This window comes from Acomys minous (assembly GCF_964271855.1).
Source record: "Acomys minous genome assembly, chromosome: 17".
Classification (NCBI taxonomy): Eukaryota; Metazoa; Chordata; class Mammalia; order Rodentia; family Muridae; genus Acomys; species Acomys minous.
In genome coordinates, this window is record NC_140500.1 from 42839412 (window position 1) to 43127769 (window position 288358).

Consider the following 288358-nt stretch of genomic DNA (forward strand, 5'->3'; position numbering starts at 1 on the left):
TGCCACACATGTTACTATTGTGTCTATAGAAATTTCCACATGTCCACGTCATTCAGTTATATTATCAGGTGCTCACCATGTGCTAGCATGGTACTTGGTTGAGTGGTGAGACAGAGAATAAATACTGTTGCTGTGACAAAATATAAACAAAAGCAACTTGAGGAAACCATGTGTTGTTTCAGCTTTTGCTTGGAAGGGTCCATCGTGGCAAAAATGGCATGGGAGCCCGTCCTCATTTCATTCATAGTCAGGAAGTAGAGAGAAATGAATGATGTTGCCCATCAGGTTTTTAACTCCTTTCTCCCCTTTATTCAGTTTGAGTTCCCAGTTTATGTTTAGGGTTTGTCTTCCCACTTTATTTAAACCTCAAAGACTTGTCCAGAGTGTATCTTCTAGATGATTGCAAAGCCAGTCAAGCTGGCAATGAGGATTAGCCATCCTACCTGCTGATGTCATCTAAATGTGTAGGTGAAAGCCAGGTGACAAAAATCTCCTTGGGACTGGATAACAACAGAGCACAGCTTCATTTGTCCCATATGTCAGGGGTTGGTCTGGTGCTATGTATGCTAATGCTAATTACTGGCCCCCCAAGATCTGGTTGCCACCCATACAAGTGCATTCTCATGTACAAGAAATGATACTGTGTAAACTTTGCTCACCAATCTTCTCTGGCTCATTTAACAAAGTCGCTAACAGCCTATAGCTGGGCAGAAGAGAAGTAGGCAGAGCTTAGGTTCCCCCAGGCTTGGGGTTAGATGGGGACCATGAGGCAGAAAGCAGGAGGAGAATCCAGGAGAGAGAGGAGGAAGTCCACATGGGGCAGCATGGACCATGAGCATGTGGCCATGAGGGCTGGTCTGATGGAACAGAAGCAGCCCAGGCAGAAACAATTGTGGCAAATAACTTGCTGGGAAATAGCAAGATGGCTTATAGGGTTGATGTCTACCTAGTTATGGAACTTTAAAGCTTTTATTAATCTAAAAGGTCTATGTCTTGATTACTTGGGAATTAGGAGAGGGGGGGGAGAGGGAGAGGGAGAAGGAGGGAGGGAGGGAGGGAGGGAGGGAGGGAGGGAAGCCCTCTAAAGTCTAATATCCCATCAACAACACCAATGCTCAAACTGGTCACCTCAAAGGTGTCTGTGACCTCTCTTAGGCTCTCAGGAAGCTGAGAGGGAATGGGTCACAGATCTAGCCAACAGAATAACACCAAATGCCCACAGTGTACAAAAAGCTGTGTTATCCAACCCATGTGTCACCTCAGGGCAAAGATTATTAGTTCCATTAAAACTATGAAGAAGCTGAGGTTGTAAAGAAATTTAACTTCTTATAGCTGTTCCAGTATCTTTAAACTGCTGAACATAAGTCTTAAAAAAAAAAATCAGTCCTGGTTTCTAAATGTGCCTCTTGGTTTGTCGGTAAAATATCTTTTACAGCCATTTAAGATGCACACACAAACTCACTTAGAGTCGATCCTATTAAGTTAAACCACAGAAGACCTCTTTGTTCATAAAAAAGATATGGATAAAGGGTGTGAGACCAAAGAAAATTTTGACTGACCGTCCAGAAAGTAAATAACATGGAAGAGGTGGGCCCCACGCGCCTGCCCATCTGGGTTTGTGCTGAGGAAGCACAGAGGGCCACCTAAACAGTTGACCTCAGGCCTCAGGTGGCGGGAGAGGCTGGAGAACATAGAGGGCACCTATCTGTCTGCATGTGAATTTAAAATGTGGCCATAGAAATTATTTTTAACCTCACTTAGAGGAGAATATTACAGGGTCAATAAATCACCCCACATACCATTTAGCCCTGCAAAGTACAGGGTTAAGAAGCAAATGATTTTAAAATCAAAGGCAGAGTATAAATCCATATGTTTCTCTGAAACAGAGAAACGTACTAACTTCAGCAGATGTTTGGCCTCTATGGAAAGAAGGCAGGTCCCTTGGCTTACAGGAAGTCTGGGAAGAAAATCCATTTCTTCTCCTTTGCTTCCCCTTAATTCTCTGATCAGTACCACGAGTCCCTCTTATTGTCTGGACCACAGTAAGGTCTGAGTTTGTTTTCTCTGTAATTACAAATCTCTGCTTTCTTCTCAAATTTTTAGTGTCACTGTAGCCAGCCAGTCACCAAACCCTGCCTGAGCGCCTTGACGTCAGTCTGTAAATAGTGTGTCTATGGTCATAGCATTAGAGGTAGTTTGCAGAGTTGTCTGGCAGAAGTATCAGTAGAGACTTCCCACTGGGTGACACTGGTGGTGACACAAGCAGATGATAGCTAAGTGAGGAGGGACCGAGAACAATCTATACGATGAGTAAGTGAGGGCTGGGGCGATGGCTCAGTCAGTCAAGTGCTTGTTGTACAAGCATAAGGAGCTGCGTTTGATGCCCAGGTGATACATTTATAGTACAACCCTGGCCTAGTGGTCTACATGTTTGTAATCCCAATGCTGAGGAGGCAGAGACAGGAAGATCTCTAGTGCTCACTAAATAGACAGTCTAGGATACTCACCGACTCCAAGCCAGTGAGAAAGCCTGTCTTAGAAAAAAAACAAGGTGTACAGTGCTTGAAGAACAACACCTGAGATTGTCCTCTGGCCCCTGCAAACATGTACACACACACACACACAGGAGCAAGTGTGAGTCCTTGGCATGGCTCTTGCAGGTATCAGGAGACAAACATCTTGCATGGCTGGTTAAATTGCTATAACAGAAGTGGGGGTGACTTTAACTCAGGGAGCACTTTGCAGTGTCTAGAGAGAGTCTAGTTGTGACGCCTAGATGAATGCTATTGGCACCAAGTGACTAGGCATAAGAGTGGCTATTTATTTACCTACAGTGTACCCCTTCCTCTTAAAGCATTATAAGGATCCAGAACCAAATACGACAAACACTGACAAATTCTGCATATACATCTGAGCAAAGAAGACTATCTAAGCAAGACAAACTTATTTCCTATGCATGACCCCCAAATGGGCCCACTTAGCTGAAGAAGCTACCTCCGTAGTAATATGAACTTCTGCCCATCTGTCTTGATGTGTATGTCCCTGTCCCACCCATATAGCACATACAACCAGGACAGGAGCTGTAAGAACTTTCTAGGAAGGACAAGAGTAGACATGGCTTTGCTAATCATAGGGACTCCACAGTATCTTGTCAAGTTTTAAGAGGACTCCGTAAATGTAGCAGCCATCGATGGTGCTGGGGTGAAAAGAAAGAATGCCCCATTCACATAAACGGTAGAGTGAGCTGGGTCTACAGGCTGCTGTTAGGATCCTGCCTGGTCAAAAGGCTTTGGCCTGCAAGGGAGATAGTGGACATGCAGAGGAAGCCTGTCTACTTTTAAGAGATAACACGGGAGTTGCTTGCATCCATCACTTCTCTCTGTGTGTCCTATTGGTCAGAACTTGGGGGGAAAAAACTAGACATGAAGTTTGGAGATGGGTATCACAGCTGGGGAAAAGTCAGACGCTCTTGATTTCCTATTTATCTGATTTTTAAGACAGGATGTTGCTATGCAGCTTTGCTGTATAGTCCAGGGTAGCCTTAAAAGTTCAAAGGATCCTGATGCCTCTGCCTCCCGAGGGCTGGGATTACAGATGTGCTCTCACACCTGGTTTCCCCTTATGCTTCCAGACAGGGAAGGATGCCTACTAAAGGACAAGTATCAGTATCTTCAATACACAGAGCGTGGGGATAGAAGATGAGTGAGAAACACCAAACGATGCTGGCAGCACACAGAGTGACATCACCTCCAGCCCTTGAAGTAACGTGGTTTCAATTTTTCTCTTACGGACGTGAACTGCTTTGTAGTGTTTAGTGTCAGGACCAGTGTTTCATTTTAAGAAGTTTTCTATTGCATCAATATGCAGAGTAAAATGGAATGGTCAGGCTGGGAGCGGAAACGATCTTGGAAAATACCGCCATATTGTTGGTAAAGGAAAGGACAGCTTAAATAAACATGCTGGGAAGTAAATGAAATAAATGAATAGAGGAGAAATTTAGAATGGAGAATGGACAGAGTAGGCATGCTACAAATTAAACTTATTTCAGAAATTTAGGAAAAGCACTTTTAATTATCAATAATTAAAATATAAACAAAATAATGGAATATACTTCTGTAACTGTTGTGGCTCTGGGTTAGCCTACACTATTTCCTCTTCCTCTTTCTGGCCTCCAGCACAGAGATACATCAACATCATCCATGAAAAGCCTTCCGCTTCTCCAAAGTGTGGTTCATGAAAAGTCCTCTGTTTCTCCAAAGTGTGGAACCCAGGACTTAAGCGACTGGAGGTAGGTAGATGCAGCATTTGCAAGCCCCAGTTGTAATGAAGGGGCAACCCCAGTGCTCAGCAGAAGCAAAGCGAGGAAGTAGCACGTATTTTGAGACTGGCTGGCACCAAGGGAGACAAAAGCCCATGGTGTAATTATGCCGAGCGGAGTATATAATATGATGCAATCAGGGACTGTCTCCAATATGCCCCGCAGTGCTCTGAAAGGGCTTTGAATGGCATTGCAGAATGCTCTAGAGCTGTGAGTCTGTGTCCCTGGAAGCCTAAGAAAGTTGCCTCCGCCAGCATCTTCTCTTCCTTCAGCCAACATTGCCCATGGGTATTTATTGAGCATTTTCTAGATGGCAAGGACCCTGTTCAGTCTTAGGGACACAGAATAAGACATGAGCTATCACCTTTCTCAAACAAAGACTCTCTAGTTGCTGTCCCTGGAGCCAGTGAACAAAGGCTGGACAAGTGTTTCTTTCATTTGTTTAAAGCCCAGTTTCTAGTTATGAGGGTGTCTTCACTGGTCGTCTCGCTTACAACGGCCCTGCAAAGTTCCTTTTGCATTCAGTGTGCTCGACACGTTTGGCCTTAAAGACAGGTCATCCAGTCATGCACTTTCAAGGAATCGCCTGAAAAACTATTGACCCCATTTTTTTTCCTAAAGAGAAAAGACAGTATGTTCTTTGTCTGTCTTTAGTTGTTTACATATTGTCACCATCACTATGGTGACTAACTGGCTAGTTCTCTAAATAACTCTAGGAGGGAGATGATTCACGTGGGGGCACAGATATAACCACTTCTTACCTTTGTCCCCTAATATGTTTCTGCTAAAGTTTGTCAGCAAACCATTTTGGGGACATCTCCATAGCCACTGCCTACATATACATTCAGATCACCTTCAGTACTGCGGCTCTAGAGCTTTTGTGGGCAAGTCTTTCAGAAGCATAAGCAATCCTGGGTCTCTCTCACATATTCTTTAGAGCCATTCATTTGTTCCCAACATTATCTATCTCAGAAAAATTCTAGTGGTGTGCCAAACACTTCGTGTATGTTTCCTCATTTAAATGTTACAACATTCAGTCAAGCTCCATTCGCTCCGTGAAGCAAGTATGAATAACGATAAAGAGTAAAGAATGTCTCCAGGTGCCACTGAGGAAATGTGAATGAAATGACCTTCAAGACTATGTCAGTGGGATTTGAAAGAATAAGCGTTTGATGCAGGCTTTCATGACAAATACATAGTGCTCTATGACTCTACTGCGAAGTTACTTTTTTCTATAATAATGCCTTGAATTGTTAATTGAGTATGTGAGTGCACAATTTGGGGAGATGTGCACAAATGGCGGTTAACTTTATAAGGTCAGTTCTTTACACCTTTACTTAGGTTCTTGAGCTAAGGTCATTAGACTTCTCCATATGTACGTTACTCTAGGCCAATATCTATTTTTGTTTCAAATAAGATCTTTATAGCTCTTTTTTTTATGACAATGGCCTTAATGTAAAGAGAAAATTCAGTTGGTCTTTCTGCTTGCCAAAACAACAATGTGTTCATCTATAACAGCTTTTGGCAAACCAATACCTGTGGGCCAAATCCAGCCTTTTAAAAAATAAAGTTTTATTGGCACATGGCCACATCCATTTATTTACATATTGGCTTCTGCCTCTTTGGCATTGAGTTCTCCTGATAGACATTGCATGGCTCACAAAATCAAAAGTATTTACTGACTTGATCTTTACAGGAAGTTGCTGCCAATCCCTGCTGAGAGCACAATCATATGTATTGTTTCTTTCTTAAAGTTTTTTCTTTTGAGTAGATGAGTGCTAGTCAATTATTGTAATCAGCTATAAAATGGATGTATATTATTAATTTAGCTCAATATGTTTTTAAATCACATATATATATTCTCTTTATATCCCCCATCTTTTCCTCTTTCACTTCTCCCTTTTCCCATGGTCCTTTTCCTAGATAGTTTCATTTCCATCACACACACACATACACACACACACACACACACACACACACACACACACTCCACATGTATATATGATTAAATGAACATAGTTATGTCATTTGTAGAAAATCAGGAGTACAACTGGAGATAATGATATTGGATGAACTAAGCCAATTACAGAAAGATAAATATTGTCATGTTCTTTCTCATTTCCAGATTTTTATATAGATACACAAAATCAGTATTTTATCAAATGCAAACAAAACAAAAAAAAACAATAACAACAACAAAAACAATGCCACGAATCTATCCTCAAGAAGAACAGCACCTTTTCCAACTAAACTCTGAGCTGTGTGTCTTGTTTTGCCTCTTCCCAGGAAATAAGCGGGATTCTGCTACTGTAGAAACCATATCGCTCATCTCCTGTTTCTTTTCCAAACTGAGAGTCTTTGCCATGTCTAGCTAGTTATGGCCCCCTCCGAGAGAAAATAACAACGAAAACAACAACAAACAACAAAAAATAGATCAGAAAAGTGAGAAACAATTTCCTTTATCCTCCACACCTTACACAATTCTCTAAGACTTTGTAGTTCAGGGCTGCAGAGAGCCAGTGTGAGCTCTGCTGCTCCCGCTTTATCTTCATCTTTAAGCTTACATAACCCACAGATAAATTATAAGTTACTACAAAGATTCCCACCAATGACAGACTGAGTCACTGTCCTCCGAGCCCTTTCATCTTTCTGGATTCCACTTCTAAGGCTCTTTATATTCTGTCAAAACGGAGTGTGCTTTTGCCAACATGATGCAGCGTATGCCAACACTTGGATGCATTTTCCATTTTACCTGGATAGAAAAACATGACCATGGGTGAAGTTTTTCCACCATTACTTTTTTGTCCCTGTCTCCCAAAGCTCCTAGCCAGCTTTGGGAAACCTTTCATGTCTGCACTTGTGCAACAGTGGAAAGAGAATGAATGGTTAAAGTGGCTTTTGTTTGCTGAAATATAACAAACGATTATCCTGGAAATGCCGTGCCTTTAGAGAACCAATCTGGCGAATGTTTTGTTTACACTTTTTAATCGCCAAGTGCCCACTTGATCTGGGGACTGAAACCACAGTTTCAGGACAAGATTTCAAAGAACACCGATGGCACAGTTTTCGTGGTTGGCTGATGCCTCAGAAATCACTTGCCCAAAGCCATCCCAGTAGAACAGACATTCTCTTGTAAAACAAAAAAACAAAAAAACAAAATAAAACAAAACAAACAAACAAACAAAAAAAAACAAACCAAAAACGATCTTTAAAAATCACTAAGGAATAAAGCAGAAAGTAAACCTCTTTTTCTGGATAATGTAATGGTAGTGGTGTGTGTGTGTGTGTGTGTGTGTGTGTGTGTGTGTGTGTGTGTGTGTAAATGAAGGCATGTGAGCATGTGGGTGCATGTAATGATTGACGCTGAGTGTCTTCCACTATCAATCTCCATCTTACTTTTCAAGACAGGGTCTCTCTTTGAACTGGAGCTCACTAATTCATCTAGACTTGCTGACTAGAGTGCCTTAAGGATCCACCTGCCTCTACGTCCCTGGCGCTGGGATTGCACCAGACCTTCTTCCTCTTGGGTACTGGGGACTCGAACTCAGATCCTCACCCACAGCAAGCACTTTACACTTTACCAGGTGAACCTTCTCCCAGCCCTTGGAGAACATTTAAGTGAAGGCCACTGTGTACTGTGCTCAAAGAACAGGAGGCTCTCTGGGATGTTGCAACTTTGTATCCTTGGTGCTTAGATCCCCCTGCAGATGCCAACCCCAGAGCAGATGGCATTCCGCTGTGGAGGTCCTCACTGTCAAGCAATGGCCGCAACACTGGTCATTGCAGGCTCTTAGGCAAGCACCATGTCACTGCAGGATTTTGCTTGTCAAACCAATCAGCGAGGAGGGGGTGCATGGGGTGGGCTTATTATAAGCTTCCCTTCCCATGGAGAGAGCAGAGAGACAGGGAAACCCATCTGCCTCAAACGGAACAGTGTTCTTCAGCATCACCAGACAATAATAATGTCTAGCACCCATGTGATGTCTTCACGGGTTTCTACATATAAAAATTAGTTAACTAGCAATTATTACTATGTGCTAGGTAAGCAATGATTAACATCATAATTTTACAGACTGAGTAAAATGAGAGTAGAGGAGAGAAAGTGCCAAGAGAAAAATTAAAATTAATACGTTCCTAGACCATAGGCCTGAACTGCAGTACATTCAAAAGGTGTATCTGTCTGTCTGTCTGTCTGTCTGTCTATTTGTTTCAAAGGAAATACAGGGTGGTGATGCTAAAGGCTAGGAAATTCATTTTTAAAATTTTCCTGTTTATTAATGACTCCTGAGAGTCTGGGTTTTGTTTGTAGGTCTGACTCTTCACATGCAATGTGTGCTGCATTTTTTTTTTAAGTTGGGGAATCCCTGTCATCATAGATCTCATCCTTGATGTCCCTTACATTGTTTCTCCACACACACACTTTAGAAACAGTAATGTGTCCCTCATATGATGTTAGAAACCTGAGCAATACATATTCAGAATGGCAAATGAGGGAGCGAACCATCCTTCACTCCTTATGGTCCCAGTGGAAACTATTGCATTGCCTGGCTTGAGAATGGGCAGATGAAACGAGGCCAGCCAGGACCCACGGTGTGGACATCCAACCCTGAATGCCTGATCTCAGAAGCTAGGAAGGGTCAAGCCTGGCTGGGAGAAAGCACAAAATAAAGCTATAACAAAGAAAGGTGATGGCAGCTATGGAGAAGACCAACCTCTCTGTCCAGGTTTGCCCATATCTCAACTCCCAGATGCTGCTGAGACAGATGTGTGAGTATGTAATCCGAGTCAGAAAAGTCAGAGTCTCTTCTCAGGAGGCATGGCATCTCTAGAATTCACCTTCCTGTAGTTTAGGTGCATGATTGATAGCATGTAGCGGTCCCTTCTCACTGTGTTGCCTATGCCAGGTGATTCTTCAGCCAGCTGAGCGTGCCGGCTGCCAGCAGTGCCTGGCTTTAGAATGAAGAGAAGGTTGCCCTCAAACAGTATAATGGCTCTCATTCTGGGGCAGCTTTTCCTCAAGAGACATTGGCAAGTGACTGGGTATCACACATGTGGGTGAAAGTGGTACTTGGCTACTGCATCTAGGGACATCATCAAGAGATACTGCTGACCACCCCGGAACACAGCAGACAGTTCCACAACAAAAGATGGTCTGCTTGAATGTGTCACCAGTGAAAAACAAAACAAAACAAAACAAAACTGATATGCCCTGATTTCTATTTTGTTTTTTCCTAAATTGTTTTTGTCTCTGAGTTCTTCTGTGTGTTCCATCCAGTGGTAGAACAATATGCATGCCCCTCCCCTCACCCTCACATTCCAGGAGGTTTATTTGGCTTGGTTTTTGCTGACCACCAAGAATTTTAAAACTAAAGTTAACTAGTGAGGAGAGGGCTTTCTGAAGACTTCACCTTTCTTTTCCTGAAGGGGCAAAATGACAATAGGGGACAGCTTCTCCATGGTCTCAGCTCTCTCTCTCTCTCTCTCTCTCTCTCTCTCTCTCTCTCTCTCTCTCTCTCTCTCTCTCTCCTCTCTCTCTCTCTCTCTCTCTCTCTCTCTCTCTCTCTCTCTCTCTCTCTCCAGCCCCCTCTCCCCACGCAATCTGTCATTAGGGGCCAGAGGTGGGCTGAGAGACAGCTCTGAACTGAAGTGTACATCTCAGCTAAGTGCTAATTTCCCATTTATGGTGTGTTGTGGAGTTTTCCCTGTTCCTCAAAACCAGTTTGGTTTGAAGATTATCACCCTGTTGACACTAGCTTGTCTATGAAACTGACAAGCCCACACACCTTGGTTGAAAGAAGCTGCTTCTTACCCTTATGTGAGATGTTAATAAATGCCCCAGTGGAAGATTTTCCCTGCTGAGGCGTCTCTGAACAAAGGTCATGTATATTTCACACCACTTGGAATCCTATAAAAGAAATCCATTAATTGGTTAAAACAATGACACAAAAGTATCCCAACTAGACAACAAAGGCGACCAGTAAGGATTAAAGGACACCATTGGGGGGCCTCAGCCATGTACTGCACAATCTGGCTAGCCACAGCTCTGCAGAGGTCAGTCCAGCACACTAATCCTTGTAGACATCAAGGCAATTCTTTCTCTCTAATGAAGCAGTTCAGTAGTGAAGGTCATGGGTCTTCAGCGGCCCTGTAAAGGACAGAAGTAAAAGTAATTAGACAAAATGAATGCTGTAATCCCGTTTTCTTGGGTCCACACCAAACGCACGCACGCGCGCGCGCGCGCGCACACACACACACACACACACATACGCACGCGCACACACACACACACACACACACACACACACACACACACACACACACTTAGCTCTCTGTTTCCAGATTCTTTCTCGAGAACCTGGCAGCAGATTCCGAATGAGAATTCCAGAGCTTGACTTCACTCTCACCAGGACTGAAGGCATGTTTCTTAGGAATGTCTACAGCCTTGGGAGGTTAAAAAAAAAAAAAAAAGACAAAACAACAACAACTACTACTATCAAGTGCATGGGTAATGTTGTGAACTTTCCACTTAGACTGGAATCACAAGAGTGATGTTTCGACGCCCACAAGTGTGTTGCTGCTGACTGCATCGCCAGGCTTGCTAATCTGCTTGAAAAAGCTGTCCTGGCGTAGGAGAGAAACATCCAGAGCTCCGATGCAGCTTCTGCATGGCTGGTAGGTTCTTTCAACATGGACAGTCAGGCTCACAATCTGAAACGACACAAAATTCCCAAAAGATTTTGTCTGCAGCATCCTCTGCAGTGATTCTTTGACCTTCTCTAGCAGGAAGATGGAGATACACCCCGCACCCCGCAAAAAGCTGAAGGGATGTAGTTGGGTGAGCATTGCTACAGAGACCGAAGTTCTAAGTTCCAACAGCTCCGTGCGCAAGGGTATATGTGTGTGTGTGTGTGTGTGTGTGTGTGTGTGTGTGTGTGTGTGTGTGTGTGTGTAGTTTTCAAGTGGAGCTAAAGTGCGGTCTCACAACACTATAGCTCTAGTTTTTAAAGAAACCTATTTAGAAGCTCCCAGCAAAGTGCATGCCATACTGTACTGCACTCTTTTCAGAGGTGTAAGAAGTGGAACCGGCCAACTACTCTAGCCTGCCCCACTCAGACAGCTGGAGGGGAGGTTTAATTCCTGCAAATTCGCCTTGTGGTCCTAGAAACCTCTGACTCCTAAACACTGCAGTTCACAGGTCTTCTCCTTGCGACCAAAGTTTCAGCAGGAACGTGCTGTGGGCTGTAACTTTCCCCGGAGCGAAATAAATAAATAAAGACCGTAAATACAGAAATAGCGGGGCCTTACATATTTTTCGGTCTTAAAAGCAGACACAAGGAAAAGGAAGAGGTGGGAGGGATGAAAAGTCCTGATGTTGCAGGAAACTTCTACGGGCTAAAGCCACAAACGCAACTCCAAACCGAATGAGATGCACTCTGCTGACGTGTTTGGTCTTTTAGCGAAGTCTCCAAGAAAGCGGAGAGGAGACCCCTAAAGGGGACGGCGTCCATCTGCGGTCTCTGGCAGGTCTTGTTGCTTCGTGATCACTTCGGCCTCTTTTGCCTGCCTGCCCCCTCCCTTTGGCAGAAAGAGGGTCGCGAGGCTAGGGAGGCAGGATGTGAGTGCGCTTGCGCTCGAGCCAATACGGCCGGAGGAGTCCTGTTCCTCGGGCATTTTCCGAGGAAGTCTGGAGCAATTAGGCTCAGTCCTGGGAGAGCTAGCTAGAGAGCGGGCGGCGTAGCCGGCGTGTCTGGGCCGCCTCGCAGGGAGGGAGGGAGGGGGCGGCCGGTCGCCCGGCGGCGACTCCGGGCCCCGGCCGCCACCATGGGTTTCGAGTTGGACCGCTTCGACGGCGACGTGGACCCGGATCTGAAGTGCGCGTTGTGCCACAAGGTCCTGGAGGACCCGCTGACCACCCCGTGCGGCCACGTATTCTGCGCCGGCTGCGTGCTGCCCTGGGTAGTGCAGGAGGGCAGCTGCCCCGCGCGTTGTCGCGGTCGCCTATCAGCCAAGGAACTCAACCACGTCCTGCCGCTCAAGCGTCTCATCCTCAAGTTGGACATCAAGTGCGCGCACGCGGCGCGGGGCTGCAGCCGGGTGGTCAAGTTGCAGGATTTGCCCGAGCACCTGGAGCGCTGTGACTTCGCGCCCGCGCGCTGCCGCCACGCGGGCTGCGGCCAGCTGCTGCTGCGACGCGACGTGGAGGCCCACATGCGCGACGCGTGCGACGCGCGGCCCGTGGGCCGCTGCCAGGAGGGCTGCGGGCTGCCGCTGACGCACGGCGAGCAGCGTGCGGGCGGCCACTGCTGCGCGCGGGCTCTGCGGGCGCACAACAGCGCGCTGCAGGCCCGCCTGGGCGCGCTGCACAAGGCGCTCAAGAAGGAGGCGCTGCGGGCGGGCAAGCGCGAGAAGTCGCTGGTGGCGCAGCTGGCTGCAGCGCAGCTCGAACTGCAGATGACCGCGCTGCGCTACCAGAAGAAGTTCACCGAGTACAGCGCGCGCCTCGACTCGCTCAGCCGCTGCGTGGCCGCGCCGCCCGGCGGCAAGGTAGGCGCTCGCTCTCTCTCTCTCTCTCTCTCTCTCTCTCTCTCTCTCTCTCTCTCTCTCTCTCTCTCTCTCTCTCTCTCTCTCTCTCTCTCTCTCTCTCTCTCTCTCTCCCTCCCTCCTCCCTCCTCCCTCCTAATTAGGAGGCGCCTTAGTTGACCCAGACCCCCACCCAGGTCCGTTGAGTATAGGGATGCCAGGGTCTTCCTGGGTGCATCACTGACCCCACCTTGTTGGCAGTGCTTGCCAGCTACATCACTCCTTGAGGGTTACTAAACTTATCCGAACTGAGAAAGTATGGTCCCTGCAGGCAGGCTATGTAGAGCTAGGTGAAGCTACTTCAGTTTCGGGGTCCCGAGAGTGTCTGCAAAACACTAAAAGGAACCCACAACCAAGTGTAGGGTAGAAATAGAAAACGTGGCTCCAGAACCACAGTTGTGTTGAGAGGCTTTGCCAACCTGGTGATCCTGGGGAAGCGGCTCATCCTGTCTTAAAGAGCTACCATGGTCTTGGTGGAGGTAACTGGGGGCGGGGGAGGGGCGGGGAGAGGGACTGGGAGGGACAGCGGAGCCATTGCGGAGCTGCTTGAGAGGGATGCCAGTAGAGAGGCCCCAGTGTGAAGGCTGGATTTAAACGTATGCTTTCCTGCCAACTCACTGGCTGACCTTGAACAAGCAGCTTAACCCCTCTAAAGTTGGAAACCATGGTTCCCAAAGACTTAAAGCAGGAAGACACAACCAAGCACCCTGGCAATCCAGAAATAACCCAACGACCCCCCCCTTCCCCCAATAACTGGAAAGTAATACAGTGTCAGTCTCCTGAAATTAGAACTGACTTCAGATTTCCACCTTTTGGTAATCAGCTGGGTGACCTTGTGGCTTAGCCTCCACAGCTGCCTCAGTTTACCTCTAATGTAAAATGATGTCCTTTCCATCAAGGAGAGAATGCAGGCCTGTTTGAGAGTACCTGCAGTTACCTCAAAGCTCTCCTGTGGCATTCCCCTGCCCTGCTGATCAGGGTAATTATGACGGCCTGAGGGTTTGCCCTGCTCTCCTCTCCTGCCCTCTCCTCCTCTCCTCCCCTTTCCTTCCCTCCCCTCCATTCCTCTCCTCTCCCCTCTCTCCTCCCTCTTCCCTCCTCCCTCCCTTTTCCTCTCTCTGCCTCTCTCCCTCTCCCCTCCTTCCTTCTCTCTCCTCCCCCTTCTCTCCTCTCTCTGCCCCACCCCTCCTTTTTCTTTCTTTCTCTCACTCTTACCTTCTTTCTAGAAAAAAAACATAGGTAAAATGCTTGCCATTTTGTACACGGAGAAACTAGGGCTTCTGGAAGGACAAACTTATGTTCACGTCAGGACTTTTGACCATATATGTCTCTCTAATCCAGTGGTTTTCAATCTGTGGGTCACAACCCCTTTATGGTGGTCACATACCAAATATCCACCTTACAATTTGTAACAGTAGCAAAATTAAAATTATGAAGTGGCAACAAAATAACTTTATGAGTGGGACACTACAACATAAGGAACTGTCTTTAGAGGGTCATGGCATCAGGAAATTGAGAAACACTGCTGTAGTCCCTGTCCTTAACAATTGTGCTGTCTCAGTCTAACCAAGTATGACCTGTTAGCTTGTATTTATTAAGGGCCACCAACAGTAGGAGGTACTTTACACTTCATCTAACCCTTACAGACGAGGAAAAACCAACCAGGGGAAGATTATATAACCTGTCCAAATATCAGTAATAGACTTAGGAGAAAGGCATGGATTCAGGCTCTGGCCCCAAGAGCACATAGGTTTTACTAGACTTTGGCACAATCTAGGCATGTGCTGCAATTTAGGGGCTTGGTAAGCCTTTGTTGCTGGGGTTGAGTGTCATGGGAGTCTCTGTGGTCAGTTATCCTGTAGAGCACTGAGCAGTACTCATGCCCTCAACCCACGTGATGCCTGTAGACTTTCCCTGCAAACTCCAACAACCCAGCATGTCTCCAGATACGGTCAAGTGGCCTCTAGGGGACTGACTGCATTCCCAAGACTTGAGAGCCGCTGGTTTGCCTGTGGGCAAGCAAGCAAGCATGCCACATTTTCAACAGCTGGGTGCTTCTGCTTCCTGGTAAGGGATGTGGCCCCTGCTGCTGTCACTCTGGCTGCCTGCTCCAGAAGGCCTGGCAGAGAGGGGAGCATATTTGCCCAAGGCCCCCTGGCTTCCCCCTTCTCCCCCCTACCCGAGGACTTGTGTCTGCTCTGTTCTCCCACTTCCCCTCCCCTGCTCTTTCCTCCATGCCTGCATACTGGGCCTGCAAGTCTCCACCCTTTACCCCCTTCCTGGCCCCTGGCCTGTCTGTCAGCTGCAGTCTCCACAGCTGGCCAGCTCTGGGCGAAGGGCAAATATTTACAGCTCTGAGGCTCAAAGAAGACGGCTCAGGCGCACAAAAGACTGGTGTGAGCTTGCAAGTCACCCAAACAGAGGGCTGAGCTTGCTTTTCAATCAGGCGCCAGGCTCCAGCAAAGGCTTTCCCAAGTGTCTCTTGTTTATGCTGTCATCTGGGCTTCCTGTGTCCTTTTACGAGTGATGCTTATTTATAAATAAGCCATTCACTCCTTCTGAGTTCATACAACATTCACTGTTGAGATCGTTTATTATTTTTTCTTCCCTTTTTATTTTCTTTCTCGATGTTCGGGTAAACTCTCTCTCTCTTAGAACCAAAAATATCATACTTGATTCAAAATTGCAGATGTGTTTTGGAGCTCTCTTGGGTGAATAGGGCAGAGAATCAGGGGTGTTAAGCTTAGGAGCAAGATGTTGATTTTGAGAGAGGAAAACTCCATCCTGAAGTTGGAGCCCTGCTCAGGACTTACATGGACCTTTGTGCCAAGCTTGGGGACAGCCAAAGATGCCCTGGTCCAAAAGCTGCTCTAGATGATTTCTCTGGTGTTAACCCTTAGCCAGCTCCAGCTCAGGGCTTAAGGAAGCTTGCTCCTCTTGTCCCCAAGTTAACCCCCTCTGTGGCCTTTGCTCAGAGGGTCAACTCTTCTTCCTGTGTCAGCTGTAACCCCTCCCCCTGGGAGCTGTTTAAGGACTTGTGTATTTCATTGGGCCAACATTCTGTCCCTCCCAGGTTCTGTTTATCCTGTTCCAGAGGCGAAAGGATTTAGGTTGCCTGGAAACTCTCAGATACAAATTTTTTATTTCATATTTTTCTAAATCCCACTGTTTGTTTCTCCATTGTAAACTGAAGCGTATAATACAGTTTGCTTCCTAAATGATCTGATGTTCTTCATATTTTTTTAAGATTCATTTTTTTTTTGACAATACCTGAGCATTCTGGATTTGGCCGTACTGTTTCAAGTGATTTGCTCTAGTTAAAGTCTTACTAGTGCCTTTTCAGACCCCAGTGTGCTAGGACCCCATATTCCACAGTCTCACCCACTGGACAGTGTCAAGGACCCAGAGTCTTGCACGTGTACAGCAAGTGTGCTACCACTGAACTACATCCCCAGCCCTATTTTATGAATTATTTCCCTTCTGTGCAGTATTGGTGGTGATGGAGTCCGGAGCCTTATAAATGGCAGGCAAGTGGCTCAACCATTGCATTAATTCCTACCCTGCAGATCATTGTCTAAACATTTTCAGACCAGGACAGTATTTTAAAGCAGACATCAAGAGCAGTGGTCTAGGAAGATACCTCTGACTTGCCTGAGGCCACATCTCTTTGTAGTGGGCCTGGCATGGGTGCCATACTTTCTCCCACCCTCCGTTTCCCACTCTGACCTACCTACCTGCTAGTGGGAGCAAGAGCATCCTAGAGCACGTTGAGTTCTGCTCTGGCAAAGGAGAAGCTCGTGATAAAACTTCAGGCTCGCTGAGAAGCTTAAGGCTCCTCCCTGTGCCTTCTGCCCTTTGACCCCGCGTCCAGGCAGTCATTGAATCCTGTGGGTCTTACCTCTTAAACCTGCCTTGCACCTACCTACTTACTCTTCCCTAGGCCACTCAGATGATCTTCTGTCTCCTTTAGAGGTTCTCAACCTCAGCCCGGCTGACTCCTGCTGTGCTTGTGTTATTAGTGAGCTGGCATGGGCAACACTGTCCCCTTACGCCAACGCACCTAGGAGAACAGCAGTCCCTGAGCTGTGTCGATCAGATCTACCCACAGCGGCTGCTCCACAGCCTTTCTTTCCACCCAGCATCATCTCATGCCTGGACCAGCAGTTCCTCTATATTTCTTTTTGCTTCACATCGTTCTTTACCTAGCACTAACGACAATGTCTTAACGGATGTAAATCCCATCTCACTCTCCATCCTTTCTTCGCCTCAGGTGGGAGGAGACAAACAGTTCAGCAAACTGCATCCTGCTACACCCACCTGTTGGCCTTCGCCTGCCTTTCTCTTGTTGGTTTCCGGGAGCTTTGTGGGCAAGCCCCCAAGCTCCTAACTAACCAGCCCTGAGCCTTTGCACCTGGCTTTACCTGTACTGGTGTTTCCAATCGTGGTTCACTAGGGAACCTGCTCATTTTCTCCCTCTCTCCTCTTGCCCTGGGACTTTCTACCCACACTTAGGTTTGTTCCTTAGTAAATGACTTACTTCCTAATCTTCCCATCATGGCCCAGCATCACTACATCCAGAAGCTAGGCTTCTCTGATCTTAGAGATGGTATCTGGTGTCCTAGGGCTCTCTCCCTTGTTCGTGGAACTCATGCTAGTTATGAGTCTATAATTAGAGGGGTCTGTCTGGTTGAGGACTGTCTCCTTCCTGTTCTAGTCCTCCCCGTGTGCCTTGTAAGCCCTTGGTGGCCACTTCTACCAGCCATAAAAAAAAAAAAAATTCAGGTTGCTCATAAAGAGTGGACGTGTGTTACAAACAATACACTTTCCTATGCCATCCACCCCTCAAATTGTTTCCAGGTTTTTGTGAGGCATTGTTTTTCTTCTATGAGATCCACCCAGATCAAGTTGTATAAATCCTCAAATCCCTAAAACTGGTTTCTGGCCATTTAGAAGTGGAGATAAGTTAATTTAGCAAATAATTGGATCAAAAAGCATTCCAGATGTGTGAAGGCTTTGAAATGAATCTATACCATGTTTGCCATTGGGTGTTCTTGGTTTCTGACAAGTGTTAGCAAATAGCCGTTCCTTGGTGTGTTTAACAAAACAGCCTCTTTCAGCTGAAAGAAATGTGGGCTGACAGTTGTATTCTGTTTCAGTGATTTATAAAGAAGGTGAGGATTTGGTTTACAGATAAATTAGTTACACTGGAGTCAGTGTGTATAACTGGACAGTTGGGGTTGGAAATTCTCCTGAGATTTATGTATGAGTGGCTCCTTTAGTGTTCAGAGGTGATGCATGCCTCTCTGGGTAAGTACCTGATAAGTGAGACTCCGTGTGTCAGGTTGTTCTCACTGTATTGGAACCCAGAATGCTTAAAAGGCAAGAGAAGCATCCAATGGTTTCACTTTTAGCTGACACCTGAGGGTGCCTATGTAGCATCTTGAGGCATCACCTTTATTACGTAGAACTCTTCTGCTGGCCTCCTCTCTCTCTCTCTCTCTCTCTCTCTCTCTCTCTCTCTCTCTCTCTCTCTCTCTCTCTTTAATGGATAGATTGTAAAATGTTTTAAGCCAGAGACTGGGGAGATAGCTTGGAACTCTCTCTCTAGATATAGATACACATACACATATATATGTAGGCATATATATATATGGAAGACAGTTAAGGAAAACAGCGGACATTGACTTCTGGCCCCCACATACATGAACACATACTTGCATATACATGCAGAAACACAGAAACACGCAAAAACAGAAAATACAAATGCACATACAAAACAAAATGAAAACCAACAAATAAACAAAAACAAAAAATACTCCTCCTAAATAGAAATATTCTCAATCTGTTTGTTTAAAGCTAGAAGTGAGATGTCAATGGCAAAGCTGGCTCTGCACCTAGTGTTTCCTGACCTCAACCTCATGCACTTTTATCAAACTAAGAATACTCTACCAATACCAATCAGTCACCCCTGAAATCATACACATTTAAACAATTCTAGACAGATTCAGCAGGTTGTATTTATGTATCTGTGCACGCATACATCTATATACCAGTAATAGTCATGGGAAAAGAGGCCATGGATTTGAGAGGGAAGAGGGGACATGAGAGGGATTAAAAGGAGAAAAGAAGAAAAAGATGCAATTATAATTTAATTAAAAATTAATAAATAAGCATAGTTTCTCATTTTGAAAACAGGCAGTTATATTTTTAATTAAAAATTTTTAAAAAAAGCATAGTTTCTCACCTTGAGACCTGCTCTTCCTGAAGTCCCCTGCAGGCTCCGGAAAGACTGTTGGCATCTGTGTCCAGCACCGTGTAGGTTTATAGTGCGGTGACCTGGGCGCTCCTTGTTGTAGACAGGGTCAGAGCCCAGGCAAGTGAGTGCCTCGCCCACTCTGCTCCCCTGGCTCCCACTGGTTTTTCTCTTGGCTTCCAACGCATGGATTTCTCGCCTCGCAGTCATTGCCATGTTCGCAGGTCCTGTGCAATGCACGGGCAGTACAAAGCAAAGCACAGCTTGGCCATCGAAGACACTTAGGCAAAAATAGATAAAGAAAAATATGGTGATAGTGTCCAGGATGCCATAGCAGGACTTCACTTCTGTCATTTTTATCCAAGTTATCTCAAGAGGAGTTCATGGTGGGAAATAGATTAAAAAAAAATCCTTCCAAATACATTCTTTTGTTTAGTTCCTCACATCCGTTTATGCCAAGGGCTAGGTACTGTGGTAGACTTTGTTTGGTACAAAGGCAAAAGTGAGCATCTTTAGCTCAAGGGAGCAGTGAGACACTTACTTATGAATTGAAAACAATCCAAACTCTTATATTTTGCTTACCGAAGCTTTGAATCTTCCAGGTCACCATTCTCCCCCTGCCCCTCGTAATGGTGCCCAAATAAGCTAGTTCCAATAAGAAAGGGATTGGTATAACACAATGATTACTCTTGTAAAGAAAATAACTAACAGATGGTCTTGGGTGGCCATCTTTCTCACCCGTGCCATATGTGTAGCTACTGGTGTGTAACAGAGCAAAGGCAGCGTGTCTTCTTGATATGAGCATGGCCTGCAGCAACCACAGCCATGGGATGAGCCAAGATGAGTCCTTGATAGACAGTGCACGCCATTTGCTAGCAGCTATTGTCAGGTGCTCATGGCTACACTGCAGAAACATGAAGAGAGGGACAGAGTCCCATCAGGTTGAAGGTCAGGGTTGGATGCGTGGTCCCTGGAGTAGAGATACTAAGAGGTGGCTATCAGGTCTTTGACACTGTGCTCTAAAGGATCACACACAGTGTCTTTTCTCGGATTTTAAGGGACTCTGAGAAGAACTCCCAGTTCCTATAAACAAGAACATAATGGTTTTACAGCTGCTAAGTGAAGTATACTTTGCTCTCTGTAATTTTGCAAATAAAATACTTTGGGGTGGGTCTTTGGGTATCTTAATAAAAACAAAACAAAACTAAAAAAAAAAAAAAAAAAAAACCAACTCTTAACCGTAGTACTCAGGAGGCTACGGCAGGAGGATCACACTCAAGACCTGTCCTGTGCTATATAATGAGAGCCCACTAAAACCAAAATTTCACAAACTCTTAACCACCCTGTCTTAGTCCATTTGAATTGCTGTAAGAAAAATGTCATAAGTTTGGTAGTTTATAAACAATAGAAATTGGTTTCTCGTGCTCTGGAGTCTGAGAAACCCAAGAGCATGAATGTGGTACTTTCAGCCCTAGGTGAAGGCCTGAAGGAGCCTTGGTTCACAGACAACATTTGTTGTTGTTGTTGTTTTGTTTTGTTTTTCTATGCCTTTATAGCAGAGGCAAGAGGCTCTGTGGGGCCTCTTAGGAATGCACTAATTTCGAAACACATTTCACATTGCCTCCCTCATCCACTGATATTATCTAATATTATCTTTCAATTCTGACGAAAGAACTTCTAAATCTGTGTATGTGTGTGTATGCACATATGTCCAGGTGTGTGTGGCAGGGAGAGGACAGTATTCAGTATTATTCCTAAGGTTATGTCCACTTGAGTTTTAGAGACAGGGTCTTTGTGTGGTCTGGAACACAGTGTGTGTGATATGCTGGACAGCCAGAGGGTCCCAGGGATCCGCCAGCTTCCACATCCCCAGCACTGGGATTGCACACATGCACCATCACCACCTCTTGTGACAGTCACATTGCTTGCAAGGCAAGCACTTTACTGACTGATCCATTTCCTGACCTCCCAATGTCTGAATATTGAAGGCACACAAACATTCACAGCATAACATGCCCTTGATGGACAATAGTGACGATGTCGCACGCGGTTGTGATGGTGGTGGTGCTCTTGCACTGTGCTTGGTTATTTCCATGAATCATTGCTTACGGATAGTCACCAGAAAAGCAAATGAGTCAATGGCAAAATTTAGAGATAGGGATTTGAAACTCAGCTAGTGGAAATACAAAATGAGACGCTCAGGGATTTTGCAGTTTGTTTAAATAATGTGGCAGACTTTTGAGGAGGGCAGAGGTGAGAACTCTTTGTCTCTGCTACATTATTTTGCAAACACGTGCTGTTTGGCTTGCAGATGTGTATGTGCAAGAACTTAAAATCCCCAAAAGGCTGTTTGTTTTTGTCTTTGTTTTTGTTTGTGTGTGTGTGTGTGTGTGTGTGTGTGTGTGTGTGTGTGTGTTTGTGTGTGTGTGTGTGTCCATATACCTGTCTTCCTGGGCCCTTCATCTCTCTCCACTCTCTCTGCACCTGTCTTGGTAAGCCACACATCTGCTCTTGCTTCCATGGCTGTCTCATCCAACTGAAACTTACATTCAAGTATCATCTCCATGACCCCCCCACCCCCCCACCCCCATGCCTTAGGCTCAAACAGTGTCCCCTTCTGTTCTTCCTCCAAGAACCCTTTATTTCAACTGTAATTTGAATTACAAGGAGGGCTCAGTCTACGCTGCTTCATTGGGAATGGCAAAGTCTGAACTACAAAGAGGACAAAAAGCCTTCGAGTGTAGGGGGCGAAGACACCCCAAGCCCTTCTTACAGAACTGCTGTCAGACAGCGCTGCCAGCATGTCCCTCTAACCCCCCACTCGCTTGGTGACAGCCAAATATACAGCACTTTTCATGTCACTAGTCAACAGAGAGGCCTGTTTCCCAGCTGTGTGAGCCTCAAGGAACTTTGCTAATCTGAATCTGAGAGGTGTCCTGTCACCCCAGACAGCCTATTGGTCAATTGGTCAGTCAGTTCCATTTCCCAATTCCCACAGGGCGACTTTCCAGTTCAAGCTTGTCCCATCTTGAGAGCCCACAAGTGCACTGAGCCAGAAACAGCCGTCACTTGGCAAAAAGGCATTTTAGGAGTTCATAGTGACAGTGGCAGGGATAGATGCTGGAGGAGCCCTACTGGCTAGTGACAGTCTGAGTCTAAGCTTCTGAAGGCAGAGAAGAACGACAGAGTGAGATGGAAACACATGCGGACTTTGTCCCTAGAGGACGGGCCACACTCTCCAGTGCTGAAAGAGCAGAACATAGGAGAGTGTCTTTCAGACAATCAAAGTGGAGCAACTCATCACTTCACGAGACCATCTGAGAAGCTGTTAGGCAGTTCTGTCCCATGAGGACATCATAAAGTCTGTTTACCCTAAGATGCCCCTGGGAAATAGCATCCCAAGGGACCACTCATGTGTGGCCCACCTTTAAGTGAAAAGTCCTTGAGTAAAAAAAGATCATTTAAAAGTTCATGGCCAGCTAGGGGTGGTGGCGCATGCCTGTGATCCCAGCACTGGGGAGGCAGAGGCAGGCAGATCTTTGTGAGTTTGAGGCCAGCCTGGTCTACAAAGAAGGTCCAGGACAACCAAGGCTACACAGAGAAACCATGTCTCAAAAAACAAACAAACAAACAAACAAAAAACCAACACGCCAAAAAAGTTAACAGCAGTATATACAACATGTGACTTCTATCCTGAAGTTTCCTTCCCTCCCCTAATTCTTAAATCGCTGGCTGTGGGGTTGGAAGCTGAGCAGCTGAGATTTCAGGTGATCTAGTAGGTCCGTATTGGAAGAGGGGATATTCATACACATACATACATACATACATACATATACATACACACCACACACACACATACATACACACACACACACACACACACACACACACACACACACACACACACACATTGGTTTTTTGAGACTGGGTTTCTTTGTGAAGCCATGGATGTCCTGGTATCCTGGAACTCGCTCTATAGACCAGGCTGGCCCCAAACTCACAGAGACTCATCTGTCTCTGCCTCTGCCTCCCTAGTGCTGGGATTAAAGGTGTGTGCCACCAGCATCTGGTGTAATGTATATTTTAAACAAAGTCACCTTTATGTTACTGGGAAGTAAGCTTCTATTTCTGCTTATGACCTCCTGGCCTGAACCCTCTGGAGGTTTCATCCCTTTGTTTGAGTCTTTATAGTCATAGTCCCTTCTCTTAGGTTGATCTGTGTCCATTCTCTACCCTAAAGCTGTGAGGTTCTCCCAAGGAAACCTACATCACACTAAGGGCCCAGCTATCCTCTTGGATAGAGTTCTTGAATGGCAGTAGCAGCCAGCAGACAGATCTGTCTCTCCATCTACAAGAAAGAGTGATGTCACTGGCTTCCATAATGACTTGTATTTTTTTTCTGCCATACTGCAGTGTAGCACTTCTCTGTCCATTGGGTCCTGGGAACACATCCCAGGAAAGAGACGTAGGAGCTGTTCTACAGTACGGACAGCTGAAAGCTCTCCTGACTTCCCTTTCTTCTCTACCTTAAGACCCAGGATCTGGTGGGATTTGGTGCTGTCGGGAGTGTGCAGCCATCCCGGAGGACTCTGCCTCCCCTCTCCCTTCTGCCTCCACAGTTCATAGTGAAGCTCACGGTTTCATGGGTCGGAGCTGGTGCATGTGGCATCTGCCTTCCGTCCACTGTGCTCCCAGGGTTAGGTCCTGGTCCGGTCTTTTGGCCAATTGCCATTCTACTGACCCACAGCCCACCTTGTTATCTGTCAGTCTAATCTGTTCTTTGTTTAGAATCTGAGCTGCCTGCCTTGTTTTTTTCCCACCACACCTGCCTTCTCCATATTAAATGTGTCTACCTGTTATTTTTTCCATCAGTATTCCAGAATTATTATTTTTTCAATCTTGGAGAGAGAGAGAGAGAAAGAGAGAGAGAGACAGAGAGAGAGAGAGAGAGAGACAGAGAGAGAGAGAGAGAGAGACAGAGAGAGAGAGAGAGAGAGAGGAGAGAAAAAGATACAACAAAGTCTAGTATCTTCCTTTTGTTTATTTTTTAGGTTACAGTTAATATTGACTAAGTTATTCTCCACTGAATGGATTTGGGAGAAGAGTGACTTATGACTTAAAGAACATTCTAGCCTCATGCTGAGCCTGGGCCATCTCAGCATTCAGCCTCAGTTATGTCTTAGCACTTACTATTGCCTAGTATACTCAGGCTTATATGTATCCTTGTGAGGTGTTACCTGTGTCCTCTATTGTTGTGGTACCCATGGCATGAGAAGAAACTATAATCTCTTTCTATGGATCAGGAACATGACCTCAAGTCATTACTTGTAAGTGGAAGATCTTACCTAAGGTGCTGTTGGTATCAGGGACCGTAGCCCTCTCAGGATTTACCAAGCTATGAAGAACACTCGCAACCTTTCAGTCCCTATTATAAAATTCAGTATGCTCATTAGACTTTAAAAGCTGCCTTATCATATACCCCAGAGGTGTCCAACCTTCTGATGTTGTTGCTATATAGTATTGTCCTATGCAACTTTTTGAGGGACCACATAGTAGCTATCCTGAGCGATGTGGAACCCTTAGATGGTAGATTGACATACCTGGTGCAGATGGATTTGGGATAGGGTGCAAGCCAATCATCCCACAGAGGGCATGGGTGCTGAAGTTTCACAGACCTCCGTTCTAATCTTCCGGCTCCCACTTTACTTCCGTTTAACCCTGAGCCTGTGTGTGATTGTCCCTGAGCCTAGAGTCCTCCAGGTGGAAGGTGCTAATGTAACGCCTGTGTTGGGAAGCAGCTGTGTCGTTTAATCAGCTGTCCACATAACGGAGGACCTTTTCCCATGCCTGATCCCCCACATTGAATTTTGGAGAAAATTGCATAGCATAGCTTGGGGGAAACCCCCCAAATGATCCAGTCCTGCTTAAATAGTCCTTTAAACACAAGGTACCAACAAAGTGTGACGTGTCAGGAGCGCAGCATATGTGAGAGCTCTTGCACATCTCCCCTGCACACTTACTTCCCTTCAGTTGGCAAGTATAATCACATGGAAGCCATTTCCACAACTCTTTTCTGAAGCATTTTGAGCGCAGGGACAGATTACACATTTCCCCCCCCCCCCCCAGGATGAATGCTCGACCATCTGATGTGCTGTGTGGCATCTGGTGTTAAAAACCACACTTCCTATTTCATCTGCAAAACTGAGCTAGTGACGGTTGTTGGAGAAGACAGTAGGGAGGGAAAGAGGAGACTGAAGCTCATGGGAAGAGGACAGAGCCTGGCCTTTGGCAATTGGGTGGAGAAATGAAAAGAATTCAGCTCATGCCAGGGTTCGTCTTAGCCAGCTCAGCCTCCCTGGTGAAGCTTCTGCACATTGGCTGGCTGCTGTGACTCAGCCCTAGGTGATGCAGGGCCATCTGAAGCCAGTCTGGGCAGCACGCTCATTCAAGGTGCTTGTGAAGCATCCTTCTTGCTTCCCATGGGTTGCCTGTGGCAAGGAAGGGTAGGTAGGCCAGCTTGGTTCTTGAGGAAGGTTCTTTGCATGGGCTGAGGGATATGGTGTTTCTGGCGTGGCTTTCTTAATCCTTCAAAAGATACTCAAGGCCGTGCCTCTGGGCACTAGCATCCTTTGGAGATTTCAGCATTTTCTTCTGTTTCCTGGGCAAAGTTTCCTATGGTGAATCCCTTTCCTGGAACTTTAGCAGTTAAAGCATATGGAGCACATAGACTTGTGGACCTGCCTAGAATTCCCTTTTACATACTATACCGAAGCAAAGAGATGTGAGTTGAAGGGTGTTCATCTAAATACAAGGTCAACCTGGTATTAGCTCATTGACAAGTAATGACTTTGGGGAGGGTGGGAACGGTGTCAGTTTATAAAACTGTGTGGATTAATAAATGAAATAAAGTACTTTGTTTTGAGTATAGTTTCTGGCATATAGCAAAAACTGAAACTGTTAGCTATTACCAGTGGAAATTCAGCATAATAAAATTCTTTGGGTTTTGCCCCCTTCTCCCATTCTTCTTTTTTTTTCTCCCTCCTCCCTTCTTCCCCTCTCTTCCCGGTTTGCTCCCTTCCTTCATCACTCCTTCCTTTCTCTCTTGAGGGTTCTCACACAGTAGATTTGAAAGTAAACTTTGTGTTCATTTGATCATGCGTTCTTTGTACACCATTTGAGGTTGTCAGAGCACAGCCATCTGCCTTGGATTAGCGTGGAACTCTACAGTTCCCATCACTGATTGTTATGAAAGCCAGGCATGTAAGCCACGTAAGATAACTTGTTCAAAGTACGATGTATTTCTAACTTTTCACCCTTCTGAGAGAGCGCAGTAAGAGACGGACTTAGTGAATTTCCAGTGTCCTGTACAGAAAGCTGGAAACTGTCTCACTAGAAAAATATTTAAAGCTGTGTTAGGGAGCTTACTGTGAATGCCACAGAACGAGAAGAAACAGTTTGTACATGAGATTACATCTATTTTTACTGTTCTCCTATCACTTAAGAGCGTTAGCTGCTGAGGGGCCTGGCATCTCTGTCCCTTTTGGCTGCCCGTGTGATGTGTCCCATGTGACTTTAGCTTGTGGAATTTAAGGGTGTCATGATGTCCAGCCCTCCCCAGCAGGTTTTGTGCTAAGGCATCCTACATTTTGCACACATCAGACAATAATGGCTGTGTGGAAATAAGCCCCCCACTTCCCTCCTTTGGAGCACGATGGAGGCTTTTCTGCTTTCACTCCACACTTTGCATCTGACAATTTCTTACACACACTCTCCCCTCTGCTCTCAGTCTCCCAAACAGAGATGACTATTGACAGACCATTGCGTATGCTCACACTTCCGAGAGGATTGCCATTTGACCCTCTTGCGACATGACATGAATGCTGTCCTTGAGAAGGGTAGAGAAACAAACAGAGAGTGGCCGTCTAGACAGCCAGCGTCCAGCGGGCCACTCAAAAGACGGCTGTATCTGTAGACCAAGGAGTCATTGATAATGAATGATTTGGGGCCTGTCTGAACACCCCCAGACATTCTTTGCTGGTCATCCCAGACAGAGACAGTATCCAGGCATGTCTGCAAGGTCCTAAAGGCGGGGCTGAGTCTCAGATTGGGGTCAAGAAGTTTTCTTGGCTAAACTTCTCAAGAGATAAAAATTTGTAAAGCAATTAGCTCAATAGTCCCAAGTCTCCTTGTATAAAAAAGGGAACGCTACCCGCAACTTCCTGTTTGTAAATTGACATTCCATTAATTTGTTTGTTGTCTTGCAGGGTGAAGAGACCAAAAGCCTGACGCTTATCCTGCATCGGGACTCTGGCTCCCTGGGATTCAATATCATCGGTGGCCGGCCCTGTGTGGTATGTTGCCAAAATGTATTTTTTTTCTTTTCTCTGCGGAAGCTGGAAGAGAGGCTGGGGCCTTGGGGTGAGCACTGGACACCCCAGCTAGCTTCCTTCTGCTGCCTGTCGCTAGTTTTCTGTGGGGTCTGACGTTTCACACTCAGGGATGTTCACGTTAATAGTATCACGTGCCTGGTGTTTCTGGTTTCACAGCATCGGTCTTGTAGTGCCTCTCTTTGTGTAGCAGGATGGCAGAGTGAAGTTGTAGGATGTGGATGAAGCTGGAAATGGGTGACCGGCTACCTTTCAACTGAGCTAGACTGCGGGCTCCCCATGTGGGAATAGTTGCCTTAGCATTACTCATAGACCTGAACTGATTCCACCTCTGACCTCCGCATGCACAGTGACACACACACACACATACACACACACACACACACACACACACACACACACACACACACGAGTTTTCAAAATATTTGAAGATCAGCAGGATAGGAAACGGTGGATTTGGCGGTGCTTTCAAGACCTAGAGTAGGAGCAAGGATAGGAAGGATTTGGGGCAACTAGCCACAATCCAATGGTTAGAGTTGAAGCATGTGCAGAGAAACGATGAAAACGAGACGCGGTCAGTGCTGGGTCTGCAGTTTGACATAATGTGGGCAGTGACTAACTCCGCTGTGTTTTCACTCAAGGGGAGTGACGCGAGATTTATGGTGGAATTCCTGTAGCTTTCAGCCAAAACCACAGTTTCAAAAACAAGGTTTTGTTTTTAAAAACTGACAGCTTTGTCAGAAACGACACGTAGTAGATAAAATGATGAACGTCATCTGTCTGAGACAACATTTGAAATGTCGGGTGGGGGGCAGCAACCCCTCCCCGCTTTACCAAACCAGAGGAATGAGCTCACAGATCCCCGTCACCTCTGCAGAAACCTTACCAAGCTGCAGACCAGGCAAGGCTGGAGCCTCTCTGTTTTCCCTCTGATGACCCTAGGCTGTGTGCCATTGGGTTGTTCTGATCTAGTCCCTTGAAACTCCAGCTTTGGGAAGGGGGGAGGGGAAGCAGGCGGGGCTCAGTATGTAAGCATTTGACCTCAGCTAACAACAAAGCGGGGCTTGGGTTGCTGCCAGCTTATAAAAGGGACATATTTGTAACAGGGGTGGGGAGGGGTGTTGCTCAGTACTGGAGTCGTTGGCCAGCATGCACAGTATACCCTAAAGGAAAACAGCAAACAATAAGAAAGAAGGTAAGCTGCGTGTTAGCACGGAGAACAGATGGGATTCCCTGTAATTGCGTTTGGGATGATGGGCCCTCCTTTGCCTACCTTCGGCTGTCAGGTTTAAGCAACCTCTGTAAACTAAGATCCACTTCACTTGCTGGATGTTTCAGAAGCTTCCACAGCTGACAGAGCCTGAACTAGGAAGACCTTTTCTCTGCCCTAGGTGGAACCACATCAAAGCCCAGTGTTTGCAAAATCTTGGTCTGGAGAGGCACTTCTATGGGTGGTGATTGCTGAGAAACCCATTATGGCTACATCCAGGAGGCTGTTTGGCAGCCACACCCCAGGAGAGGTGAAGTGTGCCAACTTATAAAATAAGGGCCTCCTCCCTGGGAAGATGGTTTCTGCTTTTCGGAGAGAGACAGAGACAGACAGACAGAGAGAGACATACATACGGAGACAGAGACACAGAGAGAGACAGAAACAGAGAGACAGTCAGAGACAGACACACAGAGAGAGAGACAGAGGCAGAAAAAGAGAGACAGAGACACAGAGAGACACACAGAGAGAGAAAACAGTAGAAACCAGAAGGAAGTTTCATTCTACATGGATGTGTTCCCTGTAGTGTTGATTGCAAATTTTCTTCACTGGGGAGTCTAGCAGGTCTCTGAGTACACAGGAAAAAACTGAGCTGAATTTCAGGAACAGGCACATGTCTTTACTTCCAGCACTTAGAGGAAGAGGCAAGCGGATCTCTGAGTTTGAGGCCAAGCCTGGTTTATGTTGTGAGTTTTAGTCTAACCGGAGCTAAGCAACCAGGCATACACAGTATCAGGTCTGGATACTGGATACTGGACACTGAAAGTGGTGTAAATGGCAAGTGTTCCTGTGAGATGCTTAGTTGGGCCGTGAGATAGCCTAGCTGAGGGACTCTGACATCAGGACTGTCACTGCCCCAGCCTGTATACAATGCTGTCAGCCAGACCACATCACTTATTCTCATGTCCCCTGAGAAGCAGTAGCTGGTGAGCTGGATCCTGTCACTTAAGCCTTGGGCAAGTGTGTTTTCTATCTGGGTACTCCTGGGATGAAAGGAGTATGGTGTGTATACGCGCACATATGGACACTTGTATATTACAGCCTGAGGACCGCCCAACTGTTCCTCAACAACCAGCCACATTATTTTTATTTTTAACTTCAAAAAGATGGATTATATTGCCTATAAATTATAGCTGAATAACCAACTTGTCACTCAACCACTCCTTTTTTTTTTTTTTTTTTTTTTTGGTAGGGATAAATTTTATTTGTTTGTTTGTTGTTATTTGTTTTGTTTTGAGACAGGGTCTGTCTATGTAACTCTGGCTATCCTGGAATTCTATGTAGACCAGGCTGGCCTTGAACTCACAGAGATCAACCTGCCTCTACCTCCCAAGGGCTGAGATTAAAGGCGTGAGCAACCACTCCCAGAATCACTTTTCTTAAAGTCTGTCCTACTTAATATTTTAGATGTGTAAACACTAGTAACAAAGTATCTAATTATGTACTCACACGTAATTGAAAAAAATGGATGTGCCTGACATCACTGTAAAGGCCTTGGGTAATCTCTGTATCTGTATAGCTCTAGTTTTAGTATCTGTGCTGCTAAAGAGAGCAACATGTTTTCTGAGACAGGGTCTCACTGGCCTAAAGCTTGCTAAAGCCCCAAGGATCTGCTTGTCTTTACAGCATTGGGATCACAGCCTAGTACTGTCATGCCTCACTTGCCTCTGCACTTGCATGCATGAGTGTGTGTGTGTGTGTGTGTGTGTGTGTGTGTGTGTGTGTGTGTGTATGTATGAGTGTGTGTGAGTGTATGGTGTATGTGGGCATGTATGCATGTATGTGTATTCTCAGGAGTTCCAGGGTGTTGAACTCAAGTCTTCTCGATTGTAAGGCAAGTAAGTGCTTTACTGGTTGACCAGAGCCTCCTCTTTGCTTTTCCTGCACTCTGGCCTCACTCTCCACCACTGTCTTATACTGAATTCTAGTGTTGGGTCTTGCTTGTTCCTTTCAGATTTTTTGCTTGAGCCTTCTTGCATTCCTTTATAATTATTTAGGCCCAGTGTAATATTTTACAAAGCAAACCAAGGCCCACCCTGCATCTCTTCTCTGGCCATGAAATACAAAATGGGTAAGGACAGATATGCCCTTTTCTTTTTATGAGACGTGGGAAGATGCTTACATGTCTTTGGCTGTCCAGTGAGACTCTTCGGTTACCTTAATCAGACTGAGATGTTGGGCCCTGTTTTATGAGCTTTCTTATTGGAAAAGATTGCCTTTGAAGATCTTCTGGCCTCTGTGAAACTAAGACAGGCTGCTTTTTAGCTATATGCCTTTTAGGACACTTAGCCTTTCTTAATTCAGGCTTTCCACCTGTGAGATAAATGGCAGTAGTACTTACAACTGTGGTGATTGTGAGGGTTGAGTGATGCATGGCCTTCAAGTCCTCAGGAAACACTTGTGCATTTTTCCCCTGGCATCTGTGATGCTCATGTAGGAAGCTAGATTGGGATGCAGGGATAAATGAGGCAGCTAAGAGAGCAAGGATGCTTTGTAGCTTCTTAGCTGGTGAAGGGTTAGTGTGAGCAGAGTGCTGAGACGGTAGGCAACAGTGCCCAGTGAAGAGAGCTAACCTCATGAGCAGCCACGTCAATGCTAACTCATCTTCTAAGAAAGCACTGATGGAACTCAAATGGCGCTTGGAGCTCTGTCATGACATGTGGAGATAGAGGATACGTAGACAATGTTCATGTTGGCTTGGGGTTTTTCTCTATTCTGACACATATAAAAAGAGAGAGACCAAGGAACAGAGCAAGAATATATATATATATATATATGTGCTACATATATAATGCATTCTATTAATATATTAATATAACACACATGCACACACACATGGAGAGAGAGATGGAGACAAAATTAGAGACAGAAAAGACATACACAGAGAGAAAGAGATAGAAACAGAGATGGAGAATTAGAGCCAATGAGAGAGAGAGAGAGTGTGTGTGTCATGGGGAGGGAGGCTGTAGAATGCATCTTTTCTGCCTTTGTTGTTGTTCTTTAGAATAGCCCACCCACATTCACTTTCCATCCCCTCCCTCCTCCTTCCTGTTTCCCTCTACTCCCCTCTCTCCATCTCTCTTTCCTGTATGAAGAGGAAAATGTTACAGTTTCATAGTTATTTGGGGCCATGGTGTTTTTATATATTTATAGAGAGCATTGTTGAACAGCTTCTCTGGCATTGTGGGAAGGAACGTAGTGTGGCGCTGGTTTGGAGTTCTCCGGGGTGTCCTCTGCCTCCTTTCCAAGTCATCTTGTTTCATTGGCCTTTTGGGTATGATCAAGTATATGCTCAGATGCTTTTGTTTGGAAACAGCACACGCTTGTGCTATGTAATTTAAAAACCCATCTGTTAATCACTAGAACTTTCTAAACACTTGGAAAGCACTTGTCGCAGTGCTGTGAGAACGAAGTTTGTGAACAAGCTGGGGCCAGGAATGAGCAGTTGGATCCTTTTCTAATTAAGGAAAGGAAGAACTTTGAAAAGTGAGCTGACCTCTTTGTCTTTAGTTGTAAATATCTCTTTTCATAATTAACTTATTACATATGACCCCTGCAGCATTCTCTATGTAGGTGACAACTAGGGAAAGCGTCTGGTCAAATCGCAGGGTAGCCTCTGGGGGGCTATTCAGCAGTGTTTGTCCCTTGTACAAATTTGGTCCAGTCGTTCAGGTTCCTAAGGATTCTACTTTGGGTGTCTGTGAGGAAAGATGTTTCAAAAATGCAAAATCAGACATTATCACACCCACGACCAATGGCTAGAGCTGCGAGCACCGCCCACTGGTCCTAAGCTAGTGTCTTGTTCAGTCTAAAGGAGCAGGGCAGTATGGGAAGTGTGGCTTCCTTGTACCTATAGCAGGGAAGAAAAGAAGGATGAGGAAAGGGAAGAGAGAAAAGAGGGAGGAAGGGGAGAAAAGAAAAGAAGAGACAGAGGATGGGGGACCAAGGAAGGATAGAAAGCGGAAGGGGGAGCAAAGAGAAAAGAGAAGAGAATGGAATGGGAAGTAGGGAGGAAGGGGAAAGGGAAACAAATGGATATTTCAAGGAAAAAAAAAAAGATACAGCCAAGGAGTAAGCGTGGGCGTGGTGTGGCCCTGCTCATGTGCAGGAAGAGGAGCAGCCTCCTGTTGAGAACGGTGACGGGTTAAAACCTTTTGGGCAGAATGCACACGGTGAAATAGAAGCCTTGTGGAGGAAAGAGGATGGCTGCTCGAAGACAGCACTCTCCTCCCTTCCTCTGACTTTGGCTCCAGTTTGGAATATTTTTACAACACATATGAGCCGGTTTCAGTTTAAAACAGAAATTAAAGGAAACAAACAGCTTTTACTCTTAACACTGCTTTTGACAAGCTGGAGTTGCAGAGTGCAAAGTTTTTTTGTTTTGTTTTGTTTTTTGTTTTTTTTGTTTTTGTCATGCCAACTTCCATGCCTAGCATTCATACCTGTGTTTTGTGTGTGTGTGTGTTTTTTAACCCAAAGGACAATCAAGATGGATCCTCCAGTGAAGGAATCTTTGTATCCAAAATAGTTGACAGTGGGCCTGCAGCCAAGGAAGGAGGCCTGCAAATTCATGACAGGATTATTGAGGTATGTGAACACTGGCTGGTGTCTGAATAGGCTGCCTGCCATCCACCTTTGCCTGGCTCACAAGGGGATGCTTAGGGGGCTGGGATTAGGGGTGCCTCATGTGGGGATGGGTGGGCAGCAGTGTACTTGGAGAGTGGTGTGTAACCCAGGCGAGTGTTGATTGCCTTGGTGTGAAGTTGTCATTCAGCAAGGAGCGGTTGGACTGGGGAGGGGGCCACGTTCAGTTTGGCTCTTTCCATGAGGCCTGCATCTGTTTGTTCTGTGTCTGGTCTAGCTCTGTGCAAAACAACCATCTGAGGGTTTGTACACTAGTTAGGAGCAGACGATCAGTCCCCTGTTGGACAAATTAAGACTCTATGTGTTGGGTGCAAGTGTGGCAGCCCTGGAGTCTTTCTCCTCTCCCCAGTGTTCACAGCACAGCAAAGCTCTTACACAGGCCTTGCTCATACTTTTTCACGTCCCTCCCCCCCCCCTTGGATGTTTGCCTGAGGTCCATTGTACGACTTGATTGCCTGGAGACGCGCAGGTCAAAGTTGATTCACCTCTCACACTGGCACCCATCTGTTTCACTTTCAGTTACTGTGTAGCAGATGTGTAGACTGACGTTGGCAGATCTCTCAACAGTGCCTTACAGCACCTTGGCATTAGGGTGACACATGGTAGAGTTCTAGGATGCAGAAAGGAAGCCGATTGCTTCTCACCTCCTTGTATGGGCTCTTGCTGTGAAGTTTGGAAGACCCAACTCTCTTTGGTTGCTGCTTTGGGCCATTCAGCCTTCTCATTTAACAAGTATTTCTGGGACCTAAACGGTTCCGTCCCCTTGTTGAGAAAAACTAAACATAGAATTCCGAGGTGACCTGCTACATGCCATAGGAAGCTCATCTGTGGCCATGGCCATTGCTGTAATCACTGAAAAAAAAAAAAGCCAGAAAAACAGCATAAATACCCGAGGACTTTGCTGTCCCAGAGGCCTCTGCTCAGCATCTGTATCTCCTGGGCATTTTTATACTAAGCCATAAGTGAAGTTTATGTGACCCGTGGGCATCTCCTAGTGGCACAAAGTGTCAAGGAGCTGGAGAGCAGAATTCTTGGTGTTTCAGTTTTGCATGAACCAATGGTGTATAGTGTGGTTTTCCTCTGGGTAATTTTATGTCCTCTGGGGAACACAGAGTTAAATCTTCCTGTGTAAACAAAGCCCCTGAGTTAAGGCTGAGCATAAGAGCCATGCAGTCACTTGCGTGTTAAAAGCATCCTTGGTTTTGTCTTAAGGATGGTATTAATATTGTTACACTGCCTTTGACCTTCAAAAGAGTTCTGAACTTGGAGTTAAACCTTGTACTTTCCAGCCTAGAATAATGGATTTTCCCTAACGGCAGCTTGCATGGGCAGGAGCCCCTTTCCCGAGAGCCCAAATGCATTACCATAGCTTTTGAAAGCGAATACATTTTCTGAGACCGTTGTTCAAAAAGATAAGTACAGCCTGTGTTGCCAAGGCTTCGGCAGGACAGCCAGTTTCTCCAAGTCACGGAAATTCATTGCTCTTAAGTTTTGCAAATGAGAAATCTCCAGCTGGGCAGGATTTTCTCTTGGCAGAGGATGATCTGTATTTGAAATGTTCAGTACGGTTTCTGGTAAGTCACACTCCCCCTTTGGACAGTATGTAAAATATTAATCACACCCTGCTGTTGAGACAGCAAGGGAGATCCCGATAGAGAGCCGCCACAGGCTGAATCACAACTGACACAGCACGTCCTTCTCCATGGAGTTCTAATCACTTCTGACACAATACAGTGATTCTCAGGGGTGCAGATATGCTCTCTAGTTCACCTCATCTGTGGCAGGGCTTGTTACCAGGGGCATGAATCTGATGGCTATGTGTGAGTGTGTGTGTGTGTGTGTGTGTGTGTGTGTGTGTGTGTGTGTGTATGTGCATGTATGAGGGTGTGTGTATGTTTGAGTGTGTGCATGAGTGTGGGGGTTGAGGGAGTGTGTGCATAAGTGTGTGTGAGGCAAGGGAGTGTGTGCATGAGTGTGGGGGTTGAGAGAGTGTGTGCATGAGTGTGGGGGGGGCAAGGGAGTGTGTGCATGAGTGTATGTGTTTCATCGTGGGAAAGGTTAGACTTCCTGCTTTCCCACCCCAGATCCCCCATTTTCAAGGCAGTGAGCAAGCTTAGTGGCAGAGCCTCACTGTGGGAACTTTAGTTCTTTCAAGAGGCTGCTGATATTAACTCCAGAGAGAGATACAACCTCATCCATACCGTAGGGTGAGTCAGCTCGGTCCTGTTGCTGAAACCAGGACAGTGTCGTCATCCACAGAACAGTCAGGCCCCCTCCCCCAATACCACCTTTTAGAACAATTGTATTGAAATGAAATCAATGCTGTCATGAAGCAAAATCCACAAAACTATCTGTGCACATGCCCACTTAGACTGGTAAAACTGCAGACCGTAGTGTAAGAGTGAATGGAAGATTACCTGTATGTGTGTGTATGAGTTGTCACATGAGCATCTGGGCACAAGAACTTTAGGTGTGCTGATGTTGTCAAAAGCCACGCCTCTGGGTAGATGCGGTGGACTGTGCCAGCGGCAGGCTATCAGGCGCTCCTTACCAGTACTGTGAGGGGAACTGCCATGCTTGATGCAAGTCTTTGTAGTGTTGAACGGGTTACTGTCGGTTGCTCAGGGATGGAGCTGTCATCAACCCTTCTCTTCCAAGGCTTCCCGAGTGACAGTCCCTGGTGAGGTCCCTGCTCTTGTGCTGCCAAGGCCTGGGGAGGAAGCTGGAGCTGGGGGTGTTGGGCCCCTTGCATTAAGTGCCCTCCCAGCACATGCGGCAGGAGCGCTTGCTATCTACAAGCAGGCCGTGTCCTCTGTTGGCCTGAGTCTGTATGTGCAGATTGCCATCCTCCCTCACATCTGCCTCAGAGGCACAGCAAGCTCCCACATGGCCAGTGTTGCCCTCTGACTGTCATTTTGTCCTTCCCACCCCTCCACCTCTGAACCTCCTGGGCCCTTTTCTACTCTTGACTCTTCCTTGAAGCGCGGATGAGTTTGTTCTTATTGGGAAACTAAAATACATTTCTCTATGTATCATGACTGTGGCCTCTCGTGAAACCCTAACTTCTCCAGTGGCTTCAGTTTCCTGCCTCTGAGCTGATTTCTGAGTTGTCTGGTAAAGGCAGTGTAAGACTCCCCATTCCTTAAAACCCACAAGGCGCTCAAAGGAACAGTGCTCTTATTTCTAGCAGTGTGGGAATCTTTAGAAGAATCGTCATAGTGCCCGAAGTGTAAGTTGAACGATGGAGGGTCTTCACAAGCAGAAATTTCTTCTGTGTGATCTAGACTTTAGATCTACCCAAGTCTGATGTAATTATGTAGGAAAGAGCAGCAGTTGGAAAATCACATAATATCAATATTAGCCTCAAAAATCCCTGATGGGTGTGCCAGGCAGGGAACAAGCCATCTTTGTGTAGTTCAGCCAACACTGGGCCTCCTCCCTGTTGCCCTCCTTGCCTATCATGTAGTGTGTTTGGCAAGCTCTCTGACCACCTCCCTTGGCTAAATGTCCATTGAGAAAAAAGCATAAGAAAGCCAAAGAACAGAGAGCCGGGCGAGCTCATTTTGAAGCTGTGCTTGCCTCTCTCTCTCTCTCCCTCTCTCTCATATACTTTTCTCTATATACATACACACACACACACACACACACACACACACACACACACATATATATACACATCTATCTATCTATATGTCTGTCTGTCTATCTAGTTATATCTTGAAGCTTTATGAATACATAGATAGATAGATAGATAGATAGAAAGATAGCATTATATCTTGAAGCTTTATGAATAGATAGATAGATAGATAGATAGATAGATAGATAGAAAGATAGCATTATATCTTGGAGCTTTATGAGTTGGAGGACCGAGCTCAATCTTCTGTTGGTTAGGGCTTGTATCAAGTGTTGCTAAAAAGCCTGTAGCAATTGTGTGGTTGAAATAGCTTTCTGTTCAAGCCAGCAAATGCGATTCTGTGGGTGCAGAGAAAGTGCCAACAGACCGTTCGTTCCCAGAATTCATAAACACACATTCATCTCAAAAATGTTCTGAGTTAGAGACCCGAGAACAGTCGGGTCCTTTTTGGAGCCCCAGAAGGTTTGGTGGGAACTGCTTGCACTCTGCCTTTGTCCACTCAGCTTGTCCGTCACTGCTAAGCAGATTGGCTAGAAAGCCAAACAGGGTCTTCCCTCCCCAGCCGGTCTGCTTAGTTTGGAGAGCAAGGGTCACCACTGTGTTTTATAGGAAAGATAGTGTTCTGAAATCATTGAAAGAGGCAGAATGGCACATGAATCAACATGACGGAGTGTTCTTTTTCTTTTAAGACTGGAAGGCTCTTTATGTTTTAATATATCTTTCTTTTATTTTAATGTAACTTCAGGCTCACAGACACAGATGTCTTTGCATTCTTTACCTAGACAGTAACGTTTCCATTTACTTTATTGTTTGCTGGCTCCATTTGTTTATCTTTGCTTATTCAGGTATAAGGTCCCCTCCTTCATGCAGTAAACAGAGCAGCAGTCTCAGAAACACATCAGTATTTTTTAAATTTGTGTGTGTGTCTGTGAGTGTGTTCAGCGTGCACACACATGTGCATGTGTAGATATCAGAGAACAACTTGCGGGAAGTGGTTCTCTCCTTCTGTCATGCATGATTTCTCAGGGATTGAACTCAGGTTTCTAGTCTTAGCCGTAAGCACCTTTCCCCGCTGAGCCATTTTGCAAGCTCCCCCCACCCCTGTATTTTTTTTTTTTGAGAATTAAAATAAATTCCTACATAAATACAAAATGGTTATCTAAGCCAGGAAATTAAAAGTGGCACAGCCACTGTCACCTCCAGAATTGATTCACATTTTCTTACTACATCCTGATATGTTCTTCATAGAGAAAGAAAATTCCCTGTGGTATTAGTTATTTTTCTTATTGCCATGACAAAATATAAGGCAAAAGAAACTGAAGGAAGGGTCTGACACATATATGAGGTGCAGTCTGAGGACTTTTCCCACTACCTTCTTCTGTCTCCCTCCCACCCCTGTCACACACACACACCCCAATTCCTTCCCCACATTTGTTTCTTTTTGTTGTGTTTGTGACCTGCTGAGTTTAACCAGGGCTGTCTGTGCAACCTAGGTCTGGGAACTACCTGTTAGGCCCTGATGAACCCATTAGTCCGTCGTGAAGCTTTTTCCAGAGCCCTCTTCTTATTTTCTCTCATGACAGGGTATCATTAAGTTGCTGAGGCTGGTCTTGAACTTGTGATTCTCCTGCCTTAGCCTCCCAGGGAGCTGGGATTACAAGCATATATTCAAGTCCAGCTGATGGGAGTTTGCATTGCTTCTAGTCATCCTTAGTTGACAGAGCTTAAAAGAAACATGTCACTGTGTGTGTGTGTGTGTGTGTGTGTGTGTGTGTGTGTGTGTGTGTAAAACACAGACACACCAGCTATTCATTCCATTCTGCTTCTGCATTCATCTGTACACACGTCTTGCAAACCATGCTGACGTCATTAAGTCTAATCTTAGCCCGAGCCCATGTGGTTGGCTTTATTCTTCCTCTGTATAGATTTCCAGTTCTGGAGTGAAAACATTTGGACATGGTGAGCAGTGAACTTTTTCCTTTGAATTAAATCTCTCATCTTTGTTTAGATAGTACCAGGGATCAAAAGTTACTAATGAAAAAATATTTAAAATGTTCTCAGCTAGGGTTTGGTTTGATTTTTAGAGGAAAAAATATTCTGTGACCTAAATGACACTTTGATTATATTATTCATTAGACCAGTGACAGAATTCCTTATGCGAGAATAGATAGCAAGCATCGTGGCTAAACACACACAGTCGTAGATGATCTGTTTTTGGTTAATGTCAAAAGTAAAGCCGTGGAGCTATACCACTCCGCCCTACGGTCACTGATCCCCACTTAGCACAGTCAACAAGGGAGTATGGAAGAGTCAGTGAGTTAGTCATTTAAAAAAGCAAAAACTGGGGCTGGAGAGATAGCTCATTCTGTAAAGTATGAGGACCAGTGTTCATTCCCTAGAAACTACCAAAAAATGTGGACGTAGTAGTGGGCACATGCATTACAGTGCTCAGGAGCTGGAGACAGGAGGATTCTTGGAGCCCACTGGGCAGGCAGTCTAGTTTAATCTGCGCATAGCAGGCAAATGAGAGACTCTGCTTCAAAACACAAGGTGGGTAACTCTCAAGAAAGAACCATACCTGAGGTCATCCTCTGGCCTCCACACATAGGCACGCATGTTCTCCGCACACAGACCTTTACCTGCATACCCATAAACACAAACATATACACAAAACTGCCGGAGTGTGGTGGTACCTGGCAGAAATCCCAGAATTCATGAGGCTAAAGCAGGTAGACTGAGCTGAAGGACAACTTAAGGTACAGAGCAAGATCCCAAGTCCAAACAAACAAAATAAGCAGAAGTTATTTGTGCAACCCGGAAACCATTATTCCTTTGTTGTCTGTCTTAGTTAGGGTTTTATTGCTGTGAGGAGACACCATGAGTGTAGCAGTTCTGCTAAAGGAACACATTTAATTAGGGCTGGCTTACAGTTCACAGGTTTAGTCCTTTATTGGCATGGTGGCACACAGGCAGACATGGTCCTGGAGAAGGAGTTGAGAGTTCTACATCTTGATCTCCAAGCAGCAGCAGAATACTGCCACACTAGGCCTAGTTTGAGCATATAAGACCTCAAGGCCTAGCCCCACAGTGACACAGTTTCTCCAACAAGGCCACATTTCCTAATAACACTCCCTACTCCCTACAGGCCAAGCATTCAAACACATGAGTCTACTGGGGGCATTTCTGTTCAAATCACCACATTATCTGTGAGGTATTTTTGTTTTGTTTTGTGTGACAGGGTTTCTTTGTGTAGCCCTGGCTATCCTGGAACTGACTTTGTAGAACAGGCTAGCCTTGAACTCAGAGATCCTCCTGTCTCTGCCTTTCAAGGGCTAGGATTAAAGGCATGTATCACTGTGCCTGGCTCTGTGTGTTCTATTTTGATGAAAAGATGTGTAATGTAACCCAAACTACATTCAGAAGACTCTCTATCAGCTGCAAAGCAGGTGGAGTCTAGGGACCAGCTGTTAATACTATTCCAGCTGTTTCCAGAGGTCATCCTTGGAACTTCATCTCATACACCAACTTCTGTTGGCGGACAGTGACCTCTCCCAGGGCTCTGAGTAGAAGAATTCCAAACCTGTGCATGACTGACTGAGTATGACTAAGGTGACTATTCAGCACAGCAATGTCTGCCATGGGTGTGAAGGAGATGGGGAAAGCTTTGGGAGTATATTTCCCGTTGCTGTGTAGACTAGCTTTAATGATGTTTTTGGAACCTCTGTGCAGCCATTTGTAAGTGATGATTTTTCTCTTGTCGTATCTTTGTACTCAATGATTAAAAAAAAAGAGAGAGACTATCATTTGGTTTTCAGATGTAAAATAAAGTGGCACTGGTACAGTAATTCTCTCCCCCTTTCTCTCTCGGTAGCACCGTTGCACCTACACTACAGCAGTAAGCAACCCTAACAAGTGTGGTTTTCACTTTTCCAACATGTCGCTGATCTCTTTGGCATCCGAAAGGGTGCACTGGAGCACAAAGAGTCCTGAGACTTAAGTCAGGGTGTGCAGGTTTCCAGAGATCATCCTTGGAACTTCATCCCTGCCCAACTAGTCTCTTCAGTTTTTCAGGCTTTAATGCTGAGCCTCAGTTTCTTTCACCTCAAATATGGGACACGTATTTACCTCCTGTCTTGTTGCCTGAACAGGTCAGGGAGATATGGTGCAAATCAAAAGATTCTTGCTATCAAAACAAGTGAGAAGAATCATTATATCAGATTAATATTTTGGTATGGATTATAAGGATTTATACCAAAGCTAAATATAGGACTTAACTAAAACATGTCTTGGTCTCTGTTTTCCCCTGTTTAAGCAGGAACGTGGTGCCACTATTGGACTATGGAAAAAGCCCTGGACTATTTTGGAGAGATGCATCTTCCAGGGTCAGCATGTGACTAATTAAAATTAAGCATTACCTCCTTATTCTGCAGTTGCCCTTGAGACAAATGGCATCACATGGTTCCCTTTCTGAGTCGGCATTGAACTCTTTGTGCCAGTCTCTATACATTACCATTTATTGCTCTTGTTAATTATTTTCTTATTATTTTGTCTCCAAAACAAGACTTTCAGATGAATGTCTTTGAAGCATACAGCATTTCATGCCAGCCACGTAAATAAACATGAAAGGTGAAAAAAATGCACATGTGGAATAAAACAGTGTTATGGAAAATAGCTTATTAATATCTACTAATAATCCATATAATTGTTATGGTGGGTTTTATTTAACTGGCTGCCATATCAATAAAAGACACAGACACCTGGTAGAGTTTTGGGGCTTTTTGGGGGGGTGGGGGAAGGGAGCTCGAGACAGGGCTTCCTTGTGTAACCTTAGATGTCCTGGACTCCCTTTATAGACCAGACTGGCCTTGAACTCGCAGAGATCCTCCTGCCTCTGCCTCCCTGAGTGCTGGGATACAGGCTTGCGCCATCGTGTTAGACACCTGATAGAATTTTACTGAGCCGTATTCATATGGGGCTGGGCAGATATTAACCCCCTAAACTAATTTGTTATCTCCCAGTCTTACATCCCATGCCATTTGCTATCATCATTCCTTCCTGGGTTACTTAGCATCCCCAAAATATAAACACTTGCCCATGCTCTCCATCTGGGCTGCTTCTGTCTGCACTGATCCCCAAGAGTAGACTCCTCTGCCCATGTGGTTCTTCACGCTAACTCGTGATGGTGGCCTCCCCCTCCTTTTCTTCCTCCCGGCCTCCTCCAGACATCCTCTGTACTCCAAGCCCTGGAACCTTGCCTCCACCTACCTCTCTCCTGCCCAGCCCAGGTATGTAGGTGACTTTATTTAGCCAATCAGGGATAATTTAGAGGCAAGCTTATACAAATGTCATTTTAGATCAATTAGAATCTTGGGGGTGGGGGCGGAGGTGGGGGTGGGGCGGGGCAGCGGGCACAAGCAATTAACATCTGAATACAAAGCACCAGACCATGCCATAAAAAAACAGTTCTTTATTTTTAAGACATTTATGAAACTTAAGCTTCTGCAAAGGAGAAAAGGTCTGAGTTAACAAATAGCTTTTGGTTAATACAAGTATCTTGTGGGGGAATCGTAGGAAGCTTGAGATAACTTAAAACTATATTTTTTTGATGCTGAATTCTCTGAAGTATTCTTGTTCATATAATACAGAAAACAGTAAAGGTGAAGAGTTGGGGTGTTAGAAGCTTCTTTTTAACTTTATCACAGATATAGCTTGCTTTAAACTTGTTCCTGGTCGTCTATTTTCTTGTATACTTTTTAATTACTCAGATTGGGGCTAGGGGGCTGATTCAAAGGTGGAGGCCTTGGCTACCATGATGGTTCATCTGCATGGTGAACAGGGCTGGACTTTGAATCACCTAGGAGGCTGTCACAGTGTGGCTATGCAAGTTTCCAGAGAGGTTTAACTAAGGAGAGAAGGTCCACCCTAAGTAGAGGTGACACTGGCCCCACAGCACTGAAGGTTGAAGGGGGACTAAATGAAAGGGGAAGAGGGAGAGAGGGTCCTCCGCCTCCATACCCTCTTCCTGATCTTCTAAGATGTGAAGAGCTCCCACCACACGCTCTCTGCCATGAATTCCCCTGTGTGCGCCCCACTGTGATGGACACGACCCTCCTGAACCGTGGGCCCAAACAAGTTCTGCTTCTCATAAGCCGTTCTGGTCAGGAGTTTGGTCACTAGGAAGAAAAAAGTGATACAGCTAGCATGCGCAGGACCTTCCAAAATGAAAATTGTGTTTTTGCTTGTCATAGCTCATAACGCCCGCACTGTATGTGGCAATGGATGGGCGTCCGTCTCGGGCTAAAGCACTGCAGTCTGGGTGTCTTGCTGGCTGCTTACTTATCTCTCTCGTCTTTTAACCATTAGTCAGGGTTTGCTTCTGGTAGACAAGTTGTGCTTCCCTGGGAGTTCTGACACAGTTTCTCCTAATCATGCCTTGATAAGATTTTAAAACCTTAGTAAGGTGCATGTGCAAATCACAGTACTTGCGTGAAGACCAGAGGCCAACTCTGAGCTGTCATTTCCCTCCTTCCACTACGTGGATCCCAAGAATTGAAATCAGGCTTGGTAGCAAGTGTTTTTACCCATGGAATTAAGTTTGGGCTTTTTGTTTTGTTTGTGTGTGTGTGTGTGTGTGTGTGTGTGTGTGTGTGTGTGTGTGTGTTGCTGTGAGGGAAGAGACATTGGTATTATATTTGCAGAATACCTTTAGAATGATCAGACTTAAAATTTATAGAGTAAGAGGGGTAGACCCTTCAAAGCAGTAGATAGATATGGTTTTGAAAGCTAAAGCTAAGCAGCGTGTGGGTAGAGCAGGATTGTCTGATGTGGGTAGCAAGGAGGTAATGCTGACAGTCAGAGCTGCCCATGGGTAGTGAGGAGGTAATGCTGACAGTCAGAGCTGCCCATGGGTAGTGAGGAGGTAATGCTGACAGTCAGAGCTGCCCGTGGGTAGTGAGGAGGTAATGCTGACAGTCAGAGCTGCCCATGGGTAGTGAGGAGGTAATGCTGACAGTCAGAGCTGCCCGTGGGTAGTGAGGAGGTAATGCTGACAGTCAGAGCTGCCCGTGGGTAGTGAGGAGGTAATGCTGACAGTCAGAGCTGCCCGTGGAAATGGCAATAAGGAAGAATTGGAGCAGAATAGCAGCTGCCAACGCTGAGCTGAAGTTGTGCCACTTTCACTGGGCACACTGAGGACCCACCCCAGGGTCCTAGCAACAGTGCCACTTTTCTAATGAAGGCTAATGATTCCCATGAGCTTACAGGGACAGGTAGATGGTATAGGCAGTACACCATGCTGAGTGCCACCCTGCTTGAGAAAGACCTCTGACTTTGACCTTCCTTGGTCTATTTTGATAGTGACTGAACTTTGTGACTGAGGGCCAGTCCATCCTTTTCCCCAATGCTCATACTCCATGCACCTTTTCCCCCCAATTCTCTCAATTTCTGTCTTTTTAAAAAATATATATTTTATTAATTTATTCACATTACATCTCCATTGTTATCCAAAAATATGGAACGCCTCACAAATTTGCATGTCATCCTTGCGCAGGGGCCACGCTAATCTTCTCTGTATCGTTCCAGTGTTAGTATATATGCTGCCGAAGCAAGCAATTTCTGTCTTTTATCACTTCCCTTTTCTTACCTGTACTATGGGAGTCCTTTGACAGCACCAAGGACTTAGGAGAGGCAAGGGCTTGGGGGTGGCTCAGATTTCATGGCCACCCTTTCTCCCTACAGAAGAAAAGTCGCAACCTTAAAATACTACTCAGTATATCTTATGATTTAATATTAGAAGAACTGGGGTGATACAAAGTTGGTGCATGTGCCACTAATCAGAAAAGAACAGTTTTTGCCTGGAAGTGTACATCTGCCAACATGTTGACTTCTGGATTCCATAAGCCCAACCTCCATATGCCCAACCTGCATTCTCTCAAGATGTTATAAAAAATAAAGAGATGGATTATTTATTGTTTTCTCTGATTGGGACTTGGGAAGCCTCATAATTTCTGAGTTGTTGGGATAACAGCAGGAAAGCTTTTGTTCCTTTGTGAGGTTAGCACAGAGCTCCATCCCAGGAAGGCCTGGGTATGGAGTCTCAGTTTTGGGGTGTTTACTTGCGAGTCCTCTCACAGGCTTCAGTTGACCTGTGTAGAGGAGGACAAGTGTCTTCAGATGCCCTGGAGAGCTGTTTAGTGGCTAGTGATGAAGAACCATAGCGTCTGGGATAGACGAGCCTTGGAGAAGATTCTACCATTCGCTGTCTTTGCAGCCCATTCTAGCTTCTGAGATCATTTCTGAACTTTGCCTTCTGCTGAAAAACATGGACAACTTTACTTGCCCCTATGGCTGCTTTAAGAAAGAAAATACTACATGTGCCTAAAGACTGTAATTTGGGCCCAAGAATAAATGCTAGCCAGGTTTTTTTTTCCCCTGTAGGTCTTTGAGGCTGACTGGATTGGCCTTCCAGCGAGCCAGTGCTTTGATGGTGGCTTTGTGGCACCATTTCATAAACCTGAAATTACAGTCGTGAATAGACTGATTTAATTTGTTTTACATTTCTTGTTTGAATTCAGTGACCCTCTGAATCTGGATTGCATAAGAGCTGTCACTTCCTCGGGCCATATAAATGACGATAATTGATCAATCAGAAGTAATTCTTAATTTACTTTTTAGTGCGAACAACATGGTAATTCTTCACATATGTGCTGAATTAAGTATTCTAAAAATAAAGGAAAACAGTTGAGTGTTCCATATCAGCTATCTTTAAAGTGCCAGAACAGAACAGGCCCTGCCTTTATACATGACTCACGTGCAAGACTAGCCTGTATTGGTATTGGCAAATTCTGGGTTCATCTGGAAGACCCTGCTTCAATGCATACCTTGGAGAGTGAGTGAGAAAGACTCCTGATGTCAGCCTCAGGCCTCCACTCGCATGCGCACACCCTCACATGCATAGGCACATATAGGAGCATGCGTAGCCTCTTGACAGTTATGCAGTTCACCAATGGAGAGAATGTGAGAAATATGAGAAAAATGAAAACAGCGATACTTGCTGACACGAAGACTTGTTTTGACAAAAATGTTTTTTTGGGCTGATTGATTGAAAAATGGGTACAGTGGCTTATGGGAAGACTCTGAGGGGGCACAGAAACAGCACATGGAACTCATCTTTGCCTTGTTTGAAACTCTAGGTGAAATGAAACGGGAGACAGTGGGACTAAGTACGATTTAGCAGCAACATCTGTATTAGGTTCCTGATTCTTCTTGCCATTCTTTGAAATACCTGGACCACTCAGTGCACAAATAAGAAAGTTTAATGAGGTAATACTGACATATGATGGGGCCAGATTTGCTGGCGTTTGTAAAGTGAAGAAGACAAAGTAGTTGGGTGAAAGAAAATCCATCCTAATTGTATGGAAATCTTGAAACCTCTGGGTGCTCTCAGTTCCCGTGCTATTAAAAGGAGCTTTTGAGAAGTAGGTAGGAAGCCGTTCCTTCCAGCATTCATTTTATAGTAGTAACGATGGTATGGAAGCCATTGAGGTTGACAGCTTCTCTAGTCCTCTGCCCCTTCCCCCCAAAAAGTAGATGTGTCAGGCTAGCTGTAGCCCAGTGGTAGAGTTCTTGCCTAGCATGCATAAGGCCCTAGGTTCAGTTCCTAGTACTGGGGGGAAAGTGTGTGACTTTATAGGAACTGGACAACGCTGAGATGCTGAACGTAGTATATGCGTAATAGGCTTTGCTCAAACTATGTCAGGAATGCAAAGAGACTCCTTGGGATGTGGAGTGGAAGGGATGGGCAGTGTTGTGTCAAGTGGAAGCAAGGAAATCTTAGTCTTGACAAGAGGTCTTCATTGCCTGTGAGCTAGTCATCGGGAAGAAGAAGTTGAGCTTAGTTTGCCTGACACATTAGTAACTCAAAAGTAAAATACAAAGGGCCTCAGATCCACAAGATCTAATAGCGTATATTGGGGATTACACTGATTCGGTGAGGAGAATGCAGAAGGAAGTTGCTGTTTTTATTGAAATAGTATCTTCCTCTTCTACTTTTGTTTGCTTGAAACTTAAATCCATATTAAGTGTCTGCTGGTTTTGGGTTTTTTGCCATAGTTAAAATATTAAAGACACTCAGGAACATGAATGTGGTGTCATGGTGTTGGGGGTAATGTACTTTGGTTGTAAGTGATCCTTTAGAACTTAATTGAGATTTAATTTTTTTTTTTTAAATGGAAAGAAAAAAACGAAGGAAGAAATTTAGCCAGGAACAGTGGTAGGCAAAGGAAAAAAGAGGGCCAGCCTGGACTACAGGGAGCAATTCTGGACAGTGCAGGGAGGGAAAGGGGGCAACAATGGGCTATCTGACAGCAGTCCCAGTGAGGCTCCAGTAACGATAGTGTAGGCCTCCAACCAGACCCATGACTCATAGCAACGAACATTTGAAAGTAAACATACACGGACAAAAGGCTATACTGCGTGATACACTACAGCTTCTGAAAAAAGATTTTTGGTTTCTCTGTTTGTTTTATTTTACTGGGGGGAAGAGAGGGATTTTGGTGCATGGCATATAAATCATAGACATTCAATAAAAGTAAAAAAAAAATAAGACCAGAAAAACAGATTTCAGAAAGATACTTTGCCTGCTGAGGATGGTGATCCTCGTGCCTTGATTTTTTTTTTTTCTTGTTGAAGAGTAAATTAATTTTGTGGGATTAAAAGTGAGGACGGTGGTGGGGGAGCATCCCTCCCCGTCACAAGGGGGCTTTTGGAGTGAGGTCCTCATTGTGTTCATCCTTTAGATAATAGTTTGAGGTACCAGAGCTGCACAGATGAACCAAAAGGTGCACAGGTGATCTCCTCACTCTCTGAGGTGTGTCACCATGAAAGGTCATTTTTTAAAAATGGCACTGTGAGCATGGAGCTTCCCCCCCTGGCTCGTCCACTCAATATACAGCCATATCACTTGGTGATGAGCAGAAGAATGACTTGACCACTGGGTCAATCAAACCCCTTCATAATGTATCCCAGAGGCACCAAAGCGATGTGGAGCTTTACAAGTGCCCCAGTGCTCCCGGACTCTGTCTTGTCGGTTGCCGCCATGTAGTGGGCTGAGCTTTGGGCATCAACTTTGATTTCTCTGGTTCAAGGATGAAACCTTTCAGGATTAGCATCCTCTACAGAGAGGGAGGACCTCACCACTACTGAAGACTTCCAGAGGCAGGAGCTGGACCGGTGGCTCGGTGTTCAAGAGCACTTGCTCTTCTTGCAAAGGACTTGGGTTCAGTTCCCAACTGCCATATTGGGTAGATCACAACCACTAGCTCCTGGAGCATCTGGTCCTTTCTCCTGGACTCCACAGACATATTAGACAAGCAGGACCCAGAAAGGTAACTGGTGTCACAAACCAGAAATCAAAAGACCTTTTTGCCTATTTTTTAAATTGTGTTTAAAATTAGGAATGAATACGTGTGATGCATGTTCATGTATGTTTACAGGTGCACATACCTCTGCAAGCATGTCAGGAACCCTACTCTATCACTTTCCACCATATTCCCTGAAGCTGCAGCTAGGTTGGCAGCTGTTAAATCCCAGAGATTCTCTTGTTTGTGCTCCCTCAGTGCTGAGTTCCAGGCGCACGTGACTTTGTTTGCCTTTTAAGGTGGGTTCTGGAACTTTGAGCCCAGGTACTGATCCCTACTCTTACTGCTGGGCCATCCCCCGAGTGCAGTGCTGCTTGAATAGCCTTTTCAAAACCTATGCTATTTTTAAGCATCCTGATTGCATCTATTGACCAAATGTGTGCTTTCAACTGATAAAAGTACAGATAGGAGTACAACCGAACCGCTCCCACACCAGACTGCTCTTTCCTCATTCTGACCTGTTTTATATGTGACCCAGTGCAGTACTCCCGAATGTTGAGCAGGTCTGTTATATGTGTTTCAAGAGGAAATAAGTTTCATGAGAGATAAACTATTCAAACTCCGTGCAGTATGGTCTGGTATTTTCTATTTGGTTTTTTTTTCCCCCATTTAGTGCTGTCTGCTGCCCACTAAGTTGATTTTATGGCTCACTGAAGGGCAGTGGCCCACAGGTTGAAAACATTTTGCCTTGGGAGGCGGATGTTGTACTTTCTAGGTGGCCAGATTTCTTTCGCTGACACTATCCCCCCAAGTCTGCCAGATTTACTGCTGGCAACTCTTGAGTCCTAGACTGTTGCCAAAAGAATAGAGTCAGATTTGACAGCAGAATATATGAGTGTGTTTTCAAACTGAGCTCCTCTGCCTTTCGGCTTTCCACTCATGACCTCTTGCTGAACACACCGCCAAGAGATGGATGGCAGTAGCCAGAGATCACGTGTACCGTAATGGACTCACCACCGAGAAAGCTGACTCCGGGCTTTGGAAACCTACATTGCTTTTTGGAATGGTGCTTTGATGGGTAAGGTAGTGTCTTCTCTCAGAGGGCGCGGGCCCTGTGATTGACTTCTAGAAGCTATTGGGAAGTTTGTAAGTCACACCCCTACGTGCTTCTGATGTCACCACCTGTTACTTTAAGATGACGTAGCCTCAGGCCGTTACAGAATGTTAGAGAAGGGCAAGAAGAACCTCCCTTGAACGGCTAAGCTCTTGAGTGAGGGTCATAGTAATTGAGTTGTGTGTGTCTGCTGTTCCCAGGACCTAGTCCCAGTTCTGACGGAGAGTGTCAGATCAGTCAGTGTCTGCTGCCTGACTCAGGGATAGATGGAGTCAGATGACCATCTTCTGACGGCATACTGGCGGGCCATCTCACATTAGAAGCATTCATGGGGGGGGGGGGTGATAGTATGTCATGAGGCCTGGGAGGCATTTGATACTTTGACAACACGTCCTTCAGACAGGTGGAATCTGCCAGCTGTCCACACAGGAATAGCAACACCTTAAAATAGATCTCTGTCTCAGAGCCAGGGGGGATTCTGGACCTGGGTTCTTTTATTTGAAGAGAGAATTGGAGGCAATAGACTTTCCAGAGATGTATCGCAAGGAAGCCCTAACTTTCTTTCTTTCTTTTTTTTTTTTTAAATAGAACAATTATAAATCCAGTAGCATCGTAGGAAAATGAAGTTTAATTTCAGATACACAACCTTTGGTTTATGAGCTGAACTGTAAATAAACAAGTCTGCTGTATTCATGAATTCCTATTTTACCATTATTGTTGTTGTTATTTATTGTGTAATATTATATATATACATACATATATATATACATACATACATGTATGTGTTCATGTATGTATATGGCTTTGGTGCCCTGGCCTGTGTATGTGCTATTTTAGAAGCTAGATACAACCTCAGGCGTCTCCTTCCATCACTCTTTACCTCCTTATCTTCTGAGATAGGATCTCTCATTGAACCTGGGGCTTGCCATTTTCAGTAGGCTGCCTGGCCAGCAAGCCCTCAGGACCTGCTAGACTTCACCTCACCCCCCAGCTTGGCTTTTACATGGGTTCTGGGGTGTCTACATTTAGATCCTCATTCTTCTGCGTTAAGTACTTTTCCCAGCTGCTCCTACCCCATTGTTGCCTTGTAAGCAAACATTTTCTTAGCCAGTCTTTAGCACCTGCACAAGAAATGGTATTGTTCCTTGGTTGCCTGCTTCCTGTGGGAGCAGTCAGAGATTTCTTCAGCATTTGGGCCTTTTGGTCATGAGGCTGTGGAAGGTGTCACCTTGGAGAACATTAGGCATTGGTGACCGTCCTCTTCCTCATTTGTGGGCTCTGGTCTCACCTCTCTTCCCAAGCCAGGCTTAAGAACGGCAGACAATGATAACATCAAAGCTGAGTTACTGAAGAAGCCTTTTGCTCCTTTCTCTCTTGCGTGTGGCATTTTCTTCGGTGCAGGCTCAGCAGCTACTGTCACTGCAGAATCTTCATACATGTTCTAAGAAACAATGCCATTGCCAGAGTCACTTAATTAAACCGAGTTCTCAGTGAAGCGATAAACCGCAGTGGAAAGCCAGCTCAGGGGCCAGAGATGCAAATGAGAGCATTAAACAAGAAGTTCGAGAAAGGGCTGCATGGCCTCTAGCTGTCATGCCCAACCCAAGGATGGGTTTGCTGAGCGAATGATGTTAAAAGCCAGCTGCAACAAATAGATTTGTTTTTACCCTTTTCCTTCTGTCTGCCACAGTGTTTGAGATTTATGTTCCGTGTGATAAAAAGTAACAGCAAGTACAGGAGTAGCATCATAGAATATTAACTAGAATGCAATGCACATTGAAAGATTAAGTGGAAATCACCTTGCTGTCATTTTCAGAATGCTTTCTAGCAGCGTTTATAACAAAACTTTAAAACTTGAATTTCTATGCTTCAGAATAATAAACCTAATACAGAATAATGATTTAATTGTTCCTTTGTACACCTCAGCCAAGAAAGACAAGTGAAATTGTTTCAACTCAGGGCACCCATCTGCTTGCATGCTTATGCCTCAACCAACTGAATACTGAAATAGGTGAAGGAACCCCAGACTCACTTTATTTGGGGAGGGTAAAGCTGTCTTTTCGTTGCTAAAATCTTCAGAAAGGGTAAAAAAAAATATTGCTTTCTTTGTCTCTTGGGACTGGGGATTGCAAGTCTTTCAAATGGATTTTTTTTGTTGTTCATTTATGGTGAGACCTCAGTGACGGGCATTAAAAAGACATGGGTAGCTCTCTGCCTAATTAGCCACTTCTGCCATTGTCTACTTGGAAGCTGAGCGTGCTGGATGTAGTTTTGCTCAGCTTGCTGCGCTTGCTTGAGTGAACATATTAATGACAGAATGCAATGTAGCATCTATATTTACATTAGAGGCCCTGCTTTGAAGTGCTATTGATTCAGAACATCCCACTAGTAACATTAGAGTCTAAACCAGAACACCTGTTTTTGTAAAATCTATAATAAATAAACACTCTTTTTAAATCATGGGGCTTTATTAGTAATTGTGTTTATTTTCCCTAAAGCACTCTTGAGTTACATTCTCCCTCCCTCCCTCTCTCTCTCTCTCTCTCTCTCTCTCTCTCTCTCTCTTTATCTCTCTCTGTCTCTCTGCCCCCTCTCTCCCCCTACCCCAACTGTTAAAAGCACCCAATTAGTAAATATAAGTGACTTATTTGTGTAGCCATTTTCCTAATTGGGGACAAAGTGGTTTTTAGAACTCAAGTTCACCTACAAAGTGAAAGGGGCCGGTGCGTCTGTCTTTCATTATCCTCTTCCTGGGGTGGACTTGGTTTTTTTTCCCCAGGCTCCTCTTTTCCTCCCTTCCTAACTTCACCTCTCTGACCTGCCAAGTTCAGGTGCTGCTGTGATCCTGCTGTATGTAACAAGGCTCCAGGATTCTCTCCTGGAAGGCAGTGGAAGCGACCTCTGTATTTGAAATGGGTGTCTTGTTTCTCTTCTCTTTTCCTCCATCAGTTACTGAGGCAGTCAGAGGGGATGTCCTGGCCCTGTCTCAGAGAGAGAGAGAGAGAGAGAGAGAGAGAGAGAGAGAGAGAGAAGAACCCTGGTGGTGTTGGAAGCCAAAGCAGAATCCTAATTTGTGGTGGTTTAATGTTTCAGACCACCTCGGAGACAGAGCAAGAACTAAAGGATTTTATACTTCTAAAGAAACTGAAATGCCATTTTGACTCAATTTAAGGGAGTCCTGAAAGTAGTGGTACACATTACCAAATGTTCCTGGAGACTGGAAATAAGATGCTGTTTTGTGACATTGAGGTAGTCTATTTTTTTGATGAGCTGGTCATTGGATTCTTATGATAGACAGGGCACAGGGATGTGGTGATACCTAACACGGAGCTATTCATTCCAACATAAGTAAATGGGGCAGTCATTATCACAAGCTAGTGCATAGAATATATATTTCCGTAAAGACTAAATAAAGTTTCTGGTCTCAGATAGAAACAGCTTAGAAGGGTGGCCCATCCTATTCAACTTAGGAAGTTTTCTTGTTGCCTCTTGTTCAAATTTTGTTTAGTGTTATTGGGGTGCACATGCAAGAAAGATTTCCTGGGTACTTTACAGAGTGTGGCTTGATGGACAGGTAGAGGATAACTGGGAGAAAATGCTGAGCAGAACAAGCAGACTGATGTGGGGTATCCAGATGAAGGTCACACGTGTGTCCGTCAAGTGAAAAATATGTGAACCAGTGCTGAAAATCTTGTCTCCTAGCCTGAGGCCTCTTCAGCTGTACTGAGTAATCTGTGGTTGCATGGCCCACAGAAGTGCTTGTGTGGGAAGAACAGTCTTCCACCAACTCTGTCCACACCCAGGGAGGTAAAGGAGCAATGCCGCTCCATCAAGCAAGCTGCCCGCATGCGTTTGACCAGCAGCTGTCCTGCCGTTAGCTGCACAGCATTAGCCAAGCTACTTCTCTCCTGGGAACTTCCATTTTTCTTCGGAAAAGTGTGACTGGGAGCCCCCGTTTTCTAAGTCAGAGGCGCTGATCACAGCGAGTTAATGTTCTTCATACGTGACAGGAACTAATTAGATAACGATGAAGACATGATTATTGATAATTTTCTCTCTTTGATGAACACTTTCAGCAAGTCATGTGGAACATGCAGGGAACCTAGTGAGTATAACTGCCACTATTTCTCATCGTGTCATAGTCCCGATTACCCCGAAACAGCCCATAGACTTGTCTTCATTTTATAAGCAAGACCATTGAGACTCTAGTTAATTTCTTCATTCGGTGACACTAAGACAACCAAACTGACCGGATCCAAGTCCACAATTAGTGTTATGTTCTTCCCTGGGTGTCATATTTCATAGGAGCCCAACCCCATGCCAACGAAAAGAGGTTGAAGCATACATACCAACAGTAGCCATTATGAAAATATGAAACTATGAAGAATCCAGCTACATCCATGTGGGTCTGCTTTTAAGTACTTGGGAGTATGTTTGAAATTTGGAAGTTTGTATGTGAGTAAGCCTCAAACAACTCAAAAGAGAACATTTTATGAGAGTAAAATATATTTTTTGTTAGCTTCTGGTGTGTTCTGTCACAGTTGATGACTAGATAGTATGCAGGCAGCCATATTGTATTTGGCTGTTAGTTTGACCTATATTTTATTGTTATAAAGAAAGATAGAGTTCAAACTGCACTCTGGACAAATAACAGCAATAACAAAGCATAGTCATTTCTTAGAAATTACTGGTCACAGATGTACAGAGAGGTAGGAGGGGAAGTTGTGTGCAATTTCTGTAAGCAGGCTCAAGTCAAGATTAAGTCAAAGCCCTGTTTTGAACCTAAGGCTGTATGTCAAGAAATTGCATCATGGGTAAAATAGCTGCAAGCCACAGAGGAGGCCTTGCTATTACCTGAATACTTGGACCATTTGGAAGGACCTCGGCCTTCTTTGCTTCCAGCCCTGCCCCACCCCACCCCATATTCACCCCACCCCCACTTGTGTAAGGAGTGCTGTTTGGTGATGTCAGAGGGTCATTTGAGTCATTGGTAAATAGGGCTTTTAAGGCAGGGGTGGGGTGGGTGGGGGACCTTAAAGGCCTGTTGGGAGGAAAGAAAAAGAATGCTGACATGGCCACCTCTCTGCCTTAACCAGCATAACCTTACAGAAAACTCCAGAAGTGGACGATATTATCTCTCCTGAAGGGTTCTTTGTGGATTGGGGACTAAATCTCCATTCAGGTCTAATGAGAGTTCTGTATCTTCTTGCCAAATATTTTGTCTTTTCATTTTCCTCCCTTCGCAAGTGCACACATTTCACTATTTAAGGGAACTCTCTGATTCTTTGGAAACCATCCACAAAGCTTCTACAAAGAATTCTTCAGGGTTCTAGACTAACCTTAGAAAACTGGCATTCTTATGCAGTCCAGATCTACTGGTTTCTCAGTTCTTCAATGACTGGGTTACCAGTGCCTGCTACTCACCCACAAGGAACACTTTGCAGAATCCAAAGAGAAGGATGTAAGATGTCATGAAACATAGAAAAGGACAGAATAGGGGCCTCCTTTTCATGGGGTAGGCTTATAAGGAATCATTGCTTCTTCAGTAGACTTTGAGTTTGTTGTATTATCTGTCTGAAGAAGCTTGATGCAAATCATATGTAAATGTGTCCCCACAAATACTATACCCTTTACCTAACAGGACTAAGCTACTGAACAAGCAGCGAGCCTGTGCACAAGGAATGGGCACCATGCTGTACTCATAGCTTTGATCTGTGGGAGCATCAAGAACTATACTGAGGCCTTCCTGAAGAAATCCTGCATTATGCCTTATCGCAGGCAAATAATGAAGGAAGACTTCTTTTTCCCATGTCAGTCCTACTCCTGAGCCAAACCTTGGCTAGTCACCACACCCATAGCAGTAGTTATGATTGATACTGATACCATCTTACGTGGGTAGGGAGAGACAGAGCATTAATGCAGCTTCAGTTTAGGTTTCCCTGGTGGTAAGCATGTTGAACATGCTGTCTTATATTTACTGGCCATCTGTACCACTTCTTTTGATAAATGTCTATTTTGAGTCCTTTGCCTCTTTTAAATGGAGGAGAGAGAGAGAGAGAGAAGGCATACACATTCCACAGAGTACATATCGAGTTCAGAGGATGACTTTCAGGAATCTGCCTTAATCTTCCTCCTCTTTGATTCAGTCACTTGTTTTTGCCTCTTCTCTGTGTGCTTTAGGCTAGCTGGCATTTCTCTTTTTCCTGTCTTCCATATCACAGTGTGGGTACTAGGATTACAGATGTGTGCCACCACAGCCAGTTTTGTACATGGTTCCCAGGGATCAAAATTTGGTTGTTAAGTTTCCATGTCAAGTGCTTTTACCCACCAAGTCATTTCTCTAGCCTCCCACTTTTATCTGTGAGACAAATATGACAACTTCCTGTCCTAGCTACAAACATCTTCAAGTGTATTTCTTAATCTTCTGCTCTTTGGCTATGACTTGGAAACTCAGTTTGTGGAAGAGAAAGAAGACATTTGAGTTCTAGGAGCAGCCATTTCTCGTGTGGTACTGCATGGAGCTGGTTATATAGATATTTATAAAGAAGACTTGAGCAGAGAGGGTTCAGACATCCCCTCTGACGCTTTATAACTGCATTGATTGCCTCAGACTGTCAGTAGACAGATTTACAAACTAAAAACTAACAATTTTGTTACCATGCTCAAGTCGGGACTGCACACAAAATAAGCAAACACAGAGGAAGAAGAAGAAGAAAAAAAAAAGATGCCTGAGACTCCACTCCCGTCTTCACAGGCGAGAGAGAAATGGAGGGATAAGTAATTTTCTAGGAATAGTATATGATTCCGGGGGAAATGGACAAGGCTCAGGAAAGCAGTAGCCTGGATGATATTTGGCTTTCACTCTTTTCCTGTGTGATGTCGGCTTCATGGTCCTTGGCATGACATTTCAGAAAGAAGATTAAAGATGTCTGTGGTGGATCCAAGCTTTAGGTTGACAAAGAAGCTGGACAAAGCCTGTCTCTGGGTTGGAAGATGGTGGAACAGATTTTAAGGCTGCTATAGTTGAGCATTTTTTCTTTTCAAGTATCTTTTTCTGTGTCTCAACACTTGCCTCCCTGCTGTCATAGAGGCAGAAGTATGACAGGAAGTGGGTATGAGGGATGATGGGGTTTTCAAGTTCTTGATCCCCTTGCGAGACACGAACTGTAAGCACATTACGCTTGCTCCAGGGTCCTCTGTGATTAGAAAGCCCTGTCCTTGCTTTTAAGTGTGAAATAACGCCATTTGTGCTTGTTGCTAGGTCATGTTGCAGGAATATCTGCACGTGTTTAGCTGCACTCCTTGGCTTCATTTCAGTGTCTGGAGCTGGGTTTGGGGCATGCTTTACCTGTGTCACCTCCTTCTGCCTACATAGTTAGCACAGGCAAATGCCCGGGTTACACTGCTTCTTAAACGTTATTCTGCTGTAGCCAGGGAAGCTTCTCTACCCCAGAGTAGTTCGGCTGATAGGGAAGAGATTAGCTCTTCAAGAGGTTCCCAGAGAGGGGGTTAGAGTGTACTTAGAACAGGGTGGCCTTTCACCCCAGAAGGTAATTATTAGCTGACTTTTTTTTTTTCTGTTTACTGCTGGAGTGTCAAATATCGGGCAGGACTTGAATGGGTTTGTTAATCCTAACAACTGCCAGTTCTCTGGGATCTCAGAATAAAGGGGGTTTTCCCTTGTGTTTTGTGCCTTCTTGCCTCCTGCAAACCACTTGTGTTCAGAGGATTTGCTAAGAGGGAAACGCTTGCCCCTCTCACAGCCATGCGTTTGCATTCCTGAGATGGCAGATGCCATCAGCTTATCTTGAGTAGGGCAGATACAGTCCCCGCCTATTAGCCGTGACTTTTTAAAACAGTGTTACAATGTTGTTTCCTGTGCAGAGCTTAGTGTGGTAACCTCTGAGTGCCAAGGGGTCCAGTTTATATAGCTGGTGTAGCTCCATGAAACAAGGATGAGAAAACCTTTTCTATAAAGGTAGTCAGTGATTCTAGCTTTGTGGACAACAGCACTGTCATAGTAACCTGACTCTTGCTTCCGGGAATGCAACAATATGCAATATTGAAGCGGATGAGCATAAATGTGTTCTAATAAAACTTTATTTTAAAAGAAGCAGTAGCCAAAACTGGCCTATGGGCTCTGTTTTCCTAGATACTACTAGAAAGTTTTTGGGTTTTTTTTGTTTTTTGTTTTTGTTTTTGTTTTTGTCTTTGTTTTTTTAAGAGTAGCTGCAGTTCGGTGGCTAGGCTGTGACTTAGAGGACAGTTTTGCTCTCAGGCGCCCTGCTCACCTTCTGCCATGCATGTATTCTATGTTGTCACCATCCCACCCTCTCATAAACACGTTTGGCCTTGGAGTGCTTAAGGTGTTCTCTTCTTCCCTGACAATTGGAAGGCTCTAGAGCTCTTGCCTAGCTGTGATTTTGATCTGGGGTCCTGTCCTGACAGAAAGGGCAACTGTGGGACCTCAGAATTCTTTTGGGCAGCTAAAGACAGGTCACTGTTTCTATAAGGCACAACTGGTTTCCAATCAACTACCAGTAATTACATACCTTACTCCATCCAGGCTCAGCAATGAGCCCATGCCCACCTCGCCCCGCCCCCACCCACCCCCCTGTGTACACCACGATGAGCTGGAAGCCCTCTGTGGCCTGTGACTTGTGTAGGGGTTTCTTGCAGGTCTCCAGCCAGAAGTAGGAACCATCTTTTCAGAACTCTCAGTCTTCCCAGGTGTCCCATCGAAACATTAAAGTCTAAAGTAGTGTGTGGGTGGGTGGAATTACTGAGTATGGGGGCTAGTGCTCCATTTTTTTAAAGAGAGGAGAGATACTCTTGCAGTGAAAGCGTCTTCGCTGCCCAGGCTTATGTGGTGGTATTACCTGCCTTCCTCTTTCCTTCCTCTTTTTGTTGTTGTTGTTGATGTTTTAATTTTGTGGGCAGGTTCTCATGTAGCCGAGGCTGACCTTGAACTTCTGACCCTGCTGCTTCCACCTTTCTGGAATACCTGGGTTACTGGCACGCTCCTCACATCCGATTCTAGTGGTTGCTGGGATGCCATACACGGTTGTGAGCACTTTACCAATGGCGCTACCTGCCGTCCTTTCTGTGATCCTTTCTGCTGGTATGCGGTGTGTTGTCGTTTGGAGACAGTTCTTTTGCGCACTGCTGTCCCATTCCTTACAGTGACCCAGATGTGCTGAGAAACATGACACATCTGACTGTGCCTGAGTCACATATACTTGGACAGCTGGAATGTGCACTGTGATTTACAGGAGTGGCTCATACAGCGGAGCAGAAGTAGCTTTCTTTGCTGGTGCCCATGTGAGCTGGCGAGGCCTATGAAGGAGGGATGTGCTATCAGGAACCAGCAATAGGCCTTATGCTGCGACGGATCGAACCAAAGCTTCTCCTTGCCTTTCTGTGAATCCTCTGGTGGGGGGGGGGGGGGGGAATAGAATCAAGCAAGGGACTGGGTTCCCACATGACGAAATGACCAGCTAGCAATTTAGGCATGGGAACTTTGCGAGAGAGATAATTAGAGACAATAAGTTTATCAGTTTATTACATTGAAAGAAAGAGCTCTGGGCAAATAGATTTTATATTAAAAAAAAAAACTATTGAATTTGAGAAGAGAATGACTTTGAATACCCAAAATACTAGCTGTTCCCTCCAGCTGCTTATCTGATGCAAAAGGCAGATGCTAAATGATTCCTAAGCACGTTCCTGTGACTCACAGGTTGTGCGGCCTCCAATCTCACTCTCTTTCCGGAAGCTATCAATCAGGTTGCCCTTCATTTAGGTGACGTACAAAATGACCTGGGGGCACATTTGGTAAATCAGACCCCCCCCCCCCCCCACCTTCTAATCTTTACTCTGCCCTCCTGTCCCAACATGGGACTGTCAAAGGGAGGACTAAGGGGAATACGCCCTCCTATCTTCTCAGAACCAGGGTCAGGGCAGTGCGACTCTGTCTTCCTACATATTGCTCTTTGGTCTGAGAAGCTGCCTTAAAGGTTCACTGTGGGAGCAGAGTGCATTGAGGTGACTGTTGTGGCCTGTAAGTGGCAGATGAAGGCTGAGGGGGACCTCAGGAGGCATTCCATCCCTGCCTGCAGGCCTCTCACACGCGGGTAACTGCAGCTTTGATTGAGAAGGTATGTGACCCTCCAGAGCTGACTTCAACCAAATGGCATGGGCCTTTGAAAAATGTACTTTAGCACAGCCTCCCGTAGAATGTGTTGACTTAAGGATTTGGCTCTCACTTAGAAGTGAGAATGTGACTCTGGGGGCTGCCCCTCACTAGAGACATTTGCTCCAAAAGTGTCCTCTGCTAATATGTTCAGGGATTTATAACGAAAACAGAATCATTCTTAAATAAAAGGACACCGACATAAAAAGTGGTAATGGCCAATGTTATCTGTTTATGGAGATAAGAGTTTTGCCACAAAGGCACGATTTATGGTGGGAATGCAGCCTAGAGGGCTGGTAGCAGGTGATAAATCACCTTTCTCACCCTGGAGATTGAGGAAGAGGGGATACAAAGGCCACTTAAGAACAGGAAAAACCAGAGGCCCTCCAAAGCATGCAGTGTATGGGGGATCAGTATGGCACACTTGCAATTGGGCTACAGCTTAGGCAAGCTGGCTCTCACACTTTCCCTCTTTCATCCACAACCCCGCCCCCTGCATCATCGTTGTTGTTGTCTTCGTTGTTGTTGTTGTGGTATGAGTCGTTGTAAAGTCATTTTGAGGTGATCAGAAAGCTTAGCTCCTATTGCCATGACAGGTACCTTCTAACAGAAGACCCATTCCTTTCTAGAGGACTCTAATGGAAGCCCAGTTTCTCCAGCAAATGCCCATGAGTATAGCCCCCGAAGCAACTGCCTGCCTGGCTACTTAGTGTGAAGTTAGAAATCAACTATCTTTCAAGAACAGTACAGCCCACACATTGTTACCCATGGGGTGCGGGGGACGTGACCTGCCCTTGTGATTACTGCCTGACGTAGCACTTCAGTCTTTGATCTTTACATTTACCAAGTCCTTTCCTGACCATGAGCTCTGTGAGTTGGCCAGTTTCACTCATCCGTTTGGTCGTTTTTACATTATTCATCTGCCCCTTTGTTTATTCATTCCTGTGCACAGCAGATACTAGAAGCCTTCTGAGTACCGGCCATTGCCCCAATGCTAACACACAGAGAAGAGAACAAGAGGTCTGACCTCATTCATGCCATTTACATTAGGTAGGGACCATCGGGCACAGAGCCAAACCATGTATGTGTCCTCAGAGTGAGTCATTAGAAAGAGAGCAGGGTGGTGGGAACCGAACAGGAAGGAAGAGTACAGTGGCAGCATCTTCTCAGCCACCGTCAAGAGTTTGTCAAGAATCTTTGACCTCTGCCTTTCTCTGCCTTTTGCCTTATATCTGGCAAACAGCTCTGGGGTGGGGTGGGTCAGAGTGGGCAAGACTGTTCTTCTTCATTTACAGATGTGGAAATCAGGTAGCCAAAGTGACACGAGAGGTGAATGACGCCTAGTCACCAAGAGCCCCTGGAAAGGTTTGTGTCTTTGCTACTGTTGCCCAGCTCAGCCAACCCTAGCCCTGGGTCAGGTAAAGGCCACTGAGTATCTGCTGGGCTTCAAGGCTCTGAGGCACCATGCTAATTCAGCACTAGGGAGGGGAGAATCCCGAGTTCAGGTTCTGCCTGAAGATGCCAGACCAAATGAGGATAGTACCTGGGGTCACTCTGCCACAGGGCTCAGTGGTCCAGCATCCCTGAAGTATCTTGGGGGCCCAGTTGATGGAAATGGAGGATTTTTCTACTTGGATGGTTGCTTAATTTTTATGTAATTGTATAGCACACATCCTGCATTAGGAGCCTGTGCTATAAAAAGAGTATGGCACAATCAGGGTTTGGTGGTCAGCCAGCAAATTCCAAACTGTCTTGCTGCCTCCTGCTATGGTATCACATGAGTTGCCTTGGTGTCCTCAGCTTGCTGTTGGTTGGCACCCCTTGAGGATCTGGCCACAAGGTCATTGTGGAGAGTAATCTTGCTTAACTTTTCATTAACAGTATACATCCTTTCAGTTCTCAGGGAGTATGCTCTTCTGCTTAGGTATGGAGGCACAGCTCACAGGAGCTCCAGATAATCTCAAAGGCTGTGGAAATCATCACATGAAACTGGCTGCAACGTTTCTGATTCTGAGACACAGCATGAAACACAAGACAGCAGCGAGTGTCTATTTTTGGAGCAACTAAGTCTTCTTAGCAGAAAACTAATGATCAAGGCACATACTGTTCATTGGGATTTGAACCTTGAGTTGAAAGAGAAGGGACTTTTCCTGTCTATCATAGTGACCGGATCTATGGAGGTGGAATGTCACTGATCTGATCCTGTGTCCTATCCCAGATGTCCACACTAAGGTGGCTGATATCTTTGGTTCCAGGAACAGTCCTTTTTTTTTTTTTTTTTTGCTTCCTGTGGTTCCTTCCTGGGATCGTTCCTCCTCTTCCCAAAGACTTTGTACATTGAATGTCAGCTGGCAGGGCCCCACCTCATTCTACGTTGCAAGTTAAACCTCCAGCCCCTCCCTTTTCTCCTGTTGGCATGGGTCACTTTTTACTTTTATGCATGCATTTGGGTTCTCAATTGTTGATTCGTGTTTAATTTTATTAGTTGGTGTGTATGGCCCCTTGGGACATTTATTGGTTCTTTTCTGTTGCTGATGACACCCCAGGGTGATAAGTTAATAAAGTTAGGAAGTTTACTTTAACTCAAAACCATGAAAGTAGAAGGTTTAAGATCTTCATTTCTTGATATCCTTTTTTCTTAGCAGAGTCCCAAAGATGACACAGGAGACGGGGTACGCATGTGTGTACTTGTTTGCAAATGTTATGCGCTCTCTCTCTCTCTCTCTCTCTCTCTCTCTCTCTCTCTCTCTCTCTCTCTCTCTCTCCTCTCAAAAAGTTGTCAGGCATTCAAAGAAGGAGGGCAGGTTCCACGCTGATGGCGCTCCTGGATCCTGATCAACTCTCAAAGGTGACTGTTTAAGCATTAAACCACCATCTAGACACCACAGTTGAGTAGGTTTCCTTCCTTCAGGAGTTCACAATGGGGAATGTGTTTCATCCCAGGAACTCTTGGGTGATGCTCTGGCTACAGCCAGACAAGAGCAAAGCTCGAACAAGCACGTTCCCCGAAGCCAATAGTGCTTTCCTTGCCTTCTCTCTGCCTGGACCACAGCCCCTGCCCTCCCACAGGCCACAGGCCAGAGGGGCTGGCCTTAATTCTTATAGAAGGAGAACGGCTGAATTCCTAAAGGACAAGCATCCACTGAATACATGTGTCCGAAGGCTTGGAGCTGTGAGAGCTGTAGCCAAACCCAGTTTCATACCCAAGCCGGGTTTATACCTCACTGTGTGCAGACTTCTGCGAATAATGCTTAGCAGATGCCTTGGACTAGCTCTGGGGACTTTTCCGTCCCTGGTGGACTTTGAATTAGAAGCAGTTCCAATGCCTGTCCTCCTCAAGCAGAATCGATAAAAATCTGTTAATCATCAGTTTTGCTTTAAACCTTGAGAAACTTTTAAACTTTGGGAAGGCAGGCCTTGGATTTGAACTTTCTAATAATTAGACCTGGCGTTTGTATACAGACTTTTCTGGTTGCCAGTTTTTAAATCTTTATTATGTCCGTATGGAATTCAAGAGCCCTGTTTGTAAATCCCAATCCTTCAGATGGCAGTCTGACACCTGTGGGGACGTCCCCAGGTGAGCTGTGAAAAGTTCCTTTCTCAGTGACACAAGTCACTTCAAAGCCGCACATTCTTAATCTTGTTCCTTTACCTCGCTGCCATGTGGGTGAGCCAGAAAAACCCAGTGCTAGATGACCTTTGTGCAAGGCATGTCTAATGAACAACTAGAGGATTTTTTTTCTTTATTTCCTCACTGGTCCAATTCCATTACATTAGTTATTCTCAGCTACGAGTAATAGAATATTTAAATCCAGACAGCTTATCCATGCTACCTAGGGCACAAGGACTAAGTTATTCCCAGGGCAATGAATCGAATGAGTCAGTGGTTTCACCAAAGAGCTGTGCTCTTTGTCGTCATAGTTAGCCTGTGAGAGTATCTCATAGCCAAAACATGTTTGCCAGAAGTTCCGGCATTTCATCTAGACACAGCAGAAGGATCCCCTCTGTTATCTCCAACAAGACAACATTATTTTGACTGTATAAATATAAAGGAATTTTTTTTTATATTAAAAGAAGCCCTAGGTGGTTTGTGGGCCAGAACATGTCATAACTGTGACCATAAATTACTGTGAGAAGGTTGGAGCATTTGGGATTTATTCCCTGACTCTGAGAGTGGAAAAATTATGATTTGTAATGGAGAGATGCATCAGCAATTAAGAGCAGTCATGCTCTTCCAGACGCTCCTAGTTTAGTGCAGAGCACCCATGTGGTAACTCACAGCTGTCTGTAGCTCCATTCTAGGGGATCCAACACCCACTTCTGGCTTCCTCGAGTTCAAGACAGACATGTGGTGAACATAAATATATACTGCCAAAACATTCATAAATCAAAAATAATTTAATATATAAATTAGTATTATATGATCTAATGCATAAGTAATAAAATAAGTTAATATTATTTATTTATATGTGGCTTATAACACCAAAGATAAGAAAGATATAAACAAGGAACAAGTGGTCATTGTTCCTGGATTTGCCTTTCTGGAATCTCCCATCATGTATGTGACATTTTGTCCACAGATAATGAGAATTTTCTAAGATTGTGACACATTCATGGTTCTTTTGATGGAGAGTACCCACCATAAATACAGATTACGTGCCCCACCAAGACCTCTATGGACAAAGCCACTGCTTTAGTATTTTCCCTCTGGTGGGAGGGATTTTGGCTCAGAAGCCATGAGAATATTTTGATAGGACTTTGAAATTGCATTTTAATCCAACAATCTGGGCCCATGTCTGTTGATGAGTTAAGAGTCTCTGCCTCTTTGTTACTGGACGTGTCATTGTACAAACCAGGAAAAGGAGTTGGTGTGAATAAGTCCAGCCACAAAGGTGTAAAACCAAGCTACCCTTCGGACTTTCTTACAGTCAAGGTCTAGCATACAACCTGAAATCCTTGTACCACCCGCCTCCCTATCTGGAGATGGCCATCTTATACTCATAGCCTCATCCCTTTTCCTCTAACCACTGTAATGTCTAATTATTTGTTGTTTTCAATGTTGGGCTTTTCTGAAGCTGAGGAAAAGCACAGAGTGTCTTTGTCTTTTTCCTGCACGCAGGAATCCTCGTCTCAAATGATTTGAGGAATGAATGCAGCTCCAGCCTTTCTGAGAGCAAGGAGAATTTCCGGAAAGTGTAGTTGCCTTGGAAACTGGGAGGGTTGACCCTGCCTGCCCAGGTGTGCTGGAGGTTGTCATCAGCCTGGTGCTGGATTGACTTCCTTCTTTGAGACAAGGTATAAAAATACTAACCTTAGGTTGAGCCAACTTCCTCCCTTCTCACATCAGGAATTTGGACCTTGATGGATTCTGTGACTTGTTGATGCTTTTAGTTTTTATATCTATCAAGAATCCCTGGAAGAATGTGCCTGTTCATGGCAGCTTAAGTAACTGGTCATGATTATGGCAGGACCAGGAACCACCTGAGTGGCTTCAGGTTCTGAGCCTGGTCTCTGGATCCAGCTACCTAGACTCCTCACTCTGTACCTCCCCCATCTACTTCAAGCAGATTGCTTTTCTTCCCTGGGCCTCAGTCCTGTGAAACTGAGCTGATAATTACAACTCATAGGATGTTGTATGAGTCCCACAATAATCTGTGTAGAAGTCTTTTACATGGAGAGCCTGATGGTAAACAGTATTGCCATGCCTGGCTATGAGTAGGCTGAACATACAGGCATTAGCAAAATCTGGTATTTGGCATAAGGACCTCTCAGAAACATTTAGTGGGCACATATGGCTTGGTGTGCATTGCAGTTGTGTGACATAGGAGGTATGGGTACTGTACTTCAGCATTTAGGTGCAAGAAGTGGAAAGCTCCTTTAAAATAAATGGAAGATTTTTAACCTGTGTGATGATGGTGATGATGTTCATGATAGTGATGATGATGGTGGTGAGGATGATGGTGATAATGATGATGATGATGATAGGCACATTCTGGCTTTGAAAATCTCTTAACTTTCTCGTGAAGTTGACTTTGACTTATCTAGTTCATCCAGGCTTTTCTTTCGTGTTTGTTTGTTTGTTTGTTTGAAGTAGAAAATGTAATACGGCAGGTTCTATCTGCTGGTTAAGAAAATTCTGCTAGTCTGAAAGCAAGTTATCTGTCTGGAGATAAGGGGTGGATGTGACTTAGATGCTGCCATCACCACCCAGGAGAAACACTGCTTCCTAAGGCGAGATGCAGTAGAGGGTGTCTCCTAAGGGGAGATGCAGTGGAGGGTGTTTCTTAGGGGAGATGCAGTGGAGAGGTGTATCCTAAGGGGAGATGCAGTGGAGGGTGTATCCTAAGGGGAGATGCAGTGGAGGGTGTATCCTAAGGGGAGATGCAGTGGAGAGGTGAATCCTAAGGGGAGATGCAGTGGAGGGTGTATCCTAAGGGGAGATGCAGTGGAGGGTGTATCCTAAGGGGAGATGCAGTGGAGGGTGTATCCTAAGGGGAGATGCAGTGGAGGGGTGGGGGTTATATCTTGGACCCAGGTTTGGAAAAGAAATTCTTTTCCCTCTCTAAATTAAAAAGAGTGGCAAAAGGGCGTGGAAGATTTTCAAAATGGCTGTGGGAACATGTTTGCTTTCAGTCTAACAACACATCTTGTGGGATCTCCTAGAGGACATTTTTGTTCACGAAAGCACATGCCACACTCACCTGCTGGATTCTTGTTGATGGTTTTGAACCTGGTGACTCTAGTAAGGTCCTTGTGACTTTTTGCTGTCTGGCATTAGTGCATTAAATGAGGACCATGTAGCTCCAACTCTGCAATGGAGAGAGACAGTGAAAGAAGCTGACTTACTGATCTGCCATGCATCTCTCTGATGGTAGGTGCTGCTGGGGTGCAGACTTCAGAAAAAGGAAATGTGCTCTGGTCAGAAGAAGGCTTCTGGGCAAAGTGTATAAAGCTCTCAGGCTGGGCTGGCCATGGGTTTTAGGGGGACAGATGTGTCTTCTTGAAATTCAGCGAGCTCAATGTCTCCTGCGGGGTAGTGGATGGGGAAGGTTGGAGAAGGAAGAAGAAACAGAAAGCTGTTCTAGCATAAAAGGCTTATGAGTTGATCTGGAGTAGTTCATGTACCCTGTTGCAAAGGTTTTGTTTTTTGTTTTTTGTTTATAGATTTCTTTTCTTTTGATTTTGAGATAGGCTAATATGCAATTCACAGTGTAGCCAGGGCTTATCTGGCCATGCTTCTGCCTCAGCCCAACTGAAGCTACCAACCCCATCTTTTCTTCCCTACCTCCTTCTCTCAGTCCCTGCCTTGCTTCCTTCTCTATTTCCATCCATGGTGAGGGATATTGATTCCAAGGCCTCATGTGTGCTAGAAATAATTCTACTGCTGAGGCTGAGCAACACCCCGCCATGTGATTATTTATTTAAAACCACAGTAAGAAATGAACAAAGAAAACTTGGGAACGCCCTGTCTGTGAATGGAGATGCAGGATTCCTTGGGTTCCAGGTACAGTTTCCCAAATAGCTAGCTTGGAAAACAGGCTCACAGTGGCACAGGATATTTGCTTTTGCAGGCTGAGTGCACCCCCAACCCCTGCATCCACGGTGTACATGAAACATGGTTTGTTTGTTTCTTTCTTTGTTTGTTTCAAAAGAAGTTCAGCTCACCATTTCTCATATGATGCCCTTATAAGAATATATACTAGCAAGGTCACAGGCTGAGAAATAATCAAAGCTTCTACTGCCTGGTACCAAATCTTTAGGACACATCTAAGATGCCCCCTTTAGCAAATGGAAGAAGCAATGTCTCTCACTGAGGAAGCTTGAGGCCTGTGCACCAGGTGAGCCCTGCTGATGTGTCCCATCCTGGGATGTAGAAGAATCAGAGCTGGGATTCTCATTTCTTTGTAGCCGCCAGAGAGCATGCCCTTTGCTCTGCTTGCATCGTGAAGACTGGACAGGGCGTGAAATGTAGGACTGTAGCTGGAAGGGGAGGAGGAGAGCCCCTGGCTGAAGGGCTGGGAGCTGTCCTCTTTCCACTCTCTACTTCAAAGCACCCGGTGCCAGAGCAGCGCGGGGACTGCCAGGGCAACGTGACTATCTGTTGGAGATCTTAAAGTTTACATTGCAGTCAGATCTCAGGCAGAATCCATCTTACACATCAGTTCCCTAGCCAGTGAGGAGTTGAGTGCGTCTCGCTGGTGATAGGAAACCCATTTTATACCTTGTTTCCAGATCTGGTTACACCATCATGCTCACAGGCAAAGTCCACCTAATTTTCAGTTGCTTGTATCACGTGCTTGTCCCCTCCCCATCCTTTCCTCTGCTCTGTCTCCCCCGACAAACTCCATAGACTCAGCAGGTAGATAGAATGTGCGAATGTGCCAAGTCCACTTTGTGCACACGAGGGACAGGAAGCTTTCCCATGGCTCCTGGAAGCCAGGGGCATTTCTGCATTAAGGCATTTTCACAGACACCATGACCTTCGGACCATAACTGAAGATTGGCTCTGGCGCTACAAACACAGAAATATGTAAGACCTAAAGATTCCACGTCTGCAGAATCCATTGTATGCTGATGGGCAGTGATGCATCTCTGAAGGTCCACCCCATGCTAATGACAGGCACAGAGAGCTGCTGCTGTGTTGATGACGTTCTGCATGAGCATTTCTAATTATTAAGCGAGGATCATGGAACACACCACCGGGTTGCGGGTGGCGGGGGAGGCTTTGGGCTTTAAAGATTTTCTTCCCTAATGTCTTTGTGAGGATGAGGGTGAGAGTGGGGAGCACTCAGCAACCCAACTGAGTTTTGCCCCTTATTCCATTTGTTTCATCTTTCTCCTCTGTTGCTTTGTTGCTAAACTGACGACATCAGCAACATCGAATGAGGCTCCTGGTGGCAATTGAATTGGGAGGATCAGTGCTTGAAACAGAAAGGGGCCATCAAGATGGCTCACTGAGTAAAGCTGCATGCCAAACAAGCCCAGTGACCTGAGTTCAAGCCTCAGGATTCATGTAAATCTGGGAAGAGAGAACTGGCTCCTGGGAGCTTTCTTCTGACCACAAGCATGCCTTGGCACCAACATACATACATACATACACACACACACACACACACACACACACACACACACACACACAGTAATAAAATACAATTCAAAGGAACTGAACAAAACGTTCCCCTCTTGAGGTTTCAAAGAGCAGAGTCTGACGAAGGATTTTAGTTTTCTTAACACCAGTAAATTGCTGTTTACCCTGCTGTCACTGTTACAGCCCCTGGTGAGATGTCTCTTGCAGAGATTTTGGAGACATACCTTTGAGCACTCCCCATGCTACAGACAAGTAGACACTATGGCTGCTTCTAGCAGGACGGGAGATATAACATGTTACTTGTAATCAGGCTGTGTGCTTACCCATGCACCAGGAATGTAAATACTGATTCTAAAAACAACTAAGGTGATAGTACGGTAATCTATTTTCTAGTTCTTTAGGCTTTTGAGTGTGTGTGTGTGTGTGTGTGTGTGTGTATGTGTGTGATATGTATGAGTGGTATATTCATGTCAGTGTTTGCATATGTATTGGCAGGCTGCAGGTTGATCAATATGTACCTATTTTATTATCTTTCCACCATATTTTTTGAGACAGGGTCTCACTCAACCTGGAGCTCACCAGTTGGCTAGAGTGGCTGGCCAGAGAACTTAGGGATCCTTCTGTCTCTGCCTCACTGGCATTGGGCCCCGGGCACTTACCCGACACCCATCTCTCTTTTTGGTTTTTGGGGATTTGAACTCTGGTCCTCAGGCTACCATAGTGTGCAGCTTACCAGCTGAGCTTTTGACTTCCTGGCTCTTGACCTTTAATTGTTTGTGTGTTAAACTTGTATTTAGTGCTGGCCAGCCTTAGCCCATCAGATATCATGGTCAGTTCTTCTGTCCATTTTGCAACTTGATAGTCCTGATGTAAATACACATTTTTTAATGCAAAAGCATTTATCATGGAACAGTCTATCCCTTGTGTAAATGGGAAACAAATCTCTCATGCAGTAGCTAGAAGATAGCACGAATGTGAAACAGTGATCAGCAAGCATGCACCAAAGTGTAGAAGACGCTTGCTCATCACATTGAGCATCTTTTCCTAGAAACACCTTTGACAACGTGTAAAAGGTGGCTCTGGTTCCTTGTATTAACATAGTTAAAGGGATCAGACCTCATCTAATATCAGAGCATCTTATTTTTGCTATCAGGGAGAGTTTCTATCACGTCTGACTCTTCCTATAACATAGCACTAGAAATAAGATAAAGCTTTATTGCTTCACTCATTCATTTGATATATATATACATATATATACATTATTATATATGTATTATATATAATACATATACATGTGCACACACAGAGAGACAGACAGACAGACAGACAGACAGACAGACACATGGAGACAGAGACAGGCACAGAGAAGCAGAGAGATGGGCGCGGTGACTCTTAGGTGGGGAAGGCCACTGTTAATCACGCATCCATGCATCCCAAAGCTGCTGAGAGATGGGAATTGGAGAGCCATGGCTCCTGGCTGAGGGTGGGTGTGGGTAGCTGTGGCTGCCTGAGAATATGAAGGTGTAGTGTTTGCACCTAGACTCATCGAGGACAGGATCCCCGTTTTAACACTACTGTAGCATTTCTCCAGAGTTCTTAGCTTTGAAATGTGCACAGTCCTGTCTGTCAGCTCTCAGGGAGAAAACTTAGAAGATCTGATAGTTTCCCTGGCCCTCAGTCAGATAGATTTCTGTTCTTCTCTCTGTAGGCTGTGCAACAGTGCAGAGCTCAGATGACTGATTTTGTGGGATGGGGTTGTCAGTGACAAGCCTCACAGGCTATGAGGAGTTCACTATCTTGAGAGTTTATTGTAAGGCAGCACATTTAAGTAATTATAGTTTAGATTCTTTTGTTTTCTTTTGTTTCCATTGTTTTTCTTACCACTTTCTTCAATTTGCATTTGTAAGCATTAGGGGCGCAGCTGTGTCTTCCTTAGAACCCCTCAAACCCTTCACACCTGACCTTCTGTATGGACTGGTGCTCAGCCCTGACCAGTGTGCAGAGTTTACACAAGAAGAGAAAGCAGAGCGTGTGTTCACACTAGTGTGTCTGGACAGTTGTGCTTCTGCCTGCATGAGGCCAAGGATAGATGCCTCACTCGGTTTACCCAGTTTTGCCCTGTTCCTGCTGTGATGTGCTGTGCATTTCAGTGTTCGCTACTATTTGTGTGTAGAGTATGTGGTACGCTACATTTAGAAAATATGCTTTTTCAAAATTCACACTTTGAACCCTGCAGTGAAACTTAGATAGCAGCAGGAACTTGAACTCCGCCCCGCACTCTCTGTCAGTTAAAAATATTAGGACCTTTAAATTGATATTTAGTGCTTTTTTAAAAAAAATTGCATGTTGCATTGTTACTTTTGTAGCCAGAACAAAATACCTCTGAGAAACAACTTAAGGCAAGAAGGATTTGATTTAGCTCATGGTGGGGAGGTGCGGCAGCCTGGCTCGGTGGGCGGTGGCAGGAGCTTGTGGCCTGACTTGTTACATCGTGGTGGATCTTGAAGCACAGGTTTCAGGCTGGAACTGAGCCTTGCTGTAAGCATCTAGCCCCAGCCCCACGTTTGCCAGCTAGGCCCGGTGTCCAGAAGTTGGCTCCAGTTCTCTGAACATCACCCCCAGCTGGGGACCAAGCGTTCAAGTACATGAGCCTGTGGGGGACATTTTAAATTCAAACCGCAACGCATTCCTTCTGACTTTGCAGATAGCCTTCCAAAGATTATTTTTCTTTCGCATAGCCAAGCAGTTTCCCCCCTGTAACACCAAGCCCAAGAAAGGTTTTATGTTCATTACATAAACATCACTGGCTATACAACAGACAGAGGGCTATTTTGGGAAACAGGGTTTCTATATTTGATCTCTTCAGCCCTAAAGGGAAAACAGCCATTAAAGACATAAACACTTCTTTTCAATCATAAAATGAATATATTTCCATTTTCCAAAAACAAAGGAAGGCTGTGTGACCAAATGAGAATCTGACCTTCCAGAAACGAATCACTTTGTGTTTGGGTGGCTTCTCCTATTTTTATGCTTAGAGAAGTGAGCTCATGAGATCGTACCATGTCACCTACTACACATCTTATTATTTGTGCTCTTTTCTCTTGCTGTGTTTGTAAGACACATGTTTATTGTAGAACTTACTGTTTATAGAGTTTAATTATATGATTTAGAAGAAAACTTGTTAAAATACGTTGTTTGACTCATCCTAACAACGCAGTTACCCGTGTTACTTAAATATTCTCAGCAGGAAAATGTCAACCATTAGACATTACATATGAAATTTAACTATTAGTTGGAAGGAAGGACCAATGACAGTTGAACCTGTTACAAGCATCCAAATATATTTCAGATTTATAGTGGCTTTTATTTTATTTATAATCATTAGTTCAATCGCACAGGTTGTGGTATGAGCCTTTGTATTATTATTAACCTAAATTGGGAGTGAAAACTCACCTTGAAATTTTATTGCTGCTGCAAAAAGAAAGAACTCACATCATCAGAGAAGTAGCCACAGAATCCAGCTCTCCAACTTCAAACTACTGATCAAGTTCCAAGCACAGATAATTCAGATTTTATTAACCTAGAGCAGCTGTTGTCCCTGCTGGGGTGCTTTGTCTACCCCCGGAAATGGAAAAGGTCTTAGAAAATAAAGCATGCCTGTGTTCTTTCTGCAAGCAGCTGGCTTCCCAGCAGCAAGCTGCTTGTGAATGCAGGAGCGCTGTCCACGTCCTCCTGTCTGTGAACGACAAGGCTGGGGTCGAGAGGCCTTGGGACAGACCGTGGAGGAACAGAGAAGAAGAACTAGCTTCTAGACAGGGTCTGGCTGCGGTAGTGAGAGTCACATCTTCCTCCCTGAGAGCAAGAGACCACATCCTACATGGCTTTTGTTATATAGTATATTAGTATAATTCTATTTTATTTCTTCCATTTATCTCTTATTACACCTAATTGCAATATAATTAAGCTTTACCACAGGTGTTTACATATCATAGAACTTGGTTAAGGAAGTTTGTTACTTAGAGCCTACAGTCGCAAGCGTCTATTTTGGTGTTACAATAATGTGCTATTTTGTATAAGGGTTCAATCATTAGATCCTAAAACCATCTTTTTTCTTTCTTTTTTTTTTTTTTCAGTCTCTTTTCAATCCTAAATTTTCCTTAACTGAAAACATGTCATAGATTTGTTGTTGTTGTTGTTTTGTTGAAGATTTTTCTTGGTGTTTATATCATTCTCAAAATATCAAACAGGAAAGTCTTTCTGATTGTACTCATTGTAAAGATAATGAGAGGAAAGAGGGCGTTCTGTCAGGGGGAGATTAGTAGAGAAAGTTGAGTGGTGGGGAACATTTCCAGGACTTTCCTCTTCAGGCTCCCTTGGCATATTTTCTTATTACTCATTTTCCTGAGTTGCCCTCTTTAAGAATTGGCCCTGTAGGTATAAAATACTGGGGGAAAACCTCCAAATTTATGAATGTACTAGTTATGGGTGAAAAAAAGACATAAATCCAGCTACAGACAGTCTTACATTTAAGCCTTTTATTTTTATTATTATTATTATTATTATTATTATTATTATTATTATTATTATTATACATTTATTGTATGTATACGCATGTTCCTGTGTGGACAGATGCACATACATGTGGGTGCATGTACACATGTGCCTCTGGGGACCAGAGGACAACTTTGGTTGTCTTTCCTGGGGAGCCATGCACTTTGCTTTTTGAGACAGTCTTTCATTGGCCAAAAGCTCACCAAGTCGGCACAGCTGGCCAGCCCAGCCAGCCTCAGAGATCCCCATGGTCCCACCTCCCTAGGCTGGGGTTATAAGCATCAGCCATCATACGTGGCTTTTCTTCTGTGGCATCTTCTGGAATCAAACTCAGACCCCTGTGCTTACAGAGCAAGCACTTCACCCACTGAGCCATTGCCCCAGCCCATCTTCAATGACAGCTGCTTTGCAAACGTTATCAGAGACCTGCTCCTGCTCTTTCATCCCTGAGCGTGGTCACGGATCTTCTGGAGGTTCCTTTTTCCCGGTCCCTGGGAGAAGATGTCGCAGTGCTCTTCAGACGAAGCAGTGTGGCAGGGTGTCATCATCCTGGAAACAATGCATGTTTCTTTTTTCTCACAAGAAAGGGGTGCGTGGAGAGCGTTCCTTTTAAGAAAATGTCATGGTAAAGTTCTAATGACTTTGGAGAGCTGAGCTCTGTCTAAACATCCTGGACTGTGGGTCTCTCAGCAAATGAGAGCTCCCCTGTGGATTCCTGCATTCAGAGTCTGGCTCAGAGTGTAGATAACCACTGCAGCTGTTTGTTTGGTTGCTCTACTCTGAGAACAAAGGTGTCCTTCTGAGAGCCTCCCCGGGAGCCTTTATATCCCGGATGACACAGCTAAGTTTTAGTGCCTTCCAAAGGAATTAAGTGGGACTTCCAAAATTTTTCCTTAGCACATGTCAGCGGTCATAACATAATCATCTTCTCTAAAGAAATAAGTAACCACTGGCTCTGATTTTTTTTTTAAATAGCAAAAATCCAGCTATAAATTCCTAATTGCCTCCTAAAAACAAAGACAGGCGTGTTTCAATTTTCTCTGCAACCCAAGCAGCAGCCAGTTAAGCTCTCTGGAATCTAGTCCTTCACTTGCCACAGAGGCCTTTGTTTCAGGGCTTACTGTATGCCAGAACACCAGGCTAGTATACTCCCATCCCTACCATATAGGGTCTACAAGACTCCACTGGACTATCACATAACACTGAGAAAAGCATTATTCTCACAGTTAGTGGGGGCTGATGGAAATAGCTATTTATTTCTCTTTATCTGGAAGTGGTTTTTTTTTTTCCAAGTTGATTCAGGTTGAGATAGGTAGTAGTCAATTTTCTGCTGCTGTAATGAAATTTCTGAGGCTGGAACTTTAAAAAGGAAGACGGCTTTTATTTAGCTCCCAGTTTAAGGGGCAGACTATCTAAACAGCATGGCTCATATGGAAAGAGGCCAACGTAACTGTCTCATACCAAGGTAGGTGACATACCAGTGAACGCACATGCAAGAAGTACTTACAAGAGATAGGAAGGCAGGATGCAGTGAAGCCAGAGTTGTAGTTTGTAGCAGTCTGGTCTTACTAGAAGAAACTCAGGGATCTTACAAGAACCCTTTCACTTCTTTTTAGTGAAGTCCCAAAAACCCAGTTACTTCCCATTAGGTCTGATATCTTAAAAGCTTCACCCCTCTATGGAAGCACACTGGGGACCTGACTTTCAACACATGGACTTCACAGAGGCATGCTCCCACCACATCCCAGCCATGACAAGATAGCTAAAACCACCCTAGTTTTAAAATTGCTACATGATATTCCATGGTATAAATATTTAGTTAGCCAGTCCCCTGTGGGTGTATACTATGGTTTGCTCTAATTTTTTCACTACTGCCTACAATCCCACAGGCCATGTCTTTATGAACAGTGATAATGACAGCAGTAGACAGACACTCTCACAAAGCACTGACCACATGCCCAGCATAGTTCTTACGGTGTATATGTGTACGTATGCTTTTACATGTGTGTGTATGCTTTCATGTATGTGTGTATGTATATGTGTTTGTGTATATGTATATGTATGTCTCTATGTGAGTGTGTATATGTATATATAGTGTGTGTGTGTGTGCACATAAATACACACAGCAATTCTCAGATGCAGCTTTATCTTTAAGGAGCATGAGCCACAGAGAAGTTGCGTGACCCAGGCAGTAGAACAGCTATTGAGTTGCACAGTTGGAATTTGACTCCGTATAGAGCTATGTAAGTGTGGCTGGAATGGTTGAATTCATGTTACTTTTTTCTGGTTCTCTCTCCTACCCTGAGCGGCAGCCACTCTCAGTTCATCCGTGGCACTTGAAAGCTACTGTACCATTCAGTCGTCAGCTCTGTGCTTATGGTGGCCACATTTTCAGGATCCACGGACTTCTGGCTGGTATCTCCATTAGCCAGTGAAAAGTGTGTATGTGCCTGAAGGCTGCTTGTTTCTCACCCAACTCCTCCTCATTCTTGTTGCCTGTGTCGCTTTGGTTAGAGTCGTGAACTGTTGGCATGTATGTGAATACACATTTGAGCATTTTCCATCACCTCGCATCCCTTCCTCACCTGTCCACACCCTTCCAGTCCGTAGCATCTACCCTGGCATGTGTGGGTGTTTATCCCACATGCTCTGGGATCACACAGGGAATGCTGAAGAACAGAAGTGCCATCAGGAGACCTAACCTGAGATGCTAGGGTAGGCTGGTTTCATTTTCCTCAGCTACAGGATGGGGAGAAGAGCTGTCCTTTAGAGTCATGGGGAGTGAAGGAGATGGCAGTGACATCTGAGCAGCTGTTTTGTTTGCCCTAGCTTGTCTTTAGTCTGCTTTTCATGAGAGTTTCTCAGGTAAAGGAGCAAGATCAGGGGGGAACCAGGCCATAGCCATAGTCATCCGACATTGTTATGTACAGGACTGAGCCAGACCACAGTGGCATACACATAGTAGGGCTTGTTTATCTTTCTGTGATTGTGGAGTGTCTTGATAGTTTCAAAATCCCTGAATCATCCCGGAAGCACTCTGGGACTGTGCTGAGTACCCTGCAAGGAATGTTGACCTTCCCTCTGGAGGTCTGCTTCCCAAATCTCTTCGAGTTCTAAACAGTTCATTTATCATGCTTTCCATGGAAAGATACCTATTTTCCTTGGGCAAATCATCTGTAAACAGGCATTTAGAATTCACTAACACAAACACTGATGTCTAACCATTCATGGTTTTCCTGCTTCCTTAAGAATCGAGGTACCACAATGGTGCCATGCCTTTGAAAGCTGCTAGGGATTCCTGTGGGCATAAATCTCATGTGCAGCATGAGGATCTGCTACTTAGGCTTTATATATATATTCCCTGGAATATAAATATTTCACTTTTATTGGATTAAGAGGGATGAAATGAAATAGTCTTGTGAGTATGTTCCCTAGATTCAGTCACTGCCTGGGCAAGACTAGTCTCCCCATCATGGTGGCTCACAGCAGGAAAACAAAGCGTTAAGAGCCAGCCTGGGCTATGTAGTAAGAGTCTATCTCAGAAAAATCAGAAAGTGCCAGTGCTTCAGAGGCAGAGGTTTGTTGGTGGGTACCTGTGAGTTGGAGGCCTACATATTCTATCCAGGGCTGAATGGAGAGATCGTGTCTCAAAAATAAATAGAATAGATTTAATCATTAAGAGGAAAGTTGAGTGGTAAGGTAGAAAACACACAATAATAATTGTTTATATAGCACTCACCATAAGCAGGACTGCTGTAAGATTTTGTAGGCTAGACCTCTGGAGATGTATAAGCTAGTGTGTACACACACACACACACACACACACACACACACACACACACACACACTTTTCATTCCCAGAAGCTTAGAAGCAGCACTAGGTGGATTTCTGAGAAGATGAGTCGTGGGGACAGAAGAAGATAGTTTAAGGAGATGAGAGAGTAAAGGCACTCTAGGTAAATAACGCATTTTCCTTTGTAGAAGGGGCATTCATTTCAAGGTAGAGAGGATTCCCTATACAACACAGGGAAAGGCCTTGAGAAGGACAGAGGGTCACAAGCACCCTAGTCAGTAGGACATGGATGGGCCAAGTGTTTATGACCAGCTATTCCAAGCAGTGTGGCTTTATTCCCCCTTGGAGCTCAGCTCCTTTCTGGATCAATAAGAAAATGAAAATAGTCTTTGTGTTGTTGTGGGTAAAAAAGAAATCATATTTAGCCAGAGGCTTACTGCTTCCCAGTGGTAGCTCTCAACAAACATCTGTCCCTGTACTGTCTCAGGACTTCCCAGTGGGTTTCCGCCATTAGATGTGGGAAAATAATTATGAAAGCTTCCAGGGTAGCATTGGCTCTCAAGCTGCCCTTACAGACACTGAGGTGTGGTTGCTACACCACCTTTCCTTTGTCCAGACTCTTCTTCTGTACTCAGGGACTTTAGAGCACATCAAAGATGGTGTGTTGCATTGTCCCTCCATGTTTAAATATGCTCATAAGAAAGAACACTTTCTCATGAGCTGCTTTAAATCTCCAATGGCGACAATCAGGAGCATAGCTTGGGACAGCAATTTACAATGCAACCACTGTGTAGTTGGTCCTTGGCTTCATTCTCCAAATAATAAGATCTCACGGACATGTATCAGCTTTTTCTCATGTTGCTCTTAGTCTTCTAATGTCCGTTTTATTTTTTATAAAACCTTTAAAAATCTATTGAAATCCAATCAATAGTAACTGAGATAGAAGCAGCATATTCTACGACATGCTGACAGGACTCTGCAATGGCAATGGCTTTCCTAAGGCACTAAATCCTATAAGGACAGATACCTCACCTTTTCCAGCTTCATCGATTGCTTTGTCTCCCTTCATCCAGATTTGTAGAACTGCTGGAGTTGAGGTTTGACCTTCTCATCTTGGTGCTTTTTTTTTTTTTAATGATTTCTGGAATCGAGGCAATTTTTTATATTGTATACAAGAGACCGTATTCTTTCATTCCCTAGAATAACCCCAAAGTAGGTCATAGCCCTGTCCCATTTAACAGATGCAAAAACCGAGGCTTTAAAATGTCAAAAGAGCCTTTTTAGGAAAACAGAGATAAGAGGGGAACAGGTGAGAATAAAGCCCTGTGGCGCTAACTTCAGTCTGGCTCCTGTCAAGTGGTGTATTGCTTCTCTTCCTTGTGACCTGCGACTTTAAAATGAAGATAAGCCCCTCATTGCATTACGAGTTGTTAATGTGATCAGAGTGGGCCTCACAGCGGACAGCTTTGCTAAGAGCAGCAAGGGCTTGCAGAGCAACACTCACGGTCTGAAAAGCAAAGGAGCTGTTGGGGTGGGGGTGGATTTCAGACTCTAGAGTGCTGATGTGAAAGTTGTGGACATTTTAGTTCAAAACAAACACAGCCTTTGACCAGAAGGAATTTAAAATGTCATAGTTTTGGGGGCCATGGTGAGTAACACAAAGAATATATTTATTGGACTGGAATAATTGATACAGACCTGAGGGCACTGATGAGGAGTGATGTTAAGAAATAAGGGAGCCCGGCATGGTGGCGCTTGCCTCTAGTCCCAGTACTAGGGAGGTGGAGCCAGGCGGATCGCTGTGAGTCCAAGGCCAGCCTGGTCTACAAAGTGAGTCCACGACAGCAGCCAAGGCTACACAGAGAAACCCTGTCTCAAAAAACAAACAAACAAACAAACAAAAAACCCACAAAAAAAAAAAAAAGAAAGAAAGAAAGGAAAGAAACTGTTAGGGTTTGCATTAGCCTTACCCCACCCCTAGCTTGTGTGTTTGAATACTTGAGTCATCTCAGCTGGTAGTGTGTTGCATGCATCATGGGGGCAGGGGCTGCGTTGAAGGAGGATTTGAAGGTTGTAGCCTGGGCCTGGTTCTTCTCAAGTTTTCTGAGTCCTGTTGGGTCACAGTGTGAGGAACTGTAGCCTGTAATCTTCAGTCATTCGAGATTAAAAAGCCACTCACTTAATCGCCATGGCTTTGCTTACACTATACTTCTGAAAGCATGAATTTAAACTCTCCTCTCCTATGATAGTCTTTTGGTCATAGCAGCAAAATTTAGCGAATAAAGAACTTTTGTACAGAAGCGCACAGGTGAACATCTTCGAAGACCCGTGGAGAACCAGAAGTGAGGCAGATGTCTTGGTTGCAGAGCCAAAGGGGGACTCTTCTGTATAACTGCTTCCCCCCACCCACCACATTACCACTCATACAGCCAGAAACGCACTTGCCATGTGGATGGTGGGCAGGAAGGTAGGGTGATCACGTCTTCAGCCTCAGCTGCCAGAGCCAACTGAGCAGCAGCCAGCTGGAACTCGAGGCATACCAAGGTGTCGAGCTCATTACCTGGTTACCTGTCTCCCGTGGTATGGTTGCTCTTGGATTTCAGCGATGCACATGACAGCCCTTTGTGCTTTATTAGTTGCTTACAAGTACCCAAAGCTCATTTCTGTGCTGTTCCGCCTCAACTCGCTTTCTTTCTGATAATCTAATTATAAACATCTGTAAAGCAGCGAGCCTTCAGCTGTCACCCACTGACCCTCTTCCCAGCAAGCTCACAGAGTTCTGAGGCGGACTCAAAGATGGAAGTGGATGGTTCTGGACCCCCCCCCACACACACACACTCTTTTCCCCCTTCCCTCAACTTTTCTTCCTCTCCCATCTTTTTCTCTCTCCCCCTCCCCGTTTCATGCCAACTCCTCAGCTCCTCTTCCCCCTCCTCTCTCTGCTCTTCCTCAGCCCACTGTGTCTGGTTATTATTGGCACTTGCCTTTCTTTATAACTTGCAAACCTGGCCAGGTCACTCTTGGGCAGAAGCCACAGCACACAGGTAAAATTCATTCACTTTTTGGAGGGGAGGGTGCTCCTGTTTGCAGGCTCTATAAATATCTACATGTGGGAGGCTTCACAAGTGGATCCGTAGGGCAAGCCTGCCTACCCACAACAGTGGCTTTCAGCTTTGCTGTGGCAGTAAAATCAGCTGAGAAACTGCAGACAGAAGCCTAGTTCCCACGGCCGGAGGTTGTTCACTTGATTGACATACAATGGGATCAGGAGGCAGTTGGTTTCAGAGCATTCTCCATGTCTGTAGCATGCAGTCTGGTCGGAGTCTGGTGCTGTCACTCTCAAACTTGAGCCCTATCGCATTCCCCTAACATAGGTCAAGGGGCTGTACCCCTGGGATTCCGGCCTCCCCACATGCATAGCCTGCACGGCTGGGATCCTGTGTTCCTACCAAGTCCCTAAAAGATGCTGCTGCAGATGCATGATGGGAGCCCACTTTGAGACACACTGGCCTCTGAAGAACTTTCTAGGAGCTGTGCATTATTTTATAACAAGAGATAGAAAAGAAGGCAGGGCCAACCCAGATACATACCCACGATTCTTTGGATAAAACAACTGTCCAGTGGAGCTGGAGAGGTTGCTTGGTGGCTGGAGCACTGACTGTTCTTCCAGAAGACCCAGGTTTGATTCCCAGCACCCACCTGGCGGCTCACAACCACCTGTTACTCTAGTCCCAGAGGAATCCTATGCCCTCTTCCAGTTGCCATAGGCACATGGTACCAAAAAGACATGCAGGAAAAAACAGACAAAATGCTCATTAACATAAAATAAGCAATAAATAAATAGGTAGCTAAGTAAATTAATAAATCCTTTTTAAAAACTGCCATAGGTATGAAAATTAATTTTTTTTGCTTCTGTGTTCATACCTAAGTTGGACAATTACCCTCCGCCCCCTTTTTTTTTTATAATACATGACTGTTCTCATTAACTACATGCAGCTGAGGCCCTGAGTCTCTGAAGAGTCAGGTAAATACAGGAAGCATTTTGTTATTGTTTACTCTCGCTCTTAGCTAAAGGCTCAAACGGATTGCTCTTCAATCGAATATGCTTTAAGTCAATATAATTGTTACAGTGAATGATGGTGCATCCAAAGCTCCTGGGAGTGTTCAGCATGCGGCCGAGGGATCACTGTGAATGCAGCCTAGCACAAACTCATAAACTTATTTAAAATAGAGGAGGTTCTTGTTTTTGTTGTTGGTTTTTTGTTTGTTTGTTTGTTTGTTTTTGTTTTTGGTTTGGTTTGGTTTGGTTACTCAGTTCCCAAGCACAAACTGCAGAAGACAATATTGCTCCACAGTGCCCAAAGACTGGACACCCAAGTCAGCTTGCAGTATGGTCAACAGTGAAAGTTAACTCAAGCTTGGTACTTGACCCCTCTATGTGGGCATTTGATCTGCAGGATATGTACTCAATGGAGCTGTATCTATCTTGTGTCCCTGTGTCCATTCCTTCTTCCTTTACTGCCATTTCCTTTTCAAAGACTTCCCTCGAATGTTACGTGAACAGCCCACAGCGCAGTGTCTAGATCACTAGGACTCCATCTTGCCTGGGTGCTGGGGGTAAGCCTGTTGCACAACTGGGTTTTACTGCTCTCCTGACTGGCTGGCATATGAATGTATGTATGCGGCTGTTCTGCATCCAGAGACCTTGCAGGACTGGCCTTTGAACCCACATCCACAAAGACAGTGCAGCTTGACCCCTTTGCTCTTCCCTTCCTTCCTGCTGTGGCACTTCTCTTGGTCAAGTGCCCTTTGCTCATCAATAGAGAAGAAAAGGCCCCATTCTGTGCATCCAGCAGACCCCTAATTAGTGGCAATCATGAAAACTGACGTCTGCGCTGCTTGTCCATTCTCCATTGTTGTATTAGCAATCCCTGGGCTTGGTGAACAGAGCTTGCCTTATTCTGCGGCAATGCAAAACTCACACTGTGGCTTCAGCTCTAAGACAGGCAGTGTTGGAGTGCAACTTCTGTATAATTACGCCTAGCATTATCAACAGAAAGTGATTGTGGCTGCATTCCAAGGCGTGTGGAGACATGCCACCAGCCATTTGGGTTATCAAAAAGAACAAGTTTGTTGTGATGTGTGATGTTCTGTGACAGCCAGCTCTCAGCTTCTCATGGGGTGGGTACCACTTCCCATGCCATTTTTTTCTCTCCACAGCTCTTTTGGAGTTATTTCTTATATTTTCTCCAGTCTGTCTGCCTCTGCAGTATTCACTCGCCTTCCATTTTTTCTTATCTCTTCCTTACTCATATCTGTTTCACTGTTTCTTTTTTCTTTTTAAATATATATTTCTTATCTTTTTTCTTCTTCTTTTGGGAAGAATCTCTTGGCTTGGACACACTGGCTTTCTGACATGTAAAATTAAAACACTCTAGTTAACCTTATTTTCAACCAATAGGGTGTTGAGTAATTGATCCTGTCATGTGCGCTCTCTAAAAACCTCACCCGCTCCCAAGGTCCTAAATTGGCCCCCGAAAATTCATTAGCTAATAAAATGCTTGTCTGAGAAAGTAGAGAACAAGGTTGTGGGGGATCTGTGTGTACCACTTGCTGCCTTGCTCATATCCAAGTGATGCTGAGCTTCAGGGGGGACTTCAAGGCTCCAGGATAGACCACTCATTGAGCCTCAGACCATGGGTGCTCAAAACCTCCTTCACCCAGGCCCCCTGGCTCTCAGTACCCATCTCAAGAAAATACCACCTCTATCTTTCTATTGGGATCTTGGGGACCTTGAGCTTTTAGGTGTTCTGCTTTGTAATTCCTATCAGCCAACACTTTGCCTGCATTTTGAGGGACAGCTACAGAAAGCTTTCAAGTCCCCACCCATCACCAAAGAAAGCTGGTCCTCAAGTGGCATTTTTTGTGTGTGTGATTTTCCTAGCACCCCAGGTTGGCTGGTTCATGCCAAGGGACTGGAGGAGATGATGGGGAAAGGTGCCATCGTAGCCTTCATTCAGGCCTTGAACCCCCTTTCTTAACATGTTCACAGGAATGTGGATTCATCACAGCGAGCACTCCTCCACCTCCTCCCTCCGAAAGCCTGGCGTGTTAGGAAGGAAATGAGAGCCATATGTTTCTGATTCATTTACATGTAGCTCATCAAAATGTAGTTTTGTAAGAGTTCTTTGGTGTCCAAGAAGCCTTTGGAGCCTTTTTATGGGACTGTTAACCACCCTCCCCCTTTCCTCTTAGAACCAGGAAGTTGGGAGTTGCCAAGAGAAAATAGAATCAATCCTCAATTGACTCTGGCACTGATGCAGCCCACCTCTGCTGAGAGTCTGTGGCAGACTCACAGCTTCAGCAAAGGCAAAGAAGATGCTATGGGTGCTGGGAATGCGCACAGAGCCTACTTAAGGTCTGCACGGAGCAGGGCAGCGGTGGGGTGGGAGAGGAGAGTGGCCCAGGCCAGAAAGTGCTTTCTCTGCAAGCAAAAGGAGCTGCGTTTAACACTTGCCTAAAGCGGTGTATAAAAGCCAGATGACTTGGCATGAGTTTGTAATCTCAGCTGTGGATGTGGACATAGGAGGACCCCAGGGGCTCCCTGGCCAACGTGCCTAGCTGAATCTTCAAGTTTTGGGTTCAGGAAAAGATCCTGTTCCAGAAAATAAAATGGTGAGTTACTGAGGAAGATACCACATGTGGACCTCTGGCCCCGTGGTGGTTTGCCCGGTCCCAGGTCTCTAAGACTTGGTCACAGATTCTGCCCAGGAGCGTCCTCTGCAGAGACACCTGTCCTTTTTTTCTGTGTACATATGTGGTATACATATTTCAAGTATACATGTATTTGTGGAGGCCAGAAGTAAACTTTAGGCATATTTCAAGAGCCATCTACCTTGTTTTTTGTTTTTGTTTTGGTTTGGTTTTTTTTTGGTTGGTAGTTGTTGTTCGGTTGTTTTTTGGTTTTGTTTTGTTTTGTTTTGTTTTGTTTTTACGAAGAATTTACCAGTTTGGTTAGCTTCACTAGTCAGTGAACACCACGTATCCTCTTGTCCCTGCCTTCCCAACCGGAACCACACCTGGCGTTGTATTTGGGTTCAAGGGATCGAGCCTTCACCTTCATTCTTGTGCAGCAAGCTCTTTATTCAAAAAGCCATCTCGCCAGTCTAACTTCTGTCTTTTTACTGGGATGGTGGCAGAGGTACCAATAACTATAGGCTAGAGTTCACGGGGGGACATTTTGGCACTGATGCTGCCTTACTTAAAGACGTTTCTGAGAGATTAGTTTCTTCAGTAGAAAAGGGCTTATAGGCTTTCGGGAAAGGTGCACCTGCTACCCGTAAGACTCCTGCATTTTCACTCTGTAAAACCAGAGAAATGAAATGAGTCAACCTGTTCCCAGTGTTAGCTCAAAGAGAACTTCGGGATGCGCAGTTGTGGCAATCTGGGGAGAAGCTAGTATCTCTTACTGAGCTACTTGTCTTCAGCAGAGTGGAAGGTACTCTGTCCTGATCATCACATGCACTGGCTTGCTCCTTCATCCAGGATGCTGACGAACTTTCTCAGGCCAAAACCTGGATCTATGGAACTATATAGGCATTGTGGGGAGAGAAGCCAATTTTAAAAACCTTCTAGCTGTTGAACCCACACTCTTTCCAATGTCGTTATTTATATCCATTCATACTATGAAAATAAAAATACACCCACTCATTCATAAACATATCAACCCTCGGCATGTGTTCATGTTCCAGAACAGAAAATTGGACAGAGCCACTGCTCAGCCCCCATGTGAAGACACCACACTGTGCTATTGCCTGTACATGTTTCGTATATTTGTATCAGTGAGAGAACCAGTCCTCATAGACCTTTGGAAATAATTTACATTAACTATAAAATGTTTTAGACTCACAGCAGCAGTGGTTGCCTGCACAACTTAAAATCCTAGCATAGCTGATGGATGGGCTCCTAAGGCCCCACTCCCGGCTGAGGAGATATGGCAGTTAATGGTTGCTAAGGAGAGAGTTGCTTATCTTTTATGAGAGGTATGGTCACCAGCAGATTGCTGGGCCCCAACAGATGGCCGCACACCCTTTGCCTATGCAGGCAGTACTGACTGGACTCTGGATTATTACAATTCAAAAAGAAAAGATGGCATTAAATTGGGTGGCTGGGCAGGAGGCATGTTCAAACAGAGGGCTGGGGAGTGAGATTGCAAGGAGAAGTGGGGATGGATCTAATCATAATATAATGTATACATCTATGAAATTTTAAAGCAATAAATAAAAATATTATTTTAAAAAAGAGATAGGAAGCAGTCTGAATTACATATTAGGAACTTAAGTTGAAATTCTAAAAGAAAAAAAAAAAACCAAACAAACACTAATCTAAGTGGTATTCACTGGGTTCTGATTATTTTTCAACTTAAGGAAGCACGTGTTTTTGTGATATAGAGTAGAGGAAAGTATCCTTCATACTCTCTACCTCTGCATATGCACTCACAGGTGTATATGTTCCTGTACACATGTGCATGAGTGCATGTACACACACACACACACACACACACACACACACACACACACACACACACACACAAAACATGCTTTCCAGGGGCTTGCAAGCTACTGTGAGTGAGTATCACTGCATAGAGTGGCGGTCAGATTTTGTCCTTAGGTGCTTCCTGCAGGTGACTACTCCAAAGTAATAATAGCACTTTACAGTTAATAAAATGCTGGTCACACCATCCGTCCTTCTCTTGGTCTCTCAGGGGACTCACAAAGGCAGAGAAACAGAACTGAGTGAATTTTGCCCAGTGCCTTACACCATTTATGTGCTCATGAACTCAACAGATATTCAGGGCTGGGCGATGCTGAGTCTTACTGAGGTGCTACAGGAACAGTGCCAAAGACAATCAAGTCCTGGGCTATGCTGCAGTGTCTAGATCAGTGGTTCTCAACCTTCCTGATGCTGTAGTCCTTTAATACAGTTCCTCATGTGTGGTGTGACCCCCAACCACAAAATTATTTCACTGATACTTCATCATTGTGATTTTTGCTGCTGTTATGAACCATATTATAAATATCTGATATTTCTGACGGTCTGTGAAAGGGTCATTCATTTGACCCCCAACAACATTGCGACCCACAGATTGAGAACCACTGTTCTATATCATACCTTTGTCCTAGGCAAAGGAGTAAGCAAGCTTAGATGGGTGGTGAACTGGGCTCTTAAACCTCTTGTCAGTCAGGTTTGTGATAATGTAACAAAGTGTCCGAGATGATCAGCTTTGAAAAGAGAAATTGGCTACTTTTTCTTAAAGTTTCTAAAAAAAAAAAGTGTTTGGTCCATATTGCTTAGTACATTGTCTTTGGATCCAAGGCGAAGAAGACACCAAGGTAGGAGGTGCATGGTGGAACCATACCTTATGATGGCCAGAAGAGAGGGGGCAGAGGGAGAGAGAGAAGGGGGAAAGAGGAAAAGAGACAATGAATAAAAATGAGCACACTGGCTTCTCAGTTCCCCAGTAAGAACACACTCTCCCTGACTTAATTTCCATCCCCTTGGCCCCACCTGTTAAAGGTTCCACATAGGCTGGGCATCTGTGTAAGCCGCATTCAGCCTAGTTTTAAAGATTTATAGTTTCCACCCCAACCCCAAGCACTAATTTTCCTCTGAACAGCCCTTCTGTTATCTCGTAAAAGAAACTCAGCCATGTAAAACTCACACACTGAAAGCGTCCTTGTTAAGAGTATTCATTCCTCCAGTCGGGAAGGCTGAGGATTGAGGAATTTTCACCAATGCATTTCAAGTAGTTTAGAGTTGACAGTGTTGCAGTGCACCCTGTGAGAGTTCCTTTCTCTCTTAGGTCTCACTGGCCACTGGTGGCCATTCCTCAGGGCCAGGAGGGTGCCTTGTCTGCTTTATATCTAGTGCATGAGTGTTTAATAAATGTTGCTGGTGGGACATCTGTGTGTCACCCAGAACGCAGATATTTCTGAAATGTCAGAGTCATCTGTCCTTTGTCCATTCTGCATTTCACTGACATAGCTGATATAAGACTTTTTATTAGGACTTGTCTTGCGTGTTGCGGGCAACAGCTGGTAGGATTTCTCAGAGTATAATCCTCCCTTCCCCCAAAGAAAAGAGGGTTATAGAAACCCTCTTATGCTGGAGTGATTACTTTCCTACTGCTGATACCTCTTGGAGTGTTAAGGAGAGAATCCTTTTAAGTTTTGGGGGAGAGAGCAGGTGGTGACAAAATCAGCCACCTCAGTCTTAAGCGACCCAGCTCCTCTCCCTCCAGATCTGTCAGGAGACGCTCATGGGTGTTTGACCCAATAAAGGTTCAAGAAAGGGCAGCAGGAATGCTGGGTATCGCTCTCACGTGCTGTGACATGAGCAGGGTGGTCTAGGTGGACCTTTAAAAGTGCCTCCTCCTGCAGACTACAGCTGCTGCTGTTGTTTCTGTCCTGTCGATGTATATCTGTGCTTGGAGGTGAGGGGTGCAGCTGTGGTGATTTTGGTATGCAGGCTGTGTGGAGTCTGTAATGCACTACTATAACTCCTTCCTCAAACCAAAGCATTTGACTTCTAGCATTTTTCTTGTTCTCTTTAAGTGATCACACCTCTCCTCAACTTGATCTTTTCAGCTAAAAAAGAAAACCCAAACCACCACGGCAACCACAAACCAAGCTGAGAAAGGTCAAACACATGAAAGTCAATGGGAGATGAGATTTGATAGCCTATAACCATATAGTGGGGGACTATAACCATATAGTCAGTCTTAGACTAGGGGAGGGAATAACGGGAGGATACAGGTGATGGGATAACAATTGAGTTGTAATCTGAATGAATTACTTAAATAAAAAATTAAAAAAATAAAGTCAATGGGAAAAAATTAATAAAATGTAATGTTCTGGAACCATGGAAGGACAGCCTCCTAGGAGTGAGTGCTTGTCTTTCTCTGTACTGTAAACCCTTTGTGTCTACAGTGCAAATATCCATAAACATCAGAAAGAAAATAGCATTGCAAAGATGGCGGATATGCTACAGCATCAAGTCGTATGGACTAAATACAGACAGTTCTTTTAGGTCAGATACACCTTTAGCATAAATCTGGGACAAGTAGCAACATTAAAGATTTAATAAGAACACCTCAAAATGTATACCAACTTAAAATGAATTAAATAAAAAGAGTGGGCTTAAAAACACGTGGAGATACATGGCCTCATTTGTGTAAAATACTAATACTTCATTAGTTAGGTAAAGTGGAAAAAGAGCAGTTGGCAGAATTATCTGGACATTCGTGGCGAGGAAAAGATCAGCCCAGGAATCTTTGATGTGTTGTATATGTTTTATTCTTCAATATTTTTAATGATCATGTATTTATTTTGATAGTAACAGATATGTTACAGAATCTGAGTTAGGCATGTCAATACTCTCTCCCTTCCGTATACCTGTTCATCTCTGGTCACTTTCAGTTGTCTGTCATGGAACCAGGTAGGCTGTGTTATAGCTCCTGGGACTGAGTTTTCTGAGCCCACTCTCTGCAGTGTGTTTCATTTTTTTTGAGTCAAGCAGTTGGTCTAGTTTTATGAGGCATGTCTCCGGCACCTGTTAGTGCCAGCTGCAGAGCAAGATTTTCTTAGAAATGGAGTGTGGGAGAGACAAAAAACTAAAAGGAATAGGGCTGCATTTATCTGTTAAAAATTCCTGTTCAGATTTAAACTGCTGGGCGTGGGGCTCATGCCTGTAACCCTAGCACATGAAAGGCTCAAGCTTAGGACCTAGCTCTGCAAAGAGTTTTTGAAACTTAATTACAGAGATAACGTTATTTCATCTTACCAGGCACCCAGGTGTTTCTACCATTGACCATAACCAAAGTGGTATTAGGAAGTGGCAGGTGGGAAGCAAGAAAGTTCCAGTGTGCTCAGGGCACAGCAGCCTGTGTTGCACACCGGGTCAGGTCACGTGCAGCAGACGTGTGTGTGTGTGTGTGTGTGTGTGTGTGTGTGTGTGTGTGTGTGTGTGTATGAATCACATATATCAAAATGCAGAAGTAGCAGTTTCATATGTAATGACTTCGACTTTGAGCTTCCCAGTCCTAGGCCAGAAAGTCCACCACTCCCGTTTGTGGCCATCAGATGCTGTAACCAAGATAACCCAAGTTTCTTCATCTGTAAATGAGGTAACCATGGTGTATAACTCACAGGTTTAGTTAGATGAAATGGATGACTACACATGAAGAATTTAGGCCACTGCCTATCTTGCAGGCTCAGTGACTGTGAGCTGTGCTGAGCATTCCTGGAAGGTCACATTAAGGGAGATTACATTATCTTCTGTCTTGAAATTTTGATACTTTCAGCTATGGACATGTGTCATTTCACTAGAAGAAACATGTTTTTCAAGTCCGGTCTTTCATGAAGGGCTTGAAAAAAAATATATGTGTGTATATCACAAGTGAGTCATCCTTGGATGACTGAACATTTTCATCAAATGAAGCAACTTTGTTTTTGGTCAACATTCAACCCAAATTCCTTGCTAACCTCTGTAAATGGGATTAAAAGGTCTCAACAAATTCCCCAAATGTCTTTGCTTCTCAGAAAGTTTTTACTATATGTTAGACTGTTTGATCCTTTGATTACAGCAAACAACATGCATTTTAGGAACTGGATGACTAGACATTGCTCAAGAAGTAATTTAATGAACTGAAATGGTTTCTGGAAGATAAATATAAGTTGTTATACCTCCACAGAGTAACTTCATGCCAGCTACAGTTCTCAGTCCTTTATTATGCTTTGTTGCTTTATGGTTTTATGGAAGACCACGTCCCATCCTATAGGGTGATCCCTTCATTTCTCACAGGAAAAGATTCACAAACAAGTTCTGGGGCCTTCGCTTTGTTTTAGAGAAGGCCAAACTAAGTGCGTCAACTTTTACAGATGGTGCCAAGAGGATCAAATGCCAGCTCACAAACTGTTTCCAGCACTCTCCAAACGTAAGCTTTCAGACAGATCCCATACAGAGCAGGCTAAGGTAGAAACGCTGCCTTTTAAAAGTCATATTTCATGATCGGTTTTATGAAAACTCCCCGCTCATACTTAGCACTAGCACTTTCATCCTCTCTGGACAGCTTTCTTTCTCCTGCCAGCAGGTTTTCAAAGCCTTGCGGGCTCACTTCTGCCTAAGTGCTTAGCAGCATGGAGCTTCTGAAGTGGGACGTATTGTAGAATTTTCTCCACAGCCATAAATCCTCACCCATGTAGCATTCCAATGTCTTTTTGCTGCTCACCCTGGGAGTGCATTTGTGTGCCTCAAAACTACTCATTGGTTTGCTTTTAAAAACCAAGCCTCCAAGGACTTGTTTCCAGTGCCATCTGACACTTGGGATCCTGTAGAAATGCACATTGGAAATAATGCTGTGTCCCTCCTCCCCCCACCCCACCTCATTTCAGCTTTCCAGTTTGCTAATGTAACCAACCAGCCCCAATTTTCTTACCTAAAACACACAACAAGGACTGAGGAAGTGTTTGCTGTGCCACATAAGAACCTGATTCGGGTCCCGTGTAAAAGCCAGGCACAAGCAACATGTACCTGTAACCTGGGTGTGCAGAGGCAGGGGGAATCCCCAGAGCTCACTGGCCAGCTTGTCTAACCAATTGGCAAGTTCCAGATTCAATATAAGACTCTGTCTCAAAGAAACAAGGCAGAGAATAATAAAGGAAGTTTCCTGATGTCCACTTCTGGCCTCTCTATAGCACACAAATTCATATTCACCCACACGGATTTGTACATACGCCACACGTGACAGTAGTTAACAAAGATGAATTTGTGACCACAGAAATTAACTGAGCTATCTTCTCCTGTTCTTGTTTGGACCCATTTATGTTCCAGCTGGGATAGATGCTTTGATGCAGATGGCTGGCCTTGCCCATATCCAGGAATTGATGCTGGGTATCAGGTTGGTCCCTCTCTGTGGTTCTTTCTGCTCCAAGAGGCTCACACAAGCTTCTTGATGGGACCGATGCAGAACAACAAGAAGGGACCCTCACTAGAGGGTGACAGGCCACTCAACATGTCCCCAGGGTTCCGGTGGCCTCTTATGAGCCTAACCCAGGCTTCACTGAGGAAGCAGGCCCCTCCTCTGTCTGAGAGGCACAGCGCAACCGTGTGTGGCCAGTTTCAACCCACTGTGACCTCATTTCCACAGATTATGTCTAGTGGTTTCTATAAGTACCGAAGGCTTCCCTTGAGTAGGAATGCTTTAAAAGTGGGCACAACTTCCTCTGGCATATTAAGTGGTTCAAAACCAAGTCAGTTGAGAGTGACTTATGTCATGAAACCTGTTTTAAGGACTCCAGTGAACCAACCCTTATAGTCTCAGGCATCCCCCCTGGCATCATTACACTGTTTAACATTTTAATAAAGGAGAAGTTAGTGAGGCTGACCCGTGGAGAGGTACGAGTCTGTTGTTCATCTTGAAGAGTGGGGACAGGTTTTACGTTGTCTCCCCACATGGGGAATACTGCTGTGTACTTTTGTCAAAGCCTCTGCAATGGTATTATAAAGTTAATATTTCTTTAAGGACATACTTTGATACAACAGAGTACTTTGGTTACTATTCCTCTTTTGTAAGCAACCAGATTAAGGCACAAGAGACACCTTCGCCATCCCAGCCACTTTCTGCGGCAGGGAGCCAGCCTTTCATTGTAATTAGCAGACATCTCGTGTGCATCAGTGGGGCTGCCATGAGGGCGTAATTACCAGGCCTAGAGTCTGCCTTTACCTACATCATTGTGTGAAATGAAAACCAGATGAAAAATCAAATGCTCTATGCAGGAGGGGGAAAAAATGGATGCAAAATGAGGGCTGCAAAACTCTGAAGTGCTCTGCACTGCTGAAGTTTAGCTTATTGCTTTACTGAAGGAAAGGCCAGGAAATGCTCCGAGTGAGGAGTCGCTTCAAGAAACCACAGATGAAATAGCTTGACATCATAAATACATTTTTAAAATGCATAGTGCGCAGCATAAAAGGCAGCCTGCAATTTGTGAATTATGTGTACTATAAAGGCACGTAGGTAAATACATGTAATTGGAGTCCCCGGTGCTCTGGGTAAGCTCATTTTTCCAACCTTAAAAAAAAAAAAAAAAGCATCCACTACATTGCCTCTTTAAGAGTATTAGTTTGATTTGAAAGGCTCCTCTTTGCCAGTGCATGGGGTGAGGGGGTACAGTATTTACCGAAAACGAGACGACCACGTTGTACTTGAATACGTGGAGAGTGTGCGTGTTATGCAAGGAAATGAGAAGTCTCTGCTTTCCATTGAGAAACAATTAGAGAGGGCCTTTTTGTGGCTGCTGGAACACAGATGCAAGACTCCTCCAAGTCTGAAGTATAAAATGAAGGTGGAAAATTAAATATGAACGCATCTTTGGGTGTCTGAGACCATCAGAGATGCAGTCCAGGCCTGGGGCAAGTGGACAGGACTGTTTGCCATGGGACTCATGCCCAGGCCCAGCTGGAACTGGATGGAGCCCTGAGGAATCATTCTGGTTCAGAAACTCCCTTCGGAGCAGTAAACTGGGCACTGATGGCGACTCTCACGCCTCAAATTCTGCAGAAGTTATTGATTGGATCTTGGTGATTCTTCCATTGCCTAGCACTATCTATTATCCCAAAATACTCTATAGGTCCCAGATAGTTGAGGTCATTGCCTAGAATTTCTTGATGCCAAGTATCAACACATTTCCAAATGTGCACTAACTATCTAAACATCACCAGTGGAAGACATCACAAATCAGCCCAAGCCTTCAGTGGCTTAATACTGCTGTTGCTCATTACTTGTTGAAGTTGGAAGGCAAGTGCAGTGCAGTAGGAGGTGGGGACTCTGTTCTTTGTAACCATTAGACATGTCCAATTCTCCCGTCTTGATCTTGTGGCCCCAGCTTGCCTCGGTATCCCTCTGCTTGGAAAGAAAAGTGAGGATATGGGGAGGGATCAGCCAGGCTTAGAAACAATGCACACCACTTCTACATACCTGGATACCTGTATCACCTGTATCACCTGTATCACTCTAGCTACCTGCAAGAGAGGTGCAAGATCAATAGAGCAAAGAGCCACAGGTCTACTCTCTCCACTACTCTGCTGAAGACTGGACAGAGGGTGCTATGAGCTGGGATTTTGGGTCATGGTTATCAAATTGGGCGCCAACAAGAGGAGGGACCTCTGGTGGCCCTGGGTAGCATACAGTGACTACAACTCTAGCCATGTAGGAGAGACTGTTAGCAAACAATCTTCAAGGCCATCCATCCACCCTATCCCTGCCACCCACCCCCCCCCCATAGAAGTTGAGTCCATTGCCTCCTGTCTCATCTCTGAGACATTAGGTCTTGAGTATGTAAAACCTAGTTCCCTTGTGTAGAAACCTGTCGCCATGGGTGATTTAAGGATGGGGACAGCTGAGGAACATGTGTGGCATTGTAGACACAGGACCCTCCTTCCAGTCTGTAAATTATGGATATTGGTTTAAAGAAGGCTTTGTCTCTTAAAATAAGTTCTCCATGTTCAGGATTAGAAGCAGCTGGAAGTCTCTGGGATGGGCAGAGTTCTCAGATGTGCCTCTGTGTATGTGTGCAGTAGACACAGCAGATACTCCGAAATGGCTTGCATACCTGTCGTGTCAGAGAAGCCACATTCTCAGGTGCCCATCCTGAGAGAAAAGGATGCTGGGCTGTCATGTCAGACCCTGGATTTCCAAAGGCTCACTATTGGGGAGCCCACTGTGTATACCCACCCCCACATTTTTATCCCACCGCTCCCATACAGGCAAGCTTCGAGGACTGGAAACATTGGGATGAACTCTGGCATCTGAGTGTGTGTTCTCCGTACTTTATTAACTGGTCCAGTTGAATAAAGGTTGAATGCCTCTGGGATTCACAGTTGTCTGGCACTCACCAGATACCACACTCTGCCACAGATGGCTCACTGTGGAGTGTGGTAGCATAGACTTCAATGAAAAGTGTGCCTTTGCCCAAAAGAGATATTAATTATACTCCTTAGGACCTTTGTTGTTGCTTTACCTCAAACACATTGTGTGTGTGTGTGTCTGTGTCTGTGTGTGTCTGTGTGTGTGTTTCTGTGTGTGTGTGTGTGTGTGTGTGTGTCTGTGTGTGTGTCTGTGTGTGTGTGTGTGTCTGTGTGTGTGTTTCTCTGTGTGTGTGTCCGTGTGTGTGTATGTGTGTCTGTGTGTGTGTCCGTGTGTGTCTCTCTGTGTGTGTGTCTCTGTGTGTGTGTGTGTGTGTCTCTGTGTGTGTGTCTGTGTGTGTGTCCATGTGTGCGTTTCTCTGTGTGTGTGTCTGTGTGTGTGTGTGTGTCCGTGTGTGTGTGTCTGTGTGTGTGTGTGTCATGTGTGTGTCTGTGTGTGTGTGTGTGTGTGTGTGTGTGTGTCCGTGTGTGTGTCTCTGTGTGTGTGAAGGGGACTTGTCTAGATCATATCATAGTTTTCTGTTACATCAGAGTTTCAGATATATAATTAAGGAGTAACTCTCGATTCACATCCTTGTAAACTCCCTCAGCCTGCAGTTAAATCCTAGGCTGGATGTCTTCAGGGCATAGCTGGAGTCAGCTTGGCTTATGTGCACACTGTCTTCTCCATGTGGGTGCACAGTAACTACTCTTCTGGAATTGCCTCCCAGGTGTCCATTACAAGCCATGTCTGCACTGTATGAAAGGACAGCGGGCAGGAGAGTGACAGTTCAAGGAGTGCGGGTATAAGCAGGCAATTTTGCTAATTACGGGCCTGAGTGGAACTTGTTTTCACTCTGCACTCTCTCCATGTGAATTATCAAGTGAAACTTTCACAAGAGAGTCTCTCCAAGAAAGCCAGCTGTTTGGATGAGCGTCTGCTTCTGCTCTTCCCCGGCTCCTCGCTTTCTGGTTAAATCTTTGAGCTTTGCCACTGGAGAGTATGGGCAGTACCCGACTTGGGGAAAACGCTTTGCAGAGCCCTTGAACGGTTGATGTTCCGTTCAGTCTCCTCCCTTCGGGTATAGAGAGAGAACATGTTTCTTAACGCCTGGCCAAGGCCTGATTGGCATGTCTCGATAACAGACTGGAACTCTAGCAAATGATCACCACAAAGCCAATAGCCATGCGTCAGCCTGCTTCCCCCAAGTTCTTCTGTGGCAATGAGCAAGGGCAGTTGAAAGGTTTATTTCTTGTTCGAGTTCTGTTTCTGCCTGGAGTCAGCTGTCTCAAAGGGAAGGAGAAGAGCCCTGGAGAAAGCAGGTGCTGGTCCTTAGCTTTCTGCTACACGGCTTCCCCAGGTGCATTGTATCAGTGAGTTCAGATCCAGGCTATGGAGGTACTGCGCTCTTGGAGAGAAGGGAAAACAGATGTTCTCTGAGTATGTGGCTAGGCAGGACAGATTTTTCTCTGGGTTTGGCTTGGTGGTTCGTGTTGGCCATGGGCGCCTGATGCATACCACTGTACACAAATGGCAGAATGACACTCTTCTCTGATGCTTATTGCTACACAGGTGACCGAGAACCCTTGGGGTCAGGGACATGGTCTTCAGCAGGAACTGAGTTAAAATAATAAAATCAGCACTTGAAAGATCTAATTTAGCTCCAGAATTCCCCTCCAGAAAATGTGGGGCATGTTCTAATCCACCAAAACCCTGGATGTAACTTGTGGTGCAACATTTAAGAATGTATGTATTGGTAGTAATTGTTTACTTTACAGGCTATGGTGGGATCCATTTGACATAGGTATGCAATGTGGCGTGGTTGGATCCAGCTAACATATTTGTGAATATATTTACCTGCCTTTTAATGGTGAGACATTTGAATACATCCTCTTAACTATTATTATAATTATTCCTCTCTCTGACTGACCTTTGACCAACAGCCTCCATTCTCCCCTTCCCCTCCCCAGCCCTGATAATCACTGATATAATTCCATGAGTTCTACTTTATTAGAGTCCAGGTTTATGTGAAATACAGTTCATTTATCCAAGTGTTCACAAATGGCACCCTCTCCTGTCCCCCTTTTTAACACCGGCTAGTATTCCCCTGGGCCTGTTTCTCCACTGGACACGTGAAGAAGCACGGATGGATAATGTATTCTTGCAGTGTAACTAAAGAGCTTCAGAATAAACTAAAGAATGTCCTTTATCTGTCCACAGATGTGGTCACTTACCCCTGCCTGTCAGTCATTACAGCAGAGGCAGCTGTATTGTAGCTCATGCAGGAGGTCACCCACAATCTGTCACTCATGTCCTTGCACATTAGCTTATTCCACAAGTATGGGCTGGCTGTGGTACAATGTACTCATAACCTCAGCACTCGGCAGGCAGAGACAAGAAGATCACCACAAGTTCTGGTAGATATAGTGAGTTCTAAGCCAAAAAAAAAAAAGCTATATAGTAAGGCCTGTCTCATCAAAGCTAACAGAAAAAAAAATCTTGCTTAATTATTACATAGAGATGCCTTAGAAATGAGCAAAAGATATAAAGGTACTGTATTAGCAGGAATGCCATTTCACTGGGGCATAGATGAGAAGTAAACCAAGAAGTCGATGTTATATCACGTCCACGGTGCTTAGCTTAACAATATGATTTAAACAAACAAACAAACAAAAAAGATGGGTGTCGTAAGCAGTGTGGAGCTGTCTACTGTTTGGTATAGGGATCAGGTCAGCCTTGATGAAAAGGTGGCCTGTCTATGATAAACAGGAGAATGTAGGGAGGTGGTTTTTTTTCCTTAAAGACTGTTCAAGGTTAATTGGACAAAGCAGAGGTCAAGACACCAGGTGTATCTTTACTTTGTCTTATGTGTTGCATGTTCAAAAGCTTCTCATGGTACAGACACAGCTGATGATGTCCTGAACGTAATAGAGATGACTCTAGATATTGGTCAAGTATCCTGCCTGGTGCATCAGTTGTCGCCTAGACAATTCCAGTTGGGCCCCTTTTGCTACATAAGGTATATATATGGCCATGAATGCAGCCACATGTAAATCTTCAAATGTATAATATGTCAGGCCTAGATGTCTCATCATTGTTCTCGCTGCATTTGGACCTGGAAATAAGGAATAGTTTAATGCATGAGTGAAAACCTTTGAAAATTCTGCAAGTCCTGTACATAATAGGAGCTTGTTTCAGAAATGGTCAGAGCAGGAGGTGGAGGTGAGAGTTTGAGGAGGAAATCGCACCCTTCACAGTGGCTGTATTGTCCTGTGAAAAGAAGGCAAGTTATAATTATAGCCTGCACACTCCTTGTGGATTCCAGTTGCTTTTGCTTTCATTTTTGGAAAAAAAAATAATCAAGGAATAGGAAAACTAGATTAAGTTAATTTAATTAAGGAGAGCCCGCTGGATGAAATTGTTAGACCGCCTTTGTAAAGTGCTTGGTTTCTGACCCATTTGCTGTTGACCCCCTTTCACAAAACTCTTTGATGTTGCAATAATCAGATTAGAATCAACTGATTACATGGGAAACCTGTAGACATAAAGAGCACAGAGTTAAACGCTGCTCAAAAGAGTGGCCAGTTCTGATTTCCCAAATTCTTACTTTTAAAAGCCATTTTACTCACCACTGAACTTAGCGGTATGATGTTGAGATTGCTGAGGCCGACAGCCTAGTGGCCAGCAGTTACCCCACTGAAGGCCATGTATTTGAAGTGTAGTGGAACATGCTTACACTCCCACACCAGTCCTTGCCCCGCCCCACCCCCATGACAGCAGCCATACCCAGTCAGATACACCGGAGGTGCATCCCATTGTTTCGGTTGGTTCAATTAGTTAGTTTTGTCTTTTCTGTATCAAAACACCAATTTTTAAAATAAAGTTTATTTTGGCTCATGGTTGAAGAAAGGAGATATTCCATCCCAGAAAGGAAGCTGTGGCTGCAGATGGCTGAGGTGGGTTGCCAAGCTGCGTTTGCTGTCCTCAAGTAGGAGAAAGGAAGTGAGGCTGGACTGAAAAACCTCTAAGAAGTGATGCACTTCTTCCTGTGAGGCTCTGCCTCCATCCAAATGACATCGCTAGCCGGGGACTAAGTGTTTCAGACCTGTGAGCCTATGGGGGACATTTCACTCTCAAACCTAAGACCCCTTCTTTGAGGTTCACTTAAGGTTGTTGTTGTGACAAGGTGCAAGCCAGGTGATTTAGTAGAAAATAGCACAGAGGTTAAAGTTAGGCTGACCCAAATCCAAGTCCACCTGGGAAAGCATAGACAAGGTTGTCCTTGAATACGCCTTCAGATGTTCAACAGGGGCAGCTGTATCCTCTCAGGCTATGTAACAGGGATCAAAGCAAAGTGACGTGTACAAAGCTGTGAGCGGGCACTCTGCCTGGCGTCGTCATCGCTGGTTCTTTGCAAGTCTTGCTGCAGGAGCAGTTGTTTTTCAGTGGTTCCTGACCTCTGGGGCGGGGCATCCACCTCCACAACTGGCAGCCTGTAGGCTGGATGTGGCCAAGAGAAGTGTTTGGGCAAACCGACACCGTGTTTCAAAACTGTTCAGAATTCGTTGCCAGAATTTAAGAATCGGATTTTTACAGGAAAGTCTGGATTTCTGGGTTTATTTGAAAACCCAAGAGTCTGGCAACCCAGTGCCTCCCGCCTCCTTTCCCACAGGGCCAGCAGTCAGCAGGAGCTGGCAGCTTCCCCTACATAGAGGAGAGTACACCGGCCCTCTTTTTCCTACTGAGGTACCCGCTTCTGCCCACCTCAAGGGCCTGAAGTATTGACACTACTCAGTCTAGACATTAGGCAGAACTTGGAGCAGATTTTTTCTGTGTGGGAATGGTACTCCAGAAGTCCACCTACAAGCTTTGACATGTATGTGGGTGGCTTTAGTCTACAAAGGCAGATCCCCTGGCACCTCTGAACACTGAGCAGTTGTGTATCTGAGGAGAGACTCTCTCTTTGGATGAGACTGTAGCCATAGCAGCAACTAATTGGAAGTTATATTTGGGAAAGGTGTTGGGGTAGTGGGTCAGGAAGAAAATGAACTGCCATACAGTCTGAGCATAGACACACGAGCCCCTCCATGGGCAAACATGTAAATGGCTGTGATTGTGAGTGGGAAAATTAAGCAATATCAACATAGCGAGGCATCTGAGTCACTGTGGGGTAGTCTAGAGCAGAGACAGAATTCAGGTGACACCAAATAAGCAAAGTAGTTCATTACCAAACACCTATTGGGACAGAAATGGTGCTCTTAATAGAGTTGGACAGTTAAAGTGGTGTTCCTTTGTTCAGGCTTTTCTTCTCTTCAATGTCTGATCTTTATCAAAACCTGTTAAACTTGTCACAACAAAGTGACCTATCAGTTGATACACCACTTTAGTGATCCTCTTCCTTAAAATTCAAGATTCAGGGTACATTTTTGAGGTACAGTGGCTGCAAGCCAAAGATTTCCTTGATTTTTCTTCCTAAGAAACAAATTCATGTCTTCTGGTTTAAATTCACTTTAAGGGGAAAAAAAAATCATCTTTTGATCTGTATTGTTCGCACTGCAATTTAAGAGGCTATGTTTATCTATGAGTGGCATTTACAATTTTATAGGTTTTTTTTGGTTCTTATATTTAACACAGATCTAGTTTGACCAGGTACATCAGGACTTTTTACATGGTCTCTTTAATGGTTACTTTGTTTTGTTTTCTTTTTGTTTAATTTTCAAGACAGCAAGTTTTGCTTGATTTCAGTAAAAACTTGAATACGTTGTCATGGATGTGGAGGCTCTGTGTGTTGAATGCTAATTCACAGCCAATGCCCATTGCTCTGAGGTCTTGGTAGTGAACAAGTACATAATCACGGTTTTGTCATTTGATAGCGGTCTAATGTAACCATTTAATTTTTATTGCCAGAGTGTTGAGCCATAAAAAGTGTCTCTACTGTGCTCAGTATAAGAGCCAGCCCTCTCCTAGACAGCCTTGTGGTCATTGTTCCAGCATGCCAGTGCTAACTTGAGGCTGAACACATAAAGTAAGACTCCCCGCAGAGTGAAAAAGAGAACGGGTTGTCTTGTGGTTCTGCCTTAGGCTTCTGGTGAGGTCCCCGGCAGGCAGCAGAAGGAATTGTGACAGAGGGACTTGAGAAGATGTAAAACCACACTGTCACACAGGCCATGATGTGACAACCTACCTATACACTATTTCTAGGTTCTAGGCTGCATGCGGAGGGCTTGCTGTTCATTTATGCTTGCAGCTCTCTTAGCAACCCTAAGATGGAGGTGCTGACTCTCCTGTCCTCGTGAGGAAGGAACTGGGAGTCTAGAGACAGTAATGACTCTCACTTTGGTACATTTGTACAAAAAATTGGTACATCGGTAGAGCAATAGAATTTGTTCTCAGGGCTGGAGAGATGGCTCAGCAGTTAAGAGCACTGGCTGTTTTTCCAGAGGTTTCTGAGTTCAATTCCCAGCAACCACATGGTGGCTTACAATATATAATAGGATCTGGTGCCATCTTCTGCCATACAGACATACATGCAAATAGAGTGCTTATATGTATAATTAAGTAAACCTTTAAAAAAAAAGAATTTGTTCTCAACCCAGTCTGATGGACACTTTTCATTCCCATGTGTGTCTCCTCTCAAGGGCAGGTACAAAAAGCTGTCCCATGTAAACAGACTCACTGATGGGTCTTCGGCCGGGTTGGTGATTCCAGGCTTGATTGGTAAGGGAGAGTAATTGAAGCTTCTTCCTGTGATACACAGAATTCTAACAGTTTTATTCAACTCTTCATAAAAATCCATTACACTTCCCTGTTACCTTGAAGAACACGTGGTAGATGCGGTTTAAGTATCTGTCCCATCACAGTGACTCTCCGGGAAGCACAGTGCCCGCCCGTCCTGCTCTGCCAAAGTGGTTCCCGAGTTCACCTTGGAGCTCACACATCTCTAGGTTCTTTTGTTTGTGTTTGGTTTTGTGAGCCTCGCCCTCACAATGGACTATCAGCTACTCTTATGGTTTCATTGCAAACTTCTCTCTTCCACTTGGGCTTCCCTTTCCTGCCAGCCCTCTTGACCCATGGTTCCCTTTCCATTGATTCAACCAACCACCCATCACATAGACTCAAGTGCAAAACGTTCTGCTGCCACTCAGACTATGCAGTTAGGCCTGTGGTGGTTGCAGGTTGTGTCTGTACGTGAACACCCTCGGACCTTTGTCTATGTGATTGGGCCTTACACAGCACAGTGTAACAGTGAACGCAGGTGTTCCATCCACTGTGGTAGGTAATGTAAGTCATCAAGAGCTGATGTACTGAGAGATACTGGATGGTGTGCCCTATGCAAATTCTACTCCATTTATGCAAATTCTACTCCATGGCATATAAGGGACTTGAGCTTTCATAGAACTGAGGCTGTCTGTTCTGGGACAGAATTAACTGGCGTTCCTCACTCAAAAAGAGCTTGTGTTCTCCAAGAAAAGAGAAAACTGGCCCTTTTTTTCTTTTGTCCCTCACCCCCATCCATCTCTCTCTCTCTATCTCTCTCTCTCTCTCTCTCTCTCTCTCTCTCTCTCTCTCTCTCTCTCTCAAGAACTAATCAGTAAGTCAGTTAAGATGATATAGACAGTCTCAGGAAGTTTGAAGAAAGTTCTTTTACTCTCTATCCAACCCTTACCACACCTTTAAGGACAAATGCTCACTAATTCTGTATCTTCCTTTCCCTTGTCCCCAACACTCAGTGTCCTTTGCTTAATGACTTGACTCTGAGATAGCAGAAAGGCATAGTTCCTGGATTGCGCTGGAAGGAATTATCTGGGCCGTATTGGGCATAGTGAGGCAGGAGGGCCCAGAGGTCTGGCTGATAACTGTCATGGTATCCCTTGGTGCAGAAGACATAGATGGGAGGAGCAAGCAAACCTCGGACCATCTGTTTGCATCTCTCCCACACAAGGAGGCCTTTTTGAGGCTCGGTTCCAAGCTGTGTCTCCCTGCCTTAAATCCACAGGTAGGTGTGCTGTTGGCAGAGTAGAGACTTCAGACACCTACCATAGCCTCTCTTCTGCAGGCAAGGAATAGGAACTTACATCTCTCAGCCTGTGGGTTTCTTAGTCTGTGCTCAGAAGCATAGTGAGTGAAACCCAACTTAAGTGACCAATATTCTGCCCAGAGAGGGACCTCATTTTTATTTGTGTATGTGGGTCTCAGTTCTCAATTGGTCTTTCACACCCCGAGGCATGAAAGATTTTTAAAAAGTCTTCTTCACTATTCTGAAGTGCACACTCATCATGCCTAAGTCCTTTTAGTGAGTATAGATTAGCAGCATGTTGGACTGTCCTGGAGATGCCTGTTTGTCCCTGTTAACTGCTTCTGCTTGTCTTGCGGTCATTCCCTCCCCTCCTGTCCAGTGCCATATCCCTCCACCATACCAGATTCTGCTTTAAAGAATACACCCTCACCAGGGGCCTCTTACCCCTTCGGTCTGTGCTGTCTGTTCAGCCCGTGAAGCTGGCTCACGCCATTACCTATCTTTGCTTTTTCATCTTCCCTGACTGGCCCTGTTAGGCAGTGAATCTGACCGAGGGTGCAGCCAGAAATAGAGGGAGCCGCGGTTGCAGGTCTTTGAACGAGCAGACTTGAAGTCACCTTTGTGATTTCATGTGTAAAGCGTGTTCCAATGGCCAAGCCATTTGCTTAGTCCTCCTCTGTGGCCCAGGCTAGGCTTGAACTGGCTATGCAGCTGAAGAATGCCTTTTTATTCCTGATCCTCCCATAGCCATAGCCTAAATACTGGAATTACATGAGAGTGTCATGCTATGGGGTCATTTGTTTACTTTGACAGTTTCCTTGAGAGTCTCTCTCTGTTCTTCCTTGAGTGAAAACTATGTCACACAGTCCTTTTGCAATGCTAGTCTGCCAGAAATAGAGCACGTTTGTATAGCTCCTAGTTTTCCTAGCCTTAAAGGGGTTCATTCTGCCCAGTACCTGTCTTGTTGGCCCTTAGAGTGATCAACTTCAGACTCTAGTGGAATCATCCTCTGCCTTTAGAAGGGATGCTGGGGAGTCTACCCTCCTGTGGCGCCAGCTGAAGCAGGCTAGGGCATTCAGAATATTCAAGAGCAGCCTTTTAGAACCTGTTGTTCATGGTGTCAACTTCTGAGGCAGATCTAAGTGCTTCTAAGGCAGCCACATCAGGAGGAAGGAGAGATCTTGCCTTTCACCCCCTTAGTCTGAACCAAGCAGCTCTTGACCTCAGATCTCTCTGCACTTGGCCCTTGATCTTGACAAGAGTGATTTGTCTGGATTTGTTGTGTGTGAACATGGGCCAGTGGGATTTTGCTGTAGGGCAGGAAGAGGCCTCATGAATGGAACCTTCCACATCTGTTCATCAGAAGAGAAGAGTTCTCTCTCATTTTTGTTTGTTTGTTTCCCATTCTGAGTAAATGGGAGTTTATTTTCCTTGGTTGGTTTTTAGGTCAAGAGGTCTCTCTGGGTGGTCTGAGACGTGTAAAATGATGATTTAAGGTCCCTCTTGTCTTTGTAACAGTGCTCAACTCCATTGACTGCATTTCTGGCAAGGGCTGTCTGTCTGGTAATGAGGGTGGCGCATTCTTCTCATAATTACTTAGGCCATTCAGGGCAGCCACTTTCCCTGGTACAGCCTTACTCATAGACTTGAGATTTCTGAGATCTGCCCACAGTGTATAGGATTTGTCTCTGTCCACCTCCTCATTTTAGAGATTGAAAGTGGCCAGGCTGGTGTTCAAGGTCGAAGAAGGATGAAATCTTTTGACTCTTCTATTTTGCCCTAAGAGAATTCAAAAGCCCCTAGGAGTAATTGCCCAATACACTATCTGTTGCAAGTTCAAGGACCTCTGTGTTCAAGCTGCCTTGAGCTCTACAGGCAAAGCGGCCCTTTATAAACTATGCTTTGTACAGACTTGATCAGATTCCTGATAGTGTTGCCTGAAATATAAACACACACACACACACACACACACACACACACACACACACACACACACACACACACACTTGTCTTCAAGGGAGTCAAAGGAATGAACATGAAGGCCGGCTTTTCCTGAATGTGTGAGCCGAGTTTAGACCCAGCCCTGACGTCCCCTCTATTTGCGGTCTCCTCTTTTATTACTGTGATTCACAGCAGGCTGCATTGTGCCTGGGCCCTCACTTCATGGAAGGGAAAGAGGGAGGTTTAGAGTGTGGGGGCCAGGACTGGAGAGTGTGTGCACACCATCCTCAGCTCTTTATTGCAGAAGCATCATTCTGTGACCACAAATCTGCTTTTTGTAGATAATCTGTGTCATTTCTCACTACCCCTGCTGATAGCCAGGCTAGTGAAGACAAAAAACTCGGTCACATAAGAGAAATAACCTTCGCAGTTTATGCTGGTGGGGCTGAGGCTCGGGCACTGATGTCTCCAGCTGCTGGGGAGAATTTGAGGAAGGCTTTGATAATTTCTGTGTGCCCCTACCTGTGATAGGAGTGCCTGTGAAATACTGATGTAATCATATTCAAGTTGATCTTAAAAGTATTTGTTGAGCATCTGTTAACATCAGACCTGTGTTTGGTGTAAGTACACAGTGGTGAGTAATAGTTGCACTTATTTATGGCACGCTTATTGTTTGTCGAGGGTCATATTAAGTGATTTCTTTGGAAGAATCACACCTACTTTTGTGCAGATATCATGAGGTAATTATTATTTGCTTCCAAGGAAGATAGAAGCAACCTCTGCCCAGAGATCTTCAGTAACTTGCTCAAGTTGCACAGACAGGGTGTGGTAAAGCCAGGCCTGGAGCCTAGCAGTCCACCTCTAAGGCCTGTTTTTTTCACCATGTCATAATCTCTGCCCACAGGAAGCTCCAAGTCCAGCGAGGGCAAAGACAGAAGTGAAGCAAGCCTAAAGCCAGTATCTGGGGAGAAAAGGCAAACATCAAGACAGATCGGCAGTGACAGTGAGGTTGCTGACTAGACTCTGAGGGTCTAAGGTCTAGAAAATCCAGCCACGTGCCATGTAGGGTGTGCCCTTCTACAATAAGGAGATGGCATGTGCAAGCTTTGAAACGAGAAAACCCTAACACTGGGGCCTCTGAATAGCTTCCCTGTCACTAGCGAACATGGTTACGGGTAAAGGAACTTCTAAGCTTAAAATTATTCATAATCTATCTAGAAAGGAATCCGCAGCTGCCTGGCGGATTTAGTGTGTTCTCCATTTTATTACATATGTTCAAATTTATAAACATGAAAGGGAGCCAGTCTTTTCAGTGCCCAGAGCAGGCCCCATTTCACAAACGCTCTCCCCACTCCCAAATGTGGGAAAACAGAAGGATGGAGCTTTTTTGAAGTTGTGCCCTCCCAATATTCCCTTAGTAGTCTTTTATGAGGCTTGCTTCTTTCAAACCTGACATGCATTCATAAAACATGATGTTCCTCTGCCTTTATACACTTAAAATCAAAAGATAGAACGGGCTCGTAATTCTGCGCAAAACAGCCCTCAAAAGAACCTCGCTGTTACAGATGCTGACCCTTGCTGTTCTGGGCAACATTAATGCATGCTAATTTATTTTGCTGTTTGTAACAAAACAAGACCACCAAAAAGCTGATTGTTCTTACCCATAACTTTAGTGTAGGAGGCAGTGTGTGTGTGTGTGTGTGTGTGTGTGTGTGTGTGTGTGTGTGTGTATGTGTCTGTGTGTGTCTGTATGTGTGTGTGAGTGTCTGTGTGTGGCTGTATGTGTGTGAGAGTGTATGTGTGCATGTGTGTGTCTGTATACGTGTCTGTGTGTGTCCGTGTGTGTGTGTGTGTCCGTGTGTGTGTGTGTATTGTGTGTGTACGTGTGTGTGTATTGTGTGTGTACGTGTGTGTGTGTGTGTGTGTACGTGTGTGTGTATTGTGTGTGTACGTGTGTGTGTGTGTGTGTGTATACTTGCAGACTTACATGTACAGGTACACATGTGACACTTGCAGGCATACGGAGGCTAAATGGCATCCATGGGTGTCCTTCATTAGACTTCATGTACGTTGGGTTTTGTCCTATCACTGGGCCCTGGCGCTTTCTGTTCTGTCTACACTAGCTGGCCAGAGTCCTAGGGATCCTCCTGTTCCTGCCTCTCCCCCTGGAGCTACAAGAATGGCGTCCATGCCTGCTTTGTTTTGTTTGCATGGATTCTAGGAATCAGATGCAAGTTCTGTACAGAAAAGGTTTTACCAACAAAAGTGTCTCCCAAGCCTGAGGCAATATATTTTAAACTTTGAGAAATAATACCACCTATATTAATAAAGAAACCACTCCCACCTATCTGTGGTACGTTTTTACGGCCTGAGACACCCTGGCTATTTTCCCAAAATGCACAGTAGGATTATGTTCCCTTTTAATTTGCATGCCTGGTTAACAATGTCACCAATCTCTGCTATTCCTTTATAAATGGAAATTAATTAAACAGGAGCTTGCCAGGGTAAACATATCCTTCTAAATATAGATTTCGGCTCTGTAACCCTGTCTGGGGGGAAAAGTCCCTTTTATTAGAAATAGCTGATCTCACATCAAAGCATCATGAGAAGATCAACTTGCCTTTCCTTTTACACAGAGGCTTTCTGAGCCTCAAGGTCGCACCTGGCTGTAGCGCTGCCATCCTACAGGCAGTGAGTGGCCGAAGGGTCAGAACCACCCTCAAAGGCCATAGCTTTTGCTGAACTCTGTTCCAAGGGGCTCATCTGTTCATCAGAGGGAACTCAAAATCTCTCTGTGATTTCCTACAGCATGCTGGAGGTGATTTGTATTATTACAGGTTTTTAAACATCTTTTTTTTTTAACTCTCTTTTAGGGGAAAGGGGTTATGTGTGTGCTGCATAGACTATCCTTTTCTTTTAGTTCTGCTAGCTGGACTTCCACCCACCAGTGTTTCTTTGAAACATTTAAAACTTTAGCTGCATTAAGAGGGTGATGCTGTCATGTCATGTCTTCGCTCTTCCTTTTTTTGTAAGATGATAAAGTAAAAGCCAGACAGACCTTTAAATCCAAATGTTTCCCATGCGCCCAGAAAACAAGTGTCTGATGACAGACACGGTCCCCAGGAAGAGCAGGCAAGCCCTCCGCCATTTACAAATGAGAATACGTTCACAGTATTGAAGGTCTCCATCGCCAAATTGTAAATTTGGGAAGTTGGCTCCCAGACTCCCCAGCTCCTTTTACAAGCACACCCTGGACCCTTTCCCGGGTCTCGGAGAATGCATCCCCCACTCCTGTTCATTTCCTGCTGCTTTTCCAAAAGCTCTCTGCGTCTTTGCTGCCAGTTAAATATGTTTGCTCCTAAATAGAAACAGCTTCTAGGAAGCACTCACCAGCAGTGCCTGGATGAGGAGGGTTCGTGTCGCCTGCTGCGCCGCTGGGCTGTGGCTGAGGTCTGTTTGAAGCCTTCCCATCTCTGTGCTCCGTCGCCATGTTGCGCTTTGCACCTTTCACCAGCTGCTCTGTTTCTGCACTCCTAGTTTTTAGTTATTTGAAGTGTTACGATCTATTTTCTTTCATCACATTCCCTGTGTTCCTCGGTAAAACTATGTGCTTTTTCTCCTGGCAAAGAATCACTACACATTTAATTTGCTATTTGGTCCTTACACTTTGTTATGTGTGCATGTGCATGCACGCATATATATGAATACATGCATTGAGTACATGCACATATGTGAACAGCTATTGTAATTGATAACTTTAAAAATAGCTTTATCTGTTTTTTTTTTTTTAAATAAAGCTTTTTCGGAAGTAGCCTATCATATCACCTCTAATTAATAGAAATTCCTTCTCATCAACTATTTTTTCTTGGCTTATCTCATTAGAGCATCTTGTGGTTTCTTAAGACCTAACTTTCATTCGGACACGTATCACTGAGGTGTGAGTATATTACATATACGAGCTGCAGCCTTACAGAAGCAATTGATTTCTGATGCAGATTTCAATGAACCTGTCTTCCTTAGAATGGTGTCATCCTCCATAGACAGCAACAACATTACAAGATGACAGTTAATGCATTTCAGTCTATCGGATGCTTGCTAGATGCCGGGTACCGCGTTACAAGGCAAAATCTCAGAGTATAATGTCAGCCACTGGGCTTGAGCTGCTGTGTTCCACCTCTGTGCTGACAGTGGGAGATGGACGGACGTGATGTATCCACAGATTTTTCACCCTAGCAGTTATAACTAAGGAAGGGCTACCTTGCAAGTAACTCTGTCCTGGGAAGGGAAACTCTGCCCACCCAACAGCAAGGCTAAATGTAAAACTGGGCAAAGATCCTGAATAAAAAAATAGGTCTCAAAACCCAAAACAGGTCAGATTTCACTGAGCCATTTAATTCTCACACATGTCTCTGAGAACATGTCCTCCTGCAAGGCCCACTTGTTGCTGCAAAGACTGAGGCTTAAGAAGCAGAAAACCTGCCAGCATAGTCACAGGGTAGTGAAAAGTCTTTCTGGATGACCACCGTATACATTTGCCTTTAGAAGATGTTGTTATTCCACCGTGATGTTTTCAAGTCTGCAAGTCTCTCTTTATGTATCAGTAAGTGGAGAGTGCAAAGTTGAGTCCATAGTGACTCTACGTGAGAGAGGGTGGCTGGGTGCTACCTCGTGAGGATCTTGTTTGCTGATACTCTCTATTGGGGATCAGTACGTGGTTTCAAGGGGTCAGAGAATGGACATTTTGGGTCAGTGGGTAATTACATACCCATCACAGCTCCTTGTCTCTCCCAGTAGAACAGGGGGCAAAAAAACAGAGAAAAAGAAAGAAAGAAAGAAAGAAAGAAAGAGAGAAAAAAATAAAAAAAGAAAGAAAAACCAAGTCTTTAACAAAACTGAAAACAAGTGGGCGTGGCTCTGTTCCAATCAAAACTGAAAAAACAGAAATTTGAATTTCATAGAATTTCACACATCACAAAGTAGGATTATTTTGGTCATTTAAAAGTTCACAAGCCTCATAAAAGAAAATGGCCTGAAGGCCAGATTTGACTCTAACTGTAGCTCTCCATCCCTGCCCTCTGTGTGGAAGTCTTAAACCTTGGAGTGCTTGTAGAGCTGTATGTTTAACCAATCCTTCAAACTGCCCTTACTGGGAGGACAGTTATTTACCAAGCCTGAAAGAGGCCGCTCCTGCATGACAGCCCCGGCCAGGGTGGTGTGATGGTTAGATTGATGAACTCATCTTTGTTCTTAGAGAGTTTCTGATGATGCAGCACGGGAATAACAGGGTGGACTGACTACTAGGCAGTGTCCTCACAGCGTGGATATGCGTTAGTCTCGCCAGGAAATGTGCCTCTCCCCGCTAGTGTCTTGGACAGGGTTGAGGATTTTGTTTTGTTTTGTTGTTTTTGTTTTGTAGAGACTGGCTTGTTTTTAGGTCACAGGACGGAGGCCTTGATTCCACTTTGCTGCGTTGGAGGCGACTCAGAGACCACAGAGCAGCAAGGGAACCCAGTGTCTTTTTCATCTGGCGCCATCTGACCGCTCACCCCTCCCAAGAGCACATTTTGATCCTCTGAAGTTTGGCAAAGCTTTTGTCAGCTGATCTCAGTTCTTAAAAATAAGAATTAATGGGGAGGAAGGGGCCAGGCTCTGGCTCCAACCTTGTTGAGAAGGAAAAAGTCTCATCCAGGGCTGAACAGAGCTGAAAGGGGAATGCTGGAGCTGTGACCCCACCAGCCATATGTTGGAGTCTCCTGAGGGAGAGAATACTTCCACACTGGGTCTCTAGAACCTTCTCCCATCTCCTGTGAGTTAAACTCTTCATTGTCTCGTGCCAAGGATTCCCTAGTTTGATTCCCACACTGTCGCTAACTGGCTACTGTCCCTGGAACAGGCCTAGACTCAGGCTTTATGATCGATCCAGTTCTGCCAAAGCTAGAGGTATCCCCACTTTCTGAAAATAGTTCCGTGTCTTACTGTCTGTGTGGGGCTATAACTGGCACACACTGAGCATGCTTCCAAGGAAGAAGCAGGTCACCCTCAAGCCCCTGTTGGTCTCCCCTCATCCTTCCCACAGGTCAGCACTCTTCCCAGTTTAGTTTAGTATATATTCCTTTCAGACTCCATCCTGTGTTTCCCAGTAGGAAGCGCCCCTTTGGTGGGTTTCCCTTCTCTTTCCCAGCGTGGGCCTCGTGCTGGGGCCCCATTCCTCCTACAGCTTGCTATGTTTCACTCAGCGCTGTGGGTTTTTTCCTGACTGTGATGGCACGTGTCCCTGCCTGGACGCTGATGCTACTCCTGTTTCTTCCCCCTTCCTTTCCTACTTCTGCCTTGTGGGAGTTAGTGCCTAACTCCATCTTCAGTTTCCTTGTCCCCTGGCTTTCTGGTGGGTATGACCAGAGTGAGTCCTGCAAGAAGAGGAGAGTGAGAGGGGAAAATGAGGTTGGGATACTTGCTCTCAGGGTAACTACAGGTCGAGAGGGAAGTTCACTGCCCCACTCAAAGTATATTCTGCAGGACATGCCAGCTCTCCTTGGTTTTGTTATTATCGATATACATGGTTTTGTTTTATTCAGAGACGCAATCTCATCAAATAGCCCTTGCTGGTCTGTAACTCAGATCCTCCTGCCTCAGCCTCCCTAGTGGCAGTCCTTGGGGGGCACCATGGGACACCATAGTAGCTTCTTGCTCTCCATTGGATCAGCTGCTAGCTGCTGATACAGTTTTCATCCCATCCCCCGTGGTGGTCCCCTGCTCCCACTTTGCAAGGCAATCTGATTGGTTTCAAGTATGCCATCTGTTCCCTGTGGGACTACACCATACAGAGGCTGTGATCTGTGTGTGATCACACAAAACTCTTACACTGAAAGCTGACAATGTTTTCACACTAATTAGCAAGTGGGGCTTTTCTGGGGTGACAATATCATAAGGGTGCTTTCTTTGTGAAAGAGGCCCAGAAAGCTGCTTGGATCTTCCCTCGTGTGAAGACAGAGATAGGGTACCTTCAGAAACCTGGAAGTAGTTCTTCACAAACACTAAATCTAATGATGACTTGATCTTGGACTTGCCAGCGTCTAGAATAATGAGAAGTGTCTTTGTGGTTGTTGTTGTTGTTGTTGTTGTTGTTGTTATAATATCCTGAATGGACTGAAACAATAGGTATACTTCTTTTCTCTCCTACCCTTCCTTTTCCTCTTTAGGTTGTTTTAACTATGGTTATAACATGAAATTTACCATGTGCACCCAGTTTTCAAAGTATTTATTTTATTTTTTTAATTACACGTATTGGAGGGTGGAATATGTGCACAAGAGGAGCCTACGAAGACCAGAAAAGAGTGTCAGATTCAAGAGCAAGACTTGCAGGTGGTTGTGAACCATCCAGTGTGAGTGTTGAGAACTCAACTCAGGTCTTATGCAAGAAAAGCAAGAGCTCTTGACCTCTGTGCCATCTCCGAAGCTCCCCTTAGCCATTTTTAGTGTCTAACTTGGAGGTCTTCAAGGGCATTGATGACCCCCATCTGTTTTTGTAATGCTTATCATCTCAAATTGATCCCATATCCACCAAGTATCTCCTATTTATCTCGTGACCATGCCATGGCCAATACCATTCTGCTTTCTATAATATCAATGTAAGCTACCCCCTCATCAGAATTTGTATCTGTAGCTTTTTGACTGGCTTGTTTGCACTTAGCGCAACACCCTTGGAGCTCAGCCGTGTTGTGCTGTATATGTGCACATTTCCTTCCTCTTGAACGTTCATGTGATGTATCACATTTCATCTGTTCATTAGCTGGTGAATGTTTGGATTGCTTCCACCTTTTTGGCAATTTTGAATAATGATGCTCAGAATGTGGGTGTGCAAATATTTCTTCGAGACCCTACTTGTAGTTTACGAGGAGGTACATTTCTAGATACAGACTTGCTGGAGCACGTAGTAATTCTCCTTTTATTTTTAAGGAAATGCTGTACCTTTTATCTTCTAGTATTTATGTTGTTTGCTTTGACCAGAAAGACTTCTGCACGTACTCACCCTATGTGGTATTCTACCTCAAGGACCCTTACCGCAGCCACGAATGTGAGGTCAGCTGTTCTTATCTCATTGTGCTAATTTGATGCTGACATTATTTTGAGTGAAATGTGTTGCAGGTACTGTACATCACTGCACTTCTGAAATCTGAAGCTCTTTTCAAGGCAGACATGTACATTACACATAGGGACTCAATTAAATTATGCATTGAGCATTTTAACTGCCGCAATCACCCACTCCACAAGTACCCTTTTGCTTTAGGAAAATCTTGGTGGTATGTCCAGGCCATCCAGCCTATTAAAAGCTTCTCAGTAGCCTTTTAAGCTTAAAGCTGTCTGTGTCCTTAAGTCTAAAGCCTTGTGTTATCCCAATATTGATCCTTTTATAAATAAGTTATAGGTGTTGAGAGTATTAGTAAATTAGCATGTTGTGGCTCAGTTGTGACTTCGTGTTGGGAGGCCCTGTTTGACTAGTCATTAGTAAGGCAGATTATAAACTTAACAGAGACATTGATCTGTTTGGGATTGTGTCATAACTTTCTCTAGACTTAGTCCCACCTATGTCCTATCTGATGAAGTAATGACAAGTCTGATTTACGAAGTGCTCACTGTAGGCCAAGCACCTGGTCTAAGGTAGTAGTTACTACATGATTATCACTTTCATAAACCCAAAAGATAATAGAATTGTCCTCTTCATTTACCAGGTACAGACACTGAGAGTCAGAGGCGTGAACCAAATTAGCCAGAGATAGGAAACGGCGATCCAGGTTTGACCCTGACATCTTCGCATTATGTTACCCTTGGTGTACGAATGTGTGCCCCACATTCCCGCCTCCAGTTGTTTGGAGGCTGCACACCCATGCTTCAATGATAATGGGACTTGGTGAGCCAAGATTAAAGAAGAGTCTCCCAAACCTGTCACAGCTATGGGAACAGCCCAGCTCAGCAGCCCAACCTTGCTTTGCCATTGTGTGGAGCTTTCTCTATGGCCTGTAGGAAATCTCAGTGCCTAAATTCATAGACAAATGAGCACAGCCTGCAGTAGATCAAGACCATAAATGGATCTGTAGCAGGCAGCTCTGGAAGGTTTGGGCAGGTATCCAGAACACTCTGTCCTGTAACAAGTGTAGACCTTTTCTGGAGTGTTTGTTTTAGATGTCAGAGCTGAGTGTAATTTTGGCCAGAGTCAATTCCATACTTCTCATGGGTACTTATTTATAGGCCTGAACTTATAGTTGTTTTTTTTTTTAATCCTGCCTACCTAGAGCCATAAAGGCAAAGATTGATCATTTGACTACCTAAAGCGTAAAACTAACACATGGCAAATGTGTGTGTGTCCGTGTGCATGCGTGTGTGTGTGTGTGTGTGTGTGTGTGTGTGGTGTGTGTGTGTGTGTGTGTGTGTGTGTGTGTGTGTGTGTGTGTGTGTTATAAGAGTTAAATTAAACTGTCAAAGACAGGGGAAGGGTTGTTTTTCTGTTTTCTTAACATGCTTCTGCATGTCAAATAAAAAGACAAACTGCCCAGTAGGAAAGTAAGCCAAGAATGTGATCAATAAACTTGAGGAAAGTGCTCAGCTTCATTAATAAAGAAAGTGGAAAACAGAAGACGTTGACAGAGATGCATCTGTCTGACAATGGCCGCATTGATGATGCATCAGCACATGCATGCTTGTAAACCGTCAGTGGGAGTTAAAGCTGGAGCGGCCTTTGGAGATAGCCACAGAAACTAAAATGCACATCCTGTTTGGGTCATAAATTCCATAATCTTCATTGTGCATATAATCATGAAAGGGTATGCTGTGTATACACTACCAGCAAGAGAGAAAGGCAGAGACAGAGACAGACAGGCAGACAGAGAGACAAAGACAGAGAGACAGAGACAGAGAGACAAAGACAGAGAGAGAGAGAGAGAGATTGCTTGTAGCATTATTAAGTGGAATAAAGCACTACTATGACAATATAGCTCTTTTCTTAGAAACAAGCAAAATGTGAAATGAATGTCAACTTGGGGCTGGAAAAATAGATCAGAAGTTAAGATCATTTGTTTTTTCTGAGGACCAGAGTTCAGTCCCCAGCACCTATGTGGTGCCTCATAACTATAAATCCGGGAGGTCTGACACTTTCTTCTGTCCTTGGTGGTCACTGTATGACATGGTGCACATACACACATGCAGGCAAGACACATAAACATAAAATAAAAATATAACTTTAAAAATTAAAAAAAGGGCAATCCATCCATGAAATGGGAAGCTCCACTAAAAAGAATGAGGCAGCGCTGCAGGTGCTCAGTTGGACAGAGCCTCAGGCTCTGTGGCGAGGGCTTATAAGTTGTCTCAGCCAGCCATGTCTGTGTACTAACACATGCCTTAATACAGAAGCATACAGTCACCATTCACAGTGTGTGGTAGTAGACTCTTGTGTTGGGGCTGTGCGTAGGCCTGGGCTGATGCCATTTAAAGAAACTTATTTCCTTGTACATTATAGTAATTTTTTTTTTTTTAAATTAAGCATGTTTGAAATCTGTGTGAAAGTGTTGTAATATAAGATAGCCACATGTTATCTTATTATATTGAAGACATTGTCACCCACTGGATCTGTTCTGGACAATGCAGTTGCGCAGAGCGGTGCCTCTGAGATGGAGAATAAGGACTTACCCATAGGTGGCTGCAGGGTTCTTTCCAGTAGAAGCTGTGATCCGGGTAATCTCTCAGCTCCGCCTCTTGGCAGAGATACATCTGTTAAAAGTCTCAAATAGACTCAAATAGTTTCAAAAAGCATCCCAGGATGCAGTGATGTCTATGAGGTCATTTCCTTATTACCACTTTTCTTCGTGTGTGTGTGTGTGTGTGTGTGTGTGTGTGTGTGTGTGCACGTGCGTGCGTGCGTGCGTGCGTGCGTGCGTGCGTGCACACACAGAAGTCAGAGCACAACCTTGGGTGCCATCCCTTAGGAACCTTGTGTTTGAAGATGTTGTCACCCACTGGGACTTGGAAGTCACTGACTCCGCTAATGGACCCCAGGGTCCTGCCTGTCCCTTACTCCCCAGCACTGAACTTACAAGTGCATCCATCCCAACTGAACCGCCATCCCAGCCCCTTTATTGCAACACTTTGAGTGCTGGGGAGTACGTTTCTTTCTGGGCATTTTCTCGGGGTTGAGTTTTGATGGAAGACAAGATTCTCCCAGTTATGGTCAGAAGGAGTCCCCCCCGGAAGGCTTGGCATCCTGAGATTGCTGTGGTAATGGATTTCTAATGGGATTTGGGGATAATTCTGTAAGGGACAACAGTTTAGGGACCTTCCGCTTTGCAGCCAGGATGACTGGGTTTAGACACGGCTTCCACTGTTCACGCCCTGTGTGGTACAGCTCGCCCTGTTTCCTCATCTGCATTCCTGGCCCTCGAGGTCCAACACCTAACTAAACCTTAAGTACCAACGGAACTGTTTTCCAACCTGTGCTCCATGCCCACTCTTTTGCCACTAACTTTCTTAAAAGCCCAAATCTTGATTAAGAAACAAAACAAAACATCTCCTCGTTGGCGCACACAGACACAGATCAGCCACCTCGTGCTACTGCTTTCTACGTGGACAAGTGCGCCTCTAGCCTGCACCAGTGAAAGAGAGTAATGGAGGATCCTCCTCCAAAACCCTTTACAGCATCCGTCTCAACTTCAGCTAAGCAGAACAGACCCCAGACCTCGTGCCCTGGAGACCTCCCTTTTGTCTCGATCAAAGGAACAGTCTCTAATCCTGAAGAGGACACAGTACTTCTTAGTAGCCTGTGTCTGTCTGGTTTATCCCACCTGAAGGTGACTGCACAGCTGCAGGACTAATCGCCCTTTTCAAATGCACTGTCCCGAAAAAGGAGCTTAAATAAATGCTCCAAGCAGCTCTCTCTTGTGTTTGCCATGACAGTCTGGCCGTTAAACATCCGGTGGCCTATCAGGGAAGGTACTAACCAGAAGGCCATGGAAGGGTGCGGCGGATAGAAACAAATGGGATTCTTCTAAACAGTCTGTCATTCCTTATCATCATCAGCTTAGCACGGCCCATCCCTATAGACCATCGCTCATCTGTGCTCCACACTACTTTAACGGGGGTCCATGGTGTCAGAAAAGATTGACGACTCCTCCAGAACTCCACGAGCCGATGATCGAGCCTGAGTTCAGGGCAGGCATGGTGAAAACCTAAGTCAGGAAGCAGCAGAGACAGTGACCCGCATGTGAACATTCACAAGTTTGCATCCCTGGTTAAACAGCTTCTTGGCTGGCCAGAGTTCAGCGTGTTAATCCTTAACCTAGGCTGAGCGGCTGCTGCCTGCTCAGAGCTGGCTTATCATTACCTCTAACGACCACCTTTTATGGCTCTGAAGAGCTCCTAAGCAGTGTCTTATCACCGCCAAGTTTAATCGTCATTAATGGGGCAGCGCACTGATAATTCTCAGTTGCACCGGAGTCAAGCACTTTATGGCCAATTGAAGATTTTTTTTTTTTTTAAGTTACAGCTGTTGGGGGCGGAAGCGGGAGTGAGGCAGAAGAGAGGAGACAGCTTACTGGAGGCCATTTTAGGGTTGTGTTTAGAGGTTTAGTGGCCAAACTCCAAGTCACTCCGTTGTTCTCTTCCTGCCTCCAAAAGGTTGTTAAGGTAGAGACAGGGCACCCTACAGGCCAGCCTAGAGGTGGAAGCTCTGCCAGGCTCCTTCCGAGTGCCTAGATACTACTGGTCCTGGGTCATTTTTTTAGACATAACTTCCTAGAGCCCTGGTATCCCCAGCACCCCTACTTACAAATGCTCTTTCCCCTTTCTTCTTTTAAACTGGGCACAACAAGGTATATGTTGTAGATTCCCTCAGTGTATAAGACATTCCACTATGTCTTATCTAGGTACCACCGTATTCATCAACTGCATCCATAGCCTGGTAGACGCTTTGGAGGCTAATAGGTCAACAGGGCTTTTCAACATTGAAGTTTTAGCATAGCCTTGGAACAGGTTTTCATTTTAGGGGTTAAAACAGCCTTGAAGATATTGTAAAGAGTTCAGCACATTCACCTACCGGCGTGCTGGCTCTGAGGCCATTAGTATGGCTCTGCCTTTTAGCCTTTTAAGTATAGCTCTAGCCTATAGCCGGGGTTTGACAATCGATTACGGTAAAGGTTTGCTAAGCCTCCGAGAGTGTTTCCACCTCATATTTACTGAAATAGGAACATTAGGACAACTTGAGTTGAATGTATATTTCGACTGTTTTTCCACAAGAAAACAAGTAGGGATTGATCTGAGCTTTATTTACAGATGCAGAAAGTTGTGTACCCCTGAAAGAAAGCCACACTGAAATTCTCTTATGACACGATTAAATGCCTGCCTCTGGGTTTTATGTTCGCAGGATATTGTCCACACAAATATATGCAATGTAAAAAGAATGTGGACCACTCGTAGCTTTTATGCTTTAGCCTTCTGCACAAGGGTTTATGAAACTGGCTGCAAAGTGTTTAATTGAAGCAAGACAAATATTTATGAACAATTCCAAATCATCTGTTTTGAAATGTAAAGTGTGTTCTGAACGGGGGTGGAGGCCCAGGTGTTTCCTGTCTGAACTTGGACTGGGTCTCTGCTTCCAAGGGCTTGTGGGACTGTGCCTTTTCCTAAGAAGTCCAGAGCCACCCAGCTTCCCTGTTAATGCCTGCACAATGGAGTATGCTCCCAGGAGCACACGGGGGTTAACACATAGGAAGGCTTCCTGAGTGCTGGGGAAATGGCTCAGTCAAAGGCCTTTAATCCCATCCCTGGGAAGGCAAAAATAGGTTGATTCCCTAGGGCTCCCTGGCTAGCCTGCCTTGCTGAATTGGCTGGTTCCAAGGCAGTAAGAGATCCTATCTGGGAAACAAACAAACAAGGTAGATGGGTCCTGAGGAAACAACCCCTGGGTTGACCTCTGGCCTCCACATATGCATGCACTTTTATGTACCCAGCATATGTGAACATGCACGCGCGCGCGCGCGCACACACACACACACACACACACACACACACACACACAGAGGGGAGGGGGCGAACCTTTTTTAGCCATGAGGGGCAGATATCTTCTGATCTGTTAAATCTGTCAGTTAATTTTTTTTTTAATGAAGAAAAACTGTGAGCAGAGGCTGAATGTGAACTTCTGCAAGGCCATAAGCTCTGGTCCTGAGCACAGGCCTGTTAACCAGGGCTTTCCAGCCTGGCTTCCCTGGCTTCTACCATGTCCCTGGTTCCTGTGAAATGGAAATATTATGTATTCACCCAGACATTTGGAAGCCATCCATGTCAGTATGGGCCATGGTGATTTAACTGTCAGTCCCACAAGGCCCTGCTTCCGAAGGGCCCCCCTTTTAAAGCAAGCACAATGAGGTATCTGTTTTAGATGTGCCCACAAGCTTTGGTCCAAATACATGGGTTCCTTTTCCGTTGGCCAGCGGGCTGGTTTTTTCCAGCATGCCCCTCTTTGTCTGCTTGTGCTGTGGATAGAACTTCAGGGCAGTGAGAAATTCTGTTTCCATTCCCTGAGCTGCCCCAGGACCAGCTGCCTTGGGGATGGGATTTCATGGGGTGAACTGCTATGAATCAGGAACTATGGGAAACGTTTGTATCCCAGATGCACAGGAGCAAGTGTGTGTGCAGCAGGATTTGCCCACCTGTAGCCCAGCTTGGGGTTGCCTCCAGCCCTCTGGCTAAGAAATGGGGTCCAGGGAATACCAAGCCTCATTGGCCTTAACTATTCTAATATGACAAGACGGGGCTGAAAGGGCAGAGCAGTCCCAGTTTCCTGCTTGAGCCCTTTTTATTTTTATTTTTGCATTGCCCAAAGTTTCTTCAGTGGCTTCATTCCCTGGGATGGGCAGAAACTAGGAGGACACACAAGGCTAAGGGCTTTCTTATTTGTTTTTTATTGGAAGACAAGGATGGTTTTTAATGGAGAAAAGCAAATGGGAAAAATCAAGTCACCAGTGTTGCTAGCATTGCTAGTAACCTTTCTGCCCCCACCCACCATCCATCTGTTGAAAGAGGAGTATGTGTAGATTTTATTATTAGAATTGCACAGTGTGTAGAACTTGAACCATCTTTACACACACACACACACACACACACACACACACACACACACACACACCTACCTTTCTGCACTCCAGACTCTTCACCACAGAGGTCAGTCCTCACTGTTTTCTTTCCACCTGTGTTGGGTATTCATGTGATCTCCCAACTACCTCCCTGGCTTAGGCATCTTTGTAATCACAGAACACAAAATGCTACCTGTTGGCTTGGTGCTGGGTACTGAGTTTGCCTCTACTTCTGGACTTTGTGCCAGGCAATGCTGCTCTGACAGCCTCACATAGTTTTCTTATGACACTAATGCATTTTTTCCCCTCAGGTGGACAGTTACAAGTGCACTTGGACCCTGGCTAAAAACAGTGTGTAGGACCCTCATCTTACATTCTTGATCCCTGGCTAAGGACTTAATCAGCAGGAGACACAGAGGACATGCAGACCCAATGGAAGCTTATGCCACGAAGTTCACCAAACTCCTTGCAAACCGATGGGGCTATTCTCTCCATTATCAAAATACTTGCCTTTGATAGGAAACATGTGTTTGAGGCCTGTCTTTCCTCAGCCCCACCCCCAGTGTCCAACAAATGAATCCGTCACAGTAGGAGAAACAAATGGCTTTTTGTTGTTGCCACTTCTTGCAAGATAATCTGTTGTTGTCAAAACATTTGCAACTGTGGCTTTCAAGGAAAGGGTAGAAGGCAGCCTGGGCCCTTGGGCCCCCAGGTGGAAACATTTGCCATGGTTTGCTTGTCATAAAGTGCCCCCATGCCAGGAGACAGTGCCCGGAAGTTGTCTGCGTAGTATTTATTCAGGTGTCTTTTGGCAAGAATTGATTGTCCAACCAGAGCCAAAATGATATGGCTTAGAATTGCTCCTGAGGGGCATTTTGCCATTTGAAGGTACAAATGACAAAATGCCTCCCTTTGCGTACAATTCACTTTTGGGGGACATGCTTGCCCCCTGTGGACTCCCAGCAAGGCCTATCAGCATTAGGAACTATTGAGACCAGGCCTCTTTGGAGCTATGACCCCACAACACCCAAGAGCCCCCACCAGCTTGAATAGCCTAGTTTCGTCATATAAGAGGAAACTGAGGCAGGCAGGCAGGCAGCATGACGTCATGGGCTTCATTCACAAACAGTGGGGACAAAGGCAAAGAGAGAGCAGAGGAGCACCTCACACCTCGTGGCCTTGCCAGGCCTGTGATCATATCCGCCTGTCTGTCACCTGGGACTGGGCTCTAGCACCTCCCTGGCGCCTGTCACCTACAAGCTGCGCGGAGCGTGGGGGGTGGGGGGAATGGGGAGTGGGGGAGGATGGGGGTTGGGCGGTTGTGCTGTTCTGAGATCACACCTCACCTAGAACATTTGATTTCTGGTGCGAGCTGGAAAGGAAAGCCACTTCCTCTATAGGGCTTGGAAAATAAGAAAGGAAAAGTCAAGCACAAGAGAAATGTAAACAACCGAGTAAGCCTGTGCGGTTTAAAAATTATTATTTCTATCTCGCCTTCTTCCATAAAGGATTTGGAGCAGGCAGCTTCTGAAAGCTAAAGCCCCTGTAGCAAGGCCTGCACTGAGCAGTGTGTGTGTGTGTGGGGGGGGGGGGTGGTGAGTAGCCAACAAAACAAAACAAAACACAAAAAAGCTTCCAGATAACAAGTGAGGCAGGCAGAGTGGGGGGGGGGGGAGAGGAGGGGAGGACTTGCCTTTGCTGTAGAAAGTTTTAAGTCTGTTTAAAACCATAGTCGTAATATGTAAATAAAACCTCAAAGGGACACAAGCTGCTTATGTGGCAGTAGTTTATTTTCCTTTCCTCCTCCCCCCTCCAACCCCCTTCACAGGTCCAACCTGGCTCGGTTATGACTAGGGAAGTAGACAGGACAGAAAAAATAATTTTCCAACTTCTCAGTTTTAACTGTCATGTCTTCCCATTTCACAAGGGCGGAACAGAAGGCTCCTTCTGATTGCATTTCCAGAGATGTTAAAAAGAAAGACTGTCTGTAGTCATGATTCAAATTAGAGGAGGCCTTGTGTGGGGACTAGTGCCTTTAGGTGACAAGTTTGGGAGTTGGAGGCTTCTTGGCTGGTCTTTCTAAGGATGGGAAAACCCTCCCATTCTTAGATCGCCCTCTAGTGGCCCCTCAAGTTCCTGCGAGGGAATGGCAAGGCTGGTCCCAGCTGGAGGCATATCCACCAAAGTGCCTCCCTCCAGGGTGGATCTAGCTGTCATGTGACAGGATATTGTGTGGAAAAACTTGGGCTGGTGTCTCTGTGTGACTTCACGTGCTCTTATTTTATTTTATTTTATTTTTACCAGTCCATTCCTGTCATCAGATTTTGTTTTGTTTTGAGACAAGGTCTCTGGTAACCTAGCCTGGTCTTGAGCTTACTTTACAGCCGAGGATAACCTTGAGCAGCTGATCCTCTTACCTCCACATTCTGAGCGCTGGGATTACAGGCCTGTACCACCATGCCCCATTTATGCAGTGCTGGGAATAGAAGTTAGAGCCTCAGCCAGGAGTGGTGGTGGTGCACACCTTTAATCCCAGCACTCCCGAGGCAAAGTCAGGCAGATCTCTGTAAGCTCGTGGCCAGCCTGATCTACAAATCGAGTCCAGGATAGCCAGGTTACTACAAAAGAAGCCCTGTCTCGAAGGGGGAAAAAGTTAGAGCCTTGTGCATGCTAGGCAAGCAGACTGTACAACTGTACAACTAAGCCACATCCCCAGATTTTTGGAGACTGATGCAAGATTGGATTAATGTGCCCAGCCCTGAATCAGAGTAAGGGATGCCTTTCTAGGAGATTACTTGGGCCAACGCCTTGTTTCTAATTCACAGCAATATGATAAAGGTGTTATGGGTTGGCCACTATGGTTCAGCAGGGGTGTCCAATCTGTGTAGAAGGAGATTTTATGTTGGAAGGTGAGAGGCAGGTCTGGGGCCATGTCTCAGTGGCAGAGTCTGACTTAGAACCTCTCAAAGCAGCCTTCCTTGCCATCTGCAGTTCAGAATCTGACTCCAGCTCCATGTCTGCCCATCTCTTCTTTGCCAAGTGTCCAGCTGCCAGCACTGATGTCTCCTCTGGCTGATTCTAATTAGGTCTGGCATGGTGGAACTCTATAACTTCCTCCAAGTTACTGACATAGTACAGTTCATTTAAAAAGGAAAAAAAAACTTCACAGTGAGAAACATCTCACAAGGCAGAAGAAAAAAACAGCCTGTTACTTCAGTGTGCGTCTTATGTGCGTGCTACAGGGTACACGTAGTGCGTATTAAATGGCGAGGAGGAAAATGGATGCTTACATGCCGCTTGCAGAACAGACCTACTTGTAGCCTGTGTTTGTTTAACAGCATACCATAAACCATGAACCCTATCTTCTGTCACAGCTGGGATTGGGCTTCAGAGTTTTTAATGGCTGCAAAGCGTCCACGTGCCACGTGCCTCTCCTGTAGGCATCTTCCCTGTTGCTATTGTAGTCATGACTGTGAGGAAGAGAGGTGCCCTGAAGATCCAGTAAGTCCTCTCTTCCACGCTATGCGTGCTCCTTAAAGCAAAGTGTCGCAAGCATCGGAGTCCTTACGCCATTAGTATGATGTTGCCCCAGGAAAGTAATGCCCTCCACTCTCCCATTGATAAAATCTGAAGCTGATCTTTTTTCATGCCGGTCCAGGGGTAGTTTTACTTTTAACCTCTGCCATACTGTTAAGTTGTTTTTCTTTTTTTTTCTTTTTTTTTTTTTTTTAATGTGTCACTACTTAATTACTGGCTGTTGATAACTTGGTTTCAGCAATTGTTTTACTTGGCACGAGCCGGTTGCCTTTCTTCTCTGATGGAACGCACGTTACCTGTCCTGTGATAGGGCTGGTGACTCCCTCTTGCTTAGTATTTGAAATGTGTGTAGAAAAGCTGTATATCAACCCTTTCAACTTTGCTATATCCATTGATTCTCAGTGTATGATTGACTTTTTCTGAGGTGGGAGGAAGGAAAATCATAAATTCCATGATCAGATAACTGCAACATTTCCTGTCCCTTGGCCTGCACATCAGAGGCGGGCATAGTAAGTTTGGCTCTATTAACCTTGAACGTAGAGGTGCCATCCACACTGCCTTTCCTGTGGCTTGTGTGCATAGCCTCTAAAATCCAAATGTTTCCAAAGTCATCCTGCTAAGAGGTTGGACCTGTAAGAGGTACTTGGGCCATGAGGGTCTCTCCAGCATACACAGAGCGTCTTGTGGCTGTGGCTATAGCTCAGTTGGTAGAGTGCTTGTCTGTTACACACAAAGCCCTAGCCCCAATCCCTAACACAGTGTAAACTAGACCTGCATGGTAGAGTGTGCCTGTAATCCCCACACTCCAGAGATGGATGCAGGAGGGTCATAAGTTCAAGGTTACCTTTAGCTATAGAGGGACTTCAGGGCCAGACTGGGCTACATGAGATCCCCATCTCAGAAAGGAAGGAAGGAAACAAGCTAGCTTCATAGAGCATAGGCATGGCTGCCTTTCCATCCTCAACCATGTGCCGACACAGAGGGAAGGCCTTTAACACCCCCAGAGCTGAACCCTTGATCTCAGGTTCGTGGGTGTCCAGAGCCTGGGGACATGTCTACTCTTTAGAAACTCTATGCTCTGCCTGTGTTGCTGTTTGGCTTTATAAGTGTTTTGAAGTCACATTGAGTATGTTATCCCAATGGAGACATAGGCACCTTCTCACGAAGGGTGAAAACGGAGGATACTATCACATTCAGTTTCTTTTCTCTACCTGTTGGCATCACAGGCCTGTGGTCTTTGGTCATGTCAGTTGGGGTGGTTTTGGGGGTGAATGTGTGTCACATACAAATGAATGTATTGACTATTTAGAACAGTGGTTCTCAACCTGTGGCTTGCAACTCCTTTGAGACAACCTTTTCACATGGGTTGCCTAAGACCATCAGAAAACACAGATATTTACACCTCGATTCATAAGAGTGGCAAAATTACAGTTATGAAATAACAACAAAAGTAATTTTGTGGGGGGGGAGTCACCACAGCATGAGGAATTGTTTCAAAGGGTTGTAGCATCAGAAAGGTTGAGAACCACCCATCTAGAAGGTGTCAAATGGCCCTTGAGTGACTAGAACCACGCTGGGAGCTGAGCACTCATCAGGGAGAGCGGATCAGGTCAGGGATAGGTGGGTCTCTTGATCTACTGCAACTTCTGTTATTGCCTCATATGCTAGACTGCAGCTGGTTTTTACCTTTGCTGTCTTTCTGCTCGTTTTTTCAAAATGGCATAGGAAACACCTACAACCTTAAACAACTTGAAAACATATGACCCTTTGGTACCGAATAAGTGTCAAAGGATAAAAGTAACTTTCACCAAGTTATTTGGTGATATGACTTGATGAGCTGGAAAGAGTATTTTCACAAAGTGGACAGTTTGACAGTCCTCACTTGGGGCCTGCTGCGTCTTCTGGTTTGTCAGATGTTTTTCTCCTAATTTAAGTCATGAGTATTCCTTGTAATTTTTGTTTAGGAAGGAATGTTTTGTGTTATTATTTCTAACTCGTATATTATGGTCCTGTACTCTTTAAAAAAAAAATAGCAAGAAACTTGATGTGGCAAAGAAAGTACTATGAAGGAGTCTTGTGAGTTTTAATTTTGAACAAAGTCCTATATACCCCGGACCTGAAAACAAGGCCTTTGACTATGAGAGACCAGAGTTTGTTTGAAGGGGGTCTGTCAGAGGGGCACCTCTGACAGCATTATTCATGGAAGCCAGCTACATAAAGTGCCTCGCGTGTCTAAAACGATAACTTATTTCTTAATTAAAAGAACAAAATCTTTGCCTTCAGCTCAGCAATCCCATACTCTTAAATCCTGAGCCTCCACCCTCGGGTGTCATGCTGGCTTAGAGTGCGGAGTGGGATTTGGCCTTAAATCAAAACCTTGATGGAATATCATTTGCAAAGAGCCAGGAGCAATTGCTGCAAAAACTACTTTCCATATCACACGCGTATTCATTTAAGAACATGGTTGCTGTGTTTCTTCAAACATGCTTTGGCGAGTTTTCTAGGAAACCCTTTGTGGATCTGATCCCTATATGCAAGTTGTGTTAATTATTATTATAAGTTACATTATTTGCATATACCTCAGTGACATAGTTACAAATTGTGATATTCAGGCAAAATCTAGTGCCTTAGATGGCTATCAGACCTTGATATAAAAATAAAATGGTATAAGATGGAAGCTGTGTGTTGCTCACTGGTGAATTCTTGCCTGGCATGTGCAGGACTTTAGCCTGAGCACCAGCCCCAGCAGCCACACCTCCTTTCCCCTCTGCACACACGGCGTCTTTTGGAGATGTAAAAAGTGGTTAGCTCAGGGAGTTGCTGAGTCGAAGCCCTTACATCACTTCTAGAAAATGCATCACGCAGAAGACGGGAGCCACCGCAAACCGCGTCAGATCAATTGTTGCCGCCCGGCAGAGTCTTGTCAAATAAGCGCCTGTTAATAATAGTTGTCCGGGACTGACTGTGGAGACGCATGGCAGGCCCTAATCCAGTCTGCTGCCTTGGTGGAGATGTTGATTCCAGAAACATAACACTCACTGTTTGGAACCAGAAAGGTTGTCATGGAGATGGAAATCTTCCTGGTACCGTAAAACCCTGCTTGTCATCAGGCTGAAGCCCCGTATTTGCACAGGTGGTTCTGCTAGCGGAGAAGGGCCGAGTAAAAGCAAATCTTTTCTTCCTGAATGGAGCCTTTATGCATCCGAGAGAATATGATTCCTTTCCTAAGCCATTCAGTTAAGGACCCATTATCAACTAATTAAATCACATGTAAATTTTATGTGAGTTCCTTTGCCACATGCACTACACAGTTGCTGACTAACCCTGCGTTCTGTGCTCTCCGTGCCCCTTTTTTATAGAGCAGTGGTTCCCAATCTGTGGGTCTTGTCAAAGAACCCTTTCACAGTGGCCACCTAAGACCACTGGGAAACACAGATGTTTACATTACGCCTCATAACAATAGCAAAATTACAGTTATGGAGTAGCAACGAAAATAATTTTACGGTTGGGGAGGGGGTCGCCACAACACGGGGGAGGGGGGGACTGTATTAAAGGGTCACAGCAACTAGAAAAGTAGAGAATCACTGTTTAGAGAGTCAGATTGAAGTATGGTGGGGAGAAAATAAAAGCGGTGCACCCATAAGACACAGACACCATACACAGCCAGCAGTGGGATACTGATTTCCATGTGTGGTGGAGGTGAAGAATCGCTGCCTATCCCACACACATGCCTGAAGCCAGCATTCTGCATCCACAGCTCTTGCCCGGGAAAAGAAGTCACTATGGCTGGGATTTCCCCCTCACTGTCTGGGAGGCAGATGCCATGTACGCAATACAAAAACGCGTCTGTGTGTGCGCTCTCCCAGCCCCTTCCTGCTCTCTTGCCTGTGCGTGGGAGTGCAGAATCCGATCTTTGGATAAAGTTGGGACTTATCCAAATTTGGATTGTAGGGTTTTCATTTCGGTCTGAGATGCCTTTCTGTCCCAAAGAAGTTCAAAGCTTTTACCAAGTTTCTCAAGCCACGTCTGTGGTGGCCCCAAGACAGCTGACTTCAGACACAATAAATGCTCTGTTATATTTTTGGAAATGTGCTTTAATTCTGTCATTTAAGACTTTGAAAAGCCAGGGGACAAAACATTAGGTGATGTTCTTAATAATAATAATAATAATAATAATAATAATAATAATAATAATAATAATAAATAACTACCATGCAAAGAAAAGGAGGAGGAGGAGAAAACATTTTGATGTTCACTAGCTAAGACTTCATGAATGTCAATAGGAAGCATTATAAAGAATTGATTTAAGATGAAGAGACCTTGATTCTTTAGAAAACTGTTATTTTAAAAAATGAAATCATACATCCTTAAGGTTTTAGAAATAAAGAAGTGTGCTTGTGTGCGTGTGCACGTGTGTACATATGTGAGTGCATGTGTGTGATGTTAGACTTTGGTTATGTGTGCTCACATGGTTAACCATTCCATCACTTGTGAACACCACTCCCATCAGATGTGTAAGCTTTGGGGACTCTTGAGGTAAACACATGACCACTTACACGTTTGCTTGAAAAGACAGCACCCAGTGGAAAAACCAAAAACCCAAAGTGACTGCTAAGTCAAGTCTGGATTTTGCTTATAAAGGAAACCTGGGTATCTAGGAGCACTTTGGTTTAATTTTGACATCTTTGGTGATCAGCGTTCTTTGCGGTAGTTGTTTGTAATAGAGGACTAAACTTTTAAAATCAGGAAAGCATGCAGATAAAAGTGCTTTATTTAAAACAACAAACTGCCAACTGCCAGTGTAACACTCTTTGACTGGAAATGAGCCCTGGAAATGAAAAAGTAAAAAAAAAAAAAAAACCTGTGCTTTTCAACCTGTCCATTTCTAAGAAAATGAAAAGAATCTCTTCTTCCTGGTTTTACACAGGGTTGAAATCCACATCCAGTAATGAGATTTTTAATGTCATAGTTGTGCCAGAAGGTGGCGCTGTGATACCATATGTTTTTATAATTCCTTTCCCCAAGAGGTGGGCTGTAAGGCAATGTTGCTCTTCAAGGATGCTACTTACTTACTACCTCTGACCAAGCTGCCTGTTAAAATGTGTCATTTCTGGCCCTTGCTTGATTCCCTGACACAAAGTCCAGAACATAAAACATACCACCTAGGAACACTGAGTGGCCTGCCTTACCTGTCAGAAAGTTCTAGAGGTGGCTACAGAGATGGCTCTGCAGGTAAGAGTGCTTGTCACACAACCTGATTTCAAGTTCTAGAACCCGGTGACAGGGGTTGGGAGGAGGGAGCCAGATGTGGTCCTGTGTGCCCATGTGTGCTGGTAACCCCAGCATTATGATAGGATGCCTGGGGCTTTCTGGCAGGTAGACCAGCACCAGGTTCAGTGGAAGATCTTATCTTAAAAGACTAAGGCAGTGTTAAACCAGAATGCCCCAAACCTTTTTCTAGCCTACACACACACACACACACACACACACACACACACACACACACAGGGGCGGGGGGGAGAGAGAGAGAGAGAGAGAGAGAGAGAGAGAGAGAGAGAGAGAGAGAGAGAGAGACGGACAGACAGACAGACACAGAGACACAGAGAGAAAGAAAGTGATACAGACACAGAGAGATAAAGGGAGAGAGAAGGAAGAGGAAGAGAGTCATAGTCAAATTTCAGGAAGATGAAGTTTATGGTGCCCTAATGAACATCGAAGGGAATTGCAGCTGTTCCAGCCTTCATTTACAGAGAACAAAGTGTCACTGGACAGGCCCCTTTGATAATTCCCTCCCAACGAGAAGCCATCTATTTAGACACTAAGGGACATCATTACAGAGCCTTCTTTTATTATGAAAACGTGTCATTCTGGCTGCAGCCACACTGTAATTTTGACTGGAAACATGATGATTACCACAGAGAAAGGTTTTCCACGGGACTTGAGGCCACAAACATCTTCATCATGGCTGGCTGTAGCAGCCAACCCAAGGTTCTGGTGCCGAGTGCTGCATTTTCTCTTGTTGCTTGCCATGTTCTGCGTCTCTTCTTAATAACAGGGCTCTAAGGAAAACGCCTCAGGTAGTCTGCTTGCTGGAGACGGTTTAAGGAGCTTCATTGTCTGGTGGCGGGTGGTAGCATTTAGACAGCACTTACTGCCCACCATATTCATACCAAATATGGAGTCAAAGGGCCACATGCATTACGACGTTCTTTTGGTTCTGGGAGAGAGAACGTTTTTTATTTGGTTTGAGTTGTTGTTGTTGTTGTTGTGTGTTGTTGTTGTTGTTGTGTGTTGCTGTCTTTGTGTGTGTTGGGCAAGGACTCCACCACTGAGCTGTTTAAGAATAGCATCACATTGACTTCTCCTCTACTGTTCTTCATGCTTTTTTCATTGTAGTCACATGATGTGTGTTGAGTAAGTCATAGATTAGAAAGGAGAAAGACTGAAATTTCTGGGAGGGAGTGGAATATATTTGACCTTTTCTCTGTGGGTTCTGCATTTCTGGAGTCAGCAAGCCTATAGTTTGCAACTGTTCACACACACACACACACACACACACACACACACACACACACACCCTGGATGAATCTATACTACTAATATATATATATATACTGGCTAATATAATGACATGTTTCTTGGCATGATTTTTTCACCATTGCAACTCTTGACATAGTATTTATATTTTTATCAAGCACTTACAGTATCTTAGAGGTGTTTTCAAGAACACTGGGAAATACACATAGGGTATATTCAGACACTGTACCTTTTTTTTTCCCCCCTTGGGAAAGGACACAAACATCTCTGCATTTTGTTGTCCACAGAATTCCTGGAACCCAGAAGAATCCCAGCTAGATATGTAATATTTTGTGGTCACCATGGAGGGTAATGTAGCAGCTACCATAGGGATAGTAGGCAAGTTGGAAGCAAGGTAACGTGCATTGGGCAGGGAAGCGATTCTTCAGGACCTTTGAATATACAACACGAATGGGTTTCCACAAATTAGCTGGACTCCTGAGAGGAGGATATCACGTCTAAAGCTCATGAACATCCCACTTGACAGCATAAAGAACTTGGACAGATGCCACCAGCTTGGGGAGGGAGCTGGCATGTTGTCTACCAGAAATGGACACCAACTGCAGAAGTTGGTGGTGCCATTAAGAGCCCCACAGCAAACCAAGGCAGCTGTAGTTGGGCATTATGTTTTACAGCTCTAATTAAGTTCATGAAACCATAGCCAAATCTCAACAGGAGTTTATGATGATAACCTGTCTTTGGAGTTTGAAAGATTTTAAATGTTTCTAGATTGTCTAGCTTGACTTTGGTAAGGGGAAAAAAAAGAAAAAGATGAGAAAGTGGCTTACCAGGAGGATTTATACTCTTATGCTTGATTTTGAGAACTAAAGGGTCTGTTGTAAGAAGCCAGACATGCATAGATGGGGTGAGGTCCAATCAGACTAAACAAATAAAAAAATGCTAGAGCTCAAACTCAGCAGGACTGTCGGAGTTGGTTCACGCAGCAGCAGGTAGCTGAGATTTACAGAAGGAATGAAAGCTTTATGATAGTGAGTTCAGAGAAAGAGAGGTTTCCTTAGAAGGCATAAACAAATGTTGAGATTGCCCGGAAGGTATTTGGTGGCAGTTTAAAGGGGGTGACAGGCCTGGGCAGAGGTTGGAACTGGTAGGTGGCTAGGCTAGATAGAAAAATGTCCCATGAGAGGACCAGGATTTCGCTCTTCATCCAGTCTGCAATAAGGAGACACTCTGTAAGCCACAGCAAGCTGACACTGTGTTTTAAGGCCTGAGCTGGGCTTGAAAGCCAGGGCTGCGTTTCAAAGCAGTTACTCAGGTCTGGGCACTGCTGTAGACTGGAGTCCTGATGGCTAATTTGACAATTAATTTGAGAGCCCAGAGTGAAGCGTGGGACATCTCCCAAGGAAACGCTAACCAGAAGGAAGCTTGGAAGGCCAAGTTCAATCTTAATAACAGCCGTGGTTGTTTTTTTAAGATAAGAGCTTCCCCTGATAACCATATGACACGCCCCCCTCTTTCCTTTGATGATTGGGTTTTCCAAGTAATAACAGAAACCTCTTGTTCTGAATGATACCACAGCAATGTTGTTAGCTGCCATCCATTGTTTTCTATGTAAGCTGACCCTGAGCTGGGCAGTGTGTGTATGTGTATGTGTATGTGTGTGTGTGTGTGTGTGTGTGTGTGTGTGTGTGTGTGTGTGTGTGTGTGTGAGAGAGAGAGAGAGAGAGAGAGAGAGAGAGAGAGAGAGAGAGAGAGAGAGAGAGAACTTATTCAACCATCACAGTGTCATTTAGAGCCACTTTCTGGGTAGCAAGACCCCATCCCAGGCTCTGAACACTTAAAAAGAATCTATTTAGGCATCAGACCAGTTCAGTTTCTTACCATCTACGTAATGACTGGCATAAGTTTAGAATCAGGATCTTTCTAAAAAGTCAGCAACTTGTCACACTGAGGATACTAGGAGTTTCTGGAATATTCCTGAGGGTAAGTTGGCATTAGGACCCACAGGGAGACAGATAACCACATATCAGAGCTGAGTAGCCATGGTACATCCTCTAAATGTGATAACGGCATCTGGTGGCCATGTTAGTTTCCAATATCATCTAGAACTAGCTTGGGCATGGAATATTCAAGACTAGGTCATGGGTAATCTTCATCATACCGTGTAGATCCCAAAACAAAGTCAGCGAGGCCAAAACTAGTTGGTCTTGTTCTACAATGTTTCTTTGTACTGCACTGGGAACAGCATCTGGTGTTTTTTTGAATGGAGGCCAAGAGTAGCCATTCTGTTGGCCAGTTGCTGAGGGAGCCCAGGCTCTCAACTACAGTGCCACTAGGCTTAAGAATAGGGCCTCTGGTCACCAACCTCTTTCTTGTGGTGTCACTGGCCACGGGACGCCCATAGTTTCATCTCATAAAGTAGTAGTGTGGCTTCTGCTCACACTGGCATGTTCCTTTCCAATTTTACCTCAGAAAACAGCAGCGAGGCAGCAGTGACTCATAAGGCTGCTGCAGAGCCCTACCTGTAAGTGCTGAAAAGAAAGGTTATGAGTGGATTGCTTGGTGCCAAAGATGGATGGAATATTAATAGCACATAGTTCTCTCTTTCATGGGGCGAGCTTACATTTGCTGTTCAGTTTTGGAGATGCCTAGCTGTATGTTCTGTTTCTGGATAGACATCCCTTCTTATGTGGAAGGAGGTTCTTCTTGGGTTATTTGGGATATGCATGGGGATCCTCATAGATGGACCTTAAAGAAAGTGGTATGACCAGGACCAAGGGAGGCAGTGGATGTAGGGGCCATTGTACATTAGGGATGAGCATCAGTGATTCAGCATATGAGGCCATGTATGTTAGGGCATGGCAGCCTGAGACCTGATCTCTATGTGTTAGTGATTGACAGTGGCCAATGGCCACAAGAGGGGAAAAGGACATCCTTGGGCTCAGGTGTCAGCTCAAGCTGGTTTCGCTCCATATTCCTGCCATCACACCCAGATCCTGTGGAAGAATGAAAGAAAAGGGTTTTTTTTTTTAATTGTATATGGTTATTTTAGTTTGGGGGTTTTGGTGTTGCTATTGTTGCTTATTTGTTTTTAGCTTTTTTAGACAGAGGTATAACAGGCGGGGCTCCATCTTGTCATACAGATGAAACTCTTGATCCTCCTCCGTCAAGCTTCTGGGTATTAGCAGGTGTGAGCTATCATGTTGGCCAGGGATGGCGTGGTCCTCAATCCACCGCAAACAGCAATGTGTGAGTGCATTAGCAGTACCCACTCCAGGAGTTTTCTAGCCCTCTTATGTGCGGAAAATATTCACAGAGGTTAACAGATTCATCTCTATGAAATTAAGGCATACTTGAAAAAGATTAGCAAAGAATTGAAAATGTTTTTAAATGACCGATGTGTACATGGGATTTGTCTTCTTCACTTCTTTATTATGAACATTTATTTATTTATTTATTTATTTATTTATTTATTTATTTATTTCTGAGTGTTTGGGAAGAACCCAGCATACCTCACAACTCGGCATGGGCTTGACCATTGAGCTACACTTCCAATCACCCAAATAATTTTGTTTTGGGAGGTCAATGATCACCATAAAGCTCTCTGTGTGTATGGTTTGTGTGTATGTACTTTTGTGTGTGATGTATACACATTTGGAGGCTAGAGGTTGTCATTGGCTCTCTAGCTCTCTTGTGTTCCACTCTATTTTTTTATATCAGGTCTCCCACTGAACCCAGAGTCTACCATTTCACCTGGACTGGATGGCCAGCAATGTCCTAGGATGTTTGTCTTTGTACCCCCAATACTGGGGTCACAGACATGCACCACTGTGGCCTAGCTTTTATAGGGTTGTTAGGGGATCCAGACTAAGGCCTTTGTGTGTGTAGCAAGCCCCTTTACCCACTGAGCCATCTTCCCTGTCCTCATCCTTTAATTTTTGTGCCTTACATCTTTTGGGTTTTTTTTTTTAAGTGTCAAGTCACACTTATACTTTAATTGGTAATGAGGAATTTGCATTTCTAAAAAAAAAAGTACAGGAAGTTACAAAAAGAAAAAAATATGATCATGCGACTTAAAGATGAATTTCCATATTTTCCCTCACTCTTGATAAATATGCCTGGAATGAGATCCAAAGCCCACAGAAGCCTTTTGTCCCAGCATTAACCCAGCAACCTGCCTGTCAAAGGCACATGTGCCCTGTTCTGCAAACCCTGGTATTTTCCCCCCTTGGTATACAAAGCAAATGGAACATGGAAGCAAATGGCCCTGCATGGCTGTGTTTAAATTAATCATATGCTTTCTTACGAAAAGTAAAATAAACAATCTTCAAGCACAGCTACTGTGGAGTATTTACCCAATTATTTTTAAGCTGGGAAAATAAGGCCCAGAGTGTCTATTAGGCACGTCGTAACACTGCAGTCACATCATTTAGTGCGTCTGTTGACCGCTTCCATACACTCGGGAATTTTAAAATCCTACCAATTGCTGTCCCCATCCCTTAATGATTCAGCTTTAGAGTGCGGAGGCTGCAGGGTGGGGCAAAGGGGCTGTGTCCCTTGCGGACTGCCTTGAGTATTAGAGCTGGCAGTGTTCAGCAAGCTATTGATTACATAGTAAAACTTCACTGTTGCCGGCTAATCTGAGGAGGAGGATTGGCCATTCGGGAAAGCTGTCAGTAAACTCCTTTTAGAATGATACAGTGTTTGATTTGTTTACTAGTCTGTACCCTGACTTGCTTCCCTAACCTTTTTACTGGCCACAGAGAGCAGTTGCAGGCTTTGAGGAAGTCTGAGCAAGGGCAGGCATTAGGGGAAACTAAGGAGTTAAGAGTCATGTCGTGTAACGATGTCTTAGTGGTTATTTATTTGTTTTATTCTTCCATACTTAGGAACATGGTGGGAAGAATTTCTGCACGACACAAAATGGCCTCTTGTACTTGCCTTAATGTACTCCAAAAAAGGAAAAAGAAAAAGAAATGGGGTCAAGGTCAGGGGAACAGAACGATGGAGAATGGGCCAAGTTCATTCATCCCTTCTCTGTAGCTTTGTGTGTGGTAGAATATTTTTGTAATAAAATGTTAGGGTTTTTTTTTTAAGGTAAATATAAGGATACAGTAGCATGCACCCGGGTGAAAGCCCATGGAGAAGTTTGGCTGTTACCTTCAGCAGGGCACCACTAGTTCAGAGAGCATTCTTAGGTTGGTTGAAGGGTACAGAGGTGTATTGTCCTCTGTGCTTTATACTCCTCAGAAGTGTAATTGTTTATGTTCACTGTGTATTTTATAAACATAAAATGTGAAGCTAAGCATTCTAGCTCTCTCTCACACACACACATACACATACACACACAATAAATAAATAAAGTTTTAATATGAACTAGCCCATGAGAAGTACTTGACTCATATGCATGTGTTTGTGTGTGTGCATGTGTGTGCCTGTATGAGTGTATATTTGTGCATGAGTGTGTACATTGTGCGTGTCTGTCTGTGTGTGTGTGTGTGTGTGCATACACATGTGTGAGCTCTTTAAATGCTGTCTTCTGCCAGTGGACTGACTGAGAGAAGAACTAGATAAGTGAATGGGCCAATCTAAATGTCTTTTAATATATCTCAGAAGAGAAGAAAGACCATGAATAGATACAAACTTCAGCTTCTTAAGCTTTATGTCAAAGCACTATATCCTAACCAACATCCCTTTAATATAATAAATTTAGAACATACACAAATATAATAAACATATTAAATATATGTGAAGCACCATGAAGCCCTTTCTGTTGCAAAGGTCTAGACATTTCCCTTCATAAATGCTATATGGATATCTGAGTTCCTTTATAGTGTTTTGGCTGACAGCAAATGACCTTTCATGAGACAGACATAGATCTTACCAGTCACACACCTTCCCGGGGGGCAGCGGGGTATAAATTCACCAGGCCTCTTCTGCTTTGGGCTTCAGACAACCAGTGGAAAAGTGTTATTTCAAGGAATGGCTAGATGGTCACATCTGGCCAGAATTACCTTTCTAATGTCTGGGTGTTAAAGAGCTACAGCAACTAACACGGAGATAATGAAGCAGCCTTCTGCCTTTTAGGTCTCTATTTTAATCTTTGTGGTTTGTAGTAACAAACATGGAGTGACTGTAGAGATGGCCAGTGAGGGACGAATATGCTGGTCTGAAACGTATGTCACAGCCCCGGTTACTGGCTTGAGCCATGGAAGGATGAAACGTATCTAGCTTTAGGCTCAGCTGCGTCTAGACATTCAGGACACTGAACACTGGTCCCTGCATGCCTTCACTGTGACGAACTCTGTGGGCTTCAGGAGGTGGGGAGCACTTCTTCCTGTGAACCACCAGAAGTGGCCCCTGGCGCTTCATGATCAATCCTATCAGCTCAGCAACCTCCCTGGTGAGTTAAACCATCTTACAGAGGGCACCCATTGCCTCCCTTTAGGTCATCTGCCATTTCCGCCTAAACTAACCACTAGCACCAAAGGTCTGCAACAATCTGGTTGGCCAGGCCTCCGGTCATGAGGTATAAGCTCAGCATTAAATGGATGGACACAGCTCCAGATAACCGTGTAGAGAGAGGACCCAAGGATAGGTGTCCAGGGAAAAGGAAGTGTAGAGCTCTTGGCTTGACTGAGTATGGCACAGGCCGAGGCTGGAAGGAGTTGCGCTCCACATAGTTACAGCATATGGATTTGCCAATGACCTTACTTCGACAGCTTGCAACCTTCTGTGGGGAATGTGTGTTCATGAGCAAGTGAACTGACACATCTCTCTGCTCCTCCTCGGCTGCTAGAGTGCTGGTTCCCCACACTTGGAGCTACTAGTTCATGCCATGTTACCAGTTTAGGATCACACTCTCCTTATATCTGAGGCCATGAGTATTGTCGCTCCACAGTGACACCAAAAATTTATTTTTTATAACCATGGCACACCTGCCAGCTCCCTTTCATGAAGCTTTCAGAAACAAAGTTGGAGTATGGCGGGAGTGTGCAGCCTTCTCTGGGGCCAGGAATGTTGGCTGAACTTGTGAGAGCCTTGTGCTCTCTTGGGAGCCCTCTAGGGCCTAAGAGATGGAGGTCTGGCCACCCTCCTCCCACTCTGTCAGATTTCATTCTGTGTCACATTTCCCATGAGAAATAAGTCTGCACAATTTAAGAGGAAAAGAAAGAGTTGAAACCCTTACAGTTTAAACCTCGTACATCCTCATCCTTAAGGGCTCTGGGAGGCAAGTGGGCCTGTCTGCTCAGGCATCAAAGTGTCAGGAGCACACCGCACTCCCCACTGCCTCTCATTTTAAGTATTTCTCTCCTCTACTCGCCTCCCTCCAAGTGACTACAAAGAAGATTTAGCCTAAACATCTCTGCAGCCCTCAGTCACTGACAACAGCCCTGTGCAAACAGGCATTGGATGAAAATTCCTCACCTAGCTTTAGATAATCAGCCAATGCCATATTTTCCAGGTCAGGCATGGAACCGAAGTCATCAACTTAAATGCTTCTCAGATCGCAGAGACCAATCCTAAGTGTGAGCATAGGGGAAGGTGGTGACAGGGTGAGGAACATGGCTGCTCCTGTGACATAAGCTGGGACTTGCGGCCAGCTGTTGTAGTGATGAGGAAACAGCCATGGCACTTTTGTGTTGGCAAAAGAAGACCAAAATCTGAATGTCCCTGTTTAGTATTCTGTTACCAGCCCTGAAAAAGACATACTCCAAGAGTAGAAATGGGACTTCACCCCAGTTCTCAGAAACAGTACGGTGGCTCTTTTGACTACACTGTATGGCTTTCTTTTGGAGGAAGAGGTCTGGAGAAGGATGGATTCGATGGAGAAATCCTGATAAATTCTGGGTCTCAGATCTGGTCAGAAACCTGCTGCATGAGACACTACTTTCTTCCCAGTGACTGTGGAACTCCTTGTCCTGAGTTGGTGTCTACCTCCCATGATGTTGTACTGACAGTTTAAAATCTCTCCTGGAGATGGGCTGTGGCCACCAGCTTGTGGCATGATTTTACATCCTGTTGAATGGGAGCCTAGTAGTCCAGCAGAAAGCATCTAGACACCAAGATTCCCCTCCTGGACATATATGCCATGGGGAAAGTGGCAAAGGGCCCCCAGGGAGCCGTTGAGTACTTTATAGGCTAATCTGAGTGCAGTTCTCAAGGTTGCAAATGGCATGGGCTGCAGGAATTCCTCCTAAGCACCCCAGAGAGAATTAAGATGGAAAACACTGAGTCTTGTAACCCGAGCAGGAGTCTGCATGGTGCAGGGGCTTCTTGCAGCCTGCCTGCCAGGAGGCCAGAGGGCTACACTTGTGAACTCAGTAAATGAGGCAGCTGGGAATCACAGCCACATTCCTGAGCTTTCCTGGAGAGAGCTGAACTGCCCCTGAACCTGGAGTGTTCGCCTGGCAGGTTCATGCTGGCCCCTGATGTCATTTCAGCATGCATGTGAGGCACAGGAAAGAGAAGCTCTGTGCTCTGAAGGGCTGCCTGCCGTGCCTGGACTGACTTCTAGCCAGGGAGCCCTTGACCGCTGTTTTCTTTGGCATCAAACTGGGCTGAGTTGCTTGAATTCCCTTTGAAGTTCAGGGGCTTGGGGAGAGCAGTAGCACAGCCTACATTCTTTACTCCTGAAAGCAGGCACCGGGGTCTGGGGGTATGGAGCTGTCAAGAACCAGGCCTTTGTTGGAAAGGTCATTTTGGTGTGACTACGGCTTCAGAGTCTAGTCTTTCTCCCTCTGATGCCTTACAGGTTGCTTCAGCAGCAAAGCCAAGCCCATATCCCCAGGCCTTGTTGACTTGCTTGCTGGAGAATGCTTGGCTGGAGAATTGCTGAAGAAAAGCCCTTTGTGTGTTCATACAAGGACAAGGATTTTTGCCCACTTTGGCTGCTGTGCAGGTGCTGATGTGGAAAGAGACCAGAAATGTCCCTATCCCAACAGAGAGAATTATGAGAGACCAGGCTCTTCCCCAGCCCCAGCTCAGGTGCACCTAGATCTAAACCCCTCACCTGTTGATTGCCACGCCCAAGAGGAGTCAATAGAAGAGCAATGGTCTTGTAGCATGTGAGGTTCACATGTGCAGGCTGGGAGTCAGCCTTTGGGACAGAGTGGACAGCACTGCTTTAGCCATATAAAAGCATTGTACATGGGTCCTCGAAAGCAGACTCTCTGAGAAGTTCCAGGAGAGAGAGAGGGGGGGCTGTTGCTGTGCCTGAGCATGATGGTGCAAAGAGTTAAGAGAAAAACGGTGTCTGTAAGGTTCTGGGTGGTTTTCTTGACTTGACACAAACCCAGATATATCTGGGAAGAAGGGATCTCAATTGAGGGATTGCCTCCATCAGACTGGCCCGTAGGCAAAGTCTGTGGGAGCATTTTTCTTGCTTGATGATTGATATATGAGAACTCAGCCCATTGGCGTACTGAGACCCCTGGGCAGGTTGTGCTGGGTTGTTTTAGAAAGCTGGTTGAGCGAGCCATGGGGACGAGGCTAGAAAGCAGGCCTCCTCCGTGGCCTGTGCTCCAGTTCCTTCCCTGCTTGAGTTTCTGCTTGGCTCAGTGACAGCTGTGATCAGGACATGTAAGCCAAACACACCTCGTCCTCCCCAGCTTGCTGTTGACCGTGCTGTTGGATCGCAGCCTTAGAGACCTAGCTCCTACATGTCAGTAGGGCAGACAGCACCAATTAACATGAACTCATGAAAGGAATGCTTTTCCTTTAGTGAATCTTTACAGTTACATTGAAGGGTTGTGATCATAAAGAACACACCTGATTCCACAATCAGCTCCTGAAACTGGATTTTCATTTTGTAGTCCCATGGAGGGGCTGGAGACATATTCTGAGCCATCTCTTGTGTTGGGCACATGGAGAGGGTTGTGATCTGACTTCAGGCCATGCTAGGACCATCTCCTTTTTATTTTGTCTTCTGTGGAATACTTCCTAAGTCTTCCTTGCTGCTTTGAACTATTTCTTACAGGACAGTGCCATTGAGTGACCCTTATTCACATAGTTGGAGTATCAACACTGTGCTAGTTGCTCATGACACAGGAGTAACTAAGGGACCAGCCATGTCATTTGCAGGCCTCAGCATGAAGTGAAAAAATAAGAAGCTCCATTGTTTTGTAAAACCAGAAAAAAAAAACATTATGAAAGGTATTAAAATCTAAAGCTTTCTCTTTGCTTCCCTGGCCTCTGTCTACTTGTCATGATTTTGCTGTGTGGTATCATCTTCCTTGGGCAGGGAGATAGGGATGAAAAGGGCCTGTGTCAGGGGCCCCTCCCTCACCAGCCCACCTGCTGCCGTGTCCTGTTAGTGCCTGTCCCCTTGGTAAGGCCAGGGAAATCTAGCAAGGTGTCTCCCCAAAGCATGGGCTCCTGGCTCTGGTCCACAGTCAGTGAGTGACTGAACCGCACAGTTGCTCCAACCATATGCCAGGGTGTGGGAGGCTTACAGAGAACACAGTGACACCGCCTGCCCCACCCCAGTGTACCACAAGTACAAACATCTTACCCCAACCATGTCCATGCCCAGGCCCCACCAAGGTTGGAGATAAGCCACAGAAGCAGGAAGAGGAAGCCGGGCAGAACCCTTAAAGGGACTACACCAGAGCCGTGTATCTGTTGCATGCTTCACAGAGTCGTTGAATTCCCCTTACAAACCATACCTGTACAGATAAAATTCGAAGATTTTCAAGGTAGTGACTATAAAACATTGAGCCCCCACACAGGGTCTCTTTAAGTATAAGAAGCCAGGTCTGTTGGTTTGAAAAGCAGAAGATAGAGATATGATTCCTAGCCCAGTAAATACAATTTCCACTAATTAGGGCTAGGTAAGTAGTAAGAAGGTCTAGACAAAAACAGATTAAAAACAAAACAAAAAACAAAAACTGGAAATGTCATTTAAGACAAGATCCAAGCTCAAAAGTATTCGTCAGGGTTCGAGTTGGGAAAGTTGTTCCAGGCAGAGGGAACAGCAGCTTCGACATCCACCATGTGGGAAAGAGGTTGGCTCGTTGAGGAGACTGGAAGGAAGCGCTGGGTCTGGGTGTTGGTATTGGAGAAGAGGCTTCTGGGAGAGAATGGGAAAGAGTGGGGATCAGGGAGCACCTGAGAGTCAGGAGCAGTGTTTAGCTCTCTGCCAAATGTGAGCTGTGCTCCTCAGACAGACCGTCTCTGCCATAGTGGCCGAACCTACTGCAACTACACTCACAAAATGAACGGCGATTCATCATCAGTTCCCGTAAGTGGTCCCCGTACCTCTCTACCCCTTCCCGCTGCAGTTAATTTGTTCCTGAGAAGCATAGCCTTCCAGCCCAAGGAAATCTCTAACAGAAAACATGTAGAGTTGAGTTCGTTTGGTTCCTCCTTCTAAAGGGGGTTTCACTGGGCAGATAGGGGACCAAGTGCTGGCCCATCTGTTGAAGGTAATCTAAAAATCTTAGCATGCTCCGTACTTTCCATTTACCTCCTTGAAATAGAAAAGTCCCGTGTCTCCATCGCAACCTCACAAGAAAGTGCTTATCTGAAATTGGGTAAAGTCAGCCCACAGCAGGTACATAGTACAGCTCTTTGCCTAGTGCTGCTAGGAGATAAGAGAGCAGTTTCTAGGTTCCCACCAGGGGATAGTGCTGAGAGCCTTGCCCTAGCACGGAGCAGCCTGAAAGGTGAATGCTTTGAGTAATGAAAAGCAAAAGGTCCCACTCTGGGCACCAAGTGCGAAATAGGCAGATCACATGGGGCCAGGCTGAGTGCCGGAATTTGCTGCAAAGAGAGACACAGAAATTACCCAGCCTGCAAAATAGCTGATTTTAGATGCTTGGAGAAAGTTGTAATTGTGGATGCCTTGACTGTTTAATGGGGTATCTTCGTCCTGGATTTGTAAGAGAACAAACAAAAAAGATTTCAAACAGAGAAGAAAGCTTAGTGTCACACGAGAATGGGACTCCAAAATGGCCAGAGAAAGTCCCAGAAGTAATTAACCGGGATCTGGTAATTGTTACATCTTCAGCCTGTGTGTTGAGATGAACTGATTAGGGCATCTCTCAGAAAAAGGAGAGAGAAGCTTCCTGGGAGGCATTAGGGAGTAGGTTCCCCAGCTCCATTTCACTTTTTAGGTACTTATTTTATGGATGGCTTTTCCCTCCCATAACAAAAGAATCATTTGTTTTCCCTTAAAGACCTTGACCCTGTAATCAGACTGAACTCAATGCTATTTAAAATCAATTCCATTTCTTTACAAGAGAAGGTGCCTCAAATTTTAGGACATGATGCCATCACTTAGGAAACAGCTCCGTACGTCTGCCCATCGGCAAGCTGACACGTAGAATACCCCATCAAAAACCAGTTAATAAAACTGGATCTCATCATATTCACTAGGAAAATCTATTTGAGTTCTATTTGATAGGAAGTTGGGGTATTTGTGTTTCAAGCCATCATTGGAAAGATTTTGTTCCCTTAAGTATATTAGGCAACAACTTCAGAGTAAGTAAAGGTGTAGTCTATATTAGATCATAGATTTAAGGCAATTTCTTAGGCTGATTCCTTCATATCTTTCCAATCCCTTTGAGATATTTAGTCTCCCCCGCATGAAGTAAAGCAGATGACCTTTGACACGTCTAATGCTGATGTTATACATGGCCCATTCAATCTGTTACTGGAAGCTTCATGAATGATCAAAATATACCCCAGCCCTGCCACTCGACTCACCCAAATGCTGTATTTTAGAAACTCTCATTTTACCCAAAGAGTTAAACGTGTGGTGGTGTTTTTATTTTTTAAAAAGGAGTGATAAAATATAGGTAAGACTCAACCACCTTGGCCATCTTTCTATGCACAGTTCTGCAGCCTCCATTGCTCCTCACGACTATCTTTCTTCCTACATACTCTTCCATTGCCCCAACAGACACTCTGGAACCATTAAGCAGAATTTTTTTGTTTGTTTCTGTTGGTTGGTTTAATGAGGCTGTTTGAGATTTTCTAAAAATTGGCTTGGTGTTTCCCCCGCCCCACCCCCCTGCCTCTTTGGTCTGTGTGCCCTCAGGCTCTAACTCATGTCAAGTCCCAGCTGTGTACTTGTCCCTGGATGGGAATCCCAGCCCTCCCATCATGGGCTCTTATACAGGCCATAGAGCTTGTAGTTATTGCCCATCAGAGTCAGGTTTGAGCCATTGACCTAAAAGCCAGCCACTCATGTCTCCCAGGCCCCACTGTGGTCACGCGCCTCTTTTTGTTAACTTCTCCCACCACTGAGCCAATCCTTGCAGTGGGTTCTTTTCAGCCTTTACTTCCTCTGATGAAGATGAAGGTGTTTTTGTACCAGAGCTTCTCGGCCACATCCTGTGCTGTGTGCTAGCAGGGACAGAGTTAATGGGTTTAAATTCACATAAAGAACTTGAAAGCAGCAAGTCACACACACACACACACACACACACACACACACACACACACACACACACACTCTCTCTCTCTCTCTCTCTCTCATTGCCAAACATATAGTTAATTACTTGATGTGGATGCTTTGTGGATGGACTCTTGGTCGCTAATATGTATCCACATCATTTTTGCTTTGCACGTGTGCTTTTCCTAACTTCTTGCTCAACTTTAACATAGAGATGAATCCTCTGGTGTACAATAGCCACTGCTCCCCAGTAGACTTAATTTATTGTCACATTTTGTACCCTACAAACATGTCTCTGGGTGCAGCTTTAAAAAATAAAAATGAGCATTTTAATCGTCTTACAGTTTAAAGTGATCATTTTCTACTACCAGGGTATTGGCATTGGCAAAGGTATTTTTTTGGGGTCTTGAAAGCAGTAACTCTGTCCAGGCTGGAGCCTAATTCATATATTTATAGACATACAGAATAATACATGTGCGCGCGCACACACACACACACACACACACACACACACACACACACACACATACACAATCTACTGAGTCCATCTTATATCATTCATATGTATATGTGTTTAGGGCTGACCACTTAAGGTTGGATAACCTACCATGGGGATCATCCCTGGTAAAGACTGATTCTCTCAACAGCCATTAGCTGCCTATAGCTCTTCATCTAGTGTCTGGGCCTTGTGATGTTACCCACATCCAACTGGAATGTCAGCTGGTGTCGTCATTGTACAGGTTTTGTTTTGGTACCCAAACAGTATAGGAAAACTTCAACCAGGAACACCCTGGATTTAGAAGTGCTATGTGAACTACTGGAATATTCTTCCCCTATTAGCTTGAATTCTATAAGGACACCACTCTGCAAAGACACTCCCTTGAGTTAGGGTGAACTTCCTAATCGTGTAAACGATGCTATTGAAATATTAAAAGGTAATTTTATCAAGTGGCTATGCCTTTCCTTGGGCTCCAAAAGCCCATGAAGCATCTCATTTCGTGCTCACAGCAGTCTTGAGGCAGGTGTCCTCGTTCTCTTTGTTTTATGGAGCAGAGGGCTAAGTCCAGCTGGCAAGCTGTTTTTCATGGCTCCTTGGGGACAGAGGGAGAAAGGTTGGACTCTGAGCTTCTTCTGACTTCATTCTTAAGGTCGGCTCACTCTACTCTCATCTCCCTTCCTCTGGGAGATCATCCTCTCTTCCTGATTCCAGGACCTGCCTTTGTACTCACAAAGAAGCCTGTTGCACCCAGATCCTAGACCTGAACACATGAGTCAGACTCACTGGGAGGAGACATTAGACTCATTTCTATAGAGGACTTGGAAGTTGTGAATTTGTAACTCACATGTTCACATGCACTGCCTATAGAGAACTGGGCTGTGTTCTCAGCAGCAAGTTTCTGTACTTTGCCCTTCCCAGGGCCTTTTTTTTCCCTTCCAGGTAGCTCTGTGCCCACCTCCTGTCCTCTAGCAGAAGTAAAGCTGAAGAAAGCAACTGCCTCCTGCTTGATTTTCTTTCTATACTGGAGTCCAGCTTCCTCCTCCAGCATCTCGGTAGGTCTTTTGGTTAAGGACATGTGTGGAGGGCTCAACTTTCATATCCAGCAGGCACCCTGTCATCTAGGGCACACTGACCAAGCTGATCACTTCCCTGGACAGCAGGCCTCTGACCTCATTACTCCATTGCGTGTTCAGATCATCTCATGGGATTTGTAGCTACCAGGTCACCACAGCCTGATCCAGAGCCGAGACCCAAAGTTCTGCCTATGGCTGACACATCTCTGCTGCACTTCAAACCCTAGCAGGGTAAATCCAGACTCTGCCTCTCCCTGCTGTCTTTCTCTAGTTTCTCTGCCTCCCCAGGCTTACTGAACACAGCACGTCTTCAGATGTTCTAGGGTCTGTTTCTTACTCAGCCAGCAGCTCCTGCCCACACCCATTTCCTGTTTGCTTCCTGTCTTCCTTTCTATGTGTGGCCTAAGACTCCCATCACTTTTGCCAGGACTATTGTACCTCCTTCCTGATTCGCTTTCTTCTTCCCTCCCTCCTTCCTCCCCTTCCTTCCTTCCTTTCTTCCTTTCATTCTTTCTCATCCTTCCTTCATTTTTTCCTACCTCCACTCTTCTCTTTGTAATAGTCTCAAGCATTATGATTTCCCTAAATCTCCACTTGTATGTCTCTTCCTTATGAGACATTCCTAAGTCCCATTGGAGAATAGAGTTGATTACTACACACAACCTCCACGTACCTCCTCGGCCTTTCCCATCTCTATTGCCTTCTCTGCACCACCCAGACTTTATGAGGCATCCATGCTGCCTCCCAAATGCACCAGGGAGTGCGTCCTTGTGTCCATGTTCTTCTCTATCTGAGACACCCTTCCCGACCTCCTCAGGTAAGCCTACCTCCTCTTCACACCAGTCGGGTTGCACTTTTCATTTCTAGCAAAGGGACTAGGCTCATTGACTTTCTGTCTTTCCCCCAGAAAACAAATCAGGCAAAAGTAGAGAGAGTTGCTGCCAGCTCTGAAGCTTACGTGGGTCATGAATAGGTCACCGATACAGTTTAGCAGCCACTTTCCCTCTACTGTAGCTACTGTGATTTCTGTGATTTAAAAAAAAAAAATACATGACAAACACAACTTAAAGAAGGAAAGGCTTATTTTTGCTCTCAGTTTGAGGGAAGCAGGGTGTGAGGTGGCCAGTCGTATCTCATCCAAGGTCGAAGTGGGGAGAGAGAGGAGTGCTGGGGATCACCTCTTTCCCCCTTGTCTTTAGTATGGCACCTGTGGAGTAGTGCCAGCCACACTCAGGTGGGTCTTTCTTGGTCAGTTAAACCATCTGGACACACCCTACTGACACATCCAGAGGTGTTTTCCTGGGTCAAGTTGACAATGAGTTTAACTGTCACATCCATTGGCCCTCTTTGCAAGAGCATGCAGTCCCACAGGGGACTGTGGGCAGAATTATAACTGTGGTGTCTCCTAAATCCTTCCAGACTATTCCTCTGTGAGGTCTGAGCTGTGAATAATGCGATCAACCAGATTATTTGCTTTAACTTGTGGCCCATGTGCCTATTTGATGTCACCACTCCCTACCCTTTAATGAATAGGTATGTGCTTGATTGCATGGAAGCCACTTTCCCCAGACATGAGAGAGGGGCAGGAAGCTTAAAAGAGCTTCCACAATATCCTCTGAGGAACACAAAATGAATTTGTTCCCTCTGTAAACACTGCAGAGCTTGGGAACTTGGCATCCTTCTTTCCTGGGACAGTCAACAGTACTATATAGTAACAGCCTGCTGCTGGAAATCTTGCCTGGCTGTAATCGGTCACTTGCTTCCATACACCTCATTGTCATGCTAGCTCCAGCAGATGGACTCCACCTGTCCTAGGTAGCGTTTTTCACTGCTGTGATGAAAACTCATGACCAAAAGCAAGTCGGAGGGGAAAGGGTTTGCTTGGCTTACATTTGCACATCACCGAAGGAAGCCAGGACAGGAACTCAAACAGGCCAGGAACCTGGAGGTAGCAGCTGATACAGAGGCCATGGAGGGGTGCTGCTGACTGGCTTGCTCACCCATGGCTTGCTCAGCCTGCTTTCTTATAGACCACCAGTGCAGGGAAGACCCCACTCACAGTAGGCTGGGTCCTCCCCCATCAATTACTAATTTGTTAAAAGATGCCCTACAGCTGATCTTATGGAGGTCCTTTCTCAATTGAAGTTCCCTCCTTTCAGATAACACCAGCTTGTGTCAAGTTGACATAAAACTAGCCAGCACAGGGACAAATCAGTTCATGAAAGCCCCATGTCTGTAGATTCTCACAAATGGCTTCAAAATAAAGCTTTTCCCTTTTAATCCTTGTGGATCGTTTCTGGTGGTTTTCTTCCCTCTGAGTGTCCCCCCAAGAGACCCTGGGGTGCATACTGTTTCTGTGAGAATCACAGTCACCTTTATTTCTTTAACTGACCTCCTCTAAAGTACGGAGCAGTATCCTCTCCAGGTCCGGAGTATGAAGCAGAGGCAAGGCATCTCTCCTCCGCTCTCTAATGCACTGGAGTTTAATGAGCAGTAGAGCAAGTACCATTGAGAGCAGTTTCCTAAGCCCTCTGCTGTCCAAAGGAAAGCCGATGGTATGTGCTGATGCAGGCTGGAAAGCCGTGTTCATTCCGGATCGAGCCGGGCAGGAACAGTAGCTCCTGAATCTGTCCCAAGGAAAGATGGGGTCATGACTCTGAGATGCTCACTGCGCGTGCTGTCTGCAGCACACTGGGCCCTTTGCTTGTGCTGGTGGAGCATGAGGTACACCAGTCCTCCTTCATGGCGTATGTATTTAGCTAGCTAATTTCACCGACCCAGCAGCGTCTATACATTTTGAAGGGAGCTTTCTCTTCGTACGTCTCCTGGGTGCTGAAGCATCTTTGGTGTAAGTAATTTTTTGTGTGTTAGACTACCAGATGTTTTTTAAAAAGTGAAAATTAGTATTTTAAACAACTAGGCACGCACATGTTTTTGACTCTTCTGAAACAGCGTAAGTAAGTGATGGTAAATGTGGAGAAAGGGGTTGCCTGTTAGCTTTTTAACACGACAAAGGGGGTGGAATCTCCAGCAGGGTCCTTGTTAGTGACCTCTTCTCTCCCCAGGGTTCTCCCCTGGGGGTGAGGGTAGAGTTCTTGAGTCCTGTGGAACACATCCAACCTTTTTTCTCTTATTGAATTGCTTCAACCTAATGAACTAGACTCGTAATGATATGAATAGAAGTGTTCTTCAGATAAATTATAAATTTAATACAGTCAAATAGGCATGGCCCGTTAATACACAAAATGAGCTTGATAGGGAACAGCCAACCCTTGCACGTTCTCATTCTATACCCACGCCAGTCACCGCTAGCCCACCCATGCAGAGTCCTCTCGATGTGCCACTCCAGTCACCGCTAGCCCACGCATGCAGAGTCCTCTCCGTGTGCCACGCCACTCACCGCTAGCCCACGCATGCAGAGTCCTCTCCGTGTGCCACGCCAGGCATCAAGTGCAGTTAGTCAAAGAGGCCCTCGGTGTTGAAAACTACTTACCAGCTTTGCATACCGGAAAGAACCCTTAGCTGAGACTTAAAAACAAAGCATTTGTTTTGTATGTGTTTACGTATATGTGTGCGGAGGCACATACATCCTAAGGCACATATGTGGTGGCCAGAGGACAACCTTGGGGAATCAGTTCTCTCCTTCTCCCATACGGGTCCCAGGGATCGAACTCGAGTCGTCAGGGTTAGCAGCAAGCCTTTGCCTGCTCAGCCCTCTCTCTAGTCTCACTGAGACTCTTGCTAAAAGCACCATCTAAATTGTATGAGAAACTTGATTTGAATACTCCTCCCACTTTTTCCAAAAGTACAAGATTGTCTGCACGTGGACCAAATGTACATCTGTGTGCCCAGCAATTTGCCCCAGGGGGAAGTAGAATCCTGCTACCCTGCCTTCCTAGCTACAATCAGTTGTGTTTTCTCCTTTTCTTGCTATTTAACAGTAATGGGACAAGACATCTGTGATTGACGTCATACCTTGGAATGGGTAGTGTAACTCTAACTAAAGAAAAAAGAACAGTTCCTCTGTGCCTGTGTGTGTGTGTGTGTGTGTGTGTGTGTGTGTGTGTGTGTGTGTGTGCGTGTGTGTGTGTGACTGCACACGTGGAGTGTAGAAGCCAGAAGAGCAGTTTGCGGATTTGACTTCTACTTTTACATGGATTCCAGGGGTCAAACCAGTTTGCCCAGCCTGTGCTGCTGCACCTTTTGGGAGAGAGGTAGCACTCACAGCCTTCCTTTTCAATGAGTCTTTGGCCATCACTGAAGTAGCCTGGCCTGAGAGGACAAAGCTTTGTAAGACAGGCATGAGGCACTGTAATAGTTACTGTTCTCGGTGCTGCTTCAAAATATCCAAACAGCATGAGGGCGAGAGGATTTCTTTTATTCGTGCTACGTTTTAGAGGTTTCTGTTCATGTTTTCTTGGCAGCAGGCATCATGAAAGTGTGATGGCACGGCAGAGAAGGTTCTCCATGGTAAGTGACAATCAGAGAACATGACAAGAAGGGGCAGGGACAACATACCCTCGAGGACTGGCCCACAGTGACCTTCTTCCACCAACCTGATCCCATGTCCTAAAGTTTCTCAAAAGCCCCCCCATCCAAGGTTCAAACACATGAGCCCGGCCATAACAAGTCCTGACTAGACCCCATGTCCAGGAAGAATAGGATATGTGTGGACAGCATGGGCTGGCAGATAACTAGACTTCACCTAGGAAGCCTTCTACTTCGGAGAAATGCTTGTGTGCAGAACACCAGAAATATGAGACAGCTTGTCTGGATACTGGGCCAGCTCCATTTCAACAGAGGCTCAGAAGGTCAGGTGAAATAGCATACCAGATCGCAAGGGGCCCACCCTGGGTGCAGGCTCGATAGCCCATAGGCCACAATTTTAATAGCAGGGTCTTCATCTAAGATGGCTTCATGGCCCAATTGTTTGGGGATCATGGCTCTGTTTGACAGGCAGTCACCTGATAAGGAGTATTAATACAGTTATTAATAGGTAGGCTCTAGCTTTAGGTCTTAGCCCAAGGAAGGTAGTTTGAACTTCTCTGTAATTGGATTGCTTCCAATAAAATTGCATTACAAACAAAAGGGTTTATTGGAACACCTGGTGCCTGGATTTGTATTAGAATTATATTCTAGTGCATTACACTTGTGCCTTGTCCCTAACCTAATTTTCTTTCCTGACCCCACCTACCATCTTAGCTCTCCTCTTCCCCTACTACCTCTAGCTACATGTGAATAACAGCCTCTGTTTTTCTTTTTTAAATTGCATACACTACAGGACTCCCCATGAATGTGATCTGAGCTGCCTCTATATTCCTCCTAGGCTTGGCTCAAGGCAAGGCGAGAGGGGGCAGCTACAGAGTTTCTTTGAGATGCCCCGTTACCTAGTTATGATGTGGGTGGAAGTAGGTTTGACCCTATTAGTCCAAGTTCTCATCACAGTGACATTCTCCAGGTACTCATTGGTGGCCTCACAAGCTTTGATCTCCTTTTCAGGTAGAGTACACATGTCAGTCACGGGTTTGGCTAGATCCAGCAGGTGCCTGCCCACAGCAGGAACAGGGATACCCCTTCCCCAAGTTTTCTTGTTGGTGTTGAATGTGGTCAGTGACTGGAGGGGGGGGCAGTAGAAAGGAAAGCTCAGTAAAGTTTACACTGAAAAGAGGAGGAACCCTTCTAGCCAGTCCTTTACAATTGGAAAATGATCGAAAACAGAAGGGATTTAATTGATTTGAAGCTCCCGGGCTATTCTGATAAGAAGATAGGATATCAATGAGATGAGATCTGAAGAGGCCAGAACCTTGCCTGGCCTGTGTCCATGAAATGAACAGGAACTTCTGCAAGGTAGAAGAAAGGGGCCAGGTGCAAGATACCCTTAAGGACCTGCCAGCAATGATCTCCTACCAACCTGGTCCCACCTCCTAAATTTTCCCACAAACTCTCATGATCAGCAAGCCCTGTGGGGAGTTCTTTCAGTGGTGGGTTGCATAGAAACTAAACTTCTGCTCCTGAGGATCAAAGCTATGTTGAGTGTTCAAGCCTCAGAGGCTATTCAGAGTGTACTTTGAAATATTCCTTATCCCTGTTGATCTTGTAGGGTTTTTTTTTATTTGCTTGTTTTGTTTTAAGAAAAACTAGAATGTGGCCTGGGGAACTGGATCTTTCCTTTGACTGCTTACGACTCTGCCACTCCCCTGAACCCAGGAACACAGAAACACTGTAAAACTGCAGTGTCTCTGGAGGTTCAAGATTTGACCAGAGCAGTGATCTTTCCTTCTTCTGATGTAAGATTTTATCTCAATGACTGCTGAGTTGCAAAACTTTTGGCAGTGTTAATCTGGTTCCATACTCTTAAGCATCCAATGAATTTCTCTGCCAAATAAAAACCTTCATTGGTTTTGGGCTAATTTTACTAGTGAACCCTTGCTTTCATTATTTTTGAGTGTGAGAAAATATGTCTGGAGATTAGAAAATACTGAAATCCTGTTGGCTGAGTTTTGTAGCTGGTGAAAAAAGCATTTCAATGTGAATAATCAAGGGTGTGGTCAACCCAGCTGTTTACCTTTGCTTTTTGGATGGGTGGGTGCTTTTGTAAGATGCCAGTATCAGAGATAGTGTTCTCATTTTAACTTACGGGCCTAAGGAAAAGTACATTGGTTCCTTCTGGATTTGGTTGCTTCCCAGCTGTATATATAGGCAGAGCCACTGACACTTCCTGTAGGTCAGCTTCCTCCTCTGTCCAGGGCGTATAAGAGTCTCAGTAGCTAATGTCAGTAAGTGCTTCTTACTGTGTGCCATAGAGTGGTCTGAATGCCAATTGCAGTACTCAGTCCTCATTACAACCTCGCGAGGTGTGTCTAGGAATAATAATGACCCTTCATGATCGACTCCGATGCATTATTAAGTAACTTCATAGACAGCATCGCACAGGCTGCCTGTTACACTCTCTGAAGTCAATATGTGCTGTCAACAGTAGTTCTGATAGTCATCCATTGCCGTGTAACAAATTACCCCCCGAATGCAATGCTTTAAGAAACAAATGCTGTCTAGCCCCCTCACTTCCTGAGGGTTAGAAAGCTAGGAGGTGTTCAGATGGGTTTTTAAGCTCAAGGTATCTTGCTGTACACTTGGGGCTTGGGTCATCTAAAGGGTGGGTATCCATAAGTTAGGGTTTCCTCACAGGGTTGTCGTTACTGTACGGCTCCAGTTCTTCACTAGAGGACCTCAGTTCTTCATCATACAGATGTCTCCAAGGGACTACTTGGGGTGTCGTCTGGTCCCCTCTGTATCGAATGACAAGAATGAAAGTGAGGGCTGGAGGAAAGGAGGCAGAGCACAGAATCAAGCAAAAGACAGAGCCGCCGTATCCTTCCTAACTCACTGTCAGAAGTTGAAGGACCAGCACACCGGCTACCCCCTGTTGTTCACAGAGAACAACTTTGAGATACAGTAAGGGAGGGAACTAAATGTGTACAGATGTGAACACTAGGACCCAGGAGTCCCTAGAGGCCAACTTGGAGGCTGACTCCTAAAGTCTTATTTTTTTTCTTAATTTATTCATATTACATCTCATTGGTTATTCCATCCCTTGTATCCTCCCATTCCTCCCTCTCTCCCATTTTCCCCTTACTCCCTTCCCCTATGACTGTGACTGAGGGGGACCTCCTCCCCCTTTATATGCTCATAGGGTATCAAGTCTCTTCTTGGTAGCCTGCTATCCTTCCTCTGAGTGCCACCAGGCCTCCCCATCCAGGGGATGTGGTCAAATATGAGGCACCAGAGTACGTGTGAATGTCATACCCCACTCTCCACTCAACTGTGGAGAATGTCCTGTCCATTGGCTAGATGAGGCTGAGAAGCTTCTGTAAGGCAGGAGACACTGTCAAGAGAACAAAGCGACAGCCTACAGACTGGGAAAAGATCTTCACCAACCCTACATCTGACAAAGGTCTAATATCCAAAATATATAAAGAACTCAAGAAATTAAACACCACCAAACCAAATAACCCAATTAAGAAATGGGGCTCAGAACTACACAGAGAATTCTCAACAGAGGAATATCAAATGGCTGAGAAACACGTAAAGAAATGCTCAACCTCCTTAGTCATCAGGGAAATGCAAATCAAAACAACTCTGAGATTCCATCTTACACCCATCAGAATGGCTAAGATAAAGTCTTATTTGTATACTACACTCATAAGAATCACATGAAGGTTTGGGAGCCGATGAGCCTTGGGAAAATGCCCCTGGAATCAAATGCAGATCCTGCAGGAAGCCTGCCAGCCTCCGCAGTCAGTGTATGTGCGGCATCTTGCTGTTTTGATGGATGTTCTCTGTGACTTGTCATTTGCACATCCAGAGATGGTGCCGCCACACAGGTGCATTTGCCCTATGCTGTTTGCTCACCCTGGCTTGTATTTTAATATTCCACTACATATTGTTTGATCTCCTTCCACCGTGGATGCTGCTCATCTTACAGTCAGTTTTAAAAGTATATAGTAACCCCTAGCTAACGGTTCATTTCATTACAGACTGGCTGAAGGCACTGAATTTATATTCAATCATCAGACTGAGCATTTCCCCCCAATTTTCTGGGGATGGATCCGCGGCAATAGTCCCCCTAAATGGATTTTTTGGCCTTTCTCTCAGGCCTGCCTTTGACATTTTCTCAAGAATGTTTATTTTTTAATTTACAACTTTGAGAGGTTTATTTTGAGATGGGTTTTATGCAACAAAATATAATAGGTTCAGAGGCGGAGGGAGACCCTGTGAATTTGAAATTGACTGCCATGAGGGGGAATTACTCATTTCATTTGTAGGAGAAAAATGACTGGGAACATGAAAGAAGAAAGGTTTCGGGTCTCAATTCACAGACAGGACAAATCCCCTTGCATCAGTGAGCAAGCACGCTTGGTGTTTTGCGTTTGCCATAAACATCCATTTGTGAGGACACGAGGAGGATGAGAGCCTTGATAGGGGACTTCCACAGGCGCCCTTGGAAAGGGGGCACTGTGAAACCCTCACTTCATCACCCCTTAGAGACAGGGACGTGTGGCACTTGCCTTTTTTCTTGTCTCAGGGCAGAACTGGAGAGCCTCATCTGTTCTCTGGAATCTTCTATCCTTTCGAGGTTTTTGCTTGCCTTGGTATTCAAAAAGAACATGCTGGGACACTTGATGCCTTGTGATCACATATCACCTCATCCAGTTTTGGGTACCTACTCTCCCCGACTCTGATCCCAGAGGACTTAGGGGATGCATCCTGCCCCTGCCCCTGCCCTCACAGCCCACATCAGTGCATTAATTTCCAGGCATCACCCCTCATTAGCAATCCTGTGGCTGAAGGGCTGCATGATGAGGCTACAGGGTCATGAACCATACCATCCTCGCTTTGGTTCATTTCACAGCTTGCTTCTTTCTTAATACCTCACAGCTCATTTTCCTCCCTTCACTTGGCCAGAAGGACCTTTCTTGGGCCTGAAATGGATGGGGGCTCCTGCTGGTCCTCTTTTGTTTGATGCCTTGCTATTCTCTGGGATTAAGATTTTAGGCTGTCGCCACAGCAGCAGCATTTTCTCTGGGCTTGTGCTAACTGCAGTTAGGACTGAGAGGACCTTGGGAACCTCCAGGTTTTTTTAAACAACTTTTTCCTCCTTATTGAGTCAGTTTTCAAATGAAAATTAATACATGACGGTGATCTTATTATTCTGTGAGTTTGCTCTAATGTGTGAACCTCTTGGTGGAAGATGGTATTTACTGAGCCGAATCGGCCCCACCTTTTTTTTTTAATAAATAAGTTAATTAGGAGATGTGATTATATTTGCTTACTGGAGCTGTTTGCCGTAGAGAGGCAGTCTGTGTAATAGAGCACTCCTGAAGTGATCAAGGCAAGAAGGCGGCATACCCACCACATGCTGGGATCGCTCCCATCTGTGTGGACGATAAGCGGGTTACCCCTGACCTTTTCTTTGGTGACTGACAGGCTGGTAAAGACCATAGCTGCTTCTGAAAGCCCCTATCTAGGTGGTAGTTGGAACAGGATTAAAGTGTGCCTGCCCTTATGAAGGTGGAAAAAAGAGTGACTTACAGCACTAAGCAGGTTAGCCTCATGAACATGAACGTGGACCTTACAGTCAGCTAGATTTAGGGCAGAGTTTGGGGTTTTAGCCTTTAGGAGATGTGTGGCCATTATATTATCTACTGGGCATAATAAGCTGTTGCAGCCCCTAGTGGCTTCAAACAACTACCATTTATTACGCCTCACGGTTGCTAAATGTCACATACCAGGGATGGCATCTCTCTGAGTGATCCTGTTGCAGGGACCCTTTGAGGCTTGTATTGCGAGCACTGGCTGAGGCAGCCATCACCTGTGCTTTGGCGAGACAGATGGGTCTGCCTTTAGATTGATTCCCAGGCCTGTTATTTAGCCGTTTGTAGCTGCTGATCGTAAGACTTTAACCAGCCAAACCAGCAGAGCCTCTGTCTCTTCACCTGTGAAACAGGAGAAACAGAAGAGCTTCCAAGGGTTTGGCTAAATTGTAATGAAGGCGCTAATACTTAACTGTTATAATTTTACCACTGTTGTCACTGTCTCCCCCATAAATCTCAGAGCCTTCAAATGACGTTACAAATTTTCAAATCCTATTTTTTTCCTCTGTACTAAGTATTTGTCTGTTGCCTTGAATGGCTTTGTCTCCTATAGCTACCAGAACACTGCCAGATGACAGGTGGGGAGCAGGGCCTGTCACTGCTGGGGCTGCGGAGTGTTGAGGGTACACTTAACTACAGGATGCATCAAGAACTTGCATAAAGTAGGGAATTTGCCTATATAGGCAACAACAAAAAAATCTATTTGTTTTTGATCAGAGGATTAATAGTGGAGTTTGAGGAAAAAGAAACAAATTACACCTGGAAAGAGTTAACAGGGAAAGTGTAAAACGTTCCATAGCTCAAAACACTTGGCCTTTGTTCAGGGTCTCATGGGATTTCTGGACCAAACATCTTTTGAAGATAAGGTCCTGATACATATACCTACATCTTCTCTTAATTCTTAGAGGGCCCCAGGTCCCCTCCATCCCCTTTCAGTTATCCAACACTGTCTGAATAGAAAGGACAAGAATGCAATCAGGGGCAACATATATGTCAAGTTTTAATGTAAATTTTTATTGGGCAGGAAAATGGCAACTTGGTGTTCCTCTGTACATGTCAAATAATCATTTATATGCCCACACACATAAACTTCTGGTATTTATGACAACGCTCGGCACTCCAGCGTTTTGAATGATACCAGCTACCCATAATTTGTTTTTCTCGGCCATGATGTAATCATTAAGTTGCGGTAATGAAGATTGAAGGTTTAATAATGGAAAGTGTTACAAATTTCAATTTAATCATTCCTAAATTGATTAGCAACTTTCCCCCAAATGCCCAGCCATGGAAAAACAGAGCGCTAAGAGAGACAAAGTGGTGTGGCCTGAGTTTGATGAATGGTGCTTTGGTACAGCTGTAATTGGGTTATTGAATTTACTCATCTTGCAAATGATGTTTGCATTGTCTCAGCCATATGTGTGGAAGGCCAGGGAAAGGTCATTAGAAGCTTTAGACGGAGGGCACATGTGGGTTACGAGGGTTTAGATCAGCGACACGGAGGTCAGTCAATTAAAAGCAACACCCAGCAAGGTGTCCCAGAGCTGATCACTGCAGAAAGGCCAGTGTCGAAACCCCAAAGGCCTATTTATAGGAGTCTGAAGATTCTGTAAGTAAACGTCTACTCGTGGCCTCGGGCTATTTAGCCCCTGACAAATGACATGGGGTGAGCCCCTGCAGGCAGATTGGAAGGAAAAGACACCTATAAACAAACCCCAGGCTGGCAGCTCTAACAAAGCTAGGACTGAAATAATTAAGTGGCAGCAGCCACCTCGCTCAGCTGAGGAACTGGTGCTGTGTTCTGCATGCCCCCGTTCTTCCAGATGGAAACTTTTTACCTTCTGATAGAAATACCTCTTTGTGGTAATATTTTAAGAGCTAGTAAATCAGTATTCCATTATACAGTTTCAAAGTTTTTGGAAAAATTAATTTATCACCCCTCCCATACTACTAACTCAGCCCCCCCCCCCCGTCTTGACCCACTTTTTAACTAATTGTGAATAGAGATGTTGCTGCACATGCATTGTGTAGAGACCCCTGGTTTTCTGAATCTATGTGGCCATCACACGCCTGAATTTTTGAAGTGGCACATGATTGTTGCACATCCATCAGGAGAATCAGCAAACGTTCCAGCCCTAGGAATGGCAGAACCCCGGGGTTCTTTCAGCCTGGGAGCTAGTGAAGATAGGAGGGATGTGGGCAGAAGTCATGGAAACGGGAGAGACAGGGGCAGACAGAAGCCCTTCTTTCTAGAGGGCAGACTGCGGGGAAGACTGACTGGGGCCCAGCTGCCACTTGGCATGGGTGAGGGCCCCCGACGCCATGGCACTTTGCCAAGTCTTGCATATGGCAGGCACAGCTCATTGAGAAGCGGCCCCCGCCCCTCAGAATATTAGGTTGCCTCATGCTCTAAAACTACAAGTGCACTCGGCCCTTCTTATCCTCAAGAGCTGCCTCCAAGCCCTCTGAGGGTTGCCTGAAATGGCAGGTATCATCCAGCCCTCCATAGATAAGCATCCGTACAAGTGCAAATATGTGTTTGTATGCATACACACTTTTCGTATGTTATCATGCCTATGCCAATTTAATGCCTTTTCATCTTTTATTATTTCACAGCGCTGGCCATTGAACCTGGCGCTCATGCTTTCTAGACAAGCTCCCAGCACTGATCTATAGCCCCCACTTTGCCTTTTTGATCCCAAGCAAGCACTTGTCATGTACTGTGGCCATAACTCTCTTTTGAGGTATGATATTAAAAAAAAAATAAAGCATGGATTGCTTCATCTTTCTTGACATAGAGAAATTTCGGAGCCTGGCGTGGTGGTGCACACCCGGTAGTCCCAGAACTTGGGGAGGCAGATCTCAGGGAGTTCAAGGCCAGCCTTGGCTACAGTAGAGCCAAGGCTACAGAGAGAAAAAGAAAAAAGAAATTTCAGACATGTACAGATATTGGCTATCCAGGAAACAGAAGTCACTCTGATCTCAGGTACCTCGGCATCCTGGTTGTTTTGTTTGTTTGTTTGTTTGTTTTTGTTTTTGTTTTTTCCTTGCCATGATTTTAGTTTTCACTTTGCCCCTTAAAAAGGCACTTTATAGCTTTTGTTTAGCACCCACAGATTGCTTTCCTCGTGGCTCTTGTGCTGCGAGGTCATTATGAAGTAAAATAGGGCTTCTTGAACTAACAGTCCAGTAACCTGTTATCAGGAGTGTGGTCATTTAGACAGCTACTCAGTGACTGATGAGCAGGTAGTGTGGAAACACTGGACAAGGTAAACAGCTTGACACCCACCCAGGCACAGGGTAGGATGAAGTGAGATTTGATCACGCTACTCAGGATGCCACATACCTTAAAACATGAGTCATTTATTTTTGCAATTTTCCATTTCTGTTTGTGGATGGTAGTTGCTTTTGGATAACTCGGGGAAATCTTGTCTGAAAGACGGATTGCACACTTTAGAAACCTCTGTATACGCTTGGAATCTAGGTGCTATATGAGATTTTTCTGTCTATAGTAATAGGTTACCATCAACTGGATATCTAGGAATACTGAACTTCAGGGTATCAGAGTTCAGAAGACTAAAAATCCAAAATAAATGTACTGGCAGAGCAGAGCTCTCTCTGAAACCTATAGGGGAACTTTCCCTTGGTAAGTCCTAGGTTCTGGATGTTGGATTGCAGATTTGATGGATTTTGGGTTGAACCTGCCTCACTCCAACCCCATCTACGGTGTCCTCTGCATCTCTTGCCTGTGTGTCTTTCTCCATTTGCAGTGTTCCCTTTTAGTGAGGAACCAATAATTTTGAATTAGGACACACACTAGTAGCCTCATTTTTAGTTGAGTGTCTCTGGAAAGACATGATTTCCAAATAAGATCACGTTGTGGTAGTTTGAACTCACACAGGGGGGAGGCGCATTTCAACACGTGATAAGCACTAAGTTTAAAAAATTGCTAAACAGAATCTGAGGTTTTTTTTTTTTTTGCTTTTCTTATGTGGGTCAGTTTGAAATATGTTTCTCTTTTGGAGGTTGGTCTGATGTATTTTGATGCTAATTAATAAAAAGTCATCACACCTGGGCAGGGCAAATGAGATAGCCATGCTAAGGTTCCCGGGCTTGGGGAGACAGAGAGAATCTTGGGAAGAAGAGAGAACTGGAGGAGAAGAGAAGGGAGAAGAAGGAGGCTGCACCATCATGGGTTAGGTGGAGGAGAAGCATTTGGTCGGCGTGGATGGAGATTTGGCCCAGATGAAGAACATTAGCACATATATGGGATTATGGATGAGAGGTAGCTTGATAGAAATTATCAGAAGCAGATGTCATGGGATTGGGGCAGCTATCCCATACCTGCCCCACTATGGGAAGTAGTTTAGGGGATTGATATCAGCCCTGCCCCACGTTAACTAAGGCTATTTTAAAATATAACAGGTGTCTGTGTCTTGATTGATGGCTATCGAGTTAGAAAATACTGCCGCAATAATAAGTATAGGCCAGATAATAAGCATTATTAGACAATACAGATAAATTAACAACAACATTTCTCCAAGAATCATCATTGTTGTTTAAAGGGAAAAGAAAGAAAAGCAAATACCGACACCAGGTCCCAAGACATTGACTTATAACTACTTGGTTTGAGAAACCGCTTCAGGTCTTTGGTTCCTGAATTTAGGCTTGAGTGAGCCACTTTAAAATAGCTTTGCTTCCATCCTGTGGTTTTCACACTGGACCTGTCTGACTTGTTCAGATACAGGAGAGACAGAAGTGTTTGCCAAAGGTCTTACATGTGTCTCTTGCCAGTCCAATGATGGTAGCTGTAGCATATGCCTGTCAGTGGATGGGAGATTATAGTCTTGGTAAGCTGTACTCCGAGATTCAGATCCTGCCACCACCTCTTAGTAGCCAAGTGACCTTGGTCATCCTACTTGGCTTTTCTGGCCCTCCATTGCCCCACCATAAAACAGAGACCATAGCTCATGTGAGCCTGTAGGAACAAAGCACTTAGCACAAAGCACAGGCTGAGTAAAACATTAGTTCCTCAAGCAACGCATCCTTCATAAAACCCCTGAGCATACTGGTATGGTTTTAACGCTCATTAACACTATACAGTTTACAAAGCAATTTCATTTATTATTATTATATTTAATTTATATTTATTGGCTAAAAACATGGCTTAAATATAAAAATGCTGCTTATAAATTATTCACAACTAGTTGTGGTAACTGTGATTTTTTTTCCTATGTTCAATATTTAATTACTTTTTAAGCTAACAGCCATAGTTAGTGACCTCAGAGCTGATATTACACCCTATACATAGTAATCACCTAGAAGGAATTTTGCCTTCAGGGACAAATGACAATATCTGAAGATGAGTTTGGTTGGCACAGCATGGGTGTGGAATGCTAGTGACATCTGGACAGAGCCCAGGGATACTTCTGAATGGGCTACCACACACAGGACAGCAACACAGACATATCTGGGCCAGCATATTAGCAGTCCTGAAGGTGAGACTCCATGCAACGTGGTATTTGCATAAGTGCCCACCTTCCACCATTGCATCCACCTATAAATGAGCAGCATGTAAAAAATAATCAGGTTATTTATTTCCATCCTGTCAAGAAAATCATTTAAAACAGAAATAATATTTTTAATATTATAAAAGGAAGAAAAAACCCTGCAGCTTAAGTCAATAAGGATTTGATGAATATATACCTCCTGGGAATTGTGTCGCTGAGCAATGGCAGCTGTAGACAGACCTGACACCCTGGCTAGGCTTTCAGTATTAAGTGGCTGGAGTTCCTGTGCTGGCCCTACACACCCAGTACACAGAGTGAGTGAGTTTCACTTAGCTGATTAAGAAATGCCATCATGTCCAAGATCGTGTCTACCTGGCTTGATGGAAGATCACCAACCATGACTCCCATGATGCCTCAGCATACCAGAAGGCTGAAGGCTGAGGATACTCAGAGCTCATTCATGTTATCTGCTGAGTTCATTTTTGAGATGCGGCCTTGGGTAGCCAGTGCTGACTCTGAACTCAAATATATAGCTGGAGATAGCCTTGAATTCCTGATCCTCCTGCCTCCACCTCCCCAGTGCTAGAATTATAGGCAAATACCACCATGCTCTTCTGAATCCATTTTTAAGAGAAATAAAACTTGTACTTGATAGAATGCAGTATTGTCTGAATACCTGCTAGGTGCCAGTTCAGAGTCAAGAGCTAATACGCATCTTGTTTGTTTTAATAGTAGGTGTGTGTGTGTGTGTGTGTGTGTGCGCACGCGCAAGGGCGTGCATTCACAGGTATACTTATGGAGTCCTGAGATAAACCCTGGGTGTTGTTCCTCGAGAGCTGCCCATTTTGCTTTTAGTGGTGGTGGTGGTTGTGGTGGTTTCCTTTTGTTTTTGAGACAAGGATTCACCATGTAGCCCTGGATAGTGGAGCTCACCACATAGACCAGGCTGGCTTCCTGCCTCTGCATCCCAAGAGCGTGGATTAAAAGCTTGTTCCACCTCACCCGGCTGACCACTTCAGTTTGTGAGACAGGGTCGTTCACTGAGACCTGGGGCTTATTCACTGGACTATGTTGCCTAGGCAGCAAACTCCAGACAGAGATCTGCCAGTCTCCATCTCCCTGCACTGTGATTACAAGCACACACCCCAACACTAGGCTCTCTGCTTGCATGCTGGCATCAAACCCAGGCCCTTGTGCTTGCTCAGCAAGCACTTTACCAACTGAGATCATCCCCAGCTCTTTCCCTGGGAGTGCTAACTATCCCATTTCAAACATGGCAGCAGCTAAGGCTATGATAAGGTCAGGGGGCAAGCCAAACATTATTGGGCTGGTAAGTGGTAGAGCCAGCGTACTGACTCCAAATTCTCAGTGTAACCAGGGATATATATTTGACTAAGTCAGTACAATGGGAGATTTGGGGATGGGGCAGAGGGTGCCTGAGGAATATTACCTACAGTTGTGTTGATGGAAAACAGTATAAGTGGTTCCTTGTAATCTCTACCCAAGCAAGGGCTTGATTTTTAACCTATTAACCCATTGTGGAAAGTTTGTCAAATATCAGGCATTTCTTTGTTGTCTCCATGGTATTTTCATCGATGGATCCCAAATTAGTTGTAATTGACTCAAAGGAAAAAAACACAGAGGCTTGAATTCAGCTACAGTGGGGAGAGTGCAGAAGGTATTTTAAACAACACAAATCCTTAACACTATATAGTTCTGGAAGCCCGAGGTCAAAGTGTATTGTGTTAGCCAAAATATGTGATGTGTGGACTGCATTCTTCCTGGGAGCTCTAGGAAAGTGCCTGCTTCTATTGCCTGGATCCTGCAATCGGCCCTCACTTCCTGCCTCATCCTCCCCCATCCCCAGGACTGGCAGTTTACCATTTCCACAGCCATAACTCCATATCGTTTTTCCTCTGCTTCCTCCAACACCACTTTTTTATTTTATTAAGACACAGGTAAAATTAACCACCAAATTCCAGGACCTTTTTTTTTTTTAATCATGAAGAAAATAGAACTTACTTAGTATCCAATAAGTAACAGCTCTCGGACTCCCTGGCCCTGCTGCCCCGCTCTGGAGACCCTGTGTTCTGCTTCCTGTGTCTGTGAACTTGACTGCTTCATCTAAGTGGGAATTACAGTGTTTGTTTTGTGGTTGGCTTATTTCATTTACCCTGCATGTTTCCAATGAGGTAGAAAAACAGTTAATGGGAAGGACGAACCTTGGAAGTGAATACAGTGGAAAGAGCTGATCAGTAAATGCTAGCTGGGTTCTGTGTGGCACGGGCTGCTGTCTGTGTCTCTCTTTGAGTAACAGATGTTAGCAAGGTGTAGGGGTTATCAAAGCACCAAGCTGATTCTTCTCTGATGTGAGAGGATGACAAGGCATTGGAGAAAGCAAAGGGCTCTCTGTTCCTTTCTTCAAACCAGCCCAGTGTCGGGGGGAGATCTCCTGAAGAACACTGGGCAGGAGAGAAAACACAGCTAGGGACAGCGTGCGTGCATGTGAGTGCATCTGTGTGATGTGGGGAGAGAGGAAAGACTAAAATACAGCTGTATAATGTTCCTCCTCTTCGTGTAGGCAGAGTCCAGTGTATCATCAATTAAGTACTGCCATGTGGCATCAAGAGGTAGTTTAATCCCCCATGAAAATCAGACCGTCTCCTGGTTCTGCGCCTTTATTGCCAGTACCTGGTGCCGGAAGCTCCTCGTTAATCCCGCCAAGTGATACCCTTGAGAGCTGAAGCCTAATGTGCTTCCTGCCTCATCTATGCTGCTAAGGTCAGACGGAACATCAGCCAAGTCTGATAACAGCCCCTGGATGGCGACTGGAGGCAATAAACTGTGGGGGATCTTAGCAGCGAATCCAGGATGCATTCCTGGGGACCCATTTTTGCCCCCTTTTAGAAGCTACCCAAATAGCCTTCCAAGGAAGAATGAAATGATGCATCACTTAATATACTCAAGAGGAGGGGCACAAGTCAGTGTTCTTTTCCTGCCTAGCGTTTTATGTACCAGAATATTCTTGTATCCCTCGTGTCCCTTTGTGAGTTAAACCAGTATCCAGAGACCTCCTTGGGATACAGTTTTGAATGAGGGGTTGTGGTGAAGCAGCCTCTTTGGGATCCACATCAAAACAGTTTGACTCTTCCTAAAAATGCATTCTGAAGTTCCTGTGTTCATAGGGAGGAGAAAGAGATAAGGCCAGAACTTTTTGCTGGGTCCCATGTGTGTCTATAATTCCAAGTCACACCTACTCCAGGGGCCCAATGCAAAAGCCACAGACTCACTTAGACTTTTCCTGCGGTGCCTTAATCCTCAGTGGGATGCCAGAGGCATGATCAGCTGATGCTAATGAAGCTTGGTGATCTAGGTGAGGTGCCTCCTGTCACATCATCACTGGCTCTTAAGAGACACATCCACCTGGGGTGTCATGCCTCCCTTTCTTGTTAAACGAATTATTTTTATGAACCCAGGTTGAAATTCTCCCCTGGAACTCCTGGGGGCCTCTGTCTCCTCCCACAGATCTCTTTGGACCCTGCCCACGGGTAACTGTTTGCTTGGGTAGGAGGAAGAACTTTTGACTGGCCATTTCACATAGGATGCCATGTGTCAAATTTGTAAAATCCTGTTAACACTGTGTTCCTTCCGCTAGAGAATTAGCCCTGTAGCGGGGAAAGTGGAACTGCCAATTACAGCAGTCTCCTGCTGTGAATAAACTGTGCTTTATTCTCAGGCATCGGGCTGTTCGAGGACAGAGCCCTCAATTGTCTTTTCCTTTCTTGTTGATAGACAAAGCTTTCGAGGAGAGCATAATTAGCTTGACTGACAATCAGGAAATACAGTCTTCAGTGTCTGTTTTTATTTTGAGACCTTCTTGTTTTGGAGATATATTCTGGAGCCACTTGGCAATATGTCCCTCCGTGGAAGGTTTAATCAACTGAAGGCCCTTATTTTGCTTAAAACCTTCAGTGCGTGTTTCAAAAGAAAGATAAATGAATCTACCTAGTGACCAAAGAAACTTATAGTATATCCAACCGTACCTATTAAGAAAGCAACCATAAGTCCCTCTGGCAGTAGAACCAATAAATTTTTTTTCAGCTGGGTCCTTTGGGGGATATTTGGAGCATCCACTAAGTTCTTAATTTTATTGGGGCAGAGATATTGCAAAAAGAAAATCGTTTCTCTGGCACTAAACACAAATAATGTACAACAATAATTGTGACTCCCAGAAGATTTTTCCCAATGTTCAGAGCACGTTAGCTTTGTGATTGCACAAACCTAAGGGCCTTGCTCTTCGATTCCTGGCCCATTTGAGCTTTTCCTTATGAAATATGGAAGGGGCAGCTCATTTTGCTTTTTCATTTGGGGTTTTATTTTTCCCAAAGCCCTCAACAAATCCCGAGACCCAGAGACAAGTGAGTCTTAGTGCTCAGGCTCTCCTCTCCTACAGCACATCCTCTCCTACTGCGCCAAGGGAAGGCAGTTTAGCTGAGAAAGATGCTTAAGCCATGGAAAGCACAGAAAGAGGAGGGTAAGGTTCACAATGCAAATGTTTTCAAAGGACACTAAGCAGATGCATTTTATTTTCCATCAGACATCTTGTGAGGCCATACCATGTATCAAGCTGGTCTCTGGAGGTTAAGTGGTGACTATTAAGCCTACTTCACTTTGTAAGGGACAGATCATATCTGCTGCGTTCCTGTGGAATTTAGACTCCTACGTAATAGTTAGTTCACCCAGGCACAGCTCAAAAGCCAACACCAAAATAAATATGGCCAGCGATATTCAGAAACTTGACCAAATAGAATCAGAAGCCCATATTTAAAAAGATGAAACTTTAAAAGGCTTTTCTAAGGTGTGAAGTTGCCTTGTAACAGATGTGTGTATACGACGTTTGCAGATAACAAGAGCTGTGGGTGGTAAGGAGGAACCTCTGTACATGTGCATGGCGAATCCTCAAGTGGTGCCTGGTGCTACTAGTATATCGGGTCATCTTGAAGCAACAGACTTAGGAGAGTGAATAAGCAGACAGTTCCCACATTCTGTGTCTGGATAATCGGCCTCTTCCTCTTGACCATCTGAACTCACTGTGCGTTCACAGCCCTTCCCTTTCAGGCCTCACAGAATAAGGTTGAGCCTGCAGGAAGCAGCTGGATAGTGAGTTCCCGAGAGCAGGAATTCTATAATCCCTCGGCCAGGAACACAGCCACCCTCCCCCCCCCCTTTTTTTTTCACCTTATACACCAACCTCACTTGTATCTGCTTTCTAGTAATCATGGGCCACACACTGACTACTCATAAAAAGGAGCAGAGAAACGATATTCTAAGTGATACCTATTATTTTGTCCAGAGCGCAAGCTTGCAACCAAAGCTGAGCCATAGTTGAGTCATGACTGAGCTGAATGGTTCCATTCAGTCCCCTTTTGTCATTTGCAAAAATCTAGCCAATGCCACTCTAGCTGAAGGTTGCTGGAAACAGCAAATGAGATACCATGTGCAGTAGGCTCAGCATCACGCCTACCTGATACACGCTGGTGACCAATCAGTGACTGTAGCATTGACTACTATGAACTGCTTGGGGACAACGCGCATACAGCACACAGAGAGGAGTGAGGAACCTAGCCAAAGGCTTTGCTTTTCCTTGATATGCCATTATGCCCAAATAGAAGTGTCACAGACCTATTTCTTGTGACCTCACACAACATGAAAAAAACATCTTGACCTTAGATAACAGCTAGGGCTCATCGGCAGGCTCGCAAACTCCATAGTGCTTTAGTGACAATACAACTCTATACCCCAGTGGGCCATTCGGTTCAGATGGTTCTGAACTAATTACCCATGCCTTCCAGCTGCAAGCCTCAACAACTGGAAAAGAGAGCATAGAGAACAGCATCATTGCAACTTAGACCATATAACATCTTGCTGTCTGTATAATCGAAAGAACATTATATGCCAATTTATGCTCAGGCAAAATAATGTATGGTATTGATGCAAAAAAAAATGAAAGATGTCTAATTTTTCCCTCTCCTTAATGAATATTGAGCAAATAAGTAGAGCATTTCAAAATGGCAGAACACATGAGACCCTGTGTATTTATTTTCTTCATTATTCTAGTCCCAATGTCACCCCAGAGTATCTGGGAGATGACAACCAGGCAATTAAAGACTATGTGTCCAAGCATTGGCCCTGCCATGTGAATCATGACCCTTTCTCTGGCCGCCCCATAGCTGAACCCTTGTCCTTTGGGCTCTTCAAGCTGTGGATGGCAGCAGCTACGACGTGTATATCTCCCTTGTGTGTGTGTGTGTGTGTGAGACACATCTGTGCTATGACACAGCTGCTGTCCTTAGAACCACCCAAATGTTTTACTATTCTCTCTAGGTCTTGCTTTAAGAGAGAAAATAACCTGCATGAAAAGTTATGTGTGTTTACGTCCAGATTATCATGAGGGTTTTATGCTCGGCGAATCTGGGTAGGGAGCTGCTACCTCTAAACAGACAATTGAAGCCAAGGAGCCATTTTTAATATAAACACATTTGTGCTGATCAGCACCTAATATATTCATGAGATGGCTCTACTGGCACAGATCTCCCTGGTGTCTATTTAATTAAATGGGAGAAGTGTCCAAATGATTCCTTGTAGGATTTCAGCAGTTTTTAAGCTCGTGTTACCTGTCCTAGGTTTAAGTAGCTTCCCAAATTATCTACAAAATTGACAGTGCGTGGCTGTGATATGCTAAAAATAAAAACATATATATGGAACATAGGCCTGACTAATGGTTAGCTCTTTCAAGCATGGCTGTTTTCACTGAAGTAAATGACAGGATTTAGATTTTCAGCCATTTCCTGACACAGTTAGATGAGACCCACTAACTGGTCTGTTGACTCTGAAACCAACTGTCACGCGTTACAGTGAATGATAGTCAAAAGGAAATGAATGCTTGTATTCGTACCTAATCCACAAAGACCCTCTGGTAAATTCTTTACCAGGGGGAAGCAGGCACCATTCATTTGTTGATCAATTACTTATTAAATAAACTGAGTGGGCTATACTTGCTGGAAATCTACTATGCTTTTTGGGAAGAAATTTAGTTTATCTTCAATCCTGAGATGCCTGTAGTTTCCAACCAATGGTCAAGATCAGTCAGGATGCAGAGCTGCAGAGCACCACATTGTTGATCCTGCTCTTGAACTCTGACGGATGACAGGGCCTAGTTGGCTCAAAGATCAGCCTGGCTGTGACCTGTGAGGACAGGACCCTTGATGCAGGCACTCAGAGTCATTTGGCAAGCCGTTGTTCTCTCACCCCTACTGATAATTCTTATAACGGTAGGACTCATTTGCTAATACATCTTTTCTTGTTGTTAACTTTTTTACCATCAACAAGCTTTTACTTTATAAGAACAAAAAGAACCCACACAATATGTGTATGTGAGTGTGTATGTCTGTGTGTGTGTGTGTGTGAGAGAGAGAGAGAGAGAGAGAGAGAGAGAGAGAGAGAGAGAGAGAGAGAGCTCTAACAATAATGGATTCTATCGTCTTCCATGAAATTTGTCATGTTTTGTCATTTGAAAATGGATATGTAATGAGCTCTAGCAAAAAGGCATGTGTGGGCTTCCGTGGACAGACATGTGACAGCTGAATAACCTTGGCAAGTTACCTAACTGCTCTGAGTCCCAGACTTGCATTCTGTCAAGTAATAATTTTAAAGAATGTTAAACTCATAATGTGGTTTGGGATCTATGAGATGATGCAATTGTTTCTGTGGCCATCGCTAGTATATAGAAAGTGTTTAAGAAACATTAGTTCACCATAAAAGTTTGGGGGCATTTTTTCCTCAAGTAGAGATAAAATGACTTCAAAGTGTCTACCGTTCAGTATACTAGCACTCATTCCCAGAAAGCTGATAAACCCTGTGTTTTGTTTTGGTTTCAAAGCAGTGGAAGAAAGCATTCTGAAGGAAAGCTGCTGGCTTTGGCTTTGGGAGTGTTAGTTGCTTGAAGTCACAGCTATGTGCTGCATATCAGGGCAGATTGAAGGCAAGTGGATGCCTGCGTGGTACCTCCAATTTGCTGAGGATACTGAGGAAGAAAGCAAAGCCAGTGTGAGCTGAAGGCCACTGATAAGGGCCGCATTCAGAGAGCCCACCGTGTTCAGAGTTGTTTCAAGGGAATAAAGGGTTAAAGTTAGGAGCAGACCACCTTCCTCCCACTGATAATCAGACCCGAAGTCCTGAACTCAGCACACCTCTCTGGTTTGCAGGCTGACCTGCCCTCCCCTCCTCTGGCTATAGCAGCCTGCTAGCTTGTGAAAGACAGGAGTTTACTTCTCAAAATAGAGGCACAGGCAGAAAAGGGGTCTGGTATGGGCCTATCTCCTGGCTTGTAGCTGGTGCCTTCTCGATGCCTCCTACTCTGGAGGAAGGGATAGGAGAGGTCTCTGGTCCATTTCCATGAGGGTCTTGATCCCATCCCCTATGTACTACCTCCTAACTCCATCACACTAGTTTTAAAAACACATGTTTGTGGAAACACAAACACTCAGGCCATAGTGATGTCCCTAGAGTAGCTGACAGTGGATGAGCAGGATGTCCACAGGCCAGGAGCTCAGCATGGACAATGACATTAGAGGGAGTCCACAGGTACACCCCATGCAGCAGGTTCTGACCTCAACAATCTCTCTGTTCTTAAACTAATTCACCCTAAAACCAGACAGATATATGGTGGGGCCATTCTTCCCCCAAGACTTTTGTTTAGTGGTGCCATCTCTCTGTTCCAAATCCTTGATAATTCCCTTAAATATGAGCAAAAGTGAAGACCCTTCCCCATTAGTTAGTGTGTGTGTGTGTGTGTGTGTGTGTGTGTGTGTGTGTGTGTGTGTGTACACTCTGGTATGCATGCATATGATGGCCAGAGAACAATCTCCAATATACTTCTTAGACCCTATCAATATTTCTATTTTGAAACACTAGAACTCATTAAGTAGGGTAGGCTGGCTGGCCAGTAAGACCTAAGGCTCCTCTTGTGTCCATCTGCCCAACACTGGGATTACAAGCACACAACACCACAGGTGACTTTTGTTATGTGGATTCTGGGCCTTGAATTCAGGCCTTTGTGCTCTCAAGGCAAGAACTTTCCCAACTTAGCCATCTTCCCAGCCGCCATTAACCTTTAATAGAAAGATAGTATCAGAATACTATAGTTTAAGTAAAGATACGCATCATGTCACCAGATTTACATTCTGCTTTACCTTTATGAGGTATAGGAAGACAAGAAAACAGATATGTAATACAGACATCAAGTTATTTACAATATTTATTTCTTTGACTAAATTTTATGTCATACAGGGTGGCACTAGTGTGTTTAATCTCATGACAACTGTATTATAAGCAGTTGGACTATTTGTGAGTGTTTTGGCCCAAAATTGTCTACCCAAGCTATGGACAAATGTATGGAATGAATGTTCATCTTAACTTCTCTTTATACAGCATTATTTTGGTGGGAGACATAAATCTTATCAATCACAAAAATTGTAAATAGCATCTGGCTTAAATTAAAAAATAGTGACCATTTGTTTCAAACATTAGCAGTCAGTACATGGGGCAGATTAGTCTCTCTTAATTACATATAATAGTGAGTTTCATTCTGACATTTCCATCATGTGCATAATATATTTCAATCGCCCTCATCCATTTAGCCTTTCTTGTCATTGCCCCTCCACTAGATACGGGGTTTTGTTTTGACAAGAAGGATTTTATTTTTTTCTTTCTTTGTACTAATAGCTGCTAGTTTGCTTTAATTCTGTCCAATTTTTGGTCACCCACAAACATAAATCTTGACTGTTGCTGTATGTAGTTTATTTTATTTATGTGTAATAATACAAACATATATGTAAAAAAGAAATGTAATTAAAAAAACAAAAAACAACAACTACAAATGCCTCCATCAGATCCTGCTGTAAACTATTTTGTTAATTAGTGATTGATGGAGGATGGCGTAGCCCATGGTGCCATCCCTGGGCTGGTGGTCCTGGGTTCTATAAGAAAGCAAACCGAGCAAGCCATGGAAAGCAAGGAACTAAACAGTGTCCCTCTATAGCCTCTGTGTCAACTCCTGCCTCCTCCAGGTTCCTGCCCTGTTTGAGTTCCTGTCCTAATTTCCTTTGATGATAAACAGTGATATGGAAGTGTAAGCCAAATAAACCCTTTCCTCGCTCCCCTCGTTCCCCCCGCAAAAAAGAAAAAAAAAAAAAAAGAAAACTGGCTCACTTATACGTGTGTTTTTGTTTGGACCAAGCAAGTTGAAAGCCATGCTGATGTGGGATGAATAAGAAAGTGTTTGCCAACTCTGTAAGTCTCACCCTCTGACCATAATAACTACCAGTGGGGAAGGGAGCACCATGAAAACCACAGAGCACACATGGGGGTGGCTCCATATAAACAACAGAGCACACACACATGAGAGGGTAGCTCTGTGCAACAACAGAACACACATGGTGGGTAGCACCGTGAGACAACAGAGCACACATGGGGCAGTAGCACCAACATACATGGGAGGTGGCACCATGTAAACAGCAGAACACACATGAGGGATGGCACCATTTAAACAACAGAACACACATGCATGTGTGCATGCATACACCACCTTTTATCATCACAGGTACCCAAGAAGCCAGTCTTTCTCCTTGAGACTCTATGGACAGTGTCCATAGATTTCTACCCCACCTTCTCCCCAGAAAACATGGACCATCTTCTGAAACTTCTCATTTAGTCTTCAAGCCTATTTCTCTCATCTCCATTAACAACTGTTCTGTAAGACACTCAGAAGTGGTTATTATTTATGCAGGGTTTGTGCTCCCTCTACTGGTTTTATAATTAACTAATAAGTCTAATTCCCATAACTATGCTGATGTCATCAATTTATTTATTTATTTTTTGTCTGTGGACATGGAATTATCTAAATCAGCCTGTTCTGGTCAAACATCATCAGGAAAATTAGCAAGGGGTCAGATGAGGACAGTTGACCTAGTTTTAAAAAAAAAATGTACACTTTGCCTAGTCTGAATCTAAGTTCACAAAACTTAGCAGGGTATGGGAGCACGCACTAAGGCTTGGAAGATGGATGAGGCAGGAGGATCGGGCGTTGCAGGCTGACCTGAGCTACACAGTGAGCTCAGAACCCTCCCAGGTTGTGGGATGCCAAGTAAACAAACAGGCAATAGAACAAAGAAAACCCACTCTTTGTTTTCTTTTATTTGCTTGGTGCTAAAGAAAGGCTGTCCATCATTGTTTAAACTGATAAATCTACCTTGGCATAACTTGGCAGGGGGCAGTGTCATATTTAAAGCAAAATATATGGTATATAAGTGAGATAACTAGAAATTTTATATACCTAGATCCTGAAAGCTTCAATGGGCAAAAACAGAATTGTGTAGGTGGCAGGTGGGGTTAGTCCCTTGACTTCCTGCATCTAATGTATCTCTGCACAAGCGTGAGTATCTCAGAGTGGCCATTTCTTAAAGGCCAGCTTCTCTTGAATGCCTTAAAAGGTTCCCAGCTCTACTGTTGGATTTGCTGGTTACTTCTGGCTCGAGCTCTATGGGATTGGAAGTCATCACCTCATTTTTCTGCCTATGCATGGAAATAATAGCACAGACCAGAGTGTTCTTGCCCTGAGGAGTCGTTGTAAAGAGTAAGGGAAGTAGCCAGGTGCAGTGGCACATGCCTGTAATCCCAGTACTCAGGAAGGCAGGGGCAAGAGGATCGCTGTGAGTTCGAGGCCAGCCTGGTCTACAAGCAGAGTCCAGGACAGCCAAGGCTACATAGAGAAACCCTGTCTTGAAAAACAAAACAAAACAAAACGAAACCATTAAAAAAAAATAAAAAAACAAGACTAAGGGGAGTAACGGGGGGTGGGGGGGGGTAGAGCTTAGAGAAAATCAACGCAGATCATTGTTGTCATTGGCCAGTACTTAAGACTCTTCTATGTTACTAACATGAAAAGCAACTCTTTCCCTAATAATAAAAACTAAACTTAAACATGCAAGCTGGGAGAAGAATCAAGACACATTTCTGAGGAATGATAACTCACTCAGACCAAAATAGTAACCGCTAAAAGCATCTAAGGAGATTTAAGTTTGGCTAGTATCCCAATATCCAGAGATGAAATTGGAGTAAGTACCCTTTCAGCATGTCTAGCCCTTGGCAGTGCAACATAAAGTTGTCCCCTACAGGGTTCATGCTTGAGAACTATGCGAGTAAGTTACACCTCAGTTCACACCCATATACACACAGGTTTAAGTCAGTTTACAATTGTGCAGTGGGTTACATTCATAGCTAACCTTGGCTTCGAACAGCCCAGGCCTCAGGATAGACATACCTGGAAGTTAGGGCTTCATTTACTTATGGTTATTAAAACACTCATATTTAGTTATCTGTGAAACAATACCTTGCTTTCCATGTTTGTTTAGAGCCTCTTCTTTTTCTTCTATTCTTTTTCTTTTAAGCAGATTCTCTTTCCATAATGATAAAGATAGCTCTTCATCAAGGTTATAGTCACCATTACACTTGTCCTCCATGGTGGTGTCACCCTTAGCATTTATAGAAACTGCTCCCCACCTGGCTCACGGTGTTCTCAGATTGCAGGGATTGAGTTTAGTAACAGCAGAGGCAAGACAGGAAAAAAGGGCAGGGGGAAGGGGGAGGGTGGAACCAGGATTGGTTTCATGTATTCCTCCCAAGACAGGTATTAGTAAGTCTTGGCCTGATCCCATCAGCCCCCTTCCTATGATTTCTTCCCAGGGACCATTCTCAAGAGATGCCTAGCAGTAGTACAATGTCTGCCTCTTCCCATAGGCTTTGGAGAGGGAATAAAGAGGCAGGAGGGGGAACCTGTCACCTCCTCCTCATGGTCTGAGTTTCTTCCAGCTCCCTAGCTGTTACACTCTTGGCTGAGCCTCCCGGACTTATAAACATGGTGATAACGCATGCCATGTGTGTGTGAAGTGCTTATGAGACACGGGCACTTGTTGGTGCTCAAGCCCAAGCTTGCTATCTCCCTCCAGAGGGGAAGGAAGGGCTCCACGGACATTTGTTTGCAAGCTGGTTTTAAAATAGGGACCCATGCACTGGGATGGCTCACCATGGCTGGGTTATTTGACTCTGGTTTTTTTTTTTTTAACTGTGCTTTTCACAGGCCTTGGCTTCCCTCTGCCATGAAAATATTTGGAATTTATACTTTAAACAGCATAGGCCACTTTGCTTGTTGACTTAAAGCATGCTAGAGGTTTTATAATGGTTATTTATATTGGCTGACACTGACCCCCTCTCTGAATGACCTGTTGATGTTGGACAGGGAAAAGAGGCGCTGAGTACAATGCAGGAAATGGAAAGAGATCAAACAGAATGAGCATGTTAGCCTGGAAACCACGCTGCACGGCTGTACATGGAGGTCAAGTCGCCTGCTTAGGGAATCTTAAGGATTGCATTATTTGGCCCCACTTCCGGGAATGAGGCATTCTCTTCAGGGAAACCTAACAGAGGTTTTCTAGCTATGCTTCATGTTGCAGTATCAGCACGCTTGGCACTGTAAAATCTTTGGGTTGTATTAAATTATGTCAGTGGTATACCTCTTTAAAGCAGGATGCAACCATTATGGCTTGGAAAGGAAAGCCATAGCAGACACGGGGCGGAGCAAAGCCATTCTGTGAAGTTAAGTCTCTTTCTGTAGAAGCAGGTTCCCTGGTGAGCCCACCTGCTGGTAGAAAGAAAGATCTCGCTTCTCTCTACCGCTGTCTCTCATCCCTGGCCTCTCTTCCTTTCATTTACTCAATGGCCCAGTGTCCATTTTGTTCATAGCCCGTTTCCTATGTCATTTATCACCATACAAATGTCAGTTATGAGACAGGGGGACACACATATTTGACAGCTGCCCAATAAATTATGCAGAAGAACAAGTTAAGGACAACTGCAGATGACTTTTAAAGCAACAGAGCTGTGGCCGGTTAAAGAATTTCCCGTGAAAGCTTGGCACGAGCCCTTCCCTCCTGAATATCCTATAAAATGCCATTACTCGCCCATGTCCACTCAGTGACAGATAAGTATTGTTTGGAGGTCATGCCGGGGTTGCTTAAAACTTGGAACTAAGTAAAATGGAATACCCTTTGGAGAGGGAAAAGGAAGTATATGCACTGGAATTCTGCTATTAAATTAGTTTGTGAATGAGAGCGCCAGCTGAATGATTCTAGAAGTGTGTTCCCACCCATGTGATTCGGCCATATATATTGTTATCTGGTGAGCATTGAATTCCCATCACAATCTGTACGTGTTTGGTACAGCTCCATTAGTGGAGTTACTGGAAAAGCAAATTTAAATATAATATATTTGCATAGTTGAAGTACATGCTGCCATACTAGTTTTAGAGAACTCTGGATGACAGCTAACATTCAGTTCTCCGTAGGAAACATCAGAAGATTGTCATCGTGTTGGTGACAGTAAGTTTTGCTCAAGTTTAAAACCCCCACCTTGGCTATAGGTAGCATTAACAACATCGCATATTTATGGGGACTTTGTTTTCAGTTGGATAGTCTACTATCCTGTGTCCCTGTAAGCTGCAATACAGTTACTCAGTCACAGAAAGTACCAAAACCAAAAAACAGACTAAATTCAGGGCTTGTGTGTGCCACACAAGCACACGAACCTAAATTCCAATCCTTGAACCAGAACACATGCAGGCACGGCTGCACACACATCTGTAATTCCGATTCTTACACTGAGATGGGAAGTAGAAACAAGAAAATCCCCAGGATCTCGCCAGTACTGCTAGCAGAGAGAAAACGACAGCAAACCAAGGAGATCCAGCCTCAGCCAAGGTGGAAGTTGAGTATTGGCGCCTCAGATTGTCCTCTGACTTATAAACACATGCCACAGCATGCACATGTCCACACTCGCACACACGAATTTGCACACAGAGCTGCATTCCTGGGTAGAAGGCTATCCCAGTGGCAGAGTGTTTGCTTAGAGTATGCAGAGCCCTGGATTTGACCTTCAGTAATACATACACACACATACATGCAAATGTACACATGCATGTACACACACACATACACACACGTACCCATGCATGCACAAACACACACAGGCACACATAGATTTCCACTAAACATGTAACAGACTCTAGCATCCACAGATTGGTAGGGACCAAGAGTCCTAGAATCGCTTCCTCACAGCTAACCAAGATTCAACCAAGTTTTGGGATGATAGTTGAAGTTCAGGCAAGCCATTTTTCCTCTCCCACTATGGCCTGACATACACATGTACATGGCTGCACCAAATCTACTAATAGGCGCCCCCCAAATCCAGATCACTTCCTATGTATGCATACTGGTTCCTATCTGATTCAGTTTGGTTCTCACAGTGTCCACTCTGTACAGAGCAGCCATGCAGTGTACCCGCTGCTCAATACGGCCACTTTCCAAGCAGCAGCTCGAGCATGTTTATCTTACAGTCTGTTGTTTATAGAGCTGTGTGTAGTGAGAAGCTTCACTGTCTGAGCGAGTCAATCGAGAGAAAGCTGATGAGCTCATAGACACATGAAGTGATAATGATGGGCGGGGTCCCCTGGCGTCAGCAAGACATTTGTTCTAGCAAATGGGAGGAAGCCATGTTTTGACACAAGTGGGCTGCGGTGCTAGCCGAGGCACGATGGACAGGTAGCTGGTAAAGCACACCCTGTCTGAAGCCAGTTTAGCTTTGGCATTTTTTTTTAAATCTCATTTATTCATTCGCTCTAGTGATCTTACTTGGTGTATCTTTGCACTGTGTCCTAAGTGTCAGGCTTTTGGCTCAGTTGGATTGTCAACGTGCTGTCGTCCTTGCCATGTGTAACTCTGGTGTTTGTGGTCTGCAGTTCAGAGTTGTTCGTGGGACTGATAGACTGGTTTGAGCATTTGCATCCCTAAGACTTCCGTCTCCATCCTACCCCACTCACACATCTATCCACACATCCACTCCCAACAACACAAATATTGACTGTACCAATCATTCATTAGCAGTAAAAAAAAAAAAAAATGGAGACCAATTATTTTTTTTTACTGCGCTTGCCCTGAAAGACACCATTAATTACCTTATTGCCTCTGGAGCTGAGCCAGTTTCGGTGTCTCAGGAGCCTGCTCCCCACCTCAAGAGGTGTTTGCAGCTCGAAGGAACACAGCACAGGGTATCATCTGGCAAGCAGGGTGCTTACACTGCCTTCTGAAGTGCAATGTCCCTGCCTCCGTGGTGGAACCCTCAGAACCGTCTTGACAAGGAGTGCACAGGCCTGGACCAGCAGTGACCACGGTAGGTCCCCTGAGGGCTCCATTCTGAGTGGACGTGTAGACGTGTGCCGTTTGAAATGTGTCAGCTTCAGTATATATATGTGTGTGTGTGTGTGTGTGTGTGTGTGTGTGTGTATGCACATATGCAAGAACTCCTTGAAATCTCAGAGATGACTGACTGCCCGGGATAAGTTTTCTGGTCCTTGATATTAATGGTCTCCTCCAAGAGGGCAGAAAGAATTCAGACACCTGCCAATCTTCCTGAGCAACCTGTCACAGCTGGGCTTTTGCAGGTGGGCGTGACTCAGAGCAGCCATGATGGTATTGTTGGGTGGTTTTCCTCCTCACCCTGTACTAGTTAGCAGAAATACAAAAAGCCTGGGGGAATTTGCTTTTGGAGTTGAACCAGCCTGACCATGAGTGACTGCTCAATCTGGAAACCGCTCCTCTCCACTTTGAATGGATGTGTATGTGTTAGAACTGGGTCTCTCTTTCACACAAAAAGGCTCATGTTATATGTGCATGCCATGATCCATCAAAGAAAATAACTGGAGTGTATTACAATTTTTTACTGCATACTATGGTCCAGTGTCTCTGGGTTACAGTGAACACTTCAAATCTGACAGGGCTATACCATTTAGATTTGGTATGTTTGTTATTTACAATCTGTGTGTTCATTAGCAGTGTTCTACATTTTTTACTGTAAGTTGAAAGCGTTTGACAGGGATGCAATAATTGGCTGCGACCTGTTGAATAAGCTCTATAGGAGACAGAAAAGCTGGTGGGATTTTGTGGGTTGCCAGAGAGGTCCTGGAGCACTGTAGGATAGATTTACACTAAGAGCCATACGTATATCATACTTGTTCATCCAAAATAATTTTAGAAAACTTATCCTAAAACTGAATGCAGTCGGACTGTATTGACTTGATGTCTTCTTTTTAGGTCTTTAATAAATAAAGAGTAAAGTCAATAAAGGAAAAGCCCTCCTAAGGTTCCTGGTTTTGTCACTGTCTCCTGTAGACGTGTGTCCTCAGTAACTATAGGCACATATTATATCCCGGGTTCAAATATCTTTTGCATATCAGTAAAAATCTGTATTAGTATCCTTTTGTAGTTCATATTATATGAACAAGAATTCAAGGCTACCACTAGTGACAGTTCAACTAAATGATCAATTCTATCTTGCTTTGATTAAATTATATATTCAATTATTTTTGTTTGAAATAGAAAGCTTGGTTATATTACCACATGCTGTGTAATTTTACAGGTGCTGTTCACTTATTTAACAATAAGGCACCAAAGTGTGATTAACAAGGTGGCTGCCAGAGAAAGAAGCAAAATAATTATTTTTTCAATATACAAGTCCTCATCATGACTCACAAATCAATATGCATCCGTAGGGATTTGTTCTCACTGTGCAGTGGGGACCTCAGGGTGGCCTCCCCTCATTTCCCTATGAATGTAAAACCTGGACACTTAAGCTTGCCAGGCAGGTTTTTCTTTCTCTCTCTTTTTTAAAGACTGATGTTTAACTACAACCACTGGGACCTAAATCAGAGCATCCTGTGCCTACGTATGAATATTAATCAGACACCAGGCCATAGCGTGCCTCGCTGAGTTTGACAGTTTAAAGGATCAGTTAGTTAATTAGAAGATGACATGGCACACCAGGTCCCCAGGCTCTGTCCTGCCTTCTGTCTCCTCTTTTCATTTTCCTTTTTGACAAGTTGGATTACATCATTACTCGTAGTTTCACTTGTTAGCCCCACCACAAAATGAGAATATTTTCAGCTTTAATTATCTGTGATCTCCTCCCCTACCTCTGCAAAGACCAGGCTTAAAAATGAAACTCAAAGAAGTGTAGGAGAATCAGAAGTTCAAAGGCCCATAGAAATCAGCCCTACTCATCCAGCTACACTGCTTCACAAGATGAATGCAAAGGTCTTTTCTAGGGCTGGAAACTGGGGTGTGGTAGCCATGGTGATGGCTGCTCAATGTGATGGTACCGCAGGTGTAGATGTGTCACGTCAGGTGTCCCCATGGCTTCTCTGGCTTGAGGTGACAAATCTTATGAATGTCTTCACAGGGTGGCCACCAATTATACTGTCTCATGTTTCTTGTCCATCGTGACACCCATGAACCTCACTCCAAAGTCTGAATAATTCTGTTCTAATTATTTCTGGCCATGGTTCCTCTTGGGAAACTTTTTATATCAAGCATACCAATGGCTCCCATGGAAGCTAAGTTTCCCCAAGGGAAAATAAGATTTAGATCAGGATTTAGTATTTCGAATGGCACATTCTCTGATAAACCAAGCAGAATTAACTCTTTCGTCTTGTCTGTCCATTCTGCTCCCCCGGCGCCTATCATGGCTTATTGAAGGCTTATTTAGGTAGTTGGTTGGTGTGCCTGTGGGCTTGCTAAGACCCTGAGATTGCCAATGGAAACAACTAAATAGTGTGTGTGTGTGTGTGTGTGTGTGTGTGTGTGTGTGTGTATGTGTGTGTGTGATCTCCAATGGACATGGAAAACTAAGAGTTTGAAAAGTATAAAAAGGGGGAAATCTAAAGTCTGCCACTGGTGCTAGGAGCCAGCCACTCTGCTGACTAATTAAGTACAAGTAGTTCTTCCAAGTCCTGTGTGGTGAATGAAACATTGACTAAGGAAGAGACGGTCTGTCCTGAAGAGTCTGAGCTGGAATTTGCAATGAAACATCCTGATCCCCGGTGGCCCGCCTTGTTAGCCCTTGCCTGTCAGGTGATGAGAGGTATCTTTAGATGGCACCAGACAGTTCCAATTGCTATATCCTCCATGATAGTGCACAGAGAGGAGAAGAGGGAAGACATTGACGTGTGTGCTCGGTGTTATGCTGCCAAATGGAAAGGTGGTGATTTCTGAGATATACCCTGTTATTTAGAAGAAGAAAGCGGGGGGGGGGGATGGGGGGGTGACGGCTGGCACACGTGGCCAGAAGGGCATATGGTAGTCTACCAAGCTCTAACAGTAGTATATGTTGTTGGTAGGGGCAGGGTGAAAGTCTATAGTTTGACAGGAACTAGAGCTGGTAGTGGTGTTTAGATAAAGGAGGCTAGGGACACATGTCAGTGCTACCATGAAGGAGAGAGATGACCTCATCCTATAAGACCATAAACATCTTGGACAGCAACTTAACTTAAGTTGGGGAAAGTGAAGACTGTTACCTGTACGCTGTGGAGAAGTGTGAGAGAAGGCTGGAGGAAGCTATGGGGCCATGGCATATATGAATCTGGATGATATCTAGGGACAGCTTTGGGCTGGAGGAAAAGGACAGAAAGCAAGAGGCATAGTCAGCAGTCCCATCAGGATGGCTAGAGGCCCAAGAGTGCACGCCTATTAATAGGAAAACCTAAGGTCCTGGATGGAAAAGGGAGGCTGCCTATGTGACTCAGTGCAATGGCAAATACAGACAACTTGAAGGCACCTGGAGTCATGTAGGACCCTCCCCAAACTCAGGCAGCATCCGGTCCTGGGGTGAGTAAACAGGGGAAAGCAAGCTGATGAACACCTCCACTCATCTCTCCGCTTCCTGTCCAGCTGCCTCATGTTCCTGAAGATATGAGAGCCTGATACCCTCAAATTGTGGAGCAAGAAGGCCCTCTCCTCCTTAGGTTCTGTCAGTGTTTTGGCACAGTGATAAAAAACAGAACTAATATCCTGGGTGAACAGCATTGATGTGGGGGGGGGCACAGGGGTGGAATGCAGGGGGGGCGGATGACAATGCAAGAACATGGAATTAAGGAGAGCCACAGAGGTGTGTGTCTACCTAGAATAACAATACAGGGAGGGGAGTTAGCATCGCGACAAACATTAATCCATGGACTGCAGAAAGCCTGCTGCATTTCAGGGGGTTGGCACCCACCAAGAAGATGGAGCCATTGCCAATCAGAATCAGTCGAGAATCCTGCCAGACTGCTGTCACCATGTAGCTGACACAAGCAGGGAAGACATGTGGGAGAGAGTGAGTCACAGGACACGACAAGATGGGGAAGGCATGGACATGGAGAACGTATGCTAGCTATCGTGTGCCTCAGTGTGTGACTGAAGAGGCTCTGAAGCCTCCATTCTTCTGTGAGCCACCTCATCCCTCTTCCTTCCTCAGGAGGGGAATTTCTCATGTCCTGCTGCGTTCTGTTCCTCCCTCCACTCTCCCTACCCTGGGTTGTGTTGTTTTCTACACTCACGTGGCCAGATGCATAGACAACGGGCCAGGCTGGGGAAAGAGTACTGAGAGCTTAATAAGTAGTTATTTATGGGATTTTCAGAGTTCTTAACTTGGGTTGAGTATGTCTTCAGAGTTGATTTGTTTGTTTGTTTTTTACAAGAAAGGTAGTAACAAATGAAGCCCTTTGGATGCGATAAGATAGAGTGCTTGCAGTTGCGTCCCTCGCCTTCTGCATGCCTCCTCTTTAGTTAGGCCAGCCCGCGGTCTCCAAATGATGGTGTCTTACTGTTCTAGAGAGCACAAGGCATCAGTAATAATTAGTTGATGAGGGGGCTGACTGGGGCCAGGGTATGGCTGGCCCAAGCAGATCTTTAAAGAAGCCCTCAGTACCCACACACCTGTGGATTTGTTCCACTTCCTGTAATAGCATGACTCACCCCAAGGTAGGTCATAGCAGGACACAGAAAGAGGTCAGGCAGAATTTACTGTCCTCACAGGTCTCCCCTACCATGAAAGGAAGATAGTAAAAGAGGCTCTTAACGTTCCCCTCTTCTTCCAAAAAAACTAATTTGTGGTTTCATAGCACCGACTCATTGGCTTTCTAGCAGATATTGTTCAGCACACGGCTGCCTGTGGGCACAGGCAACTCACCTGAAAGATGTCGGCAGCAAGGCCTCCCAACATTTGGACGCACTATAATGGCTTTCACACCTTTGTATCTCTCTAGTATTACTGTTTCGCTCCAGCAAGCCCACTAATATCAAATGTATCCTACCAAAGACTGTTCTAAATCACTTCCATTTTCCCTGCCTCTAGGCTCTGGCCACAAGCATCCTAAGTGAGTGTGTTGCCATGATCTAGTGTTCAGCTTCTCCTCGTTTATAGCGTAGAAACATTTATTAGTGTTTGGACAGACATATATTCATTTTTGAAGATGAAGTACCACATCACTGGTTCTTATCCAGCTCACAAATATACGAAATTGTTATATTTTCCAAGAGAATGTAAATTAGTATTGCCATTTGTTGGCAAAAAATCTCCCTCTCTAAACAAACCATTGGTCTTAGTGACATTTACTAACTTACTCTGTGAAGTGCTGTTTTATATCAAAAGTAAATCCAGGGTAGAAGCTTCGTAAGTAATTTCAGACTTGATGGCACTTCACCTCATAGCTACAAGTGAATGATGAAGCCTCAGTTGGCAATGTTTTTTCCCCAGGTAAGTGTCTTCCATAGAGCTGTTTTAAGCTCAGGAGCCAGCTTCTCTTTAATGTCCAAGTCACCCAGCCAATGCCACTTCCGTTATTACCTAGCTTCTTCAAACCCTACAGCCAAGCAGCCCATGACTCAATTCCCAGCTCATAGAGAGGACAGTCTACTATGGGAACATATCTTGAATTCCAGAATCTGGCCAAAAGGGAAAAAGAGAAAGTTGTCAAAATATCCACTGTGCTCTGGTTCCACCTGCAAGCCGCTGAAGAAAATACAAAGCCAGTTGCCAGTTGGATGCCCAATTCAAAATTCAGATTTAAGCGCTCTCCGCCTCTAGCCTAGTGCTCCTTTCTCATTCAGTGTAGGTATGCATTTATGTGCCTATGTATATGTGTGTATGTTCATGTGATACCAGAAAGCAACCTTAAATATCATTCCTCAACACACACACACACACACACACACACACACACACACACACACACACACACACACACACCATTGGGTGGTGGTTTGTGGTAGTGATGGTGTTTTGAGACCCCGAGTCTCTCACTGGCTTGAATTTTGCCACTTTGGCTAGACTCGCTGTCTGGAGAGCCTCAGTAATATACATGCTCTGGGATTACAATAACTTGCCGTCATGCCCAGAATTTCTACATAGGTTCTGGAGATCAAAGTCAACTTCTGGACTGAGCCATCTCTGCAGGCCTGCCCTCTCCCGCTCTTCAACCTTTTCACCTTTGCTTTAGCATAAACAGTCACAGGCTCTGACTCAGATGCTGCTTCTGTCTCATCCTCCATACACCTTCAAGTTCTGAGGACTTACTTTGCCTATGTCGTGTGCCTGGAAGCTCCAGGACCATCTCCGCATACCAAGTTCTCTCTTGTGTTGGTGCTTGACTTCAGGAACTTAAAGCTGTCCTCTTAGACAGATGAGGCTGGTCCTGGAGCTCCATCCTTTTCCAAACTCTTAGCATCACCTTTGTCCACTTGAATTAAATGGTTGGGAGGATAGAAGGCCATGCCTCAAGAAGGTGGCACAATGCAGATGACTGCAGGTGCTGTGTAGTTTCACCAGTTTTGATGGTAAAGCTGGGGTTGGCTTTAATATGCATGTGGAAGCTGAGGATAGAGTTCAGGCTGCAGAGCGCAAAGGCAAGGGAAGGCGTGCCAGTTTACGAATGGGTGGTGAGGTGAAAGAGTCCAGACATCCTTCAGAAAACAGACCAGAACACAGGAAGGTTCTGGAAGCCAAATATATAGAGCTGGTGAGACAGTGTGGGGAAGTCACAGCGAGGCTGGAATTCAATACAAAGTGGGAATGCCTTCTAACCTTGGCAAATGCAGCAAGCTGTCAGTATTATGTGGTTATGGGCTCAGTCTTCTTATTTTTAAATCCACACAGTCGCTTTATAATATTTTTCACACATTGCAAGTGATTATTTGTGGGGATTATTTCAAAAACACATAAGTAAAATCAAGTGAGCAAATTTTAAGAAAGCAATTGGCATAAATAGTAGTAGAGGCAATTGATTAACAATCATAGATGTTCCCTGTAGCTGGAAGTCATGGAAGGAGAAATGGGAAGACCTCACGGGACAAGACGCTGTAGACGTGTCACTTACACTAAGGAGTGTGGACAGAGTATGACAACTGGGAAAGCATCAGTACTCATAGCCAGAGCAGCTGGTGCCCTATGGATGCCAAAGATGAGATACAGATGCTTGCTGCATGCAGACAGGGATGGTGTGTATGCCGTGTCAGTCATTAAGCAATGGCGTCTTCTGGTTCACAGTAGGTGATGGATAACGATGGGGAGTGAGTGGGTAGAAGTACGACACAAGGCTTCAGGTCCCATCCATGAGCAGATGCCGCTGCTACTTTCTCTCCGCAGCCATAGGCTGTGACAGAACGAGGCTGGGAACAGTGATGTTCTCACTCTCTCTCTCTCTCTTGGAACGAGCTCCCAGAAGACACAGCCCTCCCTTCAGTGGGCTCTAACCTGCCACCTGTAGCCTCACACAGAGGTTTTATATTTACATCATAATATATAACCAGTCTTGCATAAACCTGGCACCTTGGTCCTATGTCACTTCAATGGGTCCATGACATGACCTAGGAGCAGCTGAACGCTCAGGACCACACACCCTGTTTCCAAGGAACAGCATTGCCCTGCTCCTGTTCAGTTTTGTCACATGGGAATACAGGGTCCTATGTACCAGAGCCTGGGAACTTAACAAAAGACTTTTTTTTTTAAACCCATATTATAGATTGCAGCTGTTGATGTTTAAATGTCTCTGATTTTCTGAATTACCATTTAATTAAAAAATTTTTTGAAGATGCTGCCACTGGCAGCATCTAGTTTGAAGCCCCTAACTTAATTTGTAAAATAATGAGATGAGGTCACATCTGCTCCCCCAACCCCCATGGTTTTGTAGCGTTTGTTGTCCTCTGGGCATACTTACAGGCCTGTTATGATATGAATCTCCACGACACAACAGTTGTGTTTTCCTGTGTCCCAAAGTGCCTTCCTCTTCTCTCTCGTGTGCGCTGGTCACCATGTCACTTGCTTTTCTCTATCCTCGGAGCTTGCCCTCTACAATCACAACTAAGTTCAGCTTAAGTCCTCCAGAGCCCAAGGCATTGACCATGCCCCTGTCTGAGTTTTTGCCACTCTTGTCCAGACCTCTACTCTCCATCACTCTTCTGCCCCCATGATTCACTTGTCTCTTTTTGCCCCAGCTAGACTTTCTTGATGCCCAGTGGAACCTCGTGTCTTAGGATGGGAGCATACCCCCAAGATTCTCCTAGGGCTGCAATCACTAGGAGCCTGGGCATGGTCACAGAGCCTCTCTTTGTTACCTCCACACATGATGTGGAATGAAGCCTTTTATAAATCTATTATGTTCCAAGCCCAGAGACCAGAGGCAGATCTGAAGACACTTCCTATCCCCCACACTTTGGAGAGACACCTGTGGGCTATACATGTGAAGGAGAATTGTCCAGAACGAGACTAGACATTTCATGATGCTGGCCAGTCATGCCTGGTCCTGCTGGCTGGCTAGCTCTTCACAGAGCATCTGTTGATTGGGATCATTTGGTGAGGACATTGTGTCTCTTGAGTTGTTTTCTTTACCAGACCCAGCCCTTTTCCAACAAGAAGGTAGTCTGTAAAGCCTGCTGCATACATCAGCACTCCTAATGGACAGGCAAGGTCTTACCTGCCTTGAGGGTTACATGGTCCAAATTCTGATCTCATTGCTCCCAGGTGTATGCTGAGTATTACTGGGCATATTACTTTGACTCCTTCGGCCACAGTTCCCATTAGAGTTGAACGGGAATGGCTGGGTGAAATGGCGAGGGTCACTGGCTTATGCTCCCATTAGCATCAAAGAACCACTGCTCAAAGTCAGGTGTCCTTGTTGGCCAGTTCTGGGCCACAAGCCAAATCAGCATACAGCCCATCTTGGTAGGGTCTGCAAACAATGGATGCACTCTATGTTTAAGGGGTTGTTGTGAATATACAAGACAGTGTTTCGTTTATTTGTTTGTTTGGTTTTGATTCTTGTCCACAAAAGATGGAACTACCCTTATGGGAAAGGTTGATGACCCCTAACTAGAGTCTGTTAGAAGGGGTTTTTCTATCCTCCAATATTGTCTTTTTTTTTTTTCCTTGCTTCATTGGCCACTTGCAGAACCTGGTCTAAGAACTCTGACAGGCTTTTGTTCTTTCATGTGCCCTCTCCTGCAACTCCAGAGAAGGCAACCACCCCCACAATAAGGTAAAGAAGCCCTGTTCCCAAGATGCTATGGGCTCACCACACCCTTCAGCAAGTTGTTCCATAGATTGACTGAGTCACTGCAGCATACTGCACTATCCTAGCCAGATGGCCCACACCACAGCCCACATAATGCCCTTGTAGGAACTCAGCCGTATTCTCTCCACATGCTTTGTGGGGTCTGAGGATCACTCCAGAAATTTAGGGAAATCTATTCTCAGGAATTCCAAATACAGCTGGGGGAAACTCATCTGTCACACATGACAGGAAGAGGTCCAGACACCATCACAATGTGCCGTGGCAGTCCAAAGACTAGATGCCTCACAGGAATCATCACCTCATAGCTCAATCTGTTCTTTCTGTTGAGGATGAGAACAGTGAGAGATCTTTTCTGCCACTTTCATGAACATAGCAGGTGCCTTCTCCCCATTGCCAGCCTTTATTGCATTCTTGTCCCCCCAGCCTCTTTGTGATCTGCTAAGGAGGTCTTTAAGACAGATGCTCATCTGCCTTCATGACTTTTGAAGGCAGCTGCGCTACATACTCAAGCAGTCTGCCTGCCTCTTCCTTTACCCAACCTCCTTGCAGGACACAGCATCTACAAGAGCTTCAAACGCAAACAGGAAGCTGTCAATCTCCAGAAGCCAGCGTAGTCCATGAGATTCTTAAATGCCCAGGCAAATGCCCTTGAGACAGCAGCCTCTCAATCAATTTAGCAAGGAAAAACATACCTTTTCATTGTCCAGAAGGAGATGTGAGATCCTGAGCTGACGTTCTGAATATAGAAAGGTTCTCAGAAATAAAGCCACTTTTACACGCCTTCAAGTCATCTCTTTTGTATTTGCTGATATCTTTGAAGATGCATTCTCCTTAGCTAAAATGGCGTGCTGTTCTTCCATTCTTGTTTTTCAAACAACTCCCTGCCTCTCAATCCAGTTCAGCAGCCACTCACCAACTGTGATTCACGTAAGCTATCAAAAACTTACCTTGCCTTATTGAGGGTTAATTAGCAGTCACTTAACCATATGACTGAATTTCTGGCCCAGACTAGAATCCAGGGTTTGTAGGAATAATGCTCCTACCCAACGGAGAAAAGGTGTGTTTTCCAAGCATTTGGCCTTAACTTCCTTAGGAAAGCAAACCTCTTTGTTCATGTTGAATATTTGTTTGTTGGTTCAATATTCAACTAACCCAGAAAATTTACTCTGCAGAGGTCAGACCCCTGTTCTGTGCCTGATATTAAATTTGAGGTTTAATTAATTAATTAATTAATTAATCACTTTACAGCCTGATCCCAGCTCCCTCCCTCCTCTCCTTTCAGTCCTGCCCCCTCCAATTCCCCTTTCTTCTTCTTCTTCTTCTTCTTCTTCTTCTAATTCTTCTTCTAATTCTTCTTCTTCCTCCTCCTCCTCTTCTTCTTTCTTCTTCTTCTTTCTTCTTTCTTCTTCTTCTTTCTTCTTTCTTCTTTCTTCCCTCTCCTTTTCTTCTTTCTTCCCTTTCCTTTTCTTCCTTCTTCTTCTTCCTCTTCCTCCTCCTCCTTCTTTTTCTTCTTCTTCTTCTTCTTCTTCTTCTTCTTCTTCTTCTTCTTCTTCTTCTTCTTCTCAGAGAAGAGGAGGTCCCCAAGGGGCACCAACCCTTCCTGCCACCTCAAAAACAGCAGAGCTAAGCTGCATCCTCTCCTACTGAGGACTGACAAAGCTGCTCAGCTAGGGGAAAAGGATCCAAAGGCAGGCATCAGGGTCAGAGAGAGCCTCTACTCCCATTGTTAAGGAACCCACATGTCAACCCAGCTGCACATCAGCTACGTTTGTGTAGGGTGGTCTGGTCCATCCCATGCATGCTCTTTGGTTGGTGGTTCAGTCTCTGTGAGTTCCCATGGCCTTAGGTTAGTTTACTCTGTAGGTCTTCTTGTGATGTCCTTGACCCCTCTGGCTCCCTCAGTCCTTCCTCCCACTCTTCCACAGCACTTCTCAAGCTTAGCCTACACTGAGTATTCATTGAGCACCCTTACAAGGGAAAGTTGGGCAGATGGAGCTGAGTGAGGCTTGGGATCTGGTTCTAGAAAAAATTGAAGCTAGGAAGAAGATGGTGATGCAGACACGGACTATCACTCTTAGGAGTTATAAAGAATGTTCACTGCTGCCTGTAGGATGGTGCTGTGGCAAGGGAGGTGAAGTCAAGGGGCATGCTAATAGACATGGAGTCCGGTGCCCCAGGCAGAGAATGCAGTATCTAACTCAGTTCAATGCTACTGGACACCAGTGTGTATGCCTGGCCCTGTGCTAGAGAGCTTATACTTTGTGCAGTGGTGAACTTGTCAGATGGATACTCATGTAAACGTGTGTGTGTGTGTGTGTAATAAATACTCTAACCGTGATGAATAGTAAGAACTGAAGGAAGAAGACAACTGAAACTATGAGGAAGACAGGTTACTAAGTGTGATGTGAAAGGAAGTTGAAAATACCCTGAGGAAGGGAGAGGCAGTAGGAGCAGCCCAACTACCTGGGAAGCTTTAAGGGAGGACAGTTCTACCACTCACTGATACAACTGCTCTATGTGATGTTTTTCTGCCTCGTTGCCGGTGTCATCCCACATCTATTTTTACTGTCTTTCAGGAAGTCTATAGGGAAGTTTTTGTGTGTAGTTTGATGAGACTTACATTTCTTACACACTAGAGAGTATAAGAAGGCCCTATGTCAGGTGTCAGACAATTGTGTGCAGAGAACCCCGTGCTCACTTTAGAGAGCTTATTCAGCAGTTACGTGCAGATAAATTCATATCCACTCCTGATGACCCTGACTAGCACCCCAGTCTTAGTTAAGGTCTTTCCTGCTATGATAAAAAAACCATGACCAGACAGAACCTGGGGAGGAAAGGGCTTATTTCATTTTACAGCTTAGAGTCTGCCATCCAGGGAAGTCAAGGCAGGAACATGGAGACAGGGAACTGAATCAGAAGCCATAGAGGAGTGCTAGTTATTGGCTTGCTCTGCCTGCTTCCTAGCTCCCAGAACCACCAGCCCAGGGATGGCACCTGCCCACAGTGGGCTGGGCCCTCCCACATCAATCAAGAAAATGCATCACAGGCTTACCCACAGGCCAGGGGTTGGGGGAGCATTTTCTCAATTGAAGTCTTCCCAAATAACTCTGGCTTCTGTCAAGTTGACAAAAGAACTAAGCCGCCACAATCTGCAATGATCTATGGATGTTCAGAGACCAATTACTAAAGACATGCCCTGGGCCCCCGCAGCACTTTAAAATGGGCTCCTCTGTCTCATTGAGCACTCTTTCCTGACCCTTCTTTGCACTTTATTTTTTTAATTTCCAGGAAGGCAGAAGGAGGCGGGTGTGGGATGGTACAGAGTAACTGAGAAAAGTGCCTTGTGCTCCTGTGAGCTTGTTAGTGTTTCTCAGATAATGCAGTTACTAATGTGGGGAAAGACATTGAACATCTTCTCCAGACAATGTGTGCCTTTGTGCAACATGCAGGGGTTTTTTTTTTCCCTTCCTCTCTTTAACAGTGTGTGTCCTCACCCTGCCACTGGGATCAGTGTGGCTCGAGGCTTTAGTGTGTTCCGTCACATAGGTAAACCTCTCTCAGAAAGATCATGATGCTTACAGGCTCAACTAAATCGAGACTTTGAAAATGAGATAACATTGAACATGTCCTGGGCGATTGTCCCAAGGAAAGGGCACTCAGGGCAGATGTTCGCTTGTTTTAGGCTTTGTAAGTACATGAGAGTTTTGCATTGTTAATTCTATGTTACGTTTTGATGCCAAGAATGGGAACACAACTGGAAGTAGAGTTTGGTCTGGTGTCCTCCCTGTCCCCCTCTGCACTGTCAGGCAAGTAGGTGTGTAGCTCACTGGAATGTTCTTCTGAGAGAGTGCTTTTCAGAGTGAGGCCTCGGTAACCCCACAGGCCCTGGATGCTTGTTTCTCAGCATCTACAAGGTCAAAGACATTTGCCTGAAAATGCAAAAGTATGCTTTCCCTCTCTGACGTTGTTTAGAGTAGACAGTCCAGTGGCATTTCCTAGCAGCCACATGATGCTTGTCACAGGCACTGGGTACAGCAGCAACTGTGACAACCTTCTGTCTCCCATGATGCTAGACATCAAAGAACTGTGGTAAAATGCAAAATGCTGCCCTTCCCCTCTAGAAGTTCTGTTGTAGAAACTACAGTCATTTCTTTCCATTATGCGATTCATATTAATATGCTGTGGGTTTGTTATGTCTGTCTGTCTGTCTGCTCACCTTCTACCCTGCTTAAAACTGTTGTCTGCCACTATGTTCACCAGGCTAGTTGACCAGGACCTTCTGGGGAGTCACCTGTTTTCACATCCCACACTTCACCTCCCAGAAGAGCTCTGGGAGTCCAGATGTATGCTTCCACACACAGCTTCACGTGAATCCTGCAGCTCTGGGGCCTCACACTTGCATAGCAAGGACTTTACTCCCCTCCCAGTTACTGTTCTTTTTCAGTGAATTAACGAACAAATAACTTTTACGTTTCTGATTGCTTGCATTGTGGTAGATAGTGATAGTTACATCAATAATATCCTAATGCTTTCTGACAATTTTTTTTTGAGACAGTGTCTTGTTTTATACCCCCACGGCTGACCATAGACTTGACCACAAACCTCAGTGCTATGATTATAAGTGCGCACCATCAACTTGTTTCAACATTTTTTTAAGATTATACAATGCTCCTGAGTCCCAAATGTTTAACAGGCCCTGTGTTCAAGTGCAGTGGAGTGTTCGTTACAACGCTCTCGGCTTGGGATTAGAACTTGAAAAGTTCATAACAAGATATAGAAGGACACATATGTTCTCTAACAACTCAGCTTGGGTTCATTTCAACCTTTATTTGTGGCTGTTTGAAAGTGAACAAAGAACAGCTGTAAAGCCAAGAGTCCTTGTAACCAGAGGAGCAGAGTTAGCCGTGGCTGCAAGCCTTCCCTTCCCACGGACACCGGGCACTGTGCGTTCTGTTTTGTGATGGTGCACGCCGGCTTGCACTGGCATTCCTGGCTTTGTGGAGCTGGCAGGTGGCTCTCCACCTATTCATCCAGCTAGCTGACCTGTGTTTCCTGAGCTCCCAGGTCTGGAGATGGTGACACTGCCTCACGGAGCTTAAGCCTCCTGCAAGGAGACAGTAAACATGTGGCCATCTGTAAACAGGATCAGTACTGATTCTGAAGTTATCCCAGGGACTGGGAAATGGCTCGTGGGTTAAGTACTTGCCAGGTAAATATGAGGACCTGAGTTTGGACTGAGCACTCATGTAAGAGCTAGATGTGGCTGGGTATTACTACATGCCCCCCGGCCACTGCTTGGAGTGGGAGCAGGGGCACAAATACGGAAGGAACCCTGGGGCTGGCTAGGCAGCCAGCAGAGTCAAAACAGCGAGTTCCATGTTCAGTGCAAGAGGCCTTGTCTTGGAAGTAAGAAGGAGGGAGTGAGGGGAGAGGAACAAGGGGAAGCTGCTATGAGGATATAAAGTGAATGAATGAATGAATGAATGAATGAATTAATTAATGAAAATTTAATTTAAAAATTAAGATATGAAGTGATAGACGAGGACTCTGGATGGATGTTCACCTCTGGCCTCTGCATGTAGATATACAGGCATGCAGTGGGGGGGGGGGCGCATATGCGCGTATACACACACACACACACACACACACACACACACACACACACACACACACGGTGGTGATGGGGTTTTCATCCTGGTGAAAGAGGTATGGTAACGTGACATAGTGATGAGCTTCCTGGGAAGTAGATGCCTGTAGAAGACTCTGGCAGGTGACCTAGCACAGCCTTTCCTCAAGAAAGTTCCTATAGCCAGGCACGGTGGGGCATACCTGTAATCTCAGCACTCAGAGAGGCAGAGGCAAGTGGATCTTGGTGAGTTCAAGGCCAGCCTGGTCTACAAAGCAAGTCCAGGACAGCCAAGGAGGCTACACGGTGAAACGCTGTCTCAACAAACAAACAAACGAATAGAAAGAAGGTTCCTATGGGCTGAGATGGGGGTAAAGGGTTGATCAGAAAGGGAAGGGAAGATCAGTTTTGAAAGCGGGCCAATGTCCATGAGGAAGGATGTGATAGGTCTGGAGTGAGGTGCAAACCAGAGCTGTGGGGGAAGAGTACAGTGACTGAGACGCCAGGACCAAACTTTGCTAGGCCTGATGGGTCCCTGGAGAAAAATGTGTGCTTTCAACCAAATGTGATTAGAATTCCCTGGAGGGCTCTTAGGAAAGTGAAGTTGAGCAGGCCAGACTTAGCAATGGGCTGGGTATAAGGAAGGGACCTCTGGCTTGTGTCTGAGAAGCTTACCTTCTCCCAGCTCTTTGCCGCAACGCTCTGTAAGACACAGTTGACTAGCATGGCCACCATTGCAGATGAGGAGATTGAGGCTTCACACCCTGCTAGATAACACCCTTCCCAGAATCCTCCACAGTCCACAATCAAGGCTCCCGACCTGACCCACTCTCTCTAGTCCAGTCTGTGTCTGCCTCTTCCGGTACTGGCTGAGGCAGAAGCTACAGATAAGGAAGTGGCCCACCCCTCCCCCCCCCCACCTCCAATCATCAGAGCTGTGAGCTGGCCCAGCCAAGAGGCCCTACCTCCCATTCTGTCTGAGAAGTGGGACCCTACGCACCTGTTGGCCACCAGCCTAAGTAGGATTTAATTGGGACAGGTTTACTCACATCTCAGGTGTGTCTGGCCTCCCAGAAAAAGGAGCCATTATTCTTGCACTTCCATGACATCTCTTGACAAGGGATGTGGGAGTCTTTCTCAGACAGTTCACCCTTTATTGAAGGAAGGGGGTGGGGAGGCTCTGGAAGCAGTTATGGGAATTTTTAGCATTGCCATTTTGAGTAAGGAAGAGATACCTGTGTGTAACACTCAGGCAGTGGGCAAGCAAGCGTTCGTTATTTTTTAAGTAGTTTTCTTTTTAAACCATGAGGCTTGTTCAGTGGGACAGAGACTAAATGGGGAAGAAATATTGTCTTAAGACGGAACCTCCCCATCTTTACTGTCTCCTCTTCCTGCTTCTTGATACACAACACTAGGCACTAGGCACAACTACAGAAGTCTACCAGAGCATAGGTGGTAGCAGCCGTGACAATTGGCTCTGAAGTGTCACCTCTTCATTATCTGTGACATCTGCATAGCTGAGGAGATGGCAGGAGGCTGGCAGCTTCTGTTCCTTCCAGGTCACTTTGACAAATAAGTTTCTGCCTTTGGGATTGGCAGGGTATGTTGATAATAATATCTGCCTGCTCGCCTGTAGGGCAGCCTCTTTCTCTTCACCACACCTAGCTACTTTACATACTCATGGATCTAGCTTGTAATTTACATTTGTATATTTTATTCATAGGTGGAACGGCTTTTTCCCCCCCTACAACTTTGTACAGTGCTAAACATTATTGGAATATTATTCAAAACATGTCCTTTCCATAAAATCTGTTTATGTGCCATCATTATCTGCAGCATTAAATACATTTTATATCATCAGAAATTTTATGATATATTTAAAAATGAATTTCTACTTAGCCGAAATGCATTAGGGATTATCCTAAGAGACCCTGCTGGAAAAAAAATGCAGTCATGTTTATTTGTAACTGCCAGAAAATGGCTTGCAAAATTGTTAGTGTCTTTTTATTATTCCCTACCACTGGAGCACTTGCTTGTTAATTAGAGAAATTTCAACTGTCATAGTTGGCAATTATAGCTTCTGTATCATTGTCTGTTATGAATAGTCAATGAGAGCTGATTAATATGCATGAGCAGCAGTATATATAGCGTGTGCATTGGACCACAATCCAGCTGCCAGAGTCACTCGGAGGAGGGAGCAGGGTGTGTGTGTGTGTGAGAGAGAGAGAGTGTGTGTGTCTGCCTGTGTGTGTGTGCGTGCGCGCGCGTGCGTGCATGCTGTGAGGGAAGGAAAGGGAGCGTGGAGGAAGCAGAGAGTTGTTTTTGCAGCCTCAGAGAGCCATGCCTGTGTGAGGCTTTGTAGCTGCCTGACTCACCTGAGGCTCTCAGAGAGCCCTTCAATGCCTGCATGCTGAGGGAGTGGCTTCCCAGGCTCTGGCGGTCCTGAAGGCTTTCTTTGACATTCCTCCAAACATGGGATGCAGCTTGTGCAGCGCGCAGAAGCAAGAGGAGCAGTACAAATTACTCTATGAAGTTTGCCAGGTAACAGCGCGGCAGGTTATCCTGCAGTACTCACCTGGCAGCATCCCTCCTGGGGCAGGAATCGGGAATTTCCGTGTGGGTTTGTGTTCTGCCTAAGCCAGCCTTGCCCACTTCTCCGGAGATGTTCTGTTAACTCTCTTAAGAAATGTGTTTCCTAGCAGCTTTCCGGTGCTTGATTTTAAGAGTCTAAATAGCTGTTGATGGTCTTTGCAGTGTGTTGGAAGCAGCTGTGTCACAAAGCACCATGACAACTAAGCGCTCTACAGAGCAGTCAACAGGAAGGGTCAGAGAGTGGTCACGCGTCCTTTGAACAAGTTGGAGAAGACGGGGCAGGGAGGGGGCAGGGGCAGTGATGGATGCTTGCAGTTTTTGTGTCTGTTTAAAACAGTTTGAAGGCACTGTGTGCAGCGGAGCAAAGTCCTCTGTTGAGTCCTCCTTTTGGCAGCTTCTTGTAACGGGACATGTGGTTCACATTTATGTCTCACACTTTGCCACTTCCATACGTCTCTCTGTACAAACATTAGCAACTTCTGAGGCAAGTGACTTGGTCTTACAGGCTGTCACCCACAGCAGGTGACTTGTCACGGCGTCTACGTCACGACATGAATTTTCAGTTTAAATATAAGGGGATATATTCAGTACAGCCCAGCTAGATTATTTTATGTTTACGTGGGGTGCTTTCTTTTTTTAAATATTCAAGCCCCCTCCTTGAATAAGGAGGTTTTACATGGTTCTTGGCAACCTCACTTGGCAGCTAAGGATTTCGCTCTTGAATCATTCTGGCTCCTTTAAAAAAAAATAATTTCAGTAAACAGAAAACCACAGTCCTGTAAGTTTTTAAATCAGCATAGTACAATTACACTGTGGCAAGCAAGAATATGAGTGTGCATTTCTTGGCTTATAACAATAAATGGCAAATAACTACTTTTTTTTTTTTTAAGAGCCAGGCTTGACTTTAAAAAGAATCTGATCAACTGTTAGTTGTATGTCATTTTTGCATGAGCCACCAGAGGGCGGATGCCCCTAGCAAGCCACAACAAGACAACTGAACATGCTGTGAGCAAAACCTAAGGATACCATGATGACACTGGGTGAATAAAATGTGTGTCTGTCTGTATGTCTGTCAGCTTTCTGCAGTGAGGCATGGAAAGGGTTAATGTAAACAATCTCAGGTTTTGAGCTGTCTCACCTGCTGAAATCAAGCCTCTTAAATAAGTCTTAGAAATGTACTTGGCTTCCATCTCCGGTTCCCAGCAGTCTAGGGATGTGTGGGCGGTCTTGAGCAACAGTGTAGCCATTACTGATGATCTGGCCCCCATCCCTCTTGTCATCAAGTGGTATGTCCTAATCCTAATTTTGCCAGATGATCTGGGGTGCTCTCTTTTTCTGCTTAACATTTAGAAGTAAGCTGAGCAGAGTACAGGACCTCATCAGCTAATCAAGGTGCTATGTTAGACTTGACTACTGCAAAAAAAAGCAAGTTAAATGGTAGTTTTCAAAACTCCATACTTGATTTGGTTTGATTTGGCTTGGGTTGGCTTGGCTTGGTTTGGTTTTAATCATCAACACCAAAAGTATTGCTTAGCTTCCACTCAGGTGACTTTTATATACATTTGTAATAGTGACACCTTCCAAGATTCAACTCTATGATATCTTCAGAAAATCTGTGACAACTTATTGTTTTACCCAACTCTATTATTTGTGTTCTTAAGCTCTGACAACAGTCCCAGAAGAAGGGGTCTGGCTTCTGTTTGATTTTTTACTAGGTAAAATTTTGTGGGGCTATTTTTGTCCAAAGTATAATTCAGTAAGTTGCTGATAAATGACTTCCATCTGAAATACGTGTGGTCAGCAGCTTAGAGAGCCATGCAGATTTATTTTCAGAGAGCCCAAAACTACTTTTCAGACCAACTACCCTTGTGCCAGCTAAGTAAAATCCCTCCTTCCACCTAGTCCTTAGGCGTCCTGAACCATAGCACAGAGGAAGTCACAAAACACTTGCAGGAATTAATAATTGCAGCCTCACCCCTTATTATTATACAAAACCTTATTAGAACAGAGAAATTAAGGTCTCCATAAATTACAGTTCCAGAAAGTCCAGTGTGTCTGGCTTCAATAAGCCTTCATAACAGCAACACAAAGACGATCAAATATTCTAAAGCTCTGGCTTGATCCTTTCCTCATCCAGAGATAATTCAAAGAGATGCTCTTCATTAAGGCCATTGGCAAGTTGCCTATAATTTCTTTGGGGGGCTGCTGTGAGCTTAATGGTGCGGAACAATAGCTTTGCCTCTAGTTGTACACACACCTTATTGTACCTTTAATCACATTAGAACAACAATAACTTCCCAAGTTGCCTGCTTCTTAAAGGGAAACACAAAGAATCCAGACAAATCAACGGTTGGCATCGTGCATTCAAGGATGTACTGAGATCTTGGGGGAACACTTGAATACCTCTGAGGAGACAAGGCAAGCCTCCTCCTGCCCTGGGGCTTATCATATCAGTTGAGGGTGACGGTTCTTTGGGCTTTTATAACTACATATTCTCAACATAGAATCTCTGTGTGCTGGAAATGTGAAGCTTAAGGGAGCATCTGAAAATATTAGCCTATCAGATAACATCAACTCCCTAATTTAGGCGAAAGAAAAAGAAGCCCAAGAGAAAGATCCTTGAAGGTAGACAAGGGTGTAATCTTTACTTGGGGAGATTGGATAGCACGGAGAATCTCCTGTGCTGGCCTCTCAGCTCTGGGGCTGGAGATGGAAGCCAGGCAAGGGTGGGTGCCAAGTCATGGGCGACAAGGAAGGAAATTAGGCATGGCAAGGTCTGTGACTCTGCTAGCTGGACACCTGTGATTCCAGGGCAGCCTGGGCAGCAGCTGTGCCAGCAGGAGAAGTGCAGTGGCTGTCTGGGTTATTTTGTAGGTCTTCCTGTGGTGATTCGAGGGAAGAGAACAGAACAGATCAGAGGCAGGGTCTCCCCCCAAAAGTCTCCTGGAGAGTCTGTACAACATCAGTAGTCTTTGAGATTGTGGTGAGACAGTAAGGAAATAATTCTGATAGGGAATTTTGTTTCCAACTAGAAATCGTAACTAACCCACTTGCCTAAAGTCTGCATGCCTGCTTTTAAAATGACAAGGAAAACGCACTGGCAAACGTCTACCACATTACCTGTAGCCTGCTTAGTGTGTATTGGCAACATGCTAAATGTCAGTCATCGATTTTCCCATTGAGTCCACACAGCAGCTTGAGGATACAGGTGATATTATCCCTAATCAAAGATGAAGCAATTGGTATGCAAAGGAATTATAAGTGGGGCCGGTGTCACATCTGCACCACAATTCCCAAGTCTGAGAGCCTTTCCTTGTACAAACCATTTTCAGCAATGTCAGTGAGCACATGACCAACGTTACAGAGAGACTCAACTAGGATAAAGTATTTACAGCGCAAGCATGAGGACATAAGTTCGATCCCCAACACTCACAGAAGCCAGGCTTGGTTGTGCTTGCTTGTAGTCTCAGAGCTGAGAATCCAAGGACAGGAAGACCACACAAGTCCAGGTCCCTGTGATAACCCTTGTGTCAAAAACACAATGTTGATGGTTCTAAGGAATTATGCTAGAGGATGACCTCTATCCTACACATGCACAGGGACACACATGCACAGTCACATACATACAACACACACACATACAAACACACAGGGTGAGAGAGATGAGATTGCTTTTGCCTTTGTGTAGCTGAAGAGCCTATACTATCAAAGCACATCCCTTGCAGCTTGTCATCTTATGAAAAGGCACCATGAAGAGAATGTATGGTAGACCTCCTAAGTAGCAGGAAGGTCTCACTAACTTCCCAGGCATTTCCCAGAATGGACAATCTTTTAAAAGCCGTGGTCTTTTGGCCCTTGGTATTAAGATTAAACTTTTACCTTCTACAGTAGAGTTGCTAGTTTTCAAAAGGCGTGTGCTTTACCCGGTAACAGTGTCATCCCAGACCACAGCAGCTGTCCTTGCCTGTGACCCTTTCCCTATCAACCTATTAACTAGTAAGCTACGAAGCCAGTTTTCTCTGGTAAATACAAATTAGAATCAGCAAGTTTATGAGGCAGGCTGGAAACTTGACTGCACACAATCCTGTTTTCATATTTAATTAGCTGCGTGCAATACTCAATTAGATGAGTTTACTACTGGAGAGCCACTGTGAGTCTGCTGCGAATCAGCCGGGCCGTGGTATGATTAAGTATGGACGGAGTCAGTGGCAGTTAATTGGATGAACATAAACTTGACCTCCTCACAGCAGTGCTGAACCAGACCAAGATTTCCTGCAAATAGGAGTGTGTTTGCCTAAGCAGCCTGTCAATGCTAAAAGCACTGGTTTTTGATGCTGTTTTCCCTTATGAATTCATTTTGAGTGAAACAGGTTTGAAAACAGAAAGCTTACCCACGCCTAGCAGTGCAGGCCTGTCATCCCAGCTGCTAGGGAAGGCAGAGGCAGGATCACAAGTTTGAGACTATCTGGACTACAGAGTGAGTTCAAAGCTAGCCTGAGTAACTTTGTGAGACCCCCCCCCTTTAGTAAAGTTTGTTTGTTTGTTTGTTTGTTTGTTTGTTTGTTTTAATTAGTGTGTCCCTTTCCACCTTAGTAAATTGAGAGTCTTTGAGCATGGAACTGTTAATGGCCACAAGAGTCACTATTTAAATGTGTGTATGTATCTGTCACTACATGTTATTTTCTCATTGGTAAACAATGGATCTTAAATTGCTTTAATGTTAAGAAAGGAAAATGGAATGGCCTGAGGTAGAACCAGGGCCTGCGTGGAGCCTTCCTACCATGCCCTGCCCACTGTTGCATCTCCCCCTGGAGTGTTCCCACAATGCCCCACCCACTGCTACATCCCTGCATGGAACATTCCCATCTTGTGCCAGCCATTGATGCATTCTTACATGGAGGAGCCTTCCCACCATACTATTACTCTATCTCCACATTAAATCTTTCCACCATGCCCCGCCCACTGATGAATCCTTGCATGAACCTTTCCTGCCATGCCCTGCCTATCACCGTATCTCTAACTAGCAGGCTTCCACTCTGCATCCCTAAGCTGAGGATTCCCACCACACCTCACAGTACCACTATGCCCCTGTAAAGTGTGCCACTGTGCTTCCAAGCACTACAGCATCCCTATATTGAGCATCCCTACAATGCCATGCACCACTAATGTCTTCCTACAGAGCGTGCCTGCCGTGCCTTGCCCACTGTCATCTCCCTCCGTGTCTCTCTGCCTCGCTCCCATGTTATCACATTAGTGTTGCCTTCCCCGTCACACTAAGCATTTAGGAAGCCTGATTACTCACCAGATATTTTCACCTGGGAGCACATGGGACTCTTTAGTGTTTTCGAGGACTAAGCACCAGAAAAGAAGTAGGTGTAAGTAAATAGAAAGAGAATGAGGAGCTAAACATAATGACAGTGCTTGGATCATGGTGCTGAGACTGGAGCGTGGAGGGGACTGCACAGCATTTGTTATTTCGTTCACGCAGCCCTAGGGCTCAACCAACCATGTCCCAAGGATCTTCTACTCAGCCTGTGCTGATTGACTCCCTGGAGCCATTAGAATAAAGAGAACTGCTTAATGGTGGCCTTCAGAACTGTTAGGCTCCCTCTGATATCACTTCCTGCCATTGTTCATCTGCCCTGGTCCTAGGGTCCCCTTCCGGTACCCGTACCTACCTTCCTCCCTCCCTCTTAAGACTTTGCAGTGGGCTTTCCCTTCACAGACCTTCTCTGGCCAAGAAAAATCCTCTCCTCTTCCCTTCTTTAAACTCTGTGTAGCTCCTTTCCTAGTAGTTTCTACAACTTCTCACCTGTCTTTAGTCTCCTACCATCGGCTGGATGAGGTACTTTGCATCATTCTCTGGGGTGCCCTAGTCCCGCCTTGTAACCCAGTAACCATCAAGACCTCTTCACCAACTTCCAAATGAGTACTGTATGGGTCCCACTTTGGTGAGAGATGGGTCCTAGCAAGGACAAATGAGCCCACATCCCTATAAAAAGCTGCCTGTTGCCATGAGGCAGGTGTCGTAGGGCTACAGGGGAAACAACAGCCCTTCACTATGTGTTCCTGTCATCCACACACCTGCCAAGAAGAAAAAACATGAAAGAGTGAAAAGAAATGCAGGTTTACTAACTGAGTTCTGTTGTGCTCATTAATGATGCAGGAGGGGTCATGGTTAAATGGTAGGGGTGGAGGGTACAGAAAAGAATGCCGTCAGCTGTTCCGAGGAGTGCCACACCTGTGCTCATGCCCCATGTCCTCTGACTGCTGTGGGGTCAAGCAAGAAAAACAACCCAGTTCTCTGAGCCTGGGAAACCGACTCCTAAGAGAAGCGCCTTCGTTTCTGTGACAGGTGTCACGATGCTGGTGATATGTAGTCAGGCTGAGCTGCTGACCGGCAAGTGCTGCCCTGACAAGTGTCAGGAGTGAATTTGTCCTACTCAGAACGCCCCACTTTTCCTCAAGCTCTCTCTCACCAAGGGCATGCAAGGGCGCACTGAGTTATGAGTCCGTTGCTAAACTCCTAAGAAGGAGAAGTCTCTTTGACCTGTCTGGTCACCTGCCTAACAGGAAAATATTTTTTTCAAATACATATGATTATACATCTTAGTCCAAGATAAAGAGTAAGCTGAGATAGGGGAGAAGTGAAGGGAAATTGTTGGCAGGAATGTGCAACTGCCTTTGCACTACTCTTGATTTGAGTTAAAGATAGCAGACAGTTTATCTGACTGTGGGCGGCTCTCTCTGTTTCCTTTCAGTCGCTTGTTCTTAAAGGTGGTCCCCGGGCAGCAGGACCCTCCCCCGAGATCCACCCTCTCCCCTACCCCGAGTCAGCATGGCTGAGGCCGAGGCCATCCTCAATCAATCCATGTCCCACAAGCCCCACCCCACCCCCAGGGAGTACAGTGTCTGTTCACACTGGTCTTACTTATCAGTTAAGCCAAAAATCCTGGAAGAAACCGGACTAACGCTTTTCTGGCAGGTTTTCGGAAGTCCTTGTTAGCTGCGTAGGCAGCACAGAAGTCACATGGCAGACACTTAGCAGCAGACGAAAGTTTAACCATCTGTTGGCTTTTAAAAGGTTTTTTTTTTTTTTTTTTTTTTTTTTTTTGCTTGGGAACTGTTGTTTTTCAGTACTGGGAGTTGAACTTCAGGCCTCACACATACTAGGCAAACACTTGACTGACCATAAAGCCATATCCCCAGCCTTTCCTCAATAACATTTTTAGAGTAAACTACTCAATAATGCTCAGTTCACACATGTAAAATATAAGGTTACTGTACATTTGTCTATAAAACATTAATTGCACTAGCCCATGTGCACCCGTTGCACTGCCATTTGCCGTCACAGCACTCCCCACTGCAGCGTCCTCCTCGCTCCTGCTAAATCCACACTTCCTCCAGCTCATGCAGACATTCCCCCTCGCAACAGTAATTAGGATAATAATATAATTAATTTCTAGCAATGTGGATGGTGATGGGCAGACTTCTGCCAACATAGAATGTATTTTCAGGATAGACACTTGTGTGACTCTTCATTTTCAGAAGTCTGGGAAAGAGTAAGTTTGGGTAGGAGCACCCTTCTGGTCATGAGCCGTACAGCTATGACCATAAGGACAAGCCATGGCAACTGACTCCTCTTCCGGGGGAAGGCTGTTCAGGCTACAATCTCGCTGGATAGATCAAGTAAGCATCATTGGTTGGGGCTGGGGAGTAGTTTAGGGGCAGAGAACTTCCTCAAGGTTCCATCCCCAAGACCACAAAAAGAAAAAAAAAGCATTTACCAATTTTATTAGTTACTTTTCCCCCTTTCTGTGGTCAAATATCTCATTGAAACAATCTAAGGGAGCTTAGATTTGCTTGGGCTTACAGGTTTGCGGTACCATCCATGATGGTGGAGCATGAAGCAGCTGGTTACTTTGCACACATCTACCACCAAGAATCAAAAAAGAGATGAATGCTGGTGTCCGGTTCTGTCTCCTTTTTGTTCGGTCCAGGACCCCAGCGTGTGAGATGTGCCATCCACATATCCAGGATGGGACTCTGCTGCTCAGTTAAACCTTCCTGGAAACACCCTCACAGATACACTCAGGGGTGTGTTTTCCTGATGATCCTAAATCTGTGAAGCTGACAGGGAAAACTAGCCATCAACTGATCATTAGTAGCTCTCTCCTGTTAAACGTGTTTAGGATGTGTGTTGGGTATTAGGTTAGACTCCAGCCTGTAGAGCAGTCATTCTCAACCTCCCCCAACCACAAAGTTATTTTGTTGCTACTTCCTAACTGTAACTTTGCAAGAATAATGAATTATAATATAAATATCTTATGTGTGACCCCAAAGGGGTCGAGACCCACAGTTTGAGAACGACTGCATTAGAGGCTGACCCTTTTTAGAAGGTACTTCCAAGCTGATCTCCATCCAGTTGAGTCTCATCTCTACCCATGGCTCCTTCACCTCACGCTCCATCCCAGCACACACAGTTTAGGGCGAGAGAGGTACCTTTCATACTTTCCACCCCACCCCACCCCCAACTTCTTGCCTCTTTGATGTGTAACTTGTCAGAATCACAAAACGTAGGGAAACGAATCTCATTTTGGCTCACAGCCTTAAACCAGTCTCAAGGTGAAGAAATTCTCCCAAGGTTTTTCTCAAGCTGAAGCTTGCGTTGGAGTCTCCTCAAGGGCTCACTAGAACCCTGGGTGTCATGCTCCATTCCTAAGTGCTGTGTGCTACTGCTGGTCTGGACGCCGCACCTGGAGGACCACTGCTCTGGGAGTAGAGTACAGGTGACTAGGGAGAGACTGAGGGGTGGGTGTAGGAAGGATAGCACTGAAGGTAGGGTAGTGACTACCTACCTCAGGCCTCCCTTATCTATATATTCACTTCATGAAGATGCACTTAGAACTGGCCTTGTCATTGCTCAGTGATACTTCTTCCAAAGGATTATATTGTCATCTGCAACTGTGTCTCTCCTCCCCCCCCCCCCCTCCGCCAAGTTCACTCACCTCATCACAGGTAGCTACAATTTTGGAATTTTGGTTTCTTGAAAAAAACACAGAAGTATTATAAGAATATGTTTTCATTTTAATCCCAGGCGTGGGGATATGGGGCTGCTTCGCAGCAGCTGTGATTTGCCTGGCCCTCTATCAGAGGCTTGATTTTGCCAGCTGTACATGGTTTCTGCGATTGTGCGACATGTGGAATTCTGGGTGCTTCTCCAAGGGTATATAAATGCTAGAGCCCTGATGGTGGGGTTGTTGTTTGCTGTTGGTCACGGCTTGTTAAGTAGTCGTGCACAAAGAATAAACAAGAAGATGACTTTGGATATCCTGATGGTGAAGCTTAAGCTTGGTCCCAGGGATCTCAGTGCCCCTAATCAACAGGAAGTCATCTAAGGACAATGTTGCCCCTTTCTGACCCCTGACTTTATCCAGGGATCTTTCCTCTCTATCCCTTTTTCTCTCTTATATCTAGTGTTAGGGCATTGGAAGGGTGGAAGAAAATGGATGGAAAAGGTGGAAGAAAAAAGAACCCATAAAGTAGCAAATGTCAGTTACAATCACAAGTAACATCTCGCATTATCACCAAAAGTGAATTTGGTACAGCCATCACCAGTGTCGCCTGACTTCTTAATTTTTCAAGTGACTACGGAGAGATATATCTCATGGCTCATATGTCACTTCTGCATGGTTTTAATGAGGTTCTAGATTTTATGTGTTGTGTATATTTCCTTATTTTGAGTTTTATTTTTATGTGTGAAATAGCCTGCCAAAATTTCTGTTTCTCTGTTGGGTTTTCCATCTTTTTCTCTTGACTTCCAGGATTTTTAAAGGCGTAGCCTGTGTACCAAGTCATTAAATCAAAGCATTGGAAAATCTCTTCCATACTTGCAGAGGTCTGTGTGTCTTTCTGGCATCATCCAGGGAACCAAATACATCTTTTTTACTGTGGTTTGCATTTATGTCTGTTAGGAAGTCTGTTTTCTACCTCAAAGCCATAAAGATAGCCTCCTTTATTCTCTTCCATGCATATTTTATAAGTTTATGCACAGATTTCCATTAGTCTTGTCTTTCTTTGTGTTTTTGTGTATGATACAGAGTTGGAGTCCAACTTCATTTTTTTTCATAAATGAATTTTCTAGTATCCATAAGATAAAAGTCTTAACTCCTCACCCATGAAGAGGAAATGCTAGTTCCTCCATATGTTTGAATCTGTTCCTGGCCTTTCTATTCTGTCCTGTTGATCGGTGCATTTAATGGCTATTTCATGGCACTATGGTTATGCATTAATTCCTGATACCTGGGACAGCAAGTCCTTCCCCAAGGCCACTTTGTCTGTTTGGCTCTTCTAGGTACTTCGTTCATCCGTGAACATGTGATGTTCAACTTGTCAATCAAGCTGGCAGTGTGTTGATAGTGTTTTTCTCAAGGGGCAGCGAGTTCAAATATGTATCATTGTAGCATTCTTTATATATCTATCACCTTGGATGTCTTTGCATTTACTCAACATTTAATATAAGTATTAAGAAGCAATCCAAGTACATATATATTTAAATCTCCTCATACCCAAGATTCTGAAAGAATCTAAATCATAAATAAGAATAGAAGGAGATGAAATTGGCTGACTATAAAGATCTTTAAAAAAAAATGTAAAGTGCCCCTGAGATGGTGCAGTAAGTAAGCCACTTGCCACACAAACCTGACAACCTGAGTTCATCAAAGTCCAGAACCTACATAAAATAGAAGGGAGAACTGAATCTACAGTTGTCCTCTGGCCTTCACACATGTGACATGGCACATAACACCCCACTAGGTTGTATATACACACACCAAATAAAAGTAAAAAAACTGTTTGAAAAGTAATGAAATGTTGGATGGCAGCCCATCTGTACTCCCAGTGCTCAGGGGGTGGAAACAAAGGATTTCTATAGCAAGCTGGATATCTAGATAACTGAACTGGTGAGCTCTGGGATTAGGGAGAGACTGCCCCAGTAGATACAGAGTAGATAGTGATCAAGAGTTAACCTCTAGTCTACACACATGCACAAATACATGTGCCTTACACACATATGCTTTATACACATATGCACAAGCACATATATACATGCATATACACATCTGATATATATAAATGTTGGCTGAAGATACAACTCAATGCCAAAGTGCCTACACAAAGCCCTAAGTTCAAATCCTCACTATTGTAAAAGAAAGAGAAAGGGGAGAAGGAAAGAGAGGTATAAAATGTTGCTTTCATTTTTTAAAAAAAAAATATGAAGTGTTCTTCAGTAATAAAATTTCTTTCCCATGCTGTAGCATTTGTTGCAGAAGAAAGAAGGCATCTGTCAGACTCCAGTTAGAACTTGTCTTTTTATACACACTTCCCCTGCATTTTGCAGGCTTCTAGCTAGAGAAATCTGAAGGACCAAGCATGTCTCTTTTGTGAAAAGCAACACATGACCCGAATAACACAGGCAAGATTTACTATGCGCAGCCTCCCACCAATGGGAGCAGAGTTAATTTGAGAGACATCTGGGGGAATCACAGTTTTCTCCCAGCGTGTTAAGCAGTTTACCCTGACAGACACGCTCCTGTTTTGCCATACGTGGCAACCGCTTATTCCCCTACCCACCCACAGTGCCAAGGCATATTACATTAGAAGTGGCATGCATCTTAATAAAAGGAAACTCAGAAAATTACACGCCAATTCTGCTTTATCAAGCAGCTGTTTGCTATTTGGGGAGTCTCCGAAAGGTAGAGGGAAGTTACTCCTTTGCAGCAATATTTTTACCAACAGGAGGGGGGGGGGGGGGATGTGTGTCGACACTCCCACCCAGAGTCATGCTTCCCCACATCTGCATTGCATTCCTCCCCACGCCTTTATGAAGTGACTGTCCGGTGTAACTTGTGATGTTTGTCCTATGCGTCTTAGAGACCAGTTACCACATTCTCCATGTGAAGGCCATAGCTATGTGTTCCTGCTTGGAGAAACTTGTTAACAACAGATGCCTCCCTCTGTTTCCCTGGAACACATACACACACACACACACACACACACACACACACACACACACACACACACACACGCTTGGTTTGGGTTTGGTTTTTCTTCTCTCTCTGGAAAGTCTGTGCACCTAAGGTTTGTAGTGTCGGGCTAGGTACTTTAAAGCCATGCCGTCCGAAGTGTCTGTCTGACTTCTCCCCAGTCATGTCAACTAAAACATCTCGTTGAAGAGTCAGGAGCCTGAGAGGAAGTACCTGTTCCCCCAGACCAAAGGAAGGAGGGAATTACCAGTGAATCACTAGCACAAAAAGTTGAACCTCTTCCCCACCAGCTCAGGGTTTCAGAAGCAACCTGACTCCCTATCCAACCATAGTTAAGAAAACAGAAGGAGGTCCAGTGCTGTGTTTTTTACCTTCAAAATTGCCAGTGAGGACACAGCACAAGATAGTTGGTTGTCATCTTCATGATACGCTACTGTGGAGAATGACAGTCATGCACATACTTTAGGGACAGGACTGTCATGTCATCCTCACAGCACCCTCCAAGTACAGACACTCTTGTATTTCCCATTTTCAATATGAGAAAGTTGGGGCTATAAAATGACTGATCTGTCTCTGGGGTCATCTAGCCAGTGGGCAACAGAGACACAATTGTGACTCAGTGCCAGGTGTGAGATGGGTTCCTCCAGGACACATAAATAGATCCTTCCTACCTGGCATCATGCCATATGATAGGACAGACCCTGTCATCATGTGGCTTGCGTTCTGGAGAGTGATGCGGTCAGAGAGGAACTGTGCTGACTTAAAGCCTCAGCTTCATGTGGCTCTGCTACAGCTGCTGTGTACCTACCTGTACATGCACAGGAAACAGTGTGTTTTCTTTGGAACTGATCTGTAGCTTTGGAGGTGAAATGGGGTTTTAGGGTGATGCCTTATTCCCGTGCAAGTCCACCTTTTTGTTGTTGAAGGAGGAGAGGGATTCTACACACACACACTGTCCCAGTCCCAGTCTAGAATCACGAGGTTCTCCGAAAGAAGTGTTTGCTGAGGGGCACACTGAGAACCTGGGATCGGTGACTGACTGTATCAGGAGATAATCCTTTCCCTCCGTGTCATCTTTGTTGGGAGATCCGATGTTTTCTTGTGGCTCTGTCACTGGGTAGTTGTGGAAAGGTTCCTTACAGTTAGTCTTCCTTCAAAGCAGAAGCTCTTCTCTCAGGCGCTCTGGGGACCAAAAGATAAAGCAGCACTAGAGGAAGTGAGGGCACCCAGGCCTCCAAAATTGGGGGTTACAGGTCTCCATATAGACAGGTATAATGATGGGTGTGCATCTAGAAAGGCCAACTTTCTTAGACGTCATTGGGTTATCATTGTGCTAAGTCGTTTCCTTGAAAGGGACAATGGAGAACGAGCTTTAGGGGAAATGTGTAAGAGAAAGACTTCTTTGAAATACATAGAGGTGAAAAGGCATGCTTTGCTAGGAGAAAATGTTCTGATTTCAGCATTTCCTCAAGTTATTTGTTGAACACTTCCATCCCACCACGTAGAGACAGTCACTGGACATAATGTAGAACTTACCAGATCTTCACAGTGCTTTCCACCTATAGACGGGGAGAGAAATCCACCAATGTCTCCCGGCATAGGAATGGCCCATGACAAGGCCTTGGAGCACCAAGGGGGCTGAGACCTGGCCACTGTGGCTGGAAACATGGAGCTGTCAGCCTGGTCAAGGCTACAGGGAAGGAAGGAGCTTGTGGTCGTCAAGGACAAGTGTCTCAATAAGGCTCTCTCATGTATACATCTCACATGCTGGCTTTGTTTCCTAGGACAGTCTCACATTTAACATGTACCACTTCAATTAGAGTGTATGGAAACCAAAAAGTAGATGGCATTGTGTAACCACAATATATATTTAAAGGAAGGAATTTGGGGGAAGGCAATAAAAATGTTAAACACATCCCTACCATGCTAAAGAACTATTATAGGGAAGACGGGGTTTGCAGCCACAACCTAGCATAAATATTTACATTTAGTTCATATAAATCAGTGATAGTCTGTGTCATACAGTCTACATTGCAGCGCCCAGGACAAGGACACAGCCAGAATTTCCCCCATACACGCCCAGCCATGATGCCATGTTTGGCCATGCGGTCATCTGTAAGACTAGATGAAATGAGGTCAGGGTGTATAAAGCTTATCAAGCTTTATACTGTCAATTTCAAACTCTGCTAAGAAGAGATTTAAGAAGAAGAAACTCCCAGACCCAAACAAAAGCAGGGTGAAATTTACTGTTGCCTAAAGCAACTAGAGCAACGTGTGCATCCTCCTCCCATGGCTGTCTCCGCCGTTCCCTGAGATGGGAATCCAGGTTTTTGCCGCTAGCAATCTCACTGCTCGTGCTCAGAGCCACACAGCACTGAGCTGAAGCTGAGCTGAGAGTCTGTCTCCACCCAGCTGGGCAGCCTGGCTCACTCTACCAAGTCTTCAGCCTGCCTTCTCCTTGTTCGCCCTCTGAAAGCTATAGTCTGTAAGCAGTTAGTTACATTTCTTTTTCCAACCTCACCCTCCACATTCTCACCCAACTCCCCTATCTCCCCTCTCTCTCTCTCTCTCTCTCTCTCTCTCTCTCTCTCTCTCTCTCTCTCTCTCTCTCTGGAAAATCCCTCCGCTTCCTAGTACTCTAATTGCATTATCAAGTGTTTTGTTTGGTTCATTAACTCCTTCCCAGATGATTTCCTCCTCATAGACTTCTAGCAAATTTTACCAGTGTCTAATAAATCATCTTAGAAAATGCTGTAGGTTTTTCTCTCTTGGAGAGATCGTGTCCACAACGCTAATTCCTACATCCCCGTGATCACTTGTATTCTGCCTCATTTCAAAATAGCAGTCCTTTGGGGCTCATGACTAAAACTCCTCAACGATTCAACAGCAAATAAGAGGTTGCTGGATTGAGCTAGGATAACCCCTAAGATCCCAGTGAGAACTCTCCTGGAGCATTCCCAAGGTTATTTCATCATCTCAACAGACTTTCAGACTATAGACACAGCTCAGTTGGTATAGTGCTTACCTAGCCTGCACAAAGCCCTGGCCTTGATCCTAAGCACTAAATAAATTACGTTTGGTGGCACATGCCTGTAATCTTAGCCCTTAGGACCTGGAGCCAGGAGGATCAGAGTTCAAGACTAACCTTGGCTACATAATCAATTTGGGAGCTGCTGTGGGCTAAATAAGGCCTTGGGTCAATAAAAAGTATTCAGCACACCTTCTTCAGGTGACCTCAGTTAAGATGCTTTCTCTATGGTTACTGCTGGGCATGATAGTCAGGAGGTGCTCCAGAGGACCCCCACCTAGATACCATGTCACCACACAACCGAAACTGACACAAGAAAATGAAATCAAGAGAGTTTATCTAGGTATCCACTGAGTAGGAAAGGATGTGGGAGGTCGAGATCCTGCTTCCAGGATGTGGCAGGATGGTTAGGGCAGGACGTGAGCAATTGTGTCTAAGAAGAGTGCTAGTGTTCATGCAGCCCACGTGGGGTAATCTGAAACTACGCAAGAGGTCTTGGGTATCAAGCTAACAAGGTTCCTGACATAATAAAGAATCACTTCTGGCTGGTAGGGTAGCTCAGCAGTTAAAGTGCTTGCTACCCGAGTATGAGGGCCTGAGTTTAGACCAGTAGCAGGTATGTAAAAAGTCACAGGAGTGCGTGTCTGTAATCCAAGCTCTGGGGAGGCAGAGACACTTGGCTTCTCGGTGCTTTCACTGGCCAGCCAGCCTAGCTAAATTACTGAACTGCAAATTCAGTGAGAGACCCTGTCTCAGAAAACAAGATGGAAAGTGATTGAGGATAAACACGTGTGCGCGCGCGCACACACACACACACACACTCACTACTCAGAGCAATTTCCCAACTTTCATTTTGTTAACTGTAAGGATCTGTTTCTAGCATTTAATCACCTGACACACACCCCCATGTGTCTTGCAGTGCTTTTAAACTGCTTGCACTCTCCACAAGACGCCTTAATTTTCTTTTTTAATTTCTGCCTCGTTCAACAAACATGTCACCACTCCTGCATCCCTGCTGTTCCCTGCTGCTAAAATATGGAATTATTTTGCCACTCTCACTTTCAGGGTCTAATCACAAAAAAGCAAGAATCAATTATTATAATGCGGCCATTCTTTAAAGCCCTTCAGCAGCTGCAAGGTTGAGAGGGCGAGGTGCTTTATTTCCTGCCTCACAGGCGATAACGGCCCAAGAACGTCACCATCTTTCTTTCCGTTCCATTTGTCAGCCACATTTATAAACCTCTGAGAAAGAAGTACAAACTTAACTTTACTTTTGATTCATGATGGTTCTAAATCTCCCCCCATAGCCATCTCCAAAGTCCGTTGCGCCCCACTCACTCCCACTCCCACTCCATGCATAGCCAATATTTCCCAGAATTCTGCACTAGTTTCTCATGGTGGCCATTCTAGGTCCCTGCATATTTCCTTGGAGATGACTTAGGATTTATACATTCTAGTAATAAAACTTGTCTCTTCTTTCAGGGAAAGGCTTCAAAAACTATGACTATTTTGGGGTTCGGTAAACATCCATCAGACGAGTGTCTCTGCAGACACTGCCATGGACTACTCGTATGCGTTTAAATGATATTGGGGGTAGGAGATTGAAGGGTTTGGTTTGGTGTGGTTGGAGTCAGGTTAGTAGGTGGGCTTTTGTTTGTTTGTTTGTTTGTTTGTTGTTTTGGAGACAGGGTTTCACATAGCCTGAGCTGGCCGTCTACTCCTCTTTCTCCTGCCTCACATCCCATGCACTGGGATTACAGGCATGTGCTGTCACGTTTGGCTAGATTAGGACACAAAGTTGGTAGGAAAGTGTGGGCAGACCTTGGAGGAGGTGGGGGAGGGGAGTAAATATGATCAAAACACATTGTATGAAATTCTCAAAGAGATGATCCAAAAATTAAAAATGTTTCTCACACAGGAGAAGTATTTCTTCTTCTTCAGCCTAAGCTTTCTTACCAAGCTGAACAGATATTGAAATAAAATAAAAAATAAACAGAACTCAAGCATGAGAAACAGTACTTTTAATGTTCTCCACCATTCTGAGGAAGCCTGTGCAACAAGGGGGACCTGTGCCTGCAGACTCCACACTTGTAGTTTTCTGCCTAGGAAAGGCCAATGGGAGAGGAAAAAAAAAACCCTAACAGCATTCCCCATCTCTCGTGCAATTCATAATGAAAATGCAGAGAATGCCCAAGTGTGACGTTGTTTGGAACAGTGAGTGCCCATTAAGGATGCCACAAAAGAAGTTACAATCAAAGTTTCTAAACTCTACTTTCTTGGCAAATTTCTATCCTAAGTATAGTATTAAATCTACCTAATTAGAAGATAGGGAAAGGAAGCAGTAAACAGATGAGGCGGCAGACATGTTGATGTGACTGTAGTAATTGCTTCATTTTACATTATTTAAAATCATATACTTACAGTATACACCGTTAAAACCAAACCTTAAAAGCCCATCTCATGTGGACCGTCTAAGGGTCTCCAGTGTGCTTTCGGCCTCAATGCATCACAGCCCTCACTATACAATCCCAGTCCTTCTGTGCACAAGGTTCCCCTCATAAGCACATTGGGTCTTGCCACGGGAGCTTTGACTGTGGCTATACCCCTGTGTCACGTAACTTTTCCTCCTTATATCTGTCTTGCTCATCCTATTTGGGCTCAGCATCTCTTGCTAAGGCGAGCCCCCTATACCTGGCACTTGCTCCTCTGCTCCCTCCACGTTCTCACTCCTCCACTCTCCAGTGGAATCACTAGAGTCTCTCTCCTTCACCAGACTATAATCTCTCTAGGGACAGCTCCCACTTCTGGTTCTGCTTGCCGTGAGGTTCATCGCATCATGGGTTATTAGCTAAATGAAGGAGCCACTGTCTATAAAATGCTTGTGCATGGTGGATGGTGCATAGAACACGCTCAGAAGTGCCAAACATCATTATTAAAAATGCAAAGAAACAAAAGCTAGGTTGGCTGTCAGTAGGTACCTTTGTTTGGTCCAGAGAACATTTAAAATTCTTACATTAATTCATAATTATTAATCTGTTTAAAATGTTGTCAGAGAGACAAGATGACAATTCTAGGAAAAGAAAAAGGAGACTAGCCTATTCCCTCTGTTTCAAGTAGCCTATCTCTACGCTCGCGCCAGGCTCTTATCTGATCTGGGGTACAGTGTCAGTGGGTGGGTGTGAACTATAAAAGCGTGGTTTAATACAACAGCATTTTCTTAGAGGATGGAAGTTTCACATCATGAGATGAGCCACAAAATTTGTTTTTTACCAAGTTCTGTGTCCCATAATCTTGTTTCTTTGGATGGAAAACAAAGGGAGAAGAAAAGAATACCAAACCACTGGTTGTTTGGGTTGCGCTAACATTTCGAGAAACAAAGCAACAGGAGCCAGGATATCAGTTTTTGCAGTACATCTTCGTTGGCTTTTTCCTGGCATCTACTGGCTTGTCGCTGACCTCTGTGTTTATTATATAGAGCTAGGAAACTTCATTATCCTGATGAGGAAAATTTGTGAAGTTGAAGATATCACATCCAATAGACATGTTTTGTAACATTTGATCTATAGCCCTGCTTCTCTTTAGGATTGAAGGACTTCTGGATGTGTGGTGTAGCTCTCTTTTCCCCCTGCTTTAGCAGATGACTGACATCACTTTTGTCCTGACTGTACTGTTTTAATTGGTGTTCCATCAGAAGAGCTCATAAAACACCTGGAGGGTGTTTGTAGGGCACATGCACATCGAGATTTGATGTGACAGCTCAGTAAGAAATGTACTGACAGGCGATGTCAGAATTCCTTTGCTTTCAGCTTCTCTGCCATTGAGCAGGAAGGGAGTGGATATCCAAAACTACTGCTTATTAAACATGGCGCCATTTGAAGACAACTCCTGGGAAAGGCCAGTAGACTGGGCCCACAGGGTCCTCCTATATCCAAGCCCAGGCATCTGCACTGAGACACATGTAAGCGTTGTCCTTTGCAAGGGTCTTTGTTCTTTACCCAAGCACCAAGGGGTTTGGTTTTGTTATCTAGGACCAACCTCTCCTCTCCATGTTGCTGATGAAGGTACCTTTCCCTATACCTCATCCCTTTGGCTCAACACCTAAACCTCCTAGAGTTCAGGTGAGATGGCAGCCTGACATCCACATGGCTCAGGGGTTACAACATGTCTGGTGCAAATCAAATATCAACATTCTCTAGCGTCATGTTGGGAATTGTTTAGCTAACCAGGCTTTTATTTCCTCATCCAAGATGCAAAGACAGTTAATCCCACCTACTCTTCTGTGGGCCTCGCTGTGAAGACGTGACTGTGATGGTCATCTTGTCTGTCAACTTGCACAAATTAAGAAACACCTAGAGTACTAAGGAAGTACATGTTCAAGTATATGAGTTAGGGCCTTTACAGAGGGAACTAAGTGATGGAAGAAGGTAACACTATCCCTGGCCTTGGGTATTGAGCTGAATAGAGGTGAAAGGGGAAAAGCTGACTGAGCAATTGTATTCCCCAGTCTTGCCACTCCCAGATGTGAGCAAGTAGCCTCCTGCCTCCACAGTCCCTGGCCTGGGGACTGTACTTCAGATGGAGTCACAATAAGCCTTTTTTTTTCCTCTTAAGTTGTTCTTTATCAATCTTTTGTAGACAGCAAGGAGAAGAGTTGCTGATACAAGGATCGGGTCATGTATGTAAAGCACTTGGTTCTGTGTGTGTGTGAGACACAGAACACACACAGAGGACATGAGGTTCAGAATGGCAGGCCTCAGATGGGTCCCAGGACCCAGAAATATGCATTTCCTGGGGGATTTGTTTGAAATGCAGCATTGGCTCATATTTTCCAGGTGAGATGTCTGGCTCTTTCTACTCAGAACTCTTGACTTACTAAGTCTTGGTCACTACGTTATCAGCACATGGAGGGTTCCCTCTCCGTCTTTCAAATCACTGAAGACAATAGTTAACACCCATAGATGATCCGGTGCATGAACCTCTAGCAGTTTCTCTGCCATGTATAGTTAATCCCATCAGCAGACTAGTCAGCTGGAGCCTGCCATTAACACACTTCACAGATGAGTAAACTAAGACACTGTGGTTTGAATGCACTACTCAAGATGACAGAGCACACAGTGGTACTGCCTTCCCACCTAAGCACTCAGGCCACAGCTCAAATGTGGACTTGACCACTGACTCCAGTCTAGTGATAAGTCTGGCTCTTATGCATCTTTCTGAGGATCCACGGGGATCCTCCCTGACGCTTACATCACTGTGGTGGCATAGATGTAAAGACACTACTCAACACTTTTTAACATCATTGAAAATTCCTCATGGCAACACTTCTGTGGACAGAGAAATCTTTCTATGGGTGTGTGTGTGTGTGAGAGAGAGAGAGAGAGAGAGAGAGAGAGAGAGAGAGAGAGAGAGAGAGGTGGGGTGGGAGGGAGGGGAGGGAGGGTGGGAGGGAGGGAGAGAGAGAGAGGGAGGGCGAAGAGAGAGAGAGAGCAGATATTAGAAGCTTGAAGGCAGACTTTTTCTTCTAGGCAGCTCATGAGGAAAACACCTAATGAACTAAAAGTGTATGTCGGCTGTTTCTTAAAGCAACAGACATTTACACCAGGGCAATGAAAGTGACGGAATGAAATAGTCGCTATAAACTTTAGATATGATGGTTGCAGGACCCTACCAACCTCTCCTCCCTCAGTGTGTACCCACACGTGCTTTCACAGCCAGCTGTAAAGCTGATAGTGAGGACTTTAACACAGCAAAGCACAGCTAATGTCAACACTTGGGAAACCGCGGTTGGGGGATGGAGAATTCAAGACCAGCTAGGGCAATGTAGCAAGACTTTCTCAAACAACCAAAGACCAGAGGTGTAACTAAGTGGCAAGGCCCTTGCATAGCATGTGTAAGGCTTTGGGGTTTCATTTTGTTGCTGGCACCTCAAAAATGCTCTTAAAGCTCTCAAATATCTGTGTCCTGAACTTGGCCCAAAGAGAGAACTTTGCCAGCCCTTCTGATCTGTTGGTGGCCACAGCTTCTGGCCGCTGCCTTGCTCACTTCTGTGATGAGCATACGCCCCCACGCAGTAGTCCTGCAGAGCATAGGATGTGGTATTTTTGTCTCCACTGGGGATGAAGCGAGCTGTCTTTCTTCACATGAATGACCCTTGGCAGTGACAGGTCCGAACCCAGGCCCAGGATGAGGCTCGTCCAGGGCCTCGATATTCTTTCTCAGTGCACCAGGTCCTTCCTCGAGCACATTCTTAGCCCCAAAGCAGAGGGCACTTTAATGCTGTTTTGATCATAGTAAGCAATGGTTGCATACAACTTGAAGTTCACAGATGCTTCTCGCTGACCATTCATGTGCCTTATACCAGAGAAGCTACCCAAGCAGCAACATAGAATGGAGTGAGATGGTGCTGGGAACACCGTGTTCCCAGTGCCCAGCACTAAATGTCCTAGCAGATGTTGCTCAGCTGCTTTAAGTATCACCTTTCGGCAGCATGAAACTGTGTTTTGTGCACTCATCACCCATGCTGAGCTTAATGGACTTGTAGAATGCCATATTTAAAATGAGAGTTTTGTGGTAAAGATCTCAAGGCTAGATGCTAAAGAAGAGTAAGACACAGATCAAAATTGGACTGCTACTAGAGAATGGAACATTTAACATATTTAAGATGTATTTTCAAGTATGTATGTGTGTGACTTTTAGCATCTATTATTTTTAAGTGCATCGATTTATTATTCAGTGGCTAGAAGCCAGATATATTTTCATTTAGGAAAAGGGTGAATGATTTTAAAATGTTCAGTGCCGAAGCAAGGCCCAAGGAAGACTCCTCTAAAGAAGAAAATGTCCACGAAGAGAGGAGCTCAGTGGCTGATCACGTGTACAGTCTTGAGTTTCATCAGCAACATTACATAAAAGACAGATGTCCCAGGCAATAAATTCATTGGTGGGGGACACTGAAAAGGAATAAGGAGGCAATTTTGCAGGTGAGAAAACTCCTAAGACATGTTTAGAAACTCCCAAGGGCACCCCTGAGGTGCCTGTTAGAGTCCAGGCGACCCATGTGGGTTCAAGTTGTTACTGCATAGGAATCCAGATCTATGTAAGTATAGGGGTGTGTGCCTGTGGTGTATATGCGTGCATGTGGTGTATATGTGTGCCTGTGGTGTATATGTGTGCCTGTGGTGTATATGTGTGCCTGTGGTGTATATGTGTGCCTGTGGTGTATATACGTGCCTGTGGTGTATATGCGTGCCTGTGGTGTATATGCGTGCATGTGGTGTATATGTGTGCATGCATGTGGGGGGTTGTGCGTGTGTGTGTGTGTGTGTGTGTGTGTGTGTGTGTGTGTGTGTGTTTGTGATGGGTGGTACCATTCACAGCAGCAAGATCTTTAAACACCATTTGTTCATCAAGACTCATATTTTTTCTTAACTGCCCTAACACCTACATTATAAAGAAGTCGCCTTCCTTTCCTTGAGCCCTGGAGCGGATCATAAATTTGAAATAAATTAAGACATACAGAAGTTTCCTGAATTTAAAAAATGATATTTTTTCAATCCAGCCTAAACCAGGGCTTGAAACCTTTCCCTCCCTCACCATGTAGTTTATCATCACCTCTTGTTTCAGTGGAATCAAAGTTTTAATTAGTTTGAAAACAGACGTGTGATATTTTATAAAATGGAATCAGTGCCCCGGTATTTAATTAAATGATCCCTATAAAAGTTGGGTTTTAGCCAGGGGCACAATTTATAGTGGTTCAGTGTTAAAACTACATTAGCATTTTACACTGGGGTCATTTCCACATGTCATAGGAATGAGGTGATTGTGATAGGCTTATCCCAAGAAGCCCAGTAGCTCCCCATAAATAGGTATTTTCTAAGTTCAAGGCTGTAAAGCATGTCTTTTGTTTGTATCACATTTTAGATGTAGAAAACTTTGAAAGCTGCCTGAGTTCCTGCGGTTTGTTTTTTAACTTTATTGGTTCACTTTGTGTCCGTGTGGTAATGCAGGCATATGCCTGCCACGGCACATGTATGGAGGTCGGAGGAGAGTGTTCAGGAGTTGGTTGTCTCTTTCCACCTTGTTTCCTTGCTCCTGCTGCTACGCTGTGTGCTCCAGGCAAGCAGCTCTCTTGTCTCTACCTCCCATCTGACCATGGGAGCCCTTTGACTACAGATGCATAGCACCACTTCTGGCTCCTGGGTACTGGGCCTCAAACTTGGGGTTTGAGACTTGCTCACCTAGCACTCTCACATACAGAGCCATCTCTCTGGCCCACTCCTAGATTTTGAGGTGACACCATATGACAACAGGAGGCAGTGGTATTTCTTGTGACAGTCAGTGTGACTGGGAAGCAATTGCCCTAAGTCTTTGGGATATCTGATCTCCGGAGCCAAATCAAGTGGCTCCTGAATTATCTTAGTGAAATACCATCTTCTGTGTGCTATTCTGGCCATTTCTGAAGTAGTTCCCACATACTGTTGTTTTATATTCTCCAAGAAACACTTCCGGTTGCATTCAGACAGCTGAGAGACAAATATGGAGCAGGTAACTCAAGATAGGTCAGTTGTCAGTGAGCCTTGGCCCCAAATGGACTATCTACCAGTTTTGTATTGTTGCCATGATCAACTATATAGAAATGACAGCCACAAGTACCTCTTTACAGCGGTTTTATCCAGCCTTTCTTGGAGCCATGAAGCAATCCTTCTATATGCTCAGTATAACTGTCTCTCGTCACAGAAGACCTTATGCTAAAAGGCTTCTTTAAGGTTTCTTAGTGTCATGTCATATATTCAGTGGTGTCGTTTGCCTCAAGACTCAGAGATTGGATTTTCTTCCATAATTGCACCTCATTCCCTGGGGGGTGGGGGCGGGGGTGGGAGGACCAGCCAGAGCCTTAGGTGAATAACTTAGGCATTTAATTTATAATAAAGATAAACTTTGCAATCAGCATTTCTTGTTCCAAAACATTCCATTTACTTGGTTTTAGAGCTGCATAAAGTGTTTTAAAGGCAATCTGCTCAATTGGGCGAGTTAATGATGTTTAATTTGACTGGGCCAAACGTCACTGGATGTGCGTCCCATCCCTAACCGCAGCCATCATCAGCACCGTTGTGTGTAATGTGGATGCCATGCTAGTCCGGAGAATAAAGGTTGTCATTCTCGGTCGGCTGCCAGCAAGCACCAGAGTCATCACCTCGCTAAGTCTCTTAGTGATGTGATTGCAAGATGACAGTGTAATAAGTGTTATGTGCGCGAGGTAATTCAAAACAAATTTGGCTGCAAAAATGGATCGTCTAGGATAGTAAACTCCCGCCTTGTCTCATCGTCTTTTAAAGGAATGTAATGATCCTGAAAATACCTTGTCAAGAAGCTTGTGTGGCAGGGGTCAAGTCCTCTGAAATTTATCTGTTGCAGCCCCCACTTCCTACCCCTGAGAATCCCTCATTGACGCTTGAAAAGATTTATGCATATATTGTTAGCTTGGGAACGCAAGATGGGCAGGAAGCTGGAAGGCTTTCAGTAAACAAATCTCTCAAGACAACCTCACCAGGCTGGATCCTAATAATATGGTTTGTGAATTGTTTCTCCTACAAAAGGGACTAATTGTGGTATAAGCTGACCTTGAGCACTGGTGTCTTAATGCATTTTTACATCAGCATGTTACACTGTTGTGTGTATTATCTTAAACTTCATAATAACGCAAAGAAACATCATGTTGTAATTAAATCTGTTTCCAATGAGGAAACAGACCCAAAACTCTCAGCCAGGATGCCACCTCTGGCCTGACCCCACAGGTCTATCCTGGTCACCCAATCCCATGCTGTAAGAGAGGAGGTCACTGGGCTTTTGCGGGAGTGAACTTGAACTGTGTTTGGTAAAAAGCCACATGACACTAGACTACCGAATCCTTGGACACAAGTGTCAGAAGTGTCAGAAGCCCCCCCACCCAGCCATAAGCTGTAGTGCCATTCTCATGTGTCATGGGAGGACATGCATTTCTGAGACACAGTTCTGGGCCACTCTCTTTCTCCATAGCTGAGTAGAAAAGATATGGCAAGTGCCCTGCAGTCAAATTCAGAGGACCCCCCCACCCTCACCCCATGTGCTTTTTGTCACTAAGTCCATCAAGACATGGGAAAGTTCTAACCTTAGACTGATCTCATCCCTTCATGCATCCCACTTTGGTGTTGTGTACATGTTCACGTGGTGGTTTTTGCACCCCCGTGAGGTTTAAGGGATTTATGTCAGTAAGACCCTTGCACCGTCGTTCTATAGAAATAAGCTGATGAAGATGCAGCCCACAAGGATACATTTCCACAAATCATTTTTATATAGATAGAACAGCATTCTAAGGAAGCATTGGGAAAACGTATATGTCTACTTTTACAGTGTGTCTCTGCATATTTACACCTTTTATGCTGTTTCGGACTGTGCAAATTTAAGATCCAAATCAAATAGCGTAACACATAGGGAATATATCACCAGAAAGGATAAGTGTACCAATTTTCCTCTCCACCATGGTCTATATATTAAGTTGGCGACACCGGTTAATTCTCGGAAGGAAGCTACCATATGCAGAATGCCTTTCCCAGAATCAACAAAGAGCCATCCCTGTTTCATATCTCCTTTAAAGACAAACCAACCTCAAGCTTTCTAGCAGATACCTCCCCTCATCCTCAGGCTTATTAGACAGAAAATACAAAACCACTATGGTGAGCTAAGACCAGTCAGCTAGAACCACAGCACAGGGCCCCGGTGATGGTAAGATCACTGTGAATTCCCTCAGAAGAGCAAACACAGAATAAGGGGTGGCTGGCTGGATAGGTTGCCTACTGCACTAATCCTAAGACGTGTGTGTGTGTGTGTGTGTGTGTGTGTGTGTGTGTGTGTGTGTGTGTGTAAAAGCTTTCTCTGAAGGATTTATTCTAAATACAAAAAGGAGACTCCTCTCATCTAGGTCTCGCTCCTTCCTACTCCACTTAGCTGTGAACTTCTTTCCTGTACAACTTTGCTCTCTTATGAACTATAGAATTGCTGTATTTAACAACCCCCCCCACAGCAAATGGTCTGATGCTCATAAGTCACTATATAGTGCACAGGCACAGCATATTGTACAGATCCCATTCAAAAGTACTGTGTGTCAGGGTATATCCTGGGTGACAAGGGGCATGCTCCAGCCAGGGGAGGACATCAGCTGTCGTGTTCTGTCACTTTTTGGCCTATTCCCTTGAGACAGGGTCTCTTGAGGTTGTCATCTTGGGTTAGCTGGGCACAGTTAGTATTGTTAGTGGGAAGGCCTTGGACCCCACGTCTTAACTCTGCCAGCAATTGCTCATGGCTTCATATGCGGCGTCCTGGGGGCTATAGCAGAGACAGGAGGGAAAGAGATAAACACAGCTTTACCCTCTCAGCTCCCTAGAACAATGAATTGTCCATAAACATTGCATAAAGACAGACATCAGGGCTACAGGAGTAGCGACATGCTGTACAAACTGAAAAATGGAAAGCTGAAACTTCAGCTAGCTCTTTTTTGCCCAACCCTTGGTCATTGGAACTCTTTCTCCATTTATAGTGTATCTACCTATTCTCTTGATATTTGCTGTGGATCTTTTAGGGAAAAGGAAGATTGGACCCAAACTGGAAAGACTGCACACCGTGAAAGCAAAACAATGTAATTAATTTCTAGTTAGCTATCATTCTCTGATGAAGGCTTGGAGCCCGAGGCTGCTCTTTTCTTCCATGGGAGAGATTAGCAAGTGATGAAATTGCATTTGAGACGTTCCGGTTGGAGGCCAAGGCATCCTTGCTGTGTGCTTTATTATTTAATGCTAGATCTGAACATCTCCACTCCAATCTCTTTCTCTACCAGCTCGTCTCCAGAGAGAACTGACGTTCTCTGACACTCCACAGTGTCCTCCTTCCATCTGGCCGTTCACACCTCAAAGCCCTCAAACACGAGCAGATCCAACCAGTTTCTGCTTTATGATAATCACTCCCCCCTCCAATTATGTCTCGATAGGTCAACGGCAAAGACTTATCCCGAGCAACTCATGACCAGGCTGTGGAAGCTTTCAAGACAGCCAAGGAGCCCATCGTGGTACAGGTGTTGAGGAGGACGCCACGAACCAAAATGTTCACGCCTGCCTCTGAGTCCCAGCTGGTAGACACAGGCACCCAAACCGACATCACCTTTGAGCACATCATGGCCCTGACAAAGATGTCCTCTCCCAGCCCACCTGTGCTGGATCCCTACCTGCTGCCCGAAGAGTAAGTATCTTTCCTGGCCACAACTTGCTAACCTGCTATGTATGGCAAAAGAACTCGGGGAAAGTTGCTTTTCTTCCTTTCCGTGGAGAGAAAGAAATGAATGCATTTTATAATTTTCCTCCAAGTTGCCCGTGTTTAACTTTATTGTTTATAGAGGCAATAAATCGAGTCCTGTTCAAAACTGCTCTGACATATTAATGACTTTATTATAACCCTGGAGCAGAGTTATTCAAATTATATTCTAAGAACAAAATTACTTACAACTGTTGTAAAAAAAAAAAAAGTTGTATCGGAGTAAAATTTAATCACTGCAAAGGGTAATTTGAACATTTTCTACTTACCACTGGAGGGAAGGCTGACTGCTGTTTTAAACAGACAACAAAGTAAAGCTGTTGAGTGTGGGAAGTGCCCTGGAGGTTACACACTCTGCTTCCTTGGGTCTCATTTCAAACCTGCATCCATACTAAGCCCAGGCCTAACCCCATAAATAATTACTGCCATGTGCCAATCGCATAGTAGCTGGGATCAAACACTCCTCAGTTTCTTTCTACATAACCCTGCCTTCCACAGAAAGCAGTTCTGAAACTTCAAGTCACATAGACACGATGCCCAAACTAATTTCAACTGTGGAGTCTGGGTCATTTTACTTTAGTACCCTCAGCCTTACTTCTTCTTCTTCTTCTCCTTCTTCTTCTTCTTCTTCTTCTTCTTCTTCTTCTTCTTCTTCTTCTTCTTCTTCTTCTTCTTCTTCTTCTTCTTCTTTCTATGCTGTAGTAAGATAAGGATGTAAGTCACCCTGTCTCATGGGATTGTTGAAGGAGCAAATGAAGTAAGGCGTGGCCGATCATCCAGTTAAGCCTTCAGTTAAGAGGTGGCAGTGGCTGTTAATTCAGGAACAAGTCAAGAGTGAGGATGCTACCAACGCTTAAAGATGCCCAACTTATATTTAGCTTTTTCCCATGTAGCCATGCAACCTGAGGGCACAGGTTCTTGAGGTGACGCAAGGTACTGCTGTCTTCTCCCATGTCGGCCCCATCGGGTTCAGGTAATTGCCTGGCTGCATTATTTCAAAGGAATTTTCTGCTCTTGCAGAGAAGCCTCTGAGCCATGCCTCTTGGATTTCTATTACTCACCCGGTAGCTAGAGTACCCACACATCTCCTATGGTTCTGTCAAATCCCGGACAAAGGCTTGCCTTTCATCTCATGGGTTTAGTGGTTGGCTGTCATCTGCTCCCGGGACTAATTCCCTAGTTGACGGGAATGAATTCTGGTGCAGCTGACAGCATGAAAAGGGAAAAGACAGGACCTTCGTGTAACAGTCACTGTTCACAGAGTGTAAGCTTGCAAAGAACTGTCACCTCCCTTATTTGCCTGTAGAGACGGTCCTGCTCAGGGTGCCATTATCTGTCTGTAGAGTCTGAGCACTGTGGAGGGAGGACCTGCTCAGTGCTCCTTCATTTACCCATGGAGACCAGCCATTGTAGACTGGGGTTCTGTTCAGCATCAGGCAGTACTGACAAGGCAAGGCCACCGGATCTCACCCCTCAGCCATGACATTCTGCAGTGCCCCAGCTGATCCCTGGAAGCATCTGGCCCTTTTTCCTCTGAGCGTGGCCTTAAAACCAGCTTCTCAGCACTACGATCCAGAACTGCTTATGTTATTGATGAGCCCTTTAAGGCCATGTGTGACTCCCAGATAGTAAACTGTCAGAGTGACAGGCCTTTTAGACCAAACCCCTAATTTCCTCTTAAGTCTAGCTAACATGACATGGCTTATCCCCTGGGGAGAACTTGAGAAATGTCACAAAGTCCAGAGGTCAAGCAACAGCAAGACTGCACATTGGGGTTGAGCAGGGAGCATTAGGTTGATGACTGAAAGCCCACAACTTCTAGCGGGATCTTCAGGTCTAAAAGCCCCTTAAGTGCAGCCATATATATTTGCCTGATTGGTCTGGAAACAGAAAGACTGCCCTTCCACCCATATCTGATCCGTTGTTTCAAAATTAAGTGGCTGGGAGGACTGCCAGAACCCTCTTGATTGCTGCCTGACCTGTAAAAAAATGTGGAGCTTTGGGTCCCCAGCCAAAGGTGATTGGAGACAGGAGCTTTCCATCAGCATCTGGTGTGTGATTTCAAGCTCCTCTGGAGCCACTGTCCAAATGTGTCTTAATTCCCATTGCCCCTGTTCCTAGAGGTTCCATTAACACCATTTCCAGGAGACACTGGGTTCAGTTTGTGTTTTACATGTGCTGTCTTAAAAAAAAGTGTATTCCTGGCTTTCAAGTAGGATGAGCATATATGCACACACAAGTACTCTCTGAGCACTGATGTCTGCAGAGACACACACATCACACGCCTGTGCAGACTGAGCTATGGTGGCAAAGACATTTCTCACTGGGAGACCAATGCAAAGAATTGAAAATCCACTATCGCAGCAAATGGCTTAACAGTTTCCATCATGGAAACTGCACTTGAAACTAAGTCTCAGAGGCCAGACACATCTGAGCGTGGCTCGCATAGGAGCTTTCACCATCGAGATTCAAAGTAAGCAGTGAGACACAGCAGCCAATGAATGTGGCCCTGCCTTCTGGCTAGAGAACAGGTGCATGTCCTCAGGATGAATCCATGATGGGGGGCCTAGGGGAGGAACTCTGGAAGCAAGGCCTGTCCCAACCTTAACCTGCACATTTACTCTTTCCAGAGGAGGTTAAGCTTAACCAAAGTAGGGGGTTCCTCGGTGGTGGTGGTGGTGGTGGTGGTGGTGTTTTGAGTTTCTAGTGCCTTTGCAGATGGAGGAAACAGACTCTCCCCAGAACTGTGTTCCTGTTTATATGAGCTTATGTGCAATTTTCACATTAACACACGAATAGCAACACTGGGGTGGAGGACAAGGAATCTGGAAGGGATCCTGTACTGACAATGGCTGGGGATAAGAAAACAGATAATTATCCAAGAATCAGGGCCTTGACAACCTTCTCTCTCTCCGCAGGCATCCCTCATCCCACGAGTACTATGATCCGAATGACTACATGGGGGACATCCATCAGGACATTGACAGGGAAGAGCTGGAGCTGGAGGTAGGAACCACAACGGTGGTTCTTCTTCTTCCTCTTCCTCCTCCTCCTCCTCCTCCTCCTCTTCCTCCTCTTCCTCCTCCTCCTCCTCCTCCTCCTCCTCTTCTTCTTCTTCTTCTTCTTCTGGAGTCTCCATTGGGCTCATAAAATGCCAGAGTTCTCTACACATGTAAATGTAATTTATGGATGATAATGAGATTATCAAAATCTTTACCTCCCTTAGTAATCTACCTCCCAAAGGCACAGCTCAGCTCCTTCCGCTTTTTTTAATTTTTGAGATTATAAAATAATCACATCATTTCCCCTTACCTTCTGTTTCTCCTTGCTGTCTTTCAAATGTCTGCCTTTTTTCATCAATTGTTGTTGTTGTTGTTGTATATTTCTGTATTCCTAAATACATAAGTACAACCTGCTTGAAACCTGTGTGTTTCCAGGGCTGGCCCCTGGGATTGGATAACCTGCCAGTGTGCTCTTCCCTTCGGAAGGCTCTCTCTCACTCTCTGCATCCCTTAATTGCCTCTAGTTCTCTGTAGGGCCAAGGCCTCATGTTCCTTCCTCCATCCACTTCAGCATGTCTGTTGTTGTTTTGCTTGCTCAGTTCACTTTTTGGCAGTCATGCTTGGTAAGGCTTCATGACCGCATTGGCTAGTTTTATGTCTACTTAATACACAAACTAGAGTTATCTGAGAGAAACTTCTAATTGAGAAAGTACCTCCAGAAGATCCAGCTGTGAGGTGTTTTCTTAATGAGTAATTGATGGGGGAGGGACCGACTCATTGTGGGTGGTTCCATGCCTGGGATGGTGGTCCCGGCTTCTACACGAAGGAATAAGCAGGCTACCAAGATGAGACTTAATAGCCTATGACCATATAGTGGGGGAGGAGGTGCCCCTCGGTCTTAGACCTAGGGGAGGGGAATAGGGTGAAAGCGGGAAGAAGGGAGGAACAGGAGGATACAAGTGATGGGATAACAATTGAGTTGTAATCTGAATAAATTAATAAAATAAAAATAAATAAATAAAGATTTCTCAAAAATAAAAAAAGAAAGAAGGGTGGGCAAGCTATGGGGAGCAAGCCAGTCAGCAGCTCCTCTCCATGGCCTCTGCGTCAGCTCCTGCCTCCTAGGTTCCTGCCCTGTTTGAGTTCCTGTCCTGGCTTCCTTCTGTAATAACCTACAAATGTGGAAGTATAAGCCCAATTAACCCTTTCCTTTCCAGCTTGTTTTCCGGTCATGGTGTTTCATCGCAGCAATAGAAATAAGACAATGGGTGTAGCTTCTCAAATTGCTGGGAAACTCAGTCTCATGGCAAACTCCATGTTCTTCTGGCTCTTATACTCTTTCCATCCCCTTTTCTACAATAATCCTTTAGCCTAGACACAGGAGTTGTATTGTAAGTGTATCTGTTGGGACTTGGCTATGCAGCTCCGCGTTTTGATTAGTTTTGGTTTTCTGTAATGTCTCTGGTGCAAAGAGAACTTCTCTTGATTAGGAGTCAGGACCACACTTATCTGTGGGTATAAGAACAAATATCTAGAATATAGTTATGGGTTGTGCTGGTTGAGTAACATGGGTCCTCCAAGACCCATGACTTCCCTGGCCCTGAGTAGTTGCTAGGTTTCCAGTGCCAAACACAATTCCCCTCTTGTTGAACGGTCATAAGTCCAATTAGAGAGGTATTGGTAACAGCAAAGGTATGCCTGCCGCCTACTGCATCCTTAGGATTGCCGGGTATCGGGCCATGGTGGTTGCTAGATCACTGCTTTTTACTCAAGGACCATAATCTACACTAGGGTGAGAAAGAGGATGGAGCCCACCCACAACGAAAAGGAGCTGCCCCTCCCCCCAGATGTTCGTGTTTAGATGTTTCCTAAAGCGTTCTTCACAGTCTCACAAAAATGCACAGCTCTCCCCAAATATTATAAGGAGCCAAAGAGTCTAGACGCCACACAATGTCACACTGTCCCTCTGTTGAGTGTTAGAATACTTAGCAGACACCAGGTAGCCAACGGAGTTACACTTCTCACCTTTCCTTTAGGAAAAAAATAAGTAAATAAATAAGACATCGGATTCTATCATGGTGTTCTTTACGCTTTCAGAAAACCATCCTGTCATATTTCTATGTGTTTTTTTTTCTTCTATTCAGAGCTTATATGAAAACTAATTTTTGTAGAACAGGGTCAAGACAGCATGCGACAGTGCCAGGTAAGCCCTTTAGCCCCATGTAAGAGTCATCCAGACAAATGGATCCGTTTACATTTTACCTACTCTCCTGGCCCACCGCTGTGTAATCCACGCTGCCCTGCTGAAGAACAGGTGCTGTTTAGCAGTGGTGGATCGTTTCACAGCAGAAGCAGCTGGATAGCCCAGCACAGCTGTTTCCTTATTATGACCTTGAGAGCTACCTGGTTCTGACTGCAGAGCACAGTGAAGGTCAGTAAAAATATAGAACCAGCCAACAACAACAACAACAACAACAAAAAAAAAAAAAAAAAAAAGAACTGAGAGCTAGGTAGGTTAGGTAGGTATGGGGCACATCTTAGTATTTGTCCCTAAAAACATGAGTTGGCATTTTAGTTCTCGGAGCTTCCAGTGGCTCTTTCAGGACACTTGAATACATCCTCCTCCAAAAGAGGGCTCAATGATCCCACGTGTTGAGGGAATGCCAAACCGGACGAAACTAAGCAGACTTCATAAAGGATATCATGATCTTGGCTGTTGGATTCTCATTGTAAATACACCAGGGGGAGAGGGGGCCATACCATATGAAAGATCCCCCAAAGCTCTTTGGTGAACTTAGTGGACCTGTTAGCACTTATTCCTCTGTCTGGAGTTCTCTAGATACTGTAGAAGGAGAGTCCGTTAGCCGTGGAGGGACACTGCTGTGTGATGGCCATCACAATAGGAATAAGTACCTCAGAAGCCAGATTTCTGAAGAAACACTGATGCTGTGGCTTGGGGTATTTAATTAAAGTTGGCTTCATTCCAGTGGGTTCCTTTGTCCCTTCAAGGAGCTGATGGAAGCAATGGGCTGTCCCCAGAAACACAGTCTTACCTGTGAGATCTTGCACCTGGCTTCAGATTCACAGTTCACTGAGACACCACCATGCCTGCCCCAGTTTGGACCACTCTCCCACATGACATTTGCCTCTCGCTAGTTATCACCAGAACTTGTCATTTCTCTTCAGTGCAGTTCATTTGAACTAAGGTAGTTCCTCTCCCACTGCCTCAAGCAGAAACTCAGCATCAACTGTCACGGATAAAAGCTGATAAAATTCAGCGCACCAAATACAAGACAGTGTTTTTAAACCCTTGTGTTTATCACGACTGCCTACCAAGGACAGGAGCTTTCGTTGTCCTTTCTAATGAGATTCGGTAAATATCAACAGCATTAAGCCTGCCCCAGACTGACTCTTTCTACCTAAAAGATGCAACTTTCTCAACATAAACAACCTAAGAGCCTCTGAAGTGTCTGAGAACCTCGTCGTTCAGGGTGTTATCCAAGGACCAGCAGCCCTATCTCCTCTTGGTTTTACAGACTTTGGGCCCCAAACTACAAGAAAGTCACAATTTCACCAAGTCCCTAAGTGTCTCAGTCCGCAGTCCAGTCAGAAAGGCTGCGATCTAGAGGCCGTGGGTTCAGGTTACTAAGCCCAAGCTTCCACATCTCCTTCTACTCATGATTCACACCAGCAAGGTGTGGTGGGTTCTGGCCTGTGACTCGGTATGGCACCAGCATGCCCTGCCAAGTCACTAATGTTTTCCATATTGTCCTACACAATTATCACAGGCGAGAAATGGATGAACCCATCCCCAAGACGTGTGACAGGGCAAAGAGACCCCCCCCCCAAAAAAAGGCAGAGACAAATAATCCACACCATTGAAACACTAAGAGTAGTTTTTGCACCAGTATGCATATATTGACCACTCTGTGCTTGGTTTAATTCTTATCTATTATTAGTGTGTGTGTGTGTGTGTGTGTGTGTGTGTGTGTGTACATGTACTACACCATACGTGTAGAAGCCAGAGAATGACTCCATGGGAGAACTTCTGTCTTTCCACCTTTATATGGTTTGGGGGGATCAAATTCAGGTCAACAGGCTTGCACAACAAGTACCTTTACCAACTAAGCAGTCTAGCTAGCACTCAGAGCCCAGCAAGTTTGATATTTTGATGCTAGGAGAATGTTCAATCATGCTCATTTTGAAATCTATTCCTGGCTTCTTTCTGAGCATCTTGTTATATTTAGTCTACCATTTGCCACTTGGAAATACACCATCAGGGTGTCATAATCTAGCTTGCCTGAAGGAGCCTACAGATAGTGACTCTGAACCTTCCTAATGCTGCGGCCCTTTTATATACTTCCGCATGTTGTGGGGACCGCCCCAAGCATAAAATTATTTTCATTACTACTTCATCACTGTAATTTTGCTACAGTTATGAATCATAATGTAAATATTTTTAAAGATGGAGGTTTGCCAACGGGGTTGTGACCCACAGGTTGAGAACCACTGCTATTGACTGCCAGGACCCCTGGACATTAGCTTAGCATTTCCTGAAAAGCCAGTGAAAGGATGCATCCATTTGTAGTCCCTTTGGCAGCTACCAGGTCCTGCAGGTGAGAAGGATGCTCCCACCTTAAGCACTGGCTCATATAGTGCAGCTTTAGCTTTTTGAGAAGTTATCTGCCTTAATTCATGAAGTATGGTGTCGGAGAAGGGAAAGCCGCAGGGCAGCGCTGGATAGGGAGTCTGTGTGCTGGAGGCTTGGTCTCCAGAAGGACCATGCCAAAAGAACTAGGCAACCATTTATGGGCTGGGCCTGGTGGATGGTAATTGGGTTATGGGGGCTTTGCCTTCAAAGGGATTAAAGATTGTCTGGAGGGGTGCATCTGCTCTGATGAGAGAGGACTGTTAAAAAGTAAAGTGAACCCCTACAGTTGGTGTGTTGCTTCCCACTCCACCTCTCAAACCTGCTTCTCCCATGAGGCCCTCTGCTATGCTGTGATAGAGCAACCAGATGCCAGCGGCATGCTTTTGTACCTCCCAAACCATGCGATGCAAAAAGGAAACCTCTGTTCTGATTAAAGTCCTTAGCCCCGGGTGTTCTCTTACAGCAGTGTAAAATGGAGAGAAACCTTCAGCATCCTACTGATGTTCGCAGTATGGACTCTCCATTAGAGAGCAGCAGCTGTACCTCTAATCTGTGGCTGGGGTACGGTGTTAGAAGGGTTTGAGACAAGTTTACTTGTCAGCTTGAGAGGGTCAAACAACAACCCCCTGCTAAGATCTGAGTTTACTACAGCAGACCTGGCTTTCAGGAAGACACACCACCACCGCCCCTGCTCCTCACAGGATTCCTTAGACCTGCTGGCAGTTATCTCTGCTAGGTCCCCACCTGCCTTGTTGTAGATGTTGGGTCTGATTTCAGAAAGATCAGGTTTGTCTTCAAGCAGACGGTGCATTCTCAGTGCAATGCTCATCGCCCGTGTTGAACGAGATAAAAGAGCAACCAATCCAATGCCTATTATGTGTGAGGAAAATATATACGCGCATGTTGGGATGTTATCAAAGCAAATGCAGAGGGGAAAACAGATGTTCTTTCTTTTAAAGTACACAAAATGATCATATTTAGGTAAGTGTCAAATCCCTGTTATTGTGAAATTGCCTATCGTTAAACGGCTTATTCCCAAGTATGCCCCAGAGCTGAGCAGCCAAATAATTACCCCTGAATTTTCAGGTACTGAACACCTGCTCCAGGTCTTCCTGCAGGCAATTAAAAAGGAAAATAGATGTCTGATGAAGTTTTTTTCCTGTGCTCTATTGTTTTAATTTCCCCTGTGATTCTGCTGTGGTGTCCTACCCAGCCTGTAGAACTGCTGTCACCTGGATTGTTTTTGATGATGTCCTTGTGAGACAATAGGAAAGGCCAGCTACAATTTTAAAGGTGTGGGGGAGGGATTGGTCCTGAAATGATGCTGATTCCTCAGAATAACAGAAGTAGACCTCATGGGAGCTGGGATGGTCCTGGAGGTACCATGGCAGACTGTAGCCTATCTAGAAAATTCTCATTAAAGCTATGAGGCAAAAAGTAAGTGCTCATTTAAGGAGCCTGGCATGCCCTAGGCTGGTTGAGTCAGCCTCCTCTTGACTTTCCCAGTATCACAATGATCTCCAAGACTCTTTCTTTGTATGTATAGCCACCTAAAACCAGGACCTTGATGGGTCAGAATTCGCTCCTGCCTAGTGTCACACCTCTGAGAGAAGTTTGCTGGATTGTACCATAACACCACCATCATCTGCATCTTGTCTGATGACCCCAATAGAGTACAAGCTCCATTTAAGTAAGAGTAGGCTCTTCTGTTGCACATGCCCAAACAGTGTCTGGAATCGCCAACATGCAATACTTTGGCACATAAATATTTGTTGAAGGGAGGAATATTTTGGTGTAAGGTCTTAAGTAAAAATGTGATCTTTTAGACACATCACTGCACCCCTGCACCATAAATAAATATAAGAACCATTTAGACAACTGACAGCCATGTTGGATCAGTAAGGTAAGAATTAGGAAAAAGTGACCAGACTTCTCGGAGGGAAATAAACCATTAGAGTTAGGTTTAGGGTCTCTTCCAATGTAATTCACTGAGCCTGAAACAAAGACCTTGAATCATGAAGGTGGTGTGGGCCCCTTAATACCGCTAATTGGAATACCATGTAAGTTTCATCTGAAATGTCAGACTCAGCCACTCATTTTTATCAAATAGTCCATCTAGACCAATAAGGAACAGGACACCAGGCATGGGGATGGTATAATCCAGCTAATGCTGATGCATTATTCATATCTATTTGATTAATGGTCTCCTTTGAAAGCCTATCTCCATCATCACAACAGCTATGTATTGATAACCTCTATGCCTTCAGCTATGAACTCAATGATGCTAGGCTGCCTCAGAAGCAGAAATAAATGTTGAGAGCTGACCAATTGCCCAGTAACTCTGAGGAATTTTCACATTCACCAAGTCTCATTTAAGAAGGGTAACGTGGCTGAAAAGTTTGTTCAAGAAGAGTTGGCACCTGTTTGGTGGTGGCCAAGCCAAGCTTATTCTTTCATTAGATCTTTCTTCTGCTTTAAAATTTCAAGCTCATTCAATTTTATTGAGAGCATGCCATTCATCCATTGTAAGACTGGATGCTGCTGACACTGTATAATTCATTATTTAGCTATGAATGCCTTCCTGTCATCATCAAGCCAAGGTAAAACATGAGTCAGTGCCTATCCAGAGACAGTGGGAAACTAACACTTCCTTTTCTCAAGCTCATCAAAAAACCTGCTAAGGTCATTCTGACTTAGCCACAGCCTCTTCTCCTAGATAGAGATACATTCTAAAGACACAATGATTAAGGCCAAACTGTCTCCTGTGCCAGCTAGAAGGTAATTTTATCATGGGCTCTTGTCAAGTGCTTTTAAGAATGTCCAGATAACATGAGAAACTTAAGCCCAATGCTAAGTGTATTCCTAAACCCCAGCTGCCTTTGTTTATTGCTCACCATGTGTGTTGCTAAATTGGCTCATGCACTACCACTAATCCTTTTAGAACAAGATGTAAAATTGCTCCCACCGTACCACTCTTTAACAAGAATGATGCTGCCATTCTTGTGCTTAAAGATCAATCAGCTTGTAAAGTTTTGTTTCGTAGGCAACTGAAGTGGGTACAAAAGTGACAACGTTGACATCAAGACAAGTGTTTCTGGTTAGAGAAGGTGCCTCCCCTGCTGTCCCCTTACACATGATCTTTGTCTCATGCTGAAGCCAAGTGGACCACACATCCATGGCAAGGATGGAGTCTGGCCTTTATCGCCTTTCAGTGAAGATGGGCCCTCCCATCAAAGTCTCTCCTGGGAGAATGGGCAGCAGGGCTCAAAGGCTGAGTGCAGTATCGATCTCCATCTCAGTCTGCTGTTATGAGGAACCATGTGTTCTAAAACTACCTCTAACAGGAGCAACTGTAGTCAAAGGACCTTGTTCTCTACCATGAGACTTATGGAACAGCAGCTATTGCAGTACCTACTTCAGGCTGTCACTCTTCCAGATCGACTAGCTGGTCAGCAAACTTCCAAGTCCTCCTAGCTCTGCCACCCCTGGGCTTTCATGTGGGTGCTGTGGGTCTGAACTCAGGGCCTCACTCTTACATAGCAAGTACTTTGGCCACTAAGTCATCTCTTTAGTGCTGTCAAGTTATTTTCTATTCCAGCCTGAAATTACACACACACACACACACACACACACACACACACACACACACACACACACGGTTATAAAAAGTTTAGAATACCAAGTTATATGACCAAGAAAAGGCAAACTCACAACAGCAGTAGTATGAACTAAAGTCTTTTCTCTTAATACTTCTCTGATTTTGTCAATTAAAACATTGGTCCAAAAGTAGAGAGGTGCTTTTCAAAATAGATTTTTATCAAACTCATATGCTAACGACTTGATATTGGAGATTGACATGTTTGATACCAGGATAGATAAATCGAATCCTTTTCTGTGCAGTGAAGGACCAACTGTCCCCTTTCTTGTGAGTTTTTTTTTCCGTACACAGAGACCCCTAATACACTGCACAGTTCTTTTCTATGATATAAATTACAAACATCTTCTTGGTCTCATATGCCACTCAGAACATGTGTCACAAAGTCATGCCTGGATGTGATAAAAGATCCCCAGAGCAAGCCTGGCTGCCTCACTGCCAGTCTGTGACTGACTGACGCAGCAGTATTTAACTTAACCTGTAGACAGCTGGCCTGCACCACCTTCAGTTAAACAGGCATGCCTTTGCTTATCAAGACAATGTCATAGAACTTTCTACACAGTTCCCTCAACTTCATTGTGACCATGAAGCAGACTTTAAGGAGTGTCAGAATGCAGCACAGTGGGGCTGCAGTACTTCACTAGTTTCTTAAGAAGCTGTCATCTTGGAAGTCACACACAGGAAGACCTAACTCACTCCCTCACATTGAATCCTATTGGAAATAGAATCACAACATCAGCTGTCTTTCCCTTTTGTGTTCCTCCGATCTTTCCTATGATCTTGCTTTCTGTCCAAGCTGCTCCAGGACCAAATGGGTCCTGCAAGGAAGAGCCCCAGGGTCAGAGGCAGTGTTTGATCTGCACCTGTCCATGGAGACCTGAGACACTAAAATGAAATCTCACTATAACCCTTCAAACACCCAAGAAACGATCCCTTTGGCACAGTCTCAGTCAGAGTACAATCCAATGAGGATGCCTGAGGGGTATTTGAAACAGTGATGTGGTGTGCCTTTTGTATTTGTGGGGTGAAAGCTAGTTATTTCAAAGGGTCTGGAGATTACCCTCATGAGTAAATACACCCCTTAAAACCAGCACAACGAGCATACTCACAGAGGACGAAGGAAATTTCCATCTAATGCAACTAAAGCATTAGAAATTAACAGTTTCATTTAATGAGAATTTACCATATTGTTAGAGCTATCATTAGGAAGCCATTGAATTAATTAACATATCAGTGATCTCAGAAAATAAACCAACAGCATCTTATTAAGGAGGGGTGCTCTGCACAAACAGCTTGTTGAAACCACTGGTTACTTGTGACCCAAGCATATTTATTAAACTGCCACTCACTATGGGTCAGGACCAGGGCTGGGAGCACTGTGTGCCTCATCTCCTGGCCCCACATGTGCTAGTGAGCAAGTAATGGCTTAAGCAAGCCAATAAGCCCATGATGAAGCTTCTAGATAAAGGTAGAGGGGGCATTTGCATATATGCCTGCTTTCATAAACATGCAACAGATTGGCCAGTGAAAAGTCCATCAGATCAGGGCAGGGCCCACCCAAACCAAAAGCCAAGCTCCTCACATCAGCCTATGGGATGCCACCTGTTCTGTCCCAATCCTACGTCCACATTTACCTTGCTTCTTTATTCCCCATTTACAAGGCTTTGACACACTGGCCAGGGTGGCCCCTGTTCTGCTTTGAAGGTATCGGTGCTGCTGGGTACCTTGTCTTTCATGAGGGAAGGCTTTCTCCACAAAAGGATGCTGTGCCTTTCCCACACCCTCTAGAGATGTCAGCTGGAAGTGGCTCTGGTAGGTGCCTGATGACCTCAATCAGAGCCCTCCCTGGCTACCTAGCAAACACTTTTTTTAAAAAATCAGACCAAAGAGCTGGCCGGACAGTTTGTTAGCAGGTGACCCCTCAAACTGATCCACAGCTTGCTTGCAGCTGCACAAACCCTACATGAGTCACTAGCAGGGTGAGTAGGCTTGTAAACACATGCAGAGAGCTAGGCGGATCCTCCAGGAACTCCCCAAGATTTTCAAAGTTCTGACTTCATTCTGAAATGCAGACTAATTGGCACAAGCAATAATACTGCCTGTCATCCTGCGTCCCAACGTTGGGCTCAGTTTGCTTTTTTTTTTTTTATCTTATTTAATTTGCAGTAACAGTGGCTGAAACTAATTTTCGACTGTAAATATCACAGCTGTTGGAGAAGGCATTAATTGCACGTTATCGTGTTACTCTCCTTTCCTAGATCAATTTATGCGTAATCTGTTTGCAAGTTCTACGCCTGTGCATATTAAGGGGCACAGCGTGAGATAATCTAACCCAACATGCTAGAAACATTTGTACCAAAGTGGCTGGAACGTTCAGAGGGTGGAAATATTATTGTTTGTGGCAGACATTGAAAGAATGCTTTTTAAAAGCCCCTACCCCTGAGGTCTTGACGCTGACTGAAATATGGGTAATTTTTCTTAGGGAGGATCAATAAAATAACTATTTTCAAAATGACTTTATATTGACTGAGAGGTCAGAAATGCCCAGGGCATTGATCCTGTGTCCATAATCACTTTTTGTTCGGTAAGTTAACTGGCTCTACACAGTTGAATGCAGAGAAATCCAGTTCATCATTTAAACCAAATATTTTCAAAGCATTTGACATGCTCCCAGCTCTCCTTGAGTGCTGGAGTCTCACAGAGAAGGTTTTTCTTTGTCTAGGAAGTGGGCCTCTACAGGATGAACAGCCAGGACAAGCTGGGCCTTACTGTGTGCTACCGGACGGATGACGAAGACGACATTGGCATTTATATAAGCGAGGTACGGAGGCTAAGGCTTGAAGATTAACCTCTCAAAGCCAAAAGGGGTCGGGTTTTGTTTTTCTTTGTATTGGCTCACAAACCTAGACCCAGCTCCTCCAGAATATCTTTGGAAAGATACAGAGTGCGTGCCCCTTCATCACACACTCCATGGAGTCACGTCTTTGCACAGGGGTTAAGTTCTAATGTTGGTACATAAGGCAAAATTACCCTTGAGAAGCCGCAAACCAACCATAAAATGGAATCGTTTACATGGTCTGCGTGCTCACCCCCCGAGGGAAGAGCAGCCTCACATTTCCCACCTCAAGTGCCATGCTAGACAGAATGGCTCACATCGTTTAAAGTCTTTCTCCCTCCTCCCTTCCATAGCATACACAGTTGAGTTCATGTACATCTAGAATAGCTTATGTAGACTTATCAAAGTACACCGATGAAAGATGTACTGATCTTTCTGGAAGAGATGGAGTAGAGAAATTGATTTCCATATGAATACTTTCCTATGGATGTGTCCTCTTTCCTTGTAATTGCACAATCCCAATTTCCTAAAGAAATCAAATCTGTCTCCATGGGCCGAGCCAAAAGCCATATCTGCTCTAGACTTCACAGTCAACTCATTGGTTAAGCTCCACCTACCAAGCTTTGCATGGCAGCGTGTTTTAGGACACCCCTGCCATCCTCAGTCCCATTGCCTCACTTTTAAAGCTATCTTCCAAATTTTATTTTTTTTATTTAATTAATTTATTCATATTACATCTCAGTTGTTAGCCCATCCCTTGTATCCTCCCATTCCTCCCTCCCTCCCGCTTCCCCCCTACTCCCCTCCCCTATGTCTGTGACTGGGGAGGACCTCCTCCCCCTGTATATGCTCATAGGGTATCGAATCTCTTCTTGGTGACCTATTATCCTTTCTCTGAGTGCCACCAGGCGTCCCCATCCAAGGGACATGGTCAAATATGGGGCACCAGAGTTTGTGTGAAAGTCAGATCTCCTTCTCCACTTAACAGTGGAGAATGTCCTGTCCATCGGCTAGTCTGGGTAGGGGTTCGAAGTTTACTGCCTATATTTTCCTTGGTCCTCCTCAAACTATGGCACCAGCCAACGAAAATATCTTCCAAATTTTAATAATGAGATTCAGTACAAAACCATCAAGGTGGGACGCCCTTGTACCTACTCCATGCCACTGACTTGCTTCTAATCACTCTGTGTCCAATGACAGCTGCTTTTGCCTCTTCACCAGCTCAGGGCTGCAGCTCTGAGTCCAGCCAGTCCTCTGGCACAGGGCTGCAGGCAGGGTCCTGAGAGGCCCTGGGAAGGGCTTAGAACAGAGAGTCCATCTCTCCCTGTGCACAACGCGCTAAGTCCTGTTTGTAAATCTGTGCAACATGGAGAGGCAGGGGGATGGTGTGTCAAAGTTGACCTTTGGAGAGCTCCTGTGTTCATGGTGACGTGGCTGCTGTGTGTTTCAGATTGACCCTAACAGCATTGCAGCCAAGGATGGACGCATCCGTGAAGGAGACCGCATCATCCAGGTAAGCTCACCTACCACTGATGCATATCTTCAGCAAATACATTCGCTCCTGGAGTAGCTCTCGGGTTGGGAAATGCAGAAGAGGTTTAAGAACAGGAACCAGGAATCCAGCTGCATAGTAAGGCCAGCCCTGTTTGTTTGATTAGCGAATGAGACTAATTAGCTAACCACCTGCAAAGGGGGAAGTGAGGACAGACCAAATTGTCCCATACTTAGGATCAAATACTTCTGAGGAGTCTGAAATTTCAGAATTCCATATTTACCTGTCCTGTGGATGCTGTTCTAAGTATGGCTTCTTTACCTTGAATCCTGATGTTCCATGTAGGCAAAATTAGACTGCTTCCTTTTTTTTTTTCCTTCTTCCAGCTATAATCTTTTGGGGGGGACTGGGATGGTCACATATCGCAGGTTGGTATCAGCTCACAAGATGATCCTCGTGTCTCCAGCTCTTGCACACCTGGCTTGACATGATGCTGAAGGCGGAAGCCAAGTCTTCCCTCATGCTAAGCAAGCCCTGTACCATCTGATACATACCAGCCCCATGGCTTTTTGTGGAACCACAGAGCCTTGGCTTTATTCGGTCCCACAGGCTTTGCTTTCTACCTTCGCATTTATCTCTATGTTTCTAATCTGCTAGATTATTTTCCTAATTTCATATGCCACTGTGTATAATTCCAGTTTCCTACCTGACTCAATGTTGTGTTTCTCCAGCTAGGAAAAAGACCCAGACCATCACACCTGAGGGACATAATCCTCAGCGTAATTACCTTTTGTTGCTACGGTTTTCTCTGAACCGTTACTACTGAAAACAGGAAGGGGAAGTAGTACTGCCTAGGTGACAGACGTACCCTTCCCTGTCTTCACTGTGTAATCAGATTGGATAATGACAACCAGGAGTGTCTCCCGCTTTGCCACCTCTTGGCTCTTTGACATAAAGTGGCAAAGTCGGGTGAAGGGCTCAGCTTCCACGTCCTCAGCACTGCCATGGTGTCCCTGGAGAGATATCAGCCCAGGAACTAAAATTTGCAGAACTCAAAGTTGCTGAGACATGCAGGTAGAGTCAGTGTGAAGGTGAGAGAGCTGCTCCCGCTTGACTCTCCATCCAGCCCGTTAAGGTAGGAACACACAGTCCACACATCTGCATTCGGTCCCTTCTCTGCTCTCCACTCCCCTGTTATAAAGAGGAAATGTCTGTTTGTGTTTCCTGTTTATTCTCCTGCCCAAATACAATGTCAGATTCCGGAGCTCAGATGTGGCCCCAAGCAGCAGGGTTTTTTGGATCATCTCCTGGAGTCCTGCACATCATAACTGCCTCCAGCTATGAAAGGCCTTTCTTTCCAGAAATCAGCTCTTTAAAAGCTAAATGGGAGTTCCATGTTTCTGAGTGTGAGTGGTGTCAGCCATGGTTCTGAAGCAAGACAAGACGCTTCTGCTCCATGCAACCATGTCCCTTCCTACCTACACCCACCTCTGCTTATGCTTTTAGATTAATGGCATAGAGGTACAGAACCGTGAAGAGGCTGTGGCACTTCTAACCAGTGAAGAAAACAAGAACTTTTCGTTGCTGATTGCAAGGCCTGAACTCCAGGTAAGTCCATGTCCAGCGAATTCAAGAAGTTGGAGTTTTATGATCAAACACACATCCCGAACCTTGCAGAGCAATGTCAGAGTATTGCATCTGAGGGCTAAAGGTGCTTGCCACCACTCCGGGGAGTAGTTGAACTTGCTGTGATTTGGGATCCATTCAAAGGTGTAATCACCCTGCGATGCCCCACGACAGGTTGACTAATGAAAGAATGCCCCTTCCAGCCCATTATAAGTCCCACTTAACTAGTACATTACAGGGAAATCAAAATGAAAGGAGTTGAGTCTTTCAAATAGTAACAAACTGCATTAGCCACTGAGTCTGGATATGAAGTAGCAAAGTGTGCCGGGGTTGGGGGAGGGGGATATTAGAAGTACCCCCTCCCCCTAATGTGGTGTAAAAGATGGGAGTTCTCAGTCTCTTCAGTCTGAGGATGAGGTCGTTTTTCAGCCTATAGCATAACTACATCTTGATGACTCCTGAAGAGAGCCCTACAGTTCCTCTTCCTGAAGTAATGTCCTTTCCTGAAACAAAGCTCTTCTATGGTGTATCAAGTCAGTTATCTCCTTGCTCTGACAAAATGCCTGTCCAAAGCCACTTGAGGGAGGAAGGGCTCACTCTGAGTAGGTTTGACGGTACAGACCGGCATGGCAGGGACGGCCAAGCAGGGTATAAAGCGGCTGTCTGCACCGTGTTCAGTCACGGAGCAGAGAGATGAATCTAGTGTGTAGTTTGATTTCTCCGGTCTCATGGCCACTGCCCAAATTCACAGGAGCCCCTCCTTCTCTGACTAAACCCTTCTGGAAACACCCCTGTAAGTGCATCTTTGTGGTGACTATGTTCAGGTGGATAATAAAGACTCTCACATGTGTGCTTTGGTCACCCTGCTAGCTGGACGAGGGCTGGATGGATGATGACCGGAACGACTTTCTGGATGACTTACACATGGACATGCTTGAGGAGCAGCACCACCAGGCCATGCAGTTCACAGCCAGTGTGCTCCAACAGGTAACCTCTGGGGCAAGCCCATGCTACCCCAGCTGAGGAGAGCTTTCACCTTCCAAGATGCCAACAGCCGTCCAAGAGCTGTTCTGTTTTGAGCATGAAGGGGACGCAAGCCGATAGGTTCCCTCACCAAGCTTGTCCCTGGAAATGACTCCACAGTTACACAGCAAATCCCAAACTCACAGCAGTCAGTCTCCCAAGTGCTGGGATGACAAGTACATACCACCTCCCTAAGTTATAAAGCTTTGATGTTTTTGATGAGTTCGGGGGGAGGAGGGCTCCCCTTTTCTGAGGAATAGGGGAGGGGAGACGGAGGAGGGAGGGGGGCTATGCCCTGGACATAAAGTGAATAAATAAATAAGTTCTTTTACAATGCAGAGACATTGATACCACTCTGCCAATGTTCACTAGGAAAAAACACACGTGCTGGTGTTTACTGAGATCAGAGAAAATTAAGTCAGGCCTCTGAAAGTAAAGAAATTCTATGATTGACCTGAGCTGCTCCCAGCTGTGCAGCTCCTGCCTATGCCACTGTCAGAGTCCTAATTACCCACTGCTGTGTCTCTTAGGAGTGTACCAGTCCGTTCCTTTACTAGTTAGCAATGGATAACTGAGATTATCTCCCCCATTTTATGATCTGACAGTGGGGGAGGAGGGCCATCCCTGTCAGAAGTCTAAGGGAGGGGAATAGGGTGAACGGGGAGAGAGGGTGGGAAGGGGAAGATAGGAGTGGGGGAATAACAATCAGGATGTAATGTGAATAAATTATAATAAATTTTTTAAAAATGAGAACGAAAGGAAGGAAGGAAGTCAGGGAAAGGTACCTGCCCAGATGCACAGAGGTAGGGCTGGTCACTTCCTGAGCCCTAGGTCACTCAAATGCTGCAGATCAGCCTTAACTGGGAGTTCGTTCCAAAACTCCTGTCCTACACAAAAAGTTCACACTGGGTCCCTCTCCCATCCCAACCCCTGTCCCAGACTTCTGTCATGAACCGGTTGTTCTTGTCGTCTTCTCTGATTTAGAAGAAGCATGAGGAAGATGGTGGGACCACAGACACAGCTACCATCTTATCCAACCAGCACGAGAAGGACAGCGGTGTGGGGCGGACGGATGAGAGCACCCGAAACGATGAGAGCTCCGAGCAGGAGAACAACGGTGAAGATGCCACGGCGTCCTCCAACCCGCTGGCGGGCCAGAGGAAGCTGACCTGTAGCCAGGACACCCTGGGCAGTGGCGACTTGCCTTTCAGCAATGAGTCCTTCATCTCTGCAGACTGTACCGATGTGGACTACCTGGGCATCCCAGTGGATGAGTGTGAGCGTTTTCGCGAGTTGCTGGAGCTCAAGTGCCAGGTGCAGAGCACTAGCCCCTACAGCCTGTACTACCCCAGCAGCCCACTGGATGCTGCTGGCAAGAGCGACCCCGAGAGCGTGGACAAGGAGCTGGAGCTACTCAATGAGGAGTTGCGCAGCATCGAGCTGGAGTGCCTGAGCATCGTGCGCGCACACAAGATGCAGCAGCTCAAGGAGCAGTACCGCGAGTCCTGGATGCTGCACCACAGCGGCTTCCGCAACTACAATACCAGTGTGGATGTGCGCCGCCACGAGCTCTCGGACATCACCGAGCTGCCCGAGAAGTCAGACAAGGATAGCTCAAGCGCCTACAATACTGGGGAGAGCTGCCGAAGTACCCCACTCACCCTGGAGATCTCCCCGGACAACTCCCTGAGAAGAGTGGCCGAGGGCAGTAGTGAAGGGGCCACAGCCAACATCGAAGCTTACCGGCCGTCCACTAAGAATCTGCTCGCCATCACTGAGGATCCCGAAATAAGCACCCCAAACTACAGCCCTAGCGCCAAAGAGCTGGATCCCAGCCAGGGCTTGGAGAGCAAAGAGCGCCGAGTTAGCGATGGCAGCAGGAGCCCCACTGCCAGCCCGAAGCTGGGCAGTGCCTATCTGCCCTCATACCACCACTCCCCGTACAAGCACGCTCACATCCCAGCACACGCTCAACACTACCAGAGCTACATGCACCTGATCCAGCAGAAGTCGGCGGTGGAGTATGCGCAGAGCCAGATGAGCCTGGTGAGCATGTGCAAGGACTTGAACTCTTCTAACTCGGCTGAACCCAGGATGGAGTGGAAAGTGAAGATCCGCAGTGATGGGACACGCTACATCACCAAGAGGCCTGTGCGTGACAGACTGCTGCGGGAGCGTGCGCTGAAGATCCGAGAGGAGCGCAGCGGCCTGACCACGGATGATGACGCCATGAGCGAGATGAAGATGGGGCGCTACTGGAGCAAGGAGGAGCGCAAACAGCATCTGGTGAAGGCCAAGGAACAGAGGCGGAGGCGTGAGTTCATGATGCAGAGCAGGCTGGATTGTCTGAAGGAGCAGCAGGCATCCGACGACCGGAAGGAGATGAACATCCTGGAACTGAGTCACAAAAAGATGATGAAGAAGAGGAACAAAAAGATCTTTGACAATTGGATGACCATCCAAGAACTCTTAACCCATGGCACAAAATCGCCAGACGGCACTAGGGTATACAATTCCTTCCTGTCCGTGACTACTGTATAACTCTCACTTGTGTACATACGAGAGAGCACTACCGTTGGGGTAGACATCCCTGCCTCGTTCAATGCGGCAAGTTTTTGTATATATAAGCCCGGTCATCTTGTTGATAGTCTAAATTTTCCACTCCTACAACTTTGGGTGTCCTGGCTCTGTTTTCAGTGGAGGGAAAAGACACCCTTACTCTCTTAGAAGGCAATATTAACAAGCAGCTTTTTTTTCGAATAGCGATGGTAATTTTTTACTTGTTAACCTTTTTCATAAAGTGTTTAAATTTCCAAAAGATCTTTTATTAAGCATACTTTCACAGAATAATTTGTTTAAACTATATTCATATAAAAGAAGGTTAAACACGCTTTTTTTCTGCCTAAAACACAAAATGCAACTACCAGTATGTATTTTTAATGGGACCCTATTTTGTAATGTCACTTTGATGAATGTGTCTCATACACGTCACCAGTCATTCATACATCTTACATCAGTTGGGGTTTCAATGCAAAGCCACCAAAGTCACACACACACACACACACACACACACACACACACACACACACACACACCAAACTGGCATCATTTCTCGTCAGGATGTTCCTTTTTAACATTTTTCTGGTTAAGGTTCCCAAGAAGAGTGTCAAGGTTTTTAACAGAAAGCAAAATTTCCTGCAGCTTTACAGACGCTTAAAGCATGTTTGCAAATATTGCCGCCTGTTGGAAGAGTTTGCATGTACAGGAAAGTTGTGGCTGGAGACGGGTTTGTGGAGTTTTAAGTGCTCATCCCTGTAGACCTGTAGACCTTTGCTTTGTAGATTGGAAGGGACAAACTTAACCAAGCAAGTTCACAGAATCATGAATAGTTACAAACATCAAGTAAAATGAAGTTAAAATAAATTATTATTTTCTATTTGATATGTTTTGGCACGGGTGCTTATTTTGCAGTGTTGATCCCCACCCCCACCCCCCACCCCTTCTTGATTGCATCAACTGCTGTGTCTTTAAGACTTTTGGACCATATGATGTCTTCACTCAACCTAAAGCCCAGTTACAAATGAAAAAGCAAGGTCTGGTGATGAAGAATAGGGAATCAAAGCTACCATATACTCCTGGGCTTTGCAGGCCTGCCTCCCAGGAAGCTTCTGTGTAGCCCAGTATCCTTCAGACAGGAAAGGTTGGGAGCAGGCTTCTCTACCAGCATCGTGTTTACAAGGAGACTGCTGTGGTTCACTCAACCACACTACTCTGCCCATCCTAGCAAACATCTTGTCCAGCTTTCTATCTCTGAGATATGTCTGTCCATTAGGCAATAGTTTCACAGCATAGGTCACTGAAGTAGCTGGGCTTGGAAACAAATCTCTTCCAGGCTACTGCAACTGTTAAGATCCTGAGGTTTTTGTTTGTTTGTTTGTTTGTTTGTTTTGTTTTGTTTTTTAATCCTGAGTAAAGGACTACTGGTGTTGCCACCAGTGTTCCCTAATTATGGTGTTTACACCAATTTCAGCTATAATGCCCACTGAAAAATGAAAATAAAGATAAGATTAGGAAGGGCATCATTTTCATTTGCCGTCACGCCAGCCATCTGGTTTTACTCCCTGATTTAATTGCAGTTTTGATTGAAATGGCAAGGTGTTCTAAGCATCTCAGACAGCGATTTCTTCCCACAGATCCCGTTCCAGCCCAAATCCCTCCTTTGGGGCTGGAATCTTAAGACTAATTACTAGTTACACTTGTAATAAAATAATTTAATGAAAATAAAACACTGAGATAATGATTCATCACTAGGAAAATGTCTTTTCACTACCTCTTCCAGAGCCAGGCATTGCTAAGAAAATTGTATCTGGTGCATAATTCTAATCGGCTCTGCAAGGCGAGTCAAGTTTCACAAAGTGCCCTGTTAGGATATGAAGTCCCAGTTGCCCCCAAGTCCAGTTTTCAACATAGTGCCATCCACAGCTCCCAAGCAGCTTTCTAGCCCCCAGTGCTCTGACCTCCTGTCTTCTAGTAAATACGTCACAGAACACACACACACACACACACACACACACACACACACACACACACACCTGTCAGATAAATTGCAAATCGCTATAAAGTACAGAAAAGTGTACAAGTGTCTATTATCTAGAAAATAGCTTTTCTCCCGTTTCTCTCATTAAAAGCAAGAGATGACTGTAGGGCACATAAACAAAGAAACTTCTTAGCATGGAACCCACATAGGTACAAGATGTCAAAGACAAATAGGGCCACTTCTCATCCGGGCTCCTGGGCTACCTCTCAATGTAGAGGTCGGCCTGCACACCCAGGGAAAACACCTTAAAGTTTGCCCTTCTGGGTTTCCAACTACACATCGTGGCCAGGTGTAACCTGCAGCGCAGGCTGGGGCTTTTTCTAAGGTAACAACTCAGCTGAAATATGAGAAGTGTGATAGTGTCGATCAGAAGGGAACTGGAAGCCAGACACACAAGGTAGCCCATTCACAGCCAAGCCTGAATTCCTAACTCAGCCCCTGGTCCCATGTCTCTTAGCAGCTCATACTCGGGGGGGGGGGGGGGGGGACGGGACAGGTGGTATACATGTGAACAGTCAACTCGCATACATTTCATCCTGTGCTCTCAACCAAGAACCGCCAGCATTTCACTAATTGATGCCCCAGAGTGAGTCTAAGCCAGAAAACATGAAATCTACTATTTCTTATGTGAGCCTGTGCTCCCAAAGGGCTTGTGGTACACACTTTCCCGAGCTGGTAGGCAAATCCAAGGATGTCTCGGCGCAAGAGTGAGAACGCTTTACGCTTTCCATCAAGGACCCCTAGAGTCCGTGTAAACAGCATGCCCTGTTGCCAACATGTCTTTCTACCAGCCCTCCCGTCCTGCTTCGAGGGCCCATTTGGGAATCTGATAGAAATGATGGGTTCTCTCTTCAAGGAAAAAAAATGTACATTAGAAACATGTAAATAAATTACATACGTTTTTGGGGGGTGTTGCGTACCCCTCAGCACCACTCACGGGCTCTTACTCATGTAAGAAGCCCAGGTTTAGAACAAAAGGTGAGCCCGATGGATTTGTGTTTCCCTTTGTTCTTTGGTCCTTGTGTGTAAATCCTGTAGCACTGTTAGAGCTGGACCCCTACTTTGAATATCAAGGACAACATTTTTCCTAAGAGAGCCATGGCCTTTGAGATCATTAATATTCAGCTTAGCCACTGGTCCCTACAGTTTTAGGGGCATTTTGCCAATTGCTTTGCTCCTTGCTACTGAACTTTAGGAAGTGTGAGTGCCGACTCCTCAGTCTCTACTGTCTGGATCGCTCTGGTTTCAACTCTTTCTAGAATAAGTCTTCATTAAGTACCCAGAGCTACATTGTTTAATCCAGTAGCCACTAGCTACATCTAGCTACTAGACAGTTAAGGTATGGTAAGGCTAAAGCACGAGGCCCTGGGGGTTCTAGCGAGCACTTCACAAAAGTCATTTAATAAAATATCGTCAGTCCAAATGGAAATGTTCTGGGAAAATGGATTTCAAAAACACTGTACTTTTTCAAAATCATATGAAGTTTTACAATAGTTTCTATGGGAAAATGCAGTCATTTCTATTGCAATTACGTTAACTCCACAAATGGTAGCTTAAATAAAGTACATAGCTATAATTAATTTCACTCTGTAACTGAGATAACAACAAAAGTTTTAAATTCTGTATGTAGGTGCTGGAGAGTTAGCTCATTCCATAAAGCACCTGCTGAGGAAGCATCGAGACTAGAGATCAGATCTGCAGGAGGGCCCACATAAAGTTGGGCACAGTGGCTCACAGCTGTAAGTGTAGACCTTGGTGTGTGGAGCGGGGGAGATGGCAGAGACAGGCGGCACACTCCCGTGCTCACTCGCCAGCCTGTCTAGCCAGTCAGTGAGCTCCAAGGGGATAGAGGAATGCACCTGACACCAACCTTCATGTGCACTCACATGCACATGTGCACATACATACACTATAAACACAACCAAAGTTTTCATATGTGGACTACGTTATATTTCTACTGAACACCACCAATACAGGCAGCATTAGGTGTGTACATGCAAAATGCTTGCATCAATCAACTCTTGGGTCAGTTCTTCAAGGTTAGTTGGTTTTTTATCAACAATGTAAACTCACAATAAAAATTTTGCCCAGGGTTGGAGAGATGGTTCAGCCATTAAGAGACTTTGCTACTATTACAGAGGTCTGGGTCCCAACATCCACCCACATTGGTTGGCTCACATCAGCTGTAACTAGCTCCTTCGGGTGGGAGTCAATGACCCTCTTCTGGTCCCTGCTCACGTGCAGATAGTCTCCAACACATACACACATATACACGTAATCAAAACTTTGGGGCTGGAAAGAATTGGAATAAGAATATGGAATTTAGGGTAGTTAAGAACACTGGCTGCTTTTCTAGAGGACCCTAGTTTGATTCCTAGCACCCACATGGCAGCTCAGAACCATCATCTATAACTACAGTTCCAGGGCATCTGATGCTATCTCCTGGCCTCAGTGAGCAGCAGGAGTGCATACAACATACAGACATACGTGAAAGCAACACACACACACACACACACACACACACATACACACACACACATACAAAACAAGAAAAGTGAAATTGCTTTAGAAAACAATTTGGCCCAGTTGTTGTGACTGGAATTCATCCTCCGAGTGTCCAGCCCTTCATACCTCATCACTGTTCTGTCATCAACTCAGGAAGCAACCCAGTATTGCCCACATTGTGTTCATAATATTTGTAATGCATCCATGATGCCAAGAAAAGAAATTGTTCTCAAAGGAACAGGCATTTCACCGAGTTCCCTCTGGAATATCATAGGATATTCTAACTCTCCTGGCAAGAACGCATGACAATGTACAAAAATAGCAATAGGGGACACGCATGAAGTTTTTCATGTCTTCAGTGAAAAAAGAGATTCCAAATAGCAAGGCTTCCAAACATGCTGAGGTAGGGCTGTACATCGCCTAGGGAATGCTAGTTGGAGAACTAATTAGGATTATAAACTGAAGTATGAAAATTAACCAAATGATTATGTCCTTGTGGCCTTCAGAAGTATGTTACAGGTTACTTGTTAGCAAAATTGCCCCAAACCAAGGAAGCAAACATCATTCGGCCACAAGCCATCACAATGCCCTGCTTTTATTTCTGTTTCCCAATTATTTGAGCATTTCAGGATTTCTGTGGCGCATCAACTAATTAACAGGAAATCACTAAAATGAGATAAGATGCAAGAATTCTCATGCAAATGCTGTGGTCTTCAATTTTGATTAAATGTGAATTCCCCTGGAGCACTTACAGAACAAAGCATGGTTCTCTGGGTTTTATTCAGACAGAGTCTTCTGTGTAAATGGTTTGCTTTCTCTTTAGCTTCCAGTTACAGTAACCCTCAAAGGGCATGGTCTATGAGGACATGGGCCTGTAACTAGGTTTTCCTTTTAACCAGCAGGAGCTGACCTTAGTAAACTAGCATTCTTCAAAAATGAGAGCTAAAGAAATAATGAGCCTTCCTTCACTGGTTTCACAAGTTGGAACTTACTCTCTCATTGGCGTCTCACCCAAATCCTTAAGAAGCCCATGGATTTGCCAGACCTTGTCAATGTCCCTCAAAAATACGCTAAGTCTAGGATCTTGGAGATGGCTGAGCAGGTAAAGGGAGTAGCAGCCAAGCCTAGGAGCTTGGGTTCCATTCCTGGGACCCACTTGGTGGAGAGAGAAAGCCAATTCCTATAAGTTGTCCTCTAACCTCCACATATGATCTGTGGCATACATGTACATAAACACAAAATAAATGAATGTAATAATAATAAAAATAATAATAATAATAATTAATAATAATAATATATCCACTGAGGCAAAAAGAGAGTGGTATTATAAGCAAAGAAGCTGTACGTGCAAAGGTTCTGAGGAGGCAGAAGATATGACTTACCTACCTTAAACAGTATATACCCTGAGCTCATACACCAATGAAAGAATAAAACAGTATTAGCAAGGACCAGGGGGTCTGGCAGTGTGGATGTTATCTATTAGACCATAAATACTCTTTCAACATAGTCACCATTTATTGATTACGAAACCCACACATTACTGGAAACTGCACTGAATGCCTTACATGTACCAACTCCCTTCATGAAGAGCCTATGAAATGAGTGGGATTGCTATTCATACATCACAGATAAAGAGGAAAAGCTGGGGGGGGGGGGAGTCAGCTGCTGTGTGACCATTTGGACAACTGACACTTGGTGTTTTTTGAGCCCCACTTAATTACTATGCTGGCAACCCTCACCACTGAGATGGGAGCTCAGGGGTCCCCACCCTGGCAGAAACTGGAAGAGCCATCAGATCCCTGTTATCTCTATAGCCACGACAACCAGATTGTCTTCCAACAGTCTCTAGCTCAGGGGGGAGGGTTAGAGCCATGTTGATGCCCATTGCTAAACCCCAGCAGGTGATTCAACCTGCAGGCTCAGCCAGTTCACACACACAAAATCAAGCAAGGTGACCAGCAGAAAGAACGTCTTTCCTGGCCCATGGATGTGTTTTCCCTTGAGCACCATGCAACACACACCCTGAAACTCCTGCATGGAACTTCCCCCATGTAACACCTAGCTCATGCAACACCTAGCTCATGCAACACCTAGCTCAGGGGCTTAGAAGAATTTCCTTTGTACCAATTGCCAGCTACCATATTTTTCGGACCATAAGATGCACTTTTTTCCCCAAAAAGTGGGAGGGGGCAAAGCAATTAGGGTGCGCCTTATGATCCAATTGCTGTTTTTCTTATTTTACTGCTCTAAAAACTGGGTGCATCTTATGGTCTGAAAAATACTTCTTTTCCACCTCCCCAGAGGATTCCCAGTTCTGATAAACTTGGGTCCAGTGAAAACATAATGAAGAAGGCAATATAGGTGATTCTAGGGTCACACAGCTTCTCTGGGGAGCCACCCACAAAAACAAGTATCCTTTTTTAATATACTTTTTTTCTTTTTATTAATTCATTCATATTACATCTCAATAGTTATCCCATCCCTTGTATCCTCCCATTCCTCCTTCCCTCCCTCTTTCCTCCTACTCCCCTCTCCTATGACTGCGACTGAGGGGGACTTCCTCTCCCTGTATATGCTCATAGGGTATCAAGTCTCTTCTTGGTAGCCTGTTATCCTTCCTCTGAGTGCCACCAGGTCTCCCCATCAAGGAGACGTGGTTAAATATGGGGCACGAGAGTTTGTGTGAAAGTCAGTCCCCACTCTCCACTCAATGGAGGAGAATGTCCTGTCCATTGGCCAGATCTGGGTCAGGGTTCAATGTTTACTGCATGTATAGTCCTTGGCTGGTGCCATAGAAAAACAAGTGTTCTTAACGATGCCTTGTTGTATCAAGTACTGTGGTGGGCTCTGCTGTGACCTCCAAAGCCTCACAAGCAGAGGCCACCATGCTGGAAAGGCATTGGACTGTCACCTCTACAAACCAGAAGCTCATGCAACCTATGTGGCTGATAAATTATATTTTAAGCTTTTCCAGCCTCAGAGAAGCAGAGGATTCAGACAGAGAGTGTGAATCTTTTAAATGCCCAACTGTTACTGGGCCAAACAATTAAAGAAGCCCATTAGGTCTTATAGCAGAGTCTATAGATAAACAGAATTGGATTGTGATGGGGAAGTGAGGTCCAGAAACCCACTGTCAGTGTGGTCTGTGGCAAAGGCTGCTGTTGTAGACCAGGACTTCACTACCTTGAGAACATGATGGGGCTCGTTCTCTGAACTCTCTGCCTTCGGTATTTCCCATGGCACTTATTAACGAAGACTTCTCTTTGACCAACTTTTTAAAATCAATTGATACATTTCTAACCCAGCCTTTGAGAAGGGAGACCTGCTTCTGTTTCCCAGCCCAGCAGCCCCTGCTTCCTCCTTACCAGGATCCTTAATACACTCGTGATATGTAATGGCCATGTTCCCATTAGGAACCACAGGGACCATTTATTTCTAAATGGGGCTTGGAGTTTTCCCTTCACTTAGCAACAAGGAACATTCCAGAATATGCATATGAACTGCTAGTTAGTTTCACATTTCAAAACAAAGCCAAATGTTGAACATGCCTCTAAAAGCCCTTACAACTTCAGTGAATAGTGCAAACTATCTGGAAAGACTTGCAAGGCAGACAGACCTTCCACCAACCTTAGTCTATGAGTTCAGAGTCTGGCCATTCAGTGATCCATGACACTTTTAAGAAGGTATTGGGAAGAGACATATCAGCAGCTGGAGACCTAAACAATCAACTGGTAACTTGTGTTATGCCCAAACGTTTCTTACTATTTATTTTTGTCACCAGAGACCCTTGTCATGCTCCAGACACAGCTGCAGACTATACACACCACTTTATATATGACTGGGGAGACTCAGAGCAACGTGCTGCCTGAAGCAAAGATGGGATAAGTGATCATCTATACCCAAGAGCCTCGGGACAGCTTACATAACCCTGAACCTGGAAATAGAGCCTTAGCTAAGACACGAAAATCATGAGCAACTGGGTCTTCATTTTTGTAAACCAAACAGAGGTAATGAGAAAGCAAAAGGCTGGCTTAGAATGGGGTGCCCATGTACAAATGACACCACTGAGAATGTGTGAAGATGACAGCCAGTCAATTAGGGCCCACCTGAATCCAGCGGCACCATATAATAACCCAATTTCAAAATTGCCCATCAACTCCGAAATGTATTTCTCAAAGATAACAATACAAACAGCTACAAAGCACATCACAAGATGCTCAACCGTCACAAGAGAACACAAATAAAATCACAGAGACATCCCACAGACCACCCACAACAATGGCTACTACTGGAAAGATAAAAAAGGACAATATTTGTAAGGGTTTTGGGAAGCCAGAACCTTCCTATGCTACTAGTGGGGACATAAAATGCTGGGAGGATGGTCCTATGGGTGAAGTTCTTGCCGTGCAAGCATGAGGACTGGAGTTCAGCTCTCCAACATGTCACAGAGCAGCACCCCTCTGTACCCCAGCACTGGGTGGTAGAGCATACTCAGGCAGATCCCAGGGGCTCACTGGACAGCCACTCTAGCCAAAAAGGAAAACTTCAAAATCAGAAAGAGATCCTGTATCTGATGTCAATCAACCTCTAGTCACTACACATAGAAGGGCAAACACACCAACATACACACGCACACACATGCATTTAGTGCATATACCTATATGTATATATGTAATGAAGAATGACCCAATCACTTGGCAATTTCCCATTTGCACAAATGAACTAAAATCAAACAGATTTTTTATAACTGTTCATAAGAGCTGTATCTTCAACAGACAAAAGGTTGAAAAATATCTGGGCAAAGCAATAATGCAACTGTTAAGCACCATATGGGGGTATATATCCAGTGGGATATGATTTGGACATTAAAAAAGGAAGACCTGATACATGCCACAAGATGACTTGAAATGTTATCCTAAGTAAAATAACCCATATGTAAAAAGAAACTAGTATTACATGATTTTAATTACAGAAGTATAAAAAATGGGGAAATTCATATATATTTGGGAAGGACAGAGAATTACTGATAAGCAGGCACAGAGTTTCTGTTCAGGGTTGTGAAAAAAATTAGAAAGAGTAGTGACAGATGTACAGTATTGTGAATAGAGCTGGTGCTACTTAAAGATCATCAACAGCAAACTTCACTACATATAACACAGAGATTAAAAAACAGACCACGTCCATTTAATAAACTATGGCGCAAGAAGAAGTTTCTACAAGAGAGCAGCGTTCCAGAAGAAGACTGCATAGTTTATATTTCTAGCCAGAAGAAAGGAAGTAACGTGTGAAAGTCACATGACTCCAAGGCAGGCAGGCCCTCTGCTCAGGAGTAGTTAGACAATGCAGAACAGACTCCATGTTTGTTTGTGCTTCTTTGGTTTGGTATTTTTTTGTCTTTTAGGTTTTTTGTCTGGTTGGTTGGTTACGGGGGTGTTGTTGTTGTGGTTTATTTGTTTGTTAATGAGGGAGAGAGAGAAAGAACATGATGTTGTGTTAGTAGGGAGGTAAAAAGGATCTGAGAGAAGTTGAATAAGGGGAAAGAATATGATCAAAATATATTGTATGGGAAAAATGGAAGCCAAAAACACACACAATTTTTTTTAATTAAGTCAAGCTTTAAAAGAGTGCATGGACAGCCTTATTCATAATAGCCAGAACATGGAAATAGCCTAAGTGTCCCTCAGTAGAAGATTGGATAACAAAAAAAAAAAAAAAAAACTGTGGTTCATTTACACTATGGAATACTACTCAGCTATTAAAAACAAGGAATTTCTGAAATTTGTGGACAAATGGATTGAACTAGAAATGATCATAATGAGTGAGTTAACCCAAAAGCAGAAAGAGTCAAATGGTATATACTCACTTATATCTGGACACTAGCCCAAGGGGCATGTCCTATGAAAGTCTTTAATTATCAGGAAAGTGGGACAGAGGGGAGGATATCCTATTGGGACTTTAGGTGGGAGAAACATGGGAGAATGGGGAAATAGAAGGATCTAGAGGGTCCTAGAACCTACAAGAAGAACATTATGACAGGTGGATCTGGGCCCAGGGGTCCTGCTCAAACTATGGCACCAGCCAAGGACTATACGTGCAGTAAACATCGAACCCCAACCCAGATCTAGCCAATGGACAGCACATTCTCCACAGTTGAGTGGAGAGTGGGGACTGACTTTCACACGAACTCTCGTGTCCCATATTTGACCATGTCTCCTTGATGGGGAGGCCTAGTGGCACTCAGAGGAAGGATAGCAGGCTACCAAGAAGAGGCTTGATACTTTATGAGCATATACAAGGGGAGGAGGTCCCCCTCAGTCACAGTCATAGGGGAGGGGAGTAGGAAGAAAGCAGGAGAGAGGGAGGAATGGGAGGATACAAGGGATGGGATAACTATTGAGATGTAATATGAATAAATGAATTAAAAAAAGAGTGCATGGACTAAGGAGATGGTTCAGTACAGAAGCATGAAGACTCCAGTTCGGCAATCCACAAAAAAGCTGTATGGGCATGGCATCTTACATGTAGTCTCAGGACTTGGGATCAGAGACAGGGGATCCCCAAAGCAAGAAGGCTAGCTACACCGGCAGAATGAGCAAGCCAAACTTTGCCTCAGTAAAACAAAGTGGAGAGCAACTGAGAAAGACACTATAACTGTGCACCAGTTTCTAGGCTCCACAAAGGCCCTCGCATGTACTCACACCCATAAGCATGCATCTACACATGCACACACACACTATAAGAAACAAGATTTTCCTGCTCCGTTCTTTCAGCCTTTACCTCAAGCCTCTACAAAGCACCTGCTCCAGGCTGGACTCCCAGGGGAAAATCAGAAGCCTTCCCATCCAAGGCAGCCTGTTATGACAGCAGGAAATGAAACACATGTGAACCAAGGGAAGAGAGAATGCATCTCAAGTCATGAGAAGCAGAAAGAACAGGACCACTGACCCAGAGTTCTCAGGGAGGGTCCACAGTCCGCAGCACCAGCATCAGCATCAATGATGCTGTAGATACAACACCCTAGACTCTACCCTGCCTCACGGACTAGAGGGTGAAAGACCAGACTCCTGTTTAACCAAAGGACTTCTACATAATCAGGAGGAACACATGCTAAGGTCTGAGAAACACTACAGACACTCAGAACTTTTTCCCCAGGTCCCACAGCCACTGTTGGATTCTCACTTCTTAACATAGTCTTTGGGCATCATAGGTACTTTATAAAATATGATGAATGAGCAAGCAATTGAAGTACATCACTTTGAAGTTAGATTTTTAAAGAAAAACTATCTAAATATTTCATTTGAGACCAAAAGTTTTGCAAAGCCCAGGCTAGAACATTCCATGCTAACTAAAACAGGATGTACAAATGCCCTGAGGCAGGAAAGCACTGTTTCAGGGCCATATGCTTTCTGACAAGCTCCCCCTTCCCAGCTCACAAGGCCCAATTTTGATTCTGGGTTGTGGAATAATTTTTAGCTTTTGTGTTTTCCTGAGACACAGGCTGGCCTTGGACTCCTATCAATCCTCTTGCCTCAGCCACCAAGTGCTGGGACTAAAGGCATGTGTCACTATGCCTAGCTTGAAGTCATATCTATCCCAGAAATGCAGGCACGTACAATCTCTTAGTTTAATAATCTGGTTGAATGCCTCCCTCTTCTCTGAGAAGAGCTGCTTTCTTGTTGGGCTATGTGCAGAAAACCATCAACCTGGTCATGCTGAAGGAAGGCCTGCATCATTTACAGTAACTGACCTTTGTGAGACTGACTCTCAGTGACCTTAGACATGGTGGGGCAGGGAGAGGGGTCACAGGTCTCTCACACTGAGCGAGGAGCAAAGCCAGGGCTGCATGCAGGGACTCTGACTCTAACTATTCCTTCTGACACTAGCCTCTTCCTCAACACTGTAAGACAAGAGACAAAGACATCTCCAAGACAAGTTAGGGGCAAGTGTCATTAAAAAAAATGAATGAAAGAGAATATGTGAGAGAAAACAGCAGCAAGCCGCTCTGAAATGAGTCAAGTCCCCAGGAGGCAGAAAAAGGGAGTTGGTACCAAGTGACAGCCAGGCATTCCTCAGTTTTGAAGGCCAGGTCCAGAATAAGGATTGCACAATACCCACCAGCCAACAAAATTTGGAAGCAGCTGACCTCCTCCCCTGAAATTTTCTCCATCCTCAAGAAAAGATGGTGAGGTCTGTTCTAAATTTCACCCATGGGGGAAATTTCCTTCATTTCATTTTTTTAATGTTAAAAAATCTCTACAAAATAGCAATATTTTTGAAGTTACAGAGAGCAAACAGAAATTACGGTGCTATGGATGTCCTGAAAATAGCTACAATACTTTCACTCACCACAGAAGATTAGAACTTAGATATGGGGGTCAATGAACTCTCCCTGTTCCAGAGTCAAATAGTAAATATTGTGACATACAGGCCAAGAGGCAAAATCCAGGGTACAGTGCAAGTAGCATACTTGCTATTAATATTTGGCTACCTCATGACTTAGAATATGTCTAGGGTTCTCCAGAGAACAGAACCAACAGTGTGTGTGTGTGTGTGTGTGTGTGTGTGTGTGTGTGTGTGTGTGTCTGTTTGTCTGTCTGTGTCTGTGTACATATGTGTACATATATGCACATAAAATATAGAGAGAAGAAGGGAAAGAGAGATGGAGGAAAATTTGTTATAAAGAACTAGCTTACTCACTGTTAGAGTATGTCCAAGTCCCCCCAAGAATCCAAGACCCCTTATGGTATAATCCAAGTTTCAACAGGGAATATTCCAGGCCCAGAAAGTCAAGAAGAGCATTTGTGTCCAAGGCCTATGACATCACCCTCAAGTCCTCAAAGCGTGACTTTATTTGGAATTAGTGGGTATTTTTAGACTTAGTTTTTTTCCATGTGTGCATGGTGGTGGTATGTGAATGTAGGGACCCATGGAGTCTGGTAGAAGACATCAGATTCCTGGGCACTAGCATTACAGGCAGTTGTGACCACCTACCATGAATGCTGAGAAACAAAGATCCTCCGGTCCTCCTCAAGAGCAATATGTGCTCTTAACTGCAGAGCCATCTCTCCAACCCCTGGAAACAGAGTATTATAAAGTGTTCCACAAGAAGACCAACAGAGCCAACAAATCTGGGCCCAGGGGGCCAGCCGAGACTGATACACCAAACAAGGACCATGCATTGAGAGGACCTAGGCCCCCTGCTCAGATGTAGCCCATAGGCAACTCAGTCTGCACAGGATCGACTAGTAACAGGAGCAGGGGCTGCTCCTGCCATGGGCTCTGTTGCCTACACTTCAATCACTTCCCCTCGTGGGGTGCCTCACCAGGCCACAGAGGAAGAGGATGAAGGCATTCCTAATGAGACTTGGTAGGCTGGGGTCAGTTGATAGGGAACAAGGGTTCCCCCTCTCTGAGGACTAGGGGAGGGGCATAGTGAGGAAGAGGAAGGGAGGGAGGAACCAGGAGGAAACAAGGGAGGGGGCTATGATTGGGATATAAAGTAAATAAAAATTTTAAATTAATTTAAATTTAAAAAAACAAATAAAATATAAATGATATAGACTAGAGAGATGGCTCTGTAGTTAAGAGTACTTACTGCTTATAGTGGGCCAAGTTTGAGTCCAAGCACTCACATCAGGCAGTTCACAACTGCCTATAACTTGAACTCCAAGGAATTTGATACCCCTCGTCTCCACAGGCACCTGCACTCATGTGTATACACCTATACACATAGACTAATAGACAGACAGACAATCATATACTGTGATAGAATGAGTCATTTGGATGGGCTATTGTCCAGTTAACTCATGGAGATGTTTGGACACAGGTACATGCATCAGGAGGTAGCCATGTGAAGGTGGTGACAGAAATCCAGATAATAGGAGGAAGGCTAAAGATGGCCAGCCAGGATCAGAAGCCAGGAGTCCAGAAAGCAGTTGGTTATCTCCAATTAGCCTCAGAAGGAGCTAGGCCTGCCTATGCTTCCATCTGGGGATTCTTCAGAACTGAGAGAATGTATTTTTGGGTTTAAGCTGCCAGTCTGTGCTTCCTGTTTCTGCAGACACAGATGCTCAAACACAGAATGAACGTAGCCTCTGCCTTGGCCTCTGTTTCCCTGATTTCAATATCCCTTCTGTGCTTATCAGAGACAAGATCATTGCATTGTTTGTTGAGAGGCTAGTTAAAAAGTAAAATCAGGATAGCTCTAAGATGGCAGCTCCCAGTGCTCATGGTGTCTGGGTAACAGGACTGCAGTCACTGCAGAGCTAGCAAGAGATGCTGTGGTGCTGACTCCAATAATGCAAGCTTCTGTGTTTCCCAAGAAAAGATAGGCTATTGGTGTCAGGTATCAGAAGGTTCAGTTCTAGCCTCTGGCCACCCAGTTTTTACTGCCATCCTGAGGAAAGTTCCCAGGTTCCAGGTTCTAGGTTCCTGGGGGTACGATTCCAGCCTCTGGCCATCAGATCCAGAGAAATAGTCCCAGCCTCTAGACCACAGCTCTACCTATCTTCCTGAGAAGACCTGCCAGACACCAGGAGCATATAGAATCTCTCTTTGAAATGGTGACACCCAGCACACACAGTGTCTAGGCAGCTGGAGCTTAATGAATGCAGATAAGAAAGTGAGTGGTGGGGCTGCTGACTCCAGGAGTTTCCCAGTGAAAGGAGGGTTCCTGAGTTCCTGGGAAGACCTACCAGTCCTCAGGGTCATACAGATTAGACACCTCCCACTCTAATACCCTGCCTGTGCGTCTAACTAGGACATATCCACCTCAGGAAAACTGTGGGTTAGTCCCTGAGATCAAGCCACCAGTCCACAACATACCCACCATCCCAAGGAGGGCTGCTCCAGGACCATCCAGCCTCCTGCCCAGGGCTCTTCCCACACCCTAGAGAAATCCAGATGGTACCAGGAACAATCAGCCAGTGCAGAGACAACAATGGCTCAAGTCCAGCATAAGAGCAAAATCAATAAAATCCAGGGCAATATGGCACCACCAGAACCCAGTTTTCCCATTGCAAACAGCCCCGAATACACTAGCGCAACTAAAACACAAGAAAATGACCTTAAACATGTGCTTATGAAGATGATAGAGGCCTTTAGAGAGGAAACAAATAAACCCCTTAAAGAAACATAAGAAAATACAATCAAACAGATAGAGGCCTTTTAAGAGGACATGAATAAATCACTTAAAGAAATATGGGAAAATACAAAGGAAATAAATAAAACTGTTCAAGACCTGGAAATGGGAATAGAAACAATAAACAAAACACAAACTGAGGAAATCTTGGAAACGGAAAACTTAGGGAAGAAAGCAGGAGCTACAGAGGAAAGCATCACCAACGGACTACAAGAGATGGAGGAGTGAATCCCAGGGGCAGAATCCCAGATACAATCAAAGAAATTGATACATCTGGCAAAGAAAATGTTAAATCTAAAAAAAATTCCTAGCACAAAACATCCAAGAACTCAAGGATACTATGAAAAGACAAAACCTAAACATAATAGGAATAGAAGAAAGAGAAGATCCCCAGCTCTGAGGCCCAGATATTATTTTCAACAAAATCATAAAAACTTCCTCAACCTAAAGAAAGATGCCTATAAACATACAAGAGGCCTACAGAACACCAAATAGATTAGACCAGAAAAGAAAATCCTCCTGCCACATAATAATCAAAATACTAAATATACAGAAGGAAAAAAAACATTAAAAGCTGCAAGGGAAAGAGGTCAAGTAATATTTAAAGGCAAACTAATGAGAATAACAGGAATTCTGAAAACTAGAAGGGCCTGGTCAGATGTATTGCAGACCCTAAGAGACCACAGTTATCAGCCAAGACTACTATACTCAGCAAAATTTTCAATCACCATAGATGGAGAAAACAAGATATTCCATGACAAAACCAGATTTGAACAGTATCTATGCACAGACCCTGCCCCACAGATGATACTAGAAGGAAAAATCCAACCCAAAGAGGTTAACTACACCCAAGAAAACACAGGAAATAAACAACTCCACTGCAGCAAAACCAAAAGAATAGAAACACACAAACGTACTACAAACACCAACATTAAAATAACAGGATCTATCAATCATTGGTCATTTATATCTCTCAACATCAACAGACTTAATTCCCCAATAAAAAGGCACAGGTAACAGAATGAATGCATAAAATATGCATTGCATCATTCTGCTGCATACAAGAAACACATCTTAGCAACAACGATAGACATTACCTCAGAATAAAGGGCTAGATTCATTTTCCAAACAAACAAATCCAAGAGTAGCCATTCTAATATCTAATAAAACAGACTTTCAACCAAAATTAATCAAAAGATATGGAGAAGAACACTTCATACTCATGAAAGGAAAAATCCACCAAGATGACATCTCAATTCTGAACATCTATGCCCCAAATGCAAGGGTACCTGCATTTGTAAAAGAAATATTACTAAAGCTTAAGTAACACATTGATCCCCACACATTAATGATGGAAGACTTCAAAACTGCACTCTCACCAAAGGAAAAGTCATTGAGACAGAAACTAAACAAAGTAATAATGAAACTAACAGATGCCATGCACCAAATGAGCCTAACAGATCTACAGAACTTCTCACCAAAACCCAAAAGAATATACCTTCTTCTCAGCACCTCACAGAACCATCTCCAAAATTACCATAAACTTGATCATAAAGCAAACCTCAACAGATACAAGAAGAGTGACATAACACCTTGTATCTTATTAAACCACCATGGGTTAAAGCTGGAACTCAACAACAACAGAAAAAACAGAAAGCCTACAAACTCATAGAAACTGAACAGCTCTCTACTCAGTGAGCATTGGGTCAGGGAGAAGTAAAGAAAGAAATTTTTAAAATTTTCATGAAAATGAAGCCACAACATACCCAAATTTGTGGGACACAAAGAAAGCAGTGCTAAGATGAAAGTTCATAGCACTAAGTGCCTTCATAAAGAAATTGGAGACATCTCATACTAGCAAGTTAATAGCATATCTGAAAACCCTAGGGAAAAATTGAAAAAGCAAACACAAGAGGAGAAGATGGCTAGAAATAGTCAAACTCAGGGCTGCAATCAATAAATTAGAAACAACGAGAATACAAAGAATTGGTGAAACCAAGAGCTGGTTCTTTGAGAAAATTAACAAGATAGACAAACCCTTAGCCAAATTAACTAAAAGGCAGAGAGACAACATTCAAACAAATAAAATCAGAAATGAACAGGGACATAACAACAGATACTGAAGAAACCCAAAGAATCATTAGGTCTTACTTCAAAAGCCTGAACAAAATTGGAAAATGAAATGAAATTTTTTCTTGAGAGATTCCATTTACCAAAGTTGAGTCAAGATCAGGTAAACAAGTTAAATAGTCCTATAACCCCTAAGGAAATAGAATTAGTAATCAAAAGTCTCCCAACCAAGTCAGGCTTGGTGTACATGCCTGTAATCCCAGCACTTGGGGAGGTAGAGACAAGTGGATCTCTATGAATTTGAGGCCAGTCTGGTCTACAGAGCTAGTCCAGGACAGCCTAAGCTACACTCAGAAACCTTGCCTTGAAAGACAAAACAAAACAAAAGCCCGGGGCCAGATAGTTTCAGTGCAAAATTCTACCAGACCTTCAAAAAAGAGCTAACACCAATATTCCTTAAATTACTCCACAAAATAGAAGCAGAAGGAATATTGCTAAACTCATTCTATGAGACCACAGTCATTCTAATACCTAAACCACACAAAGACCCAACAAGGAAAAAAATTTCATACCAATTTCCTTTATGAACATTGACATAAAAAATACTCAATAAAATATTGCAAATCGAATCTAAGAACATATAAAAATGGCATCCATTATGACCAAGTAGGCATCATCCCAGGCATGCAGGGGTTGTTCAGCATAGAGAAATCCATCAATGTAATAATCTACCATATAAACAAACTGAAAGAAAAAAACCCACATGATCATCTCCTTAGATGCCAAAAAAGCATTTGACAAAATCCAACTCCCATTCACATAAAAAGTCTTGGAAAGATTAGGGATACAAGGCACATTCCTAAATATAATAAAGGCAATATACAGCAAGCCTATAGCCAATATCAAACTAAACAGGGAAAAGCTTAATGCAATTTCACTGAAATCATGGACAAGACAAGCCTGCCCACTCTTTCTATGTCTCTTCAATATAATACTTGAAGTCCTACCTAGGACAATAAGAGAAATAAGGAGATCAAGAAGATACAAATTGGAAAGGAAGGAGTAAAAGTGTCACTATTGTCAGATCATATGATAGTATATATAAGTGACCCCTAAAGTTCTACCAGGGAACTCCTACACCTGATAAACACATTCAGCAAAGTGGCTGGATACAAAATTAACCAAAAAAAAAAAAAATAAGTAGCACTCCTGTATACGAAAGGCAAATGGTCTGAGAAAGAAATTAAGAAAACAACAACCTTCACAATAGACAAAAATAATATAAAGTATCTTAGTATAACTCTAACCAAGCAAGTAAAAGACCTGTATGGCAAGGACTTCAAGTCTCTGAAAAAAGAAATTGAAAAAGCTATCAGAAGATAGAAAGATGTACCATGCTCATGGATTGGTACAATTAACATAGAAAAAAATGGCCGTCTTACCAAAAGCAATTTACAGATTCAATGATTCAATGGAATTTCCATAAAAATACCAACACAATTCTTTACAAACCTTGAAAGAACAATTCTCAACTTCATATGGAAAAAAAACAGAATAACTAAAACAATCCTGTACAATAAAAGAACTTCTGGGGTTATCTCCATCCCTGATTTCCAGCTGTACTACAGAGCTACAGTAACAAAAGTGCATGCTACTGGCATAGAAACACACTGCTCAATCAATGGAATAGAATCAAAGACCCAGAAATAAACCCACACCCCCCTACAGACACTTGATTTTTGACAAAGAAGCCAAAACTGTACAATGGAAAAAAGAGCATCTTCAACAAATGTGCTGATCTAACTGGATGTCCACATGTTGAAAATGCAAATAGATTCATATTTATCACCCTGCACAAAACTCAAGTCCAAAGACCTCAACATAACACCAGATACACTAAATCTATTAAAAGAGAAAGTGGGGATCAGCCTTGAACTCATATAAATATATAAAGAACTCAAGAAATTAAACACCAACAAACCAAATAATTCCATTAAATGGGGTACAGAACTACACATTCTCAACAGAGGAATTTCAAATGGCCAAGAAGCACATAAAGAAATGTCCAACATCCTTAGTCATCAGGGAAACAAATCAAAACAACTCTAAGATTCCATCTTACACCTGTCAGAATGGCTAAGATCAAAAACTCAAATGACAGCACATGCTGGCAAGAATGTGGAGAAAAGGGAACACTCCTCCATTTCTGGTGGGAGTGCAAACTTGTACAACCACTTTGGAAATCAATCTGGCACTTTCTTAGAAAATCGGAAATAGTTCTACCTCAAGACACGCATATACCACTTCTGGACATATAGCCAACAGATGCTCTACCATACCACATGGACATTTGCAACTATGTTCATAGCAGCTTTATTCATAATATCTAGAAACTGGAAACAACCCAGCTGTTCCTCATGTGAAGAATGGATACGGAAATGTGGTACATTTACACAATGGGATACTACTTAGCTATTAAAAACAAGGAAATCATGAAATTTGCAGCAAATGGATGGAACTACAAAGTGTCATCCTGAGTGAGGTAACCCAGACCCAGAAAGAGATACACAGAATGTACTCACTTATATGTAGACATCAGACATATATTACAGGATAACAATGCTACAATTCACAGGCTCAAAGAAGCTAATTAACAAGGAGGGCCCAAGGGAGGCCCTCATTAATCTCATTCAGATGGGGAAATAGAATAAACAGTGGAAGTGAATGAAGAGAGGGAACTTGGTATGAGAGGATGTAGTGAGGTAAAAAGGGAGGGGAGACCGGATGTGAGGAGAATAGAGACGTGAGGGAAGAGAACTTGGAGAGAAAAGGAAAACCGAGGGTTAGGCATCTCTGAGACAAGTTGGAAATTTATGACAAGGTAGGCTCCAGGGGGGATATGGAGATGACTCTAGCCGAGCCTCCTAGCAGTGGTGGACACGAGCCTCGGGAGGCCACCTTTTAGCCAGGCAAGACTTATAGTGATGTGAGGGGAACACCAATCTACCTGCAAAACCTTTGATCCAAAAATTACCCTGCCTACAAGATGTGCAGAGATATAAAAAGATCAGAGACTGAGACTGTCCAACCAATGCCTGGCCCAACCTGAGACCCACTCTGTGGAAGAGAGCCAACTTCTGATACCATTAATAATACTCCGCTATTTTTACAGACAGGAACCTAGCATAAATATCCTTTGAAAGGCCTCACCCAGAAGCCAATGGAATCAGATGCTGAGACTCATAGCCAAGCATTAGATGGAGATCAGAAAGTCCTGTGGAAGAAGCTGGGGGACAAGACCACTGCAAGGAAACAACAGAGTTAGCTAACCTAGGCCCATGAGGACTTACAGAGACAGAAGCATCAACCAAAGAGCATGCAGGGTCTGAACCTAGGCCCCCTACACATATGTGTAATTGATGGGCAACTTGATCTTCACGTGGGTACCCTAGTAAGTTGAGCAGATGCTGTCTATCACATGGACTCTGTTGCCTATTTTTGGATCATTTTTTCCCTAATGGGAGCTGCCTTGCCTGGCTTCAGTGGATGAGGATGATCTCAGTCCTGATGTGACTTGACATGCAGGGGTGGCTTGGTGGAGGGGGGTAATCCCCTTTTCTGAGGAGAAGGGGAGGGGGAGAAGGGTAAGAGGGAGGAAGGTAGACTGGGAGCAGAGGGGACGGGCTATAATTGGAATATAAAGTGAATATATAAATTAAAAATACAATGTAAAAAGAAAAATAAGTAAAAAAATAAAAGTAAAATCAGAGCAGGTATAAGTATTCACCTCCTAGTTGAAGCCAATATGTAGGAGAGGTTGGCTCAATGAAATATAGGCTAGAAACAGAATACTGAGGCCCAGGCATGACAAAAAGACCACACTCGGCCTGGTAGCTCACCTCACACCTTCTTCACACCTGGAATAACTTGCTTAGTCCAACAAAGACCTAGGAAGCCAAAGCCAGAAGATGCCTCACAAGCCTGTATTATTTTTCTCATTATGGCCACAAAATAACCTGACAGAAGCAACTTAAGGGAGGAAGGAGTTTTCTTTTCTAGCTCCTGATTTGAGAGAGTATACCAGCAGGGAAGGCTCAGCAGAGAGAGTCTGGGGCTTGGCCGGTTACCTCTGAGCAGCGGACAAGAAGCAGACAGCTCAGTGCAGAAGCAGAGGCAGCCTAGGACTATTGACTTCCTTCCTTGTGGCCCTCCATCTGTCCGCCTACTAGGTGCTATGTCCAAAGGGTTCCACAATCCTCCCCTCTAAACTGCTGCACCAGTTGAGAACACATGAGCCTCAGAGTTAGTAAAGGCATCATTGTACATCTAAGCTATAACAGAGCCACAAACAGTACCAGCAACCCAACAGGGAAAGTAGGACAAGGACTGAAGTTTGGCAGAGGGACCCAGACAGGACCCCTTTAGCTAGGTTGAGTAGGTATCAAATTTTAAGCCTCTGTAAAGAGTCTTTCGGAAGAGCAACACTCAAGGTCAGCTTGCTCAAGGGGTCAAGAACATCATTAGAATGTTTTCAAGGTAACATTTTCCCCAAGACGTTAAGGAGTAGAATCCACAAGAGTCCTAAATCCTAGAGGTAGAGAGATAGCTCAGTAGGTAAGCGACATGAGGTCCACATGCTCGCAGACGAGCACTAGAGAAACCAGAATTGTTATCCATGCAGGATTTTTTCCTCAATGGAAGAAACTGACACCTGTTCACCTGGAAGCCTGCAGTGGATATTGTTTGAGAACCCAGTGATTTTTTTTTCTAATCTATGGATCGAGCCCCAGCATTGTTTCTCAGTCAATAGAATTCATCCCCATGAAAGAGGCACCATATACTTGGCTATTGTGCTTATTACAGATCCCTCCTTTTCTAGATCCTTATCCTGAGCATTGTTTCTCAGTCAACGGAACCCAGCCGTGTGCTCATTACAAGCCCTGCCTCCTGAGGCCCTTATTCTGAGCACTGTTTCTCAGTCAGCAGAACCCATTCTTGTGGTAGAGGTCTCAGGTCCTCTGAAAAAGGCATGTGCTTTGCAAGGGAGTTTCAGTGTAGTCATACCTTAAGTTTTGTTGTGATGAATATGACAGGGAAACTTTCCCCCAAAGTTTTATTATGCTTAAATATATATTAAAAAATAAACTTCTTGGCATCAGACTGTAGAAGCTTGAACCAGCCTGGTTGAGTCATGTTGCACCAAGTTTCCTTCTTCCTTATCTTGGCATGTTTCCCTGCAGAACTTGCAGGAACACCGACAGTTAAGAGCACATGTTACTCTTGCAAAAGTCCTAGGTTTGAGTCCCAGTACCCACATGGTGGCTCACAACCAACTGTAACTCCAGTTCTACGGAAGCCAATGCCCTCTTCATACTTGCGTGGGCACCAGGCACACTCATGATGCACATACACACATACATGCAAACATTCATACATATAAAAATGAGTTAAAGAATGTAAGGAGTTCTATATTCTGAAAGTGGCATGAAGACATTCACTAAGTGCGTATCTTTCTTGACTCTCTAACATCTGTGATGGTTTATTTTAAGATATTTCATCAATTATCCCAGCATGCATACCAATTGCATCACATTATGAACTTTATTCTGAAACAAAGCTCCATCACATCTCGTGTGTGTGTGTGTGTGTGTGTGTGTGTGTGTGAGAGAGAGAGAGAGAGAGAGAGAGAGAGAGAGAGAGAGAGAGAGAGAAAGAGAGAGAGAGAGACAGAGACAGAGACAGAGAGAGAGAGAGACAGAGAGAGACAGAGAGAGACAGAGACAGAGAGAGACAGAGAGACAGAGACAGAGAGACAGAGAGACAGAGAGAGACAGAGACAGAGAGAGACAGAAACAGAGTCAGAGGGACAGAGAAAGAGTGTGTGTATGTACGTGTGTGTATGTGTATGAATATGTGTGTGAGAGAGTATGTTTGTGTGTATGTGTGATTAAGTGTGTAAGTGTACATGTGTGTATGTATGTTCATCCTATTAGTCCTGTTCCTTTAAGAAACCTTGAATAATACACATGCTAAGCCATCTCCCAGGACCCTGGGTTTTATTTTTCTTTTAAAGGGGGTGGACTCTTTCTGCCCTGGAGCTCCCAAGCAGGCTAGGCTGACTGGTTAGCAAATCCCGACTCTCCCTAACGTTATCTCCTAGGCACTGGGATTATAAACTTGGTTGCAAAATTTGCTTCCTGGCCCAGGTCTGGCTTTTTTGTCCTGAATTATGGGGTCTGAACCCAGGTCCTCATGCCAAACATCTTTGTGGAGTGAGCCATCCCTTTAGCCCTTAGCTTCTTAAGAACCATGTTTGGGAACTGGTGACAAGAAATTTGCAATCACTAGAAAGCAGTCAACACCTCCACATCTAGCCAGTCTGACCCAAGGCCAGTAAAAGTTGCTTCCTGCTATTTTTACCTAATCTGTCCCTACTTGTGGCAGAAATATCTAGAATTTTCCAGAGCCATCTTCCCATTTTCCCATACCAAAGAACCACTATCACTTCAAGATTTGTTAGGCAGTAAAAGTGAGCAATTATTCCAAGCAGAGAGGCTCAAAAAGCTTAAAATGCGATTAGCTGTGCTGATAAAAGCATGGCATTAGGTGGCCATAAATTGCTGATAGCAGCCTTCTGCAAGCCTGTCAGCTGGTGAGACAGGATCAGAAAGTAAATAGAAAAGAATTGCTTGTTCAAAGTCTCTGAAAGATGCCCTCAGCCCAGGGCACACAGATAACTGGCCCCTACCTGGAAGTCAGAACTAAGTCACATGGGTTTGGTTTTCTTTCTTTGCGTTTCTGGTCCTCAGATGTCAGAATTAGAAGGGCAGAAGATTTCTCAGTCCAAGTTTCTCTCTTAATAGTAAGAAATTTATCTCAGTAGTCTCAAGTTTACAAAGCATGAAAAGACAAATCTTGCTAAGGTCCAGTGCATTCTCTTCTCTTTATTCCTCCTTTGGATGTGGGTCTAAAAAAAAGCCACGGTCCCTTGGGGAAGGTAGGACCTATCAAGGGCCTAGAGAGACAGCAGTAACCATTTCTCTGTTTTATTGAGAACCTAGTATGTACCGCAGGCACTGAGCAAAGTTATGCATACCAGCTAGCTCTTAGGAAGCCCTGCCTGAGTCTGTGGGTCTGTGCAGAGGCAAGGAGGCAAGGATGCCAAGACTCTGTGGTTCCAACTGCCATGTTCAAAGTCACACACACACACACACACACACACACACACACACACACACACACACACAGAGAGTCATAGACATTTCTCCATGTCAACATCATTTTCACACATGTAGAACACACTAACACATAACCATGTATTCAGCTATACCCTGTGAGGATCTAGGATCTAGTAAAACCACCACAGCACCACAGTGAATTTCCTAAGAAAACTGTCTCTGGACTTCGTGTTAACTGTAAGAAAAAGTACATTTTGCATTTAGGAAAACACCATGTGCAAGAAGGCTAGGCCAATTGTCACCTTGCCAAGCTGCAAGAGGGTGATCAGAGAGATCTTTCCCTTGACCATGACAGAAAACCCATCCATACAAACGCCCTTCATTTCCTCCAGCCTACTCCTTCCTACTCTTTGTAGGGTCTAAAATCCCTTGTCTGACTCCTTGCATGTACCCCACAGCCTAAGAAAGATCTGCACAGTAAGCAGGCACCTCAACTCACAGTCTTCCTTCCTGACGCTTATGGAAGAGGAGCCATTGTTTCATTCCACCTCAATAGACTCAAATATCCAGAAGGAGATGGCACATGGCTCTCTTGCACAGCACAGTATACCTGACAGATGGGATGTGGTAGATGCTTGATAAAGTGTGGTGAAGGAAGAGATGAAAGAGAGGAGGGCTGAGAAAGGGGAGGGATGGAGGAGAGGAAGGCTGAACAGAGACAAGGGGGAACAGAGGAGGTATATTTTCCACTAAGAACTTTCAAGGATATGAGAACAAAGGAGGGGGTGTTGGCAAAAAGGAGGAAGGGGAACTTCCCATGAGAGTTTCCAGAGAGATTGGAAAGATTTGGCGTCAAATTAGTGGCAGAGTGCTACTCGATGGTTTCTATAGGCTCAGCCATGGGATCATGGCTTATCTAGGACCCAGGATGAACCAGGTACTATTCAACACACCAGAGACAAAGTATTGGTGATACAGACAAGAACCGTTGCTCTTGGAAAGAGGCGTGTGCCTGTGGGCTGAGTTGTGGAGACCCCGGTCTGGATGGCCAATGATGCAGATTTGGTTCGTCAGGCCCATGGGCTGAATCTCTTCCACATTCTAGTGGAGATTGCTGGTCCCTAGGGATGACTGAGAACTTCAGAAAACAAGACTTCCTGGGTGAGAGAAGGAGAAAACATCTCTCAACCAACAAATATTTAATCCAAACAACTTTGGGCTATACAGAGTGAGACATCCACAGAGTAGGTAAGGTCAGGAGGAAGAGAGAGCAGGTGGCTCTGGAAAGCTCCTCAGGGGAGGGTACTGTGGGCATGGAGCTGCCAACAGAATGCCAGGTACTGATTCTACAAGATGCAAAAAGGGCAAACGCATGAAATTGAGGGAGCTTTTAGAAACAAGATGGTATCGAAGACTCTAACTGAGGCACAAAACCCTAATACTTTAAAAAAAAATTTTACCTCCTCAGTGCCTGCATTTATGTCCTGAGGAGGCTACACTCATATATCATAAACATGGTGGCTTCACGCACAGAAATATATTGCTTCATTGCTCTGGAGGCCGGAAGTTCAAAACCAAAGTGCTAGCAGGACTGTGCTCCTTCTGAAGGTGCTCCAGAAGAATCCATGTCATTCTAACCCCAAGCTTACAGGACCATCACATAGTCCAATACTGATGTCAACAGCACATGGTCATGTCCCTATCATCTGTGTGTCTTTCTCTGTGTCCAAAATTCGTATTCTATAAAGCACTCATCGCCTAGAGTTAGAGCTTACCTTAAAGGACTTGGTCTTGCTTATCTATATAAAGACTCTGCCCCCAAATGAGGTCAAAGTCTATTATCAACATTAGAACTTTAATATTTGATATGAGAAGACAAAATCCAATCTCCACAATTCAAATACAGGCTTGCAAAGACCTGTCTGCTGTCATTTTCATATTAGCCAGAATGCTTATCTATCTCCAAAACACAGAATGCATGTAACTTTAAGTGCTGGTGTCTACTGTGCTCATATATTTTACAAGTCAGACAAATTGACGTCCAGCTCAGCTTGGGTGGAGTTATGTGCCTTGTGAGCTCAGTTACAGAGACCTCAGCATAGATGAGTCAGGGTGCAGGCTTGTTTCATCACAGCCATGGTTGGAATCTCCTCTTCATTGGTCTGGGTATCTCTGGTCACCGGAAATGTTCAAGAACTTGAGAAAACAAGCTCAAACACACTTGTAGCTCCACATTTCTGATATGGCATCTGTTTTCTGAGAATGAGTGCATGTGCGCGTGTGCAGGCACGTGTGTGTGTGTGTGTGTGTGTGTGTGTGTGTGTGTGTGTGTGTGTGTGTGCATTCATGTGGGTGAAGATGTGGATGCAGAAGTCAAACAACAACTTCTGGTGTTGATCTTCACCTTCTGTCTTGGTTGTTTGAGACGGGGTCTCTGTCGTTTGCTGCTACAGATGCCAGGCTAGCTGGCCCACAAGCTCTGTGGAATCTGCTTGTTCTCCCATCTTCCCATAGGAGAGCTGGGATTAGAGATGCACGCCAGCTTCCTGTGGGTCCTAAAGATTCAAAGGCAGGTCCTGACACTGCCATGGCAGCTGTTTTACCCACTGAAACATCACCCCAGCCCGCAGCTTGGCAAGTATCCTTTAAATAAGGATTTAGAATGAAATAAAAGAATATTTATGAGCATTATTTCTTATCTTTCAGCTTTATTTTTTAGAGGCAGAATTTAGCTTAGTGGAGTTAATCTACTACCCTTGAAATCCCACTTTAAGAAGTATTAGTACATTTTCTTGTTGCTGGGACCAAATACCTGAGGAGAATCAACTCACAGGCAGGAGGATTGATTTGGGATTGTGGTGCCTAAGGGCAGGGGTGTGAGGCTGCTGGTTCAGTCATACGTGCAGCCAGGAAGCAGAGACAATACAGGAAGTGGGGCCTGCTATCAAACCTCAAAGCTCACCACCAGCACCTCACTTCTTCTAGCAAGGCTCCACCCCCTAAAGGCTCCACAGTCCTCCAACAGCGCCAGTTTCTGAGAAGAAAGACTTCAAGCACATGATCCTCCAGGAGGCATTTCACATCCCAAACCACAGCATGTCTGTACTTGATTTCAGCTTGCAATCCTTAAATCTATTTTGAAGTCAATACTACATCATTTAGGAGAGGCCAGGAGGACCATCTTGACAGAGCCTCATTTTTGGAGAGTGCTGAGCATGACTGACATGGGTGGCAAGTTTTGAAAATTCATACAGCTCAAGTCAACTGAAGTTCTTAAAAGGGAAACTGAACCTGGTCAACCTGCAGGACAGCTGAAAATATTTTTAATGGCCTTATAAAATAATCTTAATAAGTAAACTCAATATAAGTAAGTAACTTTTCCTTTAATGAGATTGTTAAAATATGAGATTTGTAGTAGGGATGATGTGATTTATACATCAAAGAAGTGTAGCTTTAGTAAGCTTAATGCTTTAATTATTGAATACTTTCTTGCAGTTTTTATTTGTTTATTTGATATCTATGAGACAAGATCTTGCTATGCAGCCCAGCCTGGCCTTGAACTTGTAATTTGCCTACTTTTCCTCCTAGGTGCTGGAATTACAGGCTTGTACCACCACATGCTACTCTGAATTGTTTGTTTGCTTGTTTGTTTTTTGTACTATCAAGGGTGTCATGAAAGTCACAGTAACTCGATACATATCCTCTTGGTGAAGAATGCATAGAAAAAAACTTAAAATTAACTTCATGCTTTATCAAACTCTGTGTGTGTGTGTGTGTGTGTGTGTGTGTGTGTGTGTGTAATTGTTTTTCCATTTCACCCACATCATTTATGTGTAGTTCACACTGTAAAAGTTGCTGGCATGTTCAACCCATGACCCATAGCCCAGGCTATCAATAAATGTAGCCCACTGCAAAATCACAAGTGTGCTTAAAACATGAGGTTTTGTACCTTTCTTGTAACTGAAGTATGTAATTATTAAGCATGAATGTTACAGCTAACAACATTTCCAAAGCTAAAAGGCTGGGTACACCTTGACCCGCTATATCAGCAGTTCTCAACCTGTGGGCCACAGCCCCTTTGGAAGTGACATATCAGATATCCTACAAATCAGATACCTATATTATGATTCATAACAGTAGCAAAATTATAGTTATGAAGTAGCAAGGAAATAATTTTATGGTTGGGGTCACCACAACATGAGGGACTGTGTTAAAGGGTCGCAGCATCAGGAAGGTTAAGAACCACTGCTCTACACAGATGAAGGGCTGGTGTTTCCTTATGTTCTGTACTTCTAAAAAGTGCTGATAACACAGTCGTCCTGATGCCTAGTGACCACCTAACTTCATACTCCCTAATTTTCTGACCCAGAGGCTAAAGCCCAGACAGCCTGACCAGAGAGGCAATACTTTCCTCAGGCCCCTGCAGTTAAAGGCTGTGTTGACTCCAGGGTCCCAGACAAAGGATGAGGAGAGGCACAGTTCGACATGCTCACTAACATATATTTAACATCAACAAAGGTCAGTTCCCAGCCTGGAGCTTATGCACATTCGCAGACCTACAGAGTACAGGCAACTGTCAGGGGTGGGTAAGAACTGGTTGAATGTGAGCCTTTCAAAGACAGGACTGATCCTAACAAAGTGTGCCAAGCGGGGGCCTTTCCGTGATGACCGGGACGTGGTAATGGCATGTCTCTGTACACTAAGGCCTTTATGGCTCTGCGAGGGCAAGGATAAACCACATGCCCCCTAATAGCTCCCTCTGAAGGGTTATGATAATCCTAGCTGTTGTCTGAGCTGCGCAGGGAACAGTGAAAATGGATGAAAAGTATATGTTTATGTCTCTGCTATTAAATTCACAGCCATAAACACGGAGGGCACTAAAGCTGATAGCATCTCTGACGAATGCCTCCTGCTGAAGAGCATGGAGAAGGTTAAAACAACACAGAAAGACAGCAACTCTCAGCCCTGGAATTTTCCATCTAGCTCCCCCTCCCCCATCTCACCTCCTTGCCCTTAGTTTCTCTCTGCCCGTCATTTAATTTCAAAATACTCTTTGTGGGGAGAGGGGAAGTGCAGAAAGACAGATTATTCTTCCAAGAAGAGAGTTTAGACCAAGTGACCTTGGAAGAGTTCCTAAAAGCACACTCTACCCACTAAATGTGCTGTGCTGTGCTGTACCCTTGGTCAACATTGTGCAGTCTCCAAAGAAGGGGCATTTCCAATGGCTGGGAACAAATCTGATATCAGTGCATGGTGTCAAATTTCTCTCATATTCTGGGAGAAACAAAGTATCCTGGGCTGGGAGTCAGGTAAGGCAGTGAGGTAGTAACCTGGGTGGTAAGACAAACTCAACAAATAAGAATATATATTTCAGTACAAAGTTTATGGATTTATTTTTTTAATTAGGTTTGTATGTGTGCGTGCGTGTGTGTGTGTGTGTGTGTGTGTGTGTGTGTGTGTTGGCAGGGTGGGAGGTGTTATGTATGAATGAATGCATGTTTCCATGAAGGCCTGAAGAGGGCATTAAATCCCCTGGAACTGTAGTTATAGGCAGGTGTGAGTCTCCTATGGGTGCTTGGAACTGAGCTGGAGTCCTCTACAAGAGAGCAAGGATTGCTCTTAACCTCCAAGCCAAGCTACAGTTGATGCATGTAGTCTTTTGTACAGCAGGTCATCAAATCATGACACTCTTCAGTTGTCATTTTTGCCAATAAAGTTTAATTGAAAGCCCATGATTTGGGTGAGGCAAGCAGAGCAGTTTGAAACAGTCATGGGTTCAGTTTGGTTTTGGTTTAATATTGAGATATTTTGTTCATCATAGACTCTAATGTTTCAAAAACACTAAAGAACTATTTATGTTGGCTTCTCCGTTCCTCAGCACTCTCTTAAATTGTGAATTCCATGTGGATGCCTTATGTACTTCAGTCTGTCCCCAGCTCTGAAACTCCCACAATCAATCTTCTCTTTATTTGGTCTAAGACAGGCCCTCACTATATAGCTTTACTACGCCTATAACTGCTATACAGCCCAAGCCAACCCCACACTTGTGATCTTCCTGATTTTGCCTCCCAAGTACTAAGGGAGGAGGCACACAGCACAACTGTTCCCTTGCATTGATCTTAGACTACTGAGCTCTTAATGTTTTCAGGAATCAGCCTACTTTGTGACTATTCATAGTTGCTCATTTATTCCTCACCTAATATGCAAATGGAGAACAGGAATCCAGGAAAGACATCAGGGTCACACAGCTTGGGTGGTAAAGAACTTAGGTCCTGAACCCAGACAGTTGGTCTACACGGCTGTCATCAGCCCCCGTTTCATTCTCCATGGTATTTTTCTCGTCTCCTCTCCTCCCTTTCTAAATTTATTCTGTCCACTTTCTCTGCACACAGTGATTTCTTAATCCAATTTATTCAGCCTTTATGCCGATAAGCTATTTCTACCATCAGACACAGATGGCTTCAGAGGAGACCAGCCAGCTAAGTGCACCGCCTGAGAATGCAATAAAACTTGTTTTTCTAACCAGCTAGATTGGTTTACGTGGTGAGATAAATATTGCACTGAGAGTGACTCCCAGCACACCTTGGGGAAAGAGACAGGCCCCCACTCTGGCTCTAGCAGAAGTTACAGCATGTTTCCCTGGCTCTCAGGAGCCAAGGCATGAGGGAGCAGCTTCTGTGCCTCATATCTAAACTGTGATATTTTGTTTTGGCCTGCAGGCATAGGTGCCTGAGAACTGCCTTCCAGGCTCTTACAGGTATCCACTGTCTCTGAGAGCATTTGCCACAGATACTATCTCCTCCCAAGATACCTACCCTCACCCCGGAGAAAGAAGGTCGGGGTGATAGGCTCGGCACAGTAATTGCAAGTGGCGCCTTTGGTGTAATTACCCCACCGTCATTACCATCCTCAGCACTCACATTTATTGGGGAGGGGGGGTTCACGTCAATATAGAGTGAAGCACGCTCTCTGTCCATGCACGGTGCTTTGCATATGGTCTGTTATGTCACTGTCCTCCAGGGCAATGTTCCTCACAGTGCTGTGCACCACAGCCTCCAGTGAAGCAGGGAGAAGGGACAGCCGTCGTTACTCTGCATCGTGCCAATGGAACCTGGAGCCCTGCGCCCTCCACACCCAGCAAGTTTCTCATGTAAATCTCAGTTGGAGGCCACTGACTTATCTTTCTTACTTTCATGTGAAAATGGGAGCCTCTGTGAGGTTAAGCGACGCTTCAAAACTCACAGCCAGATGTGGCATAGCTCAGCCTGACCCAGGCTTCTGGCTCTGAAGCTAAAGCTAAAAACCCTCCACCAAGCTGTCAAACCCCATCTCCTCACACAGAACTTTGTTTTTAGTTCTGTAGGGAGATGTCTCCAGCAAAACACTGCCCAAATGGTTGGCTGCCCTTGGTGGCCCTGAAAGGACAGCCTAGGACAGGGACTTGGGGATGGACAGTTTAAGAGGGATGCAGTCTCAGAAAACAGAAGAAAGGCAGAACAATCAAGACAGGGAGTGAGAAAAAAGTCAAGGCCAAGTGAAGCTAGCATGGCTGCTCCAGATGATGTCTTCTCCCAGGGTAATCAGCTGGGGTGTGAGGGATGGGGCACTGTAGACTCCTTAGGCTGAAGATTGGCACCAGGACTACTCATACACTGGGTGTTATATATGTCAGCTGAATGTGTTTCCATGGCAACGCCCTAGGGCAGAATTCAAAGGGATGGGCGAACATGGAGGAGACCTAGCTGCTCATCAGGTTCAGCTGAACTTACATTACCAGCCTCCTATGGTTTAGCCACAGGAGGGCTAAGAGCTGTGACTTGAGTACTCGATTGATTGCCTTCTACCCACATAGATAGATTCTCTACTGTCCCTAGGCACTGAGATGACACAGGGACACGCCACTGCATGTTGACTAATATCCCAACCATGCTTTAGGATGTGCTTGGCTGGCAGGTCTTTTTGGGGTTTTTTGTTTTGTTTTGTGTTTTTTGTTTTGAGACACGGTTTCTGTGTATAGCCTTGGATGTCCTGGACTCACTTTGTAGACCAGGCTGACCTCAAACTCATAGAGATCCACCTGCCTCTGCCTCCCTGACTACTGGGATTACAGGTGTGTGCCACCTCGCCTGGGTGGCAGATCCTTTTTGAAAGCAACCAAAGGGAAGTGGCCCCCTTCTGCCAGTGAGAACTAGACACTGGCTTGGTTTCTGACACCTGTTCTCGCAGGTTCTGAATCTTGTGGTGTATCAATAGGGACACATTGCGCTCTAGCAAAAGGCAGGCTGCAGACTGCCTGCCAGGAATGAATGAAGTCTTATGTTCAATACACAGCATCACATCATGAATACAGTGGACTATGCTTGTGGTCCTGGCACTCTGTGAGTATAGGCAAGATATCTGAAAGCAAGGTTAGCCTTGGCTACATAGTGAGTCTGAAGCCAGCCACTGCCATGGCCAACACAAACACACACACACACACATACACACCAAAAGGGCATGGCAAGGAAGACACCTAACCTTCCTCTGTACCTATTTTCTGTCTTCATGCTGTGACGGTAATCTGCAAGACATGGAAAACACTGCAAGCTGAGGGTAGAGCTCTATTAGTGACAAAGTCCGTGCTCTTGGCTAGCTTTCCTTACTGCCCTGGAAAGGGCTGTTACTGGGACCGATTGATGTAGTTTTTCTGTATCTTGTCACTGTTCCCCTGCTCCAGGCTGGCACCTAAGCAGTAGAAGTGACTCACTAAAACACTCAAATTACCGGTGCTGATTCTTCTCATCTGAATCTCATGGACACTAATCTCCAGCGATAACCAGGAGCAGGCTGACTGCAGCCCTCTCTGAAAGCTCCCTACCAGCTTCCCAGTGTTTCTTTCATCCCTTCCCCTACCCGCAGATCTGCCTACTTCCTCACTCTGTCCCCTCTAGCAAGGCTCAGCAAGATGTCGGGAGAAATCTGTGAACCAACTTCCACATTCAGTTGTACCAAAATCCCTCTCTCGCTGACAGTTTGTTGTAACTAGGGAACTGTCCATGCTTAAAATCCATCCCCATCCTGGAAGCAGTGGTACATGCCTTGAAATCTAGCACTCAGAAGGCAGAGGCAGACAGATCTCTAAGTTTGAGACCAGCCTCGTCCAAGAGCAAGTTTCAAGACAGCCCAGAGCTATGCAGGGAAACCCTGTCTTGAAAAACCAAAAAGAATCACTCCCCTTCCGTAGGGCTGAGACCCAAGCCCTCATGCCATCGTCCTTTCTATGGGATCACTCCTAAGAGTGTACAAAAGCTTCTAGCCATCAATAAAGCAAAACAAAAACAAAAAACCCACCTTCTGCACCTCTCCACAACTCCTTCTAAGCCCCACAGGATCTCGCTCCTCCTTTCTTTCACACCAGTGGTCACACCACATCCTCACACCCGTTTGATGCTGTCCTGATGCCGGCTGTACACTCCTCCCACCTACAGCTCTTCGACACAGCCAGGGAGCTTCGTGCCACCCAGGCCAGAGGATGTATGCTTGACTTCGTTCTGCTTGACCACTGGGAGGTGTGAGAGTAACCGGGACTTTTTTTTTTTTTCCTGAAACACAATCTTGCCTTGAAACCAACATGATGCCGCCATGCCTCCTGTCTGTGCGCTCCTGCTCACTCCTAATAAAATTCAAGATGTGGCCATCCTCACCAGTAGATGTGGTGTGCTGGAGTACAGTATACAGCAATGAACAATGTTTGAGGTTCTACCTACACCTTTTCTGTAAGAAGTTCACCTAGTCTTATGGCTAATTGCTATGAGATATGAAATGGCTTCTGTGCTTTGTCCTCCAGATAGAAACTATCTATCTGATTTGGGTACCTAAGAGGCCTCTGCAGTACAAATTCCTGTGCAGTGTTTATCAGAGTATGTTCATCAGCGGCCATGGTGGTGCTTTTCTATCTGCAGTTCACACTTTCATAAAAGCTCCGCTTTTAGGGCCGGGGTCAGCTGAGTCACAAAGTGCTCGCTTTGCAAGCCCATGACCCTGAGTTTGAATCTTCAGGAGCCACAGGGAGTGGTGTGCGCTTCTAATCTCAGTGCCTAGAAGATGAAACAGCCAGATTCCTGGGGGCTCACCAGCCAGCTAGGCCACTGTACCTGGTGAGTTCTAGGCCCATGAGAAACCCTGTCACATGAAACAAGGTGGACAGCATCTTAGGAACCACAGCCAAGGTTCGTCTCTAACCACATATATGCACATGTGTGTGCCTTCTTACACTCACATACCTTCATACATACATACACATATACAACACCTACATACACACCCACATATACAGTCACACACCTATATCACACACATAGAGAGCACACTTTTTAAATTAGCACAACAGTGCTTCCAACCATTCTTTCCAGAAACAAGCTCTTCTGGAAGCTCCCTAGGAAAGCTCAAGTTTCCCATTTCTGGCACAAGTGCAGTCCCACCGCACCCACCCACCCCTGTCTGCTCCAGTGACACTCTTTTCTGAATTCCTGAAACTATCTCCTAGCATCCTGCGGGCTCCATTCAAGCTCCTGTTGTAGACTGAACTGTCTCACCAAAATTCAGAGTTGGAGCCCCAGTGACCCTATATTTGGAACTATGGTTTTGAGAGAGCTTATTAAGGTTCCCTTATGCCTTTATTAAGGCTATACGAACACACTTTATTTATTTATTTATTTATTTATTTATTTATTTATTTATTTTTAATTTATATATTCGCTTTATATCTCAATTATAGACCTTACCTCCTCTCCTGCCAGTGCCTTCCTCCCACCCTCTTCCTCATCTCCCCTCCCCTTGTCCTCAGAAAAGGGGAGCCCCCCCCAAACAAAACCAAAGATGATTGTCATCTTTATAACCAGAAAACCAGGAATACACACAAAGCAAAAAGGCCATGTGAGGATGTAGAAAAGAAATACCTACAAACCTGGAAGAGCCCCCAGCCTCCCCCAGTCTTGATCTCCACTCTATAAACTCCAAAACTATGGGAAAAGACCTACCTGCTTCCTAAACCCACACAGTCTGCAGCTTTCTAGCAGGTTTGGTTATTTCTGCTTACAGGTTCTATTCAGAATTCTACAGTGAGCCTAAGACGCCTGTAGTCAAATCTCACTACTTTCCTCTTCAAAGTTAACACTCTCAGAGGGCTGCGGAGATGGCTCAGGTCATAAAATATTTGCTACATAAGCCTGGAGACTTCAGCTCAGATCCCTATCACCCACATAAAAGCTGGGCATAGCTGAGCAAGTTTGTAATCCTAGAGTTAGGTTGAGACAGAGAAAGACAGATCCCCTGCACTTGTTGGCCAGCTAGTCTAGTGTGAAGGTCTGGCTAGATGGTCTGCCTCAAGAGCTACAATGAAGAGAGATGATGGAAGACTATTGACATCAGCCTCTGGCCTCCCTACACACGTGCACTCACGTAGGTACATGCAAGGGCATGCACACATACACTAGAGACAGAGATCACTATGGATGGCTCCCTATGGCATTTACAATTCAAAGCCCACTCCTGGCCTAGAGGTAACAGAACATACCATCCTACTAAACCTCTAGCCTGTCCTCAAGTGGCTTACCCTCAGCTATGGCCCACAGCATAACCACATTTACCCACGCCTCTTAGACTCTGGCTTCCACTATGCCTTTTGCTCCATCTGTGCCCTGCATCTACAGTATCTTTTCTCCTGACTTTGGCACAGCCGGTGTCTTCTGTGTTACTCAGAGGTCAGCATAAATTTTCCCTTCACAGGGAAGTCTGTGACAAATGCCTAACAAAAGCAATTTAAGGGAGGAATGATTTATGTTGGATCCTAGTTTAAGGGCCACAGCCCATTGGCAGTTGGACTGGTTAGGTCAGTGGCTGCAGGGGTGTAAGACTATATCACAACAGCAGGCAGAACCAGGAGCTGATGCTCCTACACCTCCCAAAGTCCCACCCTCTGGAACTTCACTAGCCAGGTCTCATTTCCTGAACAACCTACCAGCTGGTGATTAACTACTCAAACACATGAACCAGTCAGGCCATTTTACTTAAATACAAGCCCTGGCCACTGAATCTAAACCTTGACACTTGTCCACTCTTAAAGCCCCATAACAGTGATAGCCTGGTGGTTTTCTTTATAGCATATCTCCATGAAAACCACCCAGGAACATCCCAAGCATAGACACGGTATGTTAGTCTCTGTATCCTGCATCTCTCCATTTAAGATGATGCTCCATAAACATCCCCAAAGCAGCAGATGCCTACTGTTGCCCTACCACAATGCACAGAACTAACAAAACAGAAAACAGTCCCTGTGCTCTGTATCATACTCCATGGAGATGTAGAAACTTCAGAGTGCTTGAACACAGACTCATTGAGATCTCTGGAAAGCACTGAGTGAGGCTGCTTCCTTGTAAACCCACACTAAAATATCAGTCAAGGTATGGACACAGAAATTGAAATAAGATGCCACTGGCTAAGAGTCATCAGCAAACTATGAAAACTCACTCCTGAGACCTAAAAGATAGAGTTGTGGGTGAGGGGAGCTGATAAGATTGGGCATTTTTGTTGCTGTAGCCCAGAAAGGTTTGAGAACTGGAGGCACCTGGATAGCTTCAAAGGGAAGGGATGATACTAATGAGAGGACTAGTCTGACGGGAAAGAAAGGAATTGCCACACTTCTAATGGCTCCTATGAGCCCTCACAGCTGGATCAGGCTCAGTATGACCCTCAGAGTCAGCATTCTTTTCATATCAGCCAGATGCTGTTCCCTTGTATGAAAACTCAAGGCACAGCACAAAGCTGGCTAAGGCCTCAGGCGTAAATTAGAGCTGTGGTAAGATGGAAGGCCAACAGACAAGGCCACTCTCCCTCTGTCCACTATAACTCTCCAGATTACCTCAGAAGTAACTGAATCAGGAGACTGAAAGAGTCCCAGAGAGAAGAATTTTCTAATCAAAGCAGGGAAGCTCCAGGTATGAACAGCTGAGTGGGGTCATGATAAAAATGGCTGGAACATGTTTCCCTTACAGTCAAGCCATCAATATCACCAAATATATCCCACACACATTCCACACATACACAGGTACACTGACATCCTGCACCCACAGAGACCTTGAAGCACACACTGCAAAGACTTACAGGTACATTTTTTTCAACATACACCCCCTTGAAGAAACAACAAACACACCAAATATACCAAACACAATACACAAAATCTCAGACATAGACAAAGGCTTCAAAACACCCCAGACTCAACCCTGAGGCACTTCCTCCCCTCCATTCCTTAACAATCAAAGGATCATCAGATAAGTAAACAAATCTTCTAGAACTATAGATTAAAACTAAAACAAATTCATGGTCTATCAAAGGGGCAGGTGGAGAAAGGAAAGAAACTGTGTGAGAAATAGACTCAGACTCCAAATGTATAATTATAATGTTTTACAAGGACATTTGTTCAACTATATTCATGGCGGCATTATTTCTAATAGCCAGAAACTAGAAACAACCCAGATGCCCTTCTACTGAAGAATGGATAACGAAACTGTGGTACATTTACACAACGGAATACTATTCAGATATTAAAAACAAAGACATCATGAAATTTGCAGGCAAATGAATGGAGCTGGAAAGGATCATCTTGAGTGAAGTAACCCAGACTCAGAAGGACATGCATGGTATATACTCAATTATAAGCAGGTATTAGTCATATAATACAGGACAGCCATATTATAATTCACGGACCTAAAAAAAAGCTAAGTAACAAGGAGGACTCCTTGTTTCTTTAGGTCTGTGAATCCTAGGGAGGATGCTTACTTCTCATTCAGAAGGTCAAATAGAACAGACACCAGAAGTGGTTGAAGAGAGGGAACGAGACAGGAGCCCACTATAGACAGCTTCTGAAAGACTCCATCCAACAAGAGTTCGAAGCAGATGCTGAGTCTAACAGCCAAACTTTGGGGCAGAGCACAGGGAGTCTTATGGAAAAGTGGGAGGCGGTGGAAGAACTCAGAGCGGGGCCAGGACCTCCACAGGAAGACCAACAGAGCCAACAAATCTGGGCCCAGGGGGGCCTGTGGAGTCTGATGCATCCATCAAGGACCATGCATGGTGAAGACCTAGGCCCGCTGCTCAGATGTAGCCAATGAGCAGATCAGTCTCCATATTGGTCCCCTAGTAAAGGAAACCGGGGTTGTCTCTGCCATGGACTCTGTTGTCTGCTCTTTGATCACTTCCCCTTACCAGGCCACAGAGGATGAGGATGCAGGCATTCCTAATAAAACTTGATTAGGGGTCAGTTGATAGGGGAGGAGAGCTCCCTGTCTTAGAGGACTAGGGGAGAAGCAGGGGGGAAGAGGGAGGGAAGGTGGGGGACCAGGAGGAGAAGAGGGAGAGGGGGTGTGACTGGGATGTAAAGTGAATACTTTTTTTTAAATTTTGAATTTAAAAAAGAGTATGTAGGCTGGATGGCTCAGGAGTTAAAGCATTTGCAACAAAGCAAGGAAGACAAAGTTTAGATCCCCAGGCCCATGTCAGCACTGAGTGGTAGAGCCGGCCTGCCTGTTTACTCAGCCTGAGAAGGTGAAATTGGGGTCCCTAGGACAAAACTGGGGTCCCTAGAACACTAGCTGTGAGATTAGCCATGCGGATGAGCCCTAGGTGTGGGAGACTCTACCTCAAAGAATAAGATAGAAGAGTGATGAAGATTCTCAGCATCAACCTCAAGTCTCTACACACATGAACACGTACCTTCATGAACACCCACACATGTGTGAACATGCCTACTACCAAGTAGATATGTCACACACACACACACACACACACACACACACACACACACACATATATATATGTGCATACAACTTTTGAAAACAAAAACTAATTTGACACAGAAATTTAGCACAGAATTATAAGACAAATGAAGAAAAAAAATGACAGGCACAGTTGAGGAAAATATCTCAAGTATATAACCAAAAAAATAAAAAAATAAAGGAAGTCTAAGTAATAAAGTTGAAGACACAATCTGGAGTCTCAAGTGGGAAGCTCAGAAGGAGAAAAGGGGAGAAAATAAAAGAAAGGCAGCTATTAATTATTTACAAGCATAAAATCTGCTAGAGTTGTAGAATACGAATCTCCAGAAGGAGTCGGTGGCCTGATGCACAGCAGAGGTAACAGAAGAAATGTGCTCTTAGGCACAGCCTTAGGACTTTCAAAACCCCAGCAACGAAGAGAAGACTTTACACAAGGACCTCCTGAGACACGAACAAGCATGATGCGGCCCCTACGGAGGGGATGGGCGGCTGAATTACCTAGTTGTCACAAAACCTAAAACCCAGAAGGCAAAGAGAGAATCCTTGCATTTTTCTGAAAAGCGATTATTTTAACCCAGAACTACATGCCTAAATTAATGGTTCATCAAATGTAATAATAAAGTGCTTCTGTATTGCCAAACAGGGCATCTAACTATTTCTGCATCCCACCTGCTCTTCCTTAGGCACTAGGCAAGATAGGATGCAAAAATGAAGAAAGAATTAAACCTTTTTCAGGACCCATCACTAACTAGGTTGGTAGCCTTTAGGGAGGCGAGCCAGTGCTGAATGACACGGAAGGAAGGCCCTTCAGACATCATACTGACAGTTGGTACATGTCAGAAAGATTCAGATAGCTTCATAAAAAGAGCTTGAGAAAAAAATTAATGATAGGCACAGCTAACATCAAGGGCCATTTAAGGAGCTGTATGGACGCCCACTACACTAGAAGCTTCTTAAAATATAAACACATAGGAAAAAAAATCTAAATGGAGCCACCGAAAAACAGGGAGACAAAAATTCCAATGAGACTTCTCATGTCACCAAGGGAAACATCCAGTATCAGGAATGGGTTATATCTAAGTGAGTTGTTAGCCAAACTGGCCCCATGGGAAACTCCAAACAACCCAGGTTACATTGCCAAGGCTATTGTTTGCTCTCCACAACAAGGCCCCACTACTAAAGATAACGCCTACACAACTCACTGACATCAAGTTGGTACCTAACTAGATCCTTTATCCTTACTGATTAGTGTTCACAGGCCTGGAACGCACTCCGTAGGCTTCCAGGGAAGGAAAGTAAATACCAACCCAACTGTGAAACCTACCATCAGCAGCGGTGACCTGCCTGTGTAATATGCTGCTACAAATACTACTGTTCTGCTAAAGGAACCGAGCAGTAAAATGACTCCTGAGGATATTTTACTATACTCAGAGATCAGTGTCTTGCTCAGCCATCATCAGAGACACTTCCTCCTGTAGTAGACAGGAACAAATACAGAGACCTACAACCAGACAGTGTGCAGAGAGTGAGAGACCCTGGAACACTGAGACCTAAATGAGATGCCTTTACAAACCCCTCCCCTCGGGGCTCAGGGAGCTATATGGAAGAGAAGGCAGAAAAATTGTAAGAGTCAGAGGGGGTGGAGGACACAGAGGAAACAGTGTCTTCCAGATCCAACAGGACTGACGTACAGATGAACTCACATATCTACACACAGGGCCTGCATAGGTCCATGCCAGATAGGGTCTCAGTGCTGAGAGGGGAAGTAGGCACAGGCCCCCACCCCTAACCAAAAAGCTATCTCCAACTGATAATTGCTCACAAAAGAAAACTTACTTTTCTCTAATTGAGTCTCACTAGGTATGCAAACCATATTTTAGGGCAGGCCCTATGCTCAGCAGTTTATAACCAGTACAAAATAAACTCAGTGGTATTTTTTGAGAGTTATTTTGTTTCATGTGCTTTGTTTGGATTTTTTTTTACTTTACTGATATTTTTCTTATATATTAAGGTTTCTGATTTTGTCTTTTTATCGGGTGTGTGTGTGTTTGTGTGTGTGTTTCTCACGTCTTTTGTTTTTCCATTATTCTGTTTTATATGTTTGTTTGTTTTTAATTTGCCTGTCTATTTTCTAAAGACAGAGAAAAAGGGTGTGGTCTTGGATAGATGAGGAGGATCTGGGAGCAACTGAGGGGTGGGGAGAATCATGATCAGAATATAGTCTGTGAAAGTATATTTTTTTCAACTTAAAAATGAGATAAATAATCAGAACAATTATTATTAACATCAAGGGAAACAAAAGTTCATTCAGGCAAGTTAGCCATGCTATATTCCATTCTGGTGCTTAGCAGTAAACAATATTTACATAATAAAAATGATAGAGGTACAGAAGGACTATTTGAGTGAAAACACAACATAACGCTAATGGCATAATGAGCCCAAGACTCATTCTGCTGGTGTGGAGCAGAATATAAAAAAGCAAGACTATCAGTTTCTACTTAGGAAACCCCCAATAAGTCTAAAGTAAATGCCAAGAGGGCTGTGGGTGCAACTTGATTGCCTAGACCTGCGCTCGGCCCCCAGCACCACATAAACCAGGTATAACGGCAGCACTTGGCATTTGGATGCGAAAGAATCTGAAGTTTAAGTCTATCCCCAGCACAGCAAGTTCAAGGCCAGCCCAGGCAGGATACAGGAGACTCTTTCTCAAACAAGAAAAAAGTGAGCTAATTCCCAGAGAAGGGCAACATAAGAATTGTTGCCTATTGGTACCCATGGGAAATAGGTTCTAGCATTCCACAGTGATGCAAATAAATAAATAAATGTTCAAGTTCTCTATAAAAATGGTGTAGTATTTGCATGCAACTTGCACACATCCTCTTGTATCCGTAAATCATCTCTGGATTGCTTATGGCACCTAATGTAGTGCACTGCTATGTAAAATGCTACCAATGTTGCTTAAGGATTTACAACAAGAAAAAATGTTAATATGTGCTCAAATCCACTGTAGGGTTTTTTGAATGTGTATGACCCACAGGCATAAAAAGTGAACTGGACATTTTCTTTAAAATATTATACAATACACAAGAAAGAGAAAAATAATGAAAGTGGCAGGCCAGTGATATGGCTCGGCAGATAAAGGAGAGTGATGCCAAGCCTGACTACATGGCTTCCATCCTGGGGACCCACATGATGAAAGGAGAGAGTCAACTCCCAAGTCCTGCAAGCTGTCCTCTGGCTTTCTCCCCCAACACACACAAATTTAAATGTAAAGAGTGGTTCGCTTTTGGATAGAACAGCCCACAAATAGGAGGGTGGTTTTGATTAGATGTGTGTTACTTTAAGATTAGAAATCAAACAAAATAGAAGAAAGCAAAGCAGTAAGCGGTTAAGTGGGGGCACGCCATCAGGGAAAGCCAGGCCTGCTTCCTTAGGTAGAGGCAGAGAGTGGACAGAGAGCGGCACACAGATCAAGTCACACAGGATTCAAGCACGTGAAGGTTCCTCATCCTGGTTTCTATGCATGCTTCTCTCCATGGTACCCAATGGGAAACACCACAGCTAATGCTTATAGAGGGCTTACTGCCGACAGAATAATGCCAAGCAATTCCCTCCTGTTGGCTGGCTCTCTCGTTCCCTCTCAATTCCCAGGGTAGAAAAGATTCTGTATAGCCTTCCCTATTGTCAAGAAAGAAAACCAAGCCCAAGGAAGGGTAAATAACCAAGTCAGAGTTTGTGGGACTTTCTTCTTGCCCCTAAAGATAAAGGGAATGAAAAGAGGGGTAGGAGAGTATTAGTACCTTTTTACATGTTTTTTTCCACCATGCATTTGTTTCGCTTCTCTCAAAGATAAATAGCTAATGACAGGCAAAATTAAACCTTGAGAAAACTTGGTGAAGGACTAAGTTGGCTCGGACTGGAGACAAGTGAGGTCACTGTGGGACGGAGGTGGCCCACAGATGCGCTGGAACAACAGAAAGCCAGGCCTGCTTAAAGCCAGACACAAATCTGTCCAATCATTAAGGGAGAAATTGCCAGGCTTGAAGCATTTATAAATCACCCCAAACTAATCAGCCATTTAAGGACAATCCCATAAAAATATAAAAGGGACCACAGCAGGCTGCTCTTGAGAGATAAATGGCTTTGCAGCCTCATCTGGGGTATGCAAATTTGAGATCAGCGGGCATTTTCTGAATGATAAGTTGGTTTACTTTTGAGGCAACAGCTCACTGAGAAGTGGGGGTGGGGGTGGGGGTGGGGGATGGCTTTGAGTTGAGCTCCAGGGAGGTGTTTCATGTTTGCTCTGTGAGATCTGTGGAGAGGTGGGGACTCAGGTTGCTGGGTGATGGGGCTGGTGTTCCAACCACTCAAGGGAACTGATTATAGACAGAAGGCAGCATACATAGATGTTTGCTTCCATCTCAGGGTCTCTTGGGTTCTTCTCTCACCACCAGCATCTCAGTGCAGGCCACAGAGGAGCCATCCTTTATGGGTGTCTATAACTGTCATTGTTACCAAATGTCTCCTATTTCCAGATAGAGAACTGAGATCTAATGACTTAAAAGATGAGCCACAGGAAGATGCTCTGGTGAACATGACTTTATCAGAAAGAGTCCTCTGAGATATAACTAAGAAACTTGAGGTCGTGAAGTACTACCCAGACGGATGATATATTCAGGAAGTGTCCTCATAACAGCCAGAAGAGAAGAAAAATAAGTGAGGAGGGGACTGTGAAGGGAACGTGCTGGTAGTGTTTTACATGGCAGTGTACTGCACTGGGTGCCATAAGCAATCCAAGGATTACTTACGGATACAGGAGGATGTGAGCATATTGTATGCAAATGCTCTGCCATTTTTATAGAGAACTTGAGGAGTTATATATTGGTATGTCTATTCACTTTTAGATGGTTATGCAAAAATTATTCAAGAAACATGAGATGGTTTAGTATCAAGAATTCCTTAAGTAGCTAAATGGAGTGTCTCACATGCATTACCCAAGCTCGTGGAACACAGAGGCAGGAAGAATTGCTCCGAATTCAAGTCAGCCTGGCTACATAGTGAACACCTAAACAGAAGTCATAAGGTTAAAACTGAAGTTGGTTGTGGAAGCAAACGTCTGGAATTCCAGCTCACAGGAGGCTGCAGTAAGAGGACCAATAGTGTGATAACACTCAAATTACAGGAAAGCCTGGGCTATATGGTAAGACTTTGTCTTTTAAAAAAAATTAAAAGATAAATAAAAAGAGCATCCTGTTGATAATATATAATAGTCATGGATGTACTTAACAAGTATTTTTAATTTTTAAAATAAGCTAGAATAAAAAAAAACTGCTTTACTAAAAACAGTACATTTGATTCTTTTACTTTTTACCCTTGTGGATTTTTCAATTCATCCATTCACTTGGAGAGGGGTGTTGTGTGCCTCAGCCTGCATGCGGAGAACAGAGGACAATGTGCAGGGATCAGTCATCGCCTTCTACCATATGGGGCCCAGGGACTGAATTCAAGGGTGCTTTAAATCACATGCAAAACAAATGCACATTTAAATTTTCCCTGACATCTAACTGAAACTGAACATAGCTTTAATTATAAAGGTAACAAACGTTCCTGACTTTGCCGTTAAGGGAAATTTCAAATATTTTCACAACACCAATGTTCCTTGTACAAATTCTTAACCTGAAATTAGCCAGCAGATCAGCCATTAAGTATGGTTATTGACCACATGGGTGAGAAACCACTTTGTCTACTGTGCTGAGATTTTAAAAAATAGTTTATTGATTAATCAAATTGTAATTCTGTTACTGATCTTTTCCAACTTTGAAATGTAACAGACAGATGATAGATATATTCTTGTGCTATGTATTAACAATTCTGTGATCAACAGTGTGGTTGAAGGAGATTATGACAGAGCTGAAAAATTCCCTATACCTAGTGATGCTGCAACTGCCATAAGGTCCTTGCACAAGGCCCTGTCTAAGAGTCTGTATTGGTGTTGATGTAATCAATCTACCCCATAGATGCTTGTGTAAAACACACCATATACATTAGAACAGTAAGTGGCATTTGATATTGAGGATAAAAACTATGTTCATGTATTTACAATATATTTACATTATTATAAAGTCTACTTCTACTAATACATTATACTATATAATTGTTATAATTATATATTATATATGCACACACAAATACTCACACATATATTTTTTAGAATAGATAACATACAGGAGCCAGAGAGATGACTCAGTTAGTAAAAGTACTTGCTGCACAAGCATGAAGACTTGAGTTCAAATCCCCAGTACCCACACATAAAAGTTGGTTGTGGTCACATGTTCCTATAATGCCAGTAGTGTGGGGTCAGGCAGATCATGATGGACTGCTGGCTGCCAGCCTTCCCAAAGTGGTTCAGTGAGCTACAGGTTCAGTGAGAGACTCTGTCTTAAGGGACTATAGCAAAGAGCCATAAAACAGGATGCTTGACATTGTCCTGTGGCTTCTACACTCACACCTACACACACACACACACACACACACACACACACACACACACACATGCATACATACTACACATTCATATGCACATACATACATGCATAGTAACAATGACAAGTTGATTGCACAGCACTCTTCTAGAGATCCTGCAGGAATGTCTCAAAAGAGGTACTCTTATCATATGAGGTGACAGCTCCATATTG

General features: G+C 44.7%; 1 protein-coding gene and 1 long non-coding RNA gene across 7 annotated transcripts; one reads left to right on the plus strand and one right to left on the minus strand.

The window, feature by feature from the left end:
• Positions 1-6329: 6329 nt before the first annotated feature.
• Positions 6330-13386, minus strand: LOC311588242. Of its 4 annotated transcripts, none has more exons than XR_014776119.1 (3): positions 13318-13386; positions 10128-11026; positions 6330-7070 (listed from the first exon to the last, which is right to left on the minus strand). It is a non-coding gene; the product is annotated as an uncharacterized lncRNA (long non-coding RNA). The 4 variants fall into 4 exon arrangements; XR_014776120.1 differs by lacking the exon at positions 13318-13386 and adding an exon at positions 11624-11789; XR_014776121.1 differs by lacking the exons at positions 6330-7070; positions 13318-13386 and adding exons at positions 8621-8965; positions 11624-11789.
• PDZRN3 (PDZ domain containing ring finger 3) lies at positions 11987-242804 on the plus strand. Of its 3 annotated transcripts, XM_084765724.1 has the most exons (10): positions 11987-12862; positions 27416-27502; positions 33285-33392; positions 220759-221006; positions 223997-224084; positions 235109-235207; positions 236673-236735; positions 238221-238322; positions 239211-239327; positions 240348-242804. In XM_084765724.1, exons 1-10 carry the CDS (start codon positions 12140-12142, stop codon positions 241902-241904), a joined length of 3192 nt encoding a protein of 1063 aa, XP_084621850.1. In that variant the 5' UTR covers positions 11987-12139; the 3' UTR covers positions 241905-242804. The 3 variants fall into 3 exon arrangements, with proteins under 3 accessions (XP_084621850.1, XP_084621852.1, XP_084621851.1); XM_084765726.1 differs by lacking the exons at positions 11987-12862; positions 27416-27502; positions 33285-33392 and adding an exon at positions 176100-176244; XM_084765725.1 differs by lacking the exons at positions 11987-12862; positions 27416-27502; positions 33285-33392 and adding an exon at positions 193239-193619.
• The last annotated feature ends 45554 nt before the right edge of the window (positions 242805-288358 follow it).

Excerpts from the sequence above, each read along its gene's own strand:
- PDZRN3 (XM_084765724.1), top strand. The coding sequence starts at position 12,140 with ATGGGTTTCGAGTTGGACCGCTTCGACGGCGACGTGGACCCGGATCTG. Across the intron at positions 27,503-33,284 it reads TCGGTGGCCGGCCCTGTGTG|GACAATCAAGATGGATCCTC; the intron begins GTATGTTGCCAA and ends TTTAACCCAAAG. Across the intron at positions 238,323-239,210 it reads TTGCAAGGCCTGAACTCCAG|CTGGACGAGGGCTGGATGGA; the intron begins GTAAGTCCATGT and ends TCACCCTGCTAG.